Raw genomic sequence first — 243793 nt, 5'->3', positions numbered from 1 at the left:
AGGAAGCAGGTTCTCCCCCGGAGCTTCCACACCCTGACCTTGGCCCAGGGAGACCCATCGAGGAATGTGACCTGGAGAACCCACAGAGAAGAACACGCTGCTCTTAGCCATTGGGCGGTACACTGGGAGACCATCAGGAAATTAACTCGGGCATAGGCTGCATCGTTTGTGCGGAATGTGGGTGTGACTGAGAAAACAGTTTATTCCGCGCCCAAAATCAAGGGAGTCCCGGATTCGCTGCCTTTTTGTGTTCCGTCAGGGTTTCCAATGCTTCGTAATGAACCCACAAGAAATTACGCATTCAACGGGGGAGGAAAAAAAAAGAACGTCTAATTGTGGAAAAGCATACATTTTAATGTACAAAATTACACAAATTATACATTTAACTAACATAGAAAAATACATCTTGGTAACAAGAGAAAATGCCGGCCCCTTTTAACATGACACAGAGCAAACATCACACCAATCCTGAAAACGGGGGGAACGGGGAGCTGAGTCAGACGCAGAACAGGCGGGGCGGCACCTGCGCGGCGGGGGGCTCTGTCCTGCTCGCTGCAGGCAGGGGGTGGCGACGGCCCACTGCCCCCAGACCCAGGAGGGGAGGCACAGGGCCTGGCTACCAGAATTCTCACCCTGGTTCATCCACACAGGCGCACAGGAGCCCCGCGGACAAGTGCAGCCGCAGGGGTAGGGTAAGTGTGCATTTGCGGCCATGGAACCTACAGGACTTGCAAACCAATGTCTGTGCTCAGTAACTCTCCCTGGAGTGAGCAGGCCCCTGGGATTTTGCCAAAAATGAACTCACGCACAAATCTCGCTCACGGCCTATTCCAGGGGAGGGCCCCACGCCCCGCCCTGAGCAGCAAACGCTGGCCGGAAAGTTCACCTCTGTCCCCAGCCCAAGCTGGTGGCCGCCGCCCCAGCAGCCCCACAGAGCCCACTGTCACAGGGCCGGGGAAACACCTCCAACGCCCAGTGCTGTGTGCTTGGTGCTTTGAAGCCCTGCCCCCGCTGCTTCTGCGGAGGGCTTTGGGGCTGGGGTGGGCACACAGCAGGGGACGAGAGCGCCAGGCCCATAGCTCAGGTTCCCCCCATTAGGGCATCTGTCCTCCTCGTCCCAGGGAAACCACGTCCAATCCCACTGCCTAGACGCCCGTTCCCCATCTCCACAAGTGCCGCATCGTGTCACTTTGGGAGGTGTCCACAGAGCTGTTGCCAAGGTTCCAGACGGGTTTAACAACGCCTTCATTTGTCTCCCCCGCCCCGCCCTGTGCCACCAGCCCATGAGCCATCATCCGGGTACCCTTTGGCATGGCCAACAGTGAATTTTCAGAGACCAAGAAAGAACAACGGTGCTGGAGCAAACCCTTGTCTTCCCTGCCTCAGCTCCCCCGCGGTCATCCCGCAGCTCTGCGGGCATTCACACGGGGGAACCGGAGCAGGAGTTAGAAACGACCAAGGGGGATCAGGAAAACCCAGCCCCTCACTGCCGAGTCCACTGGCTTCCTGCACGTGCTTTAGGGCCAAGGCACAGGTGATCTTTTCCCAGAAATGCTCGTAAGACAGCAGAGGACCGAACACATCAACAGACCCAGGGGGCGGAGTTTGTTCTCTGCCTCCCAAAGGCACCAGACGCTGTCAGAGCCTTTACTCCCAAGCCCGGGAGGAATGGCGCCGGCCACGGGTGCAGTGCCCAGCGGCACGCTGCCTCGTGGTGCCCTTGGCCGTGGTGGGTACCATTTCCGGCGGAGTCTAGCATGTAGGCGACTGTGCCGGGAGATTCGCTGAACCTGGCTACGGCATTGTCTGGATTTTCACGTGGACGTGCGGTGGCAACCACCACCCGCCCCGCGTTCCAGCCCTGCCGTGGTGGAGCCGGATGCCGCATCACCCCACGCGTGTCACTGGCGTGAGGCTCCTCCCTGCTTAAAAGGCCCACTACTGGTGAGGTTAACGGACTCACGGGCAAACACCACCCAAGGCCAGCAGCTTTCCCTCATCACCTCTGAGCACACGAGCAAAAAAAATCAATGTGGACGTAACACAGGAACCCGGGCGCACCTCGAATTTAATCGGTTCAGGGCATGGGCGCACAGGAAGGGGCCCTGTGGTTCCCTCCTGACCCTGCTGCCCACCAGACTCCCCAGGAGCTGGGCGAAAGGACCCCTGCTCGGGCCCCACCCAGGACGCCCCGACTTCAGAGGCCTGGGCCCCAGCTTTCCAAAAGCCTGCAGGTGAGTGGGTGAAGCCCAGAACTACAGGGTGCAACCCCCATGTCCTACAGGCGGCCTGGGAAGGCGATGGCACAGCTCGGGACACCTCCTCCTCCCGCCGCCCGGCCCCAGCTCCAGCCAGGAGCCCTTCCTGGGCCCCGCACCAGCTGCATGGAGAAGCAGCAGCGGGGCAGGTGCGGTAGGAGAGGCCTCGCGCTCTGTTCTCAGAAAGCTTCCCCTTCCCCCCCTGGAATTCCGCCCGGAAGCCCACGGAGGCTGGGAGCAGCAGCCGGAGGTGAAGAAGCCCCCCCCGCCCCCCCCCGGCCTATAAAGTTGGCTCACTAAACTGCTGAGTCAGACAGACAGGCAGGGGCTCACCCCCACGCCCAAGGAAGGCAGACAGATCCCGGACAGTAATCCCGGCGCCGAGTGACTCGCACAGCTTTAATCGGCTTTGCCACTCGGAGTTCACGCTGAGACCAGGCAGGGAGGGGGCTGTGGACGCGGTGGACTTAAACGCCCGGCACTCAGGCCCGGCCACGAAGTCAGCTTCTACGGCTCCCGGCTCCTCCCGGGCGTCAGACGCGAACTCTACAGCAAAGGCAAGGATGCCTTAGACTAATTCGCGTTTCCAAGTGACTGGGAATCATTTCGGAATTGCAGGAGCCTGCACTGGGGTGCGGGTCGAGAACCCTCGGGGACCACCTGCTGTGCCACCTGACCAGGGCGGGGTGGGGTCTGTCGGGCAGCCTCGCTGGACCTCACGCTCCCCGCCTGTGGAGTGGGGGGCGACAAGGGTGCTCACACCAGATGAGGCGCCCCCCCCTGCAGTGGCTACTCCAGGTCTGCTTTTTGGAGCCCCGCACGGCTGGCCCACCCAGGCAGGGCAGGGCACGGCCCCCTGAGCACGCGGCCCCCCTCGGCCCGCAGAGCGGCCAGGCCACGCTGCCTCCGCGTGTCTCTGCCGCCACACCTCCAACGTACCTATTTTAGGATGCAGCCGAGCAGCCTATGGAGAAACGTTGCCATGCCAACCCGCGGGCTGTTGCCAATCACAGTCTATGAACGCGCCCTACAACCATCTGACCAGCCAGTCTCTCCTCAGCCTGGGACTTCTTCCACATTGTCATGAAACAGATCACTCGGGTCATAACCGCACACAGTGGGTGCATAATAAATAGGAGTTGACTTGGTGACATGCACGACATGCGTGCACAGCACGTGTGTCTGCAGGGTGCTTTCCCACCCACGCAGGCGCGGGTGCAGAGGTAGGAGTTTCATTGAACCCATTTGCCAGGTGAGAAGACTGAGGGAGGGATGTCACTTCTGCTCTTGGAGCTACAAGGTGTGGGACGCGGACCGGAGCCTGGCTGCCCGGTTACCAGCCCTCATCTTCATCTCCCCCGCCAGGCGCTCTGTCATCACCTCCAGCAGCCCCACCCACACACATCTAAGAGGCAGGGGTCAGCCGAGGGTCCAGCCTGGCCTCCAAGGGTCTACCAAGTGCTGTAGGATGGACCACTTTCCCCAGAAAAGCCTCGCCGGCCCTGGCGGGTCTCAGAGACTCCCCCTGGGACCCTGGACAGGACAGAGGTGACAACTGGGTGGCAGGAAGACCCGGGGCAGCCGATGTCCGGGGACCCAGGAGCAGGGAGGCAACACCAGTCACAGCCACTGGGACCTGGGGGGGGGGTGGCCTGGAGAAGCCCCTCCAGCCACAGAGGAGCCGTCAGGCCAGGGGCTGCCAGGGGAACTTGCTGCGGTTTCGGTCAGCTGCCTGAGCCATCGGTCCCCAGGAAAGCCCTCCACCCCACCCCACCCCCAGAGGAGGGAGAGGCTTTGCTGCCCCTGGACCCCCAGGGCCGGCTGCGGCGCCTGGCACTCGGTGCTTGTCGGTTAATGCGGGAACGGAGCCTGAGGAGCAGCAGCCGCACCCCCAGGAACGCGGGACCCCTTCCCTCAGCGAGGCGGGGGTGGGGTGGTGGGGAGCGAGGACACCTCTGGGAAACCCGGGGGCACCTTTCCACTTGGGAGGGCAAGACAGGAGCTCAGCCTCGCTGGGCAGCTGCTGTGTGCCCAGCCCCCAAGGACGGTGCTAGCTCCCCAGCTTACCCACGGGGCGCTCACAGAGGAGAGGGGGCTGGCCCGCCGAGGGGGCTCTGAACTCAGGCTCGGCCCTGAGGCCCTCGCCTCTGCAGAGCGGGGGCCAGGGCTCCCGGACACAGTGATGGGAAAGGAAGCCCGCGCTGGGGCCCAGCCCTCTGCAGCCCTCCTTGTCTGCCCGTCTCGGCTGATCCTGGCGCAACCCTCGGCAGGAGGCAGGGCCCCATTTCCCAAGTCTCAGCCAGGAAGTGGACCCCAAGCGCTAGGCTTGTCCTGCCAGTCAACGCCCCCCCCCTTCACAACACTCCCACAAGCCTGCCAGGCAAGGCACCAGGTCTCCGTTTGCCTCCAAAACGGGACCTTAGGTCAGGACGGAGGAGCCCAGCCCGGCTGCCCGACAGCTGCTCAGTGTTTTCCCGCCCGTGAGGCCCCGGCCCAGGCTGCCAGCCGTCTCTGGCCCACAGAGCGTCACTGAGCAAAAGCGGGTAGGGAGTGGGGGTCTGAGGCCCACCGGGCTGGGGGTGCCTGCTGGTGGGGGGAGGGAGCTGGCAGCAGCCGGGAAAACAGAGGCCCAGTGCTGATTTGCCAAGAAGAGCCAGAAATCCAGACGAGCATTAAGACCTGCCTGGTTTTAAAGTGTCAAGAAAGAAAAACAACATAGGTGCTCGTACACCCATGTCCACAGCGGGGTCAGTGCCAGCAGCCTGCACGGATGGGCAACGTGCGCCCGAGACCGGTGTCCTGACACCTGCCGCACCTCGAGCCCACCTCGGAGACAGGTGACAGGAGCCAACCAGCTGCGGGACAAGCCCTGCATGACGGTGCCGCTTCTGAGGTCCTGGAGTGGCCTGGGAAGGGGCAGGCAGGTGCCGGGGCTGGGGGACGGGGAGCAGGCACAGGGTTTCCATCGGGGAAGATGGTGGTGGTGATGCTGACCACAGTGAGCGAGTGCTCCGCGCCCCTGAGCTGGGCGCTCAAAGCCGTCACCGGTTAAAAAACCATGAGCCAACAAGGTGCACTTGTGGGCTGGATGTGGCCAAGGGTGGCCTGAGCGCCCGCCTAGGACTGGAGACGCTCTGAGGGCTGAGCCGGGGTGGTGGGGCGCATCTGCAGCTCACCCCGCGCTGCCCCCAGTCCGTTCCCAGCTGCCCCCACGTCCCCAGCAGCCCCCTCCCACCAACCTTGGTCTCACAGCACAGGAGCGGGGCGAACCGCAGCTTCGCATCAGCTCTTCCTGTGCGTGCGTGAATGTCAGGTGCGCCCCTGGCTAGCCCCTGGCTGCCCGAGGGGTGGCCTCACCGTCCTGCCATTCACAGGGAACCCGGCAGAGGAGAAAGTTTTCGGCCCAAGCACAGCCGCCGGGTCCTGTGGAAGGAGCTGAGCTGGGGCCGCGGGCTCGGAGCACTCAGGGCACCGTGGTCCTTGGGGATCAGTTCATGGACCCCAGATGCCTGAGTGACACCGGGTAAGCTCTCAATCTGGAAGCGGGGAGGCGGGGCTTGGGACTTGGCAGGAACACAGCCAACAGAGAACACAGGGGAGGCTACAGCCTCATCAGGGGTCAGAGCTGGCAGGGCCTGCAAGGCGTGGGGTCGCAGACGGGAAGACAGGGCAGCCAGAGAGCAGCCTCCACGTTGCCAGCAAGCTGAGGTCACAGGTGGCTCTCCGGACACAGGGGATCTAAGCACCCTCCCAGACGACATGACGACCAGCCACAGTGAAGCTCAGAGCCCAGCCCCCAACAAGGACTCCCGGCCACCTGGGGGCCCAGGCTCCTTTGCGAGTCCGATGGCACCCCCGGGCCCGCTGCCCAGGGTGTGCAAGGCGAGGACCCCCACCCTCGCCCGCATCTCTTGTAGGAGCTCTGTAACACCCATGGGCCCCCAGAGGTTGTCCGGCCAGGCCCCACCACCCATGTTGGGTGGGAAGTGGACAGAGCTGGAACACTGAGGGCAGAGCGTGCTTGCGTGTGGCCGTGGCGGAGGGACGAGGAGCTGCATGGTGCACGCATGACCTCGGATCCGGGGGAAGCCTCTTGCAGCGTGCCAGGCACTTCCCAGATGACAGCTCATTCAGTCGCCAGAGCAAAACTGTCGAGCAGATTTCGGGACGTCCAGAGGAGGTACGGAGCCCGTGCAAGGTGGCAGAGCGTAGGCGTGGTAGGGCCGGCCAGGTCCTTGGGACTTCGGCGCCCAGGTTCCTGCCACCCCCTGCCCCAGGCCCATGCCAGCCAACGCAGGCTTCTTACAGCCCACAGTCATCTCGGGTCGCTCGGGCGGCATCATGCAGTGAAGAGACGTCTCCGGGAAGGACTCGAGCCAGAGCAAGGGCACTCAGCTGGGAACTTGGCCCCCCAAGGCAGCCTCCATCCCGGGTCGGCTTCGCTCCTCGCAGGCAGGCAGGGCTGGAACGCGTTCCCACTCCATGTGCTCGCTTCTCTCTGTAACAAGAAAAGCACAGCGGTGGGTAGCAGGAGGCAGACCCCGGGAAGCTGCCGACCGCACGAGCCCTTACGTTGCGGGCCACTTTAGTCTGGGCGCCGGGCTGCTCTCCTGGGCTACCTGGACCCACAGGCAGGGTCCTCTTTGGTCTGTGTGTGACTCCATGACTGACGTGGACTTACAAGTGACTGCGCCTGTGCACACTAGGACAGAGAGGGGGTCTGGCCTCCAGAGAGGCCACTGGGCAAGGGAACGGACCCAAAGGAAAACAGAAATGGAGGTTGTCACGGACAGCTTCAATCATGTGCCCGAAGTTGACGGAGGCCCCGCTACAGGGCAGGCTCGGTGCTGGGTGCTGGGGTTATGGTGCTCGCCCTCTGGGGGCCACTGTGTGGTGCAGGGGAGAGCAAGATGACCACAGCAGGGCCAGAAGGAAGGAGGGGGAGGGGGAGCAGGAGAGTGCGTCAGACAGCTTTTCCGGCAGCCTGTGCAAAGGCCCTGCAGAGGCCGAGGACGGGCGCAGGAGAAGCCAGCTGTGGACAGAGAGGACACAGGCTGGGGCGGGGGGCTCCATGCAGCACTGGGCCTGGAAAGAGTCCAAAAACGCCTTTGGAAGGACAAAAGGAGATGAAGGGTGGGAGGAAGACTGGAGACGGGGAGCTTCGAACAGAAGTTTTCTGGGCAGAGGAGACGGCTTGGGCAGAAGCCAAGTGCTAGGAGAGGGTGCAGGCTGGGGGGAGAGGGTGCAGGCTGTGGGGGGAGAGGGTGCAGGCTGGGGGGGGAGGGTGCAGGCTGGGGGAGAGGGTGATGTAGGCTGGGGGGAGAGGGTGCAGGCTGTGGGGGGAGAGGGTGCAGGCTGGGGGGGGAGGGTGCAGGCTGGGGGAGAGGGTGATGTAGGCTGGGGGGAGAGGGTGCAGGCTGGGGGGAGAGGGTGCAGGCTGGGGGGAGAGGGTGCAGGCTGTGGGGGGAGAGGGTGCAGGCTGGGGGGGAGGGTGCAGGCTGGGGGGAGAGGGTGCAGGCTGGGGGAGAGGGTGCAGGCTGGAGGAGAGGGTGCAGGCTGGGGGAGAGGGTGCAGGCTGTGAGGGGAGAGGGTGCAGACTGTGGGGGGAGAGGGTGCAGGCTGTGGGGGGAGAGGGTGCAGGCTGGGGTGAGAGGGCGCAGGCTGTGGGGGGAGAGGGTGCAGGCTGGGGTGAGAGGGTGCAGGCTGTGGGGGGAGAGGGTGCAGGCTGGGGGAGAGGGTGTAGGCTCGGGGGGGAGAGGGTGTAGGCTCGGGGGGGAGAGGGTGTAGGCTGGGGGGGAGAGGGTGCAGGCTGGGGGAGAGGGTGGTGTAGGCTGGGGGAGAGGGTGTTGTAGGCTGGGGTGAGAGGGTGCAGGCTGGGGGAGAGGGTGCAGGCTGGGGGGTGAGAGGGTGCAGGCTGTGGCGGGAGAGGGTGCAGGCTGGGGGGAGAGGGTGCAGGCTGGGGGGAGAGGGTGTAGGCTCGGGGGGGAGAGGGTGTAGGCTCGGGGGGGAGAGGGTGTAGGCTGGGGGGGAGAGGGTGTAGGCTCGGGGGGGAGAGGGTGTAGGCTTTGGGGGGAGAGGGTGTAGGCTTTGGGGGGAGAGGGTGCAGGCTCGGGGGAGAGGGTGCAGGCTGGGGGGAGAGGGTGCAGGCTGTGGGGGGAGAGGGTGCAGGCTGGGGGGGGAGGGTGCAGGCTGGGGGAGAGGGTGATGTAGGCTGGGGGGAGAGGGTGCAGGCTGTGGGGGGAGAAGGTGCAGGCTGGGGGGGGAGGGTGCAGGCTGGGGGAGAGGGTGATGTAGGCTGGGGGGAGAGGGTGCAGGCTGGGGGGAGAGGGTGCAGGCTGGGGGGAGAGGGTGCAGGCTGTGGGGGGAGAGGGTGCAGGCTGGGGGGGAGGGTGCAGGCTGGGGGGAGAGGGTGCAGGCTGGGGGAGAGGGTGGTGTAGGCTGGGGGGAGAGGGTGCAGGCTGGGGGAGAGGGTGCAGGCTGGGGGGGAGGGTGCAGGCTGGGGGAGAGGGTGCAGGCTGGAGGAGAGGGTGCAGGCTGGGGGAGAGGGTGCAGGCTGTGAGGGGAGAGGGTGCAGACTGTGGGGGGAGAGGGTGCAGGCTGGGGGGAGAGGGTGCAGGCTGGAGGGGAGAGGGTGCAGGCTGGAGGGGAGAGGGTGCAGGCTGGGGGGAGAGGGTGCAGGCTGGAGGGGAGAGGGTGCAGGCTGGGGGGAGAGGGTGCAGGCTGGGGTGAGAGGGTGCAGGCTGGGGGGAGAGGCTGTAGGCTGTGGGGGGAGAGGGTGCAGGCTGGGGTGAGAGGGCGCAGGCTGTGGGGGGAGAGGGTGCAGGCTGGGGTGAGAGGGTGCAGGCTGTGGGGGGAGAGGGTGCAGGCTGGGGGAGAGGGTGGTGTAGGCTGGGGGGAGAGGGTGCAGGCTGGGGGGGAGGGTGCAGGCTGGGGGAGAGGGTGGTGTAGGCTGGGGGAGAGGGTGCAGGCTAGGGGGGGAGGGTGCAGGCTGGGGGAGAGGGTGGTGTAGGCTGGGGGAGAGGGTGTTGTAGGCTGGGGTGAGAGGGTGCAGGCTGGGGGAGAGGGTGCAGGCTGGGGGGTGAGAGGGTGCAGGCTGTGGCGGGAGAGGGTGCAGGCTGGGGGGAGAGGGTGCAGGCTGGGGGGAGAGGGTGTAGGCTCGGGGGGGAGAGGGTGTAGGCTCGGGGGGGAGAGGGTGTAGGCTGGGGGGGAGAGGGTGTAGGCTCGGGGGGGAGAGGGTGTAGGCTTTGGGGGGAGAGGGTGTAGGCTTTGGGGGGAGAGGGTGCAGGCTCGGGGGAGAGGGTGCAGGCTGGGGGGAGAGGGTGCAGGCTGTGGGGGGAGAGGGTGCAGGCTGGGGGGGAGGGTGCAGGCTGGGGGGAGAGGGTGCAGGCTGGGGGGAGAGGGTGCAGGCTGGGGGGGAGAGGGTGCAGGCTGGGGGGGAGGGTGCAGGCTGGGGTGAGAGGGTGCAGGCTGGTGGGGAGAGGGTGCAGGCTGGGGGGGAGAGGGTGCAGGCTGGGGGAGAGGATGCAGGCTGTGGGGGAGAGGGTGCAGGCTGGGGGGTGATACAGGCTGGGGGGTGATACAGGCTGGGGGGTAGGAGGGTGCAGGCTGGGAGGAGCCGAGCAGTGTGGGGGTCACAGGGCAGCCTGGAGAGCCTTTGGAAGCTACGGAGGAATCACTGTTCTGGACAACGCGGCAGCTTGCTATGGGACCCCGTGCGCCTGAAAGCCCTCACAGAGCGCAGTGTCCCTGTGGAGGCCCAGGGTGTCCCCACGACGGATCTCCCTACGACGGATCTCCCTGAGCCCGGCTCAGCCACAACGCTGAGGTCTCCGGTGCCCAGCAGCGGGGGCTCACAAGGCCATCAGTGAGGCCACCGCCCGGCAGTGTCACCCCGGTGCCCAGAGCTGAGCCGAGGCAGATCCCACTGGCGCAGGTTGTGGGCTGCGTAGGCGGCTTTAGTCTGCTTGCAGAATGTATTTATATCTCACTGTACACTGTCTTGGGGGAGGGAATGAGCAAGATAAAAATAAACCGACTCAGAGCCTCAGGGCTGGGGGCGCACGCCGCACGCAAGCCTCACTGGTCATCCGGGTCCCCGCCCCGGGCGTGTGGAGGCACAGGCTGCGTGGCGGAGCCCGGCACCCGCATTTCCACCGGCTTCCCTGCCGTGCATCACACGGGGGCCCCTGTGTGCACGCCCCAGGCGAGGACCGAGCAGGACAGCGCAGTCCGCGTCACACTGTGACAGGCTGTGTGGCAGGGGCAAGCAAGCCTCGCTCCTCGCCCGCGGTGCACCTGTGGCCGACGCCGGTCCACGCGTGGCTCTGGCAGACACGGAGACATGATTGCAGCCGCTGTCCCAGAACTGATGAACATGACGTGGTCACCTCCCACACCCACGCGGGACGCTCACAGACGCCAGCTCCTGAGCAACCCAAACCACGTGGGGGTCACATCTGACCGGAATTCCAGAAGAGCATGCATTAAGGACGCGCACTGTTTTCACCTAGATGTGCTATGAATTTAAAACAGCGGTAGGGGCGCCCGTGCTGTGGCGCAGTGGGTTAATCCTCCGCCTGCAGTGCTAGCATCCCATATGGGCACCGGTTCAGGTCCCAGCTGCTCCACTTCCAATCCAGCTCTCTGCTGTGGCCTGGGAAAGCAGCAGAATATGGCCCAAGTCCTTGGGCCCCTGCACCTGCGTGGGAGACCCAGAAGAAGCTCCTGGCTCCTGGCTTTGGATCAGCCCAGCTCCAGCCATTGTGGCCATTTGGGGAGTGAGCCAGCAGATGGAAGACCCCTCTCTCTCTCTCTCTCACTCTACCTCTGAAATAAATAAATAAAATCTTTAACAAACAAACAGAGGTGGGCTTTGGCGCAGTAGTGAAACAGCACTTGGAATGCCCAGGTGCCATCTCAGGGTGCCTGGGTTCAAATCCCTGCTCCACTCCCAGCTCCAGCTTCCTGCTAACACACACCCTGGGAGGCAGCAGGTGACGGCTTAAATACCTGGGTGCCTGCCGCCCATGTGGGAGACCAGCTGCAGCTGCAGGCTCCCAGCTTTGGCCTGACCCAGCTGCAACTAGGGAGCATCCAGGGAGCCAGCCAGCACACTGGAGACTCTGTCTCCCTGCCTTTCAAGAAACTAAAACAAACATTCAAAAGAAAGAATAAACCAGCAGGTGGTGTCTACAGGGAAGTTAAATCATGGACCAGACGCAGCCGAAGAGAGATTTAGTGAATTAAAGACAGACCCGAGGAAATCAGAGTTCTAGGGCTGGGGGTGGGCCCTTCAGAGGAGGCGGCCTCTGAGGGACAGAGGGAGGCCCTGCCCCGACAGGAGCAGGCGCAAGGGGAAGCGGAGGGTGTTCTGGGCGGAGTCTAGGGGCAGACTTCAGCTCAGAGGCCGCCAGCGGGCCACTCCGGCGGGGGGCAGACGTGGAGCTGCCAGTCCACTCACTCACGCGTCAGGAACTGAGTTCAAGGCTTTGGGGGATACTGGGACACACACTACCCACACACCTTTGTCCCCAGGAGCCTCGCAGGGCGAGTGGATGAGAACGCCAGGCATAACAAGACGCCGGCTGAATGGAAGTCAACAGCGGGCTGGGGAGGGTCAGAGAAAGCCACTTCATGGGCGACATCAGGATGGACTTCCTGGAGGAGGCGGTGAGCTCACGGTGCTGTTGACGTGGGGATCTCTGGGAGGATTCCTGCCCCGGGAGGGAACCTGGAGCAGCCAACTCTAAGGCACCTGCAGTCCCTGCCCCGAGTGTCCGCGGCACACGGCGCCGGCGGGGGCGGGGACCAGGCTGCAGCCTCAGTCCCCGGAAGGAGCCAAAGCGAAAGTGGATCACGGAGAAGATCCCAGGCAGGGAGGCACCGCACGGTGAGGCGGGGGCGGGGGCGGGGAGAAGCCCTGGGGTATCGGAGAATGAGGGCAAAAATGGGGACGCCAGCCCATGCCCTACTTACTTCCAGACCTTTGTGGAGACAAGAGCTCCGTAGTGACAGCACGCAGTGTTGACGGGAGCGCCCACGCCCACTGGTGGCCCGTGACACCGTGCGATAAACCCACAGCCGTGCAGCCTGCCATGGGGACCCTGTGTCGCCTCCTGTCCCCTCTCTCCCTGCTCTGTAGCTCAAGGCACAGCCCACCCGGCCTGCACTGTGCCTGGGAGTACAGACCCAGGGCCTCTCCTGCACTGCTGGGTGCCCAGCCCCCCACCATCTCGCACCTGCTTCCAGGCCTCCCCCAACCACAGCAGGCACCCTTCCTCCACGGCTGATGGCCTCACGGCTGGCCTCAGGCCACTGTGGCAGGACTTAGGGTAGGCTCTGTCACCTCCAGCTTTGCTAAGCTGCCTCTGAATCCCAAACCTTCCCACAGTACACAGCGCCCGCCTGCAGACTGCACCCTCCAGCCATGGCCACCACGCAGCGTCGGGTCCCTGCGGGGAGTGAACCAGGTGGAGGTGGATGCGAGTGGCCCCACTGGACAAGCCCAGGAATCTTCATTCTCTGCCCAGAGGGTTGGGGGTGGAGGTGGGGGCCACTTCCACCCACACTCCCATCAGGGGCAGAAAGAACACCAAGGAGGCACGTGCCCCGGGGGACATGGTGCGCGGGAGTCAGTCCAGGGCTCGGGTAGAGCACAGGGACGTGCCATGATGACCCAAGAGTGACCAGGACCCTCCCCGCTCCCTGGGAGGCACGGTTACCAGTCTGCACTCAGACGGGGGCATCCAGACTTGGACGACACCTCCCATGGGTTCCACAGCCAGTGGGTGGTGGAGAGCTGGGGTTATTTTTTTTTTAAATCTTCCATCCACTGGATCAAGCCTCAGATGCCTGTAACAGCCAGTGCTGTGCCGGCTGGAGCCAGGAGCCTGACCCAGAACTCCATCCGGTCTCCGTATGGGTGTGGGGTGTCAGGGACCTCAAGTACTTAAGCCATCCCCTGGGACCTCTCAGGGCACACCTTAGCAGGAGCTGGATCAAGAGCAGAGTTGGTGGGCTGACAGCAGTTCATGTCCCGGCTGCTCCTCTTCCCATCCAGCTCTCTGCTTATGGCCTGGGAAGGCAGTGGAAGATGGCCAATGCTTGGGTCCCAAAGCTCCTAGCTTTGGATCCACACAGCTCTGGCCGTTGCAGTCATTTAGTTATTGAATCAGCAAGATGGAAGACCTTTCTCTCTGCCTCTCCCTCTGTCTGTAACTCTACCTCTCAAATAAATAAACAAACCTAAAAAACAAAACAAAACAAAACAGCAGAGTCAGGAGTCAGCAACCCCGGCATGGAGATGCAAGTGTCCTGGGCGGTTTCCAGCCCCGGGACTGCAGCCAAGACCGCCAGGCTCCAGGGCGCAGGCTTCTAAGCGAGTCGCGGAGAAAGCCACGGCACAGGCCCAAGCAGACAGGAAGTGGTTTTCAGGCGCAGCCGTGGACGGGGCGGGTGCTGAGCACGGACAGATTAAATGTTCATCCATCGAATGTGACTCCTGCTGAATGCAACCCAGTTCCAACAGATTTCCTTAGGGAGGAGTCAGCATTCCCTGCAGGTACGAGGAATCCAGTGTTAGACCCACGCTCCCCCGCCCCGCCCCCGACAAAAGCCTCTGCAATTTGCGAGTCACTCCGTCTGCCCCATCTGCTCACTCATTTTTATATTTTAAGTGAAGCCTGCGCTAATGACCCACAGTATGCTGGAAACAGGTCTGGTGTGATGGCGGTGTTTAAATTAGCACACGCGCTGTTCCCAGGGAACTTTCTAGAACATGTCCCGGCGGCGGCAGTGGAGGAAAGAACGGGACACAGGGCGGTCACTGGCAGTATCGTGGCTGACCAGGGGGCAGCTTGGCTCTCCAGGCCGTGCCGCCCTCTGCCCCTCGCCTCCTGCTGGCCCTCAGAGATCTCTTCTTGCTGTTCCGCCCTGGGGTCCCAGGACCCCGAGCTGCTCACTCTCCCAATGCTTCGGTGCACCCCTCAAACCTCCGCTGGGGCATGTGGGACGGCTGCTCACTCAGTCCTTTGGATCCGCCCTCCGTGCCAGGGAAACCCGTCCCAGGACGGCTCTGGCTGTGGGGAGGTCACCCGAGAACGGAGCTGAAGGGAGACTTGACGGGAGAAGTGGCTCGGACGCCCCAGGGGGCCTGCCGTCGGGGATCTGCCACGGGGATCTGCTCCAGGGCCTCCCGGCTGCCGCAGGGCCCTGAGGATGGGAGCCCGCCCCAGGGGGCACCCGTTTCCCTCCGCCACAAGGTGCAGACCAGGCAGAAGACCACCTTGCTGCTCTCGGGTCCTGGGCAGGTGCAGTGAGCTGGTGCGCGTCCCACCTCAGCCAACGGCCGCCCGCGTCCAGCATCCGCCAGCGTCTGTGGCGTGCTCGCTCCCGCCGTGGCCGGTCCCCCGGCCGCCGCTGCTGCGGCGTCCCTGAGGTGCTGGTGGGAAATGCACACATCTGGCTCTCGGGAGCCAGCCCCAGCCCTGCAGTGTGTGTGTGGCTGGGCTGAGTGTACGTGCAAGATAATGAATGAATGAATGAATGAATGAGAGAGATATCAGTTCTGCAAACAACCACAGGCGAGGGCCAGATATTTCGGTCACTGCAGTAGATGTTGGAAACGACAGTGTCATGACGGAGAGAAGCTGAGTCACCGTACAGAGTACTGCGGCAGCGCCTCCAAATTACTTCCAAGGAAACACGTCTGCTCCCAGGCGAGGCACCGTGGCGGAGGTGCGGGGTTCTGAGGCACCTGCCGTCCGCATCAGTGCCGTAGGTGACACGCGCGCACAGCACCTGCCTCTGCAGGAGGGGCTTCTTCCTCGGGGTTCCAGGAGGAGGGGACAGCCACAGGGGCCTGTCAGGCAGCAGAGGAGCGAGGGGAGGGCGTGGCTTGGAGCTGTCACTCAGGCCCTGGGCCCAGGAGCAGTCTCGAGTTATCCGGTCCTGGGACCTGGGGGCCTGTGTGGGGTGTGACCGTGCGATACAGGGGGTGCTTGAGGTGTAGGCCCTGAACTGGTGTGCACAGGAGTGGGGGCTCCCAGGGGCCTCACTCGCTGGCTGCAGGGATGAGCTGGTGCTGTCAGCAGCCATCTCTCTCTCCAGCCAGCAAGGACCCCAGACGGCAAAGCCCTGGACAATGTGGACAATCAAAACCAAGACTAAGCGACCTGTGTGACCTTGGGCCATGCTTGAGGCGACAGTTCCCCGCCTCAGGGGCTAACGACGGCACTCAGGGGTCCCGGGGAAGGGTAGAGCTGGGCCTGGGTGTTCGTGGAGGGGCCAGGGGTCAGCTTCCCGGGGCAGCGGCCTTGTCCGCGGGGCCTGGCAGCCACGCACCTGCTAACCCTGCGTGAATGTTGAGTCTGCGCAGTGGGGGGTGGGGGTGGGCGCAGGGGAGAAACAGCATGGACCAGACAACACACCACCCTCCCTGTGCTGCCACGAACGCCCTCGTCATATGGGGTGCAGAAAACACAAAGATAAAATGCGTTTTTCGCCAAATGCTCTAATCTGTATCTCAATATCGAGATTCATTGGGGCCATTACCTCTCCTGTTCTTACCACTCTGGTCTAATTGATGGATCTGCTCGGGAGCCGGGCTCCTGGCATATTGATCCTACGTGGAAATATGGCAATAAATCGTGCACACACACGACGGCCAGACCTGCAAGCTGCCTGCCCTGGGGAAATCGGAAGCCCGGCTGTCTCACGGCGTCGCCTGTCTTTAACTTTTATTGCCAATTTAAATTCCGGCAACAGCCATAGGCATCAGCGGCTGTGGAAACCTCTCTTCCTGTGAGATGGCGGTTCCACTCCTGAGTCTGTGTCCTGTCTATGAAGACACAGACGTAGAGACGTGACAAGCACGTGTATTTATCACCACAAATAAAAGGTCGCAGCTGCGTCACCCACCCACACAGCGGACCCCTAGGAAGTCCCTCTTCTTCCGGGTCTCCCACGCGGGTGCAGGGCCCAAGGACTTGGGCCATCTTCCACTGCTTTCCCAGGCCACAGCAGAGAGCTGGATGGGAAGAGGAGTAGCTGGGACTTGAACCGGCGCCCACATGGGATGCAAGTGCCACAAGCAGAAGTTTAGCCGCTGTGCCATGGTGCTGGCCCCCGCACGTTCCATCCTTGTGTCCGAATACACACAGCCAAGCCCAGGAGTGATCTGGTGGTGGAGCGCTCCCGCGGTTCAGCCGCGCCCAGCCCGGCTCTTGCTCTGCACAGGTCGGCGACTCAGCCAGGCTTTGGTTCTCCATAAATCATGGCAGGCCACGCAGAGGCCTCCGTGAGAGGCAGCGGCGCCGTCAGCGCACGGTGCAGCGAGATGCGGCTGGCCTGACGCAAACGATGACTAAGACAGATGATCTCGGGGCCAGGGGCGAGGTGTGTAAAGAACGGATCTCATTCTGAAATGAGCACGCGGTCGCTCTGCTGTCACGAGGCCCAGGAACGGGAGACCTGATACGAAGGGGGGGAGGGATCCCCGATGCAGCACAGCCCTCTCCTCCCACTTCAGAGATGCGCAAGTGCAGTCTGGGGCTGCCGAGGGCCCTGCCCCAGGCTGCGCGTGTAGACAGTGGCATTGCTGGAATGCAGATGAGGGCAGTGTGCGCCCCGGGCCTGTGCAACAACCCAACCCCAATGCTTTCAGCAGCTCCCACTCATCCGTCCTGAACGTGGCTCCTGACCCAGGTCCGGCCGCAGTGGGCTGGCGCCACCGAGAGCAGAGGAGCTCCGGGCCGTGGGGCAGGAGCGAGCTTGTCCTGTGTGAGCCGGTGCATGCACACCGACCTCACTGCTTCCCCGTGCCAAAGGCACACAGAGGAAGCTGGTGCCTCTCCCGCCCTTCTGCCGTTAGCGATGGCCCCTGGAGCTTCCAATGGGCGGGGTGCTCCCCCAACAGAGGTCACATGGCAGGTCCAGGCCACCCCAAGTTAGCTTTCAGCAGTGCCACTCCCAGGTCCCGTCCAGGCCAGATGAAGGGAGCCCCCAGGCAGAGAGCCCAGGCACTGCCGTCTTCAAAGCCCGGTCGGTGACTGGGATGTGCAGCCGGGGTGGCCAATCACTGTTCTCGCCCACAGCCCAACCCCCGCCCCCAGCACACGCGGACACGCACGGGGAAACAGACCATGGACAGCCCAGCTCAAGGAGCTTCAGGAGGTCGGGATGGACTAACCTGGGATGTGTTCCTTGTCCCAGGTGACTGTGTTGGGAGCCTGGTCCCCAACACGGCAGAATTGGGAGGGGTGGCATCCGTGTGGGAGGTGACCAGAGGAACAGTGGGGAGGGAGTGCTGCCCCCAGAGGGTTCTCATGTGGGACCCCGGCCTCTCTGGCTTCCTGTTTTGAGATGTGCTCCCCCCACACATCATTGCAAGCAAGGCCAAGCCCCACCCCCAGCCATTGCCTGTGCCGTGGCCTTGTCAACGGTGAGTGAAATATACCTCTTTGTTATGAGGCCAGCCTGCCTCCGTTGCTCCGTTCCAGCAACGCAAAGCAGGCTGGCACACACGCCTTCCACCCACGCCCCATCAGCCGTGCACAGAGGCAGGTGTGGGTGGGGGCAGAGAAGCCATCACGCTTGGCCACGGCCAGGACTTCTGTGGGACGTGTTCTGCCCTTCTAGGGGACTGGAGACCTGCAGACCAAGGAGCTGGGACGGGTGACCAGGAAGAGCCAGCGCCGGCTCCCCATCCATGGCAGGGTCCTGGCACCATGATGTAAGATCCCAGGAGCTGGGGCCGGCGCTGTGGTGTAGCGGGTAAAGCTGCCACCTGCAGCGCTGGCATCCCACATGGGCACCGGTTCCAGTCCCAGCTGCTCCACTTCTGATCCAGCTCCCTGCTGATGTACCTGGGGAAGCAGCAGAAGATGGCCCAAGTCCTTGGACCCCTGCACCCACGTGGGAGACCAGGAAGAAGCTCCTGGCTCCTGGCTTCGGATCGGCACAGCTCCGGCCATTGCAGCCATCTGGGGAGCGAACCAGCAGATAGAGGATGTCTCTCTCTGCCTCTCTGTCACTCTGCCTTTCAAACAAACAAATAAATCTTAAAAAAAAAAAAAAGATTCCAGGAGGTCACAAATGTTTAGCAGGGATATCTCTCCCATCCCCTACACTGCACCTGCTGCAGGGTATGGCTTTCCCACCCGTCTCCCACAGAGGCACCTGCTGCCGGCCAGCCCCGTGCCCTCCCTCCCGCTCCCCTACAGTCACGTCAGGAGCAGCCCACGCTGCTCAGCACTTCCTGTGCCGGACGGTTTCTCCAGCAACCCCAGGGCACATCACGAGCTGTGCTCAGCCTGTGGTGGGTTGGGGGAAGACCTGAGGCCCTGGGACAAGCGGCCTCCGGGATCTGCCCATGACCTTGCGTGTCTGTGAGTCTGTCTGGGGAAGGGGTGAGTGCTGCAGGTGGTGCAGAGGGACAAAGTACAAGGGCATTTTGCTTCCAGGCGACGGGTCCCGCGAGCCTCAAAGGGCAGGAGGGGTTGCACATGGGGGGAGCCATGAGAAAGGCAGGGCCGGGGACTGCTGCTCTGTCTGGGGAATACCTGGGGCTGGGATGTGGCTGTGGGGCTGGGGAGAGAGGAGGAGGGGACACGGGAGCCGTGGCAAAGCTCTGGCGCCAGGGAAGGAGTTCAGCTGTGCCCTGCAGGTAGCAGGGGGGCAGATACAAGGAGTATTTTTGCACACAGGAGTGACAAAAAAGTGTCACCCATCTAAAGAAAGACAAGTTTGACGACTCGAGCTGGGAGGCGAGAAGACAGGGGCAAGACAGCTGCTCCAAGGTGCAGACGAGGGCTGTCATGGACGGCAGAGGAGGCTCCGCCCCTCCATCAGACACAAGGCAACCAAGCGTCCACCAGGTCCCAGCCCCCGCCAGAACCAACAACTCGCAGCAATGCAGCCAGCACTCTGCGGGCAGCAGGAAGGGATGGCGACCCAGGGATGGGCAGACCTGGAAGACCCCAGGGGGGCTGGGAAGGAGAGAGGGCTATGGGCAGGGCGCCCGCGGGGAGGGGTGCTGGCAGAGCCCAGGACGTCGGAGCAGGTGCAGTGAACGTGTTTGCGCAGAGCAGTGTGGGCCGCACAGACCAGACGCCAGCGAGGACCAGGCTGTCCGCTCCTGTTGTCCAGCACCGTGTCTTCCGGGGACGCTGCCGGAACAGTGCAAGCCAAACTCCCCGCTTCCACAAAGCCCCAGAGGAACACACCTGTGGGCCAGGTAAGACACACCTGGCCCCTTAGTGCCCAGAACTCAGCTTTGAGGGAGACCAGTGCGACTCATTTCCCAAACACCTTCTAGGCGCCAGGGCCCATGTTAGGTGACGTAAGGCAGAGTCCTTGGCTCCAAGGGGCCTGTGGTCTCGGGGGAATGATCCACGGACATGGGATGGCCCCATGTGAGATGGGCGGCTCCGTACAGGCGGCCTTTGGGGCCATGTTTCCTGTCTGTCTCACCCTCAGGCTGTGGGTGCTCTGAGGACAGAACCCCTCTGGCTCCAGCACCAACGGCGGAGCCCGGCACAGAGTGGCTGCTCGGGGCATGCCCACCCAATGGGCTGGGATTCACAGGGGGTCCCGGGCGGAGGAGGACTCGGGGAGTCTGCCAGGCTCCAGTCCTTTGGTCCAAGCAACAGCTAACTCACGGCCCGTGTCTCTCCGAGAGCCCTGGAGGCAGACCGCGCTCTGTGTCTCTGGCCTGCACTGTGACACTTAACCCCCACACGTGGGCATCGCTGTACACGTGCTCTCGCCGGGAGTCCTGGGTGGGCCTGGGCTCGCGCGGGCCCCCCTGCTGGGCATCTCACACACGCCACGACGGCTCTGGGTCTCGCAGCGTGGCGTCTCTCTCAGCAGCCACACACGGAAGCCAGGACGGTTCCCGGTGTGCGGCCAAGCGCTGGGTTCCGTGTAGTGAGCGAGCTGCCCCAGCGTCGCACGGCAAGGCGGGGCTGGGATTCGCACCTGGCTCTGCCTGGCTCTGAGTCTGGCGGGAGCTGCGGCGACCATGCCAGGCTCACTCCGAGCATGGGTTCCGAGCGTGGTTTGAGCGCCGCCTGAAGCTTCCAGTGGCACAGCTGCGTCCTCACTGCCAGCTGCTGCCAGGGCGGAGACGGAATCAGACTCTGGGGCTCAGAGGCGGGGCCTCGGGAGCTCACCTCGTGCTGACCGAATCCTGGGGGCTAAGGAGAGGGCAGAGGGCGTCCCAGTGACGGAGGACATTCTCAGAGGGAGGCAGAGGCCGAGTGGGCAAGGAGAGCGGAGCCCCATGGGGACAGGCACAGGGGAGCAGTGAGGGGGAGGGGTGGGGCGCCAGGCCTGGGGCCCCATTTTCCTCACTGTTCCTGGCAGAGGCTTGGGGAGCCCTGGCGCCCGTGGGAAGTCACCCCAGGGCAGGTCAGCACCTGGGCAGGAGGGAGGCTCTGTGGGGCTGAGCTCACAGGCAGCCCATGGCCGGGCTATTGGGAGAAGCACCCTACACCCCGCCTGTCCATTACATCATAAAAGTGGTTTCCATGGCACCTACTGAGCCCCAGCTGAGCAGGGTCCTGTGACCCAGAGATGACGGGGTGTGGTCCTGGCCTAGGGGTCCCGGTCTGTGCAGGAGACTGGGGTGGGGGCAGGCTAGGGGAGGCCTGAGACAGGCCTAGGGCTCCTCAGGAGCTAGGAGAGCTGGCGTAGGGGAGGCGAAGGGGGCTGGGCAGGGATGCAGCACCGTGGGGGGAGAGTCAGACACACAGGGGAGGGTCCCCAGCTGCAGCTGGGTCCAGAGGCTGGGGAGGCAGAACCACCCACAGGAGGAAGGTGACGACCTCACGGAGTGGAACTTCCTGTCCCCGAGCGTGTCTCCCTGTAAGGTCTGAGTGTTTATAATCATTTGGATTCTGAAACAGTCATAGCGGCCCCCAAAGGGCAGAACAGAAATGCTGCTCCAATGCGGTCCCCCCAGACCGGAGGGCAGGGCAGACTGCCACCCGCCACGAGGAGATGAAGCCGCCAACACCAGGCAGCGGCCAGCGCCCTGCTAACAGCCCGGGGAAGCAGCGGAAGGCGGCCCAAGTGCGTGGCCCCTGCACCCACACTGGGAGACCCAGCCCCGGCTGTTGAGGCCATGTGGGAGTGAACCAGTGGGTGCAAAACCTCTCTCGCGCTCTGCCACTCTGCCTTGCAAATAAATAATAGCTCTGAAGAGAGGAATGAGACGACGGGGAGTGAAACAGACTAAACACCCGTCCTGTGTGAGTCCAGACAGGCAAATCCACGGAGACAGAACCGGCAGAGAAGCTGCTGGGCGTCCCGGGGTGGGTGGGTGGGGAGGGGGCGGAGTCCCTCCCTAGGGTGATGACAGTGCCCGGAAATCAGTGGTGACAGGTAGACGGCGTCGTGGGGTTGCTGAAGCCACTGAGCTGTGCGCTCTAAAACCGTTCACACGGTGCATTTGACACGGCGCTTCATTTACTCCAACAGCCAGGGCCAGACCAGGCTGGAGCCAGGAGCTTCATCTGGGTCTCCCACGCGGGTGCAGGGGCCCACGTACAAGGTCCACCTTCTGCTGCCTTTCCCAGGTGCATTAACAGGGAGCTGGCTCGGAAGTGGAGCAGTGTAGACTTGAACTGGTGCCCATAAGGGAAGCCACTGTCACAGGCGCTGGTTTCACCCACTGTGCCACAACTCTGGCCCTGGCCTCAATGTGTTACAAAGCTTGGTTGGGTCCACGGAGCGCCTGGAGCCTGTGGCCTGGAGACCGCATTTCTGAGCCAGAGAAAGAGCTGAATAAACGGTTTCTACAAAGAACATCCCACGACATCCCGTCTGCCCGCGCTCAGCCACAGTCTCCCCCCTCGGCAGACGTGAGTGCCTTCTCCGTGCCTGTGCCACTGGGGAAAGGCACAGAGGCCCCCGCTCCTCGCCAGCGACCACATGGTGGGAGGCGGCGGTGGCGGCGAGCAGGTGCATGTCTCAGGGTGCAGTGAATGACCAGCAAGCGGGGCAGAGAGCCAGTGCCTGGCACAGTCTCCCCCAGCCAGCTGTGCATGGAGGCAGGGGACCGGTCAAGGAGACCTCTGCATCATCAGGGCTCAAAACGGGCGTGACGGCCACGCGGGTCCAAAGCCCAGTGTCCTCCAGATCTTGCCCCCCACTGACCTCTCTCCAAAACGACCACACTCAGCCCCTCCAGGGCTTCCTGCCTCTGGCCCTCGCCCATTGTGCTCCTTCTGTCTGGAACATTCTCTATTGCTTGCTAACCCTGCCCTTTGCCCGGTAACTCCAACCCCAACTTCACACTTCAGTGTAGACGTGGCTTCCTCCAGGAAGCCTTCCTCGCCTACACGGCCCACCTTCTCCCCAGCACCTGCCGGGGCCAGGTGCCACCCTGGGTACCCATTGTGGGACGTCACAATGCGACTCCCGCTCTCCGTCACGGTGCAACTCCCGCTCTCCGTCCCTATTTCTCCAGGGCAGGACACCTGCCTCTCTCCTCCCTGAGCCCCGTCACAGTTCCTCGGAGGCATCTGCAAATCTGGCGACATCAAATAAATGCCCGAAAGCTGCAGTATTAAGAAACATAACGTTTACAGTCTTCTATAAGCGGTAAATGTTCATGATACACCTGATAATTTAATTCAGACTGAGCCCATTAAATCAAAAATAAAAATAAAAACCTTTTCCCAAATTACTCCAAAACAACATTTGTTTTATTTTCACTGGGCGTCTGTCACGTGCAGGGTCCTGGACTACCAACTGCAAGGCATCCATCACACAAGGTCAAAGGTGAAGCAGCAGACAAAGCCTCTGGCCGGCTCGCGGCCTCCGTCTCTCATGGACACACACCCCGGCCCACAGCTACCTTGGACAGCGGCAGCAACGCGAGTCCCCAAGTCCCCGCGCGCCAGGATGATGAAGCGCCTTTGTTTGCTCTGGGGCAGCCAGCGCCTGTCCACTGAGGGTCACGGAGCAGGGAGGTCCCCCTGAGGGGTGGGGACCACAGGGAGCTGGGGGCGCCAGCATGGGCTGAAGCCAGCACATCCTCCCACTGCCCCGTGATAAGCCAGCAGCCCTGCCCCCACCGTCCCGCGAGGCCAGCATCGGCGCCATGCACCTGACACACAGCCACGACGCCCAGGAGCCCTTCTCAAACTGTGTTTCCCCTATAGCAGTGTGATGTGCCCCTGCAAGACATTTGGGGAAATAAAGACCAAAAATAAAATAAAATAAAAAAAGCCGCCCTTCCCAGAACTGTGTGTGCACGTGTTTTGAACAGAATTGAAATAATAAAATTTCACGGGGCTTTTTTTTCTTTCCCCTTTGCACTTAGCCTTGTAAGATTTCCCCAAAGGGTCGTCTTTCCAGCAGCCTTTGTTAACCGTCGCATAATCTGCCCATCCGTCACCGAGCGCCCGCCTCCTGGCGCTGTCCTTGGTGCCCGCCGGAGCAGCATGCGTGGGGGCAGGGTGAAGGGCCCGTATTTCACCGAGCGGACGGATCATCATTTACCTAAGGACTTCCTAGTCACCTGCGGCCGTAAGTCACCTGCGTGGGACTGCGCCGTGCTCTTAGGGGCGCCTCGGCGGCCAAGGAGGAGGCCCCAGAGGGGCCGTCCCGAGTCACAGGGGGTGGACGGTTTCCAGGCTGGGTTGTCTGCCAGTGGACATTGTTTTCAAGCCAATTATCGGCAGGATTTTAAACCCTGCAAGTTAACATAAATACTCCTTGTTCCCAAGCCCAACAACCGACGTAGGCAGGGTTTCAATTCTGTTTGGCCAAAGCCAGCAGAGAGCTTCCTTGGGGAATAACCGTTCGTTCCCTCGACGTTTATGCCCGCGTGAAATATGTACTTTTCAGGAACCCAGAGAATCGGCTCCAAAGTGAATTGTGCTTTAATGACAGACTCGTGCTGGACGCCAACGGGCAGAGGAACGGGAAACGTACAGTCCACTTCTCCCAGGCAAGAAAACAAGGGGAGAGGCCTGGGGAGGCGGAGCTTCTACAAACTCAGCACATGCTGAGCCCATGCTCCGTGGGAGCCAGCACTACAAGGCACTGGGGACATTCTCTGCATGTCCCACCACACCCATGGGAGCCAGCTGAAGGCTCAAGAGCTCGAGCCAATCAGCTACGTTCTTTGTAATTCATCAAGCATGTAAGGCACTAGGGCGCTGGGAGCTGCTGTGACAATAACCAGCGTGTGATGGGGGCCACCCACGCTAAGCCCCAGCCCCGGGATGGGGCATCGCTGACGGCGTCTTCACGCTAGCGTTATAACCTCCTGAATGTTTGCAGCCTTGAGATGTTTTGTTCCTGTCTCTGTCACACCCAGGTGGTACTTCTAGGCATGATGACATGGGTTGATAGGGAAGTGCCTGGCCCCCAACAGAGGGGGCCAGGGCTGGGGGTCCCGTGACCGCTGTGCCACGGACCTGGCTCAAGGCACCTGCTCTCTCTGGGCCCCAGAGTCCTCCCCGACTCGGCAGGACGTCTGATCTCAAGATGTCTGGGCACCTCCCATACCTTTGTCAGAGGCCAACAGCAGGAGCCAGCACCACGGGGGGCTTCTCTGTGCCGCGTGCTGTGTCAGTCACTACGTCCCCTGCACCCTTTCTCTTCAGCTGACCTCTCCCAGAGCTGGTGCAGTCTCAGGTCCAGGCTCTGTGCTCTGTGCACCTTGAAGCACTGGACAGTGCTTGCCTCAGTCAACGTGTGTCTGAGCAGCTCCCCTGCGGAGTCACAGCGTTGCACATGGGGGACACGGGGCCAGGGACATCTGGACCCACCAGGCACCGGTCCCGTTGGCGCCCTTGGGCTCCCTCCAGACCTGGGCTGCTCCCTGCTAGCATATGGCACAAGTGTCTACGTTGTGGAGTCGCAGCTGTTCCAGCATCTGTCTCCCCGCGCAACCACGTGAGCCCCTTGAGGTCAGGAACCAAGTGCGGTCTCATCGCTGCGATCCGGGATGCCTGGCATGGGCCTGGGAAGTGCCCCAGGAAAACATCAGTGGGAGAAGAGAGTGGGAGGGAGAGGAGAGAGAAGGGGACAAAGCCGGCAGGGAAGGGGTGGGCATTGCGCCTGGCGGTTAAGACACTGCTTGGAATGCCTGCATCTCACACGACAGAGCCCGGGGTAAGCCCCGGCTCCATTCTCAATTTCAGCTTCTCCCACCCTGGGAGGCAGCAGTGAGGGTTCAAGTCCTGGGGCCCCTGCCACTCATGTGGGAGACCAGATGGAGTTCCAGCTCCCGGCTTTGGCCTGACCCAGCCCCGGCTGTGATGGGTATCTGGAGAGTGACCGGCAGATGGAAGCCCCCTGTCTGTTTCTCCGTCTTCCAAATAAATGCCATAAATAAATTTAAACAATTTTAAAAGACGGGAGGGACAGCCCTGGCCAGGCACACGTCAGTGTCTTATGCGTCAGGATGCCAACCATTTGGGCCCGACTGGCAGAGCCACAGTGGGAGTGGGGGGCCTGGCTCTGGTCACAGAGTGGCAGCGCCACGCCCCAGCTCCTGCAGGTCCCGAGCCACGCGTGTCAGGCCCAGCCGGAAAGGAAGTCCCACGGCTGTACCTGGGCTGGAAACCCCCCTGGCACCAGCCGCCGGACTCTCAGTGCAGGCTGCATGGCTGGTGTGTTCCCACAAGCTGGAGGTTTGTGTCCAGGGCAAGGGGGTGAGAACCCGACAGCCTCTCGGCTCATCTCGCGTCACGGAGACGCGGCGTGGGTCGAGCGGCGTCAGTGTTCTCATTTCTCGGAAGAGGAGCGGAGGCCTGGAAGCAGGAGCGCTTTTCCCCGACATCGGGCAGCTCCAAGAGGCTGCACGGACCCGAAGAGCTGCCCTCTGCGTCTGAAGCCCAGGTTTCCACTCTGCAAACGCCGTGCCTGGCCGTCCTCTCACGAGCACCAGGACGTCTGCCCACTCTCGACGGGGCGGGGGGAGCACCAGGACGTCTGCCCGCCCTCGACGGGGGGGGGGGGGGGGGGCACCAGGACGTCTGCCCACTCTGGACAGGGGTTCCCTCTTGTCTGGCCCTGCCTCTTCCAGGAAGCCTTCTCAGATGCTTCCCTCTCCGTGGATCCAGAGTGGTCGAGTGTCACAAGGAACCGCCTGTCCGCGTTGTCACTGCCTCCTGCCGTGGCACCTCCGCCCTCTCTTCACTCACTCAGGAACACCTACAGAAGGGGGAGGCGAGGGAACTGTGCTCGCCCACACAGAACCAGGTGAGATGCCGGGCAGAGATGCACCTGCTGCCTACTTGGAGAGAATTGCCCACGACTCCAAGGGCACAGCTCGTTCCAACACCCCTCCCCCACGCTGCCTCCCATGCCTGTCCTCCGAGCCCAGCACAGCAGGTGCAACGTGCTGGCCCTCCAGGGATTCACACGTGGCCACCCGTCTTCACAGACAGATGAACTGTGTCTTCAGTTCATGGCTGAATGCCCCAGACAGCAGAAGAGGGCGGCCTTTCCACTCCAGCTCATTCTGCCAGGCTGGGTTCCCTTATCGGATCCAGACAGCAAGAGGGGAGGCAGGGCAGGGAGAGGGAGGCGGCTGGGATGGGGGGGGGGTGTAAAGGGACAGCTCCCAGAAGCTGCCCAGGGCTCCCAGCCACCAGACCCGAGGGGCCCCAGGTGACCTGCCTGAAGGTGGGCACCAGACTGCTGTGGGGAGGGGGCCCAATGTTTGAAGTCCAGAGAGCTGGACTTCAGTCCCAGCTCTGTAGCAAGCCTGTTTCTCCACACAGGAGAGCACTACAGGCTTTGTGTATGTATGCAAGGCAGAGCAACAGAGAGAGGGAGAGACAGAGATACATCTCCCGTCTGCTGGCTCACTCCCCAAATGGCCACAACAGCCAGGGCTGGGCCAGGTCAAAGCCAGGAGCGTGGAGCTCCATGCTGGTCGCTCATGTGGGTGTAGGGCCCCAGGCACGTGGGCCGTCCTCCGCCGCCTCCCCAGGAGCATCAGCGGGGAGCTGGATCAAAGGCAGAGCAGTTGACACTCAGACCTGCCCTCCAGTACAGGGTGCCGGGATTGCAAGTGGTGGCTTAACCCACTGCACCACAATGCCAGCCCCTACCAGTCTCAAGTTCTTAGAGTTTAATGAGATGATGCTTTTACGACTTGTAGCACAGCCGCTGGCATACGGCAGGTACTTAGTAAGTGGCAGGAGGCTGGCGCTGTGGCATAGCAGGTAAAGCCACTGCCTGCAGTGCTGGCATCCCATGTGGGCACTGGTTCAGGTCCCAGCTACTCCACTTCCGATCCCGCTCTCTGCTATGCCCTGGGAAAGCAGTAGAAGATGGCCCAAGTGCTTGGGCCCCTGCACCCGCATGGCAGACCTGGAAGAAGCTCCTGGCTCCTGGCTTCGGATCAGCGCAGCTCCAGCCGTTGCAGCCAATCGGGGAGTGAACTAGCAGATGGAAGACCTCCCCCCGCCCCCCTGCCCCTCTGCCTCTCTGTCTCTGTAACTGTACCTTTCGAATAAATAAATAAATAAACCTTGAAAACAGTGTCAGAGTCTCATCACTATTTGAGTGTCATCTTTCCGATCTCTGCTCTGTTGTTTTCCTACATGACCCCCAGGGCCAGGCGTGAGCAGCCCTGGGCTCCCAGCCCCCTGGCCAGTACCCCACCTCCCTACACCCGGTTTTCCCATTGCACAGTGGGGCTCTCACCGGCGCTGAGGGTGGAGAACGGGGTGCATGCTGGGAAAACGCGCTGCTCAGCACCAGCCTGGACACAGGCATGCTTGTCGCTCCCCTCCCGGGGCTGGGGGGGGGGGGAGGGTGGCTCCCTGCGGAGCCTTGGAGAGGTGCCAAGGCCCCGAGCCTTCCTCAGAGCGAGGACTGTGGTATGAACTCTCCTGACGCCGTCTGCCTGCCCCCCCAACACGCCCACACACTGCCGTCCCCCGAGCCCTGCCCCAGGCACCCCCACCGGCACGACCCCCCCCCCCTCGGGCACTGCCTGTACAGCTGCAGCCACTGAGGGCGGCTGTCCCAGGGCCCCGCAGAAGCCCTGCCTCTATAGTATCTGGTACGGGGGTGAGCTGAGCCGGGCTGGGCAGATGGTGCCTCCCCCAGCAGGGCTGAGGCTCCCATGGGAACTGGCCAGGCAGCAGCCACGTCCCCTCTGGCCTGGACACACAGGGAGGACGCCATTCTCAAGTCTGCCATCCATGCAGCCTGCTCGGGGTGGAGGGCGGCACATGGCAGTGAGCCTGGGGTAGGCGAAAGCCCCTTCAGGACTGACCCAGCCTCCAAACACTCAGGTCCTGGCCAGGAGCCTGGAGGCAGGGGGAGTGGGTGGGGAGGGGTCAGGAGAGGGACAGAGAGGAGGAAGCGGGGGGAGAGAGCCACCTCCTGCCCTGGCCTCCACGGCTGGAGTGCCCACGAAGGCAGGTTGAGCATGTGCCACTTCCCGAGCCCCTGGGCGGCTTCCCCTGCCACCCCTGCCTCAGTTTCCCCATATGCCGCCAGCTGTGATGACTGCGTGACTGCATCACGCAGAGGGAGCGTGGGTAGCGCTGGCCACACGCAGTGTCAGCCGTGACACCAGCGACCCTCAGCCCCTCGCGGAGCGCCATGGTCTACACTGCACAGTCACTGGCAGCAACCAATCTCCCCGCGGGCATCCTTTTATGGGAGAATCCGGCTGCGTTTAGCCATATCAGAAAACAATGTCCACCCCTCTACCGAAGAGCTCAGAGCCCACACCACGCGCCAGGACGCCCAGGCTCGCCGCAGTGGCCTCTGGTAGCAGCCCCATCCGTCCGCCTGCTCCACCGTGAACTCTGCCCACTGCTACGCTGTCCCTGGCACAGCCTCTGCCCCAGCATTTCCTCAGCTACAAACACCTGGCCCTGGTGAGCGGCTCTGTCCTCCTCATCCTGTAGGCAGCCCCCTGGGAGCTGCAGCCTCCCCCTCCCCCAGCCAGGGGCTCCACGCCTCCCTCCCCCAGCCAGGGGCTCCACAACTCCCTCCCCCAGCCGGGGGCTCCACGCCTTCCTTCGCTGGCACCTTGCATCCTGGGTCCTGGGTGCCTGAAGCCCAGGACCAGGGTGTACCTGTAATCAACAGCAATGGCACTGATAACAGTAACTGTCGGCTACTGCTGGGTCCTGGCACTGATGAGCCCGACACCACGCCGCGTCCTCCACAGCCTCAGAGCAGCACAGTGCGTGCCCCGGAGTGCAGCTGGGGCCTCCCCTGTCCGGGTTCACACTGCAGCCCCCACCCTGCCGTCTGGCGAGTTCTGAACTGCCCTGGGCCTTGGCTTCCCCAGCTGGAGACGCTGGTGCCTTCCGCACACGGGACGCCCAGGATGAGGGGCGGCTGTGCCTGAGCTTGTGCAGCTTTCTCTCACGTGGGCTCCACGAGGAAAGCATGTTCCAGACGAAGCGGCCAAGGCTCGGAGGGTGAGACGCCCAGGGCTCCACGGGGACAGGCGCCCCAGGGTCAGGGCCGGGCTGCTCAGCCCGAAGCCCGCCTGCGGCACTGCCCTGGAGCTGCCCCTGCATCAGTGCGTGGTCCCTGGGAGTCCTGGAACTGCGGGACCGCAGGGCACGCCCACTGTCCTTTGAGAGGTCCCCGGGGACGCGTAGGCAGCGTCATCTCTGAGCAGCACTGCCCGGTGAGCTCCGGGGGCAGGGCCACGGCTGCCTCATTCACGGCTGTGCCCTGCAGGGGCGGGGCGCCCACTGACTGTTGGGGATATGGCACCCCCAATTCCTGCTGGCATCCTGTGAACAAGACTTCCGAGCACATGGGGCCCCAGGGCTGGGCCAGACTCCCAGCTGGGCTCAGCAGCCTCCAGCCGGCCGGCTGGCCTGTGCATTTGACACACATTCCTGCAGCACGAGGTCTCCTTGTCCAGACTGAGGAAGGCGGGGCTCTCCCATGGGCGGGTGGAGCCCCCAGGGCCCTTTCTGCGCTGGTCTCTGCACATCAGGGAATGGGATTTACCGCTGCAGAGCGAGTCGTGGGCTGTGCCGAGCCAGGGCCCTCAGTGCAGGGTGTGGAAGGAGACGACCAGAAAGCAAGGTTTGCTCAAGTTCAAAGCTACCCTCAAGAATACCGAGCCGCAGGCCGTTTGGGGTTGAACTCACACCACCACCAAATGGCCCAGAACCCGCCAGGCGATGTCTGAACACACAGGGACCCTGGTGCTCCTGACAAGACAGGGCCAGTGGCGCTGCCTGTACCCCTGGTCCAACAGCACCCCTGATGTCCTCAGGCTGAAGCTGGGACACATAGGATCCCGTAGGTAAAGCCCCATGAGCCGAGATGACCCGGGACCCAGAACAACCCTTCACGCGGGGAGCCACCAGACAAGCCCATCGGCAGGGGTGGGCTCCCCAAGAACGTACAGTAGCAGAACTGCTGGATGGAGACCACGGAGCAGACGCTTAGGGTGGTTGGAGCCTCGTGCAACTCCCACAAGCGTCGCAGGGGACCAGGAACTCTGCACACAGCCCTCTGAGCCGTCTCACTTCACCTCCAGGTCATTTTAGGTGGGGGGTGTTATTGCAATGTCCACTTTAAAGAGGATGAAATCAAGGCACAGAAAGATCACAGGACTTGCATTCGAACCCCAACAACCTGGCTACTGTGCTTCCATGCCGCAAAAAACAGTGACCTTGAAGATCAATGTGAAGGTTACGTGAAATACAGCCTAGTGACGTGGAGTTCGAGAAAACGCAAAGAGAGGTCACGAAACGCTAAGGGAAAAAAAGGAGGCGGCGGCTTCACCCGCTACACCACGACACCAACAAATACTGGCACACGCTGACTGCTACAATCTCAAAACACACAAAGCAACATTTGTAAGAGGAGAGAAGTTGAAAAATTAGAGGAATCACTCAACCCGTCATCACAGGCGTGGAGGTCTGGATCATGCTCAGAACCTGGCCAGCCACATACACAACAGTCCCCAGGGAAGACCGGGGGCGCCTGAGGGCGGAGCTGACGTGCACACGGGGCTGGCAACAATGGTAACCAAGTAGCTGCTGTTTCCAACACGTGGGCATTCGCAGAAAGCACTCAGAATCTGGGAAACAGAGAAAGTGTTGCAAGTAACAGACTGCAGTCCTACAGACCACCTTCTCTAACCGTTTTGCAATTGAAATGTTGTAGAGGCCGGTGCCTTGGCAAAGCGGGTAAAGCCACTACCTGCTAAGGCCAGCCGGTTCCTGTCCCGGCTGCCCGACTTCCCATCCAGCTCCCTGCTAATGCATCTGGGAAAGCAGCGGAAGATGGCCCGAGTGCTTGAGACCCTGCATCCACATGGGAGACCCAGATGGCGATCCAGGCTCCTGGCTTCAGCCTGGCCCAGCCCTGGCCATGGCGGACATTCAGGGAGTGAAGGAGCGGATGGAAGGTCTTTGTCTCTCCTTGTCTGTGCGTCACGCCGCCTTTCAAGTCAATCAGCAAATCCTTTTTAAAAACATAAGTAATAAGAACACACTACAGAGAGACCCACTCATTAAGCATCTGAAAAACCGGCTTACGTCATGATCAGAGAGAGCATGATGGGGACCAGGGAGCCCAGTCTTCATCACCTGGGAGCTCTGTCCAGTGACCCTGCCAGCAGGTGACCAATGTGCTGTGTGCCCCTGCATGACGACAGCTGACGATGCCTGGGAGCGCCGCTTTGTAACCAGCTTATGGGGTCCCTTTGACGTGGGCGAGGGGGAGTCTAATTTCTATGCCAGGTCTCTGTGTTCTAAGAGCAACATGCTTCAGTAAGGCAAGACAGGGGGCACAAAGCGGTGAAGTTGATTTATAAGGTGAGAAAGCACATACACACACACTCACACACACAGACACACATTCACACACACTCACATGCAATCACACACACTCACACAGACACACACACACGGGTGGGCGTGGCTGAGGCGTGCAGTGGGCCCCCAGGGGAACAGGGCTGGGGGAAGGGAAGTGGACACACACCACGCCCAGTCCCTTCTCCAGAGCTGGTCTCTGCGGAGACAAGCGCTCCTGCCATGTGCCCAGAACGGGGATGGTTATGTGGTACCCCGCCTCCCAGGTCCCAGGGGAAGGGAGACACTGCCTGGGAAGGGGGCGGTTTGATGGACAAGTAGGCGGGTGATGAGGTGGGGCGGGGCTGAGGGTGTGGCTTCCGCTGGGGCCCTAACCTAGCTACCGCCTATCGGCTAGAAGGAGCCATTCCCTCCAGAGAGGCTGCCAGCCGGCCTCACCCCACGTTGCAGATTACTGTCGGATTTCTTTTTTTTTTTCACTTAATTTGAATCCATCCCGAGTTTCAATTCCACTTAATATCACAGTGATCAAGACAAATTCTCTCGTTGCGAAAACCTGTCAAACCCCTTTCATAATATAATGTCAGTTTTCCTTTTTTTTTTTTAATCATCTAAGACAGATGATGCCTCCTCCCTGCGTCTGCGTCACCCTCACCCCGGCGTCGGCTGCGGAGACAGATGGCTTCTTTATCAGCCGCGCTGTCCTCCGTCTCCTCGCGTGGCTCTGCCCCTCGGATTTACGAGAGAAACGGAACAAATCCATCACCACTCAGCCCCTCCTCCATGCTGGAACCTCTTCCCAAATCATCGCACGCGATCAGCGCCTTGGGCTGCGTGGGGACCACGAGCCCAGGACCTGCGACACCCACATGGACTCAGCTTGGGCCCCTGTCCCCAGACTGCCAGAGGCCCCAGGCCAGCGGCAACGGGTGCCCCACAGCCGAGTTTGGCTCCTTTGGTCCTCACGGCTTCTGCCACCACACGAGGAGTGAAGTGGCCGCTTCTGCTCTCTGTGTGCCACGGCCTCTCTTTCCCTGTTCCTGGCTGCACGGTTTGCTGCTCTTAATGGCCCCAGCTGACCTGGAGCAGCGGCTCTGTTTTAAACCAAGTCCCTGCAGGCTTCAACAGTTCAGCGGCAGGACGAGCGTACAGATAGAGAGCAGACAAGTGACCTCCCCAAGCCCCTCCCCAGACACAGGCTGTCTCGAGATCCTTCTGTCTTCCCCGTCATGGAAGACCCCTCCCCATAAATCATGCAGCCGACGGGCAGGTTCCCATCCACGGACATCGCTTGCAATCCCACTGCTCCATGGAGACCCCAGTGTTGATCCATAGTCCAGTCTACCATTGGGGGTTTTGCTAGGGCCCAAGATCCTGGATGACAAAAAGAACCCCAGCACCCCTCCCACAGCCCCTGGTCTGCAGCCCGAATCCCAGGACTGGCACTGTTACTGGGGCTTTGCAGATGTGGCTTAAGTTCTCCTAGAGACACAGCAAAGTCCTCGCTGCCCTGGTTTCTCCTTTCACTGGGTGAAGAAGGTCTGTGCAAGTCCGACAGCCCCAGCAGCGTTCGTCCCCTCCTGCAGAGCTCCTCCCACCTTGGTGTGCGACTCCCCTGCAGCTCCTGGCAAGAGGTGGAGCTTGGTCCCCCATGCTTTGGGCTGGCCTTGCCGCAGGCAACAGCCGGGGCAGAAGTGACAAGGGGGTGATTCCTGAGCCTGCACCTCAGGAGGTCTTGAAGCTCTGTCTTGGAAGGCTACCTCTGGACTGAGCGCCCCTCCCGGAGGCTGAGAGGCCCCAGGGAGCAGAGACAAGACTCCTAGCTCACTGGTCAATGGGTGGTCAGCCCCAACCACCGGACACGAGGCCTTCTAGACCACCCAGCACCAGGTGAGTCATCTGATGAACGACCCAAGTGAGACCAGCAGAAAACCACTCTGCAGAGCCAAGCCACGTGGCCAGCCTGTGTAGATAAGTGAAACTGTGCTGGCTTCAGTGGGGGTTCACTACCCAGCAAGACCTGACTGACGCCTCCTTCCAACGAGAAGACGCTCTGTGGGCGGCGGTGAGGATGGCGATTCATGTTAACCAGGAGCCCCCTCTGTGCCAGGCTCTGGGCTGAGTGCCGCGCAAGTTTCAGGCTCTTGTCATCGTCACAGAGGTCCTGTGCGTCCAGTGCCATTACTGTCCCCATTTGCTAGTGAAGAAATCAAGATTCCCCAAGAGACACGGTGATCGGCCAAGAGTGCAGAGCTCGCCGACGGCTCGGGCTCCCGCGTGTTGCCAGCGTGGCACGGCTCCCCTTGTTCCGAGACCTGCTCTGTGCCACACCCTCCCGCCACGTCCCCATAACTCCCTCTGGGCCCTGGAGGGGAAAGCAGGGAGAGGGGCACTCACTCAGCCGCATTCCTGCACGCCGGCTGCCTGCCCAATACTAGAAATTAAGGACACAGCGGACGAGGCCTCTGTGTTTAGGGTGTAAACATGTGTGCGGCGTGTACTAAGAGGTGCTCGGGGCGCGGTCCCTGCTGGCCTCACCGCAGCCGTGCTGGGAGGCAGCACACCCCACTTCACAGGAGAGGCCGGGGTCTCCAGGTCACACTGGCGCTGGCACCAAGGCTGCTCTGAGCCCAGACCTGGGCTTTCCCCAGTTCACTGTGGGGCTCCCACCCCACTCCCACCTCCACTCCCTGGGGTGAGGGCCTCAGGTCTCCTCCAAACTACAGACCCCTCCCCGCCTTTTCTTTCTTTGTGCTTTGCGGCTGTGGGTCTCTGTCCCAAGAACCCCCGAGTGGCTTTCGGCTAATTGCATGCACATGTATGGAATGCCAGGCACCAGGGGAGGGGCCGGCTCCCGGTGGGGATCTCGGTCCCGCGGCCGATGGGAGCTTCGGGGAGAGGTGGCAGCTGCTGTGAGCTAATTGAGGGCACGGGGTGAGTCGCCGGTTCACGGAGAGGGCCACCTCCTCCGCACACACGGCCCCAGGAAGCAGCCACAATCAATGCCAGACAAATCAACTGCAGCCTCTATGGCTTGCTGAGAACCGGGGTATGAGCCCGGCGGTCTCGGGCTGAGCGGCCAGGGCCGAGGGGGATCAGGCCGGACCCAACAGGGCCAGAATCACGGCTGGGCTAATGACGACGCGACTCGGCCAGTGACTTCTCTGCTGTGGGTCTCGGGGTCCTCGGCTGTGAAACGGGGGTCGGCACAGCCTTCCTGGGGTCCTTTAGACACGAAAGGCGGCAGCACGTGTGAGAAGGTCATGGAGAAGGCCAAGCCCGACGCAGGGAGCTGGCGGCGCTGAAACTGTGTTTGCCAAACAAGCAGCCAGTATTCAGCGAACACTTGCTCGATGCCAGCCCTTGCGCTAAGCGCTCACACCCCCGGGTTCACTCACCCAAGCTCTGCGGGTGGCGCTGCTGTCACCCCCCGTGTATGCAGGGCGAAACGGGGGCACAGAGGGACTAAGAAACGCGCCCGTGGCTGGGAAGCGGCTGCAGGGGCCGTTACCTCCACCCCACGCCACCTGCAGGGGGCACGGAGGCTCGCAAAGCCTGTCGGACGCGGTTCCCCACAGCACCGGCCCCCGTGCTCCCGTCTGGCTACGCCAGGATAAACGGCCAAGTGCTGAATGTCAGCGTTTCTCAGCTTGGCTGCTTCGCCTTTTACGTTTTCCAAAATTTACTCAAATCGATATGTACACACACATACATACATATTAATTTTAGTCAGCAGGAAAAAAAAGTTACTTAGAATGCTTCTTACCGTCGGGCTGGGCCAGGCCTGAGGAGGCCCTGGTGCACCGGAACGGGCAGGGATTATCCTGGTTTTCCAGGCACAGCCTGGAGCACTTCCAGCCCAACCCAGAAGGGAGGCGCACACGGCCTGCAGGGGCTGTAGGTGGGCGGCAGGGGCGCCGACAGCAAGGCTGCTGGGACAAGGGCCCGTGGGTGCCTGGGAGACGGAAGTGGGGGAGTCCTCGTGGAGCAGGGGGAGGCCGAGGGGCCCAGGCTCAGAGGGGAGAGGATCCGGGCCAGGCACGCTGCCCGAGCCTGCTCCTTACAAAGGTCTGATGTACAGGGAGGGAAACTGAGACCCACGCTCAAGACCCCCTAGCCGATCAGTGGTGTGGTGTGTCTGGAAGCCCCCCGCCCCGCACACCCCCCCCCCCGCCATTGCCTGTGAGTCTGGCCTGCCTGGGTTTCTAAGACGAGTCTGGAAGGGAGACCCATGACCCCAACGCTGAGTGTACACTGGCAAGCGCTCTGGAAAGCAGGAGTGGACGCCTGGGTCCCCAGAGCCCCCGGGCCCACGGCACACCACGAGCTGACACCACAGGCTGATGCCACGGGCCGACGCCACGAGCTGACGCCACGAGCTGACGCCACGAGCTGACGCCATAAGCGTGGCCTCCCCTGCACAAGCAGCCTGTGCAGGAGCCCGGCAGGCAGCAGGTGACACCACCACCACCATCATCCTCATCACCATCCATCTCCCTCCAGGGCGGCTCCCACACGGGTCCCCCACGGGCCGAGTGGCTGCGCCTGGCACACGGGAATGGGTTCCAGGTCCTGACTGGGGCCGGCTCTCGGGGCCTCACTCCCTCTCCTCCAGCTTCCTCACCTGCTCTTCCGCGCCAGCTCCCAGGGAGGGAACGCCGGCCACGCTCTGGGAACATGAGCGTGCACATCCTGAGACTTACAGAGACAGCGGCCAGGGACCCCAGGAATCCCGGGCGGGGAGGGGTCCAGAAAAATTCAGCTTGGACTTGCCGGCCACCTTGCCTCCCCACACACGTAACCTCTCTCTCGCCATCTCTGCAGCTTAGGTTAAGCCTGGAAGGGACTCGTAGCTCACTGTCTGCTGGCCCCGTGCCAGCTGCGTCTCCCGTCTGTGGTTCTATGCTCTTTGGGCCCAGGTGGACAACCCCTGAATGGCCCCAGAAGGTTGACCCCACGGTCTGGCCCTGATGTCGGCATTACCGGGGCTCCCTTGGCCTCTGGCTTCCCATTCAAGCCAGCAGGAGGCACATGCAGGAGCCGAGGTCGTGGTGGGGGGAGAAGGTTCCCTGGCTGAGTCTCTGTCCCTGCAGGAGGAGGTCTGGCAGTGGCCAAGTCTCTCGGAGGCAGTGCCCCCTCCTTGGCCTCCAATCCTGGGGCAGCCGCGGCTTCCTGCTCCTGTCTCCCGGGCTCGCCCATGTCCTGTTCTGCACCAGCAAGGGCCCCTCACCAGTCACTGCCCCCCCCCCGCCACGGCGTCGCCTCTTTCCTGCCAGGATCCGATTCGTAAGATGAGGAAGAGGAGTCAGAGAGCCTTCACCAGTGACCCCCCCTCCCCAGCAACCCCTTCCCTGCGGATCCACGCCCCGCGTCTGCCTGCCCAGCTCCTGCAGAGGTCCAGGTTTGGGGTCCGAGGAGTGGCTCCCTGGAGAGAACGACCCCGGCCACTGTGAGGCTGGCGCCCAGTCACCATGATGTGGTGAGCCCGGGGTGACAGAAGGTGACCAGAAGTAACCATGGAAACTGACGCCCGGTGGAAGAAGCCAGGGGCTGAGCCGGGGACAGGATGGTCTTGTGCCCAAGTGACAGACGGGACACAGGGCCCCCCAGGGCAGCCCCCGTCCACAGCACCTCCCTCCCCTGCCAAAGCCGTGCAGGCGGCCCGATCCCGGCTCTAACCGGTCCGAGTCCCCATGAGGGAGCCGACTCCAGGAAGGTCAGGACGGCGGCTCTGAGAGGGCGGCTGCCAGCCACCGGCCCTCAACACGTGGGCACTGCCACGGGCACTCGCGCACCCCGATGTCCCGTTTAAGCACCAGTTCCAGGCACTTTCTTGGGTTTGCCTCGGTGCAGCTCCTCTGCGTGTGACGGGATCTTGTCACCATCTGGACAGCCGCAGTCGCTGGGCACGCCTGACCCCAGGGCTGCCCCCACCCAGGGGCGGAGCACATGAGCTTCTGTGGTACACGAGATTACATGAGCCGAGTCACTACGGAGAAAGCGAGGGGGTGTGGCTCTCTGTGGACATCTCCAGCCGCTGGGTGAAGCGGGAACTGGGGGCGGAAGCAGCACCCTAGAGTGCAGGTGGGGAACCATCAGCAGGTGCCAACGTCACACAGAGACAGCGATGCAATCCCCCTCCGTAGAGCCTTGAGGGTCACCACTGAACTTGGCCTGCCCCGAACATCTACAGCCAGCGGCCAACGCCAGGGTCTGATCATAAAACACGCCAAGCCGCGAGACCCGGCACGGGCAGCCAGGGGATGGCACCCGGCTTCTTCAATGCAATGTCACCAGAAATTCGAGACGAGGGGGAGGGGGACCTGCAGGCGGCCTTCCCAACAGCACACAAGAACTCACCAGGCATGGCAGGCGCAGGTGCTGGGTGACGCCGCCAGGTGGGCATCTGACAAAGCCAGCGGCAGAGCGGAGCGGCGCTCGGCAGAGGCCAGGCAGGGAGGGCTCGGAGGAGCCCGCAGAGGGCAGGGGGCACCCCAGTGCTGGGGCTGGGGAAGCCCCACGGTCCCCCAACCGGTCCCCCTGACTCTCGGCCTCCCACCTGTCCCTGATGCCCCGAGACTCAGCCACTAGCAAAGCTGCCGCCTGGTGGCGAGCCCATGGCTGAGATCTGTGGGGGAGGGGCTCTGCTGTGTGCAGGGGAGGTGCCAGGGTAACTTCCACTTTTCCAGGCAGAAGCCACCCTTAGGAGGCCTTGGCCTTGGCCCAGCCAGTGGATGGTGGACTGGGACGTGCAGGTGGGACTCTGTCCCCAGAGTCCACACCACATCCAGGCTGCCCAGGCCTCAGCCACAGCCAAGGCCAGCGATACAGGAGCTGGGGCGTCTCCCACCCAGCACGGCGCCCCTCCCGACCTCACCTCTGTGCATAGCCTGCGCTCCTGCGACAGGCGCCTCGGACTCAAGGCCGCCCTCTCTGCCCGCTCGGATTTCTCAGCTGTCCCAGACGAGGCCACACCTGCCCCGCGCCCCAGCCTCCCAGGCCCAGGCGGGACAGCCCCAGGTTGGGCTCGGGGGGCGCATCTAGCGAGGAGGATGGGGCCACATGACCTGCGTGGATGCAACAGCACCGGTGGGAGCTGGGGGGCCCGGGGTACCCCCAGGCTCTGCACGTGGCAGCAAAAGCAGCCACATCTTCAAGGTGGGGTGGGCCAGGGGGTCGGCCACGGCCAGCACAGCCACAGAGGCCAGCATTTCCGCAGATGAGTCACGTGTGTGACAAGCCATGGACACAGGAATTTTCCGGACAGTTCCGGTTCCATCACAGAAGACAAGAAGCAACTCTGACATCCACTACCAGGGGACGGCGTAGGTCCACCAGTGGGAAACAACGCAACCGCCCTAAAACTGACGAGAGCCACATGCCGATGCGGAGGGGGTCACGAGACAGGTGCAGTGACAGCGGCAAAGGGCGACACGCAGGGCGCCAGGGGCCACCACTGGGCCAGACACAGAGACGCACACATGAGGGACTTCCAAACATTCACGGAGACGTGGAACTAAGAGCCGTTTATCTGGAGGGCTGGCGTGGTGCAGCTGGCTAAGCCAACACAGACGCCAGCATCCCACACATCCGAGCACGGGTTCGAGTCCCGGCTGCTCTGCTTCTGATCCAGCGGCTGCTAATGCTCCTGGGAAGGCAGCAGGTGACGGCCCGAGCGCACGTCCCCTGCACCCATGGTGGGGGGGGGGTCCCAGACAGAGATCCAAGCTCCCAGCTTTGGCCTGCACTGCGGCCATGTGGGAAGTGAACAAGCGGATGGAAGATCTCTGTCACCATTCAAGTAAATAAATAAATAAATAAATAAATCTTAAAACAAAAAAAAATGTTCAGTTTGGTGCCAAGAATGCTTTCCCATGACACCCACTTTCCATGAACAACTTCCAGCCCCTGGATCTGCCTGGACACAGGCTTCCCCGCCTTCAGAACTGGGAAAGTACACTCTCGTTTCACATGCAGCAAGACGGTCACAGTGCAACTGCAAAAGAGCACCCCTGCTGGCACCTTCCACGCAGGATCACACGACTCGCACCCACCCCCACCTCCTACCCCGACCCTCACCCCTAGGTTTTTGCCGTGCACTCGTCCCGACCTTCAAGGCTGCCCCTCCCTGGCTGACCCCCAGGTCAGTCGGCACCTCCTCCAGGAAGCCCTCCCGAGCCCTCATTGACCCCGTTTGCTGGCTCTGTGGCCCTGCGGCCCTATGCTCTCCCGGCCCCGGCCGCCAGTCACGCTCTGTCCTCCCTGTCCACACATCCACGCGTCCAGGAGCTGGGAGCCCAGGGACCTGCAGTGAGACCCCCACAGCGACCCCATCCCCAGCCCTGCGCCAGCCGTACGGTAGAGGAAATCCCCACCCCCCACCCCCAGACGGCTACTGCTTGGCCCTGGGCCAAGGCAGCAATCCTCTGATTTGCTTAAAAGCCCCCGGGGGGGGGCCTCCTGGGGCAGTGGGGGAGGGGCGCACTCACCTCGCTGGCTGCCGTGGCGGGCTCCGGAGCTGACAGCCGCTCTGATAAATTGTGTTCCACTGCGGCCAGCAGGCGGGCGCACCTGGCCGGCGTCCAGAGGCCTCGGCTCATTCATGAGTGTCCCGGCACGGGGGCGCCAACGGCAGCTCCCGCGGCCACTTTCTGCTGACCACGCTCGGCTACCCCAGCAGGGTCTGCCGCTGGCCACACGGTACCTCACACATGCAGCCCGCCGAGGGGGTGATGGGCGGGTGCGGGGGGCAGCACACGTCCTCCCGGGGGGCTGGGGTCCACAGCCCAGGCTGGCAAGCCGAGCACAGAGCAGAGCCTGCGGGGTCAGCTGTGGTTTCCATCGGGAATGCGTCTTTTGGGGAGGCCTCAGGTGAAGCCACTGGGCTTCCAAGCTGGGCTTTCTCAGGCTGCGTCTCCGTCCCAGGAAGCCACGGGACGCCCACCTGCCACGTCCCATGGCAGCGTCCTGGAGACCAACGAGGGCCACGCGCACCCGCTGCCTGCGCCTCTGTCCCCCTTGGCGGGCTCCCGGGCTCCAAGCTTGGGTCTCCGTCCCGTTTCAGAGGGGCGGGGGGAGGAGCCGGCGGGGGGGGCGCTGCATCAGGTCCCTGGGACGCTCGGGAGATGAGGGGACTCTGAGGTGCCCGCGATGAAGATGCCGTCGCCGCAGTGGCTTCCACTCTGAGGACCCCACGAGGGGTGGGAATGGGGCCCAATGTTTCCAGAAGCTTCCGTGCAGGCCTGGACCACTCCCCTCCCCAGCGCTCAGAGCCGTCACCATAGATGCTTCCGAGTGAGTGGATCCGATTCCTGTCATGAGACCCCACGGCTAACTTAGAGGGATCAGCTGTGGCTGCCCCGGGCTCCTCAAGGAAAAGCCCACTGGCTTCCGGCTGGACCCCGGTCGGCCGGCTGAGCGGTTAACCGCAGGGCCAGCTGGGAGAGCGCACGCGGGAAGCCATACGTCACACGGATCCAAACGAGATCGCTCTGCCCACGCGAGGCCAGCGGCAGCCTAGTTGGGACATAACAACCAAAAATGTCTGCACCGTAGCAAATCTTGCCGTGGGGTTGAAATGGTGCCCGGCTGGGAGCCCCCCCGACTCCCTCCCTAGGCGCAGGTTCAGAAAACCAGCCCTTTGCTGCCGGCACACCTGCCACAGCCACGCCCCTCAGGCCAGGCCAGGTGCAGCCCAGCCTTTGTCCCGAACTCGAGTCCCTGCTGCCAGTCTCTCAAAGCGCTCTGCGGAGGCTCTGCCTTAAGCACGAAGGAGTCCATGCGCCGCCCGAGAGTGAGCTGTGAAATTTATACCTCCAGCGGCGACGAGTCGACCCAGGCTCGGCGGCATATGCTTTGTCCCAGCGCTCGGTGGAAAGCCAGGATCCTGGCGGGGCTCAGGAGCTCCGAGGCCGGGGGGAGGCCAGGACCCGGCAGCCCGCCCCTCTCTTGCAGATGCTGTGCAGGGAACGTCGGGTCCACAGCCACGGCCGCCAGGCTCATTCTGGGATCGGGCGGGGGTCTCGTGGGCACGGGGGGCTGGAGGCGAGAGCACAGTGAAAGGGCTTTCACTTCCCTGCTCATCCAAGCATCCCAGAGCACACTGGCCCGAGGGAGGGGTGACAGGGGCATTGGACATCACTGCCCACTGCCCGGGCCGGCACCAAACACCCTGTGTGCCGCGGCTCCCTCCTTCCATGCCGGCCGCCCGAGGCGCATGCGTGGTCCCTGGGGAAGCGCATGGGGCCATGACGGCACCCCCTTTGCTGAGTGCCCCCCATGCAAGTGTGTAGAAGACCCCAGCAATGTTCTCCCTCCCAGTGACGAGCTCACCCCATCGAGGGGCAGTCACCGTCTCCTGGCTGCCAACCTCGTGCCGGCGGGTGTCTCCGGGTGCTCTCCCAGGTGTGCCGGGAGATTCCCCCGGCAAGCTAGCCTAAGGCCCACTGGCCAGACAGACAAACAGCTCACAGCTGGAAGACCCCAAGTTCTGTCTGTGGCTCCAGAGGGCTGGCTCAGGGTTCAGCCCGAGCCCGCGCCATCTGCAGGAGGCGAGCAGGAGCCAGGCGCGGCAGCCACAGGGACCGGCAGCAGCGGGCAGGAATCAATCCCTGAGAATGCCCTGTGGGCCACGCCGGCCCTGGCCCTGCTCTCCAGTGCCTCCATTGCCCCTAATAGGACAGCGGGTGCACACACACAGCTACGCCAGTGTGGGGAGCAATTCGGACTAGACTAAGTTACTGGAATTAAGACTTATTCTATGCATCTGCTCTCCCACAATATGGCGCTGGGAGAGGAGAAAACAGCTTCTACGCAGCTGCCTCCAGTTCAGCCAATAAACTGTAGGACTTGCTCCTGATTGGAGAGCAGCATACTTGGCGTGTGGGCAGCCGAGTTAGGATTGGCGGAGGAGGACTATAAAGGAGGAGAGAGACGGCATGCACCAGGAACATCTATGGGGAACATCTAAGGGAACCCGTGCAGCCCCCGAGAGAACCGGCCGGCGGTGTGCCGCTCCCCTGCGGAAGTGGGGAATGTGGCCAGGGGGAACTGCCCTTCCACGGAGGTGGAAGGGATAGTAGCCAACCCGGGAAGAACCAGCAGCAAACCCGGGGAGGGCCGAGCAGACGAAAGAACAGCGCAGGGTCCTGTGTCGCTCCTCCACGAAGAGGGGGAGCGACACGCCAGGGTTGAGCTGAGAGAGAACCACAGGTGCTGGAGCAACAGCCAGGAGGGAAGCCGGGAAGGCCTCCAGGAGAAGGCAGCATCTGCACTGACCACTGACCATGGGGAGGAGCAGAGTCCCAGAATCCCGTGCTGGGAGCTTGTTCCCGTGTGGTGCCCTGGAGCTGATGGCCCCTTTAAGAGAGGGGTCTGGTGGGAGGGTCTGAGCTCAGGGAGGGCGGCTGCTGGTGACGTCACCCTTGCTCCTACACAGGCTTCGGACCCTGAGAGGCAGCAGCCGGGGGGCGGTGTCCGGGGCGCACCCATCACAGCACCACGGCCCTGAGCCTGCAGAGCTGTATGAAGCTCTTTATATGCTCGGGCTGCCCTGGGGACTGTGTCAGACAAGGACAGGCTGACTCGCCCCAGTGGGGCTCTGCTGCATGCCACAGACTGAGGGCCACCCGCATACCAGTCCTGTTTCTGTAGGGGAAGGAGGGGCCCGAGGCTGGCCATGCCCCGCGGCCCAGCGGGTGGCACTGGACACGCAGAGCCAGCACCATAGCCCGGACATTGGACGTGACACCTGCTGCCTTGCCGAATCCTCACCAGAAAGTCCAGGAGGGAAGGAAAAAGATGCCCGGAGAAGTGAAGGGGCTTCCCCGAGGCCAGGTGGCTAAGGGAGCTGAGTCCCGACTCACAGCCAGGCCGCGTGGCCCTCAGTGACGGAGGGACAGGGCCGGGCTCGTGCTGCGCAGGGCAGCACAGTGCCCTCGGCATGGAAGCCTCTCCAGCGTTTTTGGTTTATTTTTATGAATTCTTGGGCTCCTCTTCCTTCCTTTCCCCAACTCAGCTCAACCGCAAAACGACGTCATTGTGGCCCGAGACAAGCGTCCTGCCGCCCTTCAAACCCCGTGACCTCACTGGCCACGTGTCCCCCGCCCTCCCCGGCATTGTGACATGGCAAGCTCCCTGCCCCACGGGAAGCCCTCAGCCCAGGGCCAGCCCAGACACTCAGCCCGAATCTGCTTTCGCCCAGGGCGGGGAGCGCCGGCCCCAGATGCCTGTGTCGGCCAAACAGAGCCCGGGACTGCGGCGAAAACGCAGCCCTGGGACCTGGGACGAGGGGCGCCACCACCAAGAGCCAGCCCCAAGGAGGGCCCCTGCGGATACGGCTGGAGGTCCCCTGTGGGTCAGGCCCTGGGCAGGGGGAGGGGGCGGCAGCATCTCCTTCACCAGCTGCCATGGTGACACCACAATGGCCAAGTCCCCTGCAGACCGGAAGGCGAGGTTTCCCGCGCTTGTGCAGAGAACCCTACAGAAAGTTCTAGAACATCCGAGGCCCGTGGAGCCCCCCGGGGAACCGGGATGCACCTGCCGGCTCTCCTGTCACCTGGTTCCTGCCCCCCCACCCCCGCGAAGCTCTGCTACAGGTCCAGCGCTGCTCCTGCCCATTCGGGCGCCAGGAGCCCCTTTTTCCACACTGAGCCCCAGGGCGGAGCTTGAAGGGGGCGGGGACCTGCCCCCACCCTGCCCCCGGCCACCGCACTCTGTCTCCCGAGCTGGCGGTGGCTCCGGGGTGATGTCCCCAGTGCGCAGGTGTCCCAGGCGCTCAGTGAAAACGTGCGCAAGCCGCCGCGTGAGCAGGGCCCCCTCACCTGCGGGGAATCCGGTGGGGCCGCGGGTGCTGGCCCCTGAGCCTCAGGAACAGGCCAGGCCCCGGAACACGACGGACTCGGGAGGGCGCCGTCCACGTCAGGAGTCCAGAGGGCTTTCTGAGCTGGAAGAGGAAACAGTCCAACCTCAACCCAGGGATCCCTCGGGAAAAAGTCACCAAGCCCCGAGCCTTGCAGTCATCCTGTGCATTCTCTGGTTCCCTGGGCCACCCCCAGGCCCCCAGGCAGCACGAGAGAGGCCCTCTCGGTGCCCTGGTCTCTCCAAGGGCCCCAGCCCTCCCATGGTGCCGTCAGATCTTGGAGAACCCCCAGCTGGGCTGGGGCGGGGGCTGGGCTGTGCTGGGGCTGGGCTGGGGCTGGGCTGGGCTGGGCTGGGCTGGGCTGTCCTGGGCTGGGGCTGGGCTGGGCTGTCCTGGGCTGGGGCTGGGCTGGGCTGGGCTGGGGCTGGGCTGGGGCTGGGGCTGGGCTGGGCTGGGGCTGGGCTGGGGCTGGGCTGGGCTGGGCTGGGCTGGGCTGGGCTGGGGCTGGGGCTGGGCTGGGCTGGGCTGGGCTGGGGCTGGGCTGGGCTGGGGCTGGGCTGGGCGGGGCTGGGGCTGGGGCTGGGGCTGGGCTGGGCTGGGCTGGGGCTGGGCTGGGCTGGGGCTGGGCTGGGCGGGGCTGGGGCTGGGCTGGGCTGGGCTGTCCTGGGCTGGGGCTGGGCTGGGGCTGGGCTGGGCTGGGCTGGGCGGGGCTGGGGCTGGGCTGGGGCTGGGCTGGGCTGGGCTGGGCGGGGCTGGGGCTGGGCTGGGCTGGGCTGGGCTGGGGCTGGGCGGGGCTGGGCTGGGCTGGGCTGGGCTGGGGCTGGGCTGGGCTGGGCTGGGCGGGGCTGGGGCTGGGCTGGGGCTGGGCTGGGGCTGGGCTGGGCTGGGCTGGGCTGGGGCTGGGCGGGGCTGGGCTGGGCAGGGCTGGGGCTGGGCTGGGCTGGGCTGGGCTGGGCTGGGCTGGGCGGGGCTGGGGCTGGGCTGGGGCTGGGCTGGGGCTGGGGCTGGGCTGGGCTGGGCTGGGGCTGGGCTGGGGCTGGGCTGGGCTGGGCTGGGGCTGGGCTGGGCTGTCCTGGGCTGGGGCTGGGGCTGGGCTGGGCTGGGCGGGGCTGGGGCTGGGCTGGGCTGGGCTGGGCTGGGGCTGGGCTGGGCTGGGCTGGGGCTGGGTTGGGCTGTCCTGGGCTGGGGCTGGGGCTGGGCTGGGCGGGGCTGGGGCTGGGCTGGGCTGGGCTGGGCTGGGCGGGGCTGGGGCTGGGCTGGGCTGGGCTGGGGCTGGGGCTGGGCTGGGCTGGGCTGGGCTGGGCAGGGCTGTGGGGCAGCAGGTTCAGCCGCCGCTCAGACACCTGCTTCCAGGCTGGGGCACCAGCTGCAGCCCTGCTGCTCTGCTTCTGATGCAGCCCCTGCTGATGCACCTGGGAAGCAGCTGACAGTGGTCCAAGGACTCGAGTCCCTGCCACCCAGGAGGTACCAAGACGGAGCTGCCGGCTCCTGGTTCAGCCCGGCCCAGCCCCAGCTGTTGTGGCCATTTGGGGAGTGAACCAGTGGATGGAAGACCTACCTCTCTCTCTCTCTCTCCCTCTCTCTGTCTCTCTCTTCTTTCTCTTTCAAATACACAAATCTTAAAACAAAGAGTGTGTGGCTCAGAGGGGTGAATTAGCTCTCCTGAGACCACACAACAGGAAGTGTATCTAGTGATAAGAATCATCGAGGGGCTGGCGCTGTGGCATAGCGGGTAAAGCCACTGCCTGCAGGGCCAACATCCCATACGGGTGCTGGTTCGAGACCCGGCTGCTCCTCTTCCCATCCAGCTCCCTGCTGTGGCCTGGGAAAGCAGTAGAAGATGGCCCAGGTCCTTGGGCCCCTGCTACCCACATGGGAGTCCTGGAAGAAGCTCCTATCTCTTGGCCTCAGATCCGCCCAGCTGCAGCTGTTGTGGCCACTTGGGGAGTGAACCAGTGATGGAGGACCTCTCTCTCTCTGTAACTCTGCCTCTCAATTAAATAAATGAATATTTTTTTAAAAACCATCTAATCTATGAGATTCTCAGCCTCACAGCAACGCTGGGTACATTTCCTCTGCGTGTTTTGGGCGCCTGATAAGAGCTCAGCCCTAAACACTGAGGAGCCCCACCCTCCCCGTGCTGAGAGGACGGGAACAAGGCCTGGGGAATTCCATCCGGCCAGGCCGCGTCCCCAGGCCACGTCACCGGGTGATGTCACCGTCACTGTAAGTAAGCCCTGTTGGAAGTCCAGCCTGGCTGGCTGTGACTCAGCCCTGGGAGACCCGGCGTCCATAGCTTCCCCTCATTTAGTAGAACATCGCGATTCCCGCGCCCCTCTGAGGTGCATCTTGGGCGGGCGGCCCCGTTGGTGCCTGTGACAGTTCACTGAGTACGCAGGCTGCTTCATGACGCCGACGTCCCCAGGCAACTGTTCACGACAAGATCCCCTGCCCCGGGCTTCCCCACACCCACACCCTCACTTAGGGCGAAGCCCAGGACCGAAGCTCAGGGCCCAGGAGTCCGAACCTCCATGCGTTTTGTTTTGTTTTGTTTTGTTTTTTTGTTCTTTGACAGGCAGAGTTAGGCAGTGAGAGAGAGAGAGAAAGAGAGAGAGAGAGAGAGAGAGAGAGAGAGAGAGAGAGAGAGAGAGAAAGGTCTTCCTTCCGTTGGTTCACCCCTCAAATGGCCGCCAAGGCTGGCGCACTGTGCCGATCCAAAGCCAGGAGCCAGGCGCTTCCTCCTGGTCTCCCATGTGGGTGCAGGGCCCAAGCACTTGGGCCATCCTCCACTGTACTCCCGGGCCACAGCAGAGAGCTGGACTGGAAGAGGAGCAACCGGGACAGAATCCAGTGCCCCAACCGGGACCAGAACCTGGGTGCCGGCACCGCAGGTGGAGGATTAGCCTAGTGAGCCGAGGTGCCGGCCCCTCCTTGCGGTTTTCTACCTTCTGTGACATGAGCGGGTGGAGCCGGCAGGGGGAGGGCAGGGGGCGGGGGTGGCGCTGCCCTGGGCACTGCAAGCAGAACGGGCATCTCCCTCGCCGGCCCACACAGCCCCTTCCTCCCTGAGAATGGCACTGACCTCTCCCGGCAGCCGTCTCTGCAGACGGGACGTCCAGGCGGTGGCTGGTCTGGAAGAGAAGACACGAGATCGTGACCCGGGGTCTCGGCAGGCCCCGCCCCCTGCACGGGAAGCCGGCCTCCAGCCCACCCACTCTGGGGACTCCCTCCTCCCAGGCCACACGAGGCGACTCTGTTCCCTTTACTCGGATCAAGTCTCCGAACGTGGACGGGACATTGCGTTTCAGAAGCTGCTAGGAAGACTTTTGGGCAAAAGTGAGGACGTCTCTGCTGGGGCCCCGGATGCAGCCAGGAGGTGCTGAATGCCCCCCCGCACCCCCACACAGACAAGTCCACCCCACAGAGCCCAGGGGGGCAGCACCTGCCGGTCCTTAGCTGGCCGTGTTCAAAGCAGGCTGATGCCAGAGCAGCCCAGAGCCCACTTCCTCGTGGCACGGCTGGTGGGGCTGCGGTACCCCGTTCCCACCTGCACCCCAGCACCCTGGCCCTTGCACCCCCTGGGTATTTGCACAGGCCTCTCCCGTGCCTGAAGGCCTTCACTCTCCCACATTGCCTGGTGAATGGCTGTGTAGAACTTGAGCCTGGCTGGCGCCATAGCTCACTAGGCTAATCCTCCACCTTGCGGCGCCAGCACACTGGGTTCTAGTCCCAGTCAGGGCGCCGGGTTCTGTCCCGGTTGCCCCTCTTCCAGGCCAGCTCTCTGCTGTGGCCTGGGAGTGCAGTGGAGGATGGCCCAAGTGCTTGGGCCCTGCACCCGCATGGGAGACCAGGAGAAGCACCTGGCTCCTGGCTTCAGATCAGCGCGGTGCGCCGGCCGCAGCGGCCTTTAGAGGGTGAACCAACAGCAAAAGGAAGACCTTTCTTTCTGTCTCTCTCTCTCTCACTGTCCACTCTGTCAAAAAAAAAAATTAAAAAAAGAACTTGAGCCTAATCCAAATGCCCCCTCCCCCGGGAAGTCGTCCCTGACTACAGCGGGCAGAGTCCAGCCACCTGCTTCTTACGTAGCCCCAGCCGCGTGGCAACGGGGCTCTGTGGCAGGCCCCTCAGATGCCAGTGCACAGACTCGTCCCCGGGGACACGAAGGACGGCTCCACCCAGGCACACACTCCTGCGGGCACCTGCCAGGGAGGCGCACTGCCTGCTCCCACTCTGTGCTCCGAGTCCAGGCAGTCCCCAGCCTGCAGCGGTCTGACGAGGGATTCTGGGACTTCTCAATGCGGCCGCATTCGGCAGAGGCCAAGCTCGGGACCTGAACACAATCGCAGCTCCCAGGAGCCCCGAGGCCGTGGGTGCAACCGGCCGACACCTGCAGCGGGCCAGCCCCCAGCTGCACGGCTCAGGAGGCCCAGAGTACCACGGGCAGTTTCGACTCACAATATCTTGAAGATGTATTTTATTTATTTGAAAGGCACAGTGACAGAGACAGAAGTTAGAGAGAGAGAGAGAGAGAGAGAGAGAGATCATCCATCTGCTGGTTTTCTCTCTAAATGGCTGCAGTGGTAGGGGCTGGGCCTGGCTGAAGCCAGGAGCCAGGAGCTTCCTCTGGGTCTCCCACGTGGGCGCAGGGGCCCAAGCACTCGGGCCATCTTCCACTGCCCTCCCGGGTGCATTAGCAGGGAGCTGGATAGGAAGTGGAGCAGCCGGGACTCGACTCTGCGCTCACACGGGATGCAGCGGCAGGCGGCGGCTTAGCCCACTGTGCACAGTGCTGGCCCCAACCTGGGGTATTCTTAACTGATGATGTGTGACCCCGTCGAAGGCCAGGGGGTGCTGTAATTCACTCACACCCGCCAGGAGCACCGCTAGGTCTCTGAGCAGCACGGACTTGCACACACATGGCCCAGCCTTTGCACACGGCCCAGCCTTTGCACACGCACCTGGCTCGGCCCCGAGCCCCACCCTCCGTCCTCCCAGCCACTGAAGCCCTCCTTGTTTGAGCGCTTCCTCCTCCAGGAAGCATATTCCGTGACCAGCCCGCCTCTGCCCCGTGCTCACGGCTGCTGCTTCACACGGTGTTTGGGCGCCCTGAGTGCAGCGCTGGGCGAACAGCCCTGGCTGTGTTGACCCCAGGAGCTGCATCTCACCCTCGCACAGTGAGAAGCTGAGCACGGCGGGCAGGGGCGTTGCTGGTGCAGCCCTGGAACGGGGGGCGGGGAGGGGGGCGGGGAGGCGTGGCTGAGTGCACGTGGGTGCCCAGGGTCCTGCTGCTCCCCCCAGTACCACCTCGAGTGAGTCTCCTGACACTGTGGCCTCGGCTTCCTTTTCTACTAGTCATTAGGAGAGAAGCCAGGATTCGTTTAATTATTGCTGCATTCACTCAACAAACACCCGTGAGCAACCTCCCCCCACCCCCACCCCCCGCCCGGCACTGGGGAGCCACAGATGGCCGCAGAGCAGCTCCGCTCCCAGCAAAGAGAGGGCAGCTCAGGTCAGGCAGGTGGACGGGGCTGGACCTGCCACAGCACCGAGGGAAACAGGGCCGGGGGCGTGCGTGGGAACCCACCTCGGGGGAGCCCGGGGCCAGGAAGGCGGCCGAGTACTGGGCCAGCGCTGCGTCATCCTGCACGCTCTGTGCCAGCTGGGACAGAGCTCGGTCCTCGGGCCCGCGTGCGTGCAGCTCCCGCAGCAGGTGCGCGATCACCCGGTTCCTCTCCCGGCACTTGCGCACCAGGGACGCCAGCTTGGCCTGAAAGGGAGGCAGCGGTGAGCACACGCCCCCGGGGGGAGGGGGCTCGGCACGGAGCTGGGGGTCCCAGGGTCCCCAGGTTCTGCTGCTGTCCTGTCCAGGGCCCTCCCTGTCCACCCTGCCCGGAGAATGGAGAGCAAGGGCGGACCCGCCCACCTGATCCCGACCCGGGCCCACCCTGAATGTGGACTGAGAGTGCCACCCTCAGCGAATCCCAAGTCCCACTGGCCAAGAACACGCCACACCCCATGGCCACTTAGGGCCACATCCAGGACGCCGTCCCAGACTCCAATGCTTCTGTACATGGGGGAAGCTCTGCTGAGACAAAAGGGCACCCCCACATCCACACAGATGGCCCCCAGCCTGTGACCCTGCCACTTCCCGCCGGGCCAGCGCTGCGTGGTGAGGCAGCGCCGTGGGCACGGGCAGGGGCTCCGGGGCCCCTGCACTGTTTGCAGCAGGTCAGGTGCACCCGAGGCCGCTCTGATAAGTGATGTCCTTAGCTGACCCCGGGCTCATCACACCCAGCACCACCGTGCAGGAGGGGGCGGCTGTGCGGTGACCACGGGCTCATCACACCCAGCACCACCGTGCAGGAGGGGGCGGCTGTGCGGTGACCACCGCGGGCACTGCAGCAGGGACGAGCTGGGGACCTGGCTGGGGCATCCCGTGGGTGGCTCCAGCGTGAGGGACAGCCTCAGAGGGCAGGGCCACCGAGGGCGGACGCAGGGCACAGCACGTGGGGACCACAGGACCTCAGATGCAATGCGGGGGAATGTGCTGGAAGCAAAGCCCGTGCACACGGGCGCTCGGGAGCCGAGTCCCGGGCACTGGACCGCAGACGGGTTCAGGGCGGGAACCGGCGTCCCTGCCCCTCGCTGCAGGCGACACTGCCGTGGACTTGACGCGCACGTTACCTTCAGAGGGGGCACGGCCAGGTCCACCTCGCGTCGCTCTCTCTGAAGCTCCACGAGCTGAAATGAAAGCCAGGCGCTGACACGGCTGCCCCCCGGCACTGCCCTGCGGTCTCGGCCGGTGCCGGCTCACATGGGTCGGCTCTGAACAGCAGGGGACCTGGTGCTGGGGGCAGGGCCTTTCCCGTCACCGCCCAGCGGGTCCGGGGGACAGAGGCGGTGCCTCCTCTGTCGGGAAGTACGCCGTCCCCGACCCCCCACCGGGAAGCGGCTTCCCAGTGATGCTCAAATGCACACGGGGTCCTGAGCCCCTGGGGCTGACTCCCAGCAGCCACCGCCAAGAACTGTGACCCCGTGCACGTCACCCGCCCTCTCTGCCCCCCTTTCCTTGTCCGTGGAGTGGGTGACGCCCAGCGTCCACCCAGGGATGAGGACCACGGGGAGGAACCAGCGCACCGATTCATGCACCGTGCTGAGAACCAGCCTGGCATCCAGCCAGTGCTCAATACATGCACGCTGTCGCTACGACTTGGGGGCAGATGAAAGCTGGATACTTGTCATGGAGGTGTGGCAATGTCCCCTCCCCCCGAGCGTGGGCTGGTTCCTGATGCCCCAGGAGGTGTGGCAATGGCCCCTCTCCCCAGAGTCTGGGCTGGCCCCTCAATGCCCCAGGAGGTATGGCAATGCCCCCCCCCAGCCTGGGCTGGTCCCTGATGCCCCAGGAGGTGTGGCAATGCCCCCCCAGAGCCTGGGCTGGTCCCTGATGCCCCAGGAGGTGTGGCAATGGCCCCTCCCCCCGAGCCTGGGCTGGCCCCTGATGCCCCAGGAGGTGTGGCAATGGCCCCTCCCCCCGAGCCTGGGCTGGCCCCCCGATGCCCCAGAAGACGGCACAGCGACACTGGCATCATCCCAGGCCTGGAGGAAGCTGCTTCCACCTGAGCTCCTTCTCGTTCTGATGGAAGACCCCTCCCTCCCTCCCTCCCTCTCTCCCTCCCTCCCTCCCTCCCTCCCTCCCTCCCTCTCTCTCTCTGCCTCTGTCTCTCTGTAACCCTGCCTTTCAAATATATGAATAAATAAATCTTTTTTTTTAAGTGAGTGAGAAGGAAGTAGGAGGTTAACAGCAGGATCAGAGACAAGATTTGGGGGTGACAGATCTACCGCGGGGTTGGCGTGGGGGTCACGTGAGAAACCCCGCGAAGCCAACGACCACAGAGCAGGAGAAGGGGAGGGAGAGGACACCGACGGCAGTGAGCGTGTGAGAGTGCTCGGCGTGACCAGTGCTCGGGAGGAGACCGTCCGGAGCCACAGCCCCCGCATGCAGGGGACGCTGTGGCCCAGAGACACACAGCCGAGGTCGCAAGGCCGGGGAGCCCGGGGGCCTGTGATGCCGGCGCCCAAGAACCGCATCACAAGATTCCATCGGGCAGCGGGAGCTACGAAGGAAGACTCGAGTGGGAATCCCAGCACAGAGAAACGACAGTGATGAGCCCGACAGCAGAGCCGCTCCTCTGAAGAGAGATTTAACTGGCAGACAGACAGAGAGACACCTAAGGTGTAGGGAGAGAAGAGGGTGGAAATGAGGCAGACCTAAGACCCGGGGGTACGGTCGAAGCTGTCAGCCCTGTGAGATGCCGGAGGTCACGTTTCGCCCACCAGTGATGGACGAGGCAGAACAGGGACACCACGTCCCACGCTGGCTGAGGACCCAGGCAAGAGGGCCCCTCGTGGATGCTGGAGGCTTTGGACAGGGGCCACCCCCTGGACAGCGGCACTCCCACCCTGGGGACCCACGACCCCAGTTCTCTGCGCCATCATTACAAACAGGTACTTATGAATGAATGGCAGTTATGACCGACCCCACAGCAGGGGCACAGAGACAGAACGCCGCCCACCCAACAGCTCCCAGCACATCAAAACACAAGCACACAAAGGCTGGGACGCAGCAGGCACAGGGCACGCGGGCTCTGTGCACGGTGTGGGCAACCGTACAAGGCCGACACCAACAGCCAGCCACACCCCCAAGCGCTGATGCACTCTGCACCTGTCAGCTTGTGAAAGGGTTGAGACTGGTGGCCTTCAGGGCGAGCAGCTGTGGGCGCGAGCACAGGCCACGTGGGCATCCTGGCTGTCAGCTGTCACGGTTCATGGTTTTGCACCCTCTGATCCTCTGATTCTTCCGCTAGGATTTGCCCTGGACATGGGCAGTGGGAACACAGCACGACAGAGACGGGAATGCCCACAGAAGCCGAACAGAACCGTGTGAGCGTCCACAGAGAATCGGTCAGTGGGTGATGGCTTGGCCTCGTGATGGAAGAACACACAAGGCCTTTAAAGAATGAGGCGGGACAGACATCCGGTCGCAGTGGCTGAGACACCGCTGGGGATGCCGGCACCCAATTTTGGAGGGCCTGGGTTCGAGTCCCTGCTTTGCTTCCTTCTCCGGCTTCCTGCTAGTGCTGGCCCTGGGAGGCAGCGGTGACGGCTCAAGGACTTGGGTCCCTGCCAACCACGTGGGAGCCCTGAATGGGTTCCTGGCTATCAGCTTCGGCCTCGTCCGGCCCCAGGCATGGTGAATGGACCACTGGATGAAGCTGCCTCTCTTTCAACTCAATAAATCAAAAAATAAAAGAATGAGGGGCCATTTTGTAGTGTAGTGTGGTTAAGCCACCGCCTGCGATGCCAGCATCCCATCTGGGTGCCACCAGTTCCAGTCCCGGCTGCTCCACTTCCAATCCAGCTCCCTGCTAATGGCCTGGGGAAGCAACGGAAGATGGCCCAAGTGCTTGGGCACCTGCACACATGTGGGAGACCTGGTTGGAGTTCCTGGCTCCAGTCTGGCCCAGCCCTGGTTGCTGGAGCCATTTGGAGGTGTCAACCAGCAGATAGAGGATCTCTCTCTCATTCTCTCTCTCTCTCTCTCTCTCTCTCCCTCCCTCCCTCCCTCCTTCTTTCTCTGTCACTCTGCCTTTCCAATACATAAACATAAAGCGACTTTTCCCAGAGCTTTTTGAAGCCCTTTCACGGACACACACGTATTTAGCCAAGGCTGACTCGTGGAGAGACCACAGGCCCTTTGCTTCTCTCCCTTACACTGTTCATACGTTAAAAACCTAACAGATACAACCAGCTGCTGGGGCTGGTACGGAGACCTTGCCGAGACGGGCACATCTGATGCGGGCAGGAGAGGGGGCGCCGGCTGAGCCTACCTGGCTCCGGAGCTGCTCCTGGAGCCGGACGGCCTCGTCCCGTGCCAGCTGCAGCTCGCGGCCTGCGGACGCCTGGTCTCTGAGCTGGCACTGCAGGGTCAGCACCTGGTGCCGGAGTCGACGGATGCACAGCCTGGGGTCTTCCCGGGACGCCTGGGCCTCCGAGTGCTGGGGCTGTGGAAGGCACAGACTCGAGTCAGGCTCCTGCTTGTTGAGTCTGTGATGTGTTTCCCACAGCAAAAACAAAACTCAGAAAGGAGGAATCGCTATCGTCTCCTTTTCCGGCACGAGCCCTGTGCACTTCCTGCAAAGCCCCCGCGCCCCCACGCGTGTGCAGGCGTGAGCGTGTGGGGCTCAGGCTCGGCGCCCTGGCCCAGCGCCCTAGGATCCTCTCTTGGAAACACGCACAGCGGAACGGCGTCCCAGGGGCTCGGCAGGAATGTCAGCCACCGTCCCCCCGACATGCGGCAGGACGAGGAAACGGGACGGCCAAGCCAAACGAGGAGACGCACACGACAGCGCAGCCGCCCGCTTGTATGGAACACGGCAGATCCGTGTGCTCCTGGGCTCTCGGCTCAGGTCTCTGCAAAGCTGCCCCTCACTCTCCCTGGACCTAATGCCAGGCAAGCAGGTGTCACGTGGATGCCAGAGGGAACTGGCAGGGGACAGAGCACCCATATGCGTGCTGGTTCAAGTCCCGGCTGCTCCACTTCCCATCCAGCTCTCTGCTAATGACCTGAGAAAGCAGTGGAAGATGCCCAAGTGCTTGGGCCCCTGCACCCGCGTGGGAGACCTGGATGAAGCTCCTGGCTCCTGGCTTCGGATCAATGCAGCTCCAGCAATTACAGCCGTTTGGGGAGTGAACCAGCATATGAAAGACCTCTCTCTCTCTCTCTCTCTCTCTCTCCCTCTCTCTCTCTCTTTCTCTCTCTCTCTCTCTCTCTGCCTCTGCTTCTCTGTAACTCTGCTTTTCAAATAAATAAATAAATAAATCTTAAAAAAAAAACTATGGGAAACCAAGCAGAATACGATATTTTTTTTTCCTGATTAATACAAATTCCCACCGCGTGGGCCGCGATGCACAGGCTGGGCCCCGGCAGGAACAGATGGGCTCCGAGCGGCGCCACGAGATGCAGCTCCCAGTCTTCAAAACAACTTGGCCTTTCGGGGAGTTTGGCGCCACTGCCGCCAGGGACGTGGACAAGGCCTTTATCCCTGGGCCCTAAGACACAGTCCACAGCATATTCCAGAGAGACAGACAGCGGGGGTGGGGCTGCCCCGAGGGCCACCTGCTCCCTGGGGACCACTCTCTGCACTTGGGCTGGGGCACAGCACTGACCCTGCCCCCAGGGGCTCTGTGTGGGGAGGAGGACACAGAAGGGGGGGGACAGCACAGCATGGCCGAGGGAGCCGCCCGTCCAGGGGCACCGTCCATGCTGGGCCTGCACCTGTACCCCAAGGCCCCCTGCAGCCCGCGCCCCACCCCCGTCAACAGCAAACCGTCATGGTGACGTCACTGGGCACAGGGCTGGGGGCGGTCAGCCCCAGGGCCTCTCTGTACTGAGCCCTGCCTGCCACGCTGCTGCCCAGTGTGAGGGTAGGGGAGGCATCGCGGCTCTGAGGCGGAAGTGGGGTACAGGCAGGGGCGGGCGGGGCCTGTGGAAACACAGAGTGAGGAGGGTGGTGTCACCGTTCACCGCAGGGAAATCTGGCTGTCACGCCCACCGTCACAGGAAGCCATGGAGGGGGAGGCGGGTTTAGACCAGTGAGTGACAGGGTCTGGTGCGTGGCTCGGGATGACTGGGAAGGGAGGCACCGTTCACCCCGTGTTCCTGGCTGTCCCTAGATTCCATGGATTCCGGCATCAGACAGGAGCGGCCGCCTGTCCTCCCACGTCCACCTCAGACAGGGACCCCTGCAGCGCACATGGCACCATGGCGTCCCCTACTCACACCCCCCCCCCCCAGGGCTGCTGAGCCTGCTGCACCTGTCTCGTGGCCACTTCTCCAGCTCCACCCCTACCACACCCTGCCCTGCCCACTGTCCAGCCGCTCTGAGCACAGGCAGGGCCCCTCCTGCCCCAGAGCACGGCCGCTCGCTCTCCCCCTGCCTACAGTGCTGTCCCCACTGCTCCTGTCCAACCTGGCGGCATCAGCTGGACCTGCACCTCTCGGGACTGCCGGTTCCGTCCAGGTCAGAGCGGCTGGCACTGGACAAGCACGCAACCTGGAAAGAATATATGAGACTTGGAAAGCCAAGACTCTGTGGCAGTAAATGACCTCCATGAAGGATCTCTGTGAGTGAGATCCCAGTGGAAAGAACGGGCCATCAAAGAAGGAGGTACCTTTCTCTGAAGGGAGGAGAGAACCGCCACTTTGACTATGGCCTTGTCTAAATAAGATCAGAGTTGGCGAACTCAAGAGGCTTCCATAGCCTTGGCAACTCATGACAAGAGCCTAGGGAGATTACTGACGCCATTAACAAGAGTGTCAATTTGTAAAGTCAACAACAGGAGTCACTGTGCACTTACTCCTCATGTAGGATCTCTATTCTTATGAGTTGTACTATGAGAATTAACAGGAAAACTAGCACTCAAACAGTACTTTGTACTTTGTGTGTCTGTGTGAGTGCAAACTGTTGAAGTCTTTACTTAGCATAGCGTTGATCTTCTGTACAGAAGAATTAAAAATGCATCTTAGTGAAGAACGGGATGAGAGAGGGAACAGGAGAGGGGACGGGGTGGGGGTGGGAGGGAGGGTATGGGGGGAAGAACCGCTGTATTCCTAAAGCTGTACCTATGAAGTTTGTATTCATTAAATAAGAGGTTTTTTTTTTTTTTTTTGACAGGCAGAGTTAGACAGAGAGAGAGAGAGAGAGACAGAGATAAAGGTCTTCCTTTTCCATTGGTTCACCCCCCAAATGGCTGCTATGGCGGGTGCTGTGCCATTCTGAAGCCAGGAGCCAGGTGCTCCTCCTGGTCTCCCATGTGGGTGCGGGGCCCAAGCACTTGGGCCATCCTCCACTGCACTCCCGGGCCACAGCAGAGAGCTGGACTGGAAGAGGGGCAACAGGGACAGAACCGGCGCCCCAACCGGGACTAGAACCCGGGGTGCCGGCGCCGCAGGCGGAGGATTAGCCTAGTGAGCCACGGCGCCGGCCAAATAAGAGCTTTCTTAAAAAAAGGAATGCATAAGACTGATTCCCAGGGGCACTGGGTGGGACGTGAGCAAAGGGAAACCTGGCGAGGCGAGGGCAGGCTTTCCCGGGACTGCGCTCTGCATCCTTTCAGGAAGAGCAGGGGTCCTGCCAGGTCAGGGAATGAGGGAGGGGGCTCAGGGGACCCAGGACAGCAGGAGCTCGAGGGACAGAGGAGAAACCCGAGCGTCGTTCCGCAGCTGCCCCTGGCGCTCCTGGCCGAGGCAAAGGCTGTACGGCACAGACCGAACTCCAAGGCTGGACAGCCCCGGGGACACAGCTGACGCCCCGGAGAAGCCACACGGCACAGCGGGGACCACACTGAGGAGCCACAGCTCTGGGACTCCGGCCCAAACCAAAACAGACCTGCACGGCAACAAAACTCACTCGGCTTTCCCTGGAGGAAGATGATGGTGAGAGAGGTCCTGTCCACCGTACGTCCCTGGCGTGCAAGAAGCAGGAGTGTGAGTGCTCACCAGGAAATAAAATGGGCTCAGAGGTGCGTGGAGTGCAGACAAGGTCTCCAATACCTCTGGCGGGTGTGCTTTGAAAAGCGTGGGAAAGAGCTGGCAGCAGTTAAAGCACAAAGTGCTGTGTCAGAACCCTCGGCTCAGATCCCAGCTCCCTGGGGAAGCAGCAGGTGACGCCCGAGCATTCGGGTCCCTGATTTCCATGTGGGGACATCGACGGCGTTCCCAGATCCTGGCTTCAGCCTTGCCCAACCCCAGCCATTGTGAGTATTTGGGGAGCAAACTAGTGAATAGAAGCTCGCTCTCTCTCTCTCTCTCTCTCTCTCTCTGTCTCTCTCTCTCTCCCTCTCTCTCTCTCACAATTTTAATAAAAATAAAAACATAGGAAGATATAAACAGAATGGATGAACTGATGAAGTTTTTCAATAGAGAATCAGAATCTCCTTTAAGAAGAAGAAAATGGAAATTTTAGAACTGAGAAATACAAAGAGACGTGCAATTAGGAACTCACCAGATGGATTTAGCAGAAGACGGACACAGCAGAACGTGTGCCAGCAAACTGAATGGGGTCCACAGAAAACCCAAACCTAAGCACAAGGGGAAAACAGGACAGAGCTTTCCAAACGGGAGAACAGAGGGAAAAAAAAAACCTGTGTCCCTGAAGGAGAGGAGGGGGAGGTGCTGTGTCCAGCAAGCAAAGCCACCACCTACAGCACCAGCAGCAATGTCACGGGGCCAGGCCCAGTCCCAGCTGCTGTCCTCCAGCTCCCTGCTAGCATCCCTGGAAAGGTGGCCCCAATGCTTGTGCCCCACCACCCACACGGGAGACCCAGACAGAGCTCCAGGCTCCAGCGGTCAACCTGGCCCAGTCCTGGCTGTTGCGGCCATTTGGGGAGTGAGCCAGCAGAAGGAGGATCGCGCCTGCTCTCCCTGTCTATCCGTCTTCCGTTTTCATGCTCTGCTATTAAATAAACCTTTTTAAAAGTAGAAATTGAGTGGGAAAACGAGACAGGAGGAAATGTCTGAGCACACAATGACCAGGCGCTGCTGAGTCCGACAGACGTCACGAATGCACCATTTCAAGAAGCTCGGAGAAGCGAGTGGGATAAAAGCCAAGGAACTGCTCCCAGGCCCACCACAGCCGAACCGCCAGGACCCAGCGGATGAAAGGAAATCGTAAAGCAGAAAAGAAATGGCACCGACAGCTGACTTCTGTGTGAGGCCATGGGAGGCAGGAGGCGATGGCACCGACCTGGGAGAAATGCTTAGAAGGAAGACCCGCCCACCTGAGCTCCTGCATTCGATGGAGAAAAAACTTCAGTGAGGGTGAGACAAATGGAAGCAGGCGAGAATCAGCCCCAGCACACCCTCGCTGCGACAGGGAACGCCAAACACTTCCTGAAGGCAGGAGGCAGCAGACCCACGGGGGTGGGAGGAAGACCGAACAGCGCAAGAACACATTCAGTGGCTGCTTCAAGCAACGGCCACATCGACCCGGGAGGCTTACGGTACCAGAAATCACACACGTGGCAAACACAGTGAAAGGAAAGGGAGCAGATGGCGTCCAGCATTCGATCTGGGCACTATTTGGAACGTGCTAAAATACTGGTTTAAATATACTAAAATAACTAACAACCACATCCTGAAGTTTCTAGGGTCGGGCTGGTGTTGTGGTGTAGTGGGTTAAGCTGCCGCCTGTGGCAACGGCATCCCCTGTGGGCACTGTTTCACATCCTGGCTGCTCCACTTCTGATCCAGCTCCCTGCTAGTGCACTGGGAAAGCAGTAGAAAGTGACCCAGGTACTTGGGCCCCTGCACCCATGTATGAGAACTCGGTGGAATTTCCGGCTTTGGCTGCGCCCAGCCTTGGCTCTTGTGTCCGTTTGGGGAGTGAACCAGCAGGTGGAAGCTCACTCCCTCTCTTTCTCTGCCTTTCAAATATATTTTTAAACCTTTAAAAAGAGAATGGCTGGGACTGAATACAAAGGGCTTAACAACGCCACCTTGTGGACATTAAGTCACTGACAGACACCTGAGCATTTCTTCCTGGGGCCCCTGAGAGCCCAGTGCTGTCCACGGAGGAGGGGAGGGACTCAGAGGAGCCCACAGCTGTACTCACAGTCACGGGTCCACGCCTGCGGAGAAACTCCTGACCCCCAAATACAAAATCTGGTTTCAAAGTCATAGCACTGGGTACCAACCTGAAGCACCTGCTTAGGGGTAACCTTGAACTTTCTGGAGCCCAGATGTCAAGGAGCGAGGCCCACCTGTGCCCCTCGCGGACCCTGTGACCCCAGGAGAGTCACTTCCTTCCTCTGACCACCTGAGTTAGCAGGTGGACGCCGGAGCACAGCCAGCCCCGGGGAGGGAGGCAAGCGGGATGGCACAGCAGTGCAGTCCACCTACCTGAAGGCCATGGCTCGGCCACCGCAGAGCTTGTCCCGGGTCTACAGAACACACTGCCCTCGTCTCCTCTTGGACGCCTTCGTCCCCGGCTGCATAGGGGCTGCCTTGCAGGCCACAGGACGGAATCACAGCGGTGCAACCAACGGCGCTTCTGGAATTCTCCACGTCTGAGGACGACCCCGCCGGCCCTGCAACTGGGTCCGCTTCCTCCTCCGCGGGTGGCCCGAGGACGCCCGTCACCGGCTGTCCTGAGGGTGGAGTCGCCTGAACCTCCTTGTCCACGGCACACACCCAGCCCTCCGCCATCTGGGATTCCCCCGGGAGGGGCTCCCCTCCTCCCACCGAACGCCGCCGATCTGGGTTCCTCTGCGAGGCCACGTCCGTCTCCAGGACGCAGACCCTGCGTAGAAGGTGCGCGTGCTCGCTCTGCAAGGCCTGGGTCACGCGCTCGAATCCCAGCGCCAGCTCCTCTGTCAGCTCCTTGTAGCCGGCCCCGAGCTCCGCCACCAGCGCCTTGAGCTCCCGGTTCTCCAGGGCGGCTCGCTGCATCACGCCCAGACTCCCCTTGAGCTGCGCGTTTTCCTCTTCGAGCTCCAAGATCTTGCCGTAGCTCCTCTCGTTGCCGTCTTCCAGCTCGGAGATGACCTGCAGGCACTGGTCCAGCTCCCGCTTCCAGCGCTCGGCGTCTCCCAGCAGGGCGCGGTTAGCCCGTGCGAGCCTGGCCGCCTCCGCCGCCTCTCTCGCTCGCGCTCTTTCCAGGGCGCGCACTTTTTCATGGCACCTGTCTTGTTCCCCCTGAAGCTTGGCGTTGCCATGGACAACCTGGCTCCCGTCTCTCTCCAGTCCACAGAGGAGCTGGTGCAGCCGAAGCCTCAGCCTCTCCAGGGCTCTCCAGGGTGGGGACGGCCGGAGCTCCCCCAACCCTGAGGGCCCTTCTGGGGGGCCAGGGCTTGCTTCCTCCCAGCCAGGCACCGGCCGGGGACCCGGGACCTTGGCCTGTCCCTGTTGAACATCTTCACCGCCTGCCTGGGGCTCTGTTGCCTCTGCAGAACAAACTTCCCAACGTTGGTTCCCGAAAACCTGCGGCGAATCAGCACCCTGCCCAGCCACCCTGCGGTTCCCCCTGGAAGACGGGGGCGTTCCCCGTCCCCGAGCGCCCCCATCAGGCCTCAGGAGGAACAGCTGCTGGAGACACTCCTCCATCGCCTGTTCAAGCTCATCTATGTCAACAGAGAACCTGTCGCCCCGACTGGGAGCCCACACGTGGCCCCCATCAGTGGACACAGCCGACCCGGGACACAGCGGCGACCCCGGTTCTCCCACGGCCAGCGTCACCATGCCCTCATAGCCCTCTGAGTCAGCCTGCTGGGGGACACCCCTGTCAGCCGAACCCCACACTTCCTGATGCGATACCATCTGCTCCTTCTCTTCTTCCTCCCGCCCAGGGTGTTCTTCCTGCCGAAGCAGAGCGTCCCCAAGCGTCAGTGGCTCCTCGTGCTGACCACTGCTCCTGGCCACTCTGTCCCTCCCCGCCGGCCTGTGAGCCCCGGTGCAGGTGGGCAGGGGCGCTGCTTCCTCCAGCGACAGCCCCCCTTGGAGAACCCCACCACCTCCATCCTCCCCTCCCTTCCTACCCAGGGATTCGGGACCCTCCAGGGACACAGGGACCTCTCCCTGCAGAAGAGGCAGTGGACACTCCGGCTGAGGCTGGGACACGGCAGCCTCGCTCTTGCCCTGCATGCCCTCCGGGGCCCGAAGTCCGCTGCCCAAGGTCACGGTCTCTCGGCTCTCCTGACCCGGCCAGCACTTGCTGCCCAGGGCTGCCTCCTCCCTGCCCACGGTCTTCCTGACCCCTCCTTCTTCATGCCAAGCATCTCTGGGGTCTCTGGGCGCTTTCGTGGGGAGCGGGTGATCGGAGGTGTGTGGGGACTCCTGGCACAGGGGGCTGTCACGGCTCTTCGCCCGGGGGCAGTCCCAGCCGGGGTGTCTGGCGGCTTCGGCAGCAGGTGGGAGCCCGGCGGCCAGCACCTCTTCTCTGGGAGGTCTCAGGAGCAGCGGTGGCGGCAGGGGGGCAGGGTCCTCGGCTGACCCCCAGGGAGGCAGCGTGGCCGTCGGCACCAGGACCGAGGGTTGCGGGGCTGGGGCGGCTGGGAGATGCTCTGAAATCCAGGTCAAGTCCATAGGGTGGAGGGACCCATCCTGGCCCTGCGCTGAGGGGCAGCCGCACACGAGGACAAGGATCTGTTCGTCCAAGCCGGGCTCGGCCGCAGGAGGCTGTGGGCGGAAGGACACGGTCAGGTGCGAAACGGCCCCTCCCACCCTGGGACCTCATGGCCTGCTGCCCTTCTGCTTGCTGACCTCAGGACAAGTCTCCTGCTGCCCCAGGGCCTTTGCACGGGCTCCTCCCTCTGCCCAGAAGCTGCCTCCCGGAGAACCCTCCTGGCCCACTCCCTGGCTTCACTCACATCTCAACCCCAGCGTCACTTCCTCACACAGGCCTCCCCGGGCACCTCCTCGGCTCCCTACCGTACAGGCTCTCTCCCTGCTCCTGCGGCACCGCCTGACCCCTCAGCACCCTCGCGTGGCCACGTCGGGTTCCCTGCCGCCCCGTGCAGACGCCCCGGCACAGGGGCAGATTTATACTTCGTGCGATGCAGCAGAGGGTGGCACCCAGGCCTGGGGGTGGGGGGTGCCGGCTACAGTGCAAGGGCTCAGCGGCCGCTGGGGCTGGTGGCCGCTCTCTCGTGCCCAATGCAGAGCCGAGGAGGGTCTGCCGGACACGCCACTGCCTGGGGCAGGGACAGCGGCAGGGACGGGGTCGGCCGAAGCGCCAGGCACACAGCAGGTGTTTCCCAGGCACTCCAGCAGAGTGGGCTGGGGCCTGGACCCCCCGGGGAGAGGGAGTGGGGAGAGGGCACGGGAGCCCGGCCCACTGCGAGCTCTCACGGCTGTTTCAGGTTCCCTGCGCCTGCAGGCAGGTTCCTGGTGGAGCCCCAGCAGGGAGAGGCTGGGCAGGTGCAAGACCCGGGAGGGAGAGAGGGAGGGCTCCCTTCGGAGCCCCATCCGTAACACGGGGCCCCTCGAAGTCCTCGGACAGGTGCCTGGGCTCGGGAGAAGGGGGCGGTGAGGGCCCAGGCAGCCGAGGCCGCACAACAGGAACCGAGACAAGTCCTAAGTCACAGCAGGGCTGAGCCCCCGGAAAGGCCGGCGGGGGAGAAAGAGTGCCCCCTAGTGGCCAGGTCACGGTGGCCGGTTTCCCAGCAGGACCTCAGGGAGCCGGGCCTGGACAGGTGGTTGAGCAGGCACAGGGCCCGCAGAGGTCGAAGCTGAGGGAGAGCTCCCTGGCGCCCCCTCTTGTGGGCTCTGTGGCTGCGGCGAGCCCCATAGCTGCCCTGGGTCTCAGGCGCACACCTGCAGAGTGGTATAGGAGTCCTTCCATCTGTCTGTCTGTCTCCACCTGTGGGGCTCAGCTCGTCCAGGGCCCAGCAGCCTGGCCAGCTCTCAGCAACTGCCCCTCCCCGCCCCCCACCCCGCCCAGGGTGCTCCTCCCTGTGACTCACCCCATGGGGCCCAGAGCCCGAATGAATGAACCCAGACTGAGCCCAGAGCCCGAATGAATGAACCCAGAGTGAGCCCAGAGCCCGAATGAATGAGCGAAGAGAGGGGGAAGCCCCTCTCGGCTTAGAACCGCAGACCCAGGCCGGGCTCAAGGCTTCGGCTCCGGTCCCGGCAGGCTCCGGCCTCCGCAGCGACAGGAAAGTGGAAGCTGAAAGGGGCTAGGCCTCGCCAGGGCCTCAGCCAGCCACGGCGGGGAGGTGGGGCGGTGCTCCTGGGCCTACACGGGGCAGGGTGGGCTTCAGGCTGGAGCTCGGGGCCCATGGGGAGTCCCGTCCTCCTGTCTGGGACCGAGCCCCGCCTGCGTGGTCAGGGGTCTAGAGATTCCGTCTGCTTCTTGGAAGCCCGGCCACAGGCGGGGCCCCTCCTCCCCTCCCAGCCAGGTCTCGGTCGTTGCGCCCCACGCCCTCAGGCCTCCCTCAGCCTCAGCCCCGGACTCTGTCGCTTCGCTGCCCCTCTCCCACCCCGTGAGTGCACACAGTAGGGCCGACGGCCCCGGCTGGACCCTGCCCGTGCAGAGGCCTCTGGCCTCTCCTGCTCACAGACCCCACAGGGGCTCCCAGGGGCTCGCCCAGTCACCGGGCCTGGCGTGCTAACAGAGGGGTCTCGGCAGCCCGACGCAGCCCCCAGCGCGGGGCCCCCCCACCGAGGGCTGGCCTGGGAAGCAGCATGGCCCCGGGGGCCGAGACCCTCGCTTGCTGAAGGGGGCTGCTGCGCGGTCACGGCTCAGGCGGGCTCTCCATCCCACGTCTCCCGCACACGCTGAACGCTAGAACTGCGTCTCAGCACTCGCGGGATGAGGGCGGAGCCTCGGTCCCGTCTGGGCGTCTGAAGACAAGGCCTTTGGGAAGGGATTTGCTGGGGCGAATCCCCACGATCGAACAGGGGTGGCTTTGCCAGGACGGACATGGGCGTGAAGGAAAAGCACACTTCCTGTCTACTTCCTGTCTACTTCCTGTCTCTCTGCTTCCTGTCTCTGCTTCCTGTCTGCTTCCTCTCTGCTTCCTGTCTGCTTCCTGTCTCTACTTCCTTCTGTTTCCTGTCTGCTTCCTGTCTGTTTCCTGTCTACTTCCTGTTTCCTGTCTGCTTCCTGTCTACTTCCTGTTTCCTGTCTACTTCCTGTCTCTACTTCCTGTCTCTACTTTCTGTCCTGTACTTCTTGTCTACTTCCTGTCTGCTTCCTGTCTACTTCCTGTCTCTACTTCCTTCTGTTTCCTGTCTGCTTCTTCTACTTCCTGTCTGCTTCCTGTCTCTACTTTCTGTCCTGTACTTCTGGTCTACTTCCTGTCTCTCTGCTTCCTGTCTGTTTCCTGTCTCTACTTTCTGTCCTGTACTTCTGGTCTACTTCCTGTCTGCTTCCTGTCTACTTCCTGTCTCTACTTCCTGTCTGCTTCCTGTTTCCTGTCTCTACTTCCTGTCTGCTTCCTGTCTCTACTTCCTTCTGTTTCCTATCTACTTCCTGTCTACTTCCTGTCTGCTTCCTGTTTCCTGTCTATTTCCTGTTTCTGCTTCCTGTCTTCTTCCTGTCGGCTTCCTATCTGCTTCCTGTCTCTACTTCCTGTCTGCTTCCTGTCTTCTTCCTGTTTCCTGCCTGCTTCCTGTCTTTACTTCCTATCTCTACTTCCTGTCTGCTTCCTGTCTGCTTCCTGTCTGCTTCCTGTCTCTACTTCCTGTCTGCTTCCTGTCTGTTTCCTGCCTGCTTCCTGTCTGTTCCTGTCTTTACTTCCTATCTCTACTTCCTGTCTGCTTCTTGTCTGTTTCCTGTCTGCTTCCTGTCTGCCTCCTGTCTCTACTTCCTCTCTGCGCCCTGGTGCACCGTGCGGTGTTCCTCCACCAGGTTCCGCACCCACCTGCTCATCAGACGGCAGGCTGAGGCCCCCCACCCTGGCCCGTGCGCCTCCACCCTGTGCACCGACAGCACCCTCCTTCTGTCCTAAGGAGCCGCTCTCGGGCACAGTACTCAGGGTCATGAAAAGCTGCTGAGGCCAAGGCTCAGAGACGCGGCACGACCATGACGCGGGGAGCGGAGGCAGCGGGCCCCCACCCAGCGGACGGGGTACACTCTCCCCACGCGCCCAGCCCCGCACAGGTGGGATGATGATCCAAATGACACACTGTTCCAGCTGGGGCCAACTGGACCGGCTGACCTGGCAGCTGCCCGCCCCAGCAGTGGGCTAGAGGGGAGGGGGCCCCAACTCAGCCACCCTGCTCCTCCGGAAAGGCACGGCACCCCCGGCAGGGAGGGCCCTCGGCCAGCCACAGACGCCCCACTGGACGCCTGGCTCGGAGGCCCGAGCCCTGAGAGATAAGGCTCACATCTGAACAAGCCGGGGACACGGCGCTCCAGCTCCAGTGGCCCCTGCCCTTTGAGGACATGCTGTCAGCCAGGGTGTGTGGGGGCGGTGCAGAGCAGCTCCCGGTCAGCACAGGGGCTCCCAAGAAGACAGGACCCCTGCTGCCGCCCTGCCCCCGTGCCCTGTCCCGAGGTCGGGGGTGGCAGTCTCCGTGTCTGGCTAGGCCTAGGCCAGACCCCTCCTGGGCCTTGACCAGCTGTGTGACACCCAGCAAGTGACCCTCCCTCACTGAGGGGGAGACCAGCCCTCCCCTCCATCACCAGGACACCGGGAGGATCATGCAGGCCCACCTGTGGCCAGCAGGTGGCGTCCCCACACCGCACACACCACTGCACTCCTGCACCTGCTGAGGCCCGTTGTCCAGGCAAGCCGTGGCGCTGGCCTTGGCTGCTGCAGGACCCGGCACCTCCTCCCTGGGCAGGGGCAGCAGAGTGTCCTGGACGAAGCCCGGGATGTCAGGAGAGCCGTGAGCACCCGGGGAGGTGGAGACTCCCGCCGTCCTCACTGTGTCTTCCCAGCAGGGGCCAAATGCCCTCCACGGGCGAGAAAACCAAGGCTCAGGCCGCAGAGGGCACCGGGCCTGGCCACGCAGCCTGGTGCTGAGCTCTCGGCTCCCCGCCCCGGGCAGCACACGACAGGAGCCACATTCTGACCTCGGGGGAGTCTGTCTGTCCACCATGCTGCACCCCGGCTCCCCCAGGGGACGTCCCTCTCCTTCCCATGCAGAATTTTCTCTGTGGCCCCTAGGGAGGTGGCTGACGGCTGTGGCCAGGTACCTTGGACAGCTCCGCCCTCCCTCCCTGGGCAGATGGGGCACCCCCACCCAGCTGGGCACACAGCGTCCGGCAGGGGATGGGGATGGAGCGCAGAGCTTTGAGGCGTGCTCGGGGAGTGATTCGGCCCCTGAGCAGGTGCATGGCCTGTCCCCCCCTCACCTCTCCACAGGCCCCCACCTGCCCCTGGCACACACCCGCACCGGGCTCCTGGCTGGTCCTCCTGCTTCCCTGGCGTTCTCTCGGCTGCCAGCGAGACCCCCTGCCATGCACCCTCCCACCTGCCAGGCCTCTCTCGGGGCCCTCAGATGCCGGGAGCAGCCCGGATGCAGACACGAGGGCCCAGAGGCTATCCATGGGCTGGCCGGGCTGGGCGCCTTGGTAGTTCACACCCCTGAAGCTGTCACCCTGGCCGCCACTGTCAGCGGCCCTGGCTTGGCTGCCCCCTCCCCTTCCCCTGTGCCCCCACATGCGTGCTCTTTGGGCCTGGCTGGCACACTCTGGGTACAAGGGTGCTGTCCATCGTCCATCACCTGCTGCCAGCACCCAGCTCTGGGCCCCTCCCTTGCCTGCTTTCTCTAACGTCCATGCAGCAGGCCACCTGTCTGCACCCAGCCCCGGAGCGTCCCTCTGCCCTGCAAGCTGAAACCTTGCTGGGCCTCCCACGTCCCTGTGTGGGCTCCTGGAACAAACCTCCCACCTGCCTCAGGGCCTTTGCACACACAGCACCTGCTGCCTGGACCTCTCTTCCCACCCCCACCCCCACTCCGAGCCCTGCTAACCCCCCGACCCCGGGCTCAGTTTAAAGGCCACAGTCTGAACAAGGCCATCGTTGGCCTTGCTGAACACTCCCCCAGGTGAACCCCCAGGTGAACCCCCAAGACAGCCCTCCTCACGTTCCAGTGTGCGGCCTCCTATTAACCCGGGCGATGGTTGTGCCACAGCTATTTCTGCTCACAGACCAGGACCCTCAGTCCTGTCCACACCATGGTCGTCAAGGGGCTTCCAACAGCACCAGCTGGGACCTAAACCAAGCAAAGCCAAAGGGCCTGGGCACCAGCACCCGGTCCTGACGGGCGCCCGCCCGCAGCTCTCCCGAGCCCACGGCCCCTTGCTTCCACCCACCCGGTTCCCACGTGGCCAGAGCTAAGCACGCTTGTCAACAGCTTAAAGGCACCGTGGGAGCAAGGCAGAGAACAGGAAGCCAAAGACAGAAGAAGAGGGAAAGATGGGGGGGGAGGCGGGGGTGGAGGGAGGCAGAGATGCAAGTTCAAAGGACAACGCTGGGGAGACCGAAGGGAAGAAACCACCAATGGGAGGCGCAGGGGCGGGCGGGGGCAGCGTCGGGGCCACGCCCACGTCCACGCCCACACGGGCGAACTCCCTTCACAGCGGATACTACTTGGAGTTGTGACAGCACGCAGGCCAGCCACGGGGCGATTCAAGGCAGGCTGGCTGAGCGTGGACTCCACGGCCAGGCCTGGGGCTGGGGACGCTGGTGTGGACAGGGCTGGGTCCTGGTCTCGCAGAGGTGCCATGGGGCGGGGCGGCCTCTGAGGTCTCCATCCACCCCACCCCTCCGTCCACCCCTTCACTTCAGATGTGTTCAGAGAGGGACAGTCACTTGCCCAAGGCCACACAGCAAGCCAGTGGGAGAGCTCTCCGTCCTCTCCCACAATGCACTCTGACTGTCGATTCTCCCTGCTTCTCAACTCTCAAGGGAACGCCTGTCTGTAACACGGCCTGCTTCAGCGTTAATGGGAGATTCTGAGTGGCTGGTGCTGTGGCAAAGCAAGTTAACCCTCTGCCTGTGGTGCCGGCATCCCACATGGGCGCTGGTTCTAGTCGCGGCTGCCCCACTTCCGATCCAGCTCTCTGCTGTGGCCCGGGAAGGCAGTGGAGGATGGCCCAAGTGCTTGGGCCCCTGCACGCACATGGGAGACCCGGAAGAAGCTCCTGGCTCCTGGCTTCGGATCGGCGCAGCTCTGGCCATTGCAGCCGAGTGAACCAGCAGATGGAAGACCTTTCTCTCTTTCCCTCTCACTGTCTGTAACTTTACCTCTCAAATAAATACATAAGATCTCTTTTTTTCAAAATGTAACAGGGAAGCGCAGACACAGTCGCTCATGTGTTGGAACGCAGCCTGCGTCTGTCTGCACGAGGTTGCTCTGTGCACGCTGCAGTGCACGTAACGGAAGGATCGTTCCTGCACAGGGCCTTCTGCCCGGCCGCGTCCCGCGGACGCCTGGACTTCAGTCTCCAGGCTGGGCCCCCCAGCAGACACTCGGGCCCTCCCCAGCAGCACCAACTCTCGACAGTGCCAGCGGCACGTCCCTGAGCTCATCCCAGCCCTCGGCACGCGCTCATGGAAGTCAGGGGCCGCGGCAGGGGCAGCCGTGGTTAAGCTGCTCCCCCCACCCCTGCCTGGGAGCCGCCACACTGCCAGGGGCTCACGCCTTCCCGGCCAGCAGGATCTTCCTGTATCGGACCAATACACCAATACCAATGCACATTTTATACCTAGTGGACCTGACTTTCCCAGGAGACCCCTGGCCGCCGCACTTCCTTTCCCGTGATTCGCGCGCTCGTGGGTTTGCCCGTGGCTTTTTACACCGCCTTGGAGCGCCGCTTGCGCAGAAGCAAGCGGAGCGATGCAGCGATTCCCGTCCCTGCCACCAGGGGGCGCTCTGCAACACTGTCGGGCACCCAGCTGCAAAGCGTCCAGTAGTTGGGGGTGGGGGGGTGCCATGGGAGGGTAACCTCACAGAAGCACGCGTAGCAGCGTATGGAGGGAGAGCTCGGGAGAAGCCCAGAGTCTAGGGCCTGATGTTCCGGAAAATCACAGACAGGCTTCTGAAAGACAGCTGTAGCTACGCAGTTTATTGATCAAAATGCCAAGGGGCCAGTGTGGCCGTTGCGGCACTGTGGTGAGGCCTCTGCACCGGACGCCCGGCACCCACGGCCAAGGGCCTGCATTCAATCCGGATCCAGCATCCCGCTGAGGTGCATCCCTGGAGGCACCAGGCAGGTCTCAGGCACGGACCCCCACCCCCACCCCGCAGACCTGCTCTGCGTCCCAGGCTCCTGGCTTGGCCTGGCGCAGCCCTGGCTGCTGTGGGCATTGGGGGAGCGAGCCAGCAGACGGAAGCTCTCTGTATTTCTCTCCCTCCCCCACCCTCTCTCTCAACTCGAAACAATTACGAGGTGCTGATACCAAACACACGCTTTCCTTTTATCCCATGAGCCTAACAGAAGAGGAGTAGACAGGAAATGCATAGCGTGGCGCCGCGAGCGCAGAACAGCGACGCCAAAGCCGCGCGCAAAGGGACCCGGACAGACACCCACCCTCCCCCTGAGAAAACGCACGGCATCGAGGCGTCCAGTGACTCTGAAGCGAACGACCCCGGCCTGGGGATGTTTGACCCCCTTTCCTGCAAGGAGCAACACTTCCTGCAGTGCCTACCGCCCCACAAGGGAGAGAGGGGTGGGCCTGGATGGCCCGAGGGGCTGCGCTGAGGCTTCCTCCACAAGGGGGCGCACTCAGACCCACTTCTGATTTCAGCCAAATTCTAGTCCTGTCCCTGAGCAGCCGGGAAAGCCGCTACCTCGTGCACACACAGGGGGCGCTGCTGTGCCTGGCTCACAGCCGTCACGTGTGTGAAACAAGACGACGTTTGTAAAGACACCCAGGAAGGTGGCCAGCGCGTGGGAGGACGATATGAAACACAAGTGAAGGTGCCTGCCAGGTCACCAGCCGCCACGCCAAGAGCCAGGCGGGGGCCCGATGGCAGGTGCCTCCGGGGGCTGTCGGGGGGACAGTACAGACCCTGCCAGGCGGAGCTCAGCCTACAGGAGTGCTGCCTGTGTCAGGGCCTGCCTGCACGCAGGGCCTCCTTCGTCGGATGGGCAGAGGGACCAGCCGTGGGGGCATGGCAGGGGGGCTGCCTGGCTGGAGGAGGGGCAGATGGGCCGGCAGAGGGCCGGGCAAGCGAGAGGACAAGGGTCAGGGCACAGTGCAGACGGGTGAGTGCCCCCCACTCCCAAGACGCAGGGGCTGCAGTGGAATCCCCCACTGAGATGCTGTGAACAGGGGTGCTACTGGGCCATGTGGGTGGAGCCTTCGGACAGACAGAACTGGTGTCCACTGAAGGGACAGAGAGAGCAGTAGGAGACCTCTGTGCCCGGTGCCTGGTGCTCTGCTGGGGCAGCCTGGACGCACTAGGGTGACCGGCACACAAGTGGTTTGCTGGGGACGTGGTGGGCAGGTGGGCGGATGGGTGTGCAGGTGCAGAGGTGCAGGGATGGGAAGTGGAGGGAGACTGGGCAGGCGCGCAGGTGGGTGCAGGGATGGGTAGGGAGGTGAAGGTAAACCCTGGTGGGTGGGTGAGGCTGTGTGGGTGGAGGAGTGGAGGTGGGGGCGGAGCCTGTGAGGAGGTGACAACCTGGCTGGGCGAGAGCTCCTGATAAAAGCCAGCATCACCCCTGCCCCGGGCTCTGGCCACTCACCAGGCTACCGCGATGGGCAGTGGGCGCCCGGGCGCTGAGCTGCTGGCGCAGGGTCCGGTTTTGCTGGGCGAGGTCCTCCACGCGGCCCTGCAGGTCAATCTCTGACAGCTGCAGCCCGAACACGCAACAGCGCAGCTCCTCCAGCTGCGCACGGAGCCGGCGCTCCATGGCGCGCTGTTCCCGCAGCCGGCGCACCGCCTCCTCCCGCTCTCGCTCGCCGCGCTCGGCCCTTGCCCGCAGGGCGCGCACCTCCGCCGCAGCCGCCGCCGCCGCCGCCGGGGTTTCCGTGGGGTGCACCGGCACCAGGGCCTGGGGGCTGCCAAGGGAGGGCGCCGGGGCCGCGCTGTCCAGCTGGGCCAGCAGCAGGCCCGCAGCGCGGCACAGGCGCCGCACGTCGCGCTCCAGCTGCTGCACCTGCGCCCGCAGGACGCGCTCCTGCTGGCGCACCAGGCCCAGCTGGCGCCGCTGCGTCCACCGGCAGCGCTCCAGGGCCGCCGCCTGCTGCCCCAGCAGCTCCTCCTTGCGCCGCAGCCGCTCCCGCAGCCGCCTGGCCGCGCGCTCCCGCTCCTGGACCTGCAGGTTGCGGTGAGGAGGGGTCAGGAAGCGGGGCGGGGGGGGGGGGGGCACCGCGGCTCGCTCTCACCCTGGCCTAACACCTCCATGTTTTGCATGGTGCATTTTTACTGGAACTTTTTTGCACCACAATATATTACTTATCTGGATTACTGAAGGGTTGTGGGGCGTCCCCTTTGATCCTGCAGGTCTGAGGGTCCATATCGCACCCTCCTCCTGGCCCTGCACACCCACAAGCCCCCAGAAGGGAAGTGCAGTCTCAGGACAGGCACCAGCGAGAGGGCGCCGGCTTTCCAGTGCCAACAGTCACTGCCAGAGCCCCGGGCGTCCCCACGTCCACCCGGACACGCCCATGCTCGCCACGTCCCGGCACCAAGGGTCAATGCCTGGCCTGGCTGCTGAGTCAGGACTCCCCGGGGGCCACAGCAGCTGTGGCTCTTCCCCTGCAGGGACCCTCAGCAGTGACTCAGAGTGTCCCAGCAGCCAGGACGGCAGCCCCTTGCTTCTGACCCCAGTCCTGGCCTGTCCCTGGTCTCACACCTCCTCCCCACCCCTGGCCAAGAGCCGGCCGGGGTGCGCCCCCACAGCACAGCTTCTCACTGTCAGGATTAAAGCGCACCAGCAGGTTCAACCGCACAGGCACCTGCGGTCGCTGCTGTACCGGAAGCAGGAAGACACCCAAGGGAACACGCAAAGCACACGAGAGGGAGGGGAGATCTAGGGAGAGCTCAGGCAGGCCTGTCCGGGGGGCTGGGCAAGCAGGTTGAACCCTGGGGTCCAGCTCCCCGGAGCAAAACCCTCCTGGCTCCCCAGGCCCCCAGCGTGGCCAGCTGCGAGGAGACGGCGTCGTATGCAAACGCCTCCTGGGACCCTGGACAGCGGCACCGCTGTCGAGCGGCGTTGGCCAGGCCCAGAGAGCACAAGAAACTTTTTTTTTTTTTTTTGGACAGGCAGAGTGGACAGTGAGAGAGAGAGACAGAAATAAAGGTCTTCTTTTGCCATTGGTTCACCCTCCAATGGCTGCCACGGCCGGCGCACCACGCTGATCCGAAGGCAGGAGCCAGGTACTTCTCCTGGTCTCCCATGGGGTGCAGGGCCCAAGCACTTGGGCCATCCTCCACTGCACTCCCTGGCCACAGCAGAGAGCTGGCCTGGAAGAGGGGCAACCAGGACAGAATCCGGCGCCCCGACCGGGACTAGAACCCGGTGTGCTGGCGCCGCAAGGCGGAGGATTAGCCTAGTGAGCCGCGGCGCCGGCCAAAGAAACTTCTTTAAAAACACGAATGTCCCCGGTGAGGACTTAGGGTCAGAGCTGGGCCAAGTGGCAGGTGGGGGCCCTGGGAAGCCCCCGTGCCACTCTGAGCTTCTGCCCCTACTCTGGCAACGGGGCTTTGCGACAGGCCTGTGCCAGCACACACGCCACAGGGGACGGCAACAAACGGGACGGCACGGGGCCCAGGGCTCCTGGTCCTGCAGGCACCGCCAGTCCCCGCGCCTCCTCTCCCGCATGCACCTGGCTCTCGTGGCTTGCTGGCCCTGGTGTCACTCGATGGCAGAGCCGTGTCTCAGCCACCCTGGACATGGTGCAGGCATGGGGCGCTCCAGGCAGTGCCCGGAAAATGGAGTGACAAAGTAAGATGACTTTGGTGCCCAAAAAATCTGAACTCCGCAGGCACCCCGCCATGCATGGATTTCAGGGTTTCTTACACCAAAACAGAGTTGATTTTTGATTCCAGGTCCATGAACTTGGTGTCCCTCGGGTGCAGGGCGCGGCCCACAGACTTCCAGCACTTTCCCCAGGGACTGCCCGCCATTGCCCGGGGATACCCACGCCGCACTGCGCCACCTCGCACGAGAAGCGGCCCTCGGCACCGCCCAACGGGCTGCTCCCAACCAGCGGGGGTTCCTGCCCCTGGGGAGGGGGAGCCCAGCTGGTGCCCCCGAGACTACCTTCCCTTTACCTGGGCCGCTTCCCCTCCCCTCCACTTCTCTCAGCTCAGGGCTCTCCCAGGGCCCGTCCAGCTTTTGCAGGGGAGAGACACCCGGGCTCGTCCATGCGCCCCCGCGTCACAGCACCCACAGCACCCACAGCACCCACAGCACCCACACCTCCGCCCTCCTGGTCTATTCCGAGCTGCGTGCCCTCCCCCCCCCCCCCCGCCACAGTGTTCCTACCCCGCTGACCAATGGGTGCAGCCTGCAGCTTGACACCCCGGGCCCTGCTCTGCACAGCCGTTGGCTGCAGCAGGAGCCACGGGCGATCTCTGGGCTCGGCGGGCAGCCGTCCTGGAGCCCGGCAGTGGCCTCCGTGGTGGCTCTCTCGGTAACAGCCAACAAATGCAGGTGCACGCCCATGGCTGTGTGTTTCACAGGATCAAGCCGTGCAGCAGGCCCAGGGGGTTGGCCCTGTGCCGCTCCCACCGGCAGATGACTCAACGGACACCCGAGGTCACCCAGCCAGTGAGTGTCAGAGCTGGGGTTTGGCTCCAGGGCCCACCCCTCAACCACGCTGGGGAGCCCTCTGAGCCAGCCCTGCCTCCTCCACCTGACTCCTCCTTGCCCCCTCCATCTGACTCGTCTCTTCCTCCTCCATCTGACCCATTCCTGCCTCCTCCATCTGACTTGCCTTTGCCTCCATCCGACTTGTCCCTGCCTCCTCCATCTGACCCAGCCCTGCCTCTTACATCTGACCCAGCCCTGCCTCCTCCATCTGACTCCTCCCTGCCCCCTCCATCTGACCCATCCCTGCCCCCTCCATCTTCCTGCCACTGCCTGCTGCCTTCAGAGGGGGTTCCATGAGGCCCTGGCCGGCCGGCCACTCCTTCCGTCCTGCCGACCCCTCTCCCCGCACTGCCGGGAGGTTCACCCGTGCGCTGTGCTTTTCCCCACGCTGCTGCCCAGGGCCTCAAGACCCCTGCACCCATCCTCAACAGCTCCCGCCCCTCAGCCCCCGGCCAGTGCCCCCACAGCAGGCCCAGCCCCCGGCCCCCGGCCCCCGGCCCCCGCACGGCATGCAGCGTCACAGCCGCCTGCCCCGTCTGCCTCCTGCACCTGCAGGAGAGCTCCCAGAGGCCAGGGGGCTGCAGGCACAAAGACCACTGAGTAGAGAGCCCCCCACAGGCGCCCCGCCCCCGGGACTCACCCCGACAGGGCACCGTGCTGCAGACGGGGAAGCCAAGGCCACTGCCCGCGCCCCAGGCCCGCCCCGCACTCACCTGCCAGCACCGCGTCCCCCACCCCCGGGCCCTGGGAGAAGAGAGGACTCCGTACCTGGGCTGCCAGCTCCTCCTGGGCGCGGAGCGCGGCACTTCTCTCCCGGGCCACGCGGCCGCCGAGCCGCTCCAGCTCCCCGCGGAGCCTCCTCTCCGACAGCTCCAGCTCCCGGATCCTGCAGCGTGGGAAGCAGGGAGGCGGCGGCTCAGGGCAGGGACACAGCCCCGGGGCCACAGATGCAGGCGGCTGGGAGGGGACAACCCTGGAGTGTGACAACGTGACGTTCTGCAAACCTCTCGGCCTCCAAGCCACCGCTGAATCAAACAGTATCAGAAGTCAGATTCGCACCGATGTTCCCACCCCCAAACCAGCGATCCCCACTTCTGCTAACGGCAGCTCAGAGCGACTCAGCCTGGCCACCGAGTGAAGCCTCGACCTGCACTGTCCCAACTCATCCTCGCCAACTACCAGCCTGCAGGTGACTGCTACCCCAATCACACGGAGGGCCAGAGAGGTCAGGCGACTTGCCGAAGGTCACACAGCATCATGCACACTCACACGTCTAAGCCAGGCTCCACTGCCTCCTTGCCAGTCTAAGGAAATGCCTGAAATCCTGAGACACGCTTCTAGAAGGTTTTTCTAGACCCGCTCGTCCCGGACACGCTGTGCTCCCGCACTGAAGCCAGGACTCCGCCCCAGACCCTGCTGTTCGCCCCCCCCCCCCAGGGCCCTGGCTCAGAGGGCGGCTGGAACGATGAAATAAACGCACTCTGGCTGACCGAAACGCCCAGGGTCCCCTCTGCTGTGCCGGTCCTCGGGCCTGGGGCAGGGTCTCGGGAGTGGCTGTCCCGCTGTCTGTCATCGCCAGTCTCCAGAGGACCAGAGGGCAGCCCCGGGAGCCGTCGGGTGGGCGGGCTGTGGCCCCACAGCCGGAGGTTACTAACGTGTTCTAGAAGCCTTCCCTGTCCGGAAGCAGAGAGAACCTCGCTTCTTCATTTCTGAGACGAACCCGCAACAGGAAGTGGGAGGCCGCATCTGATTCTGCCCGCCTGGCCAGACCTACACGAAGCCGAGAAGGGCTCATCACGGCCCCCCAAGATTCCCAGGCCCCAAGCCCTGGGCCCTGTGGCTGCAGCCCTCAAATGCAGAGGAGAGGAAGTGTAGGGTCTGGAGATGGGGCCCGTCCCCTGGTGTCCCCGTGAGACAGGGAGGACCTGTGCCGCTGGCTCCCAAGACGCAGGGCGGGCCGGGGCCCAAGGATGCGGATTTCCCAGCAGCCTCTGGACAGAGCCGGGGCCCAGCCACACTGTGACACACTCCGTGGGTGACATCAGCCCAGTGACACATCCCAGTGACACATCCCAGTGACACATTCCCTCTGACTCCAGCTTCCAGAGCCGTAAGACCATCCACTCACGTGGTCCCGAGCATCGGGTTGGTGCCAATCTTTTTTTTTTTTTTTTTTGACAGGCAGAGTGGATAGTGAGAGAGAGAGAGAGAGAGAGAGAGAGAGAGAGAGAGAGAGAGAGAAAGGTCTTCCTTTTTGCCATTGGTTCACCCTCCAGTGGCCGCCACGGCTGGCGCGCTGAGGCCGGCGCACCGCGCTGATCCGAAGGCAGGAGCCAGGTGCTTCTCCTGGTCTCCCATGGGGTGCAGGGCCCAAGCACTTGGGCCATCCTCCATTGCCTTCCCGGGCCATAGCAGAGAGCTGGCCTGGAAGAGGGGCAACCGGGACAGAATCCAGCGCCCTGACCGGGACTAGAACCCGGTGTGCCGGCGCCGCTAGGTGGAGGATTAGCCTAGTGAGCCGCGGCGCCGGCTGGGTTGGTGCCAGTCTATTGCTGCAGCCACAGGAAATGCACACACGCAAACACTAAATGGGCCGTGCAGGCCCACGCTTCCCCGACTGGCGACAGGTTCCAAGGACGCCGCCTGCGGGGGTGTGATGAGTGCCCGGCATTGAGCAGGCTCCCGCGGGGCAGCAGGTGCACCTGCCCGTGATGGCCGCCCCGTGGAGCGGGGCGGGGGGCAGGACCCTGCCAAGCACGCGCTTGCTAATTCCACTGGATTCGTGCTGCAAATGACCATGGCAACACCACCCTGCGGTGAAGATGCGGGTGGGCTCTTCTCTCCTAAGTCTCTGACAACGCAGGTGCCACATTGACAGGACGGAGCCCACCGCACCCTCTTACCCTCCCCTGTCTTGCCCAGACCCACTGGGAAGTCAGAACTGTGCGAGCAGAGCCTGGCTTTGGTTCCACGTGGCCCTGGATCACGGCTCCATTGTCTCAGCCTCAGTTTCCCCCATCAGTGAGTGGAGCTGATGCGAGCCCATGCAGCAGAGAGCTCACGGGATGGGGCCGGCATGGGAGGGCCCTGCACCGTGCCAGCTCCCATTCTCCTTCAACCCTGCCACCCATCCAGCACCCTCCCCCACACCCCTCTCCTGCAGGCTGGGGCTCCCATCAGCAAACACAGAGAACACACGCCATTCACATTCCTGCACAAGACAGTTGGGGTGCCCTCGGCGGGTAGGGATGGCCTCTCCCAGGCCCAGCGGAGACCCATCCTCCACTGCGCTGGGTCCCCAGCAGGGGGCAGTGTCCCAGCCTGCTCCCCGGGGCTGGCTGAGCTGGCTGTCATCGCCAGTCTCCAGAGGAAGAGCTGAGTTCTCCCAGCTCTGAGCCTTCGTCATCCCCCAAACAGGACCTCAGGCTGTGGCTGTCCTGGGAGGAGACAGGAGTTGCGCCGCATCCTTATGAGAAGGGGCTGTGTCTACATGGAGACGCAGACAGCACCCGGCGGCTATGAACCAGAGAGGGGGCGCTCAGCGGAAACCAGCCCTGCTCACCCCCGGGCTGCGGCTCCTGGGCTCTGGGCCTTGAGGGGCCACGGTGGCCCTGGTGAGTGACACGACTCCCGGGGTGGGGGGCAGGTGCAGGGTTCAGACGGGAGGGAGGAGCAGGTGGGCGGCACACAGGGCAACAAGAGGACTGCTCAGATGTGTGCATTTCTCCCCATGAGAAGTTTTATCAGGAGGGCAGAAGGGAAACCCCTGTAGACGCAGGCTGAACGCCGCGATTAAAGCAACGGCAGGGACGGGAAATGAGAAGTCTCGGGAGATGCAAGGCTCTTGGCTGCTGGGACTCTAGCGAGCCACCAGGATCTTGACATCCAAGCCATACAAAAAAAAATAATCCACAAGATACCCCTAGTATCAAAAACCGTGCACAGACTTCAGGGCGCGTTCGCACTGAAATAACTGCATTTCCCCCCATTTCTCCTTGACCTTCCTGAGCCCCCTTCGTCCACGCGAGGTCTCGCCCTATCCCGCCAGCCGGGGCACTGAGAAGTCACGAGGGAAGGGAGCAGGTTCTGCAGAACGGTCCGGATTCCACACCCAACCCCGGGACCACGCCAGCCCCGGCACCAGGGAGCTCCGCGGACAGGAGCGAACGTGGGACCCGCCCCAGCGGTGACGGCAGAGCTGCAAGGCCAGACAGCGGTCACGGCAGCGGTCACTTCTGCCCCAGGGGCCTGGGGCGACGCACCCAGAGGAGCTGACGAGAGCAGGGCCAGGCCACCAGCAGGTGCCTAGTGTCCTGCTTCCCCCTTCCTCCCTCCCTGTGGGGGCTCCCGTGGGCTGGACCCAGGTGGAAGCGGCAGGCACAGGGACCTCCGCCCGGCCTGTGTCCCGCGGCGCCCCAGGAAGGTCAGGTGCACGGAAGAGCTCGGCCCGTACCTGCTCCTCAGCCGGCACTCCACGTCCCCGCCCGCGGCTGCCCGGGGCTTCTGCTCCGAGGGCTGCGGCTGCTTCCCCGGCAGGGCTCCTTCCGGCAGGCGGCCCCGCTCCTGGCCGCTGTCCTCCTCGTCTTGGAACACCCAACACGTGTGGATCTGCACGCTGACCGCATCAAACCCATCGCCGCTGGGCGCTCTGAGCACGTAGCTGAAGCTCTTCTCACCTCCCCCGTCAGCCACGGGCTCCATCCCGCGGGCTGATGCGGTGGATTCGCAGGCGGACCGGGGACGTGGAGGTGGCCTTGGAGGAGAGCGGCACCGGTGGATTATTCATGAGCAGCGACTCGGGTTCCCTCGCACCAGCCCCGTGCAATGTGGCCAAGGGCCTCTCGGTTTACAGCCCACCCCCCCCGCCCCGGGGCAGGAAGCAGCCTCAGAGAAAGCACTTGGGATTCAATGCTCAATAAGGCAGATGAGGAGGAACACCAAGACTTCTGGGTTGGGCACCCAGAACCTTCTGATTCTCAGTGGCAAATGGCGCTCGGGTCCACCCCACAGGGAGCCGAGTCCCACTTCCCCCACCCAAGCCCAGTACCCAGCGTACCGAGTCCCATCCCCTACCCCAAGCCCAGCACTCCCCACCCTGGGTCCCACCTCCCCACCCTGAGCCCAGCACCCCCCACCCCGAGCCCAGCACCCAGCATACTGAGTCCCACCCCCCACCCTGAGCCCAGCACCCCCCACCCCCAGCCCAGCACCCTCAACCCTGAGCCCAGCACCCCCCACCCTGAGCCCAGCACCCAGCATACTGAGTCCCACCCCCTACCCCGAGACCAGCACCCTACACCCTGAATCCCACCCCCTACCCCGAGCCCAGCACCCCCCACCCCGAGCCCAGTACCCAGCACATCGAGTCCCACTCCCCACCCCGAGCCCAGCACCCTCACTCCAAGTCCCACCCCAACCCCAAGCCCAGCACCCCGCACCCCGAGCCCAGCACATATGTATGGAGGACCCAGAGTTCACTAGGGTTAGACAAAGGGATTGGGAAGTGAACTCTGCCTCGGGGGTCCTCCCACGCCTTGTCTGGTCCAATTCTCCCCATGACCCTGACAGTGAGTGTTCACGTGACCATTGTACAGGTGGCAAAGTGGGCGTTCTGGAAGGCGCAGAGCCTGGCCAGTCCCCACAGACGAGGCGGTAAGTGGCACAGTCCAGATTCATATCCAGGTGTGACTCCAACACCAGAGAGCGTGTGTCCCAGCACAGGTGTGGGACATAAAGACCGCAGGGCAGGGGAGAGCTGTCAGGGGCCCAGAGCAGGGTGTGTGGGGGGAGCTCAAGGCTGAGACCCCAGGAGAAATGAGGAGTCGCAGCAGCGGTGGGCAGAGACCCACCAGGGGCGGGACCCCCAGGCCACGGGCCCTTGTCAGAGGCAGGACAGGTGAGAGGGACGGAGGGGCCAGGTCAGCTGGCCCCATGGGCACACGGAAGGGAACGTGGGGCCCAGGACACAAGACGGTGTGGGCCACGTCCACGCAGGCTCTCAAGGGCTTTGGTGTCCGTCCACGGACACTGGGGAGTCCCTGGGGTAGTCAGAGCCGGGAGGTGCCTGGTGACACGTCACTCTGAGCCGGGACAGTGAGCCGCTGCAGGGCGGCCGGTGCAGGAGCAGGCCAGGGCACAAACCGGAAATAAGCAGCTCCACTGCCCCTGCTCAAGAGGAGACGGCCCCGCCTCTCCCCTGGGGCATTAGCTGTGGGGAAGTTGCAGTTCGTTCTTCATCCCTGAACCACACTCCGCCCCCAGCATCCAGGACACCCTGGGCAGGCAGCCTGGGGGCTCTCTTCTCTGTAAAGTGGGGAGTTTGCACGCAGCCCCCACAGACCTCCCGCAGACGCCAGATCCTCTCCAGGTGGTGCCTGATGCCTGGCAGCAGGCACAGGCTACGCACACGCACGTACTGTGCGGCTCAGGAAACCACATCAAGAAACAAGCGGGGGGGGGGGAGGGCACGGGCAGCGGTTAAGCCGCTGTTGCAACGCCGGCTTCCCATCTCAGCACGCCTGGTTTCCAGTCCCGCCTCCGCTCCCCGCCACCTCCCTGCAAATACACACCCTGGGAGACAGCAGGAGACAGCTCATGTACTTGGGTCTCTACCACCCACCTGGGAGGCCCGGATGGAGGGAGCTCTGGGCTCCTTCAGCCTGGCACACTTGGGGAGTGAACCAGTGCATGAAAGCTCTCTGCCTTTTTTTTTTTTTTTTGACAGGCAGAGTGGACAGTGAGAGAGACAGACAGAGAGAAAGGTCTTCTTTTGCCGTTGGTTCACCCTCCAATGGCCACCGTGGCCAGCGCACCGCGCTGATCCGATGGCAGGAGCCAGGTACTTATCCTGGTCTCCCAAGGGGTGCAGGGCCCAAGTACTTGGGCCATCCTCCACTGCACTCCCTGGCCACAGCAGAGAGCTGGCCTGGAAGAGGGGAAACCGGGACAGAATCCGGCGCCCCGACCGGGACTAGAACCCGGTGTGCCGGCGCCGCAAGGCGGAGGATTAGCCTAGTGAGCCATGGCACCGGCATCTCTCTGCCTTTCAAACAAATGAAAATAAACTTGTTTAAAGTCTGTGCCTGCTCAACTCAGACCCACACCCACCTCCACATATTCCCTATCTGCAGCGGGCTGACTCCACATGGAGGGGGCAGTGGGGGAGCCTGGGGGTGTGGAGGGCTCACCATGAATGACTTCTTTAGGAGCTAAACAGTGGGGACACCAGGATAGAGGAGCGAGCCCCTCTGTCCCAGGCTGCCTGGGTTAGAATCCAGTCTCCGTCGCCTCTCAGGGGCACACATTCTTCAACTTCTCGTGGAAGGGGGGGGGGAGCAATCAACAAGCCGACCTATGCAAAGCCACACACACGCCGATTTGGGGATGGGGTGGGGGGTGGTGAAGACGGTGCCTTTGGCTGCTGGGGCTGGCGCCTTTCGCCACGTGCTTGCCCCGTGACCCTGGGCAAGTGACTCACTGATCAGCAGAGATGGGTAGCAGCCCGCCTCCACCCCACCCCAGGCTGTGTAGGGACCTCGAGCCCCTGGAACACGGTCTGCAAGGGCCGCCCTACAGCAGGAAGACTGACGGCTGAACAGCATTGCTAAGAGGTCAGCGGGGCTGCCCAGGAGCCGTTTCTGGGGGAGCAGCCCCGAGGGGAGGTGCGTCCTGCCCCCTCCCCTGTCAGGTAAGCAGGCAGCCCAGGCTACAGGCCCCAAGCCTGGCCAAGTGTCATCAGGCTCTCCTAGGACAGGTAACCAAGGAAATGGAGGGGGCATTGTGGAATGTCAGGTTAAGCTACCCCCTGCGGCACTGCCTTACCCTATGGCCGCTGGTTCACGTCCCAGCAGCTCCACTTCCCATCCAGCTCCCACCGGAGCGGGCAGCTGCCCCACCCAGGGCCCCCCAACCCTCCCCCAGGCCCGGCCAGGGCGGGGGCACACTCAGCAGGACCAGGAGCCCAGCGTAGGCTCACTCCAAAGCAGAGCTGGGGACTTTTTTTCTGCCAGGGGCCGTTGGCTGTCGATGGCATTCGTGGGCCACACAAAAGGATGAGCTGGAACTGCAGCCTGCTGGGAGTGACCCAATTTCGGGTCTGGGCGGGGCCAGGGCAGCAGTTCCCCCGCCCCTGCCCTGAAGGCGGCAGCCCCAGCGCAGCCCCAGCCCCTGCCTTTCCCAGGCTCCAGCGTCACACGGGCACCGCAGCAAACACACCCACGGCCAGTGGGAGGCCCGGCGTGGGGGGCCCCCGTGGGGCAGCCCTGGCAGCCACAGGAGGACTGACTCGTCCCGTTGTGCCCGAGACTTTCCCAGTCTTGAACCTGAAAGCCTCAAAGGCCTGGGCAGAGCGCCCCCACCCCTGCACGCAGTCACCTGGCCCCTGGCCCCCTCGCCCGGCACAGAACGGCACAGTCATAGCACTGGTGCCCTCAACCCACAGGGGACAGAGGTGCAAGGGGGAGAGTGTACCCCACGTCTGCCGGCTGCACTGAGGGCTGGCGGGGCCAGCGACTTTCCAGGGTCTCCTGGGAGACAGTGGGTGGGGAGCGGTGAGGCCTCCCCGCCCTTCTTTCCGAGTGAGGAAGTGACCGCTGGTGAGGACGTGACCACAGGTGACCATGGGCCACTTCCACTATGTGACCTGCTCCCCGGGTAGCCACAGGCGCGTCGCTGGGAGGCAACCACCAAAGCTCTGGGGGTCGCTGCTCACCTGGGCACAGACGGCTGCGGATGCAGCGTGGCGGTGCAGGAGTGCTGTGGCCGCCACGGCACTGGGGCTCCCTGGGGACAGCGGTTGCAACCAGGCTGGCTCCTGGCAGGGCGCTGGCAGCCCGGGGCTGTTGCAGGAAGTGCTGGTCCTGCCAGGGACACCAGCAGGGTCACTCCTGTGCTTGTCTGGGCTTGTCCGGGGGGCTTCATCCCCCCACACCTGTGCTGTCCACTGGGGGGGACCAAGGAGAATGACCCTGGCCCCAAAGACGGCTCCCACCCACAGGAAGTCAGTGCTGCGTCTCCCCCGGCAGCCTTGGGCACCAAGGCTTGTAGGGGTCCTGCCACGGCGCCCACGGACGACTTCTCATGAGGTGTGGCCCAGGAACTGTCACTCCTGCTCCCCCACAGCTGCCGGCACATCCCGATGTCACAGCAGGAGTGGCCGCACAGGGCTTCAGGGCCAAGGCCACTCCCACCCCTGCCGTCCGAGTGGGAGCGGAGCGGGCAGACTCCGCCCTTCTCCTGTGGAGGGGGGCAGGAGGCCCACAGTGCTGCAGGCCCCCACAGGGCACCCGCCACTGCGGGAGGAGATGGGGTGGGGGTAGGGGTCCTGCTGGCGGGAGTCAGCACAGCCGGGCCTCCGCAGCCCTCGCCGGCCGCGTGATCCTCACTCCCCACCAGTGTCTTGTGTGGTTTTTTAGCCAAAGACTTCAGTTCATTGATACTTGGTCATCGCCAGGTGTTGGCGGGTCCCGGGGGCTGGGGTGGCGGGGCGTGGGGCTTGGATTCCAACAAGAACGAGAGCTTCCTCGCGGTGGCTCTGCTGTGCGCTGGCCTCTGGGCCTCCCACCGGGCGGCAGTCCCTTCTCCCGCTGGGATCTGGCCTCTTGTGGGGCCCCTGCCTGCCCCACAGCTTCCCTCGGTGGCTTGGATTTCTGTCACCTTGGTCGTCTCCCAAGGTTCTACTCATCGGAAAGCGCCGGATTGCTCCTTCCACGCCGGAAACACAGAGCAAGGCGCTGCCCGCTGCCCGCGGCGGCCCTGCCGCGTGGATGCCGCTGTCTTCCTCCTGCTCGGGGTCAGTCTCTGATTCTCTGTCTGCTCGGGTTCCTGGACTGTCACGGTGACAGCAGGAGCCGCCTGCCACAGTGACAGCCTTCCACCCACGGCAGCTCGTCTCCTCCGGGTCTCCTCCTGGACTGGAATTCGGCCAGCTGAGTCCGGCCCTCCATGCTGCACCCGGTGCCCAACACGGCTCCCGACTCACTCAGGGCCGGCTCCCGGGACAGCATGGGCCCACGTCACCTTCAGCGTCTCTTGGAGGTGACAACCAAGACGCACGCGGGGCCTGGACGGTGGCTGCGTTGCTGTCTAAATCCTCGGTCCACCTGGCCCCAGGGACAGCCATGCTCTGGGCCTCTCGCTGGGTCCTACCACAAGACTGATGGAGCCCTCGCGTCTCCCGAGTCCCTGGGGTGGGAGGGCTCCAGCTCTCGCTCTGGCCACCAGCTGCTGCCGAGCCCAGCTGCACACGGGCTCCCTGGCCGGGCTGATGGGGCTGGGACCAGGGTTCGGATCACAGGGACATGTGCGAGTCGCTCTGCAGCCGTTCCTGGGTGGACAGGGCACGGCTCGTGGGGATTTATGTACACAGGGCAGAGTGCGTCTGTGCTCAGCGGGACACGCACCACGGCCGGCGAGGCACGCGGTGCGGGGGACAGGGACAGGGACGCGGGCCCGGCCCCGGTCACGGTGGCGGCTCTGTGATCCTTGGTTTCTGGTAATTGCACTTAAGTTTCCTGGCGCTCGGTTCTCTGGCCCTGCTCAGGCTCCGGAAGGGACCACTGCTGGGACACAACCCCCCCGCGGGTCCCTGCCACGCGCTCACGGCTTGGGCCAGCTGAACCCAGCCGAGCACCCGGCGGGCTTCCCCCTAAGGCTGTCGTCAAATATGCGTGAATTCTCTTTGCAGTTTCTGGACCTTGATTGAGGAGCTCGAGTTGCTGTTGGATTTTGGTTTCAGGGGGGTTGGGGTGGCCGAAAGGGCTCAGTGCATTCCATAAATTCTTTTTCTGTCCTGTAAGATGAAAAAGCTAACTTGAGATGCCACACAAGACAAGGGTTCCAGTGGCTGGAGGAGCCCCGGCTCACCCGTCCCCGCCCACACCGGGGACTGTCCTGATCCCACAGCTGACCTCCTGAGGGACCCTCCCAGGCGATCCTGTCACCTGTCGCCCGGGCCCCAGGTGCCCCCACCTCTGAGCACAGGGGACCTGGTGTAGCTTGTGCTCTGAGACCCAAGGCATCCCAGAACCCATTCCACAAACACCCCCCATCCCAACACTGCAGTACAGAAGGTTCTAGAACAAAGCCCTCATGGCGCCAGCCTCAGGGATGCCCAGGAGGACACCAGGCAGGGGCCCGGCCTTGGCACTCAGCCCCGGGCATCCAGGCAGCTGGCTGGATTCGGGGAGCGGAAGCCTCGAGTCTGGGGCTCCGAGCAGGGACTCAGGTGACAGTGGGTGCCGGGGACACAAGGGCCCCACAGTCACAGCGGGATCAGCTCTCTGGATGCCTTCAAACTGGAAGCTTCTGAGCATGGTCACTGAAACCAGGCCTGCGGGCCAAGGACAGGGCCAGGGCCGGGCGGCTTTGCACACGGGCTCCCTGTGCGTTCTGCACCCAGGTCACGTCTGGCCTCGTGAGCCCCTCGCCCAGCCCCCTCCAGGCTCTGCAGACCCTGGCCCCCGGGGAGCCCGCTGCTCAGGATCCTGCAAAGGGCGCCCTGGGCACAGGCCACAGAGGGCACCAGCAGCTGACGCCAACCTGGAGGGAACCTGCGGGGCACCCCGGAAGCCCGTGGGGGGGGGGAAGCGGGTGGGCGGCCAGGCCCCTGGTGGGGGGAAGCGGGTGGACGGCCAGGCCCCTGCCTGATGTTCGCCAGGAAGCTGCCGCCCGGGAGCCTCACAACCCTCAGGGAGTGGCCGGGGCCAGAGCGGGCGGGAACAGACCCTCTGCCCCTCCTCTCTCTCCCGGACAAGGAACGGATACCAACCTGCATCCCCAGCTCGCTGGCGTCGTCAAGGCCACAGAATGAATGCTAGCGAGAAAAACAGAAACAGGAACAGAAACTATAAAATAAGACCAAAAGAAAACGAGGAGAAGAAAGAGAAAAAAGAAGACACGTGTAAGGCGTGGAGCATGGAACTCAGCTACGCGACTCGGGGCCGGGCGGGGGCGGGACGGGGCGGGGGCGGGGCTTCAGGCGCAGGTTCCCCCAGGAGGCCCACGCCAGGCCCTCTGCGAGATGGACATCCTGGGCCAGGACTCTCTGGGTGAGACGCGGACACAGCAGGAGGGCGGCCATGGTCACGGCCAGCGGCTCCCACCAGCAAGGATTGGGGCAGCTGCCACTCAAGGAGCCTCCTCCCCACTCCCTGCAGGGCTTTGCTTCCTTGGTGCCCACGGGGAACTGGTGCCCCTAGGAGCCCCTCCGACACCAAAATCCAAACATCCAAGTCCCTTCCATCAGATGGCACTGTGTCCTCACCCAACCCAGGCCAGGCCTGCTACGTGCACGGCTGCTGCCCTGGGGTTCAGCGTGCAGGACAGGAAGGAGCGAGGCTGGACGCCCTCAGACCCGGGGGTCTCCCAGGATGCTCCACCTGCACTTGGCGGAACCCCTGCAGGGACAGGGGCCGCACGTGATGAAAACCTGCTGTGCTGGGGCCGCCACTGTGGCAGAGGTAAAGCCACCGCCTGCAGAGCCAGCATCCCATATGGGCACTGGTTCAAGTCCCGGCTGCGCTACTTCTGACCCAGCTCCCTGCTAATGCACCTGGGAAAGCAGTAGAAGGTGGCCCAAGTGCCCGGACCCCTGCACCCGCGTGGGAGACCCGGAGGGAGTCCCAGGCTCCTGGCTTCGGCCCGGCCCTGCCCTGGCTGTTGTGGCCATTTGGGGAGTGAACCAGCAGATGGAAGATCAATCAATCAATCTCTCCCTCTCTCTCTCTCTAACTCTTCCTTTCAGATAAGATGAAAAAAACTAAATCTTTAAAATCTCCTGCACCACTTCATTCGTCTACTTAAAATGAAAGAAAGCAGGAAAGGTTGACCGTAAGGAAGGGGCAAATCGTACAGGTCACACAGACAGGGGGCTTGACCACGACTGGCCCTGCTCACGCCGGCGCGTGCGACGTTCGCTGACAGATGTCTGAACATGGCCTGCAGGGGCTTTGGGGATGATGCTCACCCAGACAGGGCAACAGCTCCCTGTGTCACTGACCAACAAACCACAGCTGCAGGTGCACTGGGAGTGATGGCTGAAGGGGCCCACAGGGGGAAACTGAGGCTTGCGGAGAGGACTCGCCAGGACCGCCCAGGGGGCTGTGGTGGGGCAGAGTGTCTGGCCACCGAGCAAGAGACGAGCAGGCCACTGACCGTGGCGGCTGCAACCCCGCCCCTCCATCGCAGGCCCGCGGCACCCAAGAGACCGTGCAGGTGACAGGCAGTGTCGTGGGAGGCTCCTGGTCCTACGCCCTGGCCAATACTCCTGCCTCCGGAGCCCCCTTCGAGGACAGCGGGAAGAGACAGACACTTGCTGTGGGAAGAGTTCATGGAGCCAGGAGAGGTACCAGGGGTCAGCAGGGGTCCACGCCCCACCAGGACGCAGCTTGTGTTGGCTTCTGCGTGTGCCTACCCCACTGATATTTAACCTTTCGGTCCACAAGAACAGCAGTGGCCGTGGGTGAGCCCGTCTCACGTCTGCTCACAAGACTACCTTGGGAGCCATCCTGGGCAGAACCCCGGGGCCACACAACCTCTCTGTGCCTGGGCCGAGAACTCCCAAGGCAGCCTCCACCTAACGCCATCCTTACGACCACCCCAGGAAGTAGGCGGTAGCAGCCCAGCCCCTGGTGGGAAGCCAAGACCTGAACCCCACGGCTCACCCCAACCCCGTGGCCAGGCCACAGTGGGTCGGCCTGCAGAGCAGTTTGCAAAGCCAATCAGCCTTGTGGTCCCCGCAGCCCTGGGAGGCTGTGGGGAGGGGCCTCCGGCAGACGGAGGCTCTACAGGTGCACCCAGGGACAGGTGAGAGACCCAGCCCTGACCCCTGGCCCCCAGCCGTGCCCCCAGCTGCCCCCAAGGGCACCCATGTTGTCTGGGACAGGGAGGCCCTGAAGCTGCAAGCAGCAGTGAGTGGAGGGTGTGGCCAACTCGGAGCAGAGGATCCACCACCAGCCCTGGGGCAGCCCTAGGGGCCGCCTGTGGCTCTGTCCCCCGTCCTCTCCCTGTCTGTTCTCTCTGTCTCTCTCTCTCTCCTGTGTTGACCCCTCCAGGACAGCAAGGGCCGTCACCCATTTCTGGACAGCCCTGGGATGTGACTTCCAGTGGCTCAGCCCCAGGCAGCCTCCTCTCCCACAAGAGCAGCCCGGGCTCAGAACCCAGCAGTGTCCCGACACCCCAGGGGCTGACTCCAGGTTGTTCCCTGAGATCTCAGTGGGGCCAACTCCTTGCTGTGCTGGTCACACCCCAGATGGGGCAGAGAGGCCACCCCTGAGCCCACACGGACCTCCCTCTGCCCAGGGACACACCATCACCGCCTCCCTCTGCCCAGGGACACACCATCACCGCCTCCCTCTGCCCAGGGACACGCCATCACCACCTCCCTCTGCCCTGGGGACACGCCATCACCGCCTCCCTCTGCCCAGGGACACGCCATCACCGCCTCCCTCTGCCCAGGGACACGCCATCACCGCCTCCCTCTGCCCAGGGACACACCATCACCGCCTCCCTCTGCCCAGGGACACGCCATCACCACCTCCCTCTGCCCAGGGACACCATCACGGCGCTGCCCTGCCCTCTCTCCGATTGTGTCCTGCACAGACGGCCCACTCAGCCCTGCTCCATCTTGGATGAGGACAGGAACACAACTCGGTCCCGTGCTCGGGGACTCACGGTCAGCCGTGGCACAGGACGCACCAGCACCACGGCAAAGCGCTCTGCGTGGCAGGCCCTGAGCACACCCATGGAGTCCCGGCTGTCCCTTCCCAGCCGTGGGACAGGGACACACATCCTGCCCCGCCTCAGCCGGGGCCTCCTCGCCTCCCGTGGCCCTGAGAGCTCCGTGGGCCGGGGTGCCCGTGCTTGGGGGGGCCGGCCTCCTGTACCTCATCTATCTTCTGAAAAGGGTGCCTCGTGCTTCCTAGTGAGGTGGAGTGCTGGGGTCAGGGGGCTTTTGTGGAAAGACACACGCACAGGCGCGCGCACACACCTCATGCTCACACACATCTCACATGAACACATGTGCACACATCTCCGCACTCACGTGTGCAGTCTCTCAGCACACATATGCACAGATGCTCATAGGGGCACGTCTCATACACACACGTGTGCACACATCTCACACATGTCCACACGCATCTCACACACGCTCTCACACGAACACACATGCTCACATGTGCACATGCATCTCACGTGCACCCACCCTCACACGCATGCTTGCACATGCACGTCACACACACATGAACACGCGTCTCCCACAAGGCTCACATGTGCACACATATTTCACACACGTCACACATGCTGTCAGGTGCCGTCTCACGCACACGCACACACTCACGCCTGCAGTGCAGAGCCATGGAGAAGCAGCATCCGTATCAGAGGTATTGAGGGAGGTTTTGTGTCTGGGGAGGGGGAGTGGAGGGAGGGCTGGCGACGGGGTCTCTTTTCTGGACATCATGGAACGGGCAGGGAGAGACCCACACTAACGTCTCATGGACAGAACCCAGACAGCCCCAGCTTTAATCAGCACCCGGCACCCAGTACTCAGCACCCAGCACCAGCACCTGGTACCTAGCACCTGGCCAGCACCCAGCACCAGCACCCAGCACCAGCACCTGGCACCCGGAACCCAGAACCAGTACTCAGCACCCAGCACCAGCACCCAGCACCAGCATCCAGCATCCAGCACCCAGTACTCAGCACCCAGCACCAGCACCCAGCACTAGCACCAGCACCAGCACCCAGCACCCAGCACCAGCATCCAGCATCCAGCACCCAGCACCAGCACCAGCATCCAGCACCAGCACCAGCACCAGCACCCAGCACCAGCACCCAGCACTAGCACCCAACACCAGCACCCAGCTACCTTTTCCTCCAGTTCCTTCAGGTGCCGCTTCTGCAGCTCGAGTTTGTCCTCCAGCTCTCGGATTCTCTGAAACACAGCGAGTCGCATGTCAGCCAAGGCGGGGACGCAGCCCGGCGCCCATCCTGAGGGCCCGGCCCGTCGAGGCCCTGCCCCAGGTCACCACTCCCCCAGAGGCTCCTGTTCCGCTTCCCTCACCAAGGCGGGCCTTGCCTGTCCCTGACGTTCTTGGAACTAGAGTCACGAAATGCTCACTCTGAAGAGGAAACCTTAGGAAACGCTATCGTGCAGACTGACGAAACACCAGGCGCGCCGCGCAGTCTGGTTAAAGACCCGGTGCCACGTGAGTCCGGTCGCGTGCTTTATCCCGTTAACTACCTGGAGCCTGAGCGCTGCAGGCGGGAGGGGAGGGCGGGGTGACAGCCACGCCTCCAGCACCCACGCCACCCCCACCCCTGTGCCACAGTCCCACTTAGCACCAGGCACCAGGATGGCCTCCACCCCGCCTGCTGGGGACAGCTGGTCACTGCCCTCGGCACGTCGGCCCTGCTCAGCGGGCTCAGTGGCCACTCCTCCCCGGGGAGGCACCGACCCGCGCCGGGGCCTGTTGTAGTTTGCCAGACGCACAGGATGGGAAGGGTGTTCCAGGCAGAGGGAATGGGGCGTGCAGGGGCCACGAAGCCCACCTGGGTGTTTCTAACATCACCCATGAGCTGTAACTCATCACGCCGGGAGACATCACCCCAAGGCGTTAATCAGAAGTTAAACATCGGCCTGCTACAGACCGAAGACTTCCGAGTCCTGCCTGCGGGGCTGGAAGACAAGTCTGTGGGCCTTGTGTGCCCTGCAGGCCCACATCCCCCACCCCTGCCCTACGATGTTGCGTGAACGCTCCGAGCCTCAGTCTTCTCATCCAGAAAACGGGCACCCTATTGCCCACCCCACACAGGCCGCATGAGATAAAGCAGCTGCTGTCTGCCTTCTCCTCTGTGGTCCAGAGCCTTGGATCCGGCTCCCTCTGCGCCCGGCGGCACATGAAACCCACGGGAGCCCCCGGATCGTGGAGTTCACGGGGGCTTTCGGAGGCACGCCGGGCCCAGCATCCAGGCCCCATGCGCAGATCAAGGGCTCCCCCAGCGCCTCCCGGCCATGCAACAGGAGGGGGCGCTAGAGAGCGGGCCAGGGAGCGCAGTGCAGAGCCGAGGCCGGCCGCGCACCACGCCCATCGCCCCTGCCGGGTTGCGATGGCATCCCCGCCAGGCCGGCCAGCTGTCCCGCGCGCGCGCGCCCAGCACGCCCAGCACGCCGAGACGCCGCTCCGAGGGGGCACCGTGCGCGCCCGCCTCACCTGCTGGGCCTGCTGCAGCAGCTCCATGCGCTCCCGCAGGATCTGGCTGTCGAACTCGCGGCTCTGCCGCAGGATCTGCCGGCGCACCTTCTCCACGGCCGCCTGCAGGTCCTCCCGCTGGCCCGGGCTCAGCGCCTCGCTGGCCCTGCGCCCCGGCTCCTGCTGCAGCGCCGTGTACAGCGTGGCCTCCAGGTCCTGGATCTTCTGCGCGGCCCAAATGACACAGACAGCTGAGGTCACCCCGGGGGCCTGGGGTCGTGAGGAGGCGAGGCTGCGGCGCGGAGTGGGGGGGGGGGGGCGGGCGGGGCGCCCAGCACCACAGGAAGTGGGCGGGGACCCAGCCCGTGCCACTGAGAACCTGCTTTGCTTCCTTCGACCACAACAGGCAAGGAGGCGTCACCTTCCCTGCAAGAGCGGCTCAGAGAGGTCAGAGGTGGGCAGCTTGCTTGACCTTTGCCTTCCAGGTCATTCTCCAACACCTCGTTTCTGACTGCAGCTGTAACCCAGGCTGAGAGACAATGCGCCTAAGAGCCTCTTTTTAGGTGCAAAGCCAATGTGTTTTCTTTCTTTCTTTTTTAAGATTTATCCACATCTCATTTGAAAGGCAGAGAGACAGAGATCTTCCATCTGCCGGTTCACTCCCCAGCTGCTCACAACACCTGGGGGCTGGGCCAGGCTGAAGCCACGAGCCCGAAACTCAATCCAGCTCTCTCGTGGGGGTGGCAAGGGCCCAGGTGCTGGAGCCGTCACCTGCTGCGTTCCAGGGTGCACACGAGCAGGAAGCTGGGGTGCAGACCGGGCAACTCCAAGACGAGGAGCCGGCGTCCCAGCGGGCAACCGAACCACGCCCCAAACGCCTGCTCTCGGGCAATGGTTTTTAACGACCGATGCCCAGGGCAGAGGCCTGCCCAGCTCTGCCTCCAGGGAGTGGCGCGGCACTCAATCCTCTCCACCCAACTCCGCCCCCCGCCCCTGGGTGCCTGGAGCATTAGACATTGAGGGTGAGGCCCACTGGCCCTGAATGTCGTCCCATTTGGCCCCACCAGGAAGCCCAGAGCCCAGCTGGTGACTCCAACCTTCCCTTTGCTTGTGTCAGCTCTTTGTCCTATGGAGGGAATCCCACCTTGGGGTTTTAAAGGACCAATAAATCTGCATCCGGAGACGCGTGAGATTCTTCTTGTTCACCCCCAGTGACAGCTGATTTAATGAGCAAGTTCAAAGAGGCCATCACGGTGGCTCTGACCAATTTGGAAAACCACGGTTGACGTGGACCAAGTGGTCACACGCATGGCCGTTCCAGAGACAACAGGGCCATGCACACATGTGGGCTGCTCCCAGGCCGGTAGGCGGGCCCTGGACACGTGGTCCCAGCCCCCAAGGGAAAACCAGTTGCTAATGTGGACCCTAAAGAGCCAAAGTGTCAATCAAACCCACTTCTGGTCCTACCAGGTAAGCCTGGTCAAGGGCTTGCTTCCTGTAGTCAAGTTCCTCCTCCAGGTAGCCCTTCTGCCTGCTGAAGAGGTCCTGAAAGACAGGCGGTGCAGGACCGGGGCGGGGTCAGGTGGGGGAGCCCCTGAGGCCGCCCCCACTCATCCCTCTCGCAGAATCAGAGATGCTCGCGGGCGGTGGCCATGGTCCTCCCAGCATGCCCCACCTTGGTCACCTTGGTCACGGCACTCTGGTGCTGTGGGGTGCCCGACCACACCAAAGCGAGACCTGGGTCTTAAACCTAAACTTCAGGGGTCTTCCCAGGTTGCCAGGGCCCCCCCGGTGGTCCTGACGCTGTCTCAGTGGCTCCCAATGTGTTCTTCCTCCTACCAACCTACCTCACCCCGCTCCTGCTGGGTCCCACAAAACCCCTCCATGCCCGGAGCCCCCTGGGGAATAACCACCACCAGGCACCCGAGGTGCCAAGCCTGGGAGAAACCGGGGTGGAAGTGGCTGGCATCAACGTGGAGTCACTTTTTGAAGTCTTAACCAAAACCAGATGGATAAAGCAGGGATGTTACGTGGGAGGGATCTCAGGCAGGCGCACCCGACAGCAAGAGATGCCCACAGAGGCCACCGCAGCGTCACACACAGGTGCAGACAGGACACCTGCCCGGCAGCCTCCTGCTCGAGCCAGGGCTGGCGCCACCCTTGTCATCGCCCCGGGCAGCCCAGAACCACTACTCCCAAATCGATCAGCCGAGCATCCTTCTCCCCCACCTTGAAACACTTCTTCCTGCCTCCACCTGCTTAGATTGGCCCATGGCTTCCTGCCTGCGGCCATGCACTCCCGGCCCTTCCTCCTGGCCACCGCTCTGTTGCTGGTTAGGGAGACCGCGGCCATGGACCTGGCACCTCTCCCTGCAGCCCAACCAGGCCCAGGGCACTGAGGACAAAATCAGGCTCCTGGGCCTGCAGAATCCAGCCCTGCCTGCCTGCTGCCTCCTTAGCCACTGGGCCCCGTGCCTTGTGACCAAGCTGCCCTGCGGCCGGCCGGCTGTCCAGACCTGCTCGGCCTGCGCTGGCGTGCGCTGTGAGCCTGGAACCCAGCAGGTCGCGTCAAGTGAATAGTGAACGGAGACAAACATGGAGAAGAAGCAGGAAAAGGCAGGCCTTCCCTGAGAGCCTCACCCAGCTCTTCCCGCCCGCCCCCAGGAGCCTGCACCTGTTACCTTTTCCTTCTCCAGGTCCAGCATCTTCTGGGTCAGGGCCGCCTCGGTTCCCTCGATTTGCTTCAGCCACTAGAAAACAGGGGGCGGGGCCAGGGCAGAGTGAGCGGCGGTCCCCGTGGGGCACCGGGACTTCACAGCCGAACACACGTCGCAGCTTCGTCAACGGCAGGCGCTGGCTCAGCAAGGCATGGAGTCACAGATAGACACACGCAGGTGGCTGTGGTTGTGTGTCTGCGGGTCAGGCTTGTGTGCCCAGGGCACGCACACACGTGGCCTGGGAGCGTGGGAGGCTGTGAGTGTGCGTGTTAGGAGCTGACAGCACCGGGGACCTCCTGGTGTTGAAGGTGTCACCCACGCCTCCTTCTCGGACCCCCCATGGAGCAGGCTGCAGGTAAGCCCACGGAGGCTGAGCCGAGTTCCCTGTCCAAGGTCACGAGGGCGGGAAACCCAGCCCGTAGGACTGCACAGGCGCAGCCTGCACCCAGCCAGCACAGGTGCACGTGAGTGGCCCAGGCGAGCGAGGTGTGCAGGCCAATGAGAGGCCAGAGGGTGTAGCACGCAAGGGGCGGGGCTGTGCATGGGCGTGGAAGCAGGTGAGGCTCAGGCCCGTGGTGGGGCCGGGCACCTGGCTGGCAGGTGAGGGCCGGGAGTGGTCGCCTCCTTCTGGGCAGGTGCTGAGGCTGGTGCAGGCACTGGCTGTCTATGAGCAGCACTTCTGCCAGACGGGGGAGGAGATCTACGTCTCAGACCCCGGCTGTGGGAGGGGCCCCCAGCGGGGCCGTGTGGTGATGGCACAAAGAGGGGCTGCCCTCACCTAACTGTAAACAGCACAGCCTGGCCCGGGGCTCTGACCCTATCCCCCCAGTTCCTGGCCCCTGCCAATGGCCCCACTGCCTGGGCCTGGGCTCTGACCCCATCCCCCCAGCTCCTGGCCCCTGCCGATGGCCCCACTGCCTGGGCCTGGGCTCCGACCCATCCCCTCAGCTACTGGCCCCTGCTGACGGCCCCACAGCCTGGCCCTGGGCTCTGATCCCATCCCCCCAGCTCCTGGACCCTGCTGATGGCCCCACAGCCTGGCTCTGGGCTCTGATCCCATCCCCCCAGCTCCTGGCCCCTGCCGATGGCCCCACGGCCTGGCCCTGGGCTCCGACCCCATCCCCCCAGCTCCTGGACCCTGCCGATGGCCCCACAGCCTGGGCCTGGGCTCCGACCACCCATCCCCTCAGCTCCTGGCCCCTGCCGATGGCCCCACAGCCTGGGCCTGGGCTCTGACCACCTATCCTCCCAGCTCCCTGGCCCCTGCCAATGGCCCCACAGCCAGGCCCTGGGCTCTGACCCCATCCTCCCAGCTACTGGCCCCTGCTGATGGCTCCACAGCCTGGCCCTGGGCTCCGACCCCATCCTCCCAGCTCCCTGGCCCCTGCCGATGGCCCCACAGCCTGGGCCTGGGCTCTGACCCCATCCCCCCAGCTCCTGGCCCCTGCCGATGGCCCCACAGCCTGGGCCTGGGCTCCGACCACCCATCCCCCAGCTCCTGGCCCCTGCCGATGGCCCCACAGCCTGGGCCTGCCCCTCTTGTTCTGTCTCCCAGGGAGGTCCCTCCCTTCCCTGCTCTCTGGCCCTGATCCCCACTTCCACCCCACCCCCGTGCACCTGCCGCCTCTAGCCCAGCACAGGGGCTGGCACACATCTGTGGCATGAAGGGGGTGTGAGAGCACAGGGGTGTGGCATGGGCGTGGGGAGCTCTCCGCAGAGAACAAGAACTGGTAGAGCTGTGGCCCCCAGGCTCGCCCCAGAGCGGCCCCTGAGCCAGCGGCTGCAGGCGCCAGCGGCACCTCCTTCCGCGTAGCCGAGAGAGTGTGCGGCTCCTCGGAGCAGCGAAGCCCGCTTCTCTGATGGGAGGGCAAACGCTTTCCATGTTGAAGACGCTGATGCGGTCGGCACAATGACCACGATTCAAGTGGGAGGGAACTTGGCCAATCAGGAGAGCCGAGCGCTTTGGCCGTGGAGGCAGGGAGGTGTGCGTGCCACACACAGGGAGGGAAAGCTAGCTGGCTCCTCCCCAGCAGCCAGGAGAGGGACGCGAGGGCCGAACACGCCATGGTCTGCGTGCCAGAGCCAAGTCCCGCGTCCACCCGCAGAGTCCAGCAGGCACCCGAGCCCGGGAGAAACCCGATGTTCTCGGTTCTGCTCCCCGCCCAGGAGGGAGCGGTCCTGGGATGGGGGAGGGGACGCTGAGCGCCCTCTCTGAGCGGCAGCTGCCAGGCAGGGGCCTCGGGGCCAGTCACAGCCCAGACGCCAGCTCTCCACACCCTCGCTCCCAGGGCTCCACGGGGCAGCTGGCCACCAGGCGTCTCCCCGCGCTGATGCATCTGGCAGAGCAGCGGAACACGGCCCGAGTGCTTGGGCCCCTCCACCACATCCCAGGAGCTCCCTCGGGCCCGGGCAGAGTGACCACTGGTCCCCCAGCTGTCCCGCCAGAATTCTGGGGACCCCAGCTCTGCCCCCGAGCCCAGCAGCCCCCACTTTCTGAGGCACTCCCAGCACCACGGCTCACTAGGCTAATCCTCCGCCTTGCGGTGCCGGCACACTGGGTTCTAGTCCCGGTCGGGGCGCCAGATTCTGTCCCGGTTGCCCCTCTTCCAGGCCAGCTCTCTGCTGTGGCCAGGGAGTGCAGTGGAGGATGGCCCAAGTGCTTGGGCCCTGCACCCCATGGGAGACCAGGAGAAGCACCTGGCTCCTGCCATCGGATCAGCGCGGTGTGCTGGCTGCAGCACGCCCACCGTGGCGGCCATTGGAGGGTGAACCAACAACCTTTTTCTCTGTCTCTCTCTCTTTCACTGTCCACTCTGCCTGTCAAAAAAAAAAAAAAAAAAAAAAAAAAAAAGGCAAGTGGGGGCCTCACTCCAGACAGAGCTGACCACACAGGGAGCTGCTGAGAGCAGGAGAGGAGAGAGCTGGGGGGCGGGGCTGGGACGCCTGCTCTTTGTGGGCAGGGGGAGCCCGTGCAGAAGGGCTTAGCACGGAGACCCCGGCAGCGTGCAGGGGCTGCCCCCTGCAAGGCCCTGAACCTGCTGCCAGCCGTGGCCCTGGCCCCCAGGGAATTCCAGGGGTGGGGTCGCAGGCACTCTGCCTGCTCCACAAACAGCGCCAGCGGCCCCAGGAGCCTGACCGCACCAGGTAGCCATCTGCTCCATCTAAGCAGGCCGTGACCGGGCCCAGGCACCAGGCTCTCTGCGGTGTGGCTCCCGCAGACCTGGGGACCAACTCGCTGATGCCCTGCAGTTAGCGAGGGGTGGGGCTGAAAGCCAAGCCAGGAGTGGCCTCCCTGATGCTGGGGCCGGAGCCCTGGCCGCTCTGCACCTCCACGGCCTGTGGGGCCAGGCTCAGTGCTCCACACCAGGGCTGTTTCTCAGTGAATGTCGGGGTGCACATTGAAAAAACACTCTTCCCGTCACACTACATGGGCAACCATGTTGGTTTACAATGAAAGTAACACGTACTAAATGTGTGCACGTGCCCAACCTCACACGAGGTACCCACACCTGACAGCCCCAGCCAGCTGTGAGCCCCTCACCCCACTGTGCACTGCTCCTGACGGCCCCCAGCCAGGAGTGAGCCCCTCACCCCACTGTGCACTGCTGACGGCCCCCAGCCAGCTGTGAGCCCCTCACCCCGCTGTGTGCACCTGCTCTTGACGGCCCCCAGCCAGGAGTGAGCCCCTCACCCCACTGGGCACTGCTCCTGATGGCCCCCAGCCAGAAGTGAGCCCTTCACTGCACTGTGCACTGCTCCTGACGGCCCCCAGCCAGCTGTGAGCCCCTCACCCCACTGTGCACTGCTCCTGACGGCCCCCAGCCAGCTGTGAGCCCCTCACCTCACTGTGCACTGCTCCTGACGGCCCCCAGCCAGCTGTGAGCCCCTCACCTCGCTGTGCACTGCTCCTGACGGCCCCCAGCCAGCTGTGAGCCCCTCACCCCACTGTGCACTGCTCCTGACGGCCCCCAGCCAGCTGTGAGCCCCTCACCCCACTGTGCACTGCTCCTGACGGCCCCCAGCCAGGAGTGAGCCCCTCACCCCACTGTGCACTGCTCCTGACGGCCCCCAGCCAGCTGTGAGCCCCTCACCTCACTGTGCACTGCTCCTGACGGCCCCCAGCCAGCTGTGAGCCCCTCACCCCACTGTGCACTGCTCCTGACAGCCCTCAGCCAGGAGTGAGCCCCTCACCCCACTGTGCACTGCTCCTGACGGCCCCCAGCCAGCTGTGAGCCCCTCACCCACTGTGCACTGCTCCTGACGGCCCCCAGCCTGCTGTGAGCCCCTCACCCCGCTGTGCACCTGTGGAAGTAAGCCCGGCCAGATGGACAGGGGCAGGAGACAGCTGAGCTCCACTGCTGTGTGACTCCAAGCAGGACCAGCCATCAGTCTGTCACAACCTTCAGTGCCTCTGCCTGCCTGGGGGGATGGGTGGTGCCAGGCTGGAAGGGACCTGATGAGGACCACTAGGAAAACAGCATCTGAGAGCCTGACTCGGGCGCCGTGAAAGGAGCACAGCTGTACTTAGGACCGCATCCCAGACCAGCGCCCAAGGCCGATCAGGAACGTGTGCCTCACGAGAGGGCCGGAAAGCCAGATCTGCACCATGCAAAGTGCCCAGGGAAGCCGTGGGAAACACAGAAGCCACAAAATGTGTCTGTTGGATGAAGGAAGGAATAGACACTCAATGGAAAAGCAATGCAGTCCACCAGGAGGAAGCACACAGCACACACAAGTCCCCAGGGTCGCCAACACCCAAACAAATGACCAGGAAACAACCACATCGCTTCGTCCCCCACCAGGCCGGCAAAACGCCCGTGGAGGCTGCAGGCATCGCCACGCTACCAGTGCAGAGGGTGACAGGTGTGCCCCTCCTGGGGAGGCCCCGAGACCACTCTCCCCAGCTCTAGAACCTGGCCTGGGGACAGAAGCCAGGCAGAAGGACGCTCCCAGTGCGTGACCGTGCAGTGCCCGCGGCGTGTCGGGGGTTTGGTGACCTGCCGTGTGGCACCGGGCGGAAGGCTGTGGGCGGGGCAGCAGGTGTCCGTCAGCCATCTTAAAGGGCTTTGGGATGCTTAGCAAACAGGGTAAAAAAAATTTAAAATGAATGGCAATTATGATTTCAGCTAAACTTTTAAAAATGGGTGTGGGGGAACCCCGGAAGGAAACAGCCCTGTGGCAGGCAGAGTCTGTAGTGGGCTTCAACTCCTGCTGCGACCTGTGACCCCCTGCACGGCGCACACGCGTGGCTTCCCCTCGGGACGCGATCGCATGCAGGTGCACGTGCGGACGCATGCTCCCCAGCGGGCGAGACACAATGTACAGTTTCTTGTATGGTGCTGGGCGCCGGGACGAGGGGCCAGCAGTGCCACTGAGCTCTACCTTTTCACACAGGGCAAGCACCGTTCCCGCTTGGATTATTGCAACCTGTTCTTCATTCCTCAAATTCTAAAACACAAAAACGGGCAAGTGCATTTGACACGGGTCCCAAACCACGCGGCTCCAGGCAATTCTAGTGGCTCCTCTCAGAGGGCGTCCCCCCGGCTAACAGGGACACGGCCCCTGGGAGCCCCCCTCAAGCCAATCTTATGGGAAGGCACAGTGGCCCAGTCTTGCCTGACTCCACCTGTTCTGGGGCGTCTCCTGCCCTGTCACTCACAGCTCCAAGGAACCCCCTCCTGACAATGCAGACCCCGCCCCCACCCGCCAGGAACACGGCCATACAAAAGCCTTACATTGTACTTATCGGGTCTCTGAAATTAGAGAGAAACTCAAAACAGAACAAAAGTCACACAGGTACACCGGGATCCAAACAAGGACAGGAAACCAGAAACCGGCCGCCATAGTTACCCCATTATCACCAAGGAGATCTAATTTCTTCATAAGTTCAGAAATATTCACATCCTGCAAAAGATTCCAACGTTCATTCTGGGCGAGCCACAAAGACCCACCGCACCTGTTCCGAGCGCCACACCCCACGCTCTCCCGGGGGCACCTAGGATGGGGCCTAGGATGGGGCCGGCTTCCCCCGGCCGCTCCTCCGCCCCCCAGCCCCGCCCCCAGGGACAGAGGGCGTCACCGCAGCACAGACTCTGCTTTCTACACAGGCCCGTGGAAGCAGGTGCATCAGGAGGACAGGGGCCCCGCCAGCCGCCATCACCCCCACAGTGGCCACTGCACAGAACTAGCTCTAGCCAGGCGTGGCAACAAGCACCGTAAGTCCGTTCACTGTCTAATTCCACTGTCGCACCGGCTTCGTGGTGTGGGTGGGGCCACTGCGCTCTCATAGCCAGGGCTTGGGTAGCTGGGCGGGGGCGGGGGGAGGAGGGGCTGGGGTTTGCACTCAGTGGTCTGCCCTTTGAACGTGGCTATGAACAGAGGGGATCTTTGGTGACAGGGGTTCCGTGAAAATGAGCAATCCCGTCAACTGCATCCCGGTCACCGGGACGCCAATCCCCCTCTTCATGGGAGCCCCCCCCCGCCCCCGCCCCGCACGCTACCTTCACTCCTTCCTGGTGACAGAAGAGCTGGAGGGCGCTGCTGCTGTTCTCGGGGAAGGTGGCGATTTGGAGGTTAAAGGCTGGCGACCTCCGCTCTCGCTCCTGGGGAAAAGATGCAGCTTAAGAACGGGACTTGACCGGGTTCTCTACCACTCGCCATCTCCCACGTCACTCGGCGCCAGCCAGTGCCGGCCAGGCCGTGACTAGCGAGCGCACACAAGATCCTTGGGGGGGGAGTAGGAGGCTTCCACGCCGCTCCGTGGCAGCAGCTCTCCTCCGAGTCCACTGGCCACCTGCTAGGCTAGGGAGAAACGGTTAACAGGTGTCGCGAGGTTACCTGGGGCAAGACCAAGACCACAATAAAAACAATCGCACTGGATTTCAACAGGGATGGAGGCCGCTGACCGTGGCACGTTATTCGGTGCCAGGCACGTCCCCGCCCCAACGCCACCCTCCCATTGGCTCGGTTCTGTACGCAGAGGGGCAAGGCGGGGCCAAGACCCCAGCCCTAGCCCCTCCCCTTTCTGGAATAATCTGCCTGCTGGGACTCCACCAGCACTTTTGGGAACCACGCTAACAGGACCCTCTCCCTAGCAGACCCCACAGTCAGATCTCAACGGCGAGGGAGGACCAAGCAGGAGTAGTTACAGAAGGGGCGCCTGGTAACGAGGCTTAAATGGCGAGTTGTAGACAGGCCGGGGACAGCACGGCGGCAGAGCAGTGCCCTGGTGGGTCTCAAACGTGTTTGCTTCCCAGAGCCGACTGGAACCCGCTAGCTCCGCCCACATGAGTCGGGGCGCGTGAGCAGAGCAGGCTTTTCCAAACCATGCCTTTTGATAAAACCTCTTGTTGGAATTCCAGTACGATAAAAACCACGTGCACTGGGCCAGCCACCCCAGCAGAATCTAGCTTCAGAACCCAGGGGCTTCTTTCACAACACAACTAGGAACCCCACCGAGGGGCCGGTGCCGTGGCACCGTGGGTGAGGCCACCCCGAGACACTGTCAACCTACATGAGCGCTGGTTTGAGACCTGGTTGCCCTACTTCCGATCCAGCTCCCTGCTAATGGAGGGAGCTCCCTGGAGGTGGCCCGTCCACCTGGCGGCCCTGCCACCCACAGGGGAGACCCAGATGGAGTGCCAAGCTCCTGGCTCCAGCCTGACCAGCCCCAGCCATTGAGGCCATTTGGGGAGTGAACCAGTGGATGGAGGGTCTCTCTCTCTCTCTCTCTCTCTCTCTCTCTCAACTCTGCCTTCAAAACTAAAGAAAGAAATCTTTAAAGGAGAAATGCAACCCAGAGGAGTGTGGCAGGCAGGCGGGCAGGTCTTAAGCTGCTCCTGGGAAAATCTGAGAAAAGAGCGGTGGGGGGGGGGGGGGGGGAGCTGCGGGTTTCATTAATTCCCACGGAGCCCCGACCGGCGAACGTCAGCTGGAAACGGCCCAGGGAGAAAAACCTCATTTCCCTTCTCCAGCGAGAACGGAGTGTGCCACAGTTCCGTCCAGAGACGCCTTCCTAGCGGGAACACGTGCACAGGAAAGGGATGGAGGCAGAACACTGGCTTCCCAGGGCTCCGAGGGACAGTGCAGACGCAACGGAAACTCTAGTGAAGCGAGTGGCACCCGTGGGTTCTCCAGAGACAGAGGCCTGGGGACGGGCTCCTAGCGGTGGCTGAAGCCCGACAGCGACCTCACAGACGTCCGTCTCTGTGGCACGGATGCAATGCTTAGGTCACAGGCAAGCAAGCATTGAGTGACACAGGAGCACCTGCTGGCGGAAAGACTCGGGCCCGGGCCCTGCCGACACAACCAGCTCAAGCCAGGAGGAGCAACGGAAACCAGAGAAGCCACAGACACAGCGCAGGTGCTGGCTCTGACCGGGGTGCCACACATGCCACGGCTCAGCTGGGGCGGGGTGCGGGTGAGCCGTTACGGACACATCACGGACGCGAGTGTTGTCGGAGAGGCCGACGGCTTTGAACCAGAAACAAAAAAAGGGTCCTGAGGGCCCGTGAGAGCAAGGCAATGCGGCCACACACAGGGGCGAGGTCCCAGCCAGAAGCAAGGGGGCCGTGGGCCTCGCTCACGCATCCCACTCAGCGCCCTGGGGGACACGCCTGGGACGGGGACAGCTCCCCATCTCCCTGCAGGAGTTCCAGGTGCAGGTGAGTGACAAGCACAACACTTCCGTAGCTCGGCACCGCTGGGATGCCTGGGTCAGAGCGGCTGCGCGAGGCCGGGAGCTGCCTCAAATGCCTACGCAAATGCATCCTCCACCCTGACTCCACTTACCTGGATGTGGGAAAACGGGCCCAGAGCGCCACGAAACAGAGCACAGGCCCTCGCTGGCCAGGTGAGACCTTGCTACTTCAAAAGGTGAGAGCTGCCGCATGCAAGATCACTTAAAAAGGTGTGTGACTGCCTGCACCAGTGCCTCCGCCCGGGCTGCGGGACGCACACCGGGGGCCATGCATGCAGGAGAGTAGTTATGGAAGTGGGACACAAATAAAAAAGGCAAAATATTGCAAAAACAAATTATTTTATTAAGTGCAAAACAAGCCGTGGGCAATCACTCCGGCAGCTCTGGTACATGTCCACAGACCGGTGAGCGCTCCCTCCAGAACACATTAAGGCAGTGAAATCATTCTGAACATACAGATTGAAAAAAAGAAAAGAGAAAGGAAGCAGCTAGAACACGCCCCTCTCCACATGCGCGAGGACAGCGGGGCTTCACACGAATTTCAGTTTGGGCTCAAATAGGAAGTCTGCTCCGTGGGAGAGTTTACAACAGATAGAATCTCTTACTTCCAGCTCTAGCACTCTGAACTCTAACAGCTCGTTCTGATCCTTGGCGTCCTGCATTTCATTCTTCAGCTGGTTCTCTTCCAGTTCCAGTCGGTAGATCTAGGGCGGAGACACCTGCGCATTAGCAGCGGGCAGGAGGGCCCGTCTCTCGCCAGGAGGCCGCCGGCGGCGGGGCGGGCAGGCAAGGGGCCGATTGGGGGCCAGAGTGCGGGGCAGGCACTGCAGGCCACCTGGCTGAGGAGGGTGGAGGGTGGCAATGAGGAGGGCGCAGGCAGGGCCAGGTTCATGCCCGGAGCCCCAGGCCCAGTCCAGGGGACGGAAGCTCCTTCCGTATTTGCTACAAGAACGAGTGAGGGGGGAATGGAGCCTGCGGCTAGGAAGTCCCTCCCCCAGGGCCAAAGTGCACAGAGCAGGAGTGCAGCACTGCCGCTTCTGATCCCAGGCCTGCCCGGGACTGTTCCACCCGACTGCCCGATCAGCCCGGGACAGAGCCCCAGCTGGGCAGCGCAGGTGCGCCAGGTCCTCCTAAGTCCCCACCAGCCAGGGGACAGAGTCCCAGCCGGGCAGTGCGGGGGTGCTGGCTCCCCCTAAGTCCCCATCAGCCAGGGGACAGAGCCCCAGCCGGGAAATGCAGGGGTGCTGGCTCCCCCTAAGTCCCCACAGCACTTCTCCAGGAAGCCAGAGGGCAGCAGCTTCCCCAGGGCACAGAGCAGTCCGGGGAGGGAGCCTAGACTGCCTGGCCACCACGAGGCCACAGCAACGCAGCCGGTGGCAGGGACGGTGGCAGAGACGACGCAGAAGGGAAGACCTCGGCTACGTCCTCGGGGCACTCTCCTGGTCACCATGTCCTCCCCCCTGCCTCCCCCTGCCAGAGGCACGACCGGAGTGGGGCTCGCTGCCGGGGTGCTCCCACCCCAGGGACTTGTGGGAATGTATGAGGGTGCAAGAGTTCTCTGCGACAAGGCCGAGGGGGCCACCACTCCCACCCACAGGGCCCCTCGCACCACAGAGGCTGGGACCCCCCGCCACAGTGTCCCAGATGCCACTGAGAACCAGCCATGGCCGCAGCTGGCCAGCAGCAAAGCAGGACCGGCCGAGGCCTCCTCCACAGCAGGGAGGCCAGCCTGTGCAGTCCTGGGTGCTTAGAAGCGAAGCCTAGCCTAGGTCAGCCCCACGCACGGGCAGGTCCGTGGAGACAGGAAGCAGCCTGGAGGCTGCCGGGGGACAGAGGGGTGGGCGCAGGCAGTGCTGCCCATGGGCGGGGTCTTTTCGCAGGTGGAACTGCATCGTGGTGCTGGCTGCACGGCTCTGTGCAGGAGTCAGGCCGAGTGGCGCTGAGTGGCGGTAAATGGAGGAGGAGTGACGCTGTGGTCGCAGCACCACGGGCTCAGACCTCACAAGCCCTCGGCGCACTCCGGGAAGCCCCACGCACACACGGGGAAGGCCACTGGGCTGAGGGGGCCTGAGGGCCAAGGGCAGAGAAGGTTCTGGAAATGCAAAGCACGGCAGGGCAGCAGGAAGGCCCGTTTCGGAAGGACAGGCCAGCCCCGGCCAGCCCCACAGGGCACCCAGGACAGTGGTCTACACCCGCGGGCCCCTCCAGAGGACAGAGCCAAGATGCGAGTCCCGATGCGGGTGAGGTGAGACCCAGGCACTGGGAGTGGGCCGGGCAGGCCGGGCTGGCCCCAGGCGGTGGGAGCGGGCTGGGCGGGCCTGGCCGGCCTGGGCGTCCATACCTTTTCCAGCAGGTCCTGGTTCGTCCTGATGAGAAGTTGCTTCTCCTCCACCCACTTGGAGTCCTGCGGGAAAGCACTGGGTGTGTTCACGCTCCGGACGCCATGGGCCCGGGGCCGGCAGACAGCATGAGGAAGGTCATAGCCAGGACAGTGGCTCTCGGACCCTCTACAGCCGTGCACGCGCAGCACCGCTCCTCTGCCTCCTCGTGCCCGCACTGTTCTCACTCTCCCCCTTACGGCATGGTGCTAAGGTGGCCGGGCTCACACCTGCACCCCAGGTACCCATCACGGCCACCCTGACACCCACCTGTCATTCCGTGCCCTCTGCCTGTGACCCCCTCCCCACTCTCTTATGTGAGTTCATGTAGCCTGCACACAGCCCACGCCCAGCAGACACGGGAGCAGGTGGCGGCTAGGCGGAATGCAGGTCTCCTCCCTCCCCCCTTCCCTCCCGCCACCAGCCAAGGGCAGAGCCAGGGCTGGGCCGAGCCCCTCCCCAGGTGACAAGGCCAGGCAGGTCCAGCCCTGGCCTCCATCATGCTGCAGAGCCAGGGCGCCGCGTCGGAGCCGGGAAAGGCCCTGGCCACCTCTGGGCTCCCTTCTGCCTAGCATTCCCCACCCTGCCCCGTGGCTGTGCTGACCCCGAGTGGGACCCCCGAGGCTGGGAGGCCCCACTCACCCTCTGTCCTGGAGGACCGAGTGCCATGGGGCTCGCGGCTCTCCCAGCAGGAGGCGGGCCGGGCTTGGCTGTGCCGGGTCAGCTACTGAGACATCGCAGATGCGCCTCGAGCCAAGGCTCTCAGAAGCCTGGAGCCCACTCTTTTCTCCCGCCCTCAGACCACCCAGGGAGAGAGGCCAGCCCAGCCCCCGTGCAGAGGAGAAGCCACAGCTGGCACCAGGGCCCAGGCGGGGCAGGGAGCCCCTGCGATCCACCTGACTGGCCCCAGGCCAAGTGAACTGAGCGCAGAGCAGAAAGCCAGTGCCGGGCCGGCCCGGGCCGCCAACCCGCAGAGCGGTGAGCAGACGCCACTGCTAGTTCCGGGGCGGTGGGCTGCCTGGCGACCGCTGCCTGCAGCACTACCCGTGCCCGGGCCAGCGCCCCGGAAAGCCTGCTGCCTGACGGCCGGTGCCTCAAACAGGCAGTGAGGCCGAGCCCTGGCCTCAGCACCCCCAGCCAGGAGGCAGCATTGGAGTGCGCGGCCAGGCAAGTTTTGAGGCACGCGAGCTCAGCCTGGGAGGGGAAACCGAGGCCAGCGGCAGGGTAGGACAGGAGCTGGACGGAGCCTCAACACCTCCCACCTGGGCATCTGCCCTGGCCACTTCCGAGCCCCTGCCTCTGCCCCCAGCAGTGGTAGCCCCATTCTAAAGAGAAGGACACGGAGACACAAAGAAATCACACAACCGTCCAAGGTCAGACGTAAGCAGGTGTCCGGCTGCTCCGGTGTGTGCTCCACACCCCTCCCCCACCCCACGAGAAGGCGGGGCCACAACGCCCACGGCCACTCCACTTCCCCGTCTTTCCCTTCCAGTGGCGGCCTCGTTACAGGCCCTCCGCCTGAATTCCAATCTCGGCCACAGCCCTGAGCCCCGCTCCCGCTAACTGGCCATCGCAGGAGCTGGTTCTCAGCTGGTGGGGCCCTCCCTTCCTGCTACCCGCCTGGACAGCTCACGGCCACCCCCCAACACACTGCGCCACTCCCAGGGTCCCACCAGGCCCCGCGGGCACCTGGCCAGCCCTGCCCAGCCCCGGGCAGCAGGCTGTGGCCTGCACTGGGGGTGGAGGCAGGGGAGCCGTCAGCCATGTCTGCCCACACACACGTTCCAGCACTCCCGTGATGAGGTGCGGCCACGTGGCTGGTGCCAGCCCACAACTGATGCCGAGGCAGGAGAGCCTCTCCCTCCCCAGCCGAGCGGTGGTGTGTTCCGGATTCAGCAGCTGCCAGATGCGGTGGCTCCCTACTGGGCCCCTGGGGAACCGCGTGCAGCCCACGAGAGGGACCAGAGGGCGGGAGGAGCTGCACCTGGGGGTGGAGAGGCCCGCGCTCTCCTGCACTGCATGGACCCTCGGGCCTACTGCTATTGCCCTCGGACGCCACTGGAGCGGCCAGGCCTCCACCCTGAGCCCCTCAGGGACCCCATCCCCAGGAACAGGTCGGCGCCCTGGCTCTGCCTTTCCCCGTGTCCCGCTGCCCACCTGGCCTGGCCTACAAGAATTCAGAGATGGACACCCAGAGGTGACTGAGACGTGCAGGCGCCCAGGCTCTCTCGCTCACAATCCCGGCGTGGGGCCCCGCGGTGAGACCTGAGCGACAGCTCGGACCGTCACAGACTCCTGTCCGCTTCCACAGCCGAGCCCCTCGGCTTCACGTCAGAGACGCTCTGGCCGCCTTACTCTTGGGATTTCCTCCTATTTTCCTGCACGTGGCACACAGAGAAGGCTGCGCGAGACGCTCAGGCCGGGCTCCAGCTGTTCCCAACATGGCGCACGGCACGCCAGGGAGCCGCTCCTCGCTCAGCTCACCGCACCCAGGCGAGCCCAGGCACACAGCAGGCACACGGGAAGGCGCCGACGGGCAGGCCCGCGGCCAGCGCTCCTCACCTGCCCCTTCTCCGCCAGCAGTTTCTCCAGGTCCTCGATCTTGGCCTGACAGCGCAGGAGGTCAGCCTGCAGCTGCTCCCGGGTCTGGAAGGAATGGAGCGAGTGAGCGGGTCACGCACGCAGGTGAGTGACGGGCGCAGCCGCGGAGCCGACCTCATGGGCCCTGGGGACCCTCCCGGGGGCCTGCTCTTGGGGGCAGGTAGTGGGCACAGGACAGGAGCCCGGGGAAGGGACCCCTGTCTTCAGAGCGGCAGTGAGGCAGAAGCCAGACGTGGCCAGGGCACAGCCCCGGCTTCCCGACCACGGTCAGCGTGTGCTCCCTCGGCAGTCGCCGGGCTACCGAGCGCTTTCCCACTCGCTCAGGCTCCTGCTTGGGCCCTCTGTCACCTACAGCAAGGTATCGAGTGTCTCTGGGTGCAGGCAGGAAATGTAACGAGGGGATGCCAACGAGCACGGGCTGGGAGGGAGTGGTGGGGGCTGCGGCTAATGCCAGGCCCAGGTGCTCCCCCCCCCCCCCCCGCCCCAGGGAAACACGGCCAGGTGGGAGCAGAGGCCTGGTGCTGCTGGACTCTCTGACCTTTGACCCCTCAAGTCAGAAATGTGGACTTCCTGTGGGGAGCAATCCGGACTAGACTAAGTTACTCGAATTAAGACTTATTCTATGCATCTGCTCTCCCACAATATGGCGCTGGGAGAGAAGTAAACAGCTTCCGCACAGCTGCCTCCAGTTCAACTAATAAATTGTAGGACTTGCTCCTGATTGGAGAGCAGCGTACTCGGCGTGTGGGCAGCCGAGTTAGGATTGGCGGAGGAGGACTATAAAGGAGGAGAGAGACGGCATGCACCAGGAACATCTATGGGGAACATCTAGCTGAAGGAACACCCGTGCAGCCCCCGAGAAAGCCGGCCGGCGGTGTGCCGTTCCCCTGCGGAAGTGGGGAATGTGGCAGGGGGAACTGCCCTTCCACGGAGGTGGAAGGGATAGTGGCCAACCCGGGAAGAACCAGCAGCAAACCCGGGGAGGGCCGAGCAGACGAAAGAACAGCGCAGGGTCCTGTGTCGTTCCCCCACGAAGACGGGGAGCGACATAATGGTGCCGTGACTCGGATATGAAGCCTAGGCAGGGTTTAGTGTCGTTCCCCCATGAAGACGGGGAGCGACACTTCCCTCTGTCAGCTCTTGACGTTTGAACATCGCTAGTCACTGACATTAAGAACACAAACAGTGCCACTCAGACAACGCCTCGCCACTCACTGGCTCTGACCCAGGCTCTGCTCCAGCCCCTCCCCCACCGTGGCGGGGCGGGGCCGCTCCGCCTGTACCACCCGAGCAAGGCCCTCCCGGCAACCGGCACTCCAGCCCAGCCCTGGAGACCACGCGAGCTGCCCGGGGGAGCACGGGCGGTGTCAGAGGGACCGGCTGCCACCCCAGCTCTGTCTGCTCCTCCCAGGCGGTTTTTTTTTTAAGCCTCGCTTTCCTTTTTCGGAACCTGGGGCTGATTCCCCAAGGGGCCAGTGTGGGAACGAAACAGGGGGCACGAGAAAGCACTGGCACTAGCGGTGCTCCTGGGAGCCACCCACAGACCCTGGTCTATGCAGCTCCTGAAGTCAGAAGTTTCTGGAAGGCAGAGCTCAGCCCAGCACGGTCCTCAGTGTCTTGTGGGCTGGAGAGCACCCCAGGCTGCCTTCCAAGGATCCACAGGGGTGTCCCGGGGCCCTACGCCCTGGAGGGAGATGAACCCTCCGGTCTACACGGCCTGCAGACCACCGGACAGCACATCACACGGGAGCAGCCTCTCGCTGTCAACCCAGCGCGCCACAGCTCTGGCCAGCCTCGTGGGCACGCAGAGCGCCTTCCACAACATCACCACGGTGGAGACTTTGCCGGGAGCGCCCCGCACCTCTCAGAATCCCCTCCGCGTGCCCCGGGCAGGGGTGGTGACAGAGCCAGCGCACTTACCCGGGCCTCCCGCTCCGCATCCAGCGTCCCGCCCACCTGCTCCTGGAGCAGGGCGTAGGCTCGCTGCAGGGCCTGGTACTCCCTGGTCAGCTGGCAGAACCTCAGGTCGGCCTCCTCGCGGGTCGTGGTCTTAACAGAAGGGAGAAAAGATGCACAGTGACACACGCGGCGGTGCGTGCCACAGCGGACACGGCACAACCACTGCCGGCCTCAGCTGGACAAGCAGGCCCCCATCGGGGAGCGCCGGGCCGGGGAGCCGAGTCCGTGCCCTTTCTAGGAGGCCCGGGCCCGGCAGTCGCTGCTTAGGGAGAGAGAGGAGGGGCCCCAGGTGGCCAGCCTCAGTGCAGGGCGTCGTCCTCTGGGGCTTCCTAGGAAGTGGCCACATAGCAATGTGGGTAACCCGGGAGTCACGGGAGCCACTCAGCATCGGGGCAGAGGCCGTGGCGGGCAGAGGTGCCCGAAAGGCCACAGGGCCCGGTGCAGGGCTGCAGAGGACCCAGGAGTCTCCAGCTTGCGCGAGGCCTGGGCTGCTGGCGTTCCCCCCCGCCACAGGAGGGGCTGCCAAGGGACCACCAGCCACGTAGAGAGGGGGAGCGTGCCCCCTGGACTTTGGGCGCTAGGCAGCAAAGGGGAGGGCTGTCTGGGGTACGGAGTGCCAGGGTCCACAGCCACACGGCCCCAGGGGAGGCCAGCGTGGGAGTCACTCTAGAAGGGACTCCACAGAAAAGACCACCAGGACGGGGGAAAGGGCCCACGTGGGAGTCTGTGGGAGGCAGATGGCCAAGTCCTGGGAGTCGGGCTCCCAGGGGACGCGCTGCCCATGGTCCCGCAGGAGGCTGCTGGGAGCAGGTCCGGAGTGGGGAGCTTGTGAAAGCCGGGGGTGGGGGTGGGGGTGGGGGCAGCGGCACCTCCCTGCACCAACACATCCCGGCTCAGCCTTCCTGTCCAGGGCTGGGCGGGCTTGCGGGGCTCCCACGAGGCCCAGAGAAACAGCTGCAAGGGGGGGCACTGGGCCAGCCCCAGGTCCCATGGGGAGGAGGGAGGAACTTGCCCTGAGGACGCCTGCAGTCTGGGTCAGCCTGGGGAGCCCAGGCCCCACAGGGACCACCTGAGCCTCGGGGCAGGGGCACAGCCAAGAAGCCGCAGGCACACTCTCAAGAACGCAGTGCGCTCCACGGCACGGCTGTGCCCCTGGGTGCGTGCAGTGGTCAGGCAAGGTCAGCGGGAGACCTGGGGTGAGGGGACGTCCGGGGCTCCCGCTTCCCTCCATGCATTTCTGGACTGCCGGGCCGGGGCTCTGACAGTAAAACTTCACGTTCACGGGCGCCAGGTGGGGGTGTGCGTGCATCATGCATGCAGGCGTGCACGTGTGCGTGGGGGTGCCGGACAGACCATCATGCAGCAAGTGTAAGTGCAAAAGGCAGGCACACCAAGACGGCCTGTGCCAATGGCTTAGCTCGACGGTGGCGCCACACACGTGCCTGCCCCCTCCCCAGGACCGCTAGATGCACCGGGAGGGATGGGCGGTCTGGGGCCCACGCCGCCAGGCGAGGCAGCACTTGCAAGGGTCAAAGGTGGGAAGCACCCAGGCGGGGCCGTGCGCCCCCGCAGGCTGGCTTACGTCGTCCAGGTCCTCCTCGGGTGTGGCCGGCGTCCTGTCTGTGCGGTCTGTGTTGTAGGATGTCTCTGACAACGTTTCTGAGTCCACGGACTCCTCGTCAAATCCAAAAAATGTCTCCACAACATGCTTCTGCAGAAGGCGGTCGGCGTCAGGAACGGACGGGCACCGCCCGCACCCCCGGCCCGTCGCTGTCGCCACCGTGCAGACGCACACGCAGGAACGGACGGGCGCCGCCGGCACCCCCGGCCCGTCGCTGTCGCCACCGTGCAGACGCACACGCAGGAACGGACGGGCGCCGCCCGCACCCCCGGCCCGTCGCTGTCGCCAGCGTGCAGACGCACACGCAGGAACGGACGGGCGCCGCCCGCACCCCCGGCCCGTCGCTGTCGCCACTGTGCAGACGCACACGGTCCATGACGCTGGTGCATCCCGAGGCGTAGCCGGTGGGCTGGGGGGCTGGCCGCGCGGGCAGGAGCGGGGGCTGCGGCCAGAGCGAGCCGGCCAGGCTGAGTCCCTGAGCCCCTCCCAGAGCCCAGCGAGGGCACAGAAGCCTGCCTGGCCCTGAGCACCATGGGGGTCGCTATGCCCAGGCAGCGCAGCAGGAGGCCGGGCTGGCTGCGTATGGAGCCCCAGGGAGAAGCGTCGGGAAGAATACGCCAGGGATGGGGCAAGGCTTCAAGAGGTGAAGTCCAAACACTGACCCTGCACACTCTGACCAGCCCATGTCCCCACCAGACCGTAACTGTCACAGAAACCTGCAACACTTACGAAGTCAGGGACAGCACAAGGCCCCTGGCGCACCTGTCACTCAGACACAGGGGCACTTTTCAAGCTCCGCCCACCGGCCCCTGAGTTACTCTGCCCAGCGCTTCTGTCGCTGCTGAGATAGGAGCAGGAGCTCCGCTGGTTCATTCATTCATTCATTCAACAAACGCCGGCCTCCTTCCAGGGCCAGACACAGGACTGAGGGGAGGCGGCAGCGGGGGCGCTGCCCCTGGGGGCTCCAGGCCGCTCCGTGCCACAGCCTTCGGCCCGCAAACAGCCACAGAGAGATCAACGCCCTCGTTTCAGGAACTAGGACTCTGCTCGCCTTGCAATCAAGGGATGCTCCCCACCACGGAGGAGAAGCCGCCACTAAGTCCCAGAGCCGAGCCCCAGACCCTCGCGGGCTCCTGAGAAGGCAGCTGCTCTGGGCCCCTCCCGCCCCCAGCCAGTGTGCAAGCCTGGGAAGGAAGGACCGCACCGCAGTTCCCGACGGGATTGGGGAGGAGCTCAGCCTCGGGGCAGGCAGGGAGACAGGTGACTTCCTTGTCCCCACACAGAACTCGGGGGCTTTGCAGGAGGCATCCACGCCCAGAGCGCCTTTGCACCTAGGGTCTGTCTGTCCCCAGTGCACCCGAGGGGCAGGCCCCTCTCCCAGCCCCAGATGCATGCCAGCTGGGTCCCCAGTGGCTCTGCGGGGCCTCCTGGACAGCAGCCCTAGCCCCTAAACTTGCCACGCACAGCAGCAGCACCAGCCTCTAAGGGGCTCAGCCCCAAACCCAGGGCCTTCCTGATCCTTGTCGGCCCCTCATGCCCGTCCCCTCTCAGAGAAAGCCTGTTACCAGCCCTCTCGCAGCCGGCACCTCCGTCTGGTCCACACCACCACCTCTTGCCAAAATCCTGAAAGCCAGACCCCGCTGGGCTCCCGGCTCCTGCTCTACCCCTCCCCATGGCGGCCACTGTGACCATCTGAAAACAAGAGTTGTGCGGCGCCGGTCCTGGGCTCAGGAGCCCTGCTGGCTGCCCCATCACACCTGCACTAACACCCTGCCAACGCCACACACACTTCCTCTCCTTCATCACCCTGCTGCAGGCCCAGTGCCAAGCATGAGCCTTACACACACCTGCCACAGGGCCTTTGCACTGCTGGGCCACCTGTCCCCAGCATTCACACGGCTGTCTCTCTCCCTGCCCTCCGGTGTCTGCACAATTGCAACTGTACAGAGAGGCTTCCATGACCAGCCCACCCCCGCCCCGTCTTTCATTTCTGACCACCGCCAGGCCAAGCCACAAGGTCACTTCACTTAGACGTTTATTTCCTGTGAGGCCTCTAGACGGAAGCTCCATAAAGGCAGGAACCTGGCCCCAAAGCTCCTCACAGTGGTCCACCCCCACCCAGGGCCCCGAGGCTCCGCACAGTGGTCCACCCCCCACCTAAGACACACTGGCTGCTATGTAAGAAGTCAGAGACACGTCTCTCTCCATGAACTCAACCCAGCCTCGTCCGCTTACCCGCAAGCGGCTCGCTTTGCACACAGCGCCCTGCCCCCTCGTGCCTGCTCACGAACCCCAGGGGAGCACGTGGAGGCGGATGCGGTGCCCAAGAGGGCTCCACAAACCTCGGCCGGCATCTCTCTCCTGGGAGGGGTCGGCGACGGCCCCATCCTCAAATCTCCCCTCCGGGAGAGGCCTGCTGTCAGTCACTCTCCCAGGCTCCCCAGAGCAGAGGCCGGGACACCCGAGGGAGACGCGCAGCAGCGGCGGCAGCTCCCCTGCACACGCACCTCCCCCCCCAGCTCCCACGTTCCCCAGGGGGCTGCCGGGCCGACTCCTTTCCTGTAAACACAGCTAACTGTGAGGCCTCTGGGGGCGGGTGCAACCTGCGGCAGCAACGCCCCCGGATGGGGCCCCAGGTCAACACACCGCTGGGCCCTGATGCTGGGCTGGGCTCCCGAGGCACGCAGAATGACCCAGGATGGCCACCTGTTGGAAGCTCGCTGGGAGCAGGCAGGGACTGCCAGGTGCCCACGTGTTGAAGGTGGAGCTGGCTTTGTCAATAACCTGAGGCGTAAGGCGGCCTGGAGGCTCCCGAGAACCCTGGGTTCAGGGAAAGAGGAAGCAGCGTGGAGGGCAGAGACCCAGCTCTGAGGGGCAGGTGGCAACCCCAACAGTGGACGTGGGCCCCGCCCACACGACACTCAGCACCAGCCAGCTGGCTGGGATCCAAGCCCCAGCAGTTACAGCACCAGGCCCATGGCTGTGCCGGCCTGGAAAGGTTAGCTTTAAATAGCATTGTTACCTGCAGCGCCCACAGGCATTCCCTACCTGGGCCTTTATCGATACAAAGTAAAACAGGAAAGAATACAGTCTACAGTGGCAACTCCGAGGCTGCCTTGAAGACGGGGCCATTTGTTCCCCAATACATGCTCCAGACGCACAGGAAATGGCCCAGCACCTGCCGCCCCGGGGTGGGGGTGGGGGGCTGGAGGAGAAGTGCCGGGTAAACCCCCTTCCTCCTCGAAGGCATGGCACCGGCCGGGCTTTAAACAAGACCAGGCAGCGATGTCTCAATTATTCCGAAATTCCCCAGACACTTCCAAAGCCAGGACACACTGGGGGAAGGCCTGTCCGTCACCTGCTTGCCCAGGGCCCATCTGCTACAGGAAACAGCTCACTTCTCCAGGCGTCTGCTTCCATTCCAGCCGAAGCCAGGCCTGGCCGCCTGTTTTACAAACTCTTTGCTGGCTTTTCCCTGGAGTTTGGGCAGAAACGACCGGCAAGCCAGTGTTTCTTCCGGGTGCGGGGTCAGCACGCGGAGCTGTTCGCTCTCTGCAGGTTAGAGGTCAGACGGGCCAGGAGGTGGAGAGGGGACGCCCCCACCTCTGGACGCCACCTACCTTCATGTCTGTAGGTCATCTCCTGGCAGCCAGAGAAGTAGAGGCAGACCAGAGCACAGAGGCAGAGGAAGAAGGAGAAGTAGAGGACAAAGAGGACGTACTCCATGGCGGCGAGAGAGGGCGAGGGCCCCTGCCTGCCTGTGCCGGCTGCGCCCCGCCGCGCCCCGCCGCGCCCTCTATAGCCCTACGGGAAAGCACCCGTCCTCACCACACACAGCAGGCCCGCTCCCTCCAAGGCAACCAGAGAACGGGGATGCCAGCCGGCCCCAGGGCTGCGCCATGCAGGCTGAGGGGAGTGGCTCCAGGCTGGGACCGGTGCAGCGTGCGTCACAGGGCGGGGGGGGGGGGGGGGGCTCCAAGCCCTGTAGTTCTCTGGGGACTTTCCTCCCAGGAGCCATTGTCCCTGAGCAGAGAGCCAGGTGCATGGTGCCGGCTCCCCGGACAACCGCAGGCCCCAGGAACAGCACTGGCTGCCCTGGGGCCACAGCTCAGGACTAGCAGGCCCCGCCTCGGCACCCAGGAGGTTTCCCTCCGACGTGTGCTCCAGACCAGGTAAGCTCCGTGTTTTCCCCGCAGTCCTCTCGCCAGCATTTGTTTTGCCGTTACCTGCTGTCAGACAGAAGGCTGTGGTTTTCTAACTGGATCCCGGTCGGCACTGTGGCTCACTAGGCTAATCCTCCGCCTGCAGTGCAGGCACACCGGGTTCTAGTCCCAGTCGGGGCGCCGGATTCTGTCCCGGTTGCCCCTCTTCCAGGCCAGCTCTCTGCTGTGGCCCGGGAGTGCAGTGGAGGATGGCCCAGGTGCTTGGGCCCTGCACCCCATGGGAGACCAGGAGAAGTACCTGGCTCCTGGCTTCGGATCGGCGCAGTGCCGGCCGTGGCGGCCATTTGGGGAGTGAACCAACGGAAGGAAGACCTTCCTCTTTGTCTCTCTCTCTCACTGTCTAACTCTGCTGTCAAAAAAATATAAATTAATAAAATAGCCGGATCCCACACAGAGCCGTGTCTGAGAGTCGTCCATTTCTCCGAGCACTCTCACTAAGCAGAACGCCAAAAGCAAAGGCCCGGGGCCTGCGCCCGCCACACCAGCACCCAACATGCACACAGGTTCAAGTCCCGGCTGCTCCACTTCCGATCCAGCTCCCTGCTGTGGCCTGGGAAAGCAGTGGAAGGCGGCCCAAGTGCTGGGGCTCCTGCACCCACATGGGAGACCTGGAAGAAGCTCCTGGCTCCCGGCTTTGGCCTGGCCCAGCCCTGGCTGTTACAACCATTTGAGGAGTGAACCAACGGATGGAAGATCTAACTCTGCTTTTCAAATAAATAAATAAATCTTTAAAAAAAAAAAAAAAGCAAAAGCTCCCATTTGGAAAAATGGACAGAGTTTGCCATAGAAAAGTAAACTTCTGCTTTTCACAGACTGTAAACCATGTTACAAGACGCTGGATGGGGTGGGCGTTACGGAGCAGCCAGCTAAGACCCTGCGTGCGATGCCTGCACCCGTGTCGCTGCGCCTGGTCCACATCCCGGCTCCTCTGCTCTGACCCGGCTTCCCCGCCATGTGCCTGGGAGGCAGCAGGTGATGGTCTAAGTACTCGGGGTCCTGTCCCCCACGAGGGAGACCTGGATGGGATTCTGGGATCCTGGCTTCAGCCTGGCCCACCACTGGCTGTTGCAAACCAGAGGGTTGGAGATCTCTCCCGGTCTCGCCCTCTCTATGTCACTCTGTCTTTCAAACTAAAGAAACAGAAAAACAAAACCTGGGCCATTCACGAAAGGAGAGAGAGCGACAGCTGTGTCCCCGCAGCTCCTTCACCTCCAACAAGGCAGACCGCCGCTGTCCACTCCTCCTCAGGCCCCGCTCCGGCAAGCATGGAGCCTGACCACGCTCGTCACTTGGTGCTCACGGGCACTTTAAGTCACTCCTCTCGATGAGGCGCCACCCGGCCTGTGACCAGCTGAGTGACACCGGCCTGAAGCTGCCACGGCCAGCTGGGTCACTGCAGGGATGGAGCCCGCTGGAGAGGGAGCCAGCCCACGGGAAGGCAGCACCGAGACAGGAGGACACAGGCCCAGCCGACAGCAGGTGAACACTGAGATCCAGCTGTGCCTGGAGCCAGCAACCACTGATGTCTCAGTTACATAAATGCCTTCCCTGGACCTGTGCTCCCAACATGAGGAACAGAAAATACGGCGGCCGGCGCTGTGGCGTAGTGGGTTAATCCTCTGCCTGTGGCACTGGCATTCCCTACGGGCGCCAGTGCAAGTCCTGGCTGCTCATCTTCCAACCCAGCTCCCTGCTGTGGCCTGGGAAAGCAGCGGAAGATGGTCCAAGTGCTGGGGCCCCTGCACCCACGTGGGAGACCCGGATGGAGCTCCTGGCTCCTGGCTTCAGATCAGCCCATTGTGGCCATCTGGGGAGTGAACCAGAGGATGGAAGACCTCTCTCTCTGTGTGTCTCTCCTTCTCCCTGTAACTCTGCCTCTCAAATAAATAAATCTTAAAAAAAAAAGAAATAAAAGAAAAGAAAGAAAAAGAAGAAGAAAAAAAGAAAACCTGGCTAATGGGGGAGGGGGAGGGGCAGAGCCTGGAAACCAAGCCAGCTGCAAACTGTTGAGTCCTGGGACAAGCCTGGGGACTCTCGGGAGAAACCACTAGGCAAGTGCCCCCAGCAGCAGCCGCCTGGGCCTCGGTGCGCCCTGGCTCTGCAGAAACCGTGAGACACATCCAAGCAGGCCGGCTCCGGGTTCTGCTCCGTTTCCACCTCTGCCGCAAGCCTGCACCCCTCACCAGCATTCTGCCATGCCCAAGGCAGACAGTGCTGAGCCAAGGGCCACAGGGCTGGGGGACAGGACAGGCTGAGGGCAGGGGCAGCCTCAGGCCCAGCCGGCATGGACGAGCCAGGTGTCTGGGGGCCATGAGCTCGCTTCTTTCCTTGCACGTGGCCCAGGAGCCAGACTGGAGCGCCCAGGCGTCACTACCAGTGCAGGGCTCCCGGACACACGGTGTGAGCCCCCGGGGCCATTCTGCCCCCACCCCATCACTCCTGCTTTCGACCACGAGCATCTCTGAGCACACCCCCGAGGAAGCAGACACGGAAATGGGGAGGGACAGACGCAGCGCCCCGTGCCAGGACAGAAGGAGGCAGGGGCCGAGGAAGCCCAGAGGCGGGGCTGTGCCCGCGGGCTGAGCCATGCAGGCCTCCTTGAAGGAGTGGGAGACAGCGAGGTGAGGCCTGGGACCTGCAGCCCAGATGTGCAGGAGGGCACAAAGTGGGCGGGGCCAGCTCGACAAGCCCTGGGGGTCCTCGCCACGGAAACTGGGAGCCTGCAGGGAGGAGTCAGGCTCAGAGCCGTGCCTCAACGAGCTTTGCAGGGGAGAGGAGGTGCCAGAAGCAGGGAGAGCGGCCAGGGAGCTACGGCAATGATGGCACCGAGAGAGGAGAGGGTCTGAGTGAAGACCCCTGGAAGGGGGCAGCAGGGGCCCCTGGATGCCGCCTGCAGCGCCTCCTCCACAGGACCCGGCCAAGGCTCACTGCCACGCTCCCCCTGCAGCCACGGCTTCCTGTCCTTCTTGGAGGAACGATCCCGACTCTCTGGACCTTCCTGTCTATCCAAAGTCTTCAGAGGGGGTCTGGATGTGCCCCTGGGCCCACCTCCTCCAGACAAGGTGCGGCCAGGTCTGCTGCCCCAGGGCCAGTCCAGGGTCCTCTTGTTGCCTAGCAACCTGCGTTTCCACAGGAGACGGGGGGGGGGACCGAGTGTGTGGGGCCCACGTCTGTTCCTACCCTTCCCGGTAGGTCTCCCAGCCTCCCCTCACGGGACATGACCGCCAAAGGTCCCAGTCTGCCACACTGTCACCTGAGACCAGCTCTCAGGAAGCATGGTGTGAATGGGGGGGGCTGCAGATCTGAGGAGCAGTCCCCCAGCATCCACTGACCGCCTCCTGTGCGCCAGGTGGAGGAGGGCGACGCCCTCTGACCTCACGCATGTGGCGCAAGTTGGGAGATGCAGGAGGCAGAGCCCCCGAGGCTCCTGGGCCTCGCTGATGCCACCCTGGCTGCAGCTGCGTGTGACCCCTGCACTGCTCAGGCCGGGTGTGGGAGCCACTTTCCTGCGTTGCAGCCACGCTGCCCGCGCGCGCGGGACTCCGCTCAGACACAGCCTCCGCACCTGCTACACGTGTAGGCAGGCTCGGCTGGCCAGTGCGTGTTCTGCCGGCCTGAGAAAGGGGCTCCAGCCAGACCTCCCTCCAAGCAAGACCCCCAACTGTGCGGCTGGCCAAGGAATCACTCAGGACCCCGCCTCAGTCCTCTCCACAGGTGATGTGAGCCCTGGCTCAGCCAGCTATTTCCCAGGGGAGGGGAAATCCAGGGGCCTCCAGGGCAGGCCCAAGGGGTCGGGGCCCTCAACCTCTGTGACAGGAGAGCCCCCAACCAGGGCCGGCGCCCGGCGCAGCCCCCACCCCATCTGCCACAAGCCGGCCTGGGGCGTGCATAGTGAGGAGTCTGGGGAGGTTCACCAGGGTCAGAGGGTGGGCACAGCTGCCAGACTTCTAGAAAACTCTGGAACCTATGAGCCACTCGCCACTTGCTGGATGTCAAAGCACTGGAGGCGTGAGGGACGCACGGTGGTGGGGGCACTGAATGGGGAGGAAGCTGTCGAATGCCCGTGGGAGAGGGAGGGGAAGCCGCTCAGCGCTCAGGCCGGGACGGAAACCTGCTCAGCCCGCGCACCTGCCCGACGGTGCGGGGTTGGGGGGCGCCTGCCCCGAGCCTTGGGAAGAGAGAAGTGCTTGTCAGGAGTGCAGAAGACCAGCCCCTGCTCGGGGACGTCTGGGCGCTCTCCTGGCTTGGCCTGCGAACGGCACAGAGCCTTTTGCTGCAGGAGATGGCGTCGCCCTGTTCTGGGACGTCCAGCGTGCAGCGGGGCAGGGCGCAGCCTCGGCCCACAACTGTCTGGGTATCCCCTGCCCCCCATGGCCACTGACAGGCAAGAGCACCCAGTCGTGATGCACACCCGGCCCTCTGCAGAGGTCTCTTCCCATGGACACATTCATAAATCAGGAGAGAGGAAAAAACCTTTTTGGTCCCAGGACTTCTGCGAGAGGCTGGAAGAAACCAGGTTCACCAATGGGGTTCGCCTGCTCTCCTCCTGGAAGCTCCATGGGGTGTCCACCGCCACAGCAATGGGACGTCCAGTCAATGGGTCGACTCCGCGCCCTCCAGATGTGCACCTTCTAAAAGCCCATCCATGTGACGATGGCAACCCCCCCACACACACACACAGAGGACAGGCCTGTGTCCTAACCACTGCACCTCTCCTGCCGACCAGCAGGGGGCGCGCGCGCCCGGCCAACGCCTCCTGGCCTCTGATCAGTCCAAAGGGGGGAGTGGGGAGGGAGCGGCTTTCTGCAGAAACAGAGCGACTGAGAGACGGCACAAGCACTTTCTGCAATGCTCGGCAACCGCAATCAAACACAAGCGGCCCGGCGGGAGCCGCCCGCGCGGGCAGAAACGCGTTTACCGCAGCATCGTCCATCACCGTGACAAGCTGCAAGCAAACGCGCCCGGCAGTGGCAAAACGGTGGACAAATTTACAGCGCGTCTCCTCGGAGGGTTATGTGGCCGTAAAAATTCCCATGTATGGCGACAGCACACACTGGCACAAGTGCATAGACTATGGTGTTAAGGGAAATGCAGGAGGCGGGGCAGTGGGAGATGCTGCCGGTGACGTAGCACGGCCCACGCCCCAGTGTTCCAGACGTGGCCGCAGGACTTCCACAGCAAAGATACGTGTTCAGGCGCACACAGGCTCCGCCCACACCACTTCTGTCAAGTGCACCTCGCCGAGCCCGACTGCCCGGGCAGTGGCTGCACCCAGGGGCCCCAGACGTCAGTCAGCCTCAGCCTGTGTCTCTGAGCTGTTTCTGCAGTTTATATCTAGTCCATAAGCTCTCTGGAACTGAGGAACAGGGAGAACGCCCCCACCTCGCGGTGCGGCTGTGAGGACCACGAGGGGCTCTGTGAACAACCACCTGTCCACGGATGCCACCAATGCAGACGCCACGCCAGGACCAGCAGGCTGCCTGAGGTGCACGTCCCGCCCGCGGGTGCACCAGCATTGGACACCCTGACACATCAGGAGCACACAGCCCCGGCCACATCGGAGTGCTGGGTGCCGGGCCGGCTCTGCGCTCCAAGTCCCGCGTCTGCCAGCGTGCACCCTGGGAGGCAGCAGTGTCGGCTCAGGACGCGGGTCCCTGCCACCCTCCCGGGAGATCTGGATGGCAACCCTGGCTGTGGCGGGCGTTGGGGAGTGAGCCAGCAGATGGAGGGAATCTCCCTCCTCCTCTCTGCCTTTCAAATAAGTAAACAAATTTACTTTTTCAGTGCTTAGCACTTCTGCAATGTCTGGTGTCAGGGAGTGGACTGTGTGCCCCAGGGAAGTCCTCAGAACGGGACCCGGGCCAGGGACAGGCTCAGTGCAGACGTAACCGGTCACACGGACACGAGGTCACAGTGGAGCAGCGACATCCTTATCAGAGGACGGCCGGGAGGACAGGAGAGGCAGGCAGATGATAAAGGTCATGACCAAGGACGGCCGGGAAGCCACGAGAAGCCAGAGTGAGGCAGGTGGCTCCCCCCACAGGTCTCGGAGTGAGAGCGCACCCTGCTGACACTTGGATCTCGGACCTCTGACCTCTGACCTCCAGGAACGCCCACTGCACGTGGCCAGCCGTCGGTCTGGAGACACTCAGCCTAACAGCCGAGCTTCTCGTGGAGGACCGGACACCTTACAGCCCAGTACGTGGGGCCCGGCCTGCCACAGCCCCTGACCCCAAGGTCCTTGGCCATGGGCCATCACAGCTGAATGGCTGCTTTCGCTGGTTAGAGGGGAACCCCTGGCAGGGCAGGAGGAGGCTCGTGTCCCGGGAGTGGACAGCAGGTTCCCGGGTTTACAGAAACCCCCTCCGCTGCGGGCGCCCACCCCACGTCCTCTCCTCTCTCCCAGCGTGGCCGGGAGGCAGCCAGGTTCCAATGCCAGGCTCTCTGCCCGCCTCCCGGACACCCGAGACGACTTCCCCCAAAGAACGCGGTTCTGAAAGCACACAGCTCCCCGCTCTGCACAGCAGTGCCCTTTAAATCCTTCCAAAAACAACCTAAGGATTTGTGTTTTGGGTTTTTCATTTGGGATGAGTAAGCCCTGAGGCTGAGACACAGAAGCCGGCAGCGAGGCCTCCATGAATACGTTACAGAACTGGGTCAGCTGTGCGGCTGTCACTTTCGCTGCCTTGCAAGACAGTGGCAACAGCTTTTCCACCAGCAGCCGCGCAGAGGGGCGTGTCTGCCCACAGCCTCCCCTCCCCCACCACGCGCCCCACTGCCCCACAGGTCCCCCCTCCGCCCCGCCCGGGCTCACCTTGGGCGGCTTCAGGCTCTTCCCTCGATGCCTCTTGGAGCGCAACAGCCGTTCTCTCTCCTGGAAGGAAGCACAACCGTCGGCATTTCCTGACAGCCTCGCGCACACCCAGTGCTCCGCCACGCCACTTGTCCAAACCAGCACGCGCTGGCCCAGCTCCAAGTGTCCCAGGGGTGCGGCTTCTCAGACCCGGCACTAACAGAGCCGCACCGTTATCAGACCCTGCACTGGACTCGGACCTTCCCAGAACAAACGCCAAGATCTGCGGGTCCCACAAGACTTCAGCCGGTCTGTCTCGGGGCCGGAAGGCGTCATGCACCCTGGCCAGGGCTGCCCGCACACGGCTCTGCCAGCCCCAGAGGCTCCGGAACACCTGCGACGTTCAACGCAGACACAGCCGGGCCGAGTCCCGGCTGCAGCTCCTCCCGGCAGCCAGCGTAATTTCTCAGGTTCCCAGTTCCTTCCTCTGCTACCAGGCTACAACATGCCCTGCACGGTGGCCCTGAGCAAACGCACGCCATGTGGCTCCTGTCGGCACAGATGCCCTGCGGGAACAGCAGCGGGCACAGGGAACCAGGGTGCTGCCTCTCTCCCAACCACGTCTTCCTCTCCTCGACCACAGAGGCCACGCCAGGGCTCAGCCACAGCCCCGAGGTCCACCCTGCCCCGCCTCGCTCCGCGCCGGACGCGCCTGCTCTCCACTGGCTCTACCGACAGTGCTCTTCCGACTTTCTGATCATCTTTACTGAATGTTTGTTTTTCATCCCAAGCTACACTGAGTGCTCTCTGTGATGAGGCAAAGACGGACGGAAGGGAGGGAGGGAGGGAAAGAAATTAGAGACACAGAAAGGCAGAGTGAGTGCCTCATCACACACACTGCCCCACGACACTGCCCCACGACACTGTCCCAGGACACTCACACACACTGCCCAGGACACTCACACACTGCCCCAGGACACTCACACACACTGCCCAGGACACTCACACACACTGCCCCAGGACACTCACACACTGCCCAGGACACACACACTGCCCCAGGACACTCACACACACTGCCCAGGACACTCACACACACTGCCCAGGACACTGCCCCAGGACACACACACACACACTGCCCCAGGACACTCACACACACTGCCCCAGGACACTCACACACTGCCCAGGACACTCACACACACTGCCCCAGGACACTCATGCACACTGCCCCAGGACACTCACACACACTGCCCCAGGACACTCACACACACTGCCCAGGACACTCACACACACTGCCCCAGGACACTGCCCCAGGACACTCACACACACTGCCCAGGACACTCACACACACTGCCCAGGACACACACACTGCCCCAGGACACTCACACACACTGCCCCAGGACACTCACACACACTGCCCAGGACACTGCCCCAGGACACACACACACACTGCCCCAGGACACTCACACACTGCCCAGGACACACACACACTGCCCCAGGACACTCACACACACTGCCCAGGACACACACACACTGCCCCAGGGCACTCACACACACTGCCCCAGGACACTCACACACACTGCCCAGGACACTCACACACACTGCCCCAGGACACTCACACACACTGCCCAGGACACTCACACACACTGCCCAGGACACACACACACTGCCCCAGGGCACTCACACACACTGCCCCAGGACACTCACACACACTGCCCAGGACACTCACACACACTGCCCCAGGACACTCACACACACTGCCCAGGACACTCACACACACTGCCCCAGGACACTCACACACACTGCCCCAGGACACTGCCCCAGGGCACTCACACACACTGCCCAGGACACTCACACACACTGCCCCAGGACACTCACACACACTGCCCAGGACACTCACACACACTGCCCCAGGACACTCACACACACTGCCCAGGACACTCACACACACTGCCCCAGGACACTCACACACACTGCCCAGGACACTCACACACACTGCCCCAGGACACTCACACACACTGCCCAGGACACTCACACACACTGCCCCAGGACACTCACACACACTGCCCCAGGACACTCACACACACTGCCCCAGGACACTCACACACACTGCCCAGGACACTCACACAAACTGCCCACAGGCTCTTTGCAGCCGCCTTCCCTGCCGCAGCCGGGACGTCCCCGGCACCGCACTCGGCCTTCCTCAGGCCCGCTGACCACTGCAGCGCGGCCGCCTCCCACAGAGCTACAGGGACGCGGGAACCACAGGGCCTCGTCCTCAGCAAGCTCTCCAAACTCCGGTCTGTTCACAAAGCTCAGGCCACAGCCCGCGCCCCCTCTTTCTGCAAAGTTCTCTCCAGGGCAGGCTAGACTGGCTCTGGGACAGACTCCCCCTCTGCAAGGGCCTCTCTGTACAGACCACGCCCCCGCCGCACAGGCCTCTCTGTACAGACCACGCCCCCGCCACACAGGCCTCTCTGGGACCACGCCCCCGCCACACAGGCCTTTCTGGGACAGGCCACGCCCCTCCGTGAAGGCTGGACACTCCCTCCTGGAACTGACACTGCGCGGGGAGGCCTGAGAGCCAGGTGGCCACCGACAGCGCTCCCTGCGCCCAGGAAGCCCGGGGACCGCGCAGGCGCGGGGGAGCTCCGCCGGCCGTACCAGGGAGAGGTCCTCGATGACCTGCTGCTGCTCCAGCACCTGCATCCTCAGGAACTCCATCTCCTGCTCGTCCCTCGTCAGGCTCAGGTCGGTCAGGGACGTGTGCCGCTTCAGCGACGCCTGCGCGGACAGCTTCTCCTTCTGCAGAGGGGGGCGGAGAGCGGCGGGTCACCCCGACGGCGCCGGCCCCCGCCCGCAACCAGCCCGAGGTGCGTCCTGCGGCGCCTACTGCAAGGCCTCCGAAGGCTGGGTGGGTGGACACTGGACACCTGGCCGGGGAGGCAGGCAGGAGCCCACACAGCTCACACCTGCACCTGCTCGGGACAGAAAGGAGGGCGCGTGCCCTCGGGGCCTCGTCTTCTCGGCTGTAAAACGGGGGTGACTCCTGCCAACAGCGGACTGGAGAGCACGCCATAAACCATCAGCTGCCAGACGCCCACTGCAGCCGAGGGCCAGCCAACCTGGCAGGAGGCCGCGGCCCAGCCTCCCCACGGCTGCTGTGGCGGGTGGAGAGGCCGGGGAGGGAGCTGTGTCCCTGGGCAGGAGGGAGCCGGGTCCCGGGGCGGGGTGGGTGGAGAGGCCGTGGGAGGGAGCCGTGTCCCGGGGCGGCGCGCGCACGCGCACTCACCACCTCCAGGCACTCACCACCTCCGCGTTCTCCCGGCTCAGCGCCTTGATCTTCTGCTCCATCCTCTGGATGCTCTGCAGCAGGTCCTCGTTCTTCTTGTTCATGCGCTTGTTCTTCTCCACCAGCGGCTTCAGCTGCACCTCCGTCTCCCGCGAGCGCTTCAGCTGCGGGGCGCACAAGGCAGCGGCGTGGGCGGAGGCCTGCAGAGGCCTGCCCTGGGGCGCCTCAGCCCCGGCTTCCCTGTTGGGACACTTTCTGGGTGCTGCAGGCCCCACACAGAGCCTCGGGGGCCCGGGAGGCTGCAGCAGCCCCCGCTGCCTGCCGGGTGGGCGGCCAGTGTGTCCACCGTCCCCCTGGACTTGACCCCCAGAGGCCGGGGCTCACACACGGCCACCTACATCCTCCTGGCTGCCGTTCCTCCCCAGGGAAACCCAGCGGGCCCCTCGACACCCTCGGGTGACACACCCCTGCTGGGCCCAGGCCCGCGCTGGGTCAGAGGGGATTCGTGTGGGGGCCGCCCATCCAGACAGACAGGAAGGGTGGGCACACAGCAGAGGCCACAGCACCGGGCAAGTGCGGGAGCCACGGGAGAATCCTGGGGAGGAAAGGCCAGCACCAGGGACAGGGAGAGCAGGCCGGGGGCGGGGGCTGCTGGTTTCCTCTGAGCACAGGGTCCCTGGGCCTCGCTGACTTCCAGCTGCAAGGTCACGGGCATCTATCAGATGACCATGGCAGCCCCGCCGCCCTCACAGGCTGGTGGTGAGAAGTGTGTACAGTGCAGTCTTTCCAGGGTTCTTGTGATGGACAAAAACGTAAAACAACTTCAGCACGCATCCTGCTGTGACAGCCACGGGACCGGGCAGTCACCGTGACCCTGAAACAGCGGTAACCCCGCCCCACGCACAACCCTGGGGTGCCACCCCACCCCGACTTGACAACAACCTGAGCACACAGAGGTGAGGTGCCCGGGTCACAGGCCCCACCCTCAGCGGCCAGGCTGTGGCAGCAACAGTAAAATACCCCCATGGTGTCCATTGAAGCACAGAACACACCACGTGACCGGCGTTCCAGAGGTCTAGTACCCACAGAAGTGAACGTCCAGCTAGGAGAGGCCTCAACCGCCACCACTGGGGAGCGGCTGCACCAGCCCAGGCCCCGGCGCCTCCACACGGCCGTGGGCAGACCAGAGCACAGCGGGCTGCAGCGCTCAATGGGCAGACAGACTGGGGACCGGAGTTGTGGCGGAGTGCGTAAAGCCGCCACCTGCGGCGCTGGCATCGTATGTGGGCACCGGTTTGTGTCCCAGCTGCTTCACTTCCCACCCTAGTTCCCTGCTAACGGCCTGGGGAAGCAGCAGAAGGCGGCCCACGTGCTCAGGGCCCTGCACCCACGTGGGAGACCTGGATGAATCCTGGCTCCTGGCCTCAGCCCAGCCATTGCGGCCATGTGGGGAGTGAACCAGCAGATGGAAGACCTCTCCCTCCCCCACCCCCTCTCTCTCTCTGCCTTTCCAATTAAGCAAATCAACAAATAAAAGTTATTCATAACCTTTACCACCTAAAATAACAGCCTTCACTATGCAGAATGACAACAATGTGCTTCTGTTCTATAAACTGCGTTTCTCTCTTAATTTCCTGTGAACACATTTCCATGGCACTTGAACATGTTCTGCATCACCGATTCCGAGGACTGCATAGACTCCGTCGTATCAGTGCTCCACAGCCGACGCCTTGGTGTCTAACAACTGGGGGCTTTGGTTTTGGTGTCTGTAATAAACAAGTGCGGATGCCTCCACACTTCTCACTCAGCTTCTCCGACGTCTGCTAAGGATAAACTCCCTCAGGAACAGAGGGCAGGGACAGACTTCCTCAATGGGTGTGCATGAGAGTTTTAATGAAAGGGACACGAGAGAGGAGGGGCCGGCAGAGGCCTGTGCCCAGCCCCTTGTGCCCGGCCCCCTGTGCCCAGCTCCCTGTGCCCAGCTCCCTGTGCCCGGCTCCCTGCGCCCGGCCCCCTGCGCCCGGCTCTCTGTGCCCGGCTCCCTGTGCCCGGCCCCCTGCGCCCAGCCCCCTTGTGCCCAGCTCCCTGTGCCCAGCTCCCTGTGCCCGGCTCCCTGCGCCCGGCCCCCTGCGCCCGGCTCTCTGTGCCCGGCTCCCTGTGCCTGGCTCCCTGTGCCCAGCCCCTTGTGCCCAGCCCCCTGCGCCCAGCTCTCTGTGCCCGGCTCCTTGTGCCCGGCCCCTTGTGCCCAGCCCCCTGCACCCGGCCCCCTGTGCACCGGCCCCCTGTGCCCGGCTCCCTGCGCCCGGCTCCCTGTGCCCGGCTCCCTGCGCCCGGCCCCTTGTGCCCAGCCCCCTGCACCCGGCCCCCTGTGCACCGGCCCCCTGTGCCCGGCTCCCTGCGCCCGGCTCCCTGTGCCCGGCTCCCTGCGCCTGGCCCCTTGTGCCCAGCCCCCTGCACCCGGCTCCTTGTGCACCGGCTCCTTGTGCCCAGCCCCCTGCGCCCGGGCCCCTGCGCCCGGCCCCTTGTGCCCAGCCCCCTGCGCCCGGGCCCCTGTGCCCAGCTCCCTGTGCCCGGATCCCTGCGCCCGGCCCCCTGCGCCCGGCTCTCTGTGCCCGGCTCCCTGTGCCCGGCCCCCTGCACCCGGCCCCCTGCGTCCGGCCCTCTGTGCCCGGCTCCCTGTGCCCGGCCCCCTGCACCCGGCCCCCTGCGCCCGGCTCCCTGTGCCCGGCTCCCTGTGCCTGGCCCCCTGCGCCCGGCCCCCTGCGTCCGGCCCTCTGTGCCCGGCTCCCTGTGCCCGGCCCCCTGCACCCAGCCCCCTGCGCCCGGCTCCCTGTGCCCGGCTCCCTGTGCCTGGCTCCCTGTGCCCGGCCCCTTGTGCCCAGCCCCCTGCACCCAGCTCCCTGCGCCCGGCTCCCTGCGCCCTGCCCCCTGCGCCCGGCTCCCTGTGCCCGGCTCCCTGTGCCCGGCCCCTTGTGCCCGGCCCCCTGCGCCCAGCTCTCTGTGCCCGGCTCCTTGTGCCCGGCCCCTTGTGCCCAGCCCCCTGCACCCGGCCCCCTGTGCACCGGCTCCCTGTGCCCAGCCCCCTGCACCCAGCTCCCTGTGCCCGGCTCCTTGTGCCCGGCCCCTTGTGCCCAGCCCCCTGCACCCGGCCCCCTGTGCACCGGCCCCCTGTGCCCGGCTCCCTGCGCCCGGCTCCCTGTGCCCGGCTCCCTGCGCCCGGCCCCTTGCGCCCAGCCCCCTGCACCCGGCCCCCTGTGCACCGGCCCCCTGTGCCCGGCTCCCTGCGCCCGGCTCCCTGTGCCCGGCTCCCTGCGCCTGGCCCCTTGTGCCCAGCCCCCTGCACCCGGCTCCTTGTGCACCGGCTCCTTGTGCCCAGCCCCCTGCGCCCGGGCCCCTGCGCCCGGCCCCTTGTGCCCAGCCCCCTGCGCCCGGGCCCCTGTGCCCAGCTCCCTGTGCCCAGCTCCCTGTGCCCGGCTCCCTGCGCCCGGCCCCCTGCGCCCGGCTCTCTGTGCCCGGCTCCCTGTGCCCGGCCCCCTGCACCCGGCCCCCTGCGTCCGGCCCTCTGTGCCCGGCTCCCTGTGCCCGGCCCCCTGCACCCGGCCCCCTGCGCCCGGCTCCCTGTGCCCGGCTCCCTGTGCCTGGCCCCCTGCGCCCGGCCCCCTGCGTCCGGCCCTCTGTGCCGGCTCCCTGTGCCCGGCCCCCTGCACCCAGCCCCCTGCGCCCGGCTCCCTGTGCCCGGCTCCCTGTGCCTGGCTCCCTGTGCCCGGCCCCTTGTGCCCGGCCCCCTGCACCCAGCTCCCTGCGCCCGGCTCCCTGCGCCCTGCCCCCTGCGCCCGGCTCCCTGTGCCCGGCTCCCTGTGCCCGGCCCCTTGTGCCCGGCCCCCTGCGCCCAGCTCTCTGTGCCCGGCTCCTTGTGCCCGGCCCCTTGTGCCTAGCCCCCTGCACCCGGCCCCCTGTGCACCGGCTCCCTGTGCCCAGCCCCCTGCACCCAGCTCCCTGTGCCCGGCTCCTTGTGCCCGGCCCCTTGTGCCCGGCCCCCTGTGCCCGGCTCCCTGTGCACCGGCTCCCTGCGCCCGGCCCCTTGTGCCCAGCCCCCTGCACCCGGCTCCTTGTGCACCGGCTCCTTGTGCCCAGCCCCCTGCGCCCGGGACCCTGCGCCCGGCCCCTTGTGCCCGGCTCCCTGTGCACCAGCTCCCTGTGCCTGGCCCTGTGCGCCCGGCCCCCTGTGCCCAGCTCCCTGTGCCCGGCCCCCTGTGCACCGGCTCCTTGTGCCCAGCCCCCTGCGTCCGGGCCCCTGCGCCCAGCTCTCTGTGCCTGGCTCCCTGTGCCCGGCCCCCTGTGCCCAGCCCCCTGCACCCGGCCCCCTGTGCCCGGCCCCTTGTGCCCAGCCCCCTGAGCCCGGCCCCCTGCACCCAGCCCCCTGTGCCCGGCCCCCTGTGCCCGGCCCCTTGTGCCCAGCCCCCTGAGCCCGGCCCCCTGCACCCGGCCCCCTGTGCCCAGCCCCCTGAGCCCGGCTCCCTGTGCCCGGCCCCTTGTGCCCAGCCCCCTGAGCCCGGCTCTCTGTGCCCAGCCCCCTGAGCCTGGCCCCCTGTGCACAGCCCCCTGTGTCCGGCCCCGCCCCACGCCATCGGTCTCCATGGGCCGCTTACCAGCTCATTCCTCTCGTCTGCGAGGAGGGTATTTCTGTCTTCCAGCTTCCGAATCACTGAGTTCAGCTCAGCAATTTTTAGCTGAAAGCGCCTCACATCTCGCTCATCCATGTGTTGGTCCTAAAAGAAATTCAAGACACAAAATGCTTTCAAGAAGCTTCAGTGACTCCAAGCACTCCACGGAGCCGCCCTGGGAAATTCGCAGCACGACACAGCAGGCGAGGTCCTTATTCAAAGACGGATAAACCCCCGGGCCGCCACCCCTTCCCGCAGGACGCTGCTGGAAGGTGTCGTCTCCAGGTGCCCGAGACTTCAAACTCCCGGGACCTCACGACCCAGCCCTGCTCGCCCAGGCACCTCCTCCAGAGGCTCCTCCCACCCCCACCCCCCACCCCACCCCCCACTCCTCCGCCCCTGCCAGGCTCACACTGACACGGAAACACCGCTGCCCCGTACAGGGCCGGCACACGGCATTGGCAATGAGTGCGTGCGTGAACGAGGGCTGCTTCGGCCTCGCTGTGCCCGTCAGTGGCCAGCTGCGGCCCCTTGGCCTTGCCCTTGCTTTTGCCCCTGGCCAGGCTCTGATTGGAACTCACTCCCGGTCCCGCTGTGCCCTTCTTTGTCGAGCGCCAAGGCCACAGCAGGCAGAGGTGGCCAGCACCTCACCCCTGCCTGCCCAAGCCCAGCACGGCCTGGCTCACAGGGAGTGCCCGTCAGCTGGGGAGGGAGAGGATACAGAAAGGGGACAGGACAGACTGATGGGCGGAAGGGGGAGGGGAAAGGCAGGCAGACGGGACCAGCGCGACCAGGGGGTGGAGAAGGGCGGTGGCGGTCAGCCGCGCTCACCTGGCCGCCCATGAGCTCCGCCATGTCCCCGATGCCGGGTGGGAGCTCCCTCTTGGGGCTGCTGTGGTGCCGCTCGGCCTCCTTGACCTGCACCAGCTGCTCGTCCAGGGCCTCCTTTTGCAGCAGCAGCCTCTGGGTCTGGCCGGCCTGCACGCCGAGCTCCTTCTCCAGGGCCAGGATCACGCGGTCCTTCCCCTTGATCTCGTCCATCTGCAGGAGACAGAGACAGCAGGCAGTGGGGGGCTCCCGCACCTGGGGCCGTGGGCCCAGGAACGGGAAAGGCAGTCCCGGCACTGGGACGCAGGGCAGCTGGGCGCGCAGCCCGGGAGGAAGTGCTGCTCCCTGCTCCCAGAGGACACAGGACCCGACCCGTACCACTGGGACTTCCCCAGTGAAGTCAAGGATGCCGGCCCCCGGCCCCCAGCCCGGCCCTGTGCCCTCGCAGCATGCCCGCGCCCCTCTCCCCCAGTGAAGTCCAGGATGCCTGCCCCCGCCCCCAGCCCTGCCCTGTGCCCTCGCAGCACGCCCGCACCCCTCTCCCCCAGTGAAGTCGAGGATGCCTGCCCCCGCCCCCAGCCCGGCCCTGTGCCCTCGCAGCCAGCCTTCTCTGCAGTGCTGGCTGCTCCCGCGCCGCCAGGCCCCGCCCCCCTCTTGCTCACCACCACACAGCCCTGGCTCGGGTCGCCCACCTCCTGAGCCCACACCGACCGGACCGGCTGTCCTCCCGCCCTGACCTGTCCCTGGTGTGACACCGTCTCCCACTCCTCATGTCGTGAACTTCTCCCAACCCCACACGGTGGCACTGAGACACCGTGGCACACATGTCTTGCTCTGGCTACTGATGAAACCTGGAGCTCCCAAGGCCTGGGCCTCTTCGCCCTGTGTCCCTCCCCCTGGTGGCCATGGCCCCACAGCACGGGCACCCCCACACGCAGCTGACTTGCTCCCAGGCCTCATTTCTCCCCGAGCTGCAAAATCGCAGAACCAATGGGAAGCTCGACCTCTCTGGCCAGATCTCCAAGACCTGTGGGTGGATCTGCCTCCACCTGCCCGCCCTCTTCTTACCCAGAATTCCCTGAAGAGTGTGCCAGACAGAACAAAGGGAACCAGGTGACACACAGCAGGGAAACCAGCTGAGAGGCTGAGAGGGCAGGCTACAGCCCTAAGCCACCCCTCCAACTTCTGGGCACAAAGGCAATGGTTAGGGAGCTGCTCTAGGCTGACCGATGCCCCCACTGGTCCACAGCTAATGGGAAACTGGGCCGTCACAGATACAATTAGCTAAGGGAAGGCTGGGCGGGGGAAGGGTGGGCCTGATGACTGGCATCCTTCCAAGAAGGGAGGCCCCAGGCCGACAGAGGCACTGGACCGTGCCGGCCAAGTCCTCGATGTCCAGGCCCAGGGGTGGAACAGGCGTGGAGGGGCCTCCCCAGCGCGGCCCCGCCCACAGAACTGGAGTGCACCCGCTCCGCGCGCGGTCTCGAGGCCACCTGGGTGGCAGTGGCCGAGTAAGACACCGACAGACAAGCGAGGCATCGAAAGGGGAAATCCTCCCGGACCTAGAGTTTCACTGACCGGCACGGCTCACAGCACCCTCAGCCAGTCACGGCTCTGCCACCGCGGGATTTAGGGGCAGGTTCTGCTTGGGGTGAGGGGCACGGAGAAGCTCCACGCACAGCGCTCAGGCCTCGGGAAGCAGGTGTCGGCCAAACGCCCCGTGGGCACAGTCCGGGGCCTGTTCCCCAGGCAGCCCTGTGAGGGGACGTCACCAGCGTGCCAGCGGGGATGGCAGTAAAACAGGCATGGTCTCACCCACTCCGAGAGTGACAGTCACATGACACACACCAGGGCATTGGGAGGGAGGAGCGCCAGGCCTGGGTGGGGGCTCAAGACCGAGCCCCCAAGTCAGGTCGCTTCTCCTCGTGTGTCAGAAAGGAACGTCCACCCAAAGTGGGCTGTGGAACTGACGGGGAGAGGACACACACACTGGCCAGGGATGCAGCCACTGAGCCCTGCCTGCCTGGCTTCTGCCCTTGACTCTGCCACTGACTGGCTCCAGAACTCTGGTCATGCGACCTTAGTTCTTCCCAGGCCTCAGTTTTCCCAGCTGTGAAATGGGGACAAGCACATAATGCACAGAACTGCTGTGCAGATTAAATGCACTGCCTGGCGCACAGTAGGTATTCAGTAAAGGCACCAATATTTGCCGTGTGACACACAGTAGGTCTCATTAAATAGTTCCTATTCCCCCTGGACTCGCGTCGGAGTGAGGTATCAGATGCTGAGTCAATGAGTTGAACGGTGTGCTGGTCCCAGCCACGGCCCACAGAACGTTGTGCGCTTTATTTTTTCTTTAATATTTTATTTATTTATTTGAAACTCAGAGCTACACAGAGATAGGAGGAGAGGCGGGCAGGGAGGGAGAGAGAGAGAGACAGAGACAGAGACAGAGACAGAGACAGAGAGAGAAGTCTTCCATCCACTGGTTCACTCCCCAGATGGCTGCAACGGCCGGAGCTGTGCCAATCCAGAGCCAGGAATCAGGAGCTTCTTCCGGGTCTCCCACGTGGGTGCAGGGACCCAAGCATTTGGGCCATCTTCCACTGCTTTCCCAGCCCATAGCAGAGAGTTGGATCGGAAGTGGAGCAGCCGGGACTAGAACCGGCGCCCATATGGGATGCCGGCACTGCAGGCAGCGGCTTTACCCACTACACCACAGCGCTGGCCCCACTGTGCACTTTCTAACCACAGTGCCATTGATCCTCATCTGGGAAGAACCCTCGCTGACATAAGCAAGTTGAGGATTTTGAGATGAGATCATCTTTGGGTTAACCAGTCGGGCCCTAAACCTAGTGACAAACGTCTTTATAGAGACAGCAAAGGACAGACACATGAAGACACACGGGGAGGCGGCCGTGTGAAGACAGAGACTGCAGCGACGCAGCCACAAGCCAAGGAATGCGTGGAGACCCCAGGAGCTGGGAGAGGCTGCAGGGACCCCCCCCCCACCGAGCCTCAGGAGCAGCAGAACCGGGCTGCAGGGACCCCCACCCACAGCCTCGGGAGCAGGTGGAACCAGGCTGCAGGGGCCCCCACCTGCAGTCAGGAGCAGGCGGAACCGGGCTGCAGGGGCCCCCACCCACAGCCTCGGGAGCAGGCGGAACTGGGCTGCAGGGGCCCCCACCTGCAGTCAGGAGCAGGCGGAACCGGGCTGCAGGGGCCCCCACCTGCAGTCGGGCTGCCACCTTGACTGAGGACTGTTGGCCTCCACAACCACAAGGGAATAAACTGGCTCCTTGCTGAGGCAGCCACAGGACACGGCTGCCGTTCACACTGTGGGCCCCAGTCCCCCACCACCTGCTGCTCTTAGCCCTACGCCCCCGAGCCTGCATCCAGATGTTCCGCCACAGCACAGCAGGCCAGCGAGGAGCCCTGCTCTGGGGGCGGGCAGACGCCCCCAGCTGCTGAGTGACGGTGGCCTGGCTGGCCACCTCCCACACTCGGCCGCCATCCCTGTCAAGTGGGGACGCCGACAAGGCCTCAGAGCCTCCTCATCGGGGTGCTGGGGCACGTCAGCCGCACCTGGAAAGGGCGCAGCACGGTGCCTGCTGCCACGCAAGCAGTGCGTTTGTGCCAGCTGCCGATTCATCTCGCTCGGCTCCTGGCAACCACTCGCCTGCGCGTGTAAAAGGCAGAGCACCGAACATGGAGAGCGCACACTGAGGCTCGGCACGGGGACCGGCAGCCCCAGCGCGACGCTTCAGACAAGCTCCTGGGGTCGCCAGCCTCTGGAAGACACGGGTGCTCTGTGCCTGCCTCCCAGGACACCCTCCTGGGCCCCGGCTGCCCCCTGGCGCCTGTGGATTTGGGGTCTCTTCAGGCCAAATCCTCACCCAGCTAAGGAATGACCCCAGAAACGTGGGTCCCGCTGCCCCGTGCCGGCCGTAACCGCCTGTGCTCTCTGACCAGCCCGCGAGGCACATGCCGGAGCTGCAGAAGCCTCACCGTCTGCTTGCTTTTTAATGCAAGCCGGCAGCCAGGACAGGAAACAGGCGGCCACCTCCCAGCTCAGCCCTAGGAATGACTCAGGCCAAACAGGTGATGATGGGGAAACGGGCCCTTGTTCCTCCCAGCCCTTCCCCCGAGTGGGCCGCCTGAGGACACAGCACACCCGAGACTGCAGGCAGTGGATGGGCACAGTCACCGCGATGCCGGATGCTTGGCACATTTTACTTATTTCTTTGACAGGGAGCGAGGCAGAGAAAGAGAAGGGCAGACAGACAGAAACAGCTTCTGTGTGCTGGCTTATTCACCCCCCTCTCCCCGTGCTTGCAATGGCCAGGGCTGGACCACGCCGAAGCCAGGAGCTGGGAACTCCATCCAGGCCTCCCCTGTGGGAGGCACCACCCACTGCCCCCCAGTTCTACACCAGCAGGAAGCAGAATGAGCAGCCAGAGCTGGGACTCAGACCTGTGTACTCTCATGTGGGATGCAGGTATCTTAACTGGCATCTTTAATCACCCGGCTCAACATCTGCTCGCCCCCTCCCCGCCACCTGGCTACCTTTTCAATTAAGCCCAAGCACTCTCCTGCGTAGAGGCACAGGGTGGGGGTGGGAGGCGGCTTCCCCCGTTGTCTCTCTCTGAGATTTTTCCTGCTAGAGAGGAAGTGTCCCATCACAGAAACTGCACACTGCTGTTGGGGGCGTGGCTACTCAGAGGCTCAGAGACAGTGAACAACTTGTCCAGAGCCACAGAGCACACAGGCAGGGAGTCCAGAATCAAATCCATTATGTGGGGGCTGACTCTGTGGCACAGCAGGTTACCACCCTGGCCTGAAGCGCCAGCATCCCATATGGGTGCCGGTTCTAGTCCCAGCTGCTCCACTTCTGATCCAGCTCTATGCTGTGGCCTGGGAAAGCAGAAGACAGCCCAAGTGCTTGGGCCCCTGCACCCACGTGGGAGACCCAGAAGAAGCTCCTGGCTCCTGGCTTCAGATTGGCAAAGCTCCGGCTGTTGCGGCCAATTGGGGAGTGAACCAGTGGATGGAAGACCTCTCTCTCTCTGCCTCTACCTCTCTCTGTAACTATTTCAAATAAATGAAATAAATCTTTTTTAAAAAAATCCATTATGTGATAACGTCCCCCGAACACAGGCGCACCCACACGCATGTGCACATACATACACAGACAGACCCATGCTCCCACGCTAAGAACAGGGCAGGTGGAGAACACTTCCCAGAACTCCATGTTGGTGAACATCCAGACCGGCTAGAAATGAAAACCCTCCATGCAACGCGTCTCTCCTGCCATCTTTGGTCTGGCTTCTCTGTGCTGTGTCTGCCACTGACTGGGTGATCCGGTCCAGAGCTAGACCCCTGGACAGGGACTCCTAAAGGACACTGCGGGTGGGTGTTCAGCACAGAGGTGACGGCACCACTGGGACGGCTACTGCCTGGGCTCCAGTTCTGCTTCCACTCCTATCCCAGCTTCTGCTGAGGTGCATCCTGGGGGCAGCAGGTGCGGCGCAAGTGCTTGGGTCTCTGTCACCCTGTGAGAGACCTGGAAGGTTTCCAACTCCTGGTCCCGGACTAGCCCAGCCCTGGTATTTGCAGGCATCTAGGGAATGAACCAGCAGATAGGAGATCTCTGTCTCTTTCAAGTAAAATAAACTTCAGGGGGCCGGCGCTGTGGCGCAGTGGGTTAGCGCTCTGCACTGGAGCGCTGGCATCCCATATGGGCACCGGTTCAAGTCCTGGCTGCTCCACTTCAGATCCAACTCTCTGCTATGGCCTGGGAAAGCAGAAGTTGGCCCAAGTGCTTGGGCCCCTGCACCCATGTGGGAGACCCGGAAGAAGCTCCTGGCTCCCGGCTTCGGATAAGCACAGCTCTGGCCATTGCAGCCAATTGGGGAGTGAACCAGCGGATGGAAGACCTGTCTCTCTCCCCCTCTCTCTGCCTCTCCTCTCTCTGTGTAACTCTGACTTTCAAATAAATAAATAAATCTTTAAAAGAAATAAAAAAGAAACTTCAGGGCCAGTGTTGTGGCATGACACCAGCATGCCATATTGGGCTGCTGGTTCCAGTCCCAGCTACTGCACTTCTGATCCAGCTTCCAGGTAACATGCCAAGGAAATCAGCAAACGATGGGCTGAGTCACTGGGACCCTTCCACCCACGTGGAGATGAGAATGGAGCCCAGCCTTGACCCTGGGAGTCAACCAGCAGATGAAAGCTCTCTCCCTGCTGTCACTCAGCCTTTCAAATAAATAAATACTTAAATAAGCAAATGAAAATTTTAAGTATAAAAAATGAACAGTTACTACTGACAGCAGGAACCAGGCTGAGAAAACAGCTCAACCCCACTGGGAGGACTCAGCAGCCAGTGTAGCGAGTGCAGAGACAGACAGCGGGGGGCCCTGGACGAGGAGCCCTGACGCTGGGCCTAGGGGGCGACAACCCCTGGCCCCTCTTCCACCAGGTCCTTGAGCTCCCAGGGCCTGATGTCTCCTGCACCGTGATTTCTTCCTCTTTGTCTCCCACAGCTGTGCTGTTTAAAAACTAGCTTTACGGCCGGCGCCATGGCTCACTAGGCTAATCCTCCGCTTTGCGGCGCCGGCACACCAGGTTCTAGTTCCGGTCGGGGCACCGGATTCTGCCCCGGTTGCCCCTCTTCCAGGCCAGCTCTCTGCTGTGGCCAGGGAGTGCAGTGGAGGATGGCCCAAGTGCTTGGGCCCTGCACCCCATGGGAGACCAGGAGAAGCACCTGGCTCCTGCCATCGGATCAGCACGGTGCGCCGGCCACAGCACACCGGCCACAGTGGCCACTGGAGGGTGAACCAACAGCAAAGGAAGACCTTTCTCTCTCTCTCTCTCTGTCCACTCTGTCAAAAAATAAATAAATAAAAATAAATAAAAAATAAAAACTAGCTTTACTCCTTGTTACAAAAAGGATACACAGTCAGGGGGAAATGAACAACAAAACTAAGGGCAGAAATGGAGATGGAAACCTCCCGTGAGGGGGCCTCTGCCACCCTCACCATCTCCCAGGGCTGCAGAAAGTGACAAAGTGACACTCATTGCTTGCTTGCTGGCCCGGCAGTAATGCAGCTCAGAGGGGGGCAGGCTGAGACAGGGAGAAGAGGACACTCAGGCCCCAGACCTCCTGGAGCCGCCAGACCAGAGCCCCGTGGTTTTCAGTCCTTGTTTAACTTCATTGCACTGAGTGTCTGTCCATTGCAACCCAAAGGGCTGCAGAAGAGGGTCTGCCCGTGCCCCGCCAGGGTCCCCCGAGGAGGCCCCTGCCCGCGCCTGGCCTGTCCCACCCCAGCCTCTCCAGCAGCTCCCGTTCATGGAGCTGAGCCACCCACATCGCGAGGGCGGAGGACTCGGCCTCCTCTCCTCCTCCTCCGCCTGGGACAGTGCGAGCACCTGCTCGAGGGTCAGGCGTCCCCTCCCAGGCACTGCCGCCGAGTGTAGGCGGAGCACAAGAAGTCAGAACGTCCTCTGGCTCCTACGAAACGTGCTGCTTCCTAACCTAGCCTTCAGGGCTTCCAAAGGCGGCCGTGCGCCTCTTCCTCTCCTGACTCTTCCTCCTGCCCTTCCCGCTCCTGAACCAACGTGCGAGACAACAGGTGCTTCCAAGGGCCCCTTGGAAATCCCCGTACTGCCAGGAAGTTATTTTCCTTTTCACTTTGGATGTTTCTGTCGACGTAGACACAGGGGCACGCATGGCTCCAGCGGAGAATGCGGTGAATTCCGGCGTGTCCGGGCCGTCCACTCTGCAGGGACCACTGCGTCACAGCCACGCTCCCTCGCCGCAGGGGTCTGGCGTGATGTGACCTCGGTTGCCATGGGAACAAGCTCAGCAGACACAGCTTGCCTGGCTGTATCTCAGGGACCGCCTGTCACGTGCACACCGGACACAGCCACCGCCAGGGTCCACTCGTGACCCGTTCCCAGTGCTAAGAGGGCTCCTGGCGCCTCCTCCCAAGAGGCCATCTGTCTCCTTACTCCCGGCACCACGGATGAGTTCTGCCCGTCTTAGAGCCGTGGCAATGGAGCCATACTGCAGGTGGGTGCTCTGCCCACCTCCCCGGGCCGCGCTCCGGCGTCCAGTCCCTGGGATGACCTGTGTTCTCATGTGCAGCACAAATCCAGCTGTTCTCACGGCTCTGAGAGTCCACTGGACACACAGCATCCATCCCAGGCTCATGCTCCCTGGCCACACCCGCCTGTCCTCACACCTGAATCCGCTGACGACAAGTCTTTTCATCGCTTAGCCCATTTACGTTTAACGCAGCCACCGCAAGGCTGCGTCGCGTTCGGCTGTTCCAGCCACCTTTTTCTATGCGTCTCCTCTGGTCTCCTCCCTCTGACTGCTTGCCTACCTTCTCTGCACGCACATGTGATTTTTCGCATGAAATTTTACTTCCTCCACAAGCTTTTAGCTGTGCCTCTTTGCTATTTTTCCATCCTTGATTTCTCACGGTCTCCTGGAATTAGCCTCAAGGCACCAGACCAGCTCCAAGGTGAGGAGTCCCATAGTTCCACCTACAGACACACCCTCAGCTCTGTCCTTGGTGCTGTTTTTTGTTTTACATTTTACTTCTGCAGATGATATAAATCCAATAATAGTGTTATTATTTTTAATAGTCACTTGTGTTTTATTTTTTAAAAAAAAAAGATTAATTTATTTATTTGAAAGTCAGAGTTACATAGGGAGAGATGGAGAGGCAGAGAGAGAGAGAGGTCTTCCATCCGATGGTTCACTCCCCAACTGGCCACCATGGCTGGAATTGTGCTGATCAGAAGCCAGGAGCCAGGCGCTTCTTCCAGGTTACTCACATGGGTTCAGGGGCCCCAGGGCTTGGGCCAGCTTCTACTGCTTTCGCAGGCCATAGCAGAGAGCTGGATCGGAAGTGGAGCAGCCGGGGCTAGAACCGGCGCCCATATGGGATGCCGGCACTGCAGGTGGTGGTCTTACCCGCTACGCCCAGCGCAGGCCCTGTCACTTGTGTTTTAGATAAAGTAACAGGGCAGCCCCGTCTGTTCACCATCTCTCGTGTTCTCCAGCCCGTTTTCTGTCTGCCTGGTCCTCCTCCATCTCAGGAGCTTCCTCTGGAATTTCTGAAACTACGGGCTCTCACGACAAACTGGCTTAGCTTCAGTTTTTCTGAAAATCTTTTTATTTCACCCTTATTTTTCAGTGAGTTCTCTGGCCGGATGTGGGACTCTGAGTTGACAGGGTCTTCTGTTTTGTTTTGTGGCGCTTTATGAATGGGATAACAGAGGAGAGTCCCAGGGGCGTCACGCCCTTGTCGTTCCTTACCACGCTAGCCTTCTTCGTGGGACACTGGTGGCAGTGGGAAAGTATATCGTCGTGTGCCAGTTTTCCTCTTATGTCTGCATAAGCTACTATTTTAAAGAAAGATTGTATTTAATAAATATAAATTTCATAGGTACAGCTTTAGGAATATAGCAGTTCTTTCCCCCATACCCGCCCTCCCACCGCCACTTCTGTCCCACCTCCTACTCCCTCTCCCATCCCATTCTTCCTTAAGATTCATTTTTGATTATCTTTATATACAGAAGACCAACTCTATACTGTGCAAATATTTTAACAGTTTGCACCCAAAGTATAAAGTACTGTTTGAATACTAGTTTTACAGTTAATTCTCATTGCACAACTCACTCAGGACAGAGGTCCTACATGGGGAGCAACTGCACAGTGACTCCTGTTGTTGATTTAACAATTGACACTCTTATTTATGATGTCAGTAATCACCCTAGGCTCTTGTCATGAGCTGCCAAGGCTATGGAAGCCTCCTGAGTTCACAAACTCTGACCTTATTTAGACAAGGTCAAAGTGGAAATTCTCTCCTCCCTTCAGAGAAAGGTACCTCCTTCCTTGATGGCCCCTTCTTTCCGCTGGGATCTCACTCGCAGAGATCTTTCATGTAGGACATTTTTTGCCACAGTGTCTTGGCTTTCCATGCCTGAGACGCTTTCATCGCCTTTTCAGCCAGATCCAAATGCCTTAAGGGCTGATTCTGAGGCCAGAGTGCTGTTTAGGGCATCTGTCATTCTATGAGTCTGCTGTGTATCCCGCTTCCCATGTTGGGTCTTTCTCTCCTTTTTAATTCTATCAGTATTAGCAGACCCTTGATCTTCTTTATTTGATCCTTTTGACACTAATCCTATCTATATGATCAGTTACACACTTAACATGTAACATGGCATTGGTACCTGCTAACTTAATGGGATTTGGAGTCCCATGGCAAGTTTTTAGCTTTACTCTTAGGTGTAAGTCTGTGGGAATTTGTGCCGAACTGTACATCTCCTCCCTCTCTTATTCCCACTCTTATTTTTTTTACAGGGACCAATTTTCAATTGGATTTAAACACCTATGAATAATTCTGTGTTAAGTAAAGAGTTGAACCAATGGTATTAAGTAGAAAAAAGAAAATGCTAAGAAGAATAAAATAGTAAGTTGTTCCTCGACAGTCAGGACAAGGGCTCATTAAGTCACTGTTTCTCATAGTGTCAGTTTCACTTCAACAGGTTTCCTTTAAGTGCTCAGTTGGCACTGATCAGGGAGAACATATGATATTTGTCCCTTTGGAACTGGCTTATTTCACTCACATGATGTTTTCCAGATTTATCCATTTTGTTGCAAATGACTGGATTTCAGTGGTTTTTTTTTACTGCTGTGTAGTATTCCATAGAGTACATATCCCATAATTTTTTTATCTAGTCTCCTTTCATGGGCATTTAGGTTGATTCCATATCTTAGCTATTGTGAATTGAGCTACAATAAACATGAAGATGCAGACAGCTCTTTTATTTGTCAATTTCATTTTCCTTGGGTAAATTCCGAAGAGTGGGATGGCTGGGTCGTGTGTTAGGACTATATTTAGATTTCTGAGAAATCTCCAAACCGTCTTCCATAGTGGCTTTACCAGTTTGCATTCCCCCCCAACAGTAGATTAGGGTACTTTTTTCCCCACATCCTCACCATCATCTGTTGTTGATTTCTGTATGTGAGCCCTTCTAAACTGGGGTGAGGTGAAACCTCATTGTGGCTTTGATTTGCATTTCCCTGATTGCTAGTGATTTTTAGCATTTTTTCATGTGTCTGTTGGCCATTTGGATTTCCTCTTTTGAAAAATGTTTCTTTAAGTCCTTGGCCCATCTCTTAAGTGGGTTGTTTTGTTGTTGTGGAGTTTCTTGATCTCTTTGTAGATTCTGGTTATTAATCCTTTATCCATTGCATAATATGCAAATATTTCTCCCATTCTGTTGGTTGCCTCTTCACTTTCCTGTTTCTTTTGCCATATAGAAGCTTCTCAGCTTGATATGATCCCAATTGTTAATTTTGGCTTTGGCCGCCTGTGCCTCTGGGGTCTTTTTCAAGAAGTCTTCGCCCGTGCCTGTATCTTGCAGGGTTTCTCTGATGATCTCTAATAATTTGATGGTGTCAGGTCGTAGATTTAGATCTTTACTCCATGTTGAGTGGATTTTTGTGTCAGGTGTAAGGCAGGGGTCTTGTTTCACACTTCTGCATGTGGAGATCCAGTTTCCCAGCACCATTTGTTGAAGAGCCTGTCCTTGCTCCAGGGATTGGTTTTAGCTCCTTGATCAAATACACGTTGGTTGTAGAGGTTTGGATTGATTTCTTGTGTTTCTATTCTGTTCCACTGGTCTATCCATCCGTTTTTGTACCAGTATACAGGCTACTTTTTAACGTAAATAAAGATCCACAATTAAGCTTCTATCAATGCTTCTATCAACATTTCGTAAACTTCCAATTTCCATTACTTTCAGCGCTTTTAGGTATACTTGCTCTATCATGAAGTCTACCAATTCTCTGCCGGGTGATGCAACCAGTCCCATCTGTAGCTGATCCCCGTTCAACACCAGGAAAGACACTGATCTTCCTAACCTGTGTCCACAGACTGGACTGCTGCCACGCAAGTGGACTCCCCGTGCAGGCTGTGTGTGCCCGGCTTCTGTCCTTCAGCGTGACGGTTTTAAGGCTCTTCCACGCAGCCACATTCCCCCCTGTGGACAACACCACGTTGCACCCACGCACCGGCTGATGGACACCTGCGTGACTCCCGCTGCCACGCTCACTCGTGCATAGGTCTGCACACAGACACGCATCCGCGCTTCTCCTAGAGAGACAGCTGGAGTGGGACTGCTGAGTCGGGACATAAATTCACATTTGCCTTTGTAAGACACTGCCGAACCGTTTGTCCAGAGTGGCCACACCATCCGACAGTCCCCGCAGCAATGGATAAGGGTTCCCAGTGCTCTGCATCCTAGCCAACACTTGCAACTGTCTGGTTTTTCAAAAACCACAGTCACACTGGAGAACCCAAGATGCCGCCAGGTTGTGACTTCGATCTGTGCTCCCCGGGCAGGGGGGCGGGGGGCGGGATGAAGGGGGTCGGGCACCTTTCACACCCGTCAGCTGCTTCCTGCCTGAGTCACTCTCCTCACTGCTACAGCCGCCTGTGTGCGGTCCATCCACGAAAACGTCTTCTCACTCTGCCGCTGGCCCTCTGCACTCCTGTTGGTATCTCTCAGTGAACAGAAGTTCTTTAACGTCCAATGTACAAAGGCTTCTTTTTTAAGTGTTTGTTTGTTGTCATTTATTTAGAAGACAGAGAAGCACAGAGGGTGACAGACAAGGACCTTTCACCTGGTGGTTCACTCTCCAAATGCCGGCAACAGCTGGGGCCGGGCCATGCCAAAGCCAGGAGCCAGGAATTCCACCCGTGTCAGAGACATGGGTGGCAGGGAACCAAGTATCCAGTCCCCACCTGCTGCCCCCCAGGCGCCAGCAGCAGAGGTGAAGGCAGGAGTCCAGGCACCGCCAGACGTGGCTTAACCCTCCCAACACGATGCCCGCCCCACACCTCATCTGAACAGTGCATTTACGCAAATGGTGCCGTTGTGACCTTCAGATCAGGGTCGTATCCGCAGCTTTCTGCTAGCAGCTTTCTCGTCTTGCCTTTTTTTTTTTTTTTTTTGACAGGCAAAGTGGATAGTGAGAGAGAGAGAGAGACAGAAAGGTCTTCCTTTTGCCATTGGTTCACCCTCCAATGGCCGCCGCGGCTGGCGCGCTGCAGCCAGCGCACCGTGCTGAACCGATGGCAGGAGCCAGGTGCTTCTCCTGGTCTCCCATGCGGGTGCAGGGCCCAAGCACTTGGGCCATCCTCCACTGCACTCCCTGGCCACAGCAGAGAGCTGGCCTGGACGAGGGGCAACCGGGACAGAACCCGGCGCCCCGACCAGGACTAGAACCCGGTGTGCTGGCGCCGCTAGGTGGAGGATTAGCCTAGTGAGCCGCGGCGCCGGCCCCTCGTCTTGCTTCTGACATGCAGGTCTACCACCCACATTGGGTTACACTCAGTGGCTGTTCTGACAGAGGAGCCAACAGTCCTACTTTGCCCTGTTTTTCCTTATAGAGGCCCTGTGGGGAGCAACCGGACTGGACTGAGTTGCTGGAATTGGGACTTGTTCTATGCATCTGCTCTCCCACAATATGGCGCTGGGAGAGAAGTAGGCAGCTTCCGCACAGCTGCCTCCAGTTCAGCCAATGAACTGTAGGACTTGCTCCTGATTGGAGAGCAGCGTACTCGGCATGTGGGCAGCCGAGTTAGGATTGGCGGAGGAGGACTATAAAGGAGGAGAGAGACGGCATGCATCAGGAACATCTATGGGGAACATCTAAGGGAACCCGTGCAGCCCCCGAGAAAGCCGGCCGGCGGTGTGCCGCTCCCCTGCGGAAGTGGGGAATGCGGCCAGGGGGAACTGCCCTTCCACGGAGGTGGAAGGGATAGTAGCCAACCCGGGAAGAACCAGCAGCAAACCCGGGGAGGGCCGAGCAGACGAAAGAACAGCGCAGGGTCCTGTGTTGCTCCTCCACGAAGAGGGGGAGCGACATAATGGTGCCGTGACTCGGATAGGAAACCTAGCTCGGATAGGAAACCTAGGACGGATATGAAACTTAGGAGGGAAGAAACGGGAAGAAATGGGCAAATATCGGAGAGAGAGACTAGCAAACAGCCTAGGGAAAATATCGGAGAGAGAGACTAGCAAACAGCCTAGGGAAAATACCGGAGAGAGAGACTAGCAAACAGCCTAGGGAAAAGCCGGACGAAAAAGGAGCCGGAAGAAGCTATTGAAAGCCTAGGCATAGATTCGGATACGGACTACGGGGGGAAGCTGGGAGAAATCTCTAAGGTCGAAAGCGAAAGTGAAAGCTAGAACAAACAGACTCGGATGCGGACTGTGGGGAGAGGCCAGGAGAAATGAGGGAGGAGTATTGTTGGAGGAAAGCTTGGGGAAACATACCGGGTAGAGAAAAATGTTAGGGAAATTGAAGCCGCGGGGGGCAGGCCAAGGCGGACACGAAAGCCACTTTGGGGTTCTCAAGTTAGCCCGGGAATAGGGGGCGAAAAGTTGAAATCAGAAGCTGAAACGTAAGCCAGATTGGGATCCGTCTGATTAGCCCGGGGAGCAAAGGACGGGAAGCCAAACCGTGGGGCGGAGACGTATGCTGGGTTGAATTCGCCAGGCTAGCCCGGGGAACTTAGATTGAATGCTAATGGCGGAGACGCAAGCTACGCTGTGTTACTCGCGGAAGCCGCCGCGTGCAGAGAGAGCACGGGGCATGAATAGATAGGGAACGGGGCTGGCACGAGGCCGTGGTGCAGACGCGAAGGGCGTGGAGACTGCGGAGCGCGCGAAGCCAAGCCGCGCAAAGCCGGGAGGCTGCGCAGATGAAAGAGGCGCGGGCTGAAGCGGCTCAGCCGGGAAGCCGCCGAGAAGTAGCCTCGGGGCGGGCAGCGGGAAGCCGCAGGGATAAGAGAAACAGAAGTTTTAGAAGTAAAGTGAGAGAAATAGGAATGCTGGAAGATAGAAGTGGAATGGGAGAAATAGGAATGCCCGGAGATAGAGAAATAGAGAAATAAAGGCCTCCCCTCAACATGGCAATTAGAAGGCTTGGATTCGGTCTGCCCGATTAAGTGAGGCGATGAGCACCTGCGGGCAGCTAGCAGCTTATGCACCGCAGGTCACCGAAGACAGGCACGAATTAACATCAGTAAGGCTTCCCCACAATACAACAATGAGAAAGCTTGGATTCGGTCTGCCTAATTAAGGCGGTAAGCACCAGCAAGCAGCTCGACCAGAGTATGAGCTGCAGGTCACCGAAGATAGGCACGAACCAACACTAATAAGTCTCCCCCACAATACGGCAATGAGAAGGCTTGGATTCGGTTTGCCTGATAGGGCTTGTAAGCCCCTGCAGGCTCGACCAGAGCATGCGCTGCAGGGCACCGAACACAGGCACGCATCAGCGCCTAAAAACCTCCTCACAACATGGCGAAGAGAGGACCCGGATTCGGTTTGCCTGATTGATAGGACTTGTAAGAGCCTGTGGCAACTCTAGCAAGTAGAGCAGAGTGTGTGCCGCGGGACACCGAAGACAGGCGCGTATCAACGCCAAAAAATAAAAAGAAAGGGGGATCTGTGGGGAGCAACCGGACTGGACTGAGTTGCTGGAATTGGGACTTGTTCTATGCATCTGCTCTCCCACAATATGGCGCTGGGAGAGAAGTAGGCAGCTTCCGCACAGCTGCCTCCAGTTCAGCCAATGAACTGTAGGACTTGCTCCTGATTGGAGAGCAGCGTACTCGGCATGTGGGCAGCCGAGTTAGGATTGGCGGAGGAGGACTATAAAGGAGGAGAGAGACGGCATGCATCAGGAACATCTATGGGGAACATCTAAGGGAACCCGTGCAGCCCCCGAGAAAGCCGGCCGGCGGTGTGCTGCTCCCCTGCGGAAGTGGGGAATGCGGCCAGGGGGAACTGCCCTTCCACGGAGGTGGAAGGGATAGTAGCCAACCCGGGAAGAACCAGCAGCAAACCCGGGGAGGGCCGAGCAGACGAAAGAACAGCGCAGGGTCCTGTGTTGCTCCTCCACGAAGAGGGGGAGCGACAGGCCCCTCCTGAGCCAAGTGGCCGCATGCACCCCCGTCTGCATCTGCGCCCCCCCGACCCCCGACCACCTGCCCTCAGCCTCACTGTAGCTCTGGAGTAACACTGGGACAGGGTCTATGGGATCCCCAATTCTTCTCTTCAAGATTGTGACTCTGGCACAGTGGGTTAACGCCCTGGCCTGAAGCGCCAGCATCCCATACGGGCGCAGGTTCGAGACCCAACTGCTCCACTTCCGATTCAGCTCTCTGCTATGGCCTGGGAAAGCAGCAGAAGATGGCCCAAGTGCTTGGGCCCCTGCATCCTCGTGGGAGACCCAGAAGAAGCTCCTGGATCCTGGCTTCAGATCGGCGCAGTTCCAGCCATTGAGGTCAACTGGGGAGGGAACCAACGGATGGAAGACCCCCCCCTCCCCCTCCCCCTCCCTCTCCTCTCGTGTGTAACTCTTTCAAATAAATAAATAAATCTTCTAAAACAAGATTGTAACTCCAGATTCTTTCAATTTTGTATCAAATATGGGATCTGCTCACCAAGGTCCACCACAAGAAGTCTGCTGGGATTCTGGTAGGGACTGCACTGGTCCTAGCTATAGCTCAATTATGGAGGAACTGATACTTAAACTAAGTCTCCTCATCTATGAAAATAACCTCTCTCCATTTATTCAGGTCTCTTCATTTTTATTTATTTGAAAGGCAGAGAGAGAGAGAGAGAGAGAGAGAAAGAAAGAATGAATGAGAATATCTGGTATTCTGGCCTACTCCCCAAATGCCCGCCATGGCTAAGGCTGAGCCAAGCCAGATCTGGGAGCCAGGAAACTAATCCAAGTCTCCCACATGGGTGGCAGGGACCCAAGCACCTGTGTCCCCGGGGACACACTGGGAGGAAGCTAAATTGGGAGAGGAGCAGGACTCCAAGCCAGGCACATCAATACAGGGTAAAGGCATCCCAACCAGCGTCTTAACCACCATGCCAAACACCTGCCCCCTCTTTTAATTATCCTAGCAGAGCTTTGTGGTGTTCAGGGTAAAAGTCTTGCATAACTTTCATTGGGTTTACTTCTAGGCATTTGAATTTTCTGGTACTCTACCGTAAACAGCATTTATAAAATTTTAATTTTCCAGTTGCTCATTGCTAATATACAGAAACACTATGTCTGTGTATCTACTGCATACCTAGAGACTTTGAAAAATTCGTGTATTTTGCATTATACAAATAATTTGTATATACAAATAATAACTGCATTAAAATTCATAATTTTAATAATCTGTAGTATCTTGTCATGGTCTGAGTGTGCCTCCCCCCACCCAGCAGCCAACGCGACAGTGTTACGAGGTGGGTCCTTGGCAGGCTCCTTCATCGAGAGGTGAGCCCTCGGGAACAGGTCAGTGGCCCTACGAGGGGAGCTGCCGCCCCTCTTGCCATCCCTCCCTTCCCCCTCATAAGGACTCAGCACTCAGGGCACCATCCTGGAAGCAGAGACGAGGCCCTCAGGAGACACTGAGCCCACTGGTACCTTCATCTCAGACATCTTAGCATCCACAACTGAAATAAATTTCTGTTGTTTAGCAATGACCAGGCTCTGACATCTTGTTATCAGGAATGGACTGAGACGGGTCTCTTGGGTTTTCTACACCACAAGCACACAGCTCAAAGCAGTGAGCTTACCTTTCCTTCCAGGCTGTACAATTTTTATCTCTTTGATTGCCTTTTGTATCTGACATCCCAGCTAGTGCAGTGCTGAGCAGAAGTGGCGACAGCAGTCATTTTGTTTTGTCCTTGAACTTACGTGGATATAGTCAGTATTTCATCACTATGAACGCTGTTAGTTTATTTGAAAGCTCGAGATCTTCCATCCACTGGTTCACGCCCCAGATGCCCACAACAGCCAGAGCTGGGCCAGGCTGAAGCCAGGAGCCTGCAATTCAATCTCAGTCTCCTATGTGGGTGGCAGGGGCCCAAGAACTTGAGTCACCTGCTGCTGCCTTCCAGGGTGCACACTGGCAGGAAGCTGGATCAGAAGTGCAGCAGCCAGGACTTGAACCAGGTGCCCTGATATGAGATGTGGTCATCCCAAGCAGTGTCTTTAACTGCTGAACCAAATGCTCACCCAAGTAGACTTAAAAAAAAAAAAACCACATTTATTTGAAAGGCAGACAGATGGGCAGAAATCAGCCACTTGCTGGTTCATTCCCCAGATGCACACAACAGCGGGGGCCGAGAAAGGCCGAAGTCAGGAGGCAGAAATTCAGCCCAGGTGCCCAGGTGCCCGGGTCTTCAGCTGCTGCCTCCCAGGACTTGAACCCAGGATGCAGGTGGACCAGAGGGCATCCTCGCCCTGCCCCCAAGGCCCACCCCAGCAGGAGGTTCCTGAAGGGACAGTTTAGCAGCTCGAGAAACTCCCTTCTGTTCCTGGTTTGCTGAGTTTACGTCATGGAGTTTAGCTGACGCTGTTTCCGTACCCTAAGATGCCCACATTGGCGCCTTCTTCCTGTGTTGTATTACCATGTTGAGTCTGACTCACTGAGCATAGACTATGCCAATGTTGTCATTCCTAGAATGAACCCACTTGGTCATGACTTATCAGGCTTCCCAGACAGTGCTGGACTTGACTTGCTAGTATCTTATCAGCGCTCTCGTGTCTACATCCGTGAGCGACACCCTCGAGTGTCCTCTTACAATAGGTGGATTCTGGAACCAGGGTTGGAGGGCTACACTGGCTTCGTCCATGAGCTGGAACACGCCCTACTTCTGTGCTCCCTGGGAGAGTTTGGCTAGGCTCGGTCTCATTTCTCCCTTAAACACGTGGGAGACTGCACCTGCGAAGCCCTGTGGCTCTGGCCGTCTCCTTGTGGGATAATGAATTACAGGCCGTTTGTGTAACAGCTTGGGCTCGCTCAGATGCCCACTTGAGTGAGCTTGGCGAGCTGTGCTGGCACCAGGGCTGTGCCGACTCCGTCCCAGGTTCTCATCAGGCCCGACTTCCCAAGGTCTGCAGGAGCAGGGCCCCGCCCCACTCTCGTGTCTGATGTTGCTGACTCACGGCCTCTTTTCCCCTTTGTCAGCGTTGCCAGTTATCAGTGAACCTATCAACGTTAACTAACTTTTGAATTTGTTGATTTTTTAATTCCAGTGATTCTTACTGTTTGTGATGTCCTTCATTCTAACTGCTTAGAGTTTGATATTTTGGGTTTTTTTTTTAATTTCTGCTTAAGATGGGTGCTGTTATGTTTGATTTTCAGCATTTCTTCTTTTTGTCTAAGATAGGTTTTGCTCTGAGGACTGGCTGAAGGAAAACCACAGATCTGAAATAGCGTCCACCGGATAAAAGCAGACGAGCCCTTGAAGAGAGCAGCACTCCAGCCGCCGGGATGTGGCCTCCATCACTCCGCTCAGGCTGCTGGACTGCCCTGTTGGAACCTGCTCTACTGTTGTTCATCATTTTTAAGATATTTTTATTTGAATGGCAGAGTTACAGAGAGAGAGAGGGACAGAGAGATCTTCCATCCGCCGGGTCACTCCCCAAATGGCTACGATGGCTGGAGCTGGGCCAGACGGAAGCAGGAGCCAGGAGCTTCCTCCGGGTCCCCTACATGGTGCACTTGGGCAATTCTCCGCTGCTTCTCCCAGGCACATTAGCAGGGAGCTGGGTCAGAAGTGGAGCAGCCAGGAATTAAACCGGGGTCCATATTGGATGCCGGCGCTGCAGGCAACGGCTTTACCTTCTATGCCACAGCACAGCCCCTATTCAGTTTTTTGTCTGCATGTTTCCATCACGTGCAGATGGAGGTGAGTTCATCCTCAACCACAATTGTAACTGTCTCCATTGATCCTTGTAGGGTTTTTCAGATTAATTAATTTATTTATTTGAAGAGAAGAATGAGAACCACCATCTGGTGGTTCACCCTCCAAACAGAAGCAATGACCAGGACTGGACCAGGCCAAAGCCAGGGGCCAAGAGCTCCATCTGGGTCTTCCGACAGGGGCCGGAGAACCGACTGGCTGAGCCTGTGCCGCAGGCTGCCGGGGCTCGCGAGGCAGTGGGAGGATTCCCTCTGCCCTTGCACGGGGCTGCCTGCTCTGACATCACCCCAGCGCTCCGTGGACGGCCTGTGGAGCATCGTCCCCATCAGGGACTCCCCTGGCTTCCACTCCTGTAGGCCAGCCCCGCCCGGAAGCAGCGGGGCCCCCAGGGCGGAGCGGGCAGCCACCGGTCGGCCCCGCGTGGCGCTCACAGCGTCCACAGCTTCGCCCTAGTGGTGGAGGCACAGCGCCCACCTCTTACCTGGAGGCGGAGCTCCGCCCACAGTAGTTACATAAGCCAACCAATGAGCGCCTGGCGTTTTGCTGCCCACAGTCCTTTCCCGCAGCAACCCTCTTACCTACCCGCAGCTTTCCCCGATGCCGAGCGCACAGAGCAGCACCACCGCCCCGCGCCGGCGGGGCCCTGGCGGGACGCCGCAGTACTACCTGCCGCACGGCGGGAAGGAGGGGCACCGCGCGCGGGGCGGACGAGGCGCGGGGCACGTACCAGCCGGCGGATGTCTCGCTCGCACTCGCGCTTGATGCGGTGCACCTCGTCCTGGTGCGCCTGGTAGGCGGCGCGCAGGTCGGCCGCCTTGGCCTTGTCGGCCTGCACGCAGTTGCTCAGCGCCTCCTCCGCCTGCTTGCGCGCCGCCTTGAGCTCCAGGATTTCCTGCTGCAGCCGCAGGCGCTCGCCGTCGAAGGCCCTGCGCGCCTCGTCGCGCGCCTCGGCCAGCAGCGCGGTCTTGACCTTGTCGGCCGCGCCGTCGCGCAGCACGTTCAGCGTGGCCTGCAGCCGCTGCAGCTCGCCCTCCTTGATCTTGGCGGTGCGCGCCGCCTCCTGCTCGTGCTGCCGGATGAGCACCTCGCGCAGCGCCTGCAGCTCCTTGGTCTTCTCCTCGTGCAGCTTGGCCTTGAGCTCCGAGACGTAGGCCGTGTGCCGCCGCTGCTCCTGCTCCCGCTCCAGCCTGGCCTCCTGCAGCCGCTCGCGCAGCTTGCCCACCTGCAGCCAGAGCGGGAGAGCCGGCGGGGTCAGGGGCAGGACCGGGCTGGGGGCCCTTCCCAGGGCCAGCCCACCTGCAGCCGGATTGGGAGAGGCGGCGGGGTCAGGGGCAGGGCTGGGCTGGGGGCCCTTCCCAGGGCCAGCCCACCTGCAGCCAGAGCGGGAGAGGCGGCGGGGTCAGGGGCAGGGCCGGGCTGGGGGCCCTTCCCAGGGCCAGCCCACCTGCAGCCAGAGCGGGAGAGGCGGCGGGGTCAGGGGCAGGACCGGGCTGGGGGCCCTTCCCAGGGCCAGCCCACCTGCAGCCGGAGCGGGGGAGGCGGCGGGGTCAGGGGCAGGGCCTGGCCACTCCCACCGTCCACTCCGACCATCCTGACCCTCCTCCACGGCCCCCCTTGGACCCTCCCCACTGTGGAACGGCCCTGAGTTTCCCCTGGACAGGTTGGAGGGCCGAGCCTTGCTGTTCCTTCAACGTGGAGATGCGTGGGCAAGGCCAACCTAACAGCTGTGCAACCCACCAGGCAAAACCATCTCCCACGAGGGCTGAACCCTTTAAACCAGCAACACATGTCCATGGAGTTGGAGGGAGGAGGCGCCATCTTGCTGGGCGACGCTACCCACACGAACCTCGCCAGGTCCTGGGAAGGATCTCCTCTCCGTTTTGTGGCAGAAACTCTGAGATGGTTCTAGGGACCTGCCTGAGACCAGGGCTCCCAAGGGGGCGGAGGCAGAGCCACGCCTCACCCGGAGACGCCTGACCCCAGAGCCTTGCTCTGCAGGTGCCCGGCCGCCAGTCCCGCCTGAGTCCATCCATTTCATTATCAAACAACCTCGTCAAACGCACCAGGGGAGCGCCGAAGGCTTTCCTCAGCCTTCCCAACACCCGCTGGCTGCACCAGACCCCTCCCAGGGGCACCAGTCTCCGGAGCGCCGGGCGGCTCTCCCCAGGCCACGCTCTTTGTGACACACGGACGACAACACGGGGCACCTGGGTACTGATACACCCTCCTCACAATGGGGAAGAAGCTAACTAAACACAGGATCAACGTCTCCTCACATCTAGCACGGCCACGGAGCCAGAGGAGGCAGCCTCCCCCGAGGGCTGGGACTGGAGACGCTCCCTCACGGCTTCAGTGTAACTACCGAACAAGTCAGCCCTGGCCAGGGACACAGGCTTCGGAGGCTGCCCTAACCTGTGTGGCCGATGCTGACGGGGACCTGCACACCTGGCATTCACCAGCTCCCACAGCCGCAAAAGACAGTTCCTTTATTGAAGGAAAAAAACCTCTCTGGGGCAGGCGCTGTGGCACAGTGGGTACAGCTGCTGCTGCAGTGCCAGCTCCCTTATGGGCGCCAGTTCAAGTCCCGGCCGCCCCACTTCCGATCCAGCTCTCTGCTATGGCTTGGAAAGCAGTGGAGGACGGCCCAAGTCCTTGAGCCCCTGCAACCACATGGGAGACCCAGAGGAAACTCCTGGCTCCTGGCTTCAGATTGGCCCAGCTCTGGCCGTCGCAGCAATTTGGGGAGTGAAAGAACATATAAAAGACCTCTCTCTCTCTCTCTCTGCCTCTGAGTAAGTCTGCATTTCAAATAAATACAAATCTTTAAAAAAATTTAAATAAAGAATAAACCTACTCTCTATATACATACACATGCATTTATAGACATGTACTTACTGTCTAATATCTGTACTTATGCATTATCTGTAATAGAACCTGTGTGTGTGCACGTTTATGTGGGCACATGTGGGTGTGTGCATGTGTTGGTATATGAGTACACATGTATGTGCACGTGTAGGTATGTTCATGTGTGGGTGTGTACAAGTGTGGGTGTGTGCACACGTGTGGGTGTGTGTGCACATGGGGGTGTATGCGGCCTCATGTGGGTGTGTACATGTGGGGGGTGTGTACACATGTGGGTATATGTGTGCACATGTGGGTGTGTGCACGTGTGAGTATATGTGTGCACGTGTGGGTGTGCACACGCATGAGTATATGTGTACACCACATGTGGGTGTGCGCAGTGGGTGTGCATGTGTGAGTGTGCACAGTGGGTGTGCATGTGTGTGTGGGTGTGCATGTGTGTGTGTACAGTGGGTGTGCATGTGTGAGTGTGTGCACAGTGGGTGTGCATGTGAGTGTGTGTACAGTGGGTGTGCATGTGAGTGTGGGTGTACAGTGGGTGTGCATGTGTGTGTGGGTGTGCAGTGGGTGTGCATGTGAGTGTGTGCACAGTGGGTGTGCGTGTGTGCACAGTGGGTGTGCATGTGTGAGTGTGGGTGTGCACAGTGGGTGTGTTCCATTTCTTGGGAGAACCCTGATGACACAACTCCCCAGAGCCTCAGTTCCCTGTGCTGTGAACCACGGACATGGACGGCTGCGGGATGAACCCGGGGAGTCTGCTGCTGTGGTCCAGGGCCCTCATCTCAGGTGCGCAGACCCCAGCGTGAGGCACAGGAGGAAAGGGGACGCGGGGAAGGCGAGCAGAGCTGGGGGGTGGGCTGGTCTGGGAGAGGTCTGGGGACTGCTCCCTGGGAGGGGCAGAGGGGGCAGCTGAGATGGCCCAGGTGGCACAGGTGTGAATGGCAGACCCTGACAGGACAGGCCGGGTTCCACCAGGGTCCTGACCCCTGTGCAGCCATTACAGCGGCGTGCAGAGAGCGCCCGCACCCTCCGGGAGGCTGAGCAGCTCTGCCCAAGTCACCCCAGCCTCCAAGCGACTCCCAAGTGAGGAGTCTGCTGGGGGCCTGCCTGAGGCGGGAGGAGCTGGCGTGGGGCAGGGACTTGGAGCAGCACCACCGCACGGCCACTCGGGGAGGGACGCCGGCCTCGGCCGCTCTCCCTCCATCACACTGGGTCTCCCTGGCCAGGCCTGCGACCTGCCCGCCTCGAGCACTTCCTGTCCCACTAGCAGAACGCTCAGCAGGCAGCTCCCAGACGGCCTCTGCGCAGCCTTCGGGGTCCCTGCGGCCTTGCACCACGATGCAACGTGCCACCGCACCGCCAGCTCCCTGCACACCTCTGCCCCAGCCTGCACAAGGAAAGGGGCAGTTTCCAGTCACCTCCAAGCCCCTGTCACCCAGGCATGCGGGGCACTCACTGGACGAACGTGTGAATGAATGAACGAGCACACACACGGACGACCTCCAGGGATCCCGTGCTGCAGTAACTCCGTCCGTGGGGCATTCGTGGTTATTGTAAGACCCCGTACAAGTGGCACAAGTGCTGCCGCAGACAATCTCGCACCAGCCCATCAACACGCTGCAGAATCCCCTGGGAACAGAAATCCTCGCGACGGCAGGAGGTCGCGAAGGTGGCAGCACTGAGAGAACGGGCGGCTAGGGCACGTCCACGTGGCAATGCCCTTGTGTCCCAAGGAAGGGGCAGGCTGGGGGACAGGAGGGGTCCCACAGGCCACAGCTGTGCTGGCCTGAAGTTCACGTGCAGGCGTCCCAGCCTCCAGGGCCTCAGGATGTGACTGCGTGGAGCTGTGATTACGGTCAAATGAGGCCATGGGGGGCCCTAATCCTCCCCACCTGTGTCCCTATAAGAGGAGGAGACGGGGACACAGCCTTGCACAGCGGGGAGACCACGGACGACACAGGGAGGAGACAAGTCAAGGACCAAGGCCTCAGCGGAATCAGCCCTGCTGCCACCTCGACTCTGGGCGCCAGCCTGCAGGACTGACAGAGGAGAGTTCTGGAAATCATGTCCCCGCCTGGGGTGCTGCATCAGCACAGCCAACAGCTCACTCAGACTCCCGCATGCGGCACCTGTCCTCACCCACGCTCCGTCTGCTCACCTGGAGAGCGGTCATGCAAGGTCAGGACCCCCTCCAACACCACCCCCTGGTGGTGACTGCACCACAGACACAGAAATGTCACCCTGCCCAGAGGGAGTGCACGGGACAGGCAGCAGCCAGGCCGTGGCTGTGACTCTCGCTCCTCAAACAGCCCCGGGAGGCAGGGGCAGCAGGAGTCCCCGGTTTACCAGATGGACAGCCCAGCAGGTGGCTCCCTGGCTTGTTAGGTGGTGGCGGTGGAATGGCGCCTGCCGTCTGGCTTGGGTGTGCAGCTTCCTCTGCCAACTGAGCCGCCGCTGCTACTTGCAGATGGGCCCTGCCAGCCCCTGCACCCCGTCTCCCAGCCGTCAGCCCCTCCCAAAGGACCCCCAGCAAGGGGACCCCCCATACACACCCGAGCAGGGCAGGGCGTGGGCGAGTGTGCACACCAGAAGCCGGGGCTGTAACAGGGGCCTTGCACCAGGCCTGAAGTTCGGGATGCTGGGGAGGGGGGCACCTGCAGATTCCCAGGCTTCACTGCTTGCTCCCAGGTCAGGGTGCGGCCATCCTGAGTCAGGGTCCTACCCAGGGCCCAGCCCACTGCCCACCTCTGAGCCCCGGCTCTCACGACAGGGGCACCTGTGCAACGCCTCACACAATCTCCTCCCATGCTCCTGGTGCAGCAGCCGGGGCCTCCTGGACCAGGCCAGACCCCCACCTGCTCAGATGCCCCCACCAAAGCCCCAAGCCCCCCCCTCCATTTCTGTGCTCAGCACGGAGGGAGGCTCCTCTCGGGGCTCACGCAGCCCCGGCTGGCCCTGCCTCAAAGCCACCCAAGCCAGAGCCGGCCTGCAGCAAGGCCTGTGGCAGTGCCAGGGCACCAGACTCGAGCGAGGCCTTCCCTGCGCCCATCACCTGGGGTCTGACAGCTGTGAGGGTGCCCAGTGCAGAAGGAGAACATGGAGGCTCGGCGACTTTAAGTCACTCGCCCAAGACCGTGAGGCCAGCTGGGGCCGAGCTGAGTGCTGAAGCCAGGGCCCTGCGAGTCCAAGGCCTGGACGCCTCCCCGTGCCAGGCTGGGCAGGGGGCTGGCTTTAAACGCACTCCCAACAGCAAGCTGGCACCCAACAGGGCACTCTCCTGAACAGCTCTGAGAATCAAACCACTCGGGACACGCGCCAGACCTGTCCCAGGCACCCTGTACAACATCCTGACCCCAGCCCCATCAGGAAGGACTGCTAGGACCCCCCACCCTGAACGTTAGGGGGATTAGTACATGGGGAGTGAGCAGCTTGACCAAAGCCACAGCCAGCACGTGGGGGCAGATTCACAGCCAGCAGTCTCTGCACTACCTCTGATACTGTACCCATTTGGAAGAAGGGCAAGCTGCGGCCGGCAGGTGGCACGCCGCCCTCTCCTGGGCGATGCCGTCTGGAGCACCCCCAGCCCACCCTCTTCACATCAGAGCCCCACACCGCCCACCTTGCTTTTCTCCTGCTGGAACTCGATCTGGATGCTGGTCAGCTTGGCCCGCAGCTCCTCGTTGGCCATCTGCACGGCGTCTGTCTCCATCTCGGGCTTCTCGCCCTTGTTCCGTCCTTTCTTGGACATGCTTCCTCCAGGGGGTCCCAACGGAGAGAGCCTGAGGTTCACGCCCGCCCACCAGAAGGCGTGGCCACCCGCGTCTCTGTGCTAACCAGGCGCGCAGGGCTCGCTTGGTCCTCCACGTAAACCACCATCACTTGGGATCCTGGGGGCAGGAGGGAAACCAGGTTAGCGGAGCAGGAAGGCAGGCCTGGCATTCCCCTGACCAGGGGCACCTCTGGGCCCAGCACCTGCCAATCACAGGACTGACTGGCTAGCTTCCCACGGTGGGCAGCACCAGACTCCCTTGGAAGTTACAGCAAGCAACTTGGGCGGCTTCAGTCCAGTCCCGCCTTCGTCAGGAGATGACCCTCAGCACCGACAGACCCCAGTCTGCAAACACCCACGGCCTAAGTCACCTGGGGTCGATTCCCCTTCCTAGATGTTTACTTACTTTCATCTACTTGAAAAGGAGAGCGCAAGAGGTCTCCATCCAGTGGCCCACCCCCCAGATACCCTCAATAGCCAGGGCGGGAGTGATGATGATCCTGCACCTGATCAGAGTGCCTGGGTTCAAGTCCCAGCTCCACTCCGGATTCCTGCCCATGTGCACCCTGGGAGGCAGCAGGTGACGCCTCAAGTGCTTGGGTCCCTGATACCCCTGTGGGAGACCCGGATGGAGTTCCTGCTTCCTGGCTTTGGCCTGGCTCAGCCCCTGCCATCGTGAGCATTTGGGCAGTGAGCCAGCAGATGGGGGCTCACCTTGGTTCTTACCCCCACTCCCATCAAATAAATAAATAAATAGTTTTTTTGGAAAAAAAAAAAAAAGAGAGAGAGAGAAAGAAAGAAAACCGAGTCCCTGGGCTCTCCCCAAAGCATGAAGCAGGTTAAGCTCCCACCTGCAGTGCCAGCATCCCATGTGGATGCCAGTTCAAGTCCCGGCTGCTCCACTTCCCATCCAGCTCCCTGCTATGGCCTGGGAAAGCAGTGGAAGATGGCCAAGTGCTTGGGCCCCTGCACCTGCGTGGGAGACCTGGAAGAAGCTCCTGGCTCCTGGCTTCGGATCAGCCCTGCTCTGGCTGTTTTGGCCACCTGGGGAGTGAACCAGTGGACAGAAGACCTCTATCTCTGTCTGTCTGTCTGTCTGTCTCTCTCTCTCTCTCTCTGCCTCTCTGTAACTCTGCCTTTCAAATAAATCAATAAGTCTTTTTTTAAAAAAAAAAAAAGAATAGAAAATCATCCGAGGCACTTCAATGTGCCACGTCCTGGGACAGGAGCCAGGAGCCCCACCCCATCGTCCTCGGAGGTGAGGAGGCGGGAGGTGGAGGCACAGAGAGGCTAAGTGAGTGAGTGAAGGCCACACAGCCGGTGAGTGGTGGTGCCGGATTACCTCGCCCAGAGGAAGAGGGCAGAGTGGAACAGGCAGCACCCCAGCAGGAGGAGTGTGGCCCGGGGCAGGAGACCAGCACCAAGAAGCCTGCAGACAGAGGAGGAAGTTTCGGAGCCAGCGGCTAAGAGAAAAAGGTGCTTCCGGAAGGAAGGGTCAAAGAGAGGGCGGTGCCTAAGAGGTCAAGATGAGGACTGGACACTGGACGTTGGATGCAGCCATGGAGTGGGCGAGACCCCAGCTGTGGTGGGGTGGGGCGGCCTCAGGCAGGAGAGGACACGGTGACCCAGAGAAGGACCAAGAAGGGTCTCGCTACCACCGGCAGCTGCAGACGCTCCGTGGATGCCCTTCCACACTCCCAGCCTGGACGGCAGCGCGGAGGGAGGCTGGAGACATCGGCGCTGCTCGGCGATCCGGGAAGGACCGTGCCGGGGCGCTCGGCATTCCACAAAGGTCCGCTCCGTCCCAGCTGAGCAGGAGCGGCACTGGTTTAGATCTGACTTACCAGGACTCCATCCATACTTCATCCCCCAGCTCCCTCCTGTCTGTCTTTACAACCACAGCGCTCTCAGAAATCGGCCTGCAGGGCTAAGGTGCATCCTGGCCTGGCCCTGCGGGCCAGGAGCTCTCCCAACCCCACGTGCACAGGGAGCGTGCTCCTCTGGATTCCACCCCGGGCCACTTCCGGAAGCCAGCAAGAGACACAGCCTCTCAGGGACACCGGCACATCCATCCCAGTATTAGGCAGGGGGACAGGGTTCAGCCCGCGTCGGGGGAGGGGCCTAAGGAACACAAAGCCCCTGCAGAGAGGGGTGCGCAGCCCGGGATGGCACAGGAGAGTCCTGCCCGTGCCCCAGCAGCTTCACAGGTGGTCCCCGTCTTCCCCTCAAGGAAAGCACCCCAGAATTCTCTCTGCCAAGCATCGGGAGGCTACCCAGTCCGACCACACTGGGTAATGCACCCTTGGGAGCAGCATGTTTCACACCCAGCAAACCTTTGGGAGAAGAGGGTGGCGGGAAGACCGGACCCCGCACCCTTCGAAGCCCCAGTCTGAATGTGGACCGGGCACCCTCCCTGAGAGTTCATCTACGGAGTGCCCAGTCTGAATGTGGACCGGGCACCCTCCCTGAGAGTCCATCTACAGAGTGCCCAGTCTGAATGTGGACCGGGCACCCTCCCTGAGAGTCCATCTACGGAGTGCCCACCCACCCTGATGGATGCGTTGCCCCACTCCGCCCTGCCACTGCTTACCACCTCTCTGTTCACGTCGGAATTCTTTCCCAATGGGAGGACGAGGACCTGTGTTCCAGCTGTGTCCGTGCCCATCGGAAGGGACGGATTAGGTAAACTACATCAAAGCCCTGCCTGCAAACATCACGTGGGGAAGGCTAAAAAGCAGAATAAAAAGGCAAATACCACTGTGACTGTAATGTGTGTGTGTGAGAGAGAGAGAGAGAGAGAGACAGAGACAGAGACAGAGACACAGATACAAGCATATTTCCAAAAGGCTGTGGAAAATGGAATTAAAAGCTTATGCTGGGCCGGCGCCGCGGCTCACTAGGCTAATCCTCTGCCTTGCGGCGCCAGCACACCGGGTTCTAGTCCTGGTCGGGGCGCCGGATTCTGTCCCGGTTGCCCCTCTTCCAGGCCAGCTATCTGCTGTGGCCAGGGAGTGCAGTGGAGGATGGCCCAAGTGCTTGGACGCCTGCACCTGCATGGGAGACCAGGAGGAAGCACCTGGCTCCTGGCTTCAGACTGGCACAGCGTGCCGGCCGCAGAGGCCATTTGGGGGGTAAACCAATGGAAGGAAGACCTTTCTCTTTCTCTCTAACTCTGCCTGTCAAAAAAAAAAAAAAAAAAAAAAAAAAAAAAAAAAAAAAAAAAAAAAGCTTATGCTTGTGCAGAAAACATAGAAACCCATGCCGAGCTTTGTCATGAGCATTTTCCATGGAGTTTTTCAAGACCCCTGCTCCTCACTCGTCACAAGCGTCTGCTGAGGCCCTGCGGGGCGCCAGGCCGTCCCCTGGGGGTGCAGGCAGCCACACCTCCGAGCGGGGACCGTGATGATCTGGGCATCCCAACCACAAGTGGCATTCGTTTGCTTCTTTACACCCTCGCAGATCAATCCGGCTTTCTATTTCCAGGGCTGGTTTTGAGGGAAAATGCTGCAAGTTAGAGGCAGCCAGGCAAGCTGCGGGAGAATGCCTGCATTTGGCTGGGAAGGATCCAAGCAAAAAGCTACAGAAACAGCGAACAGGCCTGGGCTCCGAATGGCCCAGCTGATGGCCTGCAGGGGCCGGGGCAGCCTCAGGCCACCGGGCTCCCAGGGCTGCCTCCTGCAGCTCACACAGCTGCGGGCCCAGGACTGCCGGGGGCGTCGGCTCCTCCATCAGCCCTGGCACGACTCTGTGCCCTCCCCTGAGCCCAGCCCAGGGCCCAAGCTCAGTGTGTCCAGGATGAGTGCCTCCCACCAAGCCGACGCAAGGCCTCGCGCTCTGAGAAACCATCTCTTCCTCTGCTCCTGCCCCACAGCCCACATGCAAGACTTAGTGACCCCCCCAGGTGGGAGGGGGGCTGCTGCCCACCAGCAAGCACTGGGCTCAGCTGCGGACCCCGCCAGGCGTCCCCCGATTCCAGTCTGACCTCCCTACTTGGAGACAGCATCATACCCCGCAGTGAGGACTCAGGCCCCAGATGGCCCCCAGCTGCCGACGGCAACCCCAGGCTGTGCCCCCGAGCTCCGAGCCGCACATCAGCACCCCCACAATCCCTCCCTCAGGTCTGACACACTCAAGCTGCTCATGGAACTAGAGGAAACTGCTTGTGTTTGTGGCTCCTTGTCCAGGATGCTACAGAGGAGACAGGCAGAGCTGCCCACGTAGGACAAGCCCTGCCCCCTCCAAGAACCCCACTATTTGCGCTCCAGAAGCTCCCTGAACCCTGTCCTCTTGGGTTTTTACGGCGACATCTTCGCATTGCTAACGCACTGGGGACCCTGCAGGCCTGTGTCCCGCATCCTCCTGGCGTCCCTGTGTGGCATCCCCGCCCACGGAGCATGGGATGGGGCTCCTCTGGAATGAGGAGGGTCCTCCGGCCATCCTCTGACGCCAGTCAGAGGATGTCCCGGTGGCCAGCAAAGGCGGGGGCACACAAGAATTTCTGTGACCAGGAACTGTGGCTAAAATCCAAATACAATCCTAACGTCCCAGCTCTCAACACCCAGCCTCAGCACCTGGCAGCATGAGGCCTCCGTCAGGGCTGGGATGAACAGGACACAGGAGGGGACTGGGCCCACTGTCTCCAGCCAAGTCCACCTTGGGGCTCACAGTGGGCTCGGCCACAGACAAACCACGGCCATCCCGGCCCGAGGCTCACGGGGCCCCTGCATCCCCACAATCAGCCCCCACAGCCACGAGAGCACCAGCAGACCACCCTCCTGCCTGAGGTGAGCTGGTGGCCACTCTGCTGGGGCTTTCCTGGCAGATGAGACAGTTCCACGCCACGCGGGAGAGCGATCAGAGTAGAGAACGGTCACTCGGGAAGTCACGAAGGACACCCGGTCGCCAGCAGCTCCGGGATGCAGTGGAGGACCCCACAAGGCTCCAGGTGTCACAGAACCTCCCAGGCAGAGACACGACCGTGGACATGAACTGTGGCTTGGCGACGCTCAAGGACAGAGGAGGCAGGGCCTGAAGGCTCCTCTACCACACACAAGCTGAGCGCCCCCACCTGAAAACCCAAAATCCAAAATGCTCCAAATCCAAAGCTTTCTGAGCACCGAGATGGCGCCACAGATGGACAGTGCCACGTCTGACCTCACGAGGCAAGGGCTAGTCCAAGCACAGGTACACTGAAGATACTGTTTCACGTTACTCTCAGGCAGAGGAAACATAAGTGAATTTCATGTGTAGACTTAGGTTCCATCCCCAACATACCTCATTAGGTCTATGCCAACATTTGGGTCTATGCCAACATTTCAAAATCCAAAATCCTGCTGGCACCAGCATTTTAGATAAGGGCTACTCAGCCTCTGTCACCAAAGTCACAGGTTGGTGGGGGCAGGGTGGGCCGGGGGAAGACGAGCAAAGGGCCAGACCTCCTAGGGAATGCAGACCGTGCACTGAGCCGACGCCGGCCACACAACCTGCCGCTCGGTGCAGCTCCCTGATGGAACGCAAGTGTGGGCGACGGCACAGCACTGCCTCTGAGTGGAGGCCCAGTGCGACCACACAGGCTGTGCACCCACCGTCAGTCCTGGGCGCAGCTTACGTGCCGCTCACTCGGGGATGCCTTGCAGGCCCAGATGTGGATGCACACAGCTCTGAAACTCGAGTGCTGGCAGCCAGACGCCAAGGGTGCACGGTGATGCAGAAACCGTCCCTGCCTGGCACACAGGCGGCACGGCCCAGCCTTGCTCCTCTCACCGCGCTGTTCACAGAGCAGGTGGCCTGCTGGCGCACAGACCACGCAGGGGAGCGTGGCCGGACCAGGGTGTGGCGGGGTGACATCTAGAGACGGGGGTTTTGAGAGAAGCTGTACCCAGGAGGTGCTATCAGCCAAGCTTCAGGTATGTGCCAGGCCCTTCACTTGACCCAGTCCACTCCTGATTCCAGAACCTTCCACAGGGGCCCACTGGGTGCCAGGGCCTCACCTGGCCGTCTCAGGCTCACTGCCAAAGGCTTCTCAGTGACAGGTTCTGGAAGCAACAGAAGGATCGGGACGCCGGATCCAGGCCCAGGGAGTGCAGAGCCAGAGCTCGGGTGGGGTGGCATGTCCAGAAACACGCATGTTGGCTCTTGGCGATGGTGACTGCAGTGAGCTTAACAGTAGCACCCGAACTCCACATTCATGCCCACCCCCCAGACCCGTGAGCACGCCCTTATTGGGAAAGCAATCCTTGCAGATATAAGAAGAATCTTGAAGTGAGACAGTCTTGCATTAGGGCGTGCCTAAATCCAAAGAGGAGCGGCCCTACAAAAGACATGGGGAGAGGGGCCGGTGCTGTGGCACAGCGGGTAAAGCCGCTGCCTGCAGTGCTGGCATCCCATATGAGTGCCAGTTCAAGTCCCAGCTGCTCCACTTCCAGTCCAGCTCTCTGCTGTGGCCCGGGAGGGCAGTGGAGGATGGCCCAAGTGCTTGGGCCCCTGCACCCACGGGGGAGACCCGGAGGAAGCTCCTGGCTCTTGGCTTCAGATTGGCCCAGCCTGGCTGTTGCAGCCACCTGGGGAGTGAACCAGTGGATAGAAGACTTCTCTCTCTCTCTTCGCCTCTGCCTCTCTGTAACTCTTTCAAGAAGAAAAAAAAAAAAAATCTTAAAAAAAAAAGATATGGGCCACGTAGACAGAGAAGACAGGGAGGGGTGCAGCCACAAACCATGGAAACCAAGGACTGCGACAGCCACCAGAGGCTGGGGGAGGCCGGGAGGATCCCCCCACAGCCGCTCAGGGGGGACTTCTGGCCTCCAGAAGGGTCCGTTCCCGGTTAGCACACAGGTCTGGTCGCTCTTCACGGGAGCCCCGGAAAATGAATGGACCCAGCTCGCAGGGAAAACACACACGGAGGATGCACTCTGCACTCGGTGGCCCTGGAGGGGACACGTCTCTCAGAGGCCATGTCTGCCTGTGCCTCCCCTGGTCTCGCAGGGCCACCTTCCTACGGTCTCCACACTCAGGAGAGGCCACACCTCCCCCAGGAGTCCTCTCCCGAGGCCCAGGGTCCCAGGGAAGGGCCTGGAGCCGCCACTGCCTGACCACGCATCTCCGGGTGGGTGAGGCCAGCATTCAGGATGGCCACAGGGGATGGGCAAATGGAGGCCCACGCAGGTCAGGCACCTGCCTGGGGTCACAGCGGTGGTGTGGCCTGTGGGGGTTTTCCCCAGGGTGTGAATGTCAAGCAGCCGCCTCCGGCATATTCACAGGCATCGGGCCCAATCTCGTGGCCTGGGAATCAGTCCCCACGACAAGACACCCAGCTGGCCTCCAAGTGGAGAGGAAAGCGAAGGATGTACTTACCGTCTCCTGGATGAAAGCCCGCCGTGGGTGGGCAGACAGGGGCCAGCGGCCCCCTCGGTTCACGCCAGCACTCGCTCCTCCCCAAGCCCCACCTGGAAGCTGCCTGATGGATGCCCTCACAGCCCTGCCACCCCCAGCCTTGCCGCCTGCAGCCCCGCCCAGCCTCTCTGCCCCTCCTCCTCCCAGCCACCCGCCCATGGCCACAGAAGGCACCTCTCGACCCAAGTCTGCCGTCATTCCCCAGCATGTAAAGGAAACGTCACTCACAGGGGCCGGGCACTGGGGGCAGAGGACAAGTCGCCCCTGTAGCACCCGCATCCCATATCCGAGGACCTGAGTTTGAGACCCGGATCCTCAGCTTCCAATCCAGCTGCCAGCTAATCTGCACCCTGGGAGGCAGCAGTATTTGGGTTCCCGCCACCCACACGTGAGACCCGGACTGAGTTCTGGGCTCCCGACTCCAGCCTGGCCCAGCCTGGCTGTGTGGGCATTTGGCAAGTGACCCAGCAGATGGAAGCCCCCTCTCAGTCTCTCTCCCTCTGCCTTTCAAATAAATGAAAATAAACAGTTATTTAAAGAAAGAACATAATAATCATTGAAAACAACAATAACGAACAAGCAGCCAGCGTCTTAGGGCATCAGAAGAGACCCCAGGAAACGCGCCTCCCGCCTGGTCCACCTGCACCCAGCTCCTTCTGTCCCTCCTTGGCGACTTGCAGCTCAGGGGCCAAGCAACGTGCCGGACCTGCAGCAGAGGCTCAGTCCCATCAGCTCTCCGAGGTGTCAGCTGAGCCATGGGATCACCCAGCTCCACGTCCCCCAGAGCCCCAGGTCACGTCTCACACGCAGAGACTTCAGGCAGCAGCACACAGGGGACGGAGGGACACACGGGCCCGGAGCCCTGGGCAAAATGACCCCCACTCTGTACTAGGCCAGGCGCTGGGCTGGGGCTGAGTGAGACCTAGCACGCCTGCCCTCATGAGGCAGGCCTCTCTCTTGCCCAAGGTTCCTACAGCCCAGCCTCCGCTCAGCGTCTCCAGACACCCGAGGAGAGGAAACGTCTCCGTGTCACGAACCCAACCCCCCAGGTTATAATGAGGCTTCTCCATGGGCCGCCACTTCCGTCCCTAGAAAAGCAGCATGAGGTCAAATACCTCCCTTGGCTGCCAGCATCACCCGTCACCACCTTCAGCCACAGGACAGCAGGCTCATCTCAGAAGCTCAGAACCATGTGCAGGGCTACAGGTGACACAGCAACAGTCAGACCCCCGCAAGGAGAGGGCCCTGGAGTCCTAAAACAACCCTCCTCTCAGGGTCCCGAAGAAGAAAAGCACAGCCAACCCCAGGAGCAGAGGCCTCTCCGGAGCTGGCAGACTCCGCAACACCAGCCTCACCACCAGGGGCCCCGAGCCCGGTCCACACCCCCACCCACTCCCAGTCAAGACACCGGGGGAACTTCCCGTCAGGGCAGCACTGTGTAGCCACCTGCCCCAAAGCCCTGCCCACCAGGGAGGAGGGGACCCTGCAGAGGAGGGAGGGAGAGAGGGAAGGAGGTGGGGACGCAGGCGACGGAATCCAACTTACTGTTTCTGGCCCAGTGTGAGGAACATGAAGTCGCGTCTCCCCATCACACAAAGTTAAGTTCAACAGAACAAAAATGGACCATTTTTCTTAGCTCCATCAGAGAACTGAGATCCGAGGAAAAATCAATGCACCCAGATTTAGAGAGGGAGGCAGGCAGGAAGAGAGAATGCCAACTCGCCAGGGAAGAAACCTCCCCGGCAACCAAGGCAGGTTCCTCTGACCAAGTACATCACGTTTGGCTGTTACCACCGCCACCGACAAAGTTACCCGGCAGCACCCTAACGGGCAGGAAACCTGGCCTGAAGAGACAGAATCTAAACATCACAGCCAGACTCAGATACGGCGGAGATGTTGGAACTGCCACACTGCAGCTTTAAAATAACTATGATTAATATGCTGAGGGCTCCGATGGAAAAAGCAGACAACACGCAGGGACAGATGGGTACGGCAGAAATAGAAATTCTGGGAAAGGAAAAAGAAAAAAAAAGAAATGCTAGAAATCAAAAAGACTACGAGACGGGACAGTCTTTGCTGGGCTTGTTGACTGAGTGGTCACAGCTGGGCAGGGTCGGCGAGCTTGAAGATGTCAACGAAACCGTCCACAGGGAAAAGCTCGGGGGAGTCAGGCACACATGCACATAGCTCAGAAAGTGTCAGGCAGGATAACCAAGCTGCACGTAGGCAAATCATATTCAAATCTTAGAAAACCAGAGATAGAGAAAATCCAGAAATAAGTTCGAGGCAGACAAACTCCTTCCCTACAGAAAAGCAAGAGAAGAATTATATTTGGCTTCTCTTAGAAAATACGCAAGAAAGGGAAAAATATTTGAGGGTTTTAGAGAAAAAAAATTATACCTTCCATCCTAGAATCCTGTATTGAAATTAGCCTCCAAAAGTGAGTAAGAAAGACATGTAACAACTCAGACAAAAAAAAAAAATTTAAAGTCGGGGCCGGTGCTGTGGCACAGTGGGTTAAAGCCCTGGCCTGAAGCATCAGCATCCCGTATGTGCACCGGTTCGAGACCAAGCTGTTCCACTTCTGATCCAGCTTTTTGCTATGGCCTGGGAAAATAGTAGAAGATGGCCCAAGCCCTTGGACCCCTGCACCCACGTGGGAGACCTGGAAGAAGCTTCTGGCTCCTGGCTTCGGATTGGCACAGCTCTGGCCATTGCGGCCAATTGGGGAATGAACCATGGATGGAAGACCTGTCAATCTATCTCTCTCTCTCTCTCTCTGCCTTTCCTCTCTCTGTGTAGCTCTTTCAATTAAATAAATAAATCTTAAAAGAAGAAGAAGAAGAAGTACAAGTGCTACATCCTGAAAGAAAAGAAAATGGAAACATTAAAACCGCAGAAGGAAAAGAATGGAAGACAAGGGGAAGGGGGTGGTTGTGGCTTAGCGGCAAGGCCTCCGCCGGCAGCGCTGGCATCCCATTATGGGTGCTGGTTCTAGTCCCGACTACTCCACTTCTGATCCAGCTCCCTGACAGTGGCCTGGGAAGAGCAGTGGAAGATGGCCCGAGTGCTTGGGCCCCTGCACCCACATGGGAGACTAAGATGAAGCTCCTGGCTCCGGCCTGGTCCAGCCCTGGCCATTGCAGCCATCTGAGGAGTGACCAACAAATGGAAGATCTCGATATCTCCACCCTCCTCTCTCTCCCCTCTCTGACTTTCGAATAAATAAATTAAAAAAAAAAAGGAAGACAAAAACTGAAGCCAGCAACAACAGCAACAAACAGGAAGTGATAACAAGTCAGAGCTGTGAATCCAACAGTACCAGCAAGCACTTTAACCGTCAACGGACTAAAGACATCAACAGAGCAGACGCGCAGAGTGGGTCACTGCTGCTCACACGCACATCATTGGCCAGGTCTGGTCACGTGACCCCCGTCTGCCGCAGGGAACTTTGGGAAATACAGAGAACTGGGTTACAAGGTGACCATTTTGTCATCTACAAGGAAGCCCTGAACTGCAAGACACGGACTCACAAAGGCAGCAGATTCTGCGCGTTCAGGGTCCATGACGAAAGTGAGCGCCCACATTAGTCCCCGGCCTCTGCAGCTCTCTAGGTCGACACCAGAAAAGTCCAAATCTACCCCTTTTGAATTAAATCTTGAAAACTCCCCTGCCGTAGCCAAGCATGGAAAACCGCATCATAAAACGACACTCAACCAGCACACGATGAGCTGTGTGCAGGCCGACAGAACAGAGCAGCCACAGCAACGCAGCCGGGCCGTGCCGCGCAGGCGCAGGTGGGGACTGGGAAGCCGGCCTGGCGGGAGCTCCTCTCGGCCCCCAGCAGCTCCCCGCGATGTGGTCAGGACTCCGCGGAGCTCACACAGACACCTCACTTCCACAGGAAGAATCCCGTACCACCTACTCCATTATTCATACTCTGACAGCCGGGAGAGCGAGCAAGGCGGAGCCAATGTTCCACTCACTCCCTTAGAAGCAGACGAACAGTCCTTCCCAGCACCACACAAGTGGATTCGCTCTCCTCTGAAGCTCTCTCCTCCCCGGGGACCGAGGTCCAGCCATGATGTTTAAGGCCCAATAGCGGTGGGGGCAGGGCGGGGGTGGGGGCACTGCTGTATCAGCTCTCTCAGAGCGGTCCCGACTGCCCACCAGCACTGTGTCCTCAGCCCCCACGCCTCTGCAGGTGGTTTCTACGGTGTGCTCAGCAATTCCTCCACATGGCTCCCTATGTTTCCCAGAAGCCCTTGCAGGTGGGGGTCATGTGACCAGAGCTGGCCAATGAAATGTGAGCAGCAGTGACCTGTGCCCATGTAGGGGCAGATGTGGCATGCAGTGGTTAAGACTTGGCCTGGCAGGCCCACATTCTGTATCTGACTCCCGGGGTTCAAGTCCCAGCTCTGCTTCCAACCCAGCTTCCTGCTAACACACTCCCTGGCACAAGGATCTGGTCCCCACCACCCATGTGGGAAACCCAGACTGAAGTCCTGGCTCCTGGCTCCAGCCTGACCCAGCCCAGCTGTTGCAAGCATCTGGGGAGTAAACCAGTGTGGTGGAATGAGAAGGCCATGCCAAGATGGCCGCTGGCAGGCCAGCGTCAGTTACTCAGGAATGGCTTCAAAACCCACCTGGCAACGGAGCCTACCTGGCAACAGGCTGTGATTGGATGGCTTTGGAAACCACATGGCAATGGAGCCTGCCTGGCAACAGCTGTGATTGGATGGCTTCAGATACTACCTGCCAACAGGCTGTGATTGGTTAGGGCATAGACCGCCCCTTGACCAGATTGGCTGTCTTGACTATATAAGCTGCTGTACCAACTGAAATAAATGAGTCTGTGGGATGCTCGCCTCTAGCCCGCTTTCACCCAGCTCCCGGGGTCTGTGTGGTGACTCTGCACCTCTTGCCCCCACCACGCTCCTCCTCTCAGAAATGAATCCACAGCAACAAACCAGCAATGGAATACCTCTGACTTGGCAATAAATTAATAAACTAAAATTAATCAGAATAGAAGCCCATGGGACTCCTCTCCTCTCCTTCCGAGCTGCACAGACCTTAGAAGCCACACGCTGAGATGGCGGCATGGCCAGATGGAGAAGGCTGGGTCCCCGGGCCCAGCAAGAGGACAGCCCAAGGGCACCTGCTCGCATGGCACCGCAGCTCGGCCCTGCCATGCCGGCTGGGCTTATCTTCTGCAGCGTGCCCCCTTTCCCACCAGTCTATCCTCACAACGCAGCACGGGCATCGCCCTGGCCGGGACGCTGTCCAGGCTCCGCACACCACAGCCCCCCGAGCTCTCCCTCCTCTCAGCCCTGATCACGGTGCTGGACTCAGCTGCATCCCTCTCCAGAACTGGGCACACCATGGCAGCCAGGCCTGTGCTGGCCTCAACCTCCCAAGCCTGCCTTGGTGCCTGCCCCAGAGTCCAGGCAGCTGGGAACCTCCTAGGAAATGGATTTACACCTGTCCACACCTGTCCACAATGTCTCTCTCCACGCCCACAAACACCACACCAGGCCCAGGGACCGAGATGAGTCAGCTCAGACGAGGCCCCGCCCATCTGTCAGCACAGCCTCAAGTCCAGCTCAGTGAGCTGACACAGCCACAGCCGCACACGGGAAGGGGGTGAAGCCAGGAGCAGAGAACAACCTTCCAGCTGCGGGCGGGGAAGAAGACCGTGCTGCAGCACAGGCGCCAGGCTGCTGGAGCTGGCAGAGGGAGGGCCCATGTGTACGGAACCCGGCACTGTGGTGCAGAGGGTTAAGCAGCCGCCTGCAACGCCTGTATCCCATATGACGCCAGTTCGTGTCCCCGCTGCTTCACTTCCAATCCAGCTCCCTGCTGATGTGCCTGGGAAGGCAGTGGAGGATTGTCGCTCCCCCTCTTCATGGAGGAATGACACAGGACCCTGCCTAGGCTTCATATCCGAGTCACGGCACCATTATGTCGCTCCCCCTCTTCGTGGAGGAGCAACACAGAACCCTGCGCTGTTCTTTCGTCTGCTCGGCCCTCCCCGGGTTTGCTGCTGGTTCTTCCCGGGTTGGCTACTATCCCTTCCACCTCCGTGGAAGGGCAGTTCCCCCTGGCCACATTCCCCACTTCCGCAGGGGAGCGGCACACCACTGGCCGGCTCTCTCGGGGGCTGCACAGGTGTTCCCCTTAGATGTTCCCCTTAGATGTTCCTGGTGCATGCCGTCTCTCTCCTCCTTTATAGTCCTCCTCTGCCAATCCCAACTCGGCTGCCCACACGCCGAGTACGCTGCTCTCCAATCAGGAGCAAGTCCTACAGTTTATTGGTTGAACTGGAGGCAGCTGTGTAAAAGCTGTTTTCTTCTCTCCCAGCGCCATATTGTGGGAGAGCAGATGCATAGAATAAGTCTTAATTCCAGTAACTTAGTCCAGTCCGAGCTGCTCCCCACAGAGGATGGCCCACGTCTTTGGGCCCTGCACCCACACAGGAGACTCGGATGGAATTCTAGGCTCCTGGCTTCAGCTTGACCCAGCCCTGGCCTTTGCAGCCATTTGGAGAGTGAACCAGCGGGTAGAGTCTCACTCACTCTCTCTCTCTTCCCCTCCCTCCCTCCCTCCCTCTCCAACTCTGCCCTTCAAATAAACAAATCTTCAAAAAACTAAAACTAAAATGCAAAAGCCCTCACGGACACAGCACCTTGCAGACTAAGATCCCCTAGTCCCCCGCCCATCAGCGCATCAACCATCACAACCCTCCCTTGCTCACCAGCCCATTTTATGGGTGGGAAAGCAGAGGTTCTAAGAGCCGCAGCTGACCTGAATGCAAACCCAAGCCCCCAAAGGCCATCCCACCAGCTGCTCCCCAGCGTCACCGCCCCAGGGGCCACAGCTCTCAGGAAGCTCCTGCTCACACCCACAAGTGTCACCTAACACCTGGCAGAGACCGGCATCTTAGGAATGAGAAGGGGGGGCGCTGGGATGAGGAGTGGGTGGCCAGCTCCTGCACACACACCCCCAGCAGCCCCCGGACAAGCTGAAGCCCCCTAGGAATGCAGATTCCAGCCTACTCAAAGCCCAGTAACCACGACCAGGTTTATGTGTCCCCCAGGGAGCAGGAAGGAGGCGGGGGAGCCAGAGCTGGGGTCTGAGTCGGCAACGGCTTGTCACTGAGCACGAGCCATCCATGGTTTGCACGTGGGACGCTGGAGTACGGAGCGGCTCCCTCACCCAGCCGTCCCCTCGCTCGGTCGTCCTGTCCTGCTTGCCTGCCTGATTTCTGATGGCTTGATGGGGATGTGCGGTAGCCAAGAGCTACGCCACGGTAAACAATCTGGATTGCCGGGAAATGGCCTACTCAGAAAACATCAGCAAATATGAGCCAGCCTCTCCACGCCCGTCCAGTCGGTGACCTCAGACGCCCTGCAGAAGCCAAAACAGCAGCCATCGCACACAGGCGGAGCTACTCGTCACCTCGCTCTCAACAGCAAGCCCGTGAAATGCAAATGACTGTCCCATTTCACAGATGAGGAAACCAAGGCTCGGGGAGGTGGAGCAGCCCCTGGGCTCTGCAGCCTGCCCGTCCAGTTCTCCTCTGCTCTGTGATCTCACACACACACACACACACACACACACACCCCAGCCCCATGGTGGGACGAGCCCCTTGCCTGCTTTCACGGAAAGGAGCTGCCTGTCCCCTTGCTGTGGCCCTCTCCACTCAGAGCCTGGAGTGCGGCCTCCACCTACAGGGCCCGTCCCTCAGAGCCCGTCCTGCGCCGTGCACACGGCTGGGCTCCCCTCCATGCAGACTGCGGCCAGACCAGCACTGCTCCTCGTGTCTTCCCTGGGCTTCGGGAAGGCTGTGGCCTGGGTACCTGACACAGGTCCTGAACAGTGGTCCGAGGGATCGGGAGCCGTGACCCGCTCACCCCTGCAGGGTGACAGCACCGGAAAGACAGCCCCTCTCCACCACTCTCTCATCCCCTGAGCAAACAGCCGGAACAGGAGCCAGACGCGTGGCCCAGAACCTCAGTAGCTAAAGGCTAGAAACTATACTTCCCAGGCTCCCCTGGGGCTCGGGGTCCGCACATCATTCATTCTTTCATTGATACAAGGCTTGATCCAAGATAATAGGAGCTAGGCAGTGGGACAAGGGTCCCATTTGAGGTGTGGGCCTCGTGACCCCTGGGTGGTAAAAGTGGCAGCTCGGGGGTTGGACCAACCGAAGGCCCTACCTTCCAACCACACTGTCAGCACCTGCTGCCCTGGGGTACAGCCCTGTTTAAAGCAGTTCAACTTGGGGTAGCAGTTAAGAGATCATGTTGGGCTGGTGCGGTGGCGTAGTGGGCTAAGCCTCCGCCGGCAGCACTGGCATCCCATATGGGTGCTGGTTCATGTCCTGGCTGCTCCTCTTCTGATCTAGCACTCTACTCAAGGCCTGGGAAAGCAGTGAAAGATGGCCCAAGCACTTGGGACCCTGCACCCACGTGGGAGACCCGAAGATGCTCCTGGCTCCTGACCTTGGATTGGCTCAGCTCAATTTGGGGAGTGAGCCCACAGATGAAAGACCTTTCTCTCTGTCTCTCCCTCTCTCTCTCTGTAACTCTACCTCTCAAGTAAATAAATTCAGAGATAGAGAGAGAGAGAGATCTATCAAGATCAAGTTCAACTCCCAGCTCCAGCTCCTGACTCCAGCTTCCTACTAATGCAGACCCTGGGAGGCAGCAGTGACAGCTCACGTCATTGGGTTCCTGCACCCACACAGGAGACCTGGACTTGGCCCCAGCCATGGCAGGCACTGGAGGCAGTGGATGGGAGGGGTGTGTGTGTGTGTGTGTGTGTGTCTGCCTGGCTCGCAAATAAATAAAAATGTAAAGCGGCTCAAAACAGCGGCTTCCATCATCTGCACCTGAACACAGATGGAAACTAGGGTGCCCCAGAAACTGAGCTAAAATTAACAAGGGACACACAAAACAATTTCAAACAAAGCAGTAGAAAATCACATATTTTGCTCATGCTAACTACAAATAGATCCCACGCACACCTACACTCCACCAGCACAACTTCCCATCCCAGAACCGCAGCCTGACCATGCCGGGAGCGCCCTCGAGGGCTGGCTCGGCTCAGAGCCACCCACTGTGACTGCACTGCCTGCCATCCCACCATGTGTCACAAGGCAGGTGACCAGCCCTGTGGGCTTCAGCTTCCCCCCACCTGGAAAACTGAGGAAAACAGTGATACCGGCCTCAGAAGGCGGCTGCGACAACAGCCTGAGTTCCTGCCCACGGAAGCCCTGTGACACAGCAAGGCCCCAGGCCCAGCAGCTCATCCGCTCACCGAGTAATAAGAACAGCTAAAAAATCCTGCCTGGTTGTTGGAAGGCCCACTGCAAGGTTTTTTTATGTAATTATTTGGAAGGCAGAGCGGCAGACAGACTCAGAGATAAAAGGCTGGATGAAGTGGCACAGACATTAACAGGCAGGAAGACACAGGCATTATACTGACTCAGCAATGGGACATCAGGCCCTCTGTTCCTCTCCCTTTCTTTCCTTTCCTTTTTTTTTTTTTTAAGATTTATTTATTTTGCCATGAAAGAGTTCACAGAGAGAGGAGGAGAGGCAGAGAGAGCGAGGTCTTCCATCCGCTGGTTCACTCCCCAATTGGCCGCAATGGCTGGAGCTGCACCAATCCGAAGCCAGGAGCCAGGAGCTTCTTCCAGGTCTCCCATGTGGGTGCAGGGGCCCAAGGACTTGGGCCATCCTCCACTGCTTTCCCAGGCCATAGCAGAAGCCAGATCGGAAGTGGAACAGCTGGGACTTGAACCGGTGCCCATATGGGATGACGGCATTGCAGGCGGCAGTTTTACCTGCTACCACAGCGCCAGCCCCAGTCTTCTCCCTTTCTTTCTTTCTTTGAGGGGAGAGACCACCACTGGCATGAGACACATCACCACACATCGTGGTGCGTGCCTGATGGCTTCCTCACCACAAATGTCCCCGAGTGGAGCAGCCGGTGCCAGGCCATCCTGCTGGTGAGGCTAAGGGGCAAGTGGCCAAGGCACCCTGGGGCTGGAGCACGCACCGAGGGCTCTACTATCGACTCCAGGGAGCAGCGATTCCTCCTCTCACCTCCGCGGTCCACTGGCATCTCCTCCCCAGGGTGTAGGTGAGTCTTTCTGAGGAACAGAGATGAGCCCACCGGCTGGGGAAACTGTGGAACCCGACGTGAGGACCCCTCTGCGGGGCTGTGACTGTTGGACGGGCGGAGAGAAATGATTTCTAATCTCCATATTATCTGTCTTCTCGCAGAGGTCTCCACAATGAAAACGCACAGACACGGGCCGGTGCTGTGGCTCACTAGGCTAATCTTCTGCCTGTGGCACCGGCACACCGGGTTCTAGTCCCGGTCGGCACCTGGATTCTGTCCTAGTTGCTCCTCTTCCAGGCCAACTCTCTGCTGTGGCCCAGGAAGGCAGTGGAGGATGGCCCAAGTGCTTGGGCCCTGTACCCACATGGGAGACCAGGAGGAAGCACCTGGCTCCTGGCTTCGGATAGGCACAGCATGCCAGCCGTAACAGCCACTTGGGGGTTGAACCAACGGAAAGAAGACCTTTCTCTCTGTCTATGTCTAATTCTGCCTGTCAAAAAAAAAAAAAAAATACACAGACAACTTGGTAGAAGAAGGTTCCTCTCCTCTAGTGGTATTCTTTGAGGATCAAGAAAGACGTAACGGGGGCCGGCACTGTGGCACAGCAGGTTAAGGCCCCAGCTTGCAACACCAGTATCCCCGGTTCTAGTCCCAGCTGCTCTTCTTCTGGTCTAGCTCTCTGCTGTGGCCTGGGAGAACAGTGGAGGATGGCCCAAGTCCGTGGGCTCCTGTGTCCGCGTTGGGGGCCTGGAGGAAGCTCCTGGCTTCAGATCAGCTTAGCTCTGGCTGTTGGCAGTCATTTCGGGAGTGGGCCAGTGGACTGGAAGTCTTCTCTCTGGCTGTACCTTTCTCTAACTCTGTCTTTCAAATAAATAAAATAATTCTTAAAAAAAAAAAAAAAGATGTACCTGTAGCCAGTGCTGTGATGCAGCAGGTTAAGCCACTGCCTGCGGTACCAGCATCCCACACGAGTGCCACTTGAGGCCAGGCTGCTCCACACCCAATCCTGCTCCCTACGGCCTGGGAAAGCAGTGGAGGATGGCTCAAGTGCTTGGGCCCCTGCACCCACGTGGGAGACCCGGATGGAGTTCCAGACTCCTGGCTCCAGCCCGGCCCATGTGACCATTTGGGGAGTGAATGAGCAGATGACCTCTGTAACTCTGCCTTTCAAGTAAATAAATCTTTAGGAAACAGCCAAAAAAACAATTGTGATATAGGTAACTAACACTGCAAAGTGGGTCCTTGGTGCAGCACCTGGCTCTGGGCAGACACACTATCTCCCTTCCCTGCCCTTCACAGAATCAGAAACTGAGCACCACAGACAGCAAAGCTCTTGCCCAGGACCCCAGAGCTAAGCGGCGGCACAGCCAGGTGTGTGGGGCCCACAGGTTCAGCACACACTGCACACCTGTCCCAGTCACCTCCAGCCTGACCCCATCACCTACAGTGAGAAGCAGCTACCAATGTCGCGTGCGCTGTCCTAAGCCTCCCCTGGGTCACTGCTGAACAAAACCAACACCAGCCACGCTCCCCAAGTCCTCCAGTAGGATGAGGGTAGCAGCACCCGCCTCCCAGGGGACCTGGCCACGGATGCCCCTTCTCACCCACCCCTGCATGCACTGAACCTGCAGGCAGTTTCCAGGGCACGGATACAGAACTCAGTGGAGACATCCAAGGGCTACTTCCGCTCCAAAGGGAAACCCCCCCAGGACAGTGATGCTAAAGAATGGCCCTAGTGACCATGGGCCCCTGCTGCCACCTTACTGGCCACCAAGCAGGGGAGCGAGCAAGTGTACTCGAGGAAGCCGCTGGGGCTCCCAGAGGGAACATTCAGGGCCCAAGAGCGCAGAGAGGGGTTTATGCTTCATCAGAGTGTTGGCCACCACCTCATCTAAAAAGTCAAGTACGGGGGCCGCTGTTGTGCGCAGCAGGTAAAGCCACAGCCTGCAATGCCTGAACCCCACGTGGGCACCAGTTTGTGTCCCAGCTGGTCCACTTCCAATCCAGCTCCCTGCTGGTGGCCTGGGAAAAGCGTGGAAGATGGCCCAAGTGTTGGGCCCCGCCACGCCTGCGGGCGACCCTGATGCAGCTCCAGGCTCCAGCCTGGCCCAGCCCCCGCTGCTGCAGGGAGTGAACCAGCACACGGACGATCGCTCTGTCTCTTTCTCTCACTCTTTCAAGTAAACAAACAATTCTTGAAAATTAAGTGTAGGCCATGAAAGAAACTTGAGAGAACACAGTGAGTGTCCCTCACCCCCCCTCCAGCACTGTTAGCATTTTCATTATTTCCTTATCCACCGGTGGTTTTCTACTGTGTCTTTTCTACTTTACATCATAAAGTAAGCATTTCGCGAGACGCTCTCAAGAGCGCTGAGTGCCACCTAACTCACTCACTCCCTGATTTGGGGCTACTCTGGCGACTTCTGATGATTTTACGCACACTCACAATTTCTCCCCAAGGAGATTCCCTTCCGGGAGCTGGCCAAGCACCACGGTGTCACAGGGGTTCCTGTCCGTGTGCACCTGCACGTGCGGGTCTCGGGGAGCCAACCTGAGAGTTCTGTGTTGTAATGACGGCAGGTCCTCACATTCCGCCTTTCCCACCGTCCAGTGCCTCTCAAGTGACTCACTTTGCACCTTCAGCCACAGCTGTGCGGTGAGGAGACCCAGCGACACAGCAAAGCTACGCGTTTCACTCTGGTTTCATGGCACGAGTACTTTTAGGATAACGTATCACACTCCTGCTCTCCAAATTCCAATCCCGAACCCTTCGGATCTATCTGCAGTCACTGTTCTGAGACTCCGAGGATCCGAGCCTGGGGTCAAGCGCGGGGCCACGCGTGTGCGTGCCCCTCGCTGCAGCTGACGCAGGATTCCAGAAGATGGTGATGGGCGCGTTCTCGGCACGGGGCCTGGCCACAGCCAGCCCTCAGGCCACAGGGCCGGAGCTTATTTTTGGATTGATTCACCCAGGCACATAAATGATGTCAACGGATTTTTCCATGACCTCAGAGATCATTTTCCAATACAGATGAGGAATCCGAAGGTGGAAAGGTTAAGTGACAAAGCTAATAACGGCAGAGCCGGTCCAGCTGGGTGTGTGGGTGTGTCTCCTCTCTTCTCTGATTACTCTAAGAAAAACTCCCTCCGGAGTCTGGAAGGCCAAGACACACTGCGCTCAGCCCGGCTGTGTGGCTCTCAGCCAGCTACGTGCCCTCTGTGTGCCCACTGCCCACCTGCAAAGGAGAACCAGTCAGAGTTCTCGCGTGTGAGCATAGAGAAGGGGGGCCACGCAAGCCCTCTGCACAGCGCTGATGTCTGGCAGTTTGCAGAACACGCACCCTAAGGCTTCTGCTTTGATTTTCCCATGGACACGCCCATCCCAACTCTCTATGAACAAACTCGGGCGCTCCACGGCTTCCTGTCTGAACCTCAACCAAGCCTGAGACCTGGAAGTGAGACAGCAAAGGAGGCCTCAACCTCCTCTCGGGGGCCCCCTCCAGAGCCCTAAGTGCCACCTCCCATTCCAAGGTGGGGCAAGAGGCAGGGCTGCCCAATGCAGCCTAGGCCCAGGGAGCCTCTTGTGGTTTTAGCCACAAGCCTGGCGAATTCTTCAGTGTTAGGGTGAACTGGGGCACCTCCCCCAGCACAGCAGCTCTCAGGGTGTGGTCCTCAGAGCGGACCAGGGGCTTGCAGGAACCAACAGGGCCTGCTGAGGTGGGACTCGGGGCCAATGGCTCTGGCCAGCGCCCTCCCTCCGCAGCCGCCTCATCTGCAGCGGGGGCCACAGCACCACCTCACAGGTGCACCTCAACAGTCAAGGGAAAGGCTGCCCGGGCACAGCTCACAGCCCAGCGGGGGAGGGGCCACAGCACCATACAGGCACAGGTCTGCTCTAGACAAAACGCTGGCCCTTCCTGGCCCACACATCCTGGGTATTGTGAGTTGCAAATCTGACACAAACGAGTCCCTTAAAAGCCCTGGCTGTCAGCTGGCCCCTTTCCAATGCAGGCGAACTGCACCGCATGCCAGTGACACACACTTGACACCTGCCCAGGAAGCCGCAGTGGCTTCGAGGTGAACGGACCAAACATCGAAAGAGGAATCAACACCAAACCCTCCCGAAGAGTAGCCGTGAAAGAACACTTCCCAACTCACAGCACCTGGAGCCAGAACCAGGCAACGGCATCACGAGAGACTGCACAGATACAGACGCCAAACCCCCAACAAAATGCCAGAACACCAAACCCACAGCAGACAGACAGCTGCATTCCATGGGCAAGGAGGGCTTATCCAAGGAGTGCAAAGTTGGTTCTGGGGCCTGTGTTGTGGCAGAGTGGGTTAAGCCGCCACTGGCAGCACCAGCATCCCATATGGGCACCAGTCTGAGTCCTGGCTGTGCCACTTCCAATCCAGCTCCCTGCTAATGTGCCTGAGAAGGCACTGAAAGACGGCCAAGTACTTGGGCATCTGCACCCACATGGGTGACCTGGAGGAAGCACCTCGCTCCTGGCTTCAGTTTGGCCTACCTCTGGCCATTGCAGCCAATTGGGGAGTAAGCCAGCAGATGGAAGACCTCTCTCTCTGTCTCTCCCTCTCTCTCCCCCTGTAATTCTACCTTTCAAATAAAAAAAAAAAAGTTGATTCTGGATCCAAAAAATCAATCCACATTACTGCGCCATATTAATAAAGAGACATCGCCAGAGACGGAGAAGACGTGACGGGATCCAACAGCACTCCATGGTGAAAACACTCAACCAACTAGGAGTGAGAGGAAGAAACCGCTCCCAACCTGATGAGGGGCTTCTACGAGACACCCACAGCCAACATCGCGCCCAGTGGTGAGAGCCCGAACACTTTCCCCCGAAGGCCAGGGCGACAAGGAAGTCTGCTCGCAGACACTGCTCACCCGGCACTCGACCGCAGGACCATTCAACGGTGGAGCCGGCGTTTGGCACCATGGTTCTCCACCACCTGGGACACCCACGTCCCATGTCAGTGTCTGGCCTGCATCTCGGCTCTGCTCCCAACTCCAGCTCCCTGCTAATGCATCCCTGGGAGGCAGCAGGCGACGGCTCAGGTATCTGGGCCCCTGGCACCCACGTGGGAGACCCAGACTGGGTTCCAGGCCCAGTCCTGACTGCTGCAGACGTCTAGGGAGTGAGCCAGCGCATGGGAGATCTGCCACCTCTCTGCCTTCTGAATAAATAAATATTTTTACAAGTTTTTCAAAATACAAGTTTCCCACGACCTTTTTGAAGATTCTTCGTGTGCATGGATTTCAAACATTTTTGCAGCAAAATATACTTCTTTAATTCTATTTTCCATGAATTTGCAAAGTATTCTCATATATTCAATGGACTATTACTCCGGTTTTAAAAGGATGAAAATTCTGACAAACGCTGTAGCAGAGTTGAACCTCAGGTCACTCCACTCTGTTAAACAGGCGGCCTCAGCGCCAAGTACCAGGGACTGTGCCGAGGCGAAGCACCACTGGTGAGGCCGGCACGAGCGGCTCGAGGCCCGGCTGCTCCGCTTCCAGCCAGCTCCCTGCTGGGCTGACACTGAGGGGTGGTGGGGTGCCGTGCACTGGGGCTCTGTGGGCAGTATTCCGAGTCAGAAAACGCTGGGCGTCTTGTCACATATCAGCTCTGCTCCTGCGAGGCTAAAGGTCTTGAAAAAGGTCCACAAACTCTCTGAGCTTCAGTCTTCCCGCACGTGGAATGGGAATAATAATAGCATTTGCTTCCTAGGTTGTTCTGGAGGTTAAATGAGATACTGCATGGGCTGTGTACATGTGGCCATTGCTTTCATTTTGGTGTGACCATGTCACAGTTGGATGCAGGGCAGAGGACAAGGTCCTGCTGTGGCCTGGGAACGCAGTGGAGGACGGCCCAAGTGCTGGGGCCTCTACCAGTGGGTGAAAGATATCTCTCTCTCTCTCTCACTCCCCCCCACCTTTTCTCTATCCCTCTGCCTTTCAAATAAATCAATAAATCTCCCTTCCTCTCTCTCTCTCTCTCCCTCTCTTTCTCTCTCTCTCTCTCTCTCTCTCTCTCTCTCTCACACACACACACACACACACACGCAGCTCCTTGCAGGCCAGGCTGAGGTCGCGAGACCAGGACTCGCAGCACCGCAGTTCAGTCCTTGGCCGCGGCCTCCTCACAGCGCGATGGAATTACTGCTCTCCCCAGCTCACAGGCTAACAAGCTGACACTTGGATGTGAGACTCAGAGAAGTTAAGGAACTTATCAGAAGTCACACAGCCCATACACAGCAGAACTGGGAATCGAACACAGGAGCGCTTACTGGGTCGTCTTGCCCCGGGCTGCCCTCAGCCAGGAAGGCATCACAAAGGTGGAGAACTCTGGCCTTGGTGCCATGGGGCGGCGCTGTCATGTCTGGCGAGCAGGGAAACTTGGCCTCCGGACTCTAACAGGTGACAGCAGTGACCCTCAGAAAGGTGAAGCAGGCTCTCGCCAGGTCACAGAGCAAGTAAGTAGTGGAGCAGGATTTGAACCTGGGTTGAGGGTGCCAGTCTTCATTCTTCCCACACGAGACATCAGACACTTCCCCACCTCATTAAAGCAACGGCGCAAATGTTTTAAAAAAGACGAAAAATCCATCCCTGAATAGCCCACCTAGGTTTCTTTCTTCTAAGCCACCATCGGTAAGTCACAAAGAAACACCAAGCGGCTGTCCAGAGTGGCTGTGGGGCAGGCAGCTGCCAAGGGCAGGCCCTGGGCTGCCTGCTCTCTGTGCGGCAGCTCGTCGGCTCCAAGATTCCTGGAAACAGAGCCCTCATGCTCCCCACCCCACCCCCACTAGAGAGGAAGAAAAACTGTCCCTGGGAAAACCAAGCAAGCCCCCAAGGTCAAGGCTGCGAGTTGTCGTGCGCCCCAGCGTCTGCGGGGGCACTGAACTTCTCAAGGGCAGCAGCTGAGGCCGTCGGCCTCCAGGTCCCCAGGGCCCAGCCCCGTGTGCTGAACACAGCGGTTTCTGCATCCAGGAATAGACACCTGCTTCGATCCCTGCTCTGCCGACTCAGGCTGACACACGGACCCCGCACTGCCAGTGCCTGCGTCAGCATCTGCCTTCCTCCCTGAAACACAGACGCCCCCACCCTGGGCTGCAGAAAACCGTCCTGACGCCGCGTACGCATGGGAAGCAAGGTCTTTAAAAAGCACTTTTAAAAGCGCAGGCCTTGACCATCGCAGAAAGAAGACAACAGAGGCGATTCGGCCACACCCCAGGCCCCCGCTCCTTCCCTGAGCAACACACCAACAACCTCTCCAGTGGGAAGACTCCCGGCTCCACCCTGAAGCAGGCTGCCCTTCCCTGTGCTCAGGTGACACACTCACAGCCCTGTGGTGTCTCCCATCCACCAGGGGTGACGAGCTGGGGAAGCCTGTTTGGGGACAGCCACTCTGAGCACTGACTTTATTTGACCTCATCCAGTTCCATCCACTGTCTCCAGGCCTTGGCCTGAGTACTTTGGCCTGGCACACAAGGCCTTCCACCATTTGGCCCAGACCTTGTCCTCTGCCCTGCATCCAACTGTGACATGGTCACACCAAAAGTGAAAGCAATGGCCACATGTACACAGCCCATGCAGTATCTCATTTAACCTCCAGAACAACCTAGGAAGCAGGTGCTATTATTCTTCCCATTCCACGTGCGGGAAGACTGAAGCTCAGAGTTTGTGGACCTTCTCAAGACCTTTAGCCTCGCAGGAGCAGAGCTGAGACCAGCGACACGACGCCCAGCGTGTTCTGACTCGGAATACCGCCCACAGAGCCCCAGTGACGGCACCCCACCACCCCTCAGTGTCACCAGGACCTCCCACCTGGCTGAGTCATCCTCGCAGTGCCGTGCCTGTCACATCTGCGCCCGGCCCTCAGTGCTTCCGGGTACGGTCATCTGTCCTGTCTGCCATCCCATCCCGTCCCATCCCGAGTCCTCTGGAGGCCAGACCTCGGCACCTCCGCCTTAAAGCTGCCTCACTGAATAACCACATCCAGCTCATGGTGCTGTCAAGAGCGAAGTGGGAGAGTGGACGGCAAAGCAGCACAGCGCTGGGCGTGACACCCCTGCCGCCATCACCATGACTGCTGTGACTTGACAACCCTGGCAGGACTCTCCAGGACGCCTGGAACAGGTGAGCGAGGTGGTCTGGAACACCGGAATGAACGGTTTCTCCCACTGCCTGCTCTGACACCAGGCGTGGGCAGGTTTCCCCCGCACCCCAAGCAAGAAGTGCACGGTGGACCCCAGCTTGGCGTCCTCAAATTGAATTCGGTCTTGACGCTGCCCACCTGGACACAGCACCAGCTCCCACAGGTTGAGAGCTCGGTTCCCGAGACCTGCGTGTGCTTCTCGCAGCTCCGCTACGACCCTCAGGCACGACCAGGTCAGCACAGAGAAGGCAGGAGAGCCTCGCTGATGTTGAAGGATCCCACAGAGACTCAGCCCAAGACGTGCAGCAGGCGAAGGCACGGAGCCTCTGTGCCTGTCCAGGTACCACCGTCCAGGGGCCTCCCCCAGGGTCAGCTCCCCAGCGGCTCCCGAAACTGTCTTCTTGGGTTTCATAGAGGCCTCATCAGGTAGGCACTGCTGACCAACCACCTTCGGCCCCCTCCCCTTCCCAGGCATAAAAGGTGGGGGTGGGAGGGAGCTGAAAGCCCAACCCTCTCATCCCACCTTGGCCTTCCCTGTGCCGGCCCAACGCTGACAGCCCTCAGTCAAGTCCTCAGCACTGTCTGCAGAGTTCAAGCACACTCAGCAGTGCGTCCAGGAAATGGGCACATACAACCCGCCCTAAGTCGCTCACACCTACTCTCTTCCTCTCCGGGGGAAGCCGCGTTCTCTACGCCTGGGGCCCCAGCTCCCAGTCCCCAGCCTCAGCCCTGCCCTGCGGAGGAACGGCCTTGCAGTTCTGTACACTGGGAGCAGGAAGATGGGGCCGGGCATGGGAGGGCCCGGGGCAGGACATGAGAAGCGCCCCTGACCCTGAGCCTAGGAAGGCTGCCGTGACCTTTGAACCTTGGCATTTCAACTCTGCTTCGTGGATCTGGATCCGTACACAACTTCACTCCTGCACCAGGAGGTCTTCAAAGTGCTTTGATAGAAGTGAGCATCCCTAGCAAGTTCACACAGACCCACGCCTAACCGCCCACCTGCTGACCTGAGGCCAGTCTTTCCTGTAACAAGCCCCACCTGCCTGTCCACTGCACAGGCCACCGCCTGCAAACCCAGCTCCTCCTAGAGTCTCCTGGCACCTGCTCCCCACTCCAAAGCACCCCGATTCCTGCCCAGAGAGCCCGCCATCCCCGCCCAGCCGGCCTCGGCTGCAGAGGTCTCCCGATGACCCGGGCTTGGTCCCAGGGCAGACTGGAGTCTGGGCTTGCGGGAAGCCCGTTCTCTCAGCTCCCTGAGAGGCCCTGGCCCTCCCTAGGCTCAGTCTCAGTCTCTGAAAGACAGGGATTTGCCCAGGACGGTGTTCCCAAGCCACAGGCCCCCAGTCACTGCTGAGATTTCTGTGCAAAATGCGTACAACGTGCAGCTGCTTCCAACATCAGCTTTACTGGGGCGCAGGCCCACAGGAGTGTGCAGATTGCAGTTTTAGCAGTAGACACGGAGTGTTTCTGAGAACACCGCAAAGTTCCTGTAGGCCCCTTTGCAACTTCCTTTATTTGTCTGATATTTGTCTTTAAAATTGCTTCTAAAAAAGCACATACCACTTCAGCCTTACTCTAAACAAAGGTATCCACAAAACCCTAATTGCTAGCCACAGTTTCCCCAACACATGCTAACACATTACTAAAAGAAAGCATACTTGTACGCACACCATCTAAAATCCTCTGTATCGAGAGACACGCATTCTTGTCTCGAGTGGGTAGGAAGCCTGAATTAGAATATAACTTTACTGGGGCCAGCGCTGTGGCCCAGCAGGGAAAGCCGCTGCCTGCAATGCTGGCATCCCGGACAGGCACCAGTTCCAGTCCCGGCTGCTCCACTTCTGATCCAGCTCCCTGCTACTGGCCTGGGAAAAGCAGAAGATGGCTCAAGTGCTTGGGCCCTGGTATCCACGCGGGAGACCAGGAAGACGCTCCTGGCTCCTGGCTCCTGACTCTGGACTGGCCCAGCCCTGGCTGTTGTGGCCATCTGGGAAGTGAACAGCGAATCAACAATCTCTCCCTTTGTGTCTCTCCCTCTCTCTCTGTAACTCTGACTTTCAAATAAATAAATCTGTATATTTTGGTGTAAAAGCAATTTTGCGGGTGAGCACTGTGGTGAGCAGGCTGCCACCTGGGCGCAGTGCCCCCATCGCACATCAGAGTGCTGCTGCAAGTCCCAGTCGCCCTGCACTGCTGCCCCACCTCTGCCAATGGCCCTGGGAAGCAGCAGGCTATGCTCAGGTACTTGGGCTCTTGCCACCCATGTGGAAGAGCCCGATGGAGCTCCTGGCTCCTGATTATGGCCTAGGCCAACCCCAGCTGTTGGGGGCTCTGGGGAGTGGACCAGCAGAACACCTCTCCCCCACCCCACCTCCCCGTCACTCTGCCTTTCCAATAAATAAGTCTCTTCTTTTTATTTTTATTTATTTTTTTTTTTGACAGGCAGAGTGGACAGTGAAAGAGACAGAGAGAAAGGTCTTCCTTTTCTGTTGGTTCACCCCACAATGGCCGCTGCAGCCAGCGCACCGCACTGATCCGAAGCCAGGAGCCAGGTGCTTCCCCTGGTCTCCCATGCGGGTGCAGGGCCCAAGCACTTGGGCCATCCTCCACTGCACTCCCGGGCCACAGCAGAGCTGGCCTGGAAGAGGAGCAACTGGGACAGAATTCGGCGCCCCGACCGGGACTAGAACTTGGGGTGCCGGCACCGCAAGGTGGAGGATTAGCCTATTGAGCCGCGGCGCTGGCCCATAAGTCTCTTCTAAAAGCTGGAACCCACATGGTGTCCTACTCCTCCTTCCCTGTGCTGTGCTGGGAGGGGCCTCACACACACAGCAGAGGAGCCGAGCGCCGTGTGAAGCCCCGTACAGCCCCAACAGCCCGGGTCACCACCTTCCGGATGACAAAGCCTTGCACACAGCCGGTGCTTCTCCAACACTGGCTGCCAGCCAGCGGGAGAGCTCAAAGCCCATCTCTGTAGCCCCCTAGGCCGTCTCTGCCTGGCCAAGTGCTGCCAGCCGCAGTGAGACTTTGTGCAGAGTTGACAGGCAGGTGGGAGACTCGGGTCTGCAGCAGAGCCCACATGGGGAGGAGCAGGGGAGGCAGCAGACAGAAATCCACAGAAGTCCCAAGAGTGGCATCTGGGAAAGCTGTCCCCAGTCCTCAGTATGCTGTTCACACATGGTCTATTACGTTGTTTTAATAAATCCGTCATTTTCACATAAAAACCACTGCAAAAAAAAAAAAAAAAAAAGCGCTCTCGGATGTCAACTCTGCACGCCCACAAAGGACTTGCCCCAAACAGTGAGAAGAGCCCAGTCCCTTCCAAGCAGTGAAAGCACAGAACCTCCTGGGCCCCAGTCAGCCAAGGCATCTGTGGGATGATGCTAGAAGGAGACACCACTGAAGAGGCCGACGCAGACTTCTGGGACAACTTCCAGTCCCTGCACTGCATGCAGGGGCCACTGCACCCCACCCCAGGACACCCCGTTACCAACAGCTATCATCTAACCCCTCCAGACAACCCTCCCAGCCATACAAACCTCTGCCCCTGCTGACCACACCTAGCCACGCCCGTCGCCTCTGCCCACATGTCAGCCAGACAGCCCTTCCTGCCTTCCCCCTGGAAAACTCCTACTCACTCCTCAAAGGCCCATCCCCTCCCGGGGAAGTCTCCCAGCACAGAGCACACAGGGACTGGGCCGAGCCGGGGTGCAACCAGGTTCTAAGGGGCCTCCCTCCTGATCTGTGTGGAAAGGAACTGGCAGCCCAGCCCCTCGCAGGTGGTGGGAGCAGAGACAGACCCCCAGACCAGGGCAGCAGGAAGGGATCTGTGGGGACACTGTGCAGCGCGCAGTGAACCTGGATCTGGGACAACAAAGCCAATTCTGTGGCATCAAAGGCCAATGACCGCTTGCAGATTACACCCACGATTCCCCTCCAGGGACCCAGGAGGCCTGCAACCGACCACCGCAGCTCCCAGGGCCGGGCCCTGCCCACGGCAGCTCTGTTGGAAGCACCTTACACTACACCCTCACGCCAGCCCTGGGAAGTTGGCTCCAACCACTACCATCCCATTTCAGAGATGAAAAAAAAATTAAGGGAAGGTCAAGGAGCTTGCTCCAAAGCTCACAACCCTCAGTGGTGTTCAAATCCAGGCGGCCTGGCACCGAGGCCGGCTGTGGGGGCTGCAGGAACTACAGCACCCCCCACCTCACACTGAAAACCACCCAATTCACCCTGCAGACCAGGGAGCACTCGGTGACAGGGAGCTCACCCACGTGCTGGCCCCCGGGGCGGGGGGGGGGGGGAGAAACCAACAAAATTCTGCTAAACAGCCAGCAACCCAAAGTACCACGGAACACTCGTGCAACGGGTCATCACGCCACTCCAGCTGGAGCTCGGCCAGCTCCCATCCTGGTCCAAGTCGGCATCTGTGGGGAGCAACCCGGACTGGACTGAGTTACTGGAATTAAGACTTATTCTATGCATCTGCTCTCCCACAATATGGCGCTGGGAGAGGAGTAAAAACAGCTCCTACCCAGCTGCCTCTCACCAACTTGACAAGCTGCAGGACCTGCTCCTGATTGGAGGAGAGCAGTGTACTCGGCGTGTGGGCAGCCGAGTTAGGATTGGCGGAGGAGGACTATAAAGGAGGAGAGAGACGGCATGCACCAGGAACATCTATCTGAAGGAACACCTGTGCAGCCCCCGAGAGAGCCGGCCGGCGGTGTGCCGCTCCCCTGCGGAAGTGGGGAATGTGGCAGGGGGAACCGCCCTTCCACGGAGGTGGAAGGGACAGTAGCCAACCCGGGAAAAACCAGCAGCAAACCCTGGGAGGGCCGAGCAGACAAAAGAACAGCGCAGGGTCCTGTGTCGTTCCCCCACGAAGACGGGGAGCGACAGGCATCCCTGCGCCGACTGGGCTTGGTAAAATGCACTTCCCAGGCCCCGCCTTCGACCTAAGGCCTGGCAACACCTGGGGGCGGAGCCCGGCACGGAATGCCCCCACACACTCACGCTGGGAAGCGCGGTGGGGATGGATACCCACTGCCACAGAACGAGTCGGCTCCTGAGCACTTTGCCCCACGAAGGGGTCCCCGCGCCCACCCTCGACACGAAACGTCTGCTGACTGAACAGACCAGTCCAGGAAGCACTCCGCAGTGACCGGCGGGTGTCTGTAAGCAGCCGACTCGTCCCAGTGTGCTTGGGAACACCGGGGCACCCTCTCCCCCTGCTGCGCCCAGCACAGGGCCATGTGGCAGCACAGAGCCCGCCCTCGGCAGCCGCCCACCAACCGAAGAATGAAAGAATCGCTGCGCCGCACGGGTCCTGGGATGTGCACTCTGCAACCAGGACGCATCTCACACCCAGTGTCCTGCCCTCGTCTAACTGGCAGCGTCCTCCACCTTTCGCTGCATCTCCCAAGAGGTGGCGTCTTGGATGTCACAAAACACAGCACCTACCAGAGTCCACATTTCTGATTTAAAGACCTAAATCAGACGTCCCCGCAGCTAACATATTGTCAGGTACTCTTGTTCTTAGGATCCGCAAGGGGGGAAAAAAAGCCAGGGCCATTAGTGGTGAGCCTTCAGCCTCGGGCTCAGCTGCCGAGATGCAAATGGAACGCGTGCACCTGTCTGCGCCTGGGCCGCAGCGGGCGGACAGGAAGGGTCAGCGCAGGCCCCACCCGGGCTGGATCCCTCTGGCCCACCACGTGTGGCTGTTCAAGGCACCAAGAGGAACCTCAAAATGCTCGGAAACGTGGCGGTGGCTGCATAAATCCAGGCAACTCCTGATATGCAGGAAGCCACAAAGGCACCCACGTAGGAATGCTCAAGGTTTCAAGCAAAACCTCTGCACGCACTTTTCAGAATTTACCTTTTTTGACTGAAGTCGAACATTTTCCCAATCTTTTCATGAGCCAGTGGTGTAGACCACCGCAGCGATTAGGAGCCGGGGTATGGAGGCCAGAATTCCAGCTCGGCCGCCTCCCCCAGCAGCCTCGGCCGCCTGCGTGTGAGCCGGGGCCAAGTGCGGGTTCACATTCCCTGTGCGGGTTCACATTCCCTGTGGGTGCCACCCGCCTTTCCGGAGGAGGCACCAGCCCAGAGCACCACACCAGCAGGGTCTGAGCAAGGGGCGCCAGGCCCCCGCCGCTGCGTGAGCTCTTTCTACGCTCATTCTATTCCCCCCGAGTGGCAAGCCAGCAACGCCTCTGCAGCTCAGAACTATCCGGGCCACGCCTCCAGGGCTGCAGCTACAGAAGCGAGCTGTGAGACACGGCAGGTGTCACCCCGTCCATGCGGGCGGCCCTGGTCACGTGACCCCACTTCTCTCCGCCTCCCTCCCCTACCTGGACAGTGAGGAGGGTGAGGTGAACCCTCCCAGAGTGGAGGACAGGTCAGCAACATCACACAAACTGCACGCACACATCCTGGCTCCGCCCTGTGGACACGCCCGACTCCTACCAGTGGTCATGAGCACTTGAAGGCCAAGAACCTTCCATTCGCAGGGACAGGAGCGGGGTGGGGGTGTCTGCCTGCTTCAGCTGGGTGAACACAAGCCCAGGAGGCTTTCTGGTGGATGCACAAAGGCCTTTGGGGGTCGAGGGTTTGGAGAGGCAGGCGACCTGCCACTCAGCTGGTGCCCAGTGCAGGGCGTGGCCAGACACAGTGGTGAGCCAACGTTGGAACCCAAGCAGAGGGTGTGGGATTGGGATTGGAGCCACAGTGCGGCCACGCTGAGGCAGACAGAAAGGATGAGGGGTTGAAGCGGGTGGACTGGTCACCCCCGTTAAGCCATCTGGGACCCTTCAGACAGCGGCCATCACCCCCCGGCAGGAAGTCCATCTTTTGGGCTTGGAAAAGAAAATATGGTTTAAAAACTTCAAACTGGACGTCTGTCCCTCTCTGTGGAGGTGGAAGCCAGGGCTGCTCCAGGGCCAGGAGTCAGAAGAGGAAGTCCACGGGCGGATGCGAGGACGTCCACAGCTACGTCAGAGGCACAAGCTGGACAGGCAACAGCTGACCCACAGACAGATCAAGCCAGACGCCCACCCAGATCCCCACAGCAAAACAGGTGCATCACAGACGTAAATAAGACCAGAAAACCACAAATCAACTAAAATCAAACACCGGAAACCCGCAGGGAGGAGACAGGTCCGAGCACGCGCGCGACACAGAAAGCATGGACCTCTGCCCAGCAGAAGCGTGGGGGGGAGAACGCCAGGCCACACGCACGTCACCCCAGCGTGGCCCGGGCCAGCCGCCCTCATGGATCCAGTGCAAGCACCACGCCAGCAGAAAAATGAGTAACAGTAAGGAAGGAAGTTTTCCAAAGAACTGCAGACGGCCCTGTGCAGACAGCAGCATGTCCCAGTCTCACGGGGACCAGAAACCTGAGGCCTGGGCTGAGGGTGCTCCGCGGGCAGAGTTAAATACGCATGGTCGGCGACGTCCTGGGAAGAGCTGGCCCCGTGTCCGGGGTGGGTGCAGACGGCACAGGCTTCCTGGGGAGCTGCTTGGCAGTCTCTGAAAGCCGTGAGGTCGGACTGGGTTTTCTCGGTAGGTTCCCTCCTAGGATCCATCCAAAGAGGACGCACAAAGGCGGGCGGCGAGGGACTGGGTACGTAAATGGTGAATGGGAAGTGTGGAGGCCAAGGACGCCACTCATCACACCTGCTGTTTGAAAAGTGGACGGCAGACAGGGGCACCCCCTTTCTCAGGGGGAAAGATCCACACGAGACACCCAGCGACAGTGCAGCCCTATCAGTAGGAAACAAAGAGAGTGACACCCGTGTGGCGGCAGAGAAAGGGGACGGCTTGAGGGTCCTCAGAAGGGAGGCGGAGCACTCATCAGAGAGCAGGGAAGAAAGAGCAATGGGAGCGGAGTGGGGGAGGGCGGGGGCCAGCCAAGAGCACCGAGAAACTGGGTCAGAGGGAGCAACGGCCCCGGGAGGTCAAAGCCACGATGAGCTACAAGCAACGGGGTTCTAGAGTCCCCTGGAGCCGCTGGATAGGGGCACTGCCAAAAGCAATGGCTTGCTTGCCTGTACGCTAGCAACCTCCAATTAGCGGGGAACTCTGAAAGGTGATCCCACTTACAGGCAGGTCAAAAGGAGCCAGGAACAAACTGCACGGAATGTTCAGGAGAGAGAAGACAATGGAACTTCTTTGTGAAGGAAACAGAAGAAACTGAAGCGACAGCCACACGGCGCTGCCCCGAGCCCAGGCCCCCCTTCTCTCTGCACCTGTGCCCCACCCCCCAGCCCTGGGACCTCGTTCCCACTGTCCCCACACCTGCCTCCCGCATCCCGGCCCCTCCAGCGCCCCCTGTCAACATCCCTCAGTCAATACAACCAGAAGACTTCCCTCTGCCCCCACCCTGCGGCCCTCAGCCCCCCGCCCAGTGCTTCCAGGCTGCCTCCTCCTGCCGTGGGAGAGTTGGGGCTGCCTCTTCGCACCCCTGCTGGCTACCGCCACACCGAATCCACAGGCCTCCCCACGTGCAGGCCCCGTGCTGGAGCACGCCAGCCCCAACATCTCATTCAGCCACTGACTGGGGAGACAGCGACTTTGCCCTCATTCTTTGTACAAACAGATGCCCAAGAAACTAAGGGATCAAGGCACGCACACCACCTAGGCATGGCTAACCCAGCACCCACGCTCTTCCCAGTGCAGTGGCCCTGCGCGCGGTGGGCGGGGTGTCTGCCAACGGAAGTCCCCAGGGACCATCAGAGCCCCCAGCAGAGGCAGACGCGGCCTTGGCAAGCGGGGACCCACCTGACCGAGCATCGCGCCCTCACGGGGCCCAGTAGCAGCAACACGATTGCTGGGTGCAAGGCAGGGAGGCTCCGCAGTGCAATGGTGCTGTCGGCCTCCATTCAGAAGGACTCCCCTGGGGGCAGGCGTCTGACATAAGACACCCACGGAGAGCCCGGCTCTGATCCTCGGCCCTGGCCCAGGAGCCCAGCGTCCTGCTAACACAGCCCCTGAGAGGCAGGAGCGCCGGCCCAGTGACTGTGTCCCCACCAATCACTTGGGAGACCTGGGCTGCATTCCTGACTCCCACCTCAGCCCCAGGCCAGCCCTGGCTGCAGCAGGCATCTGTGGAGGGAACTAGCGTATGGGAATCTGTCTGTCTCTCTCTCTCTCTGCCTCTCAAATCGTTTTTTAAAAAGCTCCCTCTGGGGGGCCAGCGTGGTGGCGTAGTAGGCCACAACATACTGGGCTTCTGCCTCCAGCACCAGCACCCCAGTTTGTGTCCTGGCTGCTCCTCTTCCAATCCAGCTCCCTGCTACAGCCTGGGAAAGCAGTGGAAGACGGCCCAGCTCCTTGGGTCCCTGCACCCACATGGGAGACCTGGAAGAAGCTCCTGGCTCCTGGCTTCGGATCGACCCAGCTCCAACTGTTGCAGCCATCTAGGGAGTGAACTGGCAGATAGAAGACCTTTCTCTCTGTCTCTCTCTGTGTCTGTAACTCTACCTCTCAAATAAACAACAACAACAAAAATCTTTTAAAAAATAAATAAATAAATAAAGGTTCCCCCTGGCCACCAGGTGGGCTGGTCACCAGGGGGGAAAGGTGGAAGCAGGAAGGGCTGTCGCGCTGCCCAGGCCAGAGGATGCCACCCCCAGTGGGCAGGCTGAGGGGCACAGGGGAGGGGTCTGGTGAGACAGCATCATTGCCAGCAAACACCTGCAAGGTCCTCTGAGATCTACACCCCTCTGCCTCAGACCACATGTCGTCCTGCTCTGGTCCACTCCTCCCAGCCACACTCCTGCGACCCCTCAAGCCAACCAACACTCCTGCCACAGGGCCTCTGCACAAGCCACTAGCACTTCCTGGAACTTGGTCCCCTCCACCCCTCACTTCCTTCAGGCTTCCAGTCAAACCCAGCCAGAGTGACACTTCCTCTGGAACTCGGCAGCACCTCCAGCACCACACGCTGGCTGGACGTGTACGCCCCTGGAGCTCCCCGAGGGCAGGGGCCAGGTCCTCCAGGACCAACAGGAGACACAGAGATGGAGATGCACGAGGGGCACCTACCAGGGGTAGGAGGCCACCTGCAGCTTGGAGACCCCAGGATGCCAAGAACGTGGCTCAGTCAAGACCCAAGGCCTCGGAAGCAGGGAAGCCAATGGTGTAACTCCCGTCCCAGGCCAAAGGCCCGAGGGTATGGAGGGCGTGGTGGGGGACAGGGCAGCGGTGTGCATCCTGGTCCAAGGTCAGAGAGCCAGGAGCCCTGATGTCCAAGGGCAGGAGGAGGGGGGAGGGACACTTTGCTGCCCTTTTTCGGCTGTTTGGGCGCAGCTGGTGGGGTGCTGCCTGCACACCCAGGCACATCGTCCCCACTCAGCCCAGCGACTCCCCCTCACAAACACCCCAGACTAACGCCCTCCCGGCTCGCCGCTTCTCCGTCAGCCAGCCAGGCTGACACCCAGAGCCAGCCCTGGGCCCAGCACACAGGAAGCGCCCGGTGCCAGGGGGGTCCTGCACAGCCAGAGCGTCTGCTCAGAGCAGGCCCTGCAGGCGAACTCCAGGCAGGGGCCCTGTCTTGGTGAAGGCATCCATCCAACGGGGAAGACCCCAGAGGGAGACAGGACCCTGGAGCTCTGAGAGTGCCCACGGGGTCACCAGGGCTGGGGCCCCAGGAGGGGCTCCTGGGGAAGGCGGCCCAGGGCTGTGCGTGAACCACAGGAGCCAGCCGGCTGGGGGCACGGGCTTGGGGGAGAGCCAGCTCTCATCGGAGACCAGTTCTGAGCACGCAGAGGAAATGCGTGTCTCTCCAGGCGTCCAGCTGGGATGCTTACCAACCGCTTCCTGCACGCCAGGCCTGCAGTGCCAGGAAGCCAGGGCCCCGAGCTATGCCCAAAGGGTGGGAGGGCCAGACGTAGCAGACAGCCCTCCACTGAGCAGACCCCAGGAGCGGGCTCTGAAAGGATGGGGCCTGGCCCAGGGTGGGGAAGGGCCAAGTCACCTGGATGAGGAGGTCCCCAAAGACCCTGACCAGCAAGAGCCACCTGCCACTCATCATGGCCTGACAGGCAGGGAGCAGGCTGGCCACACCCAGTGCAGACAGAGCCCAGTGAGGGCATCCAGAGCTGCAGGGGGCCGGGGCGGCTGGGAGCGCACGTAAAAGCAACCTGGCAGCTTCCTGCCTGCAAGGACATCGCCACTACGCCCTCCCACCCCGGGCCAGCCCAGCAGCCAGGCAATGCCTCACCGCGGCCACTGAGGCCACAGCCTCCCACACACGAGATGCCGGGGACTCTTGGCTCTGCTGTCTCCTCAAATCCAGCTCCCGGCCTGGCGTGACTTTCGACAGGAAGAAGCAGCCGTGCCCCCGGAGCCCTTGGCCGGGGTTCTGCAGTGCTCGGACGACTGGGCTCCCAGGAGGAGCACAGCGCCAGCCTCCTGGGGCTGCAGGAACAAACGACCACAGACACGGGGCTACAAACAGCACACAGGGCTTCTCTCACAGTTCTCAGGCCAGAAGTCAGAACGCTCACGTGTCTGCCAAAGTCAAGGTGCTTCTGGGCCCTTGCCCCCGCGGGCGGCCCCAGGGGAGACTCCTCCCTCACCACACCCAGCTGCAGGTGGCTGCTGGCATCCCTGGGCTGTGGGCGCACCGCTCTCCCCTCTGTTTCCACGCCACCTCGTCCTGGGTGCCCGCTGGATCACCCTCGGCCTCACTCTGGACAGCCGGAGCAAGCGCCAAGCCTCAAAATTCCCCAGCACACTCCTACCACATAAAGGAACATCCACACGCTCCACCAGATTGTGGACCTGTCTTTTGGAGGACCACCCACTGGAAATCAACCAACAGACAGGGCCCGCACACAGCACCTGCAGGGGGCGCTGCACACTCCCATCCGACGGCTGCAGGCCCTCCAGGTGAGCTGTGTGGGCTTGGGCAAGCGCCTGACCCTCTCTGTGCCTCAACTTCTTCGTCTGTAACAAGAGTCCCCACCCCAGGGCTCAGCAAGCATTGCACACAGTATTCCATATCCCGGGTCAAGCCCTTGGAGCCACAGCTGTCATCCGGGGGGGGGGGGGGGGATGAATCCTCGGGGCCCTCTCTCTTACACACACACACACACACACACGCACACACACACAGGCTGCTCCTCTGCAGGCCCTGTCTTCCATCCAGGCACCCAGGCCCAATGCTGTGCTTCCCCCACACAATCCCTTCCATCCTGCAGCCAGCCAGCCCCAAGCCCAGAATCTCCAGCCACCTCCCTACTCGCCGCTGGGCCCCCAATGTCTCCTCGCCCACCCTGAGACAGGCATCTTCTTACACAGCAACGGGACCCTGGAGCGGGTGAGGGACAGCAGCCGGGGCTGACACCACGGGCATACGACCTGCGCAGTCACCACAGCCCTGAGCTTGGAGGGGCCACGCCGCTGAGTGCTCTTCTGTCACCGTCTGGAAACTCGTACCCTGCTCGGAACAGGGCGCCTTAAAAACCGTGCCGTCGGTCCTGAGCGCTGCAGGCCTCCACGGGCTCGTGGGGCAGGCCCTGCGCTGCGGCGGCGCCCGCACCCTCTCACTCGCGCCTCGCCGGGAGGGTGTCGCCAGCCTCATTGCACATGTGTGGCCTGCCCCAGGGCGCGGGGCTACCCACACCTCTGGGGGTGTCTCACATGTCCTTGTGAGCACCTCCCCTGAGAACCAGGAGACGAGTGACTGTCCTGGCTCGGAGCCTGCAGCGGCGAGAGCTCAGACCCAGCTGGGCCCCTGGCACCCAGCGCCTTCGTCTCCCAGAGAGGGTGGCGCTGCGCCCGTGAAAAGAAGCCGACCGTCCACATCAGCCCTGGCAGCCTCCACAGACACACAGCCAGCAGATGAGACCTGCAGTCAAGAGGGACGTGCAAGCCACAGCCCGCTGGGGTAGGACCTCCCCCCCGCCCCCCGGCAGGAGGGCCGGACAGAAGGGCCCCTGCCATCGCGAGTGTCGGAGACGATGCCCAGAAGCTGGGCCCCTCGCGCACGGCCGGTGGGGACGAGAAACTCCGCAGCCACTTCCCGGAGCAGCTGTGATCCCGTCACTCCTCTGCTGAGCCCGGGACGCGAGGACTGTCACACTGACACAGGAACACGGGTGCTCACGGCAGCCGAAAAACGGAAACCACCCAAGTGTCCATCAGCCACAGAAAAGAAGCAAGCCGTGGGATGATGAATGTGTATTTTGTGGAATATCATACAGCCATCAAAAAGAACAAAGTCCTGATCTACACTACAACGTGGGTGAACTCTGATCGCATTTAGCCACATGAAGAAAGCCAGTTACCAAAGCTGACGCGTGAAATGATCCATTTGTGTTAACCGTCTGGGGTAGGGACAGCCAGGGGGACAGAAAGTGAGTGAGGTTTTCAGGAGAAGGAAGAGGGGTGGCTGCTAGTCGGTGAGGGTTGGGATTAGACAGCAGTAGGGGCATGCAGAGAATGCACACAGGTGCACCGGCACGGGTGGAGGGCGGGCCCACGGCTGGTCTCACGGTGAACTGCTTACTGAAGCTGTTTCTACAAACAAACACTATGTACTAGGGTAGACAGCGCTCCCCAAAACCACACCCTTCCCGGCAGCTCCGACCGCGCCATTACTTGGAAACAGAGTTTCTGCAGATGAGGCCACGCTGGGACAGGGCAGACCTGTGTCCTTCTAAGAGGGGACGGAGACACACAGAGGGCGGCGGGCCACGTGCCCACGGAGGCAGAGGTTGGTATGACACCCCACAGGCCGAGGAACCCTGGACCACCAACTACCACCAGCCGCTGGAAGAGAGGGGAAGAGGACTGCCCCGAGCCCTCGGAGGGCGCACAGCCCAGCCAGCACCCAGGCCTGACTGCGGGGCTCCGGGGCTGGAGAAGCACGCTGCTGCCGGCAGCCACCCGGCCTGCGGCACGTGGTCTCAGCGGCCTCAGCACACCCAACGTGTGCGTGTGCGCGTGTGTGCACATGTGTCTATGACTCGCTTTCACACCGACTCTCACCTGTCAGCAGAATCAGCCACACACAAAGCCTCGAGGCTGACAGGAGCCACGTCCTCGCCCGAGCCCGCCACGGGCAGCATGGCCATTCGGGGACACAGACATTCGGCCACAGCCTCAGAGCGCAGCCTTGGGGGTGGGGCAGCTCATGTAAGCTCTGTGTGCTCTCCGATGGGGGCCCCGTAACAAAATTACCCATCAGCGCGTCCAGCAAGGCAGGGCTACGGCTTCCCTGCCCCGCTTCACAGAGGAAGAAGGAGCCCGGAGAAGCTGCCCCGGGGACCAGCGGCCCCGCGGCCCTGCAGGAAAGCATGGGTGGGTGGCCTTCGGGTCTCCCTGACTACAAGGGGAGGCTAGGAGCGAGGGGCGGGAAGAACCGCTCCAGAGCGGCTGCAATGAGAATCATCTAGAAACCAAAAATTCTCCCTGCAGGCTCCGCCCATCCCAGTAACTGGGGCTCAGGTGGGAGGCAGGCCTGGCATTGTTTAAGCCCCACAGCTGACCCCAACGGACCGCCGACGCTGTGGCCCTCCATTCTGGGCACCTCCATTCCAGGTATGGCATCACGTGGAAGCTGGTCAGAAATACAGGACTTCCAGACCAATCCAGACTCACTGAACCTGAACCCGGGGCGGCCCAGCGGTCGGTGGTGACCGGACACAGGTTCACTGTGAGAACGGCGCGTCTGCAGGCCGGCCACTCAAAGTGGGCGTGCAGCCCAGCAGCCAGCGCCCCGGCACCCGGGACGAAGCAGGGCTCAGGCTCACCCGGACGCCCTGAGTCACCGCCAACCACAGCAGGGACAAGACCAGAGTCCTACTAAAGACGATGCGCGCTCCTCACAGCCACTCCGAGGGCAAGGCCGGGGCCACATGTGCCCGGCTCCAAGAGTCACACAGGGCCCGAGGGGAATGGGGAATAGGACGTGAGGTGGTACAGGGTGTGATTCTCGGACCACCTGGCAAGCTTGCAGACGCAACATGGGCGTCAGGGCTGAACCACAACCCCAGCAGGCACAGTGTGGCCCCTGCCGCTCGAGCCTCACCCGGATTACAGGGCTGGCACAACAGGTGCACAGACACACCCCGGAGCGTTTTAATTCTAAGTCTCACTGCTGCCACCATCGCCACCATTAGCCCACCTCATCACCTCCACCACAACCACCACTACCACATCATCACCACCGTCACCATCCCCTCCCCCACCCTCCCCTCCACCACCCCCATCCCCTCCTCCACCACCATCTCCTCCACCCTCCCCTCCACCACCACCCTCTACCACCACCCTCCCCTCCACCACCACCATCCCCTCCACTACCACCATCCCCTCTACCACCACCATCCCCTCTACCACCACCAGCACCCCTTCCTCCCATTCTCACCGCCCTCATCATCACCACCACCAACCGCATCACCCTCCTCACCTGACCGCCACCCTCCTTCCCACCACCACCATCACACCACATCAGCCTGGATAAAGAAAGGCAACGAGAAACGGAACACGCTCCGGAGCCGCTGGAACACAGCCTGCGTAGGGGAGACAGACTCCCTATGTCTCGGATACTACCGACTCAACCTCAAAGACGACCCGGAGCCAGCACCGCGGCTCACTAGGCTAATCCTTCGCCTTGCAGCGCCGGCACACCGGGTTCTAGTCCCAGTCGGGGCACCGGATTCTGTCCCAGCCCCACTCTCGTCCCGCAGGTCACACCTCCGAAACATCAGTGCCACACTTCCCACAGCCAGCACGCGGCCATCACACCAGCCAGGCCCCTCCAACAGGGCGGGAGAGCTCGGGGACTCGGCTCCGAGTGAAGCTTGCTCCTCCCACCACCTGCGAGCTCTGGCCAAGATGCCAGCCCCACAGCTGTCCCTCTGCTGAATGGTGACCTGCCCCACGGACTGACCAGACGACCCGCACACGACGCTAGCCAATCTGAGCTGCAGGAAACAAGCACCCTACTGACGAGCGACCTGAGCCAGGCTCTCGTCAGCAGCCCCAGCCCCGGCCTTTGTGCCTCCAAGACCCCCCGCCAGGCTGGCATCTTCTGGGCCCTGGGTGGGAAGGAGAAGCCAGCTCCGACTCCATCCATACAGCAGCCTGTCAGCCCAGCCAGCACGGCACACGTGCCAGGGCACAACCAGCCAGGCCACAGGACCCGGGGGTAGCAGTGACCACGTCTGCCTCAGTGACCCTCAGTCCCCAGATGCACAGGGCCCTAGGACTCCGCTCCCAGGGGCTGGAAGACACATTACAAGAACAAGAAGGTTTCTCTTACCTGCCAGAATCCGCTCCTGTGGCCTCCTCGCCCAGGACGCGCCCCCCAGGCTGTGCATCTCCTGGGTGCTCAGGAGTGCAGATGGGGATGCGGGAACAGCCGCCACCCTCTCACTCAAGAGCTGCAGCGGAGGGGGCTAACAAGATGGCACCGGGTGAGGTCAGCACTCAGACCCTGGGGGCTTCCTGGAGGAGGTGATCCCCCAGCTGAGCCCTCCAGGAGGCTAAACAATGAAATGAAGAAAAAGCCAGCCCTCTGGGATGTCCACCCATCTCTGGCTATACTCCGGGGAGGAGGGCTGAGCCTTGGAGAGGGGGTGACATCTACCAATTTCTTTATTCTCTTCTGTGTTCGAACAGTCACAATAACAAATACAACTCCAGTGACTTCAAAGGCTATCAAACTTTAGGAAAAATGTAGGAGGGGAACAATGACTTCCGGAGGAAAACTGAGCGAGGCCACAGACCCTGAAGATGCAGCAGCACTCAACAAATCCACAGGAGGCTACACTTCAAGCTGACAATCCTGCGTGGCCCGCGAACGAAGCCAGAAACCTCCAAACGGCCCTCGGCAGAAGAAAGCGTCCCACCCCTGCATGGAGGGAGGAGTACCTCTGCCGAATGCCTTTGTTTCCAAACTGGCTCCCCAGAGGCCGCCCAGAATGGAACCAGGGGGTGAGCAACTGTCTCCACCTCAAGGCGACGGCACCAGAGGGAGGGAGAGGGGCACACGGCAGCAACGCCCCGAGACACCGCCGCCACCAGGAGCCCGTCTTCAAAAACTTCTCATTTTGCAGGGGCTCAAAACCCACAGAGAACTTGCAAGACCAGTGAGTACAGTGAACTCCGGGCCACCTCCACCTGGCTCCACCGGCGGCTGGCACTTGTCCTCTCTCTGCAGAGCCGTGTTCCTATAAATAGCCGTCTATTTTCACGAACGTTTGAAGGTAACTTGCAGGCATCACTACACCTGACCCTACACACTGTGGCTTTTATCTCCTAGACCAATGGCACCGTAAAATCCTGTCAATGATCGGAACCAGAAATCTGACCGCTGCTGTGGCTCATCATTCAAATGTCACGACTGTCACGATGAGGGCCTAAAAATACCAAAACCTCACTCTTCTTGACGCGGGCCTCAGAGCACTTCTTAGAGTGCGAGTGTGCACGCGGGGACTTCAGAAAGTTCATGGAAAAGGCCACGATGAGTTTGTTTGGGCACAAGAAGCTGGAAAGCCACGCGTGGATTTTTAGGACACACTTTCCACAGGCGTCATGGAGGCCTCCCGGAGATGCTCTGAACCCCGAACTTCCCGGACACCGTGACGTGGAAGAGAAAAGGTGTCCGGCGAAGAACAACCCGTGACGAGTAGCGAGGCGGGAGCCTGGGCGCAGGGATGGGGTTAAACCCCCCGGCTGAAGGCAAGGCTGGTTTGGGTTCCGTGTGTAGGAAATGGGAAGCCACACGCCCTGGGCCTGACAGCCCCTCTGCCCTCGGGAGCTGCCCAAGGTGCAGAGAGCAGGGGACCCGGCCGTGCACCTGTCAAGCTACTGGGCCACTGCTGATGGGCCTTCTCCTGGCCAGGGCCCCAGCTCTGCCCCGACTGTTCCGGAGCAGCAAAGCCTGCTCCCGGGTTACCCCCCACCCCTGCAAGTGCTCCACCCCCGGAACTAGACCAGCAGCACCCAGCTTCCTCTGTCCCCCTACTCTGTTCTGCCACCACCCACTTCCTCAGCCTCTGCCCTATCCGCGCAGCCCCACCTCCCCTTCCACCACGCCACCCGGATCCACGCAGAGCTCTGAGCCTGTGTTCCTACATCATGGCAGTACCCACTGCCCTTCTGAGAATCAAGACAGTAAAACCTATGCACAGACCACGCCGGCTCTCCTCCTGCCTCAAGGGTAAAACCCAAACTCCTGGCCCCTCCTCAGCCGGTCCCACCTTCCAGTCCAAGGTCCCCTCCCCTGCCAGAGTGACCAACGTTGGGGAACAGCAACAGTGACGGGGTGGGGAGTGGGGGGCTCTCTCTGGGGGACCGCTGAGCAGAACCTGCCCAAAGTCACACACTCGTGTGTGACAGCTCCACGACACAGCTAAGTGAGCCCAAACAGGCGCCTTCCTCTGGTGTGAACAAGTCAAATGTGTAGTCAACACCGACCATCTCCACGCAAGCGCTGCTCCTGGACACAGCCTGAGAGGGCGGGCGCCACAGCGGTGGCACAAAGCCTGGGGCCGGACGTCCCTTTTTGCTTCCCGCACTTCCCTCACTTTGGTAAGGAGCTCCAGGTGTCCCCAGCCGCCGGGCTGGAGTTCGGCACAGCGGCTAGGCTGCCGCTGGCAATGCCCACAGCCCACATCAACGCCACTGGGTTCGAGTCCCAGCTCTGCTCCGATGCCAGCCTCCTGCTGGTGCACATCCTGGGGGCAGCAGGTGACGGTCAGGTCCCTGGGTCCCTGCCACCCGGGGAGGAGACCCAGACGGAGCCCCCGGCTCCTGGCTCCGGCCTGGCCAGCTCCAGCTGTTGTGGACATTAAGGGAGTGAATGAGCTCTCTCGCTCCCTCTCTCTGTCTCTCTCTCTCTCCCTTTCAAACAAGTGCAAGTTTAAATGTCCACAGTGGCAATCGCGTCTAGAGTCAGCAGTTCCTAAGTGGCCTCGAGTCCCCCAAGCCTCGAGCCTGCCATTCTCCCTAACACACAGTGACGAAGCGGGGACCGACCCCAGCCAAGGACTCCGCCCAGCGAGGCCGGCTCCCGGTTCCAGAGCTGCACCGGCCCGCCCGCAGCCACAGCAGGTCTGCCGACCCCGGGCTCTCTGCACCTGGACGGGACTGGGGCTTCAGGCCTCCATCGTGTTTTCCCGGTGAAGGCCACGGCTGCCTGAGGTTCCAGCAACAGCCGGCCCTTGGCGCTCAGGGTCGTTCCTAGGAAGAACCTGGCCCCGCCAAGCCCTGTGCCACAGCACCTATTCTAGAACAGTCCGCAAGTACCTCTCCCCTTGCCTCGGCTCCCCGGCACCTACGGTCGGCACAGCACCGGATGCCAGACGCCAGCCCCTGCACACTGCCCCGTACACCCTCCCTTCAGAGGGCACCGCTCGCTGAGGCTGCCGGGTGACGGTCACCAGCACCACGACCACTGAGAACCTGCTACACTTCCGGTGCGACTCCGCACTGACGGCTCAGAGATGGACAAGACAGCGCGGGGTGCGACGGGGGAAGCCCTGACCTCGGCTCTGGGCACAGGAGGGAGCGTGGACAGGCTTCGCTGACAAGGAAGAGGACAGAGACCGGCGCGGACCTGCTGCTCCAGGGCCATCATGGAGGGCTGCCTGGAGGGGGCGTCCTGGAGCCACAGAGACGGCGCGGGCCGTGTCCTGTCCGGCAGGGGATGCGAGGCCGGAGTTGAGCCACGGCCGACCAGAGGGGACGAGGCAGCGTTCCCAAGGCTCAGGTTCAGCCCTGAGGTCCACCTCGTTACCACGCAGCTTACTGTTCCGACCACGGGGCACAGGAGGCAGCGCCACCCCCGTCACTCAGAGACACAAGCAGGGAAACTGAGGCAGGCGGCGCTGGGCGATGCGTCCAAGGTGCCGCTGACCTCGGAGCTGTGGGGCAGCAGGGCTCCCTTCATGGCACCCCCGCCCCGCAGCGCTGGCGGCCTGGCTGTCCGGACGGTGGCCCCCGCCTGGGCCCCCCGACTAGGGCAGCTCAGGGTGGGGCAGAGGGCCCGGCGGGCAGTCTGCCCAAAGGGGAAGGCATCTGCAGACAGTGCAGAGGCCCGAGCTGGACACACGGGACGTGGGGGCAGAGCCCGGCCCAGTCCCCACCCCGCTCTCCCCTCGTCCTGGGTGGGCCTCGGAGAACCATCCCCACCGGCCCGCCCCTCACCGCCGAGCCAGACCCCCGCCCCAATCCCAGCGCCACCTCCGCGGGACCCTCACCGAGTCCCGTCCCGCGTGCGCCCGAGGCTGTGCTGAGCGCGGGCACCCCGTGGGCGCCAGGCACAGCAGCCCCGACACCAGACCTGGGCCCGGCCCCACCCCTGACAAGTCTCCTCAGCACCAAAGCCAGCGCTCCCAAGCCCACCCCCCACTTCCGGGAGCGCCGGCCCCACTTCCGGCTGCCGCCTGGTAGCCAGCCTGACTCCTCCCCTTCCGCTTCCTGTGCTGCCTAGCCACGCCCCCACAGCCATCCAGGGCCTCGACGGTGAGGTGGGGAGATGGCGTGCGCACAGGCAGAAGCCCCGTGGGCATTCACTCCCGCCCCTCTGCAGCTTCCCCGGGCCGTTATCCCAGCCTCGTGTCTGGTCGCTTCCCCAGAGAGGCCCATGCTGGCCGCACCCCCATCTGCGGCCCACAGAGCTTGCACCCCTCGGCCCAGGGCGCACCGGCTCACGGCTTCGTGACCCATGGCCGCCCCGCACTGGGGCCATGCTCAGGGCCGGCAGTCGGAGACTGCGGAGTCCACGACGCCTTCCCGGCTGCGTTCGGGGCCCCACGGTGCTTGTCCAGCGCTTTCTCCGCCGTCTAGGGAAGTCTCGTGCTGCGGCGCCCAGCAGGCTGGACCCTGCCCGGGCCTCGCTCCCGGTGCCACTTTCCCTCACCCAGCGCCCGAGACACTCTCCGAGGACGGCTGAAGCCTGCTCTTGGCTTCCTTCTTCCTTCTCGCCTGCAGGGGCTTGGAGAGGAGGCGCCCCGGGGGCTGGGCAAACCGCTGAGGCCGACCGCACGGCCAGGGCAGGAAGGCACCGACAGCCTGCAACCTGCGCGGGTGCTACCAGCAAGGCCGCACGAACCCAGGCCGCTCGCCCCTACACACACACCCAGCTCTGCTGCAAGGGGGGACCCTGCCCTTGTGCCGGCCAGAGAACAGGGGGAAGCCACAGTAGCCCAGTGGGGTGGGGGAGGGTCTCTTGGGGCGCCACTCGGGCCCCCAGGCCCCAAAGCAGCCTGAAGGATGAGCTGCCCCTTCTCCGGGCCTCCGCTACGCCCAGCAGCAGGCGGGGCTCAGCTCATCTCAGCCCCGCCTCAAGGCTCCCCTGGGAGAAGAGGTCAGCAGTATTACTTCCGGTTGACGTACAAGCCAACAGGTTCCCAAGGGTGAGGTCGCTTGCCCAGGAGCTGCGGCAGCTAAGTGGGTGAGCCAGGACTTGAACCCAGGTCTGTCTGATGCTAAGGCCAATTGCTAGCCGCTCAGAGAGCCACGCCTGCTCTGTGTTCCACCCCCAGGACCACGCCACACCCAGCACGTTCTTAGAAGGCACCGGAGAACACTCTCGGGCTGGACAGGGGCTCCTTCCAGCACACCACGCCTCTGAGAACAAAGCACACGGATAGGAAGGCAAATGCCACGGGATCAGCCCCAACGCTCCCGTAAAACTGGTTCCCCTGCAAACACCAACAACTCCTGACAAAGCTGCTACTGCAACACAGGCGGAACCCACACACCATCCTCACCCAAGGGAGGCGGGAGTTACCAGGTCCAGGAGGATGCGCCGACGCTGCCCTGGGACACCGTGCGTGTGCACAGGCGCTGAGCAGACGGAAGCTCTGGCGACAGGGGCCGGTCCCTGTGCTGTGGGGTGACACACCGTGACAGCGTGCACACCTCAGAATGCAGTACAAGTCCACCACTGCACACCAAATCCCAGCGACAGTCACGGCTCGTCTGTCTCGTTGTCGGCCAGGGACCGCCCTAAGCCCTCCAAATTTCTGAATTTTCTGGAGCCCTGTGAGGCGTGCGTTCTGGTCGCCCCATTTAGCGCCCAAGGCGGGAAGCAGTGAAGCAGCTTGGGCATCAGAACCCAGTTAGCCGGCGCCGGCAGCCGGCGAGTCCAGCCTTAGTGTCCGTGTCCTCGCCTGCTCTAGGCGCCAGCCCTGCCTGAGGGTGGCCGGCGCGTCAGGTAAGGAGCTAAGCCCTGGCCACGCCACGTTTGGAGGGGTCGGGGAGATGACCGCTCCTTCCCCGTGGCGAAAGACCCCGGTGCTCACAAGTTCCTGGAGAAGTGAGTTATTGTACAGGAAGACAGCTCGGCGTCAAGTGGGAAAGGACTTGCTGAAGTGTCCCCATTGGAACGCAACGCCTTTGTGCCTCTGCCGAGATGTGTCACCAGGGTGCCACGAAACCACACTGCCAAGAACAAGCAGCCGGCGACTTCCTGTGCTCGCCACATCTGGCCTGTGGCAGCCACTCAACGTGGCCTCCCTAGGCTGGCGGCTCCCAGGCAGCTCCCTTGCCCACGGAGCTCTGTGCGAACAGAGTGGTGGGTGGAGGGGATGCAGAGGCCACGCGTGCCGCGCCTTCTCTCGGGAAGGCAGCCCCAGAAAGGGTGCAGGGGGAGACCAGGGGCTCCAAGGGGAACATTACAGACGGGCGCTCAGGGGTGGGTGCGCCTACTGCCAGGTCACTACCTGGCTGCTCACCCCAGGTGCCTGTCGGGTTCCCATGGGCTCGGTAGGGTAGGGAGAAGGTCAAGGATGGACGTAGCAGGTGCGGACTGCCCAGGGCAGGTGTGCTGATGGCTCCCCACACCCTCAAGGGGCTCCCAGTGGAATCAGAAAAGTGCTGCCACAAGCCCAGGTGACAACTGGGAGGCCAGGAGCTGCGGGGGCCAGCGTGGTGAGGGAGGGGACGTCTCAAGGGAGCCCTGGCAATGGTGAAGTCAGGACACACAGACAGAGGAACAGGGCCAAGGCAGAGTGGCCTTGAGCAGAGACTGCACTCACTCACTCAGGGCCCAGCAGCACCCTGGTGCCTGCCCCGTGCTGGGCACAGGGGCCTCAGATCTCAGTCTCACGCAGAGCCCCAGCCAGCAGGGAGGAAGGAGCCACACCGCGTGGCCAGAGAGTGACGGGCAGATGCAGGAGGCACCTGCCCTGCCTGGGGGTGGGGGCAGGGTGGGAGGCGGGAGGTGAGCCTGAGTCACAGCTGGAGGTGGTGAGGAAGGGCCTGGCAAGCGCTAGGACATAGTCCTTGTCTCCAGCTGAGTGTCTGTTTCCCCCACTCACAGGGAGGACCCTACCCCACAGCATGAAGGCCGTGGAGAACCAGGCCGAGGGGTGACAGCCTGCTGATAGGATCCGTGACCCAAGAGGAAGACACACGCCAGAGCCCCCTCCCCACTCACAGGGAGGACCCTACCCCACAGCATGAAGGCCGTGGAGAACCAGGCCGAGGAGTGACAGCCTCCCAATAGGATTCGTGACCCAAGAGGAAGACACACGCCAGAGCCCCCTCCCACTCTCCCGCCACCGCACGGGGACGCAGCAAGAAGGCGGCCACCTGTAACCCGGAAGGGAGCCCTCATCAGGAGCCCTGACCTCAAACGCCAGCCTCAGAAACACAGGGAGTGAAGTCCTGTTGTCCACGCCCCTGGGCTCTGGGCCTGTTGTAGCAGCCAAAGCTGGCGCGGACAGTGGAGGACAAAGGGCTTGTGCTTCATCCTGCGCACAGAGCCCCGGAGTGGAGTGACGCGGCCAGCCGTGAGCTCTAGAAAGCTGCACCTGCCCTGGTATGACTGTGCCCTCCTCAGAACAGCCCGAGAGAGCAGACGGGGCCTCCGGGCGCTCCTGCACGGGCCCCGAGCCTGCAAGGTCTGCCCCCCAGAATCAGAGCAAGACGCGCCCCGGCTGCAACCGCAGCTCGACTGCAGCCCTCGGCTCAGCCGGCGACGGCCCTGGAGGCTCCAGCGTCTCAGCGAGAGGACACCTGGGGGATGAGACAGAACAGGGAGCCAGATGTGGCACTCGGGGGCTGGGGCCTGGCTTTCAGACCGCACCCGTGGAGCCCTGGTACCCCTTGAAGACACGTGGGGTGGCGGTCCAGGCTCTGGAGCCACAAATGTTTATCTCGTTGTCCCAGACATAGTAGTTTTGAACTGCAGACACTGAACCAACTCAGGCAAGTGCACACCACGATACCCCTCCGGGTTGCCTCCGCAGGGACCCGGGCTGCCAGGGGAACACTGGGCTTCATGCAGGCCCTGGGGTACAGCCAACGTCAGTGTGAATGCGACCCCAAAAACTCAGGTATTAGAAACTGAATGCCCCAATCCGTGTGTTGATGGTGCCCGGAGGTCATGAGGGCGAGGCCCCGCACGGCACCCCGGCTCTACGCAGAGAGGAGAGCGCGGTGCTGGCCCGCCGCCCGCCCTCCCGCGGCGTCCCATGCAGCACGCGGCCCTCACCGATGCCAGCCCCGCACTCTTCGAAGTCCTAGGCCCCGGCGCTCGGATACAAGAACACCTCTGTTCTCTGCCAGCCAGTCTCGGGGTTTGGCTCTCGCAACAGGGAGCAGACACAGCCTCTCCCGTCCTCCCCAGCGGAAGGGGTCCTGAGACCACCAGGCAAGCGGCTCATGGACATGCCACAGGTGCACATGGGGCTCGCGCCGCCTAACAACGCCCCCACAACAAGGCGGCCAGCGCAGGAGGCGGCGGCTGTGCAGCCTGCGGGGAACCCCCAGGTTTTCTAAGTTAATGTCGTGAAGCAGCACTGGGCTCTCACTGGCTGACTGTCACATCCGTCGCCGTCTTGGTCTCCATACGGCCGCCCGCAGGGTGGCTTCATGGGTAAAAAATGGTTTGTTGATTTTGAAAACGCTTCACTTTGCAGAGGGGGGAACAGACCCAAAACTGTTCTGTGGGTCCCGTCCCCACCCAGTGGGCGGCAGCCAGGCACCTGTCACACAGCAGGCACCCCCCAAATGCCCTGGGCGGGCAGGACCCCATGAGGCAGCACAGCTGTTAACAGCGGGTGCCCCCCTTCCTGCTTTCCAGAAGCAAGGCAGCCCCTCCCCCATCACAAGCCGGAGAGCGGAGAGCGTGGGGAGACAGCGGTGCCCTCCTCCTTCCACAAGACAATAGGGAAGCCATGCACACCCCTCCCCTGAGCAGTCAGGTGCCCCCCGCCCCCACGTGCACCTGTAAACTCAGCAAAACAGCAGAGGTGACTCCTGCCCGTGGAAGGGAGCCGACCAGGTTCTAGAAAGATCACACTAAGGCTGTAAGGTCAATACGGCCTCCCAGCCTGCCCTGGGGCATGGGGTATGGGGTCTCTGATCCAGACCAGGTGGCAGTTCCAAAGTGCCTCTGGGTGGTGCTCCGAGGCCACCGTCTGTGACCTGTCCATGACACGCCCATGTTCTAGACACTCCCCGGTGGCCCACACACAGCGTCCCTAAGTCCCCTACTGATCAACACTATATTGACAAATAGCTACAGACAACAACTCGACAGTACACCGGGCAGCCTCCCCTTTGCCTCGAGGGGCGGCCGAGTTAAACTGCTACCCAATAAAAGAGAGGAGAGGAGGAATGAGGCCCAGACCCCGCCTTCAGAGCTGTCCCGGCCACGGTGAAGGTGCGATGGACAAGACCACCGCCCTGGTTAGGGCTACGGGAAGCAGAAGGCAGAAGCTATGGCTAGGACTGCCCAGGTCCCAAGGTCGTGAAGGTCGTCGGGCTGAGGGGAGGGGAGGGGAGGGGAGGGGCAGCTGGGCAGACCCCTGGAGCTCTCGGGGCAAAGACAGCCCAGACGGGCAGGATGCAGAGAGAGAGGGCGAGGCAGGGCGAGGCAGAGGACGGGCAGCACGGGCAGACGCTTGGGAGCCGCCAACACCACCGCGGTGAGGAGGAGTCCGAGGGGTGAGGAGAGACGCAGGGTGAGAGGGAAGGAGAAGGCGTGGGCCGCAGACGTGCTGGGCGAGAAGGCAGCTGGGTGGCTCCACGGCAGGCATCAGGCTGCCCCTGCTGACCCCTAATTTCACTGCCCTGTGATCAGAGAGTGCGCGCTGTCTCTGGCCCCTGCTTTGCATTTGACTGACCACACGTGGTCTGTCCCGGAGACTCAGGTGCACCCGAGATGAACGTGAACCCTGACGGTGGTGGTGGAGTGTCCCACAGAAGCCTGCGAGGTCTGCCTGGTGCACGGTGCTGGCCAAGTGTCCTACTTCCTGTTCAACTCCTCTAGTTATCCTACCCATGTGGACACACGTCTTTGAATTATCTACCGCTCCCACTTTTTTAAAGATTTGATTTCTTTGAGAGAGAGAGAGAGAGAGAGAGAGAGAGCGCACATCTTCCATCTGCTGGTTCACTCCCCAAACAGTGGCAATGGCCAGGGCTGGGCCAAGTGGAAGGCAGAGCCTAGAACTCCAGGCAGGCCTCCCACATTGCTGGCAGGGACGCAGGTTCCGGGGTCATCTTCCACTGCTTTCCCAGGAGCCTCAGCAGGGAACTGCATCGGCTATGGAGCAGCCAGGACTTGAACCAGTGCTCTGATACAGGATGCTGGCACCGCAGGCGGCGGCCTAACCTGCCTAACCCACAACGCCAGCCCTGCTCCCTTCACTCTGTCACTGTTGGCGCCGTGTCATCAGGTGCACGTATTCTGTGACTGTGATATATTACTGAGGGTTGACCCTTTTACCACCATGTTGCTGCTTCTCTTAATAACATTTGTTGGAAAGTCCGGTATACCCCGGCTTTCTAATGGTTGCTGTTTGCATGCTATGTCTTGTCCCCCCCTTTTACAATCCATCGATTTCCATCTTTGAATCTAAAGTGTCTCCCAAAGACAGTCCTCTGGTCTGAATGTTAACGTGCCCTCCTCCCAAGTTCATGTGCCGAAACCAAGTCACCAAAGCCATGGCATTCAGAGCTGGGGCCTTTGGGAGGTGATTAGGTCACGAGGGCAGAGCCCTGAGGAAGGGGCCTGATAGATACCCTTATGTAAGAGCCCCCGGAGGGCCGGCCTGCTCCCCGCGGCTGCGTGAGGACACAGCAGGTGCCCCCTGTGAGGAGGCGGGCTGCGTCAGCTGGGGCCTTGCTCCTGGGCTCCCCAGCCCCCCAGAACTGTGAGCAGGGAACTGCTGTGGTCTGGAAGCTGGCGGCTGAGGTATTTTTCACAGCAGCTCACGCTAAGACAACACTGTCAGCCCACCGATCTTATCCACCTGACGGTATCTGCCTTTCGTCCGGATGACGTAATCCGTTCACGCTGAGCGTTGCTGCTGACAAAGTTGGGCTGACATCTGCACGTCACACGTGACTTTCCACGCGTCTATCTCTTCCGTGCCCTCTTCCTCCTCCGTTGCTGTGCACTGAGCGGATCGGGCACGCTTTGGCATGGTGACTTCAGAAGGCCACTTTTTTATTTAGACAGCAAAATGACCTCTCGGATCATTTTAACTTCCTTAAACGGCTCATTCTCAGATCAATCCTGATTTCCTTTTCTCTCTGGTTCCAATAAGCAGTAGCAAATCAATTATTCATTCAGTAGTCACAAGACATCATCTTCGAAAATGCCCATGGCCAGCTTCCCAGGCTGGAGGAGCTGAGGTCCACAACTTGCCCTCCCCACAGGGAGGCGGGACAGGGCCAGGATAGCTGGGGGCTCCCTCTCGTGACACGTGGTGACAGCTCGGTGCTTTGGACCAATCTGGAGAAGGATGGGCGGGTACCACAGCAAAACGCCAGGGCACTGCTCTCCAGACACCTGGCCCGGGTGCTGAGGAAGCTGTGACCAGCACGCGTCCTTCATGCACCTGCCGTCGGGAACAGAGCAGACGCCGTCCCCAGGGGTTCAGCCCACGTCCCTGCCTGAGAGCAAGTCAACACCACCCCACCCCTGCCCTGGCCAAGGCTCCTTGCCACTTGATCCCAAAAAAGGGACGCTACAACCCAGCAGCCTGTCGAGGCTAAAATCCCAAATTTACGAGTGATGCTGTGAGTTTAGGGCCCCTGAGGCTTGAGGCGCCCCTCCCCCACCTTCTGCCTTCAGTCTGAAGCACACTGGTGTTTAGCCACCGCTGTAGAAAACTCAGGGCTCCAGATCACCCGCGCCCTCCCAGGCTTGGCGTGTCCTAGGCAACCGTGATGTTTCCAAGGACAGAAAGGAGGAGAGAGAGACGGAGAGGAGAGGAGAGGGAGGGAGGGACTTCATGCCAGTACAGTGCTAGTGGCCCGATGCTTTCAGCAGATTAGGCACAACGTGGGGGCAGCCAAGCCCTTTGTCTGCTTGGCAAAAAGAAGCTAGTGGAGCCCCGGGCCAGGGAGCCAGGAAGGCCCCGGGACGTGCCACAGAAACCCAATTACCACCGGGCCTAATGAGCTCGCTCAGCCAGCTGCCCCGGCCCAGCGACACAGCCCTGCCAACTCCCCAGGAGAAGGTCTGTCGTCCAAAGCACATTCCCAGGGTGCAGCTGGGAGAGAGAGAGAAGCCAGGACGATCGAACATGGGGCAGGAAAAAGAAAAAGCCCTTCCGTGGGTGGAATACGGCCTGCGTTCTGAAGGCCCTCTCTGCGGCTGTGTTCTAAGGAGGGGCATCCCCGTGTGCGGAAAGACAGGGAGCCTGCTCCACGGGCTTCAGAAACGTCGTGCCCAGCAGAGCCGGGGGCGTCCGACCGCGGCACCGGGGTCTGAGGCTCAGACAGCCGCCCGTCACTGGCCGTGGCTGCTGCACAGAAGGGCGACGCTGATGGAGGGCGGGGTGGAGCCAATGCTAGCAACAGAGGACACCCCGTGCCCTGGAGAGGCTCCCCTCGGCACTGGCCAGCACCACGGAGACGCGAGGCTAATGGCAACTCTGCTGACCACCTGCCAAGCCCGGCCCTGGGCATCCTGGCCTGCATACAACACTCTGTCCGGGGGCAGTTAGACAAGCCACTGGCAGCTCAGTACATGCATCCACAGCGTCACGGATGCATGGGGCAGTGGGCACCCTGGGGACACCCCTGGCCCAGCCTGGGGAGGGAGGGGTGCCGTCGGGGATGGTTTTCTGGACAAGGTTCGTGATGGAGGACGTTTGCCAGGTGCATGGGCCAAGGAAAGGCAACAGACAGATCCGTCAGAGGCAGCCACGCTCACACGGCCTGGCCGGGTCACGAAGAGCCGGGGGAGGGTGGCGCTGGACACAGGCCCCGCGGCAGGCAATGGCCAGACGGGCGGCAGGCAGGAGGGGCACGTGCCACGCCCCAGTGACTTCATCCACACCACCCGCAATTGTAGAGTAAGCAAGGGTCTGTCCTCGGGCCCAGGGTACGCGGCAGACGTGGCATCAAGGCAGGCCTGGACTGCGGTGGGGGAGATGGCAGGCAAGGGCCGGGCCGAGGGGGCAGTGCTCCGGCGAGGGGCACAGGGTACAATCCATGGGGTGGAAACAGACGCACAGAGTGAACCGGTCACCAGAGGGAAGCAAATGAACGGATCATGTCACTTTTCGTGACAAGAGCAGCAAACATGTACTCACTGAACAAAAACCCGTCCTGTGCTACATGTCCATGAACCGCAATCCTCCAGTTCTGTCGCACAGGTGACCTCTGACCTCGACATCCCCCCCCCCCCCGGAGAGCCAGAGCTGCAGTGAGCCCCACCACTGCCACTGCCACCCGTGTGACCTCTCACAGCCATGCAGGGTGCGGGCGGTCCAGGGCCATAGACTGGAGAGGAAGTCCCGCCGCCCTGGCTTCCACCTGTGAGCAGAGCCCGCCTCCCGCCCCACAACCCTGCAGGCAGCACCACGGGGATGGCAGGGCTCGCTGACCCCCGCAAAACCCGGGACAAAGCCCTTCTGGTGCACCTGCACGCACGGCACGCTCGCACCCCGTGGCAGCCAGGGGTAACCCCAGGACACCAGAGCTCCCAGAGTAAAAATGGTCTCTCTCCATCACGGATGGACTACAAACTCAAGCACAGGCCCCTCCCGGGCCAAGGGGAAAGCAGTGGCCTGGGGCCAGGGCCGGGGCCGGGGCCGGGGCGGGTGGGGGGTCCCAAGCACAGGGCGGAGCACAGGGGTAAGGGGCTCTCCTGGCCACGCCGAGAACCAGCAGCCAGGGACCAACAGCAGCCAGACCTGGTGCTGGGAGGGACCTCCTGGACTCAGAGCCAGGGAGAATGACCCTCAAGTTCAAACCCTCAAATCCTGGGGAGAGAACAGAAGGCTGGAGCCACTGAGTGGAAGCAAGTCCAAGTGCAGTCTCAAGACTCCCAGGCCGAGCCAAGTGACCGCGTGGTGGCCAGCTGTGCCCACCACCGGTGCTCCACAGTTGAACAGGTGGGCTCTGGGAGGTCCCTGGTGTGGCTGCACAGCAGCCCCCTGGGGACACAGAGAACCAGGCTTTGGAGCCTGGCTTGCTCTTGGACCTTAGACTGTGCGCGTGGATCGTAAGCTGCCGTGGACGGAGACCCTGCTACTTCTTTTCCTAACCCCCCCAAGATGCACCCATGAACTTGGGGGTCTGTCAACTGTTTACAGAGGAGAAACTGAAGCATGGACAACCTGGCTGCCTTGCCAGGGGTCACAGGTGTCCCAGCGGCAGAGCTGGGGGCGGGGAGCCCCAGGTGCCCCCACAGTCTGAGCCCCCAGCCCACGGCAGCACTGGCCACAGGAACGCAATCTGGACCCCTGTGTCGTCCGAATTTTCCAGGAGCCATGTCAAAAGCAAAAGCAGAGGGCCAGCGCCGCAGCTCACTAGGCTAATCCTCCGCCTTGCGGCGCCGGCACACCGGGTTCTAGTCCTGGTCGGGGCGCCAGATTCTGTCCCGGTTGCTCCTCTTCCAGGCCAGCTCTCTGCTGTGGCCCGGGAGTGCAGTGGAGGATGGCCCAAGTGCTTGGACCCTGCACCCCATGGGAGACCAGGAGAAGCACCTGGCTCCTGCCTTCGGATCAGCGCAGTGCACCGGCCGCGGCAGCCATTGGAGGGTGAACCAATGGCAAAGGAAGACCTTTCTCTCTGTCTCTCTCTCTCACTGTCCACTCTGCCTGTCAAAAAAAAAAAAAAAAAAAAGCAAAAGCAGAAAGAACAAGTGAGTTTTCTTCATTTAGGCCGACGAGTACGTAGCCAACGTGTAATCAACGTTAAAACTACTGCTGAGAGCAGGGGCGGGCACTGTGGAGTGGCAGGTTAGGCAGCCACTAGGGACAACGGCATCCCGTGTTAGCCGCCTGCAGCCAAGTCCCGCCTCTGCTCTGCTAACGCACACCTGGGAGGCAGCAGTGATGGCTCAGATCCTGGGGTCCCTGGCATTCACAAGAGAGACGCAGGTGGAGTTTCTGGCTCCTGGCTTCAGCCTGGCCCAGCCACCTGGGGAGTGAACCAGCAAATGAAGATCAGTCTCTCGATGTCTCTCCCTCACTGTGTTTTGAATAAAATAAATAAATCTTTTAAAAAAATAATTACTGAGATCATTTACATACATTCTTCATAGAAAGTTTTTGAAATCCAGGGTACATTTTCTTTTTTCTAAAACATTTATTTATTTTGAAAGTTACAGAAAGAGAGAGAGAAAGGGAAGAGAGACCTTCCATCTACTGGTTCACTCCCCAGATGGCCACAATGGCCAGGGCTGGGCCAGGCTGAAGCCAGGGGCCAGGAGTTTCATCCGGGTCTCCCACATGGGTGCCAGGGCTCCCACGTGGGTGCCAGGGCCCAAGCACTCAAGGGGCCATCCTCTGCTGCTTTCCCAGGCACATTAGCGGGGAGCTGGATGGGAAGTGGAGCAGCCAGGACTCGAACCGGCGCCCAAACAGGACACCAGCACTGCAGGGTGCATTTTCTCCTCAGCCCGTCTCAGCAGACAGCCACGTTTCAGTGCTCAAAGCCCCCCTGGCGGTGGCCCCCACAACCGAACACCTGGGCTCCAGGCGGTGCCCGGCTACCTCGGGGCAGCGTGAGAGTCGCCCAACAGTAGGGAAGTCACACACAGGCATGATGACCATGATTCCTACAACCAACACCAGCAGCAGCCCCGGGCAACAGACACCCGCCACGCTCCGTCAGCGCACTGGGCTGTGTGCACGCATCTTACGTCACAGACACCAGTCCCAAGGCAGGGACGTGCTCTGTCACAGAAGGGCAGAGCAACGGCCGGAAGCCCAGAAGGTGACACCTCGTGCCCTCATCACACAGGATCAAAGTCACTTCCGATCTGCTGATTCTCTTCAGAGCTCCCTGGGCTGGTCAGAGATCTCCCCAGAAGGGGACATTTAAGCAGAGGCACGAAGGATGGAGAAAAGCCAACCAGGGGCAGGGAGGAACACTCAGGACGGCAAACACAACGCTCCGAGGAGGGGAGAGTCCCGCGCGCTCCAGGAAGGGGCAGAGGGCAGCCAGGGCCCCTGCATGGTGCCAACGCCTCCCTCGGCTGTGGGCTCGGCCCCCCGCGCCACCTCTCCTGCCTGGGGGCACCCCCGTGCTCTTGTGGGGAGAACGAGGAGCCACGAAACTAGTCTGCTGGTTTCCAAGAGCAAGTCAAGGCTGGAAGCGCCCAGTGCGGGGCCAACCAGGACGCGCTCACTGCTGACAGGCCGGTGCACGGATGCACGGGTACGCAGGGGGCAGGGCAGAAGGGAAGGTCAGTCCTCTCCATGTTGTTTCAAACACCAGTCACCCCGCAAAAAGGTGTGAGTGACCAGATCCCAGTCAGCACGGGAATGGGCACACACAGGCCGTGGGACACTCTCCAGCCATGAAAAGCAATGCAGTCCTCACACATGACGAACCCTAGGACGCGAGGCCAAGGGCAGGGCGCCAGCCACAAAGAGCCACGTACTGTATGGCCCTGCTCAGATGAGGCAGGCAGAGCAGGCACCCACAGGCGGCACAGGTGAGCGGGCTGGGGCTGAGGAGGGGCGAGGAGGGGCGAGGAGGGGCGAGGAGGGGCGAGGAGGGGCTCACGGCCACATGGTCTCCTCTGGGAGTAATGAAGGCGTTTCGGAACAAGACAGAGAGAAGGGTCACCTAACACAGAACGGACTGAATGCTACTGCACTGGTACTTCACAATCGCTAAGTTTATGCTATGTGAATACTGTCCTGTTTAAAAAAAAAAAAACTTATTTTATTTCATTCATTTGAAAGGCAGGTATAGGGCTGGCTTTGTGGCACAGCAGGTAAAGCCACCACCTGCAGCGCCAGCATCCCACATGGGTACCAGCTCCAGTCCTGGCTGCTCCACTTCCAATCCTGCTTCCTGATAATGCGCCTGGGAAAGCAGTGGAAGATGGTCCAAGTCCTCGGGGCCCTGCACCCACGTGGGAGACCCAGAAGGAGCTCCTGGCTCTTAGCCTCAGATCAGCACAGCTCCGGCTGTTGCAGCCACTTGGGGACTGAACCAGCAAATGGAAGACCTCTCTCTCTCTCTCTCTCTCTCTCTCTCTCTTTCTGCCTCTCCTTCTCTCTGTGTGTAATTCTGCCTTTCAAATAAATAAATAAATCTTATAAAAAAAAAAGTGACAGAACAGGAAGAGAGGTTTCAGGCTCCAAGAAGTGGAAAGCTATGCCCCCGCCACTCCTCACCTCCACGTCAGCGACTCATAGTCCTCACAGGAAGTGGGACACCCCCTCCAGCCCTGAGGAAGGGACTGGGGCCAGGCCCAACCTTCACACCCAAAATGCAGAGAGCATCCCTGAGACCAGCGAGCCTGGCCAGGCGTCCCCCCGGCCTGGCACAGGCCTGAGCATTACTGCCACAACGAGCTCCCCCGGCCGTACCCATGAGGGGCACACAGGACCCTTTCATGCCCGGAAGTGGCCCTCGAGCCACCTCAGGCCCCAGGAGCGAGAAGAGCAGGCTGCCCACACCGGCACAGTGTCCAGAGCCTCCACAGCCAGGCCAGCAGCTGCAGGGCGCCACGGGTCCCAAGGACGCTTCCTTGGGCCACACAGAGCGGAGCCAGCTAACCCAGCAGCAGACTGCGTGTGGCTGCCCGAGGGACTGCCCACTGCACGACAGTAGCCGCTGCCCCCTGTGCTCCCACATCCTCACAGCCAAGTGAGTTCCAGGGACGGGGCTCGGGGTCAACCTCACACCCCAAACAAGGAAACTGAGGCACGCAGGGTTCTGGGACGAGATCAGGTGGCGATCAGCAGAGGCGACATTCAGAGCCAAGGCTGACGTCCAAGCTGCCCCGCCAAACCACACGGTCGCTGGCGTCTGCTCTAGGAAACGCCCACCAGACGGCATGGGGTGCTGAGCTGAGGACACGGCCTCTGGTTTGGGACGGTGGAGAAGTTCCAGAGGCAGGGCTGGGGCCGCTTGCCCGACAATATGAAGATACTAATGCCCTTGAACGGGACACTTAGAGTCGATATCTGAGCCACCGTTAAAAATCCACTGTATACATCTTAAATAAAACATCTCATTGCCAGTGCTAGGTGGTGAAGGACTTGTCAACAATTTTTGACAACAGATATACACACCACATCCTACGAACACAGTAAAATTCAATCAGATGCTAATAAAAATATAAACCTCCCAGGGAAATAAAAGTGAACTTCTTGGCTTCGATTCCCGCTCTGGAAATTCCAGGCTGTGTGGCCCCAGGCAGGCTTCACAGCCTCCCTGTGCCCACCCATAAACAGGAAGTGCAGGTGCACCTCCTCCGGGACTCAATGAGCTCATGACAGAGGGGACAGAGGGGACAGAGGGTTTGGCTCGGCAGGTGTCTGCCACAACGCCTGATCCTGCCACAGACCACAGCACCCAAACAGGCACGGCTGTGTTCCAATAAAACTTTATTTATAAAAGCCCCTGGCACTTGGTAAGTGCTTCACAAAACGCCAACCGTTACAACCAAGAGAGTGCACTTACGTCGCTTTCCTTCTACAGACATATAAGACAGTGAAGCAAACACCAAGGCTGAGGCAAGAGCAGAGGCCCCACCCCACCTTGCCGGACCCCCACCCTACCCTGCCCGGCTCCTCCTCCCAGCCGCGGGGAGCGGGTTACCACCTGCCCTCTCCTACTGACTGGGTCCCTGGAATCTGCCCCTTCGCATCTCCTCCCACGGCAGCCCCACCCTGCTATCCCCCATCCCTGCACTTGTGCACTTGGCCTTGGAAAAGCACAACAAAAGAAACACTTTCTGAAGGCTCGCAGGGTAAGAGCCCGGGCCCCAAGGCCCCACCGCCGGCCAGCGCCGGGGCCCTGCTCTGAGCCTCTATGACAGCTGTGCCCGTCCCGGGCTTCCGCGGAGAGCACCGGGGGCCCCTGGGGACTTCCTCACAGGGGTCCTGCAGGAAGCTCACTGCTCCACGGCAGGGGTCGGCGAGCCTCAGGGGCAGCACGTGCAGGGTGTGCCACCCCCCACTCCGACAGCACCCCCCCTTGCCAGGTGCCATCCACAGCAGGCGTGGGAGGCCAGCAACAACAGCCACTCTCCTGTGACCCATCCCCAGTGTGCAGACAGCAGGAGCTGAGCAGAGAGGCCAAGGGACTCGCCCAGGGTCACAGAGCCAGCGCCTCCAGCCCACCCGGCCCCACACTGCTCAGTCACCCTGCCTGTGACATCAACGATGGTGACTGCCCCACTGTGAACCAGAAAGGACAAAAAAGGCCTCCGACCCGGGCATCCATCTAGACAAGGCTAAAGCTCAGCTTCTCACAGCTCAGGGACCTCACCTGTGACCGCCACGCAGGCGGCCCGGCCAGAGACACCACGGCCCCCACGCCCACAGGAAGTGGAGGCTGAGAGGCCAACCCTCCTAACCACGACAACACAGACGGAAGGGACAGGACCCAGGGAGTACGGCTTCAGAAGCCCAGCGGGCTGGGTCCCCGGAGAACTGGGGTGTGCCCAGTGACCCCCAATCTCTCCCACGGGGCGCCCACATTAGTGGGAAAGCCCAGGTGGCGGCACCTGCCCAGTGAGGGTGGAGGGTCAGGGTCCACACAGGAGCCCAGGTAGGGTGGCTCAGAGCCTGCAGAGCAGCCAGGGGCTGCTGGCCAGTTAGCCTTGGAAATGGTGTCTCCACCACGCGCCCCCAGCGCCACAACGCCCCTGCACACCCAGAGAGCAGGGCTCGAGCCCGCCACCTCCCCTGGGCAGGCCGAGGGGAGCCTCCGGCAGTGGTGGGGCCGGCGTGACCACTTCCCCAGGAAGACAGAGCCCCAGCCACGTGGGGCCGTTTCTCAGACCTCACGGTGGCCCTGTCTGGGTGGGCAAGACCTGCTTAAGGTGGCCCTGTCTGGGTGGGCAAGACCTGCTTAAGGGAACAGCGCGCAGTGTGCTGTGTTTATGTGCAAGGTTCTGAGGGTGCAGAGAGACAGCCGGCCAGCAGAGAAGACATGGAGAACGGGCCCCACGGGAGAACAGGAGTTCACACGGGGGGGGGGGTGTAGATGCGGCCTAGGGGACACAGGCACCACCTGTGGCTGAGACAGGTGCGGGCCGGGGCGGGCGGGGGAGGGGCAGGAAGCCAGCATCGAGGTGTGGGGGCAGTAGGCGCCACCGTGGGGTGAGAGGGAGGACCGTGTCACCCTCTCCCGGTGACTGTCACCGCAGCCCTGAGCCAAGCAGGTGCAAGAGCCTGCGCGACAAAGCATGGGAGTGGGAGTGCGAGGTGCACCATGGGGCTTCCCAGAGCCCTGCACCCTGCCAGGCCAGGACCCTGCCGGGACGGGGGGGCTCCCGACCACCCCTCCTTCAGCCCATCTCAGCAAACCCACAGCCCAGGGAGCAGGGCCAGCCGCACCCCACCTCCGCGGGTCCCTCTGATGCAGGGCTAGGACCCCCCGCGCTTGCTCTTCTGGTCCGGAGGCAAAGGCCTTGCCAAGGTAAGCACGCAGCGCACCCAGCTCTGCCGGACAGGGAAGCTCAGGGCCAGGGCTCCCCTTGACCTTGGGCTAGAGGAGCTGCCCAGATAAAGGTTGTTCCTGAGAGGGAACGGCGCAACCAAAGGCCAAGGACAGCGCGCCGAGAGTGCGCAGGCTGGCCCAGGGCCGAGGCCGGCCCGGCGCTCCGCGGCGCACCGGGAAGGGGGTCCTCCCAGCGCGGAAGGCCCCAGCCTGGCGAGGGGCGTCTACCTGGGTGACACAGCAGGGAGGAAGCGGTGATGGCTGGCGGGGAGGCCGCGGGCCCGAACGCGGGGCGCACGGCAAGGCGCCGCAGGGAGGTGGGCACCCGCCTTTCTTCGCGCCGCGCCGGCCTCCGCCCCGGCGCGCACGTGGGCGGAGCAGCGCGGGGAGGTGCGGGGGACCGCCCGCAGCCTCGCCCTGCCGACCCCCGCCGGCACCGCGCAGCGCTGGCCTCCGCCCTGGGGGCCACCGCGGCGGGGTCCCGGGACTCGGCGCGCCCGGCCGGCCGGCCACACCCCCGCGCCACTCCCGGGAGCCACGGGCGGGGTCCCCTGCCGCCGCGGGGCCCGGGGGGGGGGGGCAACGGGGAGCAGAGTGGAGGCTGGGCGGGGTGAGGAGGGGGCTGGGGGCGGGAAGGGAGGGGGCGTCGACGACGCGCGGGGGTGGGGGATGGGAAGGGGAGGCGGACACCGGGATGGGTGGATCAGAGGGGACGCGACGGCTGTCAGACACGAAGGGGGCGGGGGCGGCCGGGGTCGCCGCGGCCCCCTCGCCACCCCCGCTCTGCGGTCCTCTCCGGCCCGGGCGCGCCCCCCGCCCCCCGGCGCACCTGTACCCACCTGCTCGGCGCTCGGGCCCGAGCCGGGCGGCAGCAGCGGGCGTGGCGGGCGCAGTCCCGCGCCGCATCCTCCGGCCGCCCCCTCCCCGCCCCGAGCTCACGCCGCCGCCCCCTTAGGAGGGACGAGACGGAGCAGAAATGAATGAATGGATGCGGAAAACCGTGGGAAAGCAACGGAGGGGGCCGGGCTCGGCGGGACGGGGGTCGAGCGCCGCGGCCCCGGGACCGAGCTCGGCGCGGGCGCCCGGCGCGTGCCGCACGCTCGCGGCTGCAGCTCCCGCGGCCCCGGCGCCCGGCTCCAGGCAGGCCCCGCCCCACCCCCGGGGCGCCCCTCCGATTGGCCCGGCCTCCCGCCAGTCAGGGAGGGCCGCCCCGCCCCGCCCGAGGCCGGCGCCGGGAGCGGCTCTGCCTGCGAGAAGGGGGCGCGGGCGGCCCGAGCGTGCGCACTGCGCCCGCGGCCCCCAGTCCGCCCGCGTCCGCCGGCGAGCAGCCCCCGGTGATGGGGAGGGGAGGGCCTTGCAGGCTGGGGTCTGGGCTGGCCGTGTCGGGAGCTGTCCCTGCCCGCAGGGCGCCCGCGCGTGTGCCGGGGGAGCGGGGAGGCCGGCGACCGCGGTGCCGGTTCCCCCTCTGTGCCGAGGAGCAGTCTGAAGGTCAGAGGTTAAAGGTGGCGGAGGTGAGGCGGGTGGCGGAGTCCACGCCTGCGCCGGGCGTCTGCATCCCGGGGCTGGCCACGGGCCGAGAACCGCGGAGGCTGCGGGAGGAGGTGGGCCTGGCCGGGCGCGCGTGCGTGTGGCCGGGGCGGCCGGCAGGTCCCCGTGAGCACCTGCAGCGCCCCAGGGCTCCGGCCCGGCCGCGGCCCGCGCGGCTCTTGCCCTCTGGCGAGGAAGCGGGAGGGAACGGCGTGCAGGACGCAGTTTGAATGCGGGGAGGGGGCGCGTTTGAGACCTTGAGAAAGAGCGGGGCGGGGGCGGGCAGGCCCCCTGGGCCGTGGGAATCCCGAGGCTGGCGTTGACACGGGGGACGCACGGCCTGGGCGGTGGTCCAGGGCCCGGCGCGGGCTCAGGGTGCCAGCTGGGATTCGCGGTGTGTGCGGGGGCGGTGACAGTCACACCCGGGCCTCCCCGCACGCGCAGAGCTGTCCGTCAGGAACCGGGGCTGCGGGCTGAGCGCCCACGGTCCGGCCAGCAGTGTGGAGGGTGCGTGTATCCATTCATCCATTCATTCATTCCATTTAAAAGAGAGAGAGACCTCCTGTTCACTGGGTCACTCCCCAGATACCCCCAACTGCCAGGAACCCCATCCAGGTCTCCCGTGTGGGTGGCAGGGACCCAAGGACTTGGACGTCACCTGCCCCCCCCCCGCCAGGGTGCGCATGAGCAGGAAGCTGGAATCGGCACCCTGGGATGGGATGTGGGGGTCCCGTTGCCAGACCAAACGCCTGCCCCCGTGGCGTCTAAAGCGTCCACCCTGAGAGCCCGGCCCCTGTCCTCGGCTGCAGCTCGTCAGACGGGAGGGGACAGGCAGCCCCCCCCCCGCGCGCGCGCGCGCGCGCTGACCGAGACGCTGGGTAAGGATGCCCCGGCTGCCGTGGGGGATGGGCTGAGGGAGCTGGGGGAGCGGAGGGCCCACTCTGGTGAGAGGGGAAGAGGGGGACCGGGAGGCCCAGGGGGTGCAGCTGGGGGGCCTTGCTCATGGCTCGGGCTTGGGCGAGAAGGCGGCATCGGGGACGCAGCCAGGTGGCAGGGGCTGAGTTGCGACCTCCCGAGCACCGGTGTGTGTGAGAGCCCCCCCCCCCCAAGGGTTCTCAGTGCCCGCAGATGTCATTCATCAGATGAGCCCTGGTGCAGTGGGTCGGGCCCCAGGCCAGTCTCTGACGGGCGTCCTTGTCCCCGGGGGAAGCTGGACACAGACACCTGCAGCCCTGAGGGCGGCGGCTAACCTGGGAGGGGCCTGGGATGTCCAGCAGCAGCCAGCGCTGGGGCTCGTCCATCCCAGCACCTGCTGGTGACCCTGGCCTCTAGCTGACAGAGCCGAAACAGCGGCTGGCTGTTGCTTAAAGCACTCCGCCTGTGTGTTTCCATACAGGTGTATCGGTGAAGGATTGTGTTTGACTACAGTAATCCTGATCGCTATACAGCAGCTTAAATGCTTTAAATTTTTTTTCTCACCTAACCAGAAGCCCACTCGCAGGCCGCCCCTCACTTTATCCATCCTCCTCAGCCTGTGATTAACTTCTTCCTGCTGTCCTCATGGTAACAGTACAGCTGCCTCTGCCCCTCTATCCCATCACTGTTCCAGTCAAGGAGAGGAAAGGGCAAAAGACACTCCCCGGCTGAGTGAGTGTCCTCTGACTGCTACCTGGAAAGTCTCCAGCTGCCTTTGTCTCATTGGCCAGAACAGTGTCACAGGCCAGCCCTGGCTTAGGAGGAGGCAGCAAATTTAAAAGAAAAAAAAAAAAAAAGCCACTCAGAGAGTACACATTGGTGCCTGAAATAAAACGAGGTCCATTCATGCAGAAAAGAGGAAGAGGGGACCGGGGACAGACGGCGATCCATGGCCCAGGGCTCGTAGGACCTGAAGCTTCCACAGTGGAGGGACCTCCTTCAGAATAAAAAATGGCGAATACAAAATCTGCTGCAAGAGGGAACACGTACGATCACCAATGCAGGGCGCATTTGCGATGCTTCGGGCTGACAGACCTCACAAGCATTGCCAAGTCCAGGAGGAGGCAGTGTTCTCCCTGTGATTTTGCTCATTGTCGTGGTGACTGGAGACTGGACTGTTTCCAGCGGAGGTGACTGGACCAGCGCTTCCTAGACCTCGGTGCCATCCCGGCCCCGGGGAAGCACACGAGAAACGCAGATGGGGTGGCATCGGGTGAAGTGACCGCTCGGGGTGCTGCCGGCCTGTATCAGAGCGCCTGGGTTCCAGTCCCAGCTCGCCTGTCCACTCCAGCCCCTGCTAACAAGCACCCTGGGAGGCAGCAGCTGAGGGCTCAAGGACTTGGGTCCTGGACACCCACGTGGGAGACCTGAGTTCACTTCCTGTCTCCTGGCTTCCACCTGCCCCAGCCCTGTCCGCTGTAGGCACTGGGGAGTGAACCAACAAATAGGCACTTCTCTCTCTCTCTCTCTCTGCCTTTCTGTCTTTCAAATAAATTTTTTAAAAATTTTTGGAGAAAGCTGCCGACGACAGGGCCTCCTCTTCTGCCTCCCCGGGATTGAGGCCCAGGAATCGGCATTTTACCGAGTGCCTCCTGTGATCCCGACGCCTGTCCAGGTCCAGGGACGTGCCGGGTTGGACAGCTCCGGGGTGCTGAATTGCTCAGCAGGTCTGCAAATCGCATCATCTGCAGTCAGGAGAATCACGTGTTAGCCCCCACGTCTCTTCCTCTGCCCACACGTACCAGACACCCGGACACACATTCCCGGCCTGCTGCCCGGGGCGGGGCACAGTGGAGGGGCCGGCTGTCCTGGAGGCCACGGCGCCTGCTCGGCGAGCAGTGTCGACCTTCACGGGCTGGCTCAGAGCCAGGCTGCCATACCCCCCGATTCCAAACCGAGACCGCCCCAGTCGACTTCCCCAAGTGCCCTTGGCCAGGCCTCGGCTCCCCCAGTGACAGCACTGTGCCCCCCACCCACATGCTGAAGTCCTGACCCCAGCCCCCCAGATGTGACTGTGCTTGGAGGCGGGGCTTTCAGTGGGCGGAGGCGGGTTAAAGAGGTCAGGGGTGGGTGTGTGTCCCAGGGAGAAGGCGTTGTCGCAAGCCGGAGAGAGAGGCCTCAGGAGGAGCCAGCCCTGCCCACACCTTGAACTTGGACCCCCGGCCCTCCTGGTGGCGAGACAGCACCACTGCTGCCCCGACCGTGTGCTGGCGGCCCCCACGGCTGGTCCAGCCACCCGCAGAGGAAATGCTCCCAGATGCACAGCCACCGGGGCTCCAAGCCCGCGCCCTCAGGCCTCAGAAGGGACTGCAGCTTCCGCTTCCCACGGCTCCATCTCTGCTGCCTCTAAGCCTATGACAGCGCCCTCGGTAGGGAACTGCCCTGCGAGGCAGGTGCCGCCGGACCCTTAGAGCTGGGGCCCCGGGAGTAAGGTGTGGGCTTGTGAGGGAGCCAGGGTCCGTCTGTGTCCCAAGCTGCTCCCCCTGACCCCGCGTCCCTGGGGCTGTGTTCCCAGGCCTGCAAGCCCCAGGGAGCTGTGTTCCCACTCAACACAGAGCAGGTGCCCCTGCCAGGTAGCTGCGAGGGCACGCTCATCAGAGTCCGGTTCCTGCGGTGAACGGGACACAGTGGAGAGTGGGCCAGGCCGCCTGATCGAGGCGGGCTCTGCCCGGCTTGGGCGTGGCCCTCGACATTACTGAGCCCGTAATTTCCTCTCCTGTAAAAGGGAGCTTACAACGGAGAAACCCCCTGGGCTGGGGCTGTCATTGAGCTGGTCAATATGCATATTCGGTTTCCAGAGCTAGCAATCTTGCATGTGTTTTCCAGGCTGCTGGAATAAACTGGCACAATGCAGCAGATTAAAACCACACAGTTCTGCAGGGGGGAGTCTGAAATCAGGCAGCCGCTCCGGAGGGTCTGGGGGATGGACCCTTGCCGGCCCCAAGCTCTCCTTGGCTGGGAGCCACATCGCTGCCCTCCCAGGGCCTCCTCTGCCCCCGCCATCCTTGGCAGAGACACTTGACACAGGGCTGGGAGTTCCCCAGAGTCCCGGATGAGCCCCTCCCAAGAGCGTGGACTCTGGCATCCTCGGAGGTTGTTTTGCAAAGACCACCCCCCATGGCGCAGGCTCCCACGTGGGGTACCTTAGTCACCACGGAGCATGGAACGGGGCCGGCTCTGGGCACAAGGGGTCTCCCTCGGGGCAGCTAGCCTTTCGTAGCTAAGAGGAGAAGGTGCGAGAAAGGGAAAGAGCAAGAAAGTCCCAGGGAGAGAGAACAGTGGCGTGCACACCCTGAGCTTAGATTGGCCTTCCCACTGCGAGGGAGCCGGAGGAAGGGCGTGAGCCGTGGGATTAGAGATCCCGTGAGTACGTGTGATTCTGCCAACACGGCGGGCATGCACTGTGTGCCGCGGCTGTCTCGGCACCGGAACCCACATGGATACAGCTGCTTCTGCCCACCAGGGCTCAGAGGCCAGCAGGAGAGAGACGAGAGCATGGGGCCGTGGAAGTGCGGAGGAAGGAGGTCCCGAGACAGCTGGGGGAGTCCAGACAGGCTTCCTGGAGGAGGACGCACTTGAGCCAGATGGGCTAAGGAAGGAGGAAGCAGGCATCGCCGGCAGCCTGGCAGGTCTGGGGGTTTCTACCCGCGGCCCCTTGCGGTCAGGGCAGGCTGAGGAGCCGGGCGGGGCCCAGTCACACTGCAGGGAGTGGAGCTTGGACAGTGCAAGGCACCACACTGGCATCGCACAGAGGCTGGGTGGCAACCTGGAGATGGGGGGCTGTGGAACCCGACAAGACGGGGCCGGCGTGGTGGTGCCAGGGGCAAAGCTACCACTTGCGACACCGAACATCGCGTATCAGAGCGCCAGTTTGAATCTCCACTTCACTTCCCATCCAGCTCCCGCTAATGCACCTGGGAAGGCGGAGGAAGATGGCCCGAGTGCTGGGGCCCCTGCTCCCACATGGGAGACCGGGATGGAGTTCCCAGCTCCTGGCTTCAGCCTGGCCATTTGGGGACTGGAACAGCAGATGGAAGATCTCTCTCGGTCATTCTGCTTTTCAAATACACAAATTGACACAGACAGACAGAAATGGAGGAGACGAGGAAGCTGAAGGCAGGAACTGGGCAGTTGGAGGCGCGGCCACAGAAGAGGGGGCGGGGCAGCGGGCTGTGCCTGGGGCAGGAGCAGTACAGTAACTGCCAGCAGGCGCCCAGAGGGGCACCCACAAGAAGTGGCTGAACGGACCCTCACCACGGCCAGGTAAACCCTGCCCAGGGCCACTGCCCGGCTCCAGGGTGGACCAGCACGTCCTGAACAACGAGGGCGTTTGTTGAGCGCCTGTGTGTGCCAAGGCTGGGCAGAGCTTCCGGTACAGTAACTCACTGCAACCCCACCTTATCCTCGAAACTGACAAGCACAAGGCTCGGGAACCGGCCCGAGGTCGCCAGGGCACTGCGCTCTGCCGCCTTGGCGCCTCCTGTGCGGCCGGAACCCGCTTCCGTGCCCTTGGGAAGGAGCAAAGGGGAAGCCACAGGCGCCCAGGGGGCAGAGGGACCCAGAAACGCCAGTGCTGGGCCAGGACCGGGGAGCGCCGGCTCTGTCACTGGCTCAGCTGCGATTGAGTGGCACGTGTCCCTGGGACAGACCCCCTCGCCACTCGGCCATGCCCTGTCCCTGCCAGTCTGGGGCTGGGATTCTGTTTCAAGCACCTGCTCCCGGTGTCTGCAGCTTCCGCATCTTCCTCTGAACAGTGGGAAGGTCAGGACACCACGGGCTGCCTGGGCCACAGAAGGGCTCGGCTGAGCACAGACTTGGTTGAACGCTGCCAGGCTCCAAGATAGGGACGCTTCCTTCTTCACCCCCTGCGGCAGACACAGTGTCACTCCCATTTTCTGGAAGAGACGATGGAGGCTTGGCCACGGTGGGCCACTGGGCCACGTTCACCCAGACTCACAGGATCCAGAAACGACCCCCGTTTGTTCTCCATCCACTCATCTTCAAATCCAACAAGGCGGGGCTTCTGTGCAGTGGAGAAGACTGTACGATTCTGTTTATACAGCTCTAGTGAGCGGCAAATTAGAGGGATGGAGAACAGATCCGGGGTCGCCAGGAGCTGGGGCAGACAGGAGGAAGAAGGCCAGGGCACCCTTGGTTGGGCTGTTCTGGATCTTAGCACAGGGGACCAAAACCTGCACATGGGACGAAGGGCATAGAACACAGACCTGGTTCATGTCACGCCGGGGAAATCCGAGTCAGGTGGCTGGATTATATCCACGGGACTACTGCACGGTAGTTTTGCAAAATGTCACTGTTGGAGGGTGCCAAGGGAAGGGTATGTGGGGATTTCTTAGAACCACGTGCTGTAAGAATCCGCACGGAGGGACTGGCGTCGTGGCGCAGGGGTGAAGCTGCCACCTGCAGCACCAGCATCCGTATCAGGTGCCAGTTCAAGTCTCGGCTGCTCCACCCCGCCAGCGGGAGGTAGAAAAGGACAAAGCAAGGCCCCCAGGACTCCAAGAAGGAGCACTTTTTCAAGATTTTTGTTTATGTATTTGAAAGGCAGATCTACAGAGAGAGAGAAAGAGAGAATCTCTGGCCATCCATCCACTGGCCCACTCCCCAAATGGCCAAAATAGCCGGGGCTGGGCCAGCCCAAAGCCAGGAGCCAAGAACCTCTTCTGAGTCTCCCATGCGGGTGAAGAGGCCCAAGCACTTGGGCCATCCTCTGGTGCTTTCCCAGGCCATGAGCAGGGGGCTGGATCAGAAGTGGAGCAGCCGGGTCTCGAGCCCATACCCATAGGGAGTGCCGGCATTGCAAACAGCGGCTTCACCTGCTACGCCACAGCGCCAGCCCGAAAGAGCTCATTTTCTGAGTGACACCTTTATCCCGACGCTACCCCTTCTGACTCCAGCGTCACGTCGCCCACCATCCTCATCCTCAGAGCCGAGCTCATTTGGGTTGATTTCTCCCTAAACGGGAGTGTGTAACAGGCAAATATACATGGGGGCTTCGGAGTCACTGATTTACAGAATGAACCCACCCTCAGTGCACCGTGCTGCTCCTCGCTGTCCACACTCACCAACACCCCCCGAAAACACCCCCCCGTGCCGGCCGGGGTCTCATCCCTCCTGCGAGGAGGCCACTCTGCGGCAGGCACAGCTCCCCAGACGTCCAGGCTGTCGGCGCCAGCCTAGAACAGGTGCTCAGGGACGCAGGCCTGTCTCCGAGGACAGGGGTCCCTGGACGGCAACTGCTGGCTTGAACTTCAACGTTTAGGACCAGCTGCTGGGTTTGTGCACAGATTGCCTGCCTCGGACTCTGGCCACAGCACCCTCTGCCTCGCTGCGTGTCTCCCACCTTCCCACCGTGAACCCACGCTGCGGAAGGTGGCGAATGCTGTCTCGCTGACCGCTGGAAGGGGCTGCACCCTTGCTGTTCCAGTCTGCATTTCCTTAATAACAAATTGTCCCTCCCATATCCAGGCGTATACCTGTCCCGTCTCGTATCCGGGTACACACCTGTAGATTGTATCTTGAATATGCCTTCCAGTGCGTTTTTGGTCCTTGTCTCTCCCTAGCCTCTGCCCATTTCTAGTTGCGGATTTTTGCTTTGCCCATTTTCGGAGCTGTGTCTGAGCTCCACCTCCACGCACTTGTTCCAGGTGGAGCTTCATCTCTATACTTTGTAGCACCTTCTCCCACACAAGCACCGGTTCTCTGGGACACACACTCACACCTCTTCCCTTGGTCTCCCAGACGGGGAGATTGCCCGTGCACCCTCTAGACTTTCTCGGCGGTATAAGAAAGCTTGGTTTTATTTGATGGCTTTTTATGCAGTCCTTATTGATGGTGCAAAGATGTTTCAGATGATCTGCCTGATCACACACGTGAGGCCGCAGAATGCCTGTAGGTAGCAGTCTTCCGTCGCCTGCCAATACTTTTTGTAGGAGATAGTGTAGGTTTTATTTGTAGCTTGTACCTTTTTGAAAGCTCAATGAGAGGGCTTCTCAGAACATCAGCCGCCTTGAAAAAGAAAAGGCGTCACACCAAAGACAGCGAGATTACGTTGTGCCAGAGGCCCTGCCCAGACCGGACCGGGAAGCCCCCTGGACAGGAATCGTTGGTCACCCTTCCTGAGAGCAGGGGCTGGCGAGGCACAGACTCCGCCCTCTACTTAGTGAGCAGGGACTGGGTGTCCCCAGGGCACATCACTTCCAGAGGTTGCTGTACCCGAGGAATAACTCAGAACTCTGATGATGATAACAGACTAGCATTCCAGCTAAGAACTGCAGCACGAGGCTGGCGCCGCGGCTCACTAGGCTAATCCTCCGCCTAGCGGCGCCAGCACACCAGGTTCTAGTCCCGGTTGGGGCGCCGGATTCTGTCCCGGTTGCCCCTCTTCCAGGCCAGCTCTCTGCTGTGGCCAGGGAGTGCAGTGGAGGATGGCCCAAGTGCTTGGGCCCTGCACCCCATGGGAGACCAGGAGAAGCACCTGACTCCTGCCTTCAGATCAGCGTGGTGTGCCGGCCGCGGCAGCCATTGGAGGGTGAACCAACGGCAAAGGAAGACCTTTCTCTGTCTCTCTCTCTCACTGTCCACTCTGCCTGTCAAAAAAAAAAAAAAAAAGAACTGCAGCGCGAGCCGAGTCGCACGGGCCTGTCCCTGACGTAGCTGTGACTCTCGGGTGTGTCTGTATCCTTTCCCTAAGTTCATATGCATAGCATCACGCCTAGACGTCTTCCTCCACCTGTTCCTTTTTATTTAATATCAGTTTTTTTTAAAGTTTGTCCATTTCAGTATCTGGGGCTGAGCTGTGAGCACACCTTCTCATTTTTCTATTTAACCAGTGCTACAATAGCCATCTACGTTTGTATCTTCTTTTTTTATTTTAAATTTGTTTATGTGAAGATTAGAGAGAGAGACAAAGATCTCTCTGCTGGCTCACTCCCCAAATGCCTGCAACAGCCAGGGCTGGGCCAGGCTGAAACCAGGAGCCTAGAACTGAACCCAGGTCTCCCACGCCGGTAGCAAAGACCCAAGAACTTGAGTCACCATCAGTACCTCCCAGGGCGCCCATGAGCCAGAAGCTGGGATGGAGAACAGAACCAGGACTTGAACCAGGCACCTGATAGGAGATGCTGGCATCTCCAGGGGCTGCTTAACCCGCTGTGCCACAACACCGGCCCCTGCACGTGTCTTCTGGGCCCCCACGGAGATGTCCAGAGCAGGGCGACTCCACAGCAGAGCCTGGCGGTTCCGGCAGGACGCTTCTGGGTCAGGGGCACCGGTCTTCCCGTTCACAGTGCATTGCAGCTTCCCCGGCCTCCACGCACACGCAGCAGCTGCCGGCAGCACACGCCTCTGAGATACAACAGCCAGAATGCCTCTGGACGGTACCAGATGTCCCCGGGCGGGCCCTGGCCGAGGACCAGTGCCGTGCAGTCTGTACCACAGACGTGGAACTGCTGGGCCACGGGCATCTGCAGCTTTGCAGGATGCCAGCAAGCAGTTTCCCAAGATGAGCGTGGCGGCGTGTGACCCAGCATCTCCGGACTGTGCATGTGTGTCCCACATGGAAGCCGAGTGTGGCGGCGTGTGACCCAGCATCTCCGGACTGTGCGTGTGTCCCACGTGGAAGCCGAGTGTGGCGGCGTGTGGCCCAGCATCTCCGGACTGTGCGTGTGTCCCACGTGGAAGCCGAGTGTGGCGGCGTGTGACCCAGCATCTCCGGATTGTATGTGTGTGTCCCACGTGGAAGCCGAGTGTGGCGGCGTGTGACCCAGCATCTCCGGACTGTGCGTGTGTCCCACGTGGAAGCCGAGTGTGGCGGCGTGTGACCCAGCGTCTCCGGAGTGTGTGTGTGTCCCACGTGGAAGCCGAGTGTGGTGGCATGTGACCCAGCGTCTCCGGAGTGTATGTGTGTGTCCCACGTGGAAGCCGAATGTGGCGGCGTGTGACCCAGCATCTCCGGAGTGTGCGTGTGTCCCACGTGGAAGCCGAGTGTGGTGGCATGTGACCCAGTGTCTCTGGAGTGTATGTGTGTGTCCCACGTGGAAGCCCTCACCCCCAAAGCGACAGGATCTCGAGCTCCCAGCCTCCGGAATTGTGAGGAACAAACTGCTGTTGTTCAGCCCGCCAGGTCCGGGTTATTTCTTATAGCAGCCTGAGCTATGAAGCCAACCGACCATCCACAAGTAGCCCAGGTTCTCCCATCTTTGCCAGCATGTGCAGTTCCGGCTGAAGGTTACACTCCGCGGAGAGCGCAGTGGGATCTCAGGGCCACTCCATCGTGCGTGAATTTCCCCCATTGTGGCCGAGCCGAGGGCTCTCTGCGTGCCCTTGGCTGTCCACACTGTCTCTCCCATGAGCGTGCTTTGCCACCTGTCTTGCTGTTTTGCCCCTTGCGCTGCCTTTTTCATACTGATTTTAAGGAATCCTTTATATTTTTTTTGTTTGCCAGGCAGACAATGAAAGAGAGAGAGAGTTATAGACAGTGAGAGAGAGAGACAGGGAGAAAGCTCTTCCTTCTGTTGGTTCACCCCCCAAATGGCCGCTATGGCCGGCGCGCAGCACCGACCTGAAGCCAGGAGCCAGGTGCTTCTCCTGGTCTCCCCTGGGGTGCAGGGCCCAAGCACTTGGGCCATCCTCCACTGCCCTCCTGGGCCACAGCAGAGAGCTGGCCTGGAAGCGGGGCGACTGGGACAGAATCCAGCGCCCCAACCGGGACTAGAACCTGGGGTGCTGGCGCCGCAGGCAGAGGATTAGCCAAGTGAGCCACGGCGCCAGCCTGAATTTTTTATTTGAGAGGTAGAGTTACAGAGAAAGAGACAGATGAAGAGACAGAGGGAGAGAGATCTTTCATCTGCTGGTTCACTTCCATCTGCTGGTTCACTTCCCAAATGGCCACAGCTGCCTCAGGCCAAAGCCAGGAACCCGGAGCTTCCTCCAGGCCTCCCACCCACGTGCAGGGGCCCAAGCACTTGGGCCATCTTGGGCTGCTTTCCCAGGCCATCAGCAGGGAGCTGGATTGGAAGAGGAGCAGCCAGGACTCGAACCAGTGCCCATATGGGATGCTGGCACTGCAGGCGGAGGTTTTACCCGCCACGCCACGGCCCCGGCCCCCTGAATGTTAAGTCCTGGTGGACACGTGTCTTGGGCATATCTTCTTTCAGTGAAGGACTAGTCACTTCTTGCTCTGGTTTCCTCGGGTGAAGAGAAATGTCCATTTTAATCTAGTCAATATTCTCAACTTCCCTTTGTCATTTGTGTTCTTAGAGATTGGTTGAAGAAACTAATTCCTAACTTGAGGAAGAAAAGCTATCATCGCATATTCCCATTTTAATGGCTTACAGTTTTACTTTTTGATTTTGAGAGTTCATGGCCCTTTGGGTGCCATGGGGACAAGAGACTCTGCTTCGTTTCTTTCACTCGTGCTGTCTGCATCACTCATGGAAACACCATCCTTCCTCCCTAGGAGCTGCAGACCAGCTGGTGACATGGAGCAAGCGTCCGCGTGCCTGGGCTGCGCGTGCCTGGGCTGCGTATCTCGTTCCGCTTCCCTTTCCTTTTCTTTTTTTTTTAAGATTTATTTATTTATTTTGAAAGTCAGAGTTACACACAGAGAGAGAAGGAGAGGCAGAGAGAGAGAGAGAGAGAGAGAGAGAGAGGTCTTCCATCCGCTGATTCACTCCCCAATTGGCCGCAATGGCCGGAGCTGGGCCAATCCGAAGCCAGGAGCTTCCTCCGGGTCTCCCATGTGGGTGCAGGGGCCCAAGGACTTGCTTGGGGCATCCTCCACTGCTTTCCCAGGCCACAGCAAAGAGCTGGATCAGAAGTGGAGCAGCCGGGACTTGAACTGGTGCCCATATGGGATTCTGGCACTGCAGGCAGCAGCTTTACCCGCTACACCACAGCACCGGCCCCTGGTTCCACTCTTCTATTTGTCTCTGCACCAACAGCACACCGCCCTACCTGAGCTTTCCAGGAAGCCTTGACGTCTGTCACAGCAGGGTCTCCCGACTGGTTCATCTTCTTCAGAGCACCTAAGCTATTCTTAGCTCTTTTCCCTTCCAGAAAAAAATTTAGAATTAGGAGCTGCCGCTGTGGCACAGTGGGTAAAGCCGCTGCCTGCAGCGCTGGCATCCCATATGGGTGCTGGTTCGAGTCCCGGCTGCTCCTCTTCCGATCCAGCTCTCTGCTGTGGCCTGGGAAAGCAGTGGAGGATGGTCCAAGGACTTGGACCCCTGCACCCACATGGGGAGACCTGGAAGAAGCTCCTGGCTTCGGATTGGCCCAGCTCTGGCCATTGTGGCCAGTTAGGGAGTGAACCAGTGAATGGAAGACCTCTCTGTCTCTTTCTCTCTCTCTCTCTCTGCCTCTGCTTCTCCCTCTGTATAACTTTGACTTTCAAATAAAAAAATACATCTTTAGAAAAAAATTAAAGCCGGCGCCGTGGCTCACTAAGCTAATCCTCCGCCTAGCAGCGCCGGCACACCAGGTTCTAGTCCCGGTCGGGGCGCTGGATTCTGTCCCGGTTGCCCCTCTTCCAGGCCAGCTCTCTGCTGTGGCCAGGGAGTGCAGTGGAGGATGGCCCAAGTACTTGGGCCCTGCACCCCATGGGAGACCAGGAGAAGCACCTGGCTCCTGCCATTGGATCAGCGCGGTGCGCCGGCCGTGGCGGCCATTGGAGGGTGAACCAATGGCAAAGGAAGACCTTTCTCTCTGACTCTCTCTCTCACTGTCCACTCTGCCTGTCCAAAAAATAATAATAATAATAATAATAATTAGTATTAGGCTAACCACTGTTGCAAAGACTCCTGTTGGGTGTAGACCAGAATCACCTCGAGCCTACCACACGAGCCCGCTCTCCCTCTTTGTGAGTCTGTTTATTCAGCCTCCTTCAGGGTCATTCAGTGGGGGAGTCCTTGCTGTGAGAAGGTCTTGTGTCTGGCAATCGGTCTATTTTCCGGTAAACGGTTTGGCTGCTGTAAGTCGGGTAACCGTGTTGGTGATGTCAGAGGAGGCTTCTGCCCGTGCTCGTGAAATGAAGCCGGGGCACTCTGTTGTGGCACATATCTGCTCGGCTGCCCGCTGGGGTGCACGCCCATGAGGGTGGCTGCCATGGCCGGCATGCTTGTGCCCTCCCAAAATTCACGTGTCGGAACCGAGTCCTGGAGTGACTGAGAGCAGAACGGGGCTCACGGAGGCCTCACTAGGACATCAGTTCCCTTACAGGAGGCCCAAGGGAACATGTCTGCCCCACAGGACATGTGGGGGGACAGCAAGAAGGGGCCATCTCAGACGCCAAGAGCCCTCGCCTGACACTCAGCCTGCTGGCACCTTGCTCCCAGAATTCTCAGCGTTCAGAACTAGGAACGAAACATTTCTATGATTTATAAACTCAGCCTATGGCATTTCTGTTACAGAAACCCAGACGGACTATGACAGCAGTTGTCATCAAAAAGCAGAACACAGGCCAGGGGTGGTGCAGGGGTGAAGCTGCCGCGCGGGACACCTGCATCTCAAACCTGAGTGCCTGGCGCCAGCCCCTCCTCTGCTTCCACTCCAGCCTCCTGATGATGCACACCCAGGGGCCACAGGCGGTGGCTCACACACTGGGGTCCCTGCCACAACGCGGGAGACCCCAGTGGAGTTCCTGGCTCTGGGCTTCAGCTTGACACCAAGCCCCTGCTACTGCAGACATCTGGGGGTGAACTGGTGCGTGGAAGATGGACACCTCTAGCTAGCTAACTATCTCTGCATCATTCTATCTTTCAGACAAATAAAAATAAACCTTAAAAAAAAGCCAAAGCAGAAAATAGCAAGTGTTGGTGAGGACATGGGGAAATTGGAAGTTTTGTGCCCCATTGGTAGAGATATAAAATGGTACAGCCACTGTGGAAAGCAGTATGCAAAGTCCTTACAAAAATCAAACTCGGAATTAACATCGGACCCAGCCATTTCTCTCCCTGTGAAAACAGGGACTCAGATCCACACCAGCCTGCACACAGCTGTATCAGCCACAGCGGCCGTGAGGCGGCAGCAACCCAAGTGGCCATCGGCACAAAGATGGAGGAACACCTGAGGTCTGCACGTTCCGAACACTCCCCACCCTGGACGAGCGAGGACGTCTACACCTGCTCCAGCACCGACGACCTTGTGCTACGTGAGATAAACCCATCCAAGAACATGCATCTCCTAGTCCCACTGTGTGAGGTCCCCCGAGTACTCAGCTTCATGGAGAGAGACTGCAGAGGCGGCTGTGGGGGCTGCGGGGGCTGTGGGGGCTACGGGGGCTGCGGGGGCTGCGGGGGCGGGGTTTCAGAGGATGGCAGTCCCTGGAGAGGGATGGCGGTGATGGCTGCTTGTGGGGAGCAACCGGACTAGACTGAGTTACTGGAATTAAGACTTATTCTATGCATCTGCTCTCCCACAACATGGTGCTGGGAGAGAAGTAAACAGCTTCCGCACAGCTGCCTCCAGTTCAACCAATAAACTGTAGGACTTGCTCCTGATTGGAGAGCTGCGTACTCGGCGTGTGGGCAGCCGAGTTGGGATTGGCGGAGGAGGACTATAAAGGAGGAGAGAGACGGCATGCACCAGGAACATCTATGGGGAACATCTAAGGGAACCCGTGCAGCCCCCGAGAAAGCCGGCCGGCGGTGTGCCGCTCCCCTGCGGAAGTGGGGAATGTGGCCAGGGGGAACTGCCCTTCCACGAAGGTGGAAGGGATAGTAGCCAACCCGGGAAGAACCAGCAGCAAACCCGGGGAGGGCCGAGCAGACGAAAGAACAGCGCAGGGTCCTGTGTCGTTCCTCCACGAAGAGGGGGAGCGACATAATGGTGCCGTGACTCGGATAGGAAACCTAGCTCGGAGAGGAAACCTAGGACGGATAGCAAACTTAGGAGGGAAGAAACGGGAAGAAATGGGAAATTACCGGAGAGAGAGACTAGCAAACAGCCTAGGGAAAAGCCGGACGAAAAAGGTGCCGGAAGAAGCTATTGAAAGCCTAGGCATAGACTCGGATACGGACTACGGGGGGAAGCTGGGAGAATTCTCTAAGGTCGAAAGCGAAAGTGAAAGCTAGAACAAACAGACTCGGATGCGGACTGTGGGGAGAGGCCAGGAGAAATGAGGGAGGAATATCGTTGGAGGAAAGTTTGGGGAAACATACCGGGTAGAGAAAAATGTTAGGGAAATTGAAGCCGCGGGGGGCAGGCCAAGGCGGACACGAAAGCCACTTTGGGATTCTCAAGTTAGCCCGGGAATAGGGGGCGAAAAGTTGAAACCAGAAGCTGAAACGTGAGCCTGGTTGGGATCCGTCTGATTAGCCCGGGGAGCAAAGGACGGGAAGCCAAACCGTGGGGTGGAGACGTATGCTGGGTTGAATTCGCCAGGCTAGCCCGGGGAACTTAGATTGAATGCTAGTGGCGGACACGTAAGCTACGCTGTGTTACTCGCGGAAGCCGCCGCGTGCAGAGAGAGCACGGGGCGTGAATAGATAGGGAACGGGGCTGGCGCGAGGCCGTGGTGCAGACGCGAAGGGCGTGGAGACCGCGGAGCACGCGAAGCCAAGCCGCGCAAAGCCGGGAAGCTGCGCAGATGAAAGAGGCGCGGGCTGAAGCGGCTCAGCCGGGAAGCTGCCGAGAAGTAGCCTCGGGGCGGGCACCGGGAAGCTGCGGGGATAAGAGAAACAGAAGTTTGGAAGTGGAGTGAGAGAAATGGGAATGTTGGCAGACAGAAGTAAAATGGGAGAAATAGGAATGCCCGGAGATAGAGAAATAGAGAAATAGAAAGGCCTCCCTACAATACAACAATTAGAAGGCTTGGATTCGGTCTGCCCGATTAGTGAGGCGATGAGCACCTGGGCGGCTAGCAGCTTATGCGCTTCAGGTCACCGAAGACAGGCACGAATTAACATCAGTAAGGCCTCCCCACAAAAAGGCAATGAGAAGGCTTGGATTCGGTTTGCCTGATAGGGCTTGTAAGCCCCTGCAGGCAGAGCAGAGCATGCGCTGCAGGGCACCGAACACAGGCACGCATCAGCGCCTAAAAACCTTCTCACAACATGGCAAAGAGAGGACCCGGATTCGGTTTGCCTGATTGATAGGACTTGTAAGAGCCTGTGGCAACTCTAGCAAGTAGAGCAGAGTGTGTGCCGCGGGACACCGAAGACAGGCGCGTATCAACGCCAAAAAATAAAAAGAAAGGGGGATCTGTGGGGAGCAACCGGACTAGACTGAGTTACTGGAATTAAGACTTATTCTATGCATCTGCTCTCCCACAACATGGTGCTGGGAGAGAAGTAAACAGCTTCCGCACAGCTGCCTCCAGTTCAACCAATAAACTGTAGGACTTGCTCCTGATTGGAGAGCTGCGTACTCGGCGTGTGGGCAGCCGAGTTGGGATTGGTGGAGGAGGACTATAAAGGAGGAGAGAGACGGCATGCACCAGGAACATCTATGGGGAACATCTAAGGGAACCCGTGCAGCCCCCGAGAAAGCCGGCCGGCGGTGTGCCGCTCCCCTGCGGAAGTGGGGAATGTGGCCAGGGGGAACTGCCCTTCCACGGAGGTGGAAGGGATAGTAGCCAACCCGGGAAGAACCAGCAGCAAACCCGGGGAGGGCCGAGCAGACGAAAGAACAGCGCAGGGTCCTGTGTCGTTCCTCCACGAAGACGGGGAGCGACAGCTGCTCAGTGGGAACAGGCTGAATGCCACTGGGCTGTTCACTCAAAATGGGGAAAAGATGGCTTTTGTGTCGTGTGGATTTTACACTGCAATAGGAGGTTTTAGAAACGTGTTACAGGCTGGCGCCGAGGCTCACTAGGCTAATCCTCCGCCTTGCGGCGCCGGCACACCGGGTTCTGGGGGTTCTAGTCCCGGTTGGGGCGCCGGATTCTGTCCCGGTTGCCCCTCTTCCAGGCCAGCTCTCTGCTGTGGTCCGGGAGTGCAGTGTAGGGTGGCCCAAGTGCTTGGGCCCTGCACCCCATGGGAGACCAGGAGAAGCACCTGGCTCCTGCCTTCAGATCAGCGCGGTGCGCCAGCCACAGCGCACCAGCCGCGGCGGCCATTGGAGGGTGAACCAACGGCAAAGGAAGACCTTTCTCTCTGTCTCTCTCTCTCACTATCCACTCTGCCTGTCGAAAGAAAGAAAGAAAGAAAGAAAGAAAGAAAGAAAGAAAGAAAGAAAGAAAGAAAGAAAGAAAGAAAGAAAGAAAGAAAGAAAGAAAGAAAGAAAGAAACGTGTTACAACTCCGCGGTGAGGTGGCAGCTTTGTCACTTCCGCCGACTCCTCTCCGTCTGTAGTGTCCGGACTCGCAGCTCTGAGGAGGAGGCACCTGCTGCTGGCACGTTTGTCATTTGGGCGTGAGGCTCTGCGTGCTGACGGTGACTGACCCTGACATTCCTCTCCTCCCACACCAAAAGCCACTGCAGCTTTGTCTTACGGCCCGCCCTGCCCCGGCCTCTGGCTCCACGCTCCCTGTGTGCTCCGCACGCCCCAGGCGCAGCCCCTGAGAGCCCACACCTGGGTGCTGGCTTCCAGCCAGGCTGGCGCTGTCCGACGTACCCAGCCATCTGGATCCCAGACCGCGACCGTGGACGCCCTGGGCTACTTCTACCCTTCTAGTGTTGGACTTTCTAACGTCCCACCTCTCTCTCCACGTGGTTCTCCCCTCCTCCCCACTTGAGGCTTTGTTCTTATCGCGTGTCCTCTGTCTCGAAGTGAAATGGTTCATCCGCATCTTTTCAGCGATGGAGGCACTGGCTTTGCCAGCTCTCTTTGGCCGAGCCTAGTGTAATCACAGTCTCACTCACGGGGCCCCTGGCTGCTGGCTGTCCTAGTGCCTGACAAGCGCCGGACGTCCGCATCCCTACTGGGATGTCTGGTCGGAAAGCCAGCACCACTTCCCAAGTCAGCCGGTGGGAAAGCCAGCACCACTTCCCAAGTCAGCCGGGTCGGAAAGCCAGCACCAGTTCCGACGTCAGCCGGTAGGAAAGCCAGCACCAGTTCCGACGTCAGCCGGTGGGAAAGCCAGCACCAGTTCCGACGTCAGCCGGTAATGAGCATGCTGGGAGGGAGCAGGTGACGGCTAAAGTCTTGGATCCTGCCACCCATGTGGAGAGACATGGGCTGAGCTCCTGGATCCCAGCTTCGGCCCAGCCCAGCCCTGCCTGCTATAAGCATTTGGAGAGTAAACCAATGGATGGAAGGGCGTTCTCTCTCTCTCTCTCTCTCTCTCTCTCTCTCCCTCTCAAATAAAAATAAACAATTTTAAAATCTCAATCATCATTTCAAACAACAAATGCTTTGACCTCAATCATTTCTCACCAAGGTTACATGATTTTTTTAAAAAGATTTATTTTACGAGTTTGAAAATCAGAGATACAGGCCGGCGCCGCGGCTCACTAGGCTAATCCTCCGCCTGTGGTGCTGGCACCCTGGGTTCTAGTCCCAGTCGGGGCGCTGGATTCTGTCCTGGTTGCTCCTCTTCCAGTCCAGCTCTCTGCTATGGCCCGGGAGTGCAGTGGAGGATGGCCCAAGTGCTTGGGCCCTGCACCCCATGGGAGACCAGGAGAAGCACCTGGCTCCTGGCTTCGGATCGGCACAGCGCCAGCCGTAGCAGCCATTTGGGGGATGAACCAATGGCAGGAAGACCTTTCTCTCTGTCTCTCTCTCTCTCTCTCTCTCTCTCTCTCACTAACTCTGCCTGGGAAGGAAGGAAGGAAGGAAGGAAGGAAGGAAGGAAGGAAGGAAGGAAGGAAGGAAGGAAGGAAGGAAAAGAAAGAGAGAGAGAAAGTCAGAGATACAAAGAGAGAAAGTCAGAGATACAAAGAGAGACGGGGGACAGTCATAGAGAGGTCTTCCACCGAATGGTTCACCCCGCAGATGGTCACAATGGCCAGGGCTGGGCCAGGCCAAAGCCAGAAGCCTGGAACTCCATCCAGGTCTCCCACATGGGTGCAGGGACCCAACTACTTGGGCCACCTACTACTGCTTTCCCAGGCCATCAGCAGGGAGCTGGATCAGAAGTGGGGCAGCCGGGACTTGAGCCAGCGTCCACACGGGATGCCGGCATCCCAGGTGGCGGCTTAACCCGCTACCCCACAACGCCGGCCCCACTGCATGATTTCTGTTGGTATTTTAGTTCTAGTTTCCATAGTTTTACTCTACAAAGCAGATTGCTGATTTTATTTAGTTATTTCTATTTGAGAGGGAGAAACAGAGAGGCTCTTGTCTGCTGCTTCATGCTGCAAATGCCCACAGAGCCAAAGCCAAGAGCCAGAAACTCAGCCCAGGTCTCCCCCGTGAGTGGCAGGGACCCAGCCATCCGAGCCGTCACTGCCGCAGCCCAGCGTCTGCACCAGAAAAAGCTGGATTCAGGAGTCAGAGCCAGGAACTAAACCCAGGTTCTCCAATGTAGGACATGGGCAACTTAACCACAGCCAAGCACCCTCCCCTAGGCCACGAGCAACTTAACCACAGCCGAGCACCCTCCCCAGGCCACGGGCAACTTAACCACAGCCGAGCGCCCTCCCTAGGCCATGGGCAACTTAACCACAGCCGAGCGCCCTCCCTAGGCCATGGGCAACTTAACCACAGCCGAGCGCCCTCCCTAGGCCACGGGCAACTTAACCACAGCCGAGCGCCCTCCCTAGGCCACGGGCAACTTAACCACAGCCGAGCGCCCTCCCCTAGGCCACGGGCAACTTAACCACAGCCGAGCGCCCTCCCCCAGGACACTAACTTTGCACAGTACGCATGATCTTTCAGTTTTAAATATTTCCTGTTTTCAGACATTCCTTTGATTTCTTTTACCCATGAATTATTTAAAAGCATGTTGTTTTATGGCCGCCGCCGCGGCTCACTAGGCTAATCCTCCGCCTTGCGGCGCCAGCACACCAGGTTCTAGTCCCGGTTGGGGCGCCGGATTCTGTCCCGGTTGCCCCCTTCCAGGCCAGCTCTCTGCTGTGGCCAGGGAGTGCAGTGGAGGATGGCCCAGGTGCTTGGGCCCTGCACCCCATGGGAGACCAGGAGAAGCACCTGGCTCCTGCCTTCGGATCAGCGCGGTGCGCCGGCCGCGGCAGCCACTGGAGGGTGAACCAACGGCAAAGGAAGACCTTTCTCTCTGTCTCTCTCACTGTCCACTCTGCCTGTCAAAAAAAAAAAATGAAAAGTATGTTGTTTTACTTGCATATTTGGGGGCTTTTGTGGACGTCTATTGTCACTCAGCCCTGAGTTAATACCACTGCCACCAGAGAACATATTTGGTATGACTTTGGTCTTTTCTGTAGAGACGTGTTCACGGCCCGGCACCTGTCCCATCTTGGTGAACGTTCCACACACACCTGGGGAGATGTGGCTTTGCTATTGGGTGGGAGGCTCTGTGAGTGCTGGGGGGTCAGTTAGCTGGAAAGCGCTGTCCAGCTGTCCTTACAGACCCAGTGATCGCTCACCTACCGTGTCAATTACAGGAAGGGCGACATAAAGCCTGCGACTCAGCAAGTCACATCCACTCACCAGTCTTGTGGTTTTCCCTGTTCTCCTGGCCAGCGATGTTCCCTGTTACATAACGTCTGCTTTGTCTGATATACAGCTCACAAAACTCCTCAGCCCTGGGGCTTTCAAAATTTTTATTCATTTGGGAAGCAGAGAGAGAGAGAGAGAGAGAGAGCGAGCTCCCATCTAGTGGTTCACCCCCCCAAATGCCTACACCACCTGGAGCTGGGCCATTCTGAAACCAGGAGCCAGGAGCTCTGTCTGGGTCTCCCAGGTGGGTGACCAGGGCCCGGTGACTTGAGCCACCACAGCTGCCATGGACAGGCAGCTGGAGTCAGGAGCCAGAGCCGGGAATCAAACCCAGGCCCTCCAGTGTGGGATGTGGCACCTTAACCAGAGCCTGCACCACCGGGCCACACACGCCCCTCCCCCGGCCCCCACTGTGACCCGGGAGGTTTATCAGCTGAGCTGTTGGAACCCCAAAGCCTTCTCACAAGGTTATCATTCTCTACTTTAATCCATTTAGATTTTAATCTAGAACTTGCTTTTGTATTTGGAATAAAATCGGAATCCATGTTCCCCTTTTCGGATGGCTAGCCAGTGGTCAGCAGTGTTTTTATTAATAATTCTGAATGAGTGAGTATCAAGTCATTCT

General features: G+C 61.6%; 2 protein-coding genes and 3 long non-coding RNA genes across 26 annotated transcripts; 2 read left to right on the top strand and 3 right to left on the bottom strand.

Moving 5' to 3' along the window:
* Positions 1-292: 292 nt before the first annotated feature.
* C2H4orf50 (chromosome 2 C4orf50 homolog) lies at positions 293-84316 on the bottom strand. Of its 5 annotated transcripts, XM_070068024.1 has the most exons (12): positions 83895-84316; positions 79638-79937; positions 75920-76070; positions 72110-72682; positions 60862-63135; positions 54791-54964; positions 51588-51644; positions 50488-50670; positions 47986-48034; positions 44866-44987; positions 41858-42082; positions 293-6756 (listed from the first exon to the last, which is right to left on the bottom strand). In XM_070068024.1, the coding sequence occupies exons 1-12, from the start codon at positions 84314-84316 to the stop codon at positions 6598-6600; spliced, it is 4689 nt and encodes a 1562-aa protein (XP_069924125.1). In that variant the 3' UTR covers positions 293-6597. The 5 variants fall into 5 exon arrangements, 4 of the variants coding, with proteins under 4 accessions (XP_069924125.1, XP_069924122.1, XP_069924124.1 ...); XM_070068021.1 differs by lacking the exon at positions 72110-72682 and having other exon boundaries at positions 294-6756; positions 75953-76070; XR_011386178.1 differs by lacking the exon at positions 72110-72682 and having other exon boundaries at positions 6621-6756; positions 40534-42082; positions 75953-76070.
* On the bottom strand, positions 18904-21548 carry LOC138848430 (uncharacterized). The gene is made up of 2 exons (XR_011386188.1): positions 20675-21548; positions 18904-20452 (listed from the first exon to the last, which is right to left on the bottom strand). It is a non-coding gene; the product is annotated as an uncharacterized lncRNA (long non-coding RNA).
* LOC138848428 (uncharacterized) lies at positions 20823-26191 on the top strand. Of its 8 annotated transcripts, XR_011386181.1 has the most exons (6): positions 20823-21127; positions 21220-21508; positions 21738-21835; positions 22729-22862; positions 22997-23792; positions 24114-26191. It is a non-coding gene; the product is annotated as an uncharacterized lncRNA (long non-coding RNA). The 8 variants fall into 8 exon arrangements; XR_011386183.1 differs by lacking the exon at positions 21220-21508 and having other exon boundaries at positions 21738-22220; XR_011386179.1 differs by lacking the exon at positions 21220-21508 and having other exon boundaries at positions 20824-21127.
* A 1521-nt stretch (positions 84317-85837) lies between the features above and the next one.
* JAKMIP1 (janus kinase and microtubule interacting protein 1) lies at positions 85838-222261 on the bottom strand. Of its 11 annotated transcripts, none has more exons than XM_070068033.1 (22): positions 221973-222261; positions 158435-158702; positions 152681-153175; positions 132145-132354; positions 131299-131418; positions 126667-126813; positions 126022-126162; positions 123382-123441; positions 112306-112434; positions 110685-110813; positions 108726-108809; positions 106127-106189; positions 104391-104489; positions 101588-101689; positions 100938-100991; positions 100470-100535; positions 95052-95120; positions 93826-93915; positions 92392-92595; positions 91047-91112; positions 86952-87027; positions 85838-85973 (listed from the first exon to the last, which is right to left on the bottom strand). In XM_070068033.1, the coding sequence occupies exons 2-21, from the start codon at positions 158561-158563 to the stop codon at positions 86977-86979; spliced, it is 2508 nt and encodes an 835-aa protein (XP_069924134.1). In that variant the 5' UTR covers positions 158564-158702; positions 221973-222261; the 3' UTR covers positions 85838-85973; positions 86952-86976. The 11 variants fall into 11 exon arrangements, with proteins under 11 accessions (XP_069924134.1, XP_069924126.1, XP_069924133.1 ...); XM_070068025.1 differs by having other exon boundaries at positions 86952-86996; XM_070068032.1 differs by having other exon boundaries at positions 86952-86996; positions 93838-93915.
* An 84-nt stretch (positions 222262-222345) lies between these two features.
* Positions 222346-231135, top strand: LOC138848429 (uncharacterized). The gene is made up of 3 exons (XR_011386187.1): positions 222346-222644; positions 223337-223538; positions 224148-231135. It is a non-coding gene; the product is annotated as an uncharacterized lncRNA (long non-coding RNA).
* Positions 231136-243793: the final 12658 nt, after the last annotated feature.

This window comes from Oryctolagus cuniculus, chromosome 2 (genome assembly GCF_964237555.1).
Source record: "Oryctolagus cuniculus chromosome 2, mOryCun1.1, whole genome shotgun sequence".
NCBI lineage: Eukaryota > Metazoa > Chordata > Mammalia > Lagomorpha > Leporidae > Oryctolagus > Oryctolagus cuniculus.
The sequence above is the reverse complement of the archived record's forward strand: the minus strand, read 5'-3'. Positions and strand labels throughout refer to the sequence as shown.

What these genes read in the sequence shown, in the direction of transcription:
- C2H4orf50 (XM_070068024.1), bottom strand. Translation starts at nt 84,316, where the DNA reads ATGTGCCGGCAGCTGTGGGGGAGCAGGAGTGACAGTTCCTGGGCCACA. An exon ending in AGGAGCAGCTCCGGAGCCAG is followed by an intron (nt 51,645 to 54,790) that starts GTAGGCTCAGCC and finishes CTTTCATTTCAG; the next exon opens with CTCGTGGAGCTTCAGAGAGA. An exon ending in TGGCCCCGGGCTCCCCCGAG is followed by an intron (nt 48,035 to 50,487) that starts GTGGGTTCCCAC and finishes CTTCTCTTCCAG; the next exon opens with ACCAGCCACCGCCTGGACGT.
- JAKMIP1 (XM_070068025.1), bottom strand. Translation starts at nt 158,563, where the DNA reads ATGTCCAAGAAAGGACGGAACAAGGGCGAGAAGCCCGAGATGGAGACA. An exon ending in AGCGAGACATCCGCCGGCTG is followed by an intron (nt 132,355 to 152,680) that starts GTACGTGCCCCG and finishes TGTCTCCTGCAG; the next exon opens with ATGGACGAGATCAAGGGGAA. An exon ending in CTTACCTGGTAGGACCAGAA is followed by an intron (nt 92,596 to 93,825) that starts GTGGGTTTGATT and finishes TGGGCCGCGCAG; the next exon opens with AAGATCCAGGACCTGGAGGC.